This window comes from Lissotriton vulgaris, chromosome 9, assembly GCF_964263255.1.
Source record: "Lissotriton vulgaris chromosome 9, aLisVul1.2, whole genome shotgun sequence".
Lineage (NCBI taxonomy): Eukaryota > Metazoa > Chordata > Amphibia > Caudata > Salamandridae > Lissotriton > Lissotriton vulgaris.
In genome coordinates, this window is record NC_141697.1 from 152,573,928 (window position 1) to 152,828,177 (window position 254,250).

At 50.5% G+C, this 254,250-nt stretch overlaps 1 protein-coding gene across 1 annotated transcript; it reads left to right on the top strand.

Moving 5' to 3' along the window:
- Nucleotides 1–44,785: 44,785 nt before the first annotated feature.
- On the top strand, nt 44,786–157,898 carry LOC147689768 (acyl-coenzyme A thioesterase 1-like). The gene is made up of 3 exons (XM_086937246.1): nt 44,786–45,400; nt 45,518–45,720; nt 154,721–157,898. The coding sequence occupies exons 1-3, from the start codon at nt 44,863–44,865 to the stop codon at nt 155,318–155,320; spliced, it is 1,341 nt and encodes a 446-aa protein (XP_086793372.1). The 5' UTR covers nt 44,786–44,862; the 3' UTR covers nt 155,321–157,898.
- The last annotated feature ends 96,352 nt before the right edge of the window (nt 157,899–254,250 follow it).

A 254,250-nucleotide genomic window follows, 5' to 3' on the forward strand; every position in this document is an offset into this window, starting at 1 on the left:
CGCGGACACAGACGTACGAGCTAACATCACGCCACACCGGTTTCTACCGTTCTTCACTACCCCCGACTGGCTTATTTGAATTATGTAACCGCATTCACACGAGGAGGCTTTGCCGTGTTTATACCACTTTATCAGAATTGATTATTGCAGGCGCCTGTTTTAGCCAAGCAAACACATTTTGATTTAAATGGTTATGTTTAACGCACATACAGTTTGAGATTTTACTGTCTAACTTGTGATGATGGTGCATTAGAATAGGTTTCAAAATGACTGTGTTGCTGGCTTTAGTGCGCTGTGTACTGCCCGGTGGGAGGCCCTCGTTACAATAGCGAAATAACTTGGGCCCCTCCCGTGTTCGGATGGATGATTGTGTAGAGTGGGTTAGGAATCGGTAGCGAGTGTGATATAGATGGGTGAGAACATGGAATGGGTGAGGTGTCTTTTATAAAGTGTTGATGTGATAAAACAATTTATGTTTTTTCTTACGGTTTTGTGTCTACTGGCAAGTTATTTGTACAGAATTGCATTGTTTACAATCAAAAATAAGGTTTAAAATTAAAATAATTTTGAGAAATTCACTTTTGTGGAGACCATTGATATATATTTACTGTGGCCACAAGTGTAAAACGAGGTGCTCAATTGAACTCAGTACTGGCATTTGTTTTGATCTTTGTATTACTCTTGGCTCAGCCTTTCTGAGTGGAGTCGAGGCCCCTGGTCGTTTCTTGGATCATTTTACATGAGGCAGCCTGTCTCGTCCACTGCACATCGATGGGGCCCGGCTTTGGTGACTCGCACGGCTGCTGTTTGTCTGACCTCAGACTTGCATAAAGAAGCATTATGTCACTTATTTAAAGACGATGAAAACAGGACAAAAATGTCTCCTGCAGCATCTTGTGAACAGGAACAACGTATTAATATACATGTATGGCGCAGCGCACGTGCAATGTGCACACACATTGGTAGGTGCGCAATGGGCTATGAGCAGATAAAGCGCGAGCCCCGAGCTCTTGATGGCTCTGCAGAGAGAGGCTGAATGGGTTTTTAAAGCATAGAGATAGAAAGAATACAAGTAGCACCCGGGAGAATAATCTTTTATATTGCAATCAGCGCAGCTTATACGCAGCTGCTTTAACCCCTCCACTGCTGGTAACGGCACCACTCCGTCATCAGCCGCGGTTGCGCTGTGCTGATGACGGAGCGGTTCCGTCACGGCCCGTTCGGAACGCCTGCACAGCGCGGATTCCGCGCCTGTGCTGAACGTTCTATTGAGCGGGCGGGGCCGTGACGGAACCGCTCCGTCATGAGCACAGCGCAACCGCGGCTGGTGACGGAGCGGTTCCGTCACCAGCATGCGCCTGCCGCTCTTCCGCCCCGCCCCCTTAGCACTGCGGCAGAATAGCCGCCGCTGTGAAGGGGTTAATCATGGAAATCAGCAAAAAATAAAGCGCAGCGTGCCAGGCTGCTTTCCCAAAAATATATTACAGCCTGAGCAGCGGTAATGGCGTAGCCACCATTCAAAAAGCAAAAAAGTTACAGACAAAAAAAATACAAACCTTGTAGAGGTCAAAGAAAGAGAAAGAAAAAAAGGCAAAAGTCGTACTGTAGTTGTGATCGGTATTATTGTTACCAGCTGCGCGTCCCTGTCAAAAAGTTCCCAAAAAAATATAATCCCTGTAAAGGGAAGAGGAAGGAGGAGCCATCACACACTGTAAAGTGTGATGGCCAAAGAAAATGTTCACTAAGTGAAATCGCCAGACACCCAGCTAAGCACACAAAGGAGGGACAGTTACAGAAATACACCAATAAGAGGCCTGCATTTCTGAATGTCACAAACAACAACCAATATCAATTATTTAAAGTTCCAAAGCCCATAGAAGAGGATAGAACAGGTCTTGATGACAGCATATGCGCGGTCAAAGGCTCGACCTAAAAAGAAGAACCAGACAACTGCACAACAGTGCATATCATTTGCTGCCAAACAGTGGCTCAAAATGGAGTCATCCACTGTATGAAAAGCAGCAAAGAAGTAGAGCAAGATAATGCCTGCAATGCAAAGTGGACAGTGTGTAATGATGAGAAGTCCACAAGTGAAGTAGTATTTAAGTGATGCTTTAATCCAAGATGTACAGAGAGACCCCACCAGGAGCATCCCGTTGGGGTAGCTTTTCTTGTTGCAGGAGGTCCTTTCTTAATTTGTAGTTTTATTTCTTAGTTTCTTCTAGTTTGAAGTACTTCTTGACTTGACAAACGTAGGTTCTTTGTTAAGATCGTCGCCAATATGTAATGATGAGAAGTCCACAAGTGAAGTAGTATTTACGTGATGCTTTAATCCAAGATGTACAGAGAGACCCCACCAGGAGCATCCAACATGGTGCTCAGCCCAGCCAACTGTAATCTGTCAGGCAGATCAGCAACATTCTGATAGATGCATCACATGAACATTCCAATAGAGGTAGAAAGGGATAGCATAGAGAATACCAAGATACTACACAGTGTCCAGACTCAGTTTGTCAACGACTGCCACCAGAGTTGTTCTAATTCTCTTCCCAGGGCAAAATCCCATGTGTGTGAAATGTAAGACTTCAGGTTGCTAGAAAGCTAGTGAGCGGCAAATTTATTTCGGTGTGATTGTTGTTTTACTTGGTGTTTACTTGATGCTCTGTTCATGTAGAATTAATTTGCTTGAGGGTATATTTCGGCAATGTCCTGGTTAGTGCCTCCGCTTATGTTCTTTTGATAGACTGTGCAGGTTGGTTTTTTGCCCTCGGGAGGTGAATACTTATTTACACAAATGTTCACATTGCAGGATCTTACTCTCCGTGAACTTTGGCATAGCTCTACGGTGCAACACACAATGACATTTTTCAGATATGAACATAATACACTAATCGTGTGATTCGCCTTTAATCTTCCACCTCCCTAACTAGACCACATTTAGCTCTCGGATTAACACCACTGCAGTTACACTATACTGGTTTACCGTGTTGGCACATGAGTGATATCATAATGTGGTACAGCACCTAGAGGTGATTTCCACTCACATTTGTTTATTAAGACCATAGTGGATTCCACGTTTTCTTTTTCTTTTTTTCTGCTGGACATGGGACTCTCCTCATACTTCAACCTTTTGAAATATATTGTACTATATGTAATACATACGTTGAAAATGTCTTTGTTTACGGAACACCTCCTCTGAGGACCTGTGAGCCCCGAAATGCATTGGGCTTCATGACAGCTATGCACCGAGTAATATGGGAATTGTAACGCAAGGATACATTGTATAGAAAAACTTGCATTGTACAAAACAAAGCTTTTTCTGATTTTGATTTAAGAATTTTATTTTGTTAAGGCAACTTTTGTTGTTACATGGTTGCATAATAATACGCTGATTAACACAAGAATTGTATTATGAGTCATGATTTATTGTTCAATAATAATCTCTTGGAAAAAGAAAACGTTGATTCAGTATGTCTTTGTACTAACTGGTAAAAAGCTAGTTTATTATTACAGAACAATTTGTTCAGCGGTAACAGTGCACACTACAATCAGGGTCTCATCCTTTAAGTCCTTTAGAAGATAAATAGGACATTAGATTATTAATCTACTAACTCAAGATAAGGCTTTTTCAAAGGAGGCCTAATAATGCGTTCTTTCGATTGAGAGGCAACAAGACCATTTAAAAAAACAGACCATAAATCCTAGCAAAGACCGCGTATTGCATACACACATGACTGTGGTAAAAAATAGAACACATTCTGCCCATTGTACACCCTTGCTTCTCATTGGCCTCTCCGCACTCCACTTCATGACTGGATCTTAAATGCCTCCCACATTTGACATAAATGGAGATTTTCAATTATGGGCTCCATTGGTTAGTTTAAAAAAATGAGCTTTAGAACACAATATTTCTGCCCATGATACTTTAGTTACAATATTCTGGTCCCATACCATCTGAAAGAGTATTTGGAGTTGGAAGATAAGATGTGCCAGGAAGCTATCCATGGGCCACATCAGTGGAGTCTGGACGGGAAACGTGTAAGCTTTTTGCCAATTAGGAACATTTGCTTGGGATAATGCTTAGCAATTTTATATTCTGGATACATGTTAATTCCTAAAAGTCAGTACCAGAAAATTTGAGCACAGGGCCAAGCTGAATGAAAGGTGCACCTCTGTCTTCCAAGGCAAACATAACTGTTTCCATCATTTTGAGCTTCCACAAAACTTGTGAACCAATTAAAAGTGTCAGGCACAACCTCTGTGACCTTGAGGAGCAATGTATTGCTTGGTCACTGAGAGGACTAGCACCATCTGCTACCTCTTCTCCATCTCAGAGGGACCACTTCTGGGAAGCACTACGTTGTACATTCCACCAGGACTAGTAAGTAGCATCTCCCAAACACGTTTCAGTTGTTGATGAGTGGCAGAACAGGTGTAACAGACACCACAACATGATTCTATATGTTTCTTCTGACAAGGTACCTGCATAACTTGAACCTCGGAACTTAAAGAGCTGGGGTAAAATAATGTTTACCCTATTGGGGTAAGAGAGGAGGGAAAGACTAGGAGTCTGTTTGAGGATCCCCCCTTTAATTCCAATTTCCAAAGTTCTCTTAATGGGGGAGACATATAGATTCTCTGTTCTTAGCTGTTTTTCTAGCCGCTACAGTGTGGTCTACGAAGCGTCATTGTTTATCATATTCACAGTAGTATCACTTTGCCAGGGAAGGGAGCTGTGTTGATTTAATAATGTCAGAATATGTGGCAAGGATAAAGGTTCCCTGAAACGCAGATCCTTGCTCTAAATTTTGGAGTGAAACCATACACAGAAGATGCAAGCTGTATGGAATTGTTTTACTTATGCTACATTTCCGAAGATTTGTTGTACTGTTTGCAAGTTACTCATTCATGCTGAAAATGTACTATTTTGCAAAAACGGGCATTATTTACACCAGAGCATACTTGAGTAATGTGCAGCTTATTATATTTCCATTGTCTTCTGTACCAGGATTTATTGCTTTAGCAGTCTCTGCGTCCCAATCCTAAATATTATTCCACTGTATTCTATCATTTATATAGTGTTTCATATCCCAGGCGAGGCCATGAAGCACTCTGGGTTGCTCAAGTTCCTGGTGCCCTTTCACTATGCATTGTAGATAGGGTGTTCGATGGACTTTGGTCTATAATCAAGGTGTTTGGTGAGGTTCACAGGCATGCTTCAAACATGGTGCAAAAGCTGTTGTGACGGGAGCATATACTGTGCAGTGTCTACCAGATGTGAGAAAGGCGCACCTCTAGCAGGCACTTCCAAGCAACCAGGATATGAAAGTTTACAGTAAAATGCACCTACATGTACATCCTGAAGCACTGTTCATCTAGGTTTTTCTGGCTTGTGGCTCTCTCTGGAGCTTTCACGTCAAGGTTCATTGAGTTTTCTGCAGTACAAAGGAAATGCCTGTTAGAATGATTGCTACAGTAGGGTCAACAGCAGCATTGCAGAGAAACAATCATCTTATGCATTTCTAGTTAGGCGCATAGAAAAGTCTATGACAAATAAATTCTTACACCAGGTCACAAGTCGGAGTGACCACAGTGATCTAGGACAATCATAGACCGAGCCCTTGCCCAAAAAGTAATCTACAAGGAGATACCATTGTTCATCAAATTTATGGTCCATATATCGGCAACACTTCTAGTTAGTTTCTTAATAACGATCAATGTCCAGAGCTTGTCTGCCAATTCCTGCATAGATGGGACAATCGAGGTCAGTCTTCCACCACAGTGCCACATGTTCTTTCATAGCCAGCTACAGATTGATTATCATTCGTCAATCCTCCTTTCCACAGATTTGAGACCGAGGATTATGGCAGCAAGGTTGGGCTTCCGTCGATATCCTAACACCCCCTAATGTGACTGAGAATCTTTTTTAAGAACATTGCTAGCTTTGGGTCTAACCACCACATATGTATATAGTCACCCTCTTGCCCGCACCCACTCCAAGACACTCCTTCAATGGATCCATACATCCTTTTCAGTTTAGAAGATGTGACATGCCACAGGGTCATTAGTTTGTACATTCTTTCTCTGTTCTGCAATCTTTCACAAAGCGAAGGGATGTCGGTTTAGAGTCTCTCTCAAGATACCCTGGGGATGGCGTGACAGAGAATCCAGGGGCAGAGTCAGCACTAGGAGCGAATGCTCTTCTACACGTGGCAAGGACCACTTTAAATGCGACTCTCTTACAAACTGATGTGGAGAGATTGACCGATAATGAAGGAATCTCAGCATGAGTCTCATACAATTATTGAACACTACACAAGTTGTGTGAGTATTCAACCTCCCCCATTTTTTGTATTGTCCTGACGAAAGCTCCACAGACCCTTTTTGGGCCCAGGAGAGCTGAAACATGTCGACCTATCTATAGAGACATATGGTAATCCAGTAACTCGATTACCTAATATACCACAATTCCAGTTTTAACTTACAGTGGCCACCACTTTATAATAAATTTTGTGTTTGGTGCGACACTGCCTTTTAATAATTCTTTTGACTGCTCTACACACCTTCCCTCTGTAGCTGTCCCTATAATTTCTGGACACTTCTACACTTACCAGAGGTTGCCTCGGGTGAGGCAGGCATATAGCACGTCATTTGATAACCCGATGACTATGCCATGACGCTAGACGAGGGGCGGATAAAAAGATACACCGCAACATCAAAATCAAAGCGTCTATGAGGGTTCTCAAACATAACCAATGGTTATTGTAGATACCAGTGTCCATTCCCACTTTTGATTATCATAGAGAATCCTGGACCACTGGTTTGAGTGTCGAGTCGTCCTAATTAAAATAGCGTAAATGTTAGAAATCAGACCTTTGGGACCAGTGTAGGTGGTGTGTAACTTATCCCCATTTGCTAACAGATGGGTGGCCGCTATGTTATTGTCTGGGTGGAGAACATAGTGGATTAGTTGGAGATATTGCAAGCTCTCTGTTTCTTGTAGATGAAAGTCCTATTTGCACCATTCAAAATCTTTAATACTCCTGACCCAAAAGAGATAATAAATAATTCTGCACCGCCCTTTCCCAATGCATGACAAAGAATATCTCCAATATACATTAGCCTCAGGTTGGCCCCATTATTTTGTGTCACACCAGTGATGCTGGGTAGGCTGTGTTTAGGCTGTGCCTAAACTAAATAAATAAATAAAACCTTACCTTGTGTAGTGTAATCTGGTGCTCATGAAGAGCGCTCTGATGCGTTTGGACAACGTTTGTGCTATATAAAACTGCAAGAAAATTACCTCCTCACCCTAGCTAAATTTTGTTCATCTTCACTTGTACCAATAGGATCATCCTGCTAAAAAAAGAACCTCTGAGTCACATTCCTTGATGGCCCAGAAATTCCCTTTCTAACAGGGGGTCTTTAAACTCGCAGCAGGAAGATGTCTCCAGAGATATTGGTGGCTAATTAATTTCACAGCATGCAGGCTTCCACAGGTTGCAGGGGTGGGAGGAAAAGAATGGTGCTGAAATGCACGCATTTGTGGACAGTGAAGCACCACATGTATTCTTCTCCGGCAATTGACTAGGGCTGTGTGTAACATGAGACGTTTCCCAACTCATTCCGAAATATTATTATATAGCACACATCATCACCTAAACTGAGTCAAGGTACTTAATTAAAAGGGAGGTACTACAGCACACCTTAATAGTGGTTCTTTATCTATCACATGCCGTCCATCAAAGGATACTTACCTATGTTTTGCCAGTTACTTTGTTTCTGTGTCCCAGGCCCACACTGGAATAGTTGGCAGGGCACCTTAAAGGCCAAATTAACACGCCTGCATCCTAGATTTTGTCTGACTGGCCATTGGGCGAAGGAAAGAAGCTGGAAAGAGGTTGGAGAGGCGATAAGTACGTGTGAATCACAGCCTGTTAACCCCTCGCATGCGGGGCTAACCCCCTCCCCGCTGTGCTGGAGGGCGCTGACAGCGCCCCCATGCTCATGACGAGCTCAGCTCGTCATGAGGCACAGTGCTCAGGTGCTCATGACGGGCAGAGCGCGTCACGGCCACACCCGTTCCCATGGAACGTTCAGCACAGCAGGGGAATTATCCCCACGTGTGAGCGTTCCACAGGCCATGACGAGCTCAGCTCCTCATGAGCATCTGAGCACTGTGCCTCATGACGAGCTGAGCTCGTGATGAACACAGAACAGGTTAAACAACATCACTACAATGGAGAACGGGTAGAGTCATTCACTCCTCCTTAACGAGATTGTCAATAGAGAGAGCAGAAGGAAATAAGGCAAGACTGAAGCAGTGAATGGCATCCGATGGCCTACCACTTTAGTCAGGGCAAGGGAGTTACACACTGATGATAACCTCTGCTCACCCCCTGGGTAGCTTGGCACGAGCAGTCAAACTTATCCCAGAAGCAATGTGTAAAGCATGTGTGCAACACACACACACAGCAGCAACACACTAGGCGCACCACAAAAGGAACTCCACACAAGGTTATATAAAAAATAGCCTTTGTATTATCATAAACACATTAGCATCATAATCACACATATACACTGTGCCAACTGGCACTAGGCAATATTCACAGGGGATTATTTACAGGGCCATGCAAGTCAGGCCATGGTCAGAACCATCAGAATGCAGGTAGTAAACATAAAACACAACCAGTAACTACTGTTACAATAGTGACCTCAGCATTATTATGTTAGGCATAAAACACATTAGGCCCAAACCTCCTAAGTATAAACACATTACACAATAGGCCTCACCAGCATACACACATTATGCAATAATCACGGTGCATAAATCACATTTGGCATCATCCTAAAACATTATAGTTTCACACTAGGCATCAAGCACCGTATGCATCTTATCAGGCATGACATTACGCATACATCACATTATGCGTAAAATATTAGTCAGGAACTCAGTAGAGCACCACAGTAACACCACTACAAGGTGCATACATCACCTTAGGGCCTTGCGCCCTTTCACCATCCTACCTATGACCCCCGGTCAACTGGCCTTTCACTGGGGCTCAAATGCCCTATGTCCAGACATGTCAGGGCTCCTTCAGGACCGTCCACTGGTCCTCTGGCTACCAATGCAGCGAAAAACGATGTGCCTCAAAGCCCTGGGTGCGCAAATGCGCTGGGGGGCATAGGGTGCCACTCACCCCTTTCTGGCAACAGTATTGGCCCCCAATCGTTGCAGCTGCCCTTTACGGCGGCGCAGCTGATGAAGAAAACAAGCACTGGCACTCACTGTGCTTCAGGAGACCCACTCTGGGACTCTAACAAATAAAACCTGCCCCAACATTGCAGCTGCCCACTGTCCAGCAGGGCAGCTGTGAAAATGAGCCCTGGCACCACTGTGTGCCTCTTGCGTCCCCTCCACTGGGACTTCTACCAACAATTGGGCCCCTCAGTGCAGTTGACTGCAATGGCGGCTCAGCTGTGTGGCAAGTAAAGGAGGCTCTTCTAAATCAACGTTTCCCCCATTTGTGCAGCTGCCCTCTAGCGGGGCAGCTGTAAGAAGTATCCAAGCTGAAGAGGCACGGGCACTGTGCCTCGATCCTGCCCCCCCCCCCCCCAGCCATCTCCACTCACCGGGGTCTCTGCTGGGGACTCTGTCTCCTCTCTTTGCTCCTCCGGTCTCCTTCACATGCGAAGGAAAAGCTGCATTGGGACCTTTTATTTATTTATTTAATGCATTTTTATATAGCACAGACTTTACTAGAAGGTGTCAGAACGCTGTACAATAGAACCAGTCACGTTACATGAGAGAAATGTTACAAAAAAGAACATTACAAAAATAAACAGGAGACTAGAAGAGGTAGGATAAAACCATAGATGGCAAGAACATAATATCAAACACATCAAGCAAGGATGGGGAATGTACAAGAAAATATTACAAATTTACAATGATGAACGAACTTCCTAGAGGGGTCTGAGAATTAAGGTATTAGTTCTAAAAGTATCTTTGGAAGAGAAGAGATTTGAGGTCAGCTTGAAAGATCCCGATAGAGGTGGTGTCACGGAGCAATGGAGGAAGCGAGTTCCAAATTCTCACCGCATTACCTGAGAATGATTGAGCCATCGATCTTTCCCTTTTGAAGGAGTGGGGCTTAAGCAGAAACTTTTACGCATTCCGAGAAGGTCTCGAGCCTCCAGATATTTTCAGATTATTCACCAGGTAACGAGGGGAGGAAGTATGCAAGGCTTTGTGGGTGATGCAAGAAGTTTTGTAATTAGAACTTGCCTCAATGGGAAGCCATAGAAGAGAAGACAGGATAGGAGTGATGTGGTCACTTCGTTTGGACCCTGAAATAAAGCGAGCTGATGAATGGAGGACGGATTTGAGCGGGAAGAGGTGAGATTTGGGTAGGTCAGTCAGAAAAGAATTGCAGTAATCTAGTCTAAATAGAACTAGCGATTGGACCAAGGTTTTTAGGTCTTTCTCCGGGAAGAACCGACAAATCCCCCACTGAAGGCGCAGCTGGTAACATGTGTTCTTAGCAATGTATTTGATGTGGGAGAATAGGTTGAGTCTTTTGTCAAGAATGACACACGGGGATTTAGCGCTGTCAACAATGATGGGTTTATTGTTGAACAAATTCAGCTGATCCATCCAGGATTGAACAGGAGGAGGGGAGATAGAGGTAGATAGGAGGAGGAATTCCGTTTTGGAGGGATTGAGAATGAGTTTGTGAGCTAACATCCAGTTGTGAATAGAGTTGAGAGTAGAGTTGAGTAGTGAGAGATCGTGTGAGGAAGACACCTTGAGGTAGATTTGAGTATCATCCGCATAGAGATGGTAGTGGATCCCAGCTTTACTTAGGAGGTTCCCCAATGGTTCCAGATAGATAGTAAACAAAGTGGGTGCAAGGATAGAACGTTGGGGCACACCTTGGCCTACCGCCAATGGAAACAAAAGACTGTTTGCTATCTTGATTATTTGGGATCTGTTCGAGAAAAATGAGGCAAACCATTCAAGCACTGTGCCTTCCACGAAACTATTCTCAGTTTAAGAGTGTTAAGGAGGGTGTTGTGGTTAACAGTGTCAAAAGCTGCAGAGGTCAAGAAGAATCAGATGGCACGATTCCCCAGAATCGAGTATGTGCAGCACATCATCAATCACTTGCAGAAGGGCTGTTTCAGTGCTGCAATTTTGAATGAAGCTAGACTGGAACACGTCAAGGAGATTATTGTCCATAATATGTAGGGAAAGTTGTTTCGCCACACATTTTTCTGTGATTTTTGAAAGAAACGTGAGTTTGGTGATGGGGCGGAAGTTGTTGAGATTGTTCGCATCTGCTGTGGTTTTTTTTAGAAGAGGAGTAACCTGTCCTGTTTTGAGGGCAGCAGGGAGGGAGCCTTGGTTGAGGAAGAGATTGGCTAGCCTGGTCCAGTAAGAGAGAGTATTGGTGTAGAAATCAATGGTGATGACACTGGGGAAGTGGTCAGAAGAATGGTTGGGGGTTTGGTTTCGAGGATGCATTTGAGGAGGTCATCTTCCAAGATGGCGCCAAAGTTTTGCCAAGTGATTAAGGATATTTGCACCTCAATGGGGGTGGGGTGGGAGACCTGATCCACCAGTGATTTGACCTTTTCATCAAAGAATATATCGAATTCTGCTGCTTTCTTTGAAGAATACTCAGGCTTGATGGTTTGGGGAGAGCAATTTGGGTTTTTGATGAGGTCAAAAAGATTTTTGGTTCTGTTTTTGGCAGAGTCGAAGAGGGATCTTGTTAGAAGGGGCAATCCCAGGGGGGACAGAGGTCGTTCTCCTGACCCCCCCGTGACCCGCCTCTCCCAGGAACGCTGCCGAGCACAGGCATGAGGCCCTACAGGAGAGGGCTTAGTATTTAGGATCGTACACGCTGAGCTTCCACCACTCTATAAATGGACACCACACAGAGATTACTGAATAAAAGGTTCTTTATCAAGCAGCAGTTATGAGGTACTTTCAGGTCAAATAGTCAAGTATTTACATTTAGGTCGAGGGTTCGTAAGTTCTTGGTTGCAGGGGTGTGGAAAGCGGGACAGTCACAGTACTGGGGCCAGTACGACGCGCATCAGGCACACAGCTCTCAATCCTCGAGCCGGGGGATACGGGCTGTTGTAGGCGTCGGTCGCACTGGTTGCTCCACTCACCCTCCTCGAGTTACGTTGTTTCAGTAGCGTCGTAGGTCCAGCCGGACCAGAGTACTCTTCGAGCCGAGACCAGGTCAGCAGGGCTCGGGCCCGAGTGACTGGAGTGTCCTTCAGTTCTTGGGGAGCCGCGACCACGTCAGCAGGGCTCAAGCAGAGGTCGGGAGATTTCAAGGGAGCCGCGACCAAGTCAGCAGGGCTCACACCGAGGTTGTTAAAGTTCGAGGGAGCCACGACCAAGTCAGCAGGGCTCACAAAGGTTCAAAAGTTCGGGTAGCGATCTTTTCGTGAGATGGTTGAGCCGCGACCAGGTCAGCAGGGCTCTCTTCTTCCAGGATTCATCTGCCTGCTAGTTCCAGAGCGGCCCTGGTTATAGTCCTGTTTCCCTTTGAAGTCCAAGCCCTCGCAGGCGGGTATCTAGTGCCCAGGGGCTGATTGTCGGGGTTTCCGGCTATCTGGCCCTTTGGTCTTTTGAAGATGGGTCCAGGGGTTTCCAGACACCCAGCAGGGAGTGGGGCCAGCTCTCTGGGAGGCCGGAGGGGTGCTTGAAACCAGTCTTCAGGGGGATGCCAGAGGTGTGATCGAAACTACTCCACCCTATCTCACTCAGAGGAAGCCCTTTGCCCCCCAGCCGGGCATGGCGCGTCTGGTGCCTGTGTTTCGCTGGGGCCGGGGTCATGCAGGGAACTATGGAGTCAGGGATCTTAGGGAAGGGTGATGGCTACCAGAGGCCTTCGGGGTTGATGCAGGTTGGGGGCGTCGGGTACCGGGAAGATAGATGGCGGGATACGGGGATGGTCGTCTTATCGGTAGGGTCATGGAGGGAGCGGGCGGACAGAAGATGGGACGACCGGGGTTTCTGCTGTACAGGGGCAACTGTCGGGACGCTGAGGGTTGGGGGGTACCCCGCCACGAGGCCAGGTCTAACAGATCTGAAATGTGATGCTTTTTCATGGAAGATGTGCTTGTTGTATTTGGATCTTGCTGAGTGTAAATGAACGAGATTGGAGGTGGATGGAGATTGTCTCCAGTGTTTCTCGAAAATTCCAAAGTTCTACCTGTCATCATAGAGAACTTTATTGAAGCAAGGTGCTGAGGGTTTGGGTCTTTTCCTTTTGCTTTGGAGTGGAGCAACATTATCGATTTTGATTGCTAGGACTGAAAGGCAATGGGAGGTGAGATCGTTGACATCCAAGTTAGGGACTAGTTTAGGAAGTGAACGCATAGCAGAATCACATAGAGTGTCAAGATCAATTTGTTAGTGTTGTGGAACCAGGTAGTAGCCCTTTTAGGTTGGCCGAGAGTTATAAAGTGCGATAGGTGAAAACTGAAGGGAATGAGGAGTGGTCTGACCAGTCTAAATGGATAAGGGCGGGGCTCCGGTGGCTTCTCCTCTCTGGCTCCTCTGAGGCTGTTTGGTCACCAAGCAGCACGCCGGATTTCCTCGTGGAGGTCACTGCGCCTCCTCTCAATGACCCGGGGGCACCCACTAGCACACAGGGGCCCACTCTCCAGGACTCTGCTGACTTTAGGTCATAGAGGCAGAGTGGGCTCCCATCTTCCTGTATGAGGATTGACTGCCCCCTTTCTTCAGCTACGGGGGAAGGCGGAAATGGACCCCGCGAGGCTACGGTACACGTCGCCGGACCCGCCCACAGTCAGGCAAGACCACCTGGCTTCCTGGCCAGACGTGTTTCTTGGAGCAAAGTCTCCGCTGCTCCTGCAGCCCCTTCTCTCCTGCCATGAACAGGTAATTCACGAGCGCTGGAAGGCAGAAGCCGCTGCCTAGGGCTCCCAGGAAAATAGACAAAAAAGAGGCCCACTACGCACCCCTGGTACACAAGCACAGCGCTAGGGGCACAGTGGGGGCAAGGAGCAAAAGCGCTCAGCCCGCGCCCTCAGCAGAGCACTTTCCTCACTCCTGGCTGTGTTCTCCTTGCGCCGAGTGCGCTTCTTTTGGTGTAATGGCAGGCAGCTCCCCAGCAAACCAGGGGGAAAGTCCAATGCCACCCAGGCAAGAGCTGGGCACAGGCAGGCCAGCATGTAGGGACCCTCTCAGGTAGCAACAGCTGGGTCCCACCGCAGTTCCTCCTTGCCCAACAGTCCTTCAGCCTCACCGCTCCCAGTAAGCACCCAAGCACAACCTCTCTCATGGGGTCATAGCCCCTACTTTTATAGTACTTTTCCCCTTTGTCTGCAAAGCACAGGGCTTGGGGAAACCAGTTCTAACGGGTTCTGGAGCATTCTGTTTACCAGGCTCCTCTTCCCTATTGTTAGGTGGGGGCTCGTCATCAGACACACCACAGGAGGGTGGAGCCACCATTTACTAGGGCAGGCACCATCCAAGTCAGGGACCAGAGACTTCTCCTCCTAGCACGGATTCACCCTGCCCCTCCTGGAGCCACACACACCTCATAGCCCCTGTCACTCAGAAGCCAGACATGAAATTGACATCAGGCAGGCAAACACATAGCACACAGAAATGCCAACTTCTAAAAGTGGCATTTCTAAAATAATTATAATAAATCTGCGTATCATTTATTATCACTATTCCAAACATCCCAAACTTGACCACTCTGCGCTTCTCATATCAGGAATTACCACTGAAACACTTATCAGGGAATCCCAATGCATTCCTATGGAAGGGCAGCCCCACAGAGTGAGAAACTAAAATGGCTGTATGTCACTACCAGGACATGTCACACACTTAAGGTACATGTCCTATCTTTTACCTGCAATGCACCCTGCCCATAGGGTTAGGTAGAGCCTACCTTAGGGGTGACTGACATGTAGTAAAAGGGGAGTCACGGACATGGCACACACTTTAGGTGGCACGTCACAGCGGCAGTAGCACTGCGTGCACAGGCCCTGCAATGGCAGAGGCCTGGGATAGGTTTGAAAGGCTACTTTGGTGGGTGGCGCAATCAGCGCTGCAAGCCCACCAGTAGCATTTAATTTACCGGCCCTAGGTATCTGAGATACCACTTTACAAGGGACTGACAGGTAAATTAAATAGGCCAAACAGGTGTAGACCAATCTGACCATATTTAACACAGAGAGCACACACACTTTACACTGGACAGCATTGCTAAAGTGCCCAGAGTCCTAGACCCACCAACACCACGTCAGAAAAAAGGCTAGGAGAAAGGCAAAAAGTTTAGGGATGACCCAGTAAAAAGGGCCTAGTCCAACACCCCCTTGTATCCAGTTACATTCCATCCTGTCCGTCTAGATTCACTTAGTGGATGCAGGAGTAACTTCTGTTTATTGTCACTTTCCTATACTAGTCCCATGCATTGATTGCTCCCTGAAACCGTTATTGTTGTGTTGTGGCCTGCTCAAACAGGTAAATGAATAGGGTTCCTAATAAAATAAGTGCAGTTCCCTATTTTAAAGGGAACACATTGTGCTATTGTTTAGGTTAATCAAAAAGGTTGAAACTGATTGGCTTGTGCGAAATATTTGACTTTACAAGGAGTACTCGTGCAAATCACCGGCTATCAGATAAAATACTTGAATATCTTACAAAATGGGCTCCCAACCTACATACAGAAGATGTTGCAGCATTGAGTCCCCACCGCATAACATACATTGTGGCAGGATCATCGCCAACCAAAAGCGCTACCTGGACAGCTTGTGGGGACCACATGAAAACTGAGTACATAAAATAGGATCTGATGAGAAGTGGGGACGGAAACATGTAATTGGGACAGTGCAAGTTGCATTGGGATGAGGTAGTTCGCTTCATAGAAATATATATAACAGCATTAAATTGTTATGAGAGACAGGGAGGGTAAGTGAATTTCCCATAAACTCAAGTGCTTGAGTTACTATTGGCACACAAGTCTTGTTTTTTAAAGTCTGAGCCTTTGCCACTGAACAACATCAAGGTCAGGATATGGGATTGGCCATTTCAAACATAGCACTCATGGGAAGTGCATACGTTTTGCCCATGGGCAGCAAGATTGGCCAACATTTTATCAATGGGAAATGGTGCTTTGGTTCTGCCATATTTTGTGGGAATCAGCGTGTGATAAATTAACAAGCAATGCATCGCATTCTGAACTATTTATGTACTGGTTATCTTAAAAATCTGGCATAGAGGGGCGTGGCTATCGGCTGAGGAAAATGGCCGCTTAGTCCCGGAGCTCCGGGGTCGTTTCAGCCCTGAATTTAAAATCCCCACACTTAAATGCATTACCGGAGTCCACTGAGGGGCTCCCCTGGCATCGGAGCACGAGAGGCGCCCACCAGAGCAGTTACGGTTAACATTGGCTGCCTACTTCCATTGATACTGCCGTCTGGCCAACTGCGGCCTTCTGAGGCCTACAAGACCGGGGACTCTATTATTTCCTGCGGCCGGAGGTGGGTGCACGGGAGCTCGCAGGTCAGCAGCGCCGAGCCCTGGGCTGCACTGACGCCGGCTCCGGCCCCCGCGCCTTCTGCTGTGCCATTTAGGATCCTGTGAGCGGGGGTCTTGTGGCTGCTCTGACCCCCGGGCGGCACTCCTGCCTTGGCTGATCGAACTACCTGGCTCTGAGACGGCCTGGATGGCTCTGCGGAGGACGGGACCGGGTGAGTGACGGAGGCACCCTTGACTGGCCGCGTCCTCTCGGTTCCCCCCCCTTGATTGATGACATTACCGGTCCGGCCCGCAGGGGTCACAATCCTGCTACAGGGTGTTGAGCTGTCACTCTACCCCTGAACTGCTGGCGGCCTCACGTGTGGGACACACAGCGTCTCCTGAACAACTGTGCTACAGGCCTTGCGATCCTGACCTTGCGCTGTGGTGGGCCCCAGACTGAACAGTTGCTACTGCTGGAACTGGCTGATATATCGGACTTGAGTGGCTGCCCTTGCCGGGTGTGCTCTACCGCCTGGGGGTGCGCAGTTGCAAGCTGGTCTGGACTGGGAAGGTCTCCTGTTGGTCAAGGACTGCTTCCACTGTGACTGCGGGGTGCTGACCTTGGCGTTGAACTTACCTCTCTCCCTCCGCTCTCTCCAACTCGCAGAAGCGGTCCCCTCCCTGGTATTCACCTTTGAAACCTAAGGGTCAGGTAACGGAATAGCATGGACGCAGGCTTGATCGTCCCCCAGGTGGATACACCCTGTTTGTTTCTGTGATATACCCTACGACTCGTATCGACATGGCGGGCAGGGGGCCCAGGAATCAAACCGTCCCGAGTAAGCTAGACAAGTATGCTTACGACAGAGCACCTAACGCTACGCCACCGCAGGGTAAGCCACAGGAGGGCGATGGAGGGAAGAAAATCACGCTGGAAGACGTCATGAAGGCACTGGCGAACGTCCAGGCGACGGTCGGCACGATTTCCAAGGACGTTTCTCTGCTACGGGCGGACCTCCACAAAATGGTGGATAGGGTGAAGGAGGTGTGAGAAGTTGGCCCGATATGCAGTGTTCACTATTCTAGCGACCACTATGCATCGGTCCAAACGACCCTTATGGTGATTGGTTGTAAGTCAACCTTAGACCAGCTATCCTAGTAGCGTGGATACGAGCAGTCTTCGGGCTAAACTCTAGAGGGCGTGTTAAGCCAGCTGTTATACCATCACATACCCCTTGAACACCAAGTGAAAGGACACCACACAAGTGTTATGAAAATAAACAGTATATTTATTAGAATCACAACAGCCCTGGACTCTTTATGAGGACAGGGTACTAAGCACAGAACAAAACTCTTAGGAAAATACTTCAAGTGCACAATCAATACAAGTGCCCAAAGGGGACGGAAAGTTTAGTGGTCTCGGGCGGACCCGATAAGACAAGTCGGAAGCGAGGGACTCGGGACCCTTAAGTAAGGAGGCTATGCGGGCACCGAGGGCTGCGAGTTACCTAGCCCCAAGGGCTGCGGCTGCACAAGTCTTACAGGCGTCGGGGGTCTTCGCTGATGAGTAGGAGCCGGGAGGAAGGAGTTGCTGGCCGGCGACCAGTGGAGAATAGTTCGTAGAGATCCAAGCCTGGATCAGAGATAGATGACACCTGAAAGCAGAGGGGACCAAGTTTGTACTACTAGCCAGTAGTCAGAGGGTACCGGGAGGGCACCGGATGATCGTCACCTCGACTAGGTGAGTGGGCGACGCTAGGCTCTGCAGTCTCACGGACCAGGAGGCGTTGTCGGCGACCAGGATGGAGGTGCGAGCTGTCCCACGAAGGTTGATGCTGTCAGCGTCGCTGGGCCCAGGTTTGGGGAAACAGGCCTTGGCAGATTTCAGGGCCTCGTGGTGGGCCTAAAATGGCGTCTTGAGTGGACCAGGAGGGTCCGGGGTGCTCTTCTCGCAGAAGGGAGCAAAGGCTAGTCTGGAGCAACCAGACCAGCAACGTTGGTTGTCGTTCGTTGTCAAAGGGTCACAAGCCAGCGGCTAGTGATCGGACAACGTGCTGAACAGCGAAGCAGAAGGGCCCCACGCAGATCGTGGAGATGCTGGGAGACTGCACTTCGGTGCTGGAGCTGCTCAGGGTCGGGGCTTCTCGGACCCCAGAGCACTCACCAGAGGATTCCTTCGGTGGTCGTGCTGGTTAAGAAAGCGTGCAGGTTTTGATGATGGCCGGTCCCTCGAGGTCTCGTCGCACCCACAGATCTCAGCTGAGCTGACGATGTGGGTAGAGGTCAGAGGTGCCAGGGAAGCCGGTTCTCGTCGAGCTGGGCAGTCGGATTCCTGAGGAAGGACTTGCAGCAAACCGCAGAGTTCTTAGATGGTGCCTGCGGATGCAGGGTGACTACTCCTTAGCCACAAGGGAGAAATCTTAAGAAGAGTCTCGAAGTCCTTTTGTAGAAAGTATTCTTGATTTAAAGATGATCTAATTTGGAAGGGTCGCCGTTCCGGCCTTTATCCTAAAGAAGGGGGTGGGTACATGACTAGGTCCTGCCCTAGGGGTGGGACCAGGAAGGGGGTTAGTTACACCCCTCTCCCCTGCCGGACTTTCCCCAGGTCAGGGGCTGCGCGCCCCTGGAACTAGTTCTAACCGGCAGATGCATAGTGAGCACCGGGGTGCCACTCCGCAGTCACCTTCGTGTAAAGCCCTGCCTACCCAGGATACACAAAACCCTGTTTTGGATGGTGCGAACACCGCCCCGGACAGGAAACCCTTTGTCCGAGCTCTCCTCGCTGGAAGGACTCCCAGCAGCAGGAGGTCAGACTCGTGTCTGTGGTGGCAGCGTCCATTTTGTGGAGCTGAGGCTTCAGTTAACTTTAACCGGGGTTCACGGTTACGTACATGTCGTGTCCCTCTAGAAAGGCGGAATGCTAACCTTGTCGCCAGCATTGGTGAGGGGGCAGCATCCCGATTCGTATGACACCTTACTCGACATGTCTTGATAACGCGATACCGAAGTTACCGATATGGTACGCGTTATCATGGAACAGCCATTGGGTCTTGGTTCCGCAAGCTGCAACCGGGCTCGGCTCGCGCCAGAGCCCAGTTCACACGATTCCACGCACTCTGCCTTCAGGATTGTCAAGGCCTGCCATAGGAGTGACTGATAGGAACTCGGGTGTCCATTTTAGGTTTAGATATAGGGATACTATACCTATAGCAACGGGCGAATACGCCACGTTGCCCCAGCTGTCGTGCAGCCAGTTGTGTCAGATTTAGACGGCCATCCAGGGGTGGCATAATACATGCTTCAGCCCCTGGTAGGCCCTGGGTACACCGATGCCCTGAGTTACAGGGTCTGATAAGGTGGCCCAGTTCCAATTGGGTAATGCACCTAAGGTACACATCAATTTAGTGAGAGAACAGCTAGGCTGTGGGTCTGATTAGCAGGCCCACAGCCCGAGAAAGTCGTAAACCAGTGAAACAAAAGCAAAAAGTCTGGGTGATCATAGGATTGCAGACCCTACTCTCCTACATGACCCCCCCCCCCCCCCATACGTTGGGACAATAAACTAACCTTGACCAGGTGAGTCTTCTTGTTCTAAGTGGAAATACCTGGAGAGCCCATCTGCATTGCCATGATCAGTGCCAGGTCTATGCTCCACTGTGAAGTCCATCCCCTGTAGGGAAATGGACCACCTAAGCAGTTTGGGGTTTTCACCCTTCATCTGATTTAGCCATAGGAGGGGCTTATGGTCGGTCTGAATCTTGAAATGAGTGCCAAACAAGTATGGCCTCAGTTTCTTCAGAGCCCACACCACAGCGAAGGCCTCCCTCTCTATAGCTGACCAATTTTTCTCTCTGGGGGTCAGCCGTCTGCTTATAAAAGCAATGGGCTGGTCATTACCATCAAAATTCAGTTGAGATAGAACAGCTCCCACACCCAACTCAGAAGCATCTGTTTGGACAATGAATGGTTTGGAGTAGTCTGGACTCTTGAGGATAGGTGTCGTGCACATGGCCTGTTTTAGGTCATCGAATGCTTTTTGACAGCTCGCTGTCCACTGAACCTTTTTTGGCATTTTCTTACTTGTCAGTTCATTAAGCGGAGTCACAATCGACCCGTAATTTCTGACGAACTTTCGGTAGTAACCAGTCAGGCCCAAGAAAGCTCGAACCTGAGTCTGAGTGGTTGGAGGAGCCCAGTCCCTGATTGACTGTATCTTGCTCTCCAGTGGTTGAACTTGGCCTCCACCGACAAGGAGGCCCAAGTATACAACCTGTGTCTGCCCTATCTGGCACTTGGTAGCCTTGATAGTGAGACCTGCTGCTTGCAGAGCCTCTAACACTTTCCGCAGGTGGACCAGGTGATCCTCCCAGGTGGAGCTAAAGACAGCAATATCGTCAAGATACGCCGCACAGAAGTCATCCAGCCCAGTGAGAACGTGATTCACCAACCGTTGGAAGGTGGCAGGTGCATTTTTCAAACCAAAGGGCATTACCACAAATTGATAATGCCCACCAGGGGTAGAAAATGCTGTCTTAGGCTTGGCGTCCTCAGCTAACCTGATTTGCCAATACCCAGCTGTCAGGTCAAACGTACTCAAGTAGTTGGCTGGCGCCAATCTATCTAGAAGCTCGTCTGCCCTTGGTATTGGGTGGGCATCAGTCTTAGTGACTGCATTGAGACCCCTGTAGTCTACGCAGAACCTCATCTCTTTCTTACCACCCGGGGTGTGAGGCTTCGGCACTAGAACTACGGGACTAGCCCCAGGGCTATCCGAGGGTTCAATGACTCCCAACTCCAACATTTTCTGCACTTCAGTCTTGATGCAGTCTCTAACGTGATCGGGCTGCCTGTAGATTTTACTCTTGACGGGCAAGCTGTCACCAGTGTCAACCTCATGGGTACACCAATTGGTCTGACTGGGTGTTAGAGAGAACATATGCCGGAAGGATTGAAGAACCTGTTTACAATCCTCCTGTTGACGTTCGGAGAGGCTGCCACAAAAGACAACACCGTCTACCGATCCATCGTCAGAATTCTGAGTGAGCAGGTCTGGGAGAGGGTCACTCTCTTCCTCCTGTCCCTCATCTATGGCCATGAGCAAGCTCATGTCCTTCCTGTCGACATATGCCTTGAGCCTGTTGACATGGAGCACCCGATGGGGGCTCCTGGGAGTTCCAAGGTCCACCAGGTAGGTGACCTCTCCCTTTTTCTCCAGGATGGTGTAGGGCCCGGACCATTTGTCCTTGAGTGCTGCTGGGGCCACTGGCTCCAACACCCACACCTTCTGTCCGGGCTGATAAACAGTCAAGACAGCCTTTTGGTCATGCCAAGCTTTTTGGAGTTCTTGGCTGGCCTTAAGGTTTTCGGATGCCTTCTCCATGTACTCAGCCATCCGGGAGCGGAGGCCAAGCACATAGTCCACTATGCTGGTTGCAGGCTTTTTGAGAGGTCTCTCCCATCCTTCCTTCAACCAAACACAGGGGTCCTCTTACAGGATGTCCGTACAAAAGTTCAAAAGGGCTATAGCCAACCCCCTTCTGTGGGACTTCTCTATAAGCGAACAAAAGGCAGGGAATCAGGACGTCCCATCTACGCCGGAGCTTTTCAGGTAGTCCATGAATCATCCCTTTCAGGGTCCTGTTGAACCGCTCAACAAGCCCATTGCATTGTGGATGATAGGGTGTAGTGAACTTGTAGTTGACACCACATTCCTTCCACATAGCAGTCAAGTAGCTCGACATGAAGTTTGCACCTCTGTCAGAGACGACCTCCTTAGGGAAGCCCACTCTGGAGAATACTCCAACTAGGGCTCTTGCCACCACAGGGGCTGCAGTGGTCCTAAGGGTAATAGCTTCAGGATACCTGGTGGCATGATCCACTACCACCAGTATAAACTTGTGCCCTGAGGCTGTTGGGGGTTCCATTGGACCGACAATGTCAATCCCCACACGTTCAAAGGGCACCCCCACCACAGGCATTGGTATAAGGGGGGCCTTTGTCGTGCCACCTGACTTACCACTGGCTTGGCAAGTGACACAGGAGCGACAAAACTCCTTGGTATCTTCGTTCATGTGAGGCCAGTGAAAGTGCGAGACAAGCCTGTCCCACGTCTTCGTCTGGCCTAAGTGTCCTGCTAAGGGAATCTCGTGGGCCAAGGTAAGAAGGAAACCACGCTGAGACAAGGGGATAACCAGCCTCCTGGTCATGCCAGGCTTGGGGCCTCTTGCCTCAGTGTACAGGAGTCCATCCTCCCAGTATACCTTGTGGGTACCTGTGGCGTTCCCAGCAGCCTCAGCAGCAGCCTGCTGTCTGAGGGGTTCAAGGGAAGGGCAGTCTAACTGATCCTTCCCCAGGTCTTCTCGTGTGGGTCCCCCTGAGCCCAGAAACTCAACTTGATTAAGTTCGAGTTCTTTAGGTTCAGTTTCCCGCAATTCCTGGAGGTCAGCCTCCTCTGAGACCTGATCCTCGACCTGGGGCAAGGGGGAAGTAAGTATGGGCGGAAAATCCGTTTCGCTCGCGGATTTTGCGGATTTTCGGTAAATTCGCAATCCGCGAGATTCGCGAATCTCCCGCAAAATCCGCAAATCCGCGAGCAGCGGATTTTATGGCTTGCTCGCACTGTTCGCGTGAGTTCGCGGCTTCCCAGTACAACTTCGCGCCCCGCGAATAAGCGCTAAATTGCAGAAATACGATCTTAGCAAAACTGAAACTACTTACCAAGTTCAAAAGTTCAGGCTCATCATTAGTAGCCATTTCCTGTAGTGCTTCCTGAGGGGCCCCTCCAGAGTTCAGTTGCCTACTTGCAACTATTATGTGACCCTGCTCTGAACCTCAGAATAGTTACACATATGCCACAAAGGTCCTGAATTACAGCTAAGGGAGACAAGCAGGAGCCAGGCTGGAAGTTCAAATCCATTAATCAGCCCCTAATTCATTATTGTCAGTTGGGGCAGGGCAGGTGTTGTAACTAATTTTGCGCAATGAAAGCACTTAGCAAGTGCAAAAGATCACTAATCAGGAAGCACTAAGGAAGCAGGTGCCAGCTAAAAAAATATTCTGTGACACATTAATCAGCCCCAAATTAATTCAGGTCACTTGAGGCAGGGAAGGTGTGCTTTGCTTTGCCACAATAATGTACACTGACTGGACAACCAGAGGGTGCTGTGATGAAACAGAGGGTGGCATGGGTGGGCCAGAGGGTGGCATGAGTAGTCAGAGAGTGGCAGTGGTGACAGAGAGTGGCAGTGATGAAGAAGAGTGTCCCAAACAGGCTGGACACGTAGAAACAACAAGTTCGCAAAACTTGCGACCCGACAGGTAAGTTCGCGTTTGCGAAATTGTACAAAACCCTCGCGAACTGGCAGAAACCTGCGCGAACACAAAAAAAATCCGCAAATTCGCGAGAATTCGCGGATTTTGCGGATTGTGAGTTCGCAAATCCGCAAAATTCGCGAACGCGAGATTCGCAAAATTCGCCCATGCTTAGGGGGAAGGCGCTGCCTTAACCCGACTGCTCTTCTTCTTGGGAGGTGTCTGGTCCGTTGTTCCAGGATCCAGCACCTGTTCAGTGGGGCATCGTCTGACCTGTGACCTAGTCACAGCAAGCACATGCGCTGGCAAGCCTAACATCTCCATGTGAGTCCGGTGCTCCACTTCTGACCATTGCGATGACTCCAAATCATTGCCCAACAAACAATCCACTGGGAGGTCTGAACTAACAACAACCTTTTTCTGGCCATTTACCCCTCCCCAGGAGAAAGCAACAATCGCCATACTATGACTGGTAGTGACGTTGCTGGCATTGGTCACCAGGAAATCTGTACCTGGCATGATCTGTCCAGGGTCCACAAAGTTAGGCGTCACCATGGTGACGCTGGCACAAGTTTCCCTATAGGCCTGAGCCATTCTTCCATTAATTAAAGGCGTCTGTCGGTATTTGCCCAAAGTATTGGGACTGACGTCAGGGGATATATCCACATCCCCTGTACAGACAAGGACAGCCTGAGTGAGTGTACCAACTAGGTTGTCACACCCCTCAGAACCCAAGGTTAACCCAACTAGTCCCTTGGGAGGCGCACTACTACTGCTGGCTGTACTAGGGGGCACAGGTGCCTTAGGGGCTGCAGTAGCAGGAGTCTGCCCTCCTTTCTTGGTGCACTCACTAAACCAGTGAGTTTTACTTTTGCGGTATTGGCACCACCTTTTCGATTGGCCTTCTTGATTCTTCTTTTTCTGGGAAGCCTGACCCCCCCCCCCCCCCCCCCCCCCTCTTTGGGTTGTTGGGGACCTGTCGAAGACTTCTGGTCATTTTGTTCCCCTTTCGAATCTTTACCCTTCTGGTCTGCTTTCTTCTGACCACCCTGGTTCTGGCCCTGGTTTTGCTTAACCCTTGTTCTGACCCATCTGTCTGCCTTCTTTCCCAATTCTTGGGGAGAGGTCAGATTCGAGTCGACAAGGTGCTGATGCAACAACTGGTTCTGACAATTGTTTAAAATCTGTTCTCGCATGATCAAATTATACAATCCTGCGTAATCAGTAACCTTACTGCCCAGCAACCAGCCCTCCAAAGCCTTAGTGGCACAATCAACGAAATCAGACCAGTCCTGAGACTGAGTTTTCTGGGTATCCCTGAACAGCAACCTGTACTGCTCAGTGGTTAGGCCGAACCCATCAATCAGTGTGTTCTTCAGGACCTGGTAATTGTTAGCATCCTCAACTCTAGTAGTGAGGAGCTTGTCTCTACCTTTACCCTCAAAGGAGAGCCACAAGATAGCTGCCCACTGACTCTGGGGGACGCACTGGACAGTGCAGGCCCGCTCCATAGAAGTAATCCATTTGTGGATGTCGTCCCCTTGCTTAAAGGGGGGCACTATCTTACTCAGGTGCCTAGTGTCTAAACTCTTGTTTTCCCGTGGGGGAATGCTGCCACCAGTGGGAAGGGTCCCACTCAATTCTTGCTCTCTAGCGAAGGCAAGTCTTTCTTTGGCTAGGGCAAGTTCTTCCCTTTCGATCCGCAGATTGACTTCCCGCTCCTTAGCTTCGTACACTCTCCTCTGAGGTGATGTCATCCCTCTTCGAGCAGAGCCTCGAGAGCCATTGGTTCGAGCGGATCTGTTAGAGCCTCTCGACAGAGACCTAACTTGTCCACTCCCAATTTTAAGCTGGCCTGAGAGTGGCCCCAGGGGTCTCCTAGTACCATTCTTGTGCCGGCTTAAGTTGTCCCTAGTTAGCTGGCTAACCACTACTGGACCTTTGTCTGCCTCGTCCCCAGATGTCTCTAGATCCTCATCCTCCTCTTCACCGTCTGCGGAGAGATGGATAAGGTCAGGGTCACCTGCGGTTCCCTCGAGGGATGGCATACTCTCTTCTGGATGAGAAGGGTCGGTGTTACCCGCCCTCCTAGCATCATAAGTCTCTAAGAGACCAATCAGAAATGGAGTTGTAGGGTTTGAACCCTGTTTTAACTTCCGAGATGTACAGAGCTGTCGCATCTCTTGGAAGCTAAGTGCAGCATATCTGGACGTGACCTGTGGAGGGTCGACTGACACAAGGGGAGACTCAGAGTTTCCTCCTTTGTCGGACATGCTACTTCTAGTGTGGTGTAAGTGATGCACCTACCTACACTATATGTTTACCTACTGATCCCTGGCTAAGAGTTGTAGCCAAGGTGTGCTAAGCCTTGAGGAGCTACAATAGCTGGTTCAGTAGAACTCAGAGTATTCTAAGCTAAGTTATATGTACCTGAAGTACTTATGCGATCTTTCACAAGATATTCTTAGGATACGCGTGGTAAAACAACAGCAAGCTCAAATCCCACCGCTGCCACCAATTTGAGAAGTTGGCCCGATATGCAGTGTTCACTATTCTAGCGACCACTATGCATCGGTCCAAACGACCCTTATGGTGATTGGTTGTAAGTCAACCTTAGACCAGCTATCCTAGTAGCGTGGATACGAGCAGTCTTCGGGCTAAACTCTAGAGGGCGTGTTAAACCAGCTGTTATACCATCACATACCCCTTGAACACCAAGTGAAAGGACACCACACAAGTGTTATGAAAATAAACAGTATATTTATTAGAATCACAACAGCCCTGGACTCTTTATGAGGACAGGGTACTAAGCACAGAACAAAACTCTTAGGAAAATACTTCAAGTGCACAATCAATTCAAGTGCCCGAGGGCACGGTAAGTTTAGTGGTCTCGGGCGGACCCAATAAGGCAAGTCGGAAGCGAGGGACTCGGGACCCTTAAGTAAGGAGGCTATGCGGGCACCGAAATGCCGAAGTTACCTAGCCCCAAGGGCTGCGGCTGCACAAGTCTTACAGGCGTCGGGGGTCTTCGCTGACGAGTAGGAGCCGGGAGGAAGGAGTTGCTGGCCGGCGACCAGTGGAGAATAGTTCGTAGAGATCCAAGCCTGGATCAGAGATAGATGACACCTGAAAGCAGAGGGGACCAAGTTCGTACTACTAGCCAGTAGTCAGAGGGTACCGGGAGGGCACCGGATGATCGTCACCTCGACTAGGTGAGTGGGCGACGCTAGGCTCTGCAGTCTCACGGACCAGGAGGCGTTGTCGGCGACCAGGATGGAGGTGCGAGCTGTCCCACGAAGGTTGATGCTGTCGGCGTCGCTGGGCCCAGGATTGGGGCAACAAGCCTTGGCAGATTTCAGGGCCACGTGGTGGGCCTAAAATGGCGTCTTGAGTGGACCACGAGGGTCCGGGGTGCTCCTCTCGCAGAAGGGAGCAATGGCTAGTCTGGAACAACCAGACCAGCAACGCTGGTTGTCGTTCGTTGTCAAAGGGTCACATGCCAGCGGCTAGTGATCGGACAGCGTGCTGAACAGCGAAGCAGAAGGGCCCCACGCAGATCGTGGAGATGCTGGGAGACTGCACTTCGGTGCTGGAGCTGCTCAGGGTCGGGGCTTCTCGGACCCCAGAGCACTCAGCAGAGGATTCCTTCGGTGGTCGTGCTGGTTAAGAAAGCGTGCAGGTTTTGATGATGGCCGGTCCCTCGAGGTCTCGTCGCACCCACAGATCTCAGCTGAGCTGACGAAGTGGGTAGAGGTCAGAGGTGCCAGGGAAGCCGGTTCTCGTCGAGCTGGGCAGTCGGATTCCTGAGGAAGGACTTGCAGCAAACCGCAGAGTTCTTAGATGGTGCCTGCGGACGCAGGGTGACTACTCCTTAGCCACAAGGGAGAAATCTTAAGAAGAGTCTCGAAGTCCTTTCGTAGAAAGTATTCTTGATTCAAAGATGATCTAATTTGGAAGGGTCCCCGCTCCGGCCTTTATCCTAAAGAAAGGGGTGGGTACATGACTAGGTCCTGCCCTAGGGGTGGGACCAGGAAGGGGGGTAGTTACACCCCTCTCCCCTGCCGGACTTTCCCCAGGTCAGGGGCTGCTCGCCCCTGGAACTGGTTCTAACCGGCAGATGCGTAGTGAGCACCGGGGTGCCACTCCGCAGTCACCTTCGTGTAAAGCCCTGCCTACCCAGGATACACAAAACCCTGTCTGGGATGGTGCGAACACCGCCCCGGACAGGAAACACTTTGACCGAGCTCTCCTCGCTGGAAGACTCGTGTCTGTGGTGGCAGCGTCCATTTTGTGGAGCTGAGGCTTCAGTTAACTTTAACCGGGGTTCACGGTTACGTACATGTCGTGTCCCTCTAGAAGGGCGGAATGCTAACCTCGTCGCCAGCATTGGTGAGGGGGCAGCATCCCGATTCGTATGCCACCTTACTCGACATGTCTTGATAACGCGATACCGAAGTTACCGATATGGTACGCGTTATCATGGAACAGCCATTGGGTCTTGGTTCCGCAAGCTGCAACTGGGCTCGGCTCGCGCCAGAGCCCGGTTCACACGATTCCACGCACTCTGCCTTCAGGATTGTCAAGGCCTGCCATAGGAGTGACTGATAGGAACTCGTGTGTCCATTTTAGGTTTAGATATAGGGATACTATACCTATAGCAACGGGCGAATACGCCACGTTGCCCCAGCTGTCGTGCAGCCAGTTGTGTCAGATTTAGACGGCCATCCAGGGGTGGCATAATACATGCTTCAGCCCCTGGTAGGCCCTGGGTACACCGATGCCCTGAGTTACAGGGTCTGATAAGGTGGCCCAGTTCCAATTGGGTAATGCACCTAAGGTACACATCAATTTAGTGAGAGAACAGCTAGGCTGTGGGTCTGATTAGCAGGCCCACAGCCCGAGAAAGTCGTAAACCAGTGAAACAAAAGCAAAAAGTCTGGGTGATCATAGGATTGCAGACCCTACTCTCCTACAGGAGGTGTAGATAGTGTCGAAATCTCTGGTACAGGACACTTCAGACTTGCAAATGTCGGTGGCCCGTCTTGAAAAGGACAATAAGATGCTGGTGGAGAAGCTGGACGACCAAGAAGGGCGCGCGAGGCGGAACAACGTGCAGATTTTAGGTATTCCGGAGACGAAGGGGACTCAGGCTATGGATCTCTATGTTGAAGAGCTGATCAAAACCAGGCTGCAGCCGAAGGGCCTTTCCCATTTCTTCTCTGTTGAGTGTGCCCATCAAGTCCCTGGGGGAAGACCGAAGCCGGGGGCCCCCCCAAGACCTGTCCTGGCCCGTCTTTTTAATTTTAGGGACCGAGATGCCATTCTCGAGACAGCCAGAATCTCTCCCCCTATCTGGATTCAGAACTCGGCCATCTCCTTCTTCCCGGATTACAGAGCGGCCATCTCGAGGAAGCGTTGTAACTTCTTCGAAGTTAAGAAACTGCTCCGGGCGCAGGAGGTGCCTTATTCCATGCTTTCCCCCGCCAAGCTGAGGGTGGTGGATGGTGGACAGACCTGGTTTTTCTATACGCCGGAGGCAGCGCAGGAGTGGCTGGAAGGATGGCGCCCGGCGAATAGAAAGGATCGAAGGCCTAGATCACATCGCCGTCGAGAGGGAGAAGACACGCCAGTTAATGGGAGGGTCGGATGTTCAATCTTGTCTCTGTGTATATACCCCCGGCACTCCACGCACAAGCTCACTCAGCTCTCACAGAATTTCTACTTGTGCTACCGGTTGCAACGCTTCTAGTGGGGGGGCGACTTTAATGACATCATTGACGGAACCCTGGACAGATTCCCTATTAGGGCGGAGCAGCAGGGTGGGCGACGTCTTCTTGGTCTGGTGGATACCCTTGGTCTTACAGATAGTTGGAGGTATAAACACCCGGTTGAGACGCGCTTCACTTTCTACTCACCAGTGCACACCTTTCTCACACGCATTGACTATTTTGTAGTGTCCGCAGACGCCCTGAGAGGTGTGCAGGAGGTCACTATACGTCCGAGAGGTATCTCAGACCACTCCCCAATTCTTCTAAAATATACCCATCACCAAACTGGTAGAAGGCGAATGTTTCCGATACACGCCTGATTCCTACAGGTAGTCCCTATTATGACAGCACTCACACGCACTACTAAGCAGTACTTCCAAGAAAATCAAGGCTCGTTGACTCCCCTAGTACGCTCTGGGAGGCGTATAAGACGGTCCTACGGGGACAAGTGATGGCCTCAATCACGGGGCATAAGAAGGAGCAGCAGGCGACGTTAGTCGGCCTTGAGGCAGAATTGTCTATGGCTGTTGCAGACCAGGAGGCCCACCCGTCTCCGGGAGCTTCCCGCGCGGTTCAGCTCAAACAGGCCGAGGTCCTGTCCCTACAGAGGGAAATGGTTCACGCTCGGATACAAGCCACTCGACATAGGATATACAAGCTGGGAGATAAGGCAGGGAAGATGCTAGCCTGGCTAGACAAGAAGGAAAAGGCAATCAAAGCCATTGCTCAATTGATGTCCCCGCTGGCTTCATGGTATCTGATCCTGATGGTATAGTCAACATACTGGCTGACCATTGTGAGCGAATCTATGTTCCCCAGGCATCCTATACGGTCGCGGAGGCATACGACTACATTAAAGATCTCACGATATCGAAGCTCTCCTTGGAGGCAGCGCTTCTGTTGGAGGCGGATATTACGACTGAAGAGGTGCAGGCCGCTACCTATGCATTGGCGTCCGGAAAGGCGCTGGGTCCGAACGGGCTTCCAGTTGAACTTCATAAGAGAACGGTACAAACGACGGCCCCCTTTTTCCTGCGTATGTTATCTGATAGCCTTGAGCGCGGGAAGCTGCAGAGAGATCAGTGGCTAGCAACGATTGTCGCAATTCACAAGCCGGGTAGGCCGGCGACGGACTGCGCCTCCTACCGTCCGAAATCTCTCATCAACGCTGAGCCCAAAATACTAACCAAATTACTGGCGTTAAGGTTGACTCCACATCTAGCGTCCTTGATCAGTCCGGTCCTATCTGGTTTCATGCCGCATCAGAGCACGGCCCTTAACCTCCGTCGACTCCATGTGGTCATGGCTCATTCGACACTTATAGGGGAGCATGCAGTTATCCTCTCGCTGGACGCGACTATGGCGTTCAATACAGTCGAATGGCCTTACTTATTTGCAGTGGTCCAACATATGGGGTTCGGCCCCAAGTTCTGCGCCTGGGTTTGTTTATTGTATACTAAGCCACTGGCGCATGTTGCTGCCAATGGACACATTTCACGAGACTTCCCATTGGGCCGTGGCACAAGGCAGGGGTGCCCGCTGTCCCCGTTGCTTTTCGCGCTGCTTTTGGAGCCTCTTGCGATTTGGGTCAGGTGGGAGCCCTCTATCAGAGGGCTCAGATGGTCCGAATATCCCTATACGCGGATGATATACTTTTATATCTCACCTCCCCCAAAAAATCTATTCTTGAATTATTAAATGTCTGTGAGAAGTTCGGTAGGGTGTCCGGTTACAAGATCAACTGGACCAAATCCGTCCTTCATGTTCTGGCTGACCCACCTCCCGTACTGCCCCTTAGCTGCCCCCTGCGGACCGCGACGGCAGCATTCAAATATCTAGGTATTCTCATTACGTCAGACCCCGACGAATTTTATGATCTGAACCTCTGACCACTGCTCGAAAGGTTTAAATGCGACGTCAGAGTGTGGCAGGCTCTTCCCCTCACGCTCTTAGGCACAAGGCCAATAGACGTCTTAAATGCAGTGACACTCTCACCCAAATGACACCACTGTGGGACTCCTGGCAACTGGGCTTCCTTCGCAACAGCAAGGGGTTTCAAGCTTGGGACTCCATTGGCATATCAGTGGTGGGTGACCTATGGAAGAAAGGTGACGTGGTCGACTTTGGCCACTTGCAGACGCAGTATGAGATGTCACTGACGGAGAAGTTCAAGTACTTGCAAATTGCGCACGCGTTACACTCGGTTGTACCACTGGGCACAGTCTTGCAGGAGTCGTCCCCGCTTGAAGATAGGCTTCTCACAGACCACATGACAGATAAAACCACTTCCTTTACTTATAGGAAACTCATTAATAACCTTCCGGATGTGATGTCCACGTTGAAACAGAACTGGGCTGGGGAGATGGGCTCCTTTGACGATTCCGAATGGCAGGAGGCCCTCGCCTCACCATGCGAAACTGCTATCCCCTCCAGGTTAAAGCTGATCCAGCTAAAGGTACTGCACCGCACGTATTACACTAGAACGACCCTACACAAAATAGGTAAAGCCACACATAAGTTCTGTCTCCGTAACTGTGGGGAGGAGGGAATGTTCTTCTACACCATTTGGGACTGCAGATACATGACAATGTACTGGACAGCAAAAATGCGCACTATTTCCCAAATGATAGATATCTCCTTGTTGCCGGAGCCTCGCCGCTGTTTGTTGAACATGTGGGAGCCTAACGACCTGAACCATCACCAGCAGGACTAGGTGATGTTAGGCATGATGATGGCGAAGCACAACATTGCTGTGCTGTGGGGATCGGCGGTTTCCCCGACGCTCAATAAATGGTATAGAGATATGGATGAGGCGATGGTAGCAGAGAAGGCTGTCTTTATCCATCGTGGTTGCCCGGGAAAATGGGAAGGAATCTGGGGGGCCTGGAACAAATTCAGAGGTTATATTTGTGAGCCACCGCGTACCACTGGGGACGATGAGGACCTAGACTGATTCTTTGCAGGAGCCACGCTGAGATGGGAGTTATGATGTGCTCTAATATGTTGCTGATTATGTTTCTCCCACAAAGCTCCGGACTGAATGTAACTGTTCTGTGCCTGCTGACTGGCATATATGTGATGTAACACAATTTTGAGAAGCTGTCCCAATTGCTGTGTTGATATGAAAATAAAAATATTCACCCAAAAAAAATCTGGCATGGATCAGCCTTGGGGGACTCACTAGTGGATAGCCCCAACCCAAACTCTCACTCTTGCAGGTTTGTTTATGTCTGAGACTTAACACAATCCCTTTTCCAGTGCTGAAGGTTATAAAGACATGGCATTACTCATGTGGCTGTAAGGACTCAATGGTAAATCCACTCTTTCCTACTTAAACAGTGAGATTCATCAGGACGTCACTGAATGTATTATTTATTTATTTATTTGCGAGCGTTATATACCACTGGCAAGACCCGAGGGTATCAGAGCTCTTTACATCAGTGTATACTCCTGTGTCTGACATGCTGCTGTTCCCAGGTGTCTCCTTTCCTGGGCCAATGCACATACCTACAGTCCTTTATTTTGAAATGTCTCTTATTTTTTTGTTTGAATATGTTTATTGCATTTTTTTCATTTTAAAACATTACACATATGCAAAAGAAAATGATTAGCCATGCCGTAATGTAGAATATTTGTCACAGATCACTTCAGTTGTTCATACACATGAAGGAGCTCGGTCGCAAGGATCGAAATAAAAGTAACATAATTAAAACAGCATGGCAGTTTCATTAGTTACAGACGTATCAAAAAGAGAATATTGATCAAAAGTGTCAGTGCACAATTTTAAAGGAAAAAAAGGGGAAGGATAAAGCAAGAGCTGTTTCCTGATATCACATCAGAGATTTGTTCAGTTCGGAGCACAGGTTATGCTACGGCAGCAGATCAAGGGAAATTGGACTCATCAGCAATGCAACACATATCCAAAGCTTCATTTCAAACTAATCAAACGTAAAGAACAATCTGAAGATTACAAAAACGAGAGACTGGGCGGTGGCTAACAACGAATGTGTGTGGACGTGTGATGCTCTTGAGGCAGGCGGGGAGCAGGTATGCACTGTGCTATGTCAGTAGTGAGGTTCAAACTACAAGACCTGCCGTGCGTGCGTCAAGAGGGGGAGGGGGGGGGCACTGGGAAGGGGGAGGGGGGGAAACTTCTCTGGGAGTGTGTAAAGAGAGGCACAAGTGTTTAAACAATGCCACTCTGCAGGCATACCTGGTGGTAAGTCATCAAGGTGCTATCCCAGTCCAGTGCTATGGGGTACATGCGGAGCCCCGCCGTCTCCTCTCTATGCAGCGCCACACTTTCCGCCCTTGCCCAGTTGTCCAATGAATTACGCCATTGTATCGCCTGGGGGGGTGCACTATTGAAATGTCTCTTATTATGCAAGTTTTGTTTACTCTCTGTTGTGGCTATGACTCAACCGGAAAACGAGGAAGAAAAGATTAAAGAAAATCAAAACATCAAATAGGGACCTGTAGAGCTGATCAGAGCTGCTAGCATTGTGCATGATGCAGGCCATGAAGGTGCGCCTCTCTCTCTCTCTCACACTTCTTCATCCATCACACAGCTATGGGCTGCCACCTTGGTGGTCATCACATACGACATAGAAACACTTCTCACATAGGAGCAAAACAAGGACAAAACCAGTACTTTAAATGGAAATATAGAAGTGCTGCTTCTCACAAATTTAGAGCACCTGTTTGCTCCAGACAAGCGCCAGTACTTTTCCATTAAATGTACTACAACAGTGCTGAGAAGTGCAGGTACTCTCCCTTTCAAATTAAAGAAGTGCAGGTACTCAGTACCTGCCCATTTAAGGCACTGGACAAAATCCCACTAACCAATCACTCTACTCGATACAGAGTGCTGGCAAGTGCTTCAATGCAACACTTAGTGGTATAATAAGCTAAGTAACTGCTATAATAAAATACAATATTGAACTCACACACATTTCACACCCTGACATCAACAAACAGCTGAATAATACTACAGAGAATATCAGCCTTCATTAGAGGTTTGACGATACATCTATTCAAGGAAACTTTGGAAACTTAACATGCCATCTGCCTAGGTGTGAGAGACCCCCATAATCTGGTAGCGCAAAGTGACATGCAATTCTATTCAGGTAACTTTGTCTCTCTATATTCTCCACCCAGTAAACACCTTGTAAATACAAATGGCCATATTTAGCCGATAGTGGTCAGAGTACCACCCCATAGGATGGTTAGGGCCTAAAGTCTGCCATACTGACGGACGATAGTCCGTCCTATCTAGAGATGACCAGTGGTCATCTCTGTACGTTGAAGAGAAATTCAGTCACTGCGGTTCCCTTCAAGGTGTAAAAATGTTGGTGGACAGAACCCATTGGTTTTCAATTCTAAACTTTTTTAATTTTTGCTTTTTTTTAAACACAGTTATTTAAAAACAAAAAAAACTATAGACGCTTACACTCTGGGAGTTTATTTATGGGGTGTGAGGTGATTGTTTTTTTTTCTTTCCATCACTGCCAGCTTTTCCTTGGTGGTGAGAGAGGGAGAATTACCATCAGAAGGTCCACTCTAAGTAGATCTTAATCAATATAATTGTTTAGTTTTTAATGCCTAAGGGGTTTGAGCAGTGGCGGTTTTTGCATTAGGGCGGTGGGGGCGTTGCCCCACTTATAATTATCGTAGCATTTTCAACTTTCTAACTTTTAAAAAAGTACATATTTAAACGTTTGAAAGTTGAAATTCTTCTAAATTAATCAATAATTTAAAATGGCCCTCTCGCGCGGCGACGTCACGTGACACTGAAGAGCAGCTCTCACTGGCAGGAAATATGATTGCAAACTCACTGTGCGGCTCAGCAGGTGTCTGTGGCACGACGGCATTGAGCATGTTAGGTTTGGCCGGCTGCCTTAACCCGGACAGGAACCCAGCATGCGCACAGTGGCTTTTCAGCAGAAACTGCATCTGTGAGTGGGGGCTGGCCTTAATAGCTGTCACAAGTAGACAAAAAATGAGCGGCGACTTTGCCTGCTCACCCCAATCCTGGTGCTGCTCTCTACTCTCAGAGTAGAGAGCAGCGCCAGGATTGAGAGCAGTGTCTGCATATGCTGCTGCTGCGGCTCATGTAGAGCGCAGTTGATTTGGCAGGCAGCCAGGAAGAGGCAAGACAGGAAACAGGAACAGGAACTGGCTTTTAGTCTGTAAGCCAGTAAGGTGCTGGCAGGGAATAAAGAAAGACGTAAACCAGCACAGCTCCGACTCCTGAGTTTATTTATGTGGGCAAACGTGACATTGGCGACGAGGGTGGGATCGCTGTATCCCCACAAACACAGTAACGCAGCCCAGCCGTATGTATCCGGCCTGACCAGCGAGTCCGCAGTCGTCGTCCCCAGAAGCGCGAAAGAAGCGCGAAACAGACACCGGCGCCGGGACTGCTGGAGCAAGCCTGCAAGCCCGTCAGGGCATCCTGTGCCACCGAAGCAAGTACCGGAGCGCAAGCAAGAAGCGCATGACTCGCGTGCATACGCAGCGAGGGACCCAGACAAGCGGCAGCGCCACTGTGAGCGCGGAAGACCCGCTCATCAAGGAGAAACAAAAGGAAAGCAGCAGAGAAGCTGGGGTGAGTCCTGCTGAGGCCGCGCGAAGGAAGAAAGAGCAAATAAATGAAATGCGAAGCAGCCAAGGCCCCACGATGCAGCGTCCCACACGGCAGCCATTTTAAGGTCAGGCGCTGGCCATTGGTTAACCCACGAAGCAAAGACGGCGGCCATCTTAAGACCAGGCAACCCCAAAATACATCGAGATTTACAGTAAGAAGAGCAGGAGAGCTCATTTCAGCAAAGATCACATTGCCTGTAGCAAGAAAAGCGCAAAGTACATCAAGAATTGCAACAAAAGGGCAGGAAATCCTAGTCAGCAAAGACTGCACTGCCTACAACAAGGACACCTGCAATAAAAAAGGGCGGGAAAGCCCAATTCAACAAAAGACCACACCACCTGCAACGAAGGAAGTGCAGAGGACCCGCCACGACTCAAGATGTCTGTCACCGCTCCCAGCAGCACGTCTGATGGAAACGCCACAGCAGGTCCAGCGCCCCAAGTCAGTGCAGCCGTAGTGCCCCACGGGCCCATGGGGGCGCCCTTCATGCGACAACCACAACCACTGGCACTGACGCCAGGCAACAGCATGGGGCCTGCCTGGAAGAACTGGAGCGAGGACTTTGAAGACTACATGATTGGGTTGCTCGTACAAAAATTGGTGGCCTTAAGAAACCTAATAGGCCAAGAAATAGCGCAATTCATTAAAGAACTACCAAATGCAGCGACTGCAACCTATGACGAGGTTAAAGGAGCTCTTGACAGACGATTCCTCCACAAACGCAACGTGGATTACGAACGATACACATTCAATCTGGCCATTCAAGAGAAGGACGAGTGCATGAGCGATTTCATCGTGCGCATCAAAAGAATGGCACGTCATTGCGAATTCGACAACTTCAGGACGGAGGATGCCCTACGCCTCCGCATCATTGATGGCTGCATATCCGAATCTCTACGCCGAAGACTCTTAAAGAAACCCTACACCCTGGAGGAGATTGAGGAACTGACAAGAATCAATGACCAGGCTGAAAACTACGCCAAACGAATGGAAACTCACAAGCCTGACCGGAAGGAACACGCCCTTCGGGTACAAGCACACAAGACAACAAGATCTACAACCAGCTCACACAGATCTAACAAATCAAAATACTCCTCTCGCAAATCCTCTTCCCGACGGGACTCGCGACAGGACAAGTCGGCGAAATCATCACCCGCATGCTACAGGTGTGGACAAGATTACCCACACTCAGGACAATGCCCGGCTATCGGTCAGCGGTGCCACCGCTGTGGGAGAGATAATCACTTTGAGGTGGCGTGTCAAGCCAGACAATCCACACGCAGGCCATCGCCCCCACGACGCGGCACCCGACACCATGCTCGTGCCGTAAGAGGGAGAGAAGACCACTCATCCAGCTCATCGAGATCCAGTCGTCGAACAGCAAGTCCATACCACTCCCGAGGCCGGTCCGTGAGCTCTCACCGCTCCCGACGCCAAACTGTGGATTCCTACAGGTCACAAAGACCCACGTCCAGTGACTCCTCGTCTCACACACCTGTGTCACAAGACAGTGACGAATTAATCTGCATGGTTTCAGACCCAGACCGCCTGAAACGATATCCCAAACTGGACATCATGATAGGAGAACACCCGGCAAAATCCGTATTAGATTCAGGGGCATCGCTAAACTACATATGTGTGTTAGAATACCACAGCATGAAGCAGCGGCCTAAATTGGAGCCAGCTGCAGTTCGTATTTTCACATGGATGGCGCGGAAACCCCTTACGTGCCTGGGTCATTTCCACACAACTCTGACATTCAAAGACAGAAAAATTCAAGCCTACATTCATGTTGTAGAAGGACATGACATAGCTGACTGCTTACTCAGCTCACCAACGGCAGAAAGGCTGAAACTAGTGGAACTTCTCTATATGACTGAAGACGTCCCCGACATCGTGGCGAAATTCCCGAAACTCTTCAAGGGCCTTGAGAAGCTGAATCACTTCAAAGTGAAACTACACATAGACGAACGTGTGACGCCCATTGCTCAACATCATCAGAAGGTGCCCTTCCACCTGCAGCAAGCCGTCGATGATGAGCTACAAGATCTCTTACAGACTGACATCATCGAACGCACATCGGGACCCACTCCATGGGTGTCCCCGGTTGTAGTGGTCCCCAAAAAGGGACAGGACAATAAAGTCAGATTGTGTGTCGACATGCGTGCTCCCAACACCGCCATCGAGCGGGAGCGCCATCCTGGGCCACACATAAGCGACATGATCACAAGACTCAACGGCGCCACTGTATTTTCCAAACTCGACCTCAATAAAGGTTATCATCAGTTGGAGCTTCATGACCAATCGAGATATATCACGATGTTTACTACACATCAGGGCCTCTTCCGTTACAAGCGTCTGAACTTTGGCATCTCGTCGGCCGCCGAGATCTTTCAGGAGTCCATCCGGCGAGTCATACAAGGCATTCCAAACGCCTTCAATTATAGTGACGATTTGCTAGTCTTCGGGAAATATCAAACTGAACACGACACGGCCCTAGACAGAGTATGTCATGCCTTGTTGAACGCCAACCTGACGCTCAATGCCGCCAAGTGCGAATTCCACAAAGACACCCTGAAGTTCTATGGACACATATTCTCCAGAGAAGGGATGAAGCCCGACCCGGAAAAAGTAGTCGCACTTTTTGACACACCAACTCCCCGAGATGTCAGCGACCTTCGCTCATTCCTCGGCATGGCGAGCTACTGCGCGCGCTACATCCGCGATTATGCCACAATCAGCTATCCCCTACGGGAACTCACGCGCCAGGGTCAGCCCTTCGACTGGACAGATGCATACGAACAGGCATTCACCATCATCAAACAAGCTGTCAGCTCAGCCATAAATCTTGCCTACTTCGACACAAACAAGAAGACCGAGATCACAGTCGACGCCAGCCCAGTGGGCCTGGGTGCCATCCTAGCGCAATACCGTGAAAATTCAGACCAGTGCCACATCATTGCTTATGCGAGTCGCAGCCTCACAGAAACTGAAAAGGCGTACTCCCAGCCGGAGAAAGAAAGCTTGGCTGTGGTGTGGGCATGCGAACACTTCCATCTGTTTGTATATGGCAAACATTTCACGATCGTCACGGACCACCAGGCACTCATTACGATCTTCGGCAATCCCAACGCCAAGATGCCACCACGCATCGAACGATGGGGACTGCGTCTCCAAGACTACATATACACTATCGTTCACAAGTCTGGGAAAGCCGAAAATCCAGCCGACTATATGTCTCGCCACCCCTTGGACACTACGAAACCTGCTCACTCTCTGGCCGTGATTACATTCATTTTGTCGTCGACGCCGCATGCCCTCCCACAGTTCCTCTGGAGGCCATACAAGAAGCATCTGCCAGTGACCCGCTGATGCAAGCCGTCATGACCCGTGCCCGCACGAACTCCTGGCGCCACATGAAAAGCACGCCTCAAGAGTCGGACCAACTCCTTCGCGACCTGACTGCCTTCCAACGCGTTCACGACGAACTCTCCATCAGTGATACTGGACTTCTTCTGAGAGGGGGGAGGATTGTCATTCCACACAAACTACGTCAAGGAGTCATTAACTTGGCCCATGAAGGCCACAGAGGCATAAACGCCACTAAGAAGGCCCTGAGAGAACGTGTCTGGTTCCCACACTGGACCAAATGGTAGAGACAACCCTAAGAGACTGCATGACATGTCAACTTGTCGGTCAAGAAGAGCCACCGGCCCCGCTCCAAATGTCTGAGCTGCCAGACGGGGTATGGCAACAAGTCGCAGTCGACTTCTTCGGACCATTACAGTCGGGACAATACATCATAGTTGTCATGGATGAATACTCGCGATTCCCGTTTACACACCTGATAGCATCGACCAGAGCCACGGCAGTCATCCCAATCTTGGACGAGATCTTCGCAGCATGGGGCATCCCCCTTCGAGTCAAATCTGATAACGGACCCCCATTCAATAGTCATGATTTCACAGGATACGCGACACACCTCAACTTCAAACACCAAAAGATCACCCCCCTGTGGCCCCAGGCCAACGGCATGGTGGAGCGATTTATGGGAACTCTCAAAAAGGCAATTCAACAAGCTGAGCTAATGCACCGAGACATCCAGCAGACCCTGAATGAAGTACTAAGGGCATACCGGACCACGCCGCACAACACTACAAACCAGTGCCCAGCCACCCTAATGCTAGGGAGGGCGCCCCGTACTCGTCTACCCATGACAAACACTGCTCCACAACCTCGGACCGCCACGGTTGACCACAACACACTGGTTGAAATAGACCACGAGAAGAAACTCAAAATGAAGACATACGCCGATCGGCGAAGACACGCCAAGGACACCAATATACAGGAAGGAGACTGGGTGATAGTCCGGAATGACCGACGAGCAAAGGCAGACAGCCGATACCTTGACACTCCCCTACAAGTCAGTAGGAGGAAAGGAACAATGATCACAGTGAAAGCTGACAACAAGCAAATAACAAGAAATGTGTCATACTTCAAAAAGTATAATTCGCGCAGCCATCAGAGGGCTTCCTCGAGTCAAACCTCAAGTGACTCAGTGAGCCATAGTGACAATACTGACCGGAACAGTAACAGCCCCCCGCGAATCATCAATGACGCAGATCATCATCACGTACGAGCACCAGAACGAGAGAGTCGTCCCAAGCGTCAGATAAGAAGACCCAGACGTTTGGTTGAAGAAATATGAGGTACGGAGAGACTTTGTACAAAAGGGGGAGATGTCATGTAGTAGCGCCTGACCCTGTATCTAGACAGGACAGGCAGCCAGGAAGAGGCAAGACAGGAAACAGGAACAGGAACTTGCTTTTAGTCTGTAAGCCAGTAAGGTGCTGGCAGGGAATAAAGAAAGACGTAAACCAGCACAGCTCCGACTCCTGAGTTTATTTATGTGGGCAAACGTGACACCAGGCACTGTAGTTTCTGGGCTCTTTCGCGCCAGTACGTTTCCAGGGTGGCTTGTAGGGTTTTAGTACTGGCATGCAAGCAGGGGCCATGGGATCCGCTGCCATTGAATAAAGCGCCACAGATGCCATGGCACTACCATCAAAGCACGGACCCCATATGCAGAAGAGTGCAACCAGTACCACGGGCCACAGGAATCAAAACTCTGCCATCAAAGCAGGGGCGAAAGGCTCAGCACAGCTACCGGAGCACATCACCACGAAGAATAGAATGGCCCATCCAGGTAAACCCCACAAAGCTACAAAGTCATCTTGTTGAAATGAACTGATTATATTTTGTTTACATAAAATATCTCGGCCACTGTTTTCATGCTTGCTCTATCTCATATTTGTACTAAACAGGCATGTCCATTTTAAAATCAGAGACTCTCTTAAGAGGCCGCTTAGCTGTGCAGCGTGATATTTAATAGAAATATGACTGCCATATATATTTATTGAGAGGCAAAGCCTAGATCAGAGAAAATTCCTGAGCACAGTAAACAAGGTTTCAAAATGAAATTTCTTTTTTACTGGTTGCAATTGCTAATTGCTAGCTTCTCAAGGGGATATAACTAATCACCTGCTAGATTTACAGTCTCGAGGCTGAGACCTAAGGATGCAGGCAAGAAGAAAAGCTCAAGAGCGGTCTGTGTTGTGCGCCACACAATGTATTTTTGCCGGCGCGACGCTCATTGGTTTTTTATGTGGAATGCACTATGTTGTCTCTTGCTATGAGCGATGTTGTTTATGGTCTGTGCTGTGTGCGAATGTGCTGCACAGTGCTATGATTCTGAATGCTGTTTGTAAATGTAATGGACTGCACTGCCAGTACTTTGTGATGATCACTGATTTTTGTGGACTGTGACGCACATTGGTATGTCTGCTGTTTTATATATAGGCCTGCCTATGATGTGTGTTCCACAGTGTCTTTTCTCCTTTGCGATACACAGGTGTATGTGGTGCACACTGATCTTTGTGTGTTGATCCACACAATGTGGTCTTTATTGCTTTGAGCAAAGTTTTAATTTTCTATGCCATATGTGCTGTGTGTCGCACAGTGCTGGTTGTGCTGTGAGTCCAAATGTTGTTAGTAATTGTGATGGATGACACCGTCAGTGCTTTGTGATGCGCGCTGATGTTTGTGCGTTGTGATGCACTGTGGTATTGGTGTTGTTTTAGATACAGGGATGACTCTGTAGTGTAATGCAGTTTGCTTTTATTGTGTGATGCTCGGTGTGATGTGTAGTCTATAGTGAACAGTGTTTTTTTTTATTATATGATACAAAGTACAATAAAATGTCTACTGTTTGTGTTGAGACGTTCATTGGTAGCTGTGGTATCTGCTGAATAGTGCTGTTAGTGATGGACTGTGTTGTGTGTGCTCTTTGATACACAACGTTAGTAATGAACGTGATACACAGTGCAGTTTGTTGTTAGGGTGCTCAGAGTCGGTTGTACTCTGTAATTGGCAACGTTATAGGATTGGCTGTGCTATTTGTACCGCAGGATGCACAGTGCTGTTCACGCTGTGAGATGAAAAGTGTTGCTTGTTCTGTCCGATGCCATCGCAGCAAAGTTGCATACAAGAGCCATTCTGCCAAAATGTTCACTTCTCCTTCAGACTAGCACGTTATGCAGATGTCCATAAGCCAAAGTTTAACATTTACAATACTGCGCACATTTGAGGAAATGTGACCAGCACCACCACCTAAAAGCCAATTCAATTGGTTGATCACGAGGCCGGAGCAATGTATACTCAGCAAAAGAGGTAAACCTGAATTGTAGATCACAACTTCAGGGTCACCTTTTAGCCCTGTCTACCAATGACCTCTCTAGTTTTACAACCTTTACGTGCCTAGACTCAGCTGCTCGGCAGACATTAAAGGTTAGCGTACCTAAATTCTTCTGCTATGAAGCAAAACACATTGACTGAATGTGTGCAGCAGATATTCAAAGAGACAGACACCAAACCTTCTACCCAACAAAGAGACCATGGTAAAGAAAAAAGGTTTCATATAAAATGTACTTACCTAAAAATGATTCAAGCATTCTGATATGTTAAGGATTTTTTTATTAATTCAGGTGATACAAATTTTCAACTGGAGTCCATAATACCGATCATTTATTTTTATCTTTCAAAGTTGTGGATTATTGCAGGAAAACCAATCAGTGGAACATTTAGCATCTTCTTTTCTAAGGTCTTACTCCCAATAACAGTTTGCTCTCGCAAGAAAGCATTTGCCAAACAAATCAGTGAAAAGTCCAAAAGACTAGCAAATCCTGCCCACCTCAAACCATGCGCGGCCTTTCGTTTCGTTTTTACCATGCCTCCCTCCATATACAAAAGAAACGCACACTCACTTCTGTGTGTGCATGGCTTTAAGTGGGACGAAAAAACTGGGGGGGGGGGGGGTGTCTCTCATAGGGGCAGCCAATGTAATTATGAGAGTGGCTTAAAACTGTTAAGCTAAAAATCTGTTCTTAGCATAGTGTTCTGCCCCACTGGTACTGTGCTTCTTCTGTCATTGCCTCTAGATATATAATACGAGTGACATTAAACCTACAACCAGCTAGGACTATAGGCTTTGTCAATGGCTGTAAGTTGCATAAGATAAATAAGAACAAACTACAGCAAGTTCATTATTATATACAATAAAAACATAGGTGGTTCAAAGATGTGTTACAGGTGGGAAACAGAGGGCCTGTTTCCTGTGGTTGTATGTGCTTGGCTTGGGGGTCATTTTGCAAGCAAACCAGTTTGAGGATTGGGCAAATTTTTTAATTGATTCTAATGTTTTCTTCACACTTGTGCTTTAAAATGCTATATTTGGATCCCCCTTTTTTCAACAATTTGCAGTAAATATGTGGTGTAAAACTCACCATTTAAATTCATTTTTTTCAAAATGTTCTCCCCCTGCACCCTCCTTTTGCAGTTCGGGCTTAATACATTGCTGTACAACATTTTTCGCCCACCACTTTTCAAAATCCACCAGCCACCACTGGTTTTGAGTATTTAATATGTAATGATTTAACATGCCTCTGTTATATCTTATTTCACTAAAACTCTTTTTTCTTCATTAGAGCGCATAAAAGCACTTCCAGATATATAAGTTCAGACTACCAGTTGTAGACAAAGAACACTTTAATAAGTACTTCTCAATACAATGATATAATGTGCATATTAGTGTCAAAGCTTCTTTGTTAAAGAAATACCATTTTTTTAACTTTGAAGAGACTTTATCATATGTTCATTAAATAGCACGGGCGCCCATCCTAGGCTGTGTGTGGCAGTCCATCAGTGGCACGTGAAGTAACAGTAGATGTAGCACACAGAGTAATGTGTTGCATGGATAAATACGCATAAGATCCCAAAGTGCCTTGCTAAACTAATGCTTGTTGTTCTATAACCTACAACTTGACGTTCGAAGCAGGCGCGCTCGACAGTTCCAGATGGACGGAGCTCGGTGTAGTCTCTCTTTTATGTTTGCTACCTTGAGGTTGTGATTAGCGTCTGCGCAGAGAGGCGACACATTCCCCTCCATCGCTCGTGCTTAGAGCTATGACCCCGCATGCCACAGCAGACGCTACTCGCGGAGCTATCACATCTACATCTCACAACATTCAGAAACGCCGCTCCTCCCTGAAAGGGACAATATGCTGTGTGTCTTCCGGCGAGCCTCTCCGCTCTTGTTAAGCAGGGTGGTGGGGGTTCGTGCCGCCCTCAGCAGAGGTACCATGTCCACAGTGAGCGTGCGGATCGCCCCCTCCGCCAAGTGCCTGTTTGATGACCCTGTGCAGATCTCAGTGAGTGGCCTCTCGCCGCTGCAGGAGGTCACGCTCAGGGCTTCTCTCACTGATGAGACAGGGGTGCCTTTCCGATCCTCCGCCCAGTATAGGGCGGACAGCAGCGGGGAGCTAGATCTGACTAGCTCCCCAGCCCTGGGGGGCAGTTACACGGGGGTGGAGCCCATGGGGCTGGTGTGGTCGCTGCTTCCAGAAACCCCACACCGGCGCCTGGTGAAGAGAGACGTCCTGACCCCCTTCTTTGTGGACTTTGAAGTGTACGAGGGTCACGACCTCCAGGGTCAGCTCCTTGCTCAGATCACCAACGAGCGAGGCTTCCTGCGAGAGGGGGTGCAGAGGGTCCCCGTGCGTGAGGGCAAGGTCAGAGCAACCCTTTTCCAGCCTCCAGGTGGGTGACGGGTAATGCTTATGGCTGAAAAACGTTATAAAACAAATTCGTGTGACTAACTGCAAATATGGAGTTTCTAAATCTCAGACTTTCTCAAATCTTTCTTTGTTCTTACAGGGCCCGGTCCCTTCCCTGGTATTATTGACATTTATGGCGCTGGTGGGGGCCTTCCTGAGTACAGAGCGAGTCTTCTAGCCAGTCGTGGCTTTGCCACATTGGCCTTAGCGTACTACGGCTATGAGGACCTCCCAAAGCAAATGAAAGAATTCCATTTGGAATATTTTGAGGATGCTGTAAACTACATGCTGCGACACCCTCAGGTAGACTACACTTCTAAATGTACAGACACCTACACCCAGTGCTTTAAATGGAAAAAAATAAGTGCAGGTACTCACCAAATTGAGATGTGGACTAGTGGCCGGGGTTTGGGGCGGGGCTATGAGGGCTGGGCTACTGGCAATGCTAAGGGACCCGGCCAGAGGCACACATTTAATTTGACTGAGATTCAATTGATGTATAGATGTGCAGAATGATACTGAGATGAAAAACATACATTCACCTGAGCCACTCATTGCAAATTTGCTTCTCATCCAGCCTGAGAACCATTTGATTACGCTTCACAAAATAGGTCAACAATCGTCAAAGCCGCTAAGTCTACTCACAAAACCCAGCAAAAAGGGAGGAGAGCAGATTACATCAGAGTAATTGTCCTATAACAGGGACGCCCGTAAGCTGCAGTGTCTCTGCCTTCTCAGAAGAGTGGGTGCCAAAAATAATACTGTTGGACTACATCACTGAGTTTTCACCATCTCCGTGCAAGTCATAGGGGAATTTTGGGGACAAAAGAGAAGCACCAGCTTGGTTAAAATATCAAGGAAGCTTCTTGTACTGAAAAAGTTCACAAAAACTAAGTAAATAATTTAGGCCAATAAAATACTAGTTCAGAAAATCCAATGGACTTTGGTTTAAAATTCTAGGTTCTTTCCTAGATCAGGTAGCCTTGTGAGTTCAAGAGCTTTAATTTACAGACTGCCAACTCATGGTCTTAGAGAACTTAGGATATTCTGTGGTCAGAGAAAAACAATTCACAAAGTGCTCTGTAGTATGGTTCTATCATTATTGAGGTAAATTGGTTAGTTTCTCTTTAACTAGAGCATTAGTCCTTACGATCAATTACCCAACAAATAACTAAACATTTGCCTTAGGCAACACATTTGATACACAAATGAAGCAAACCTATTTGCTGGTTCACTCACAGAGAATTATTGCTGTACTTCTGAACACAACCTATTTTTCCACAAAGCAAACTTCACTCTCTATGAGAAAGTTTTCATTTCTGCTCGGAGTATTTATTACTGAAAATAAAAATGTTGCTTCTGGTTGTAATGCCCCCTGCACCCTTCACATCCAAGGGGCATGACAAAGGACACTGTTTCAAATGTGCCACAACTCTCCGGGGGCTTGCATTTTGGAAATTTCTCATCATAAGCTCTTTGTGGTTGATTCGATCCCGACGTGCTAGGTGAGCAGGAAATTCTGTTCAGAGTCACAGTGTAGCTAGCAGAAGGGGTGACAGAAATCTGCATTCTAGACTGGGGGCCGCTCGCACATCAGTGCTGTCGATGACGTGTCTCCATCAGAGTTTAAGAACTATGCAATAGATATTCAGCTGAACTATGTGCCTACCAAAGGTTTTGCTTTTTCAAATTGAGTGAAATTTATCATATACAAACAAAAAAGAAGCGCAACATAGCTGACGAGTTGGTCGTTTTCCTGAAGCACTCTGATCGAGTGCTAATCTCCCCTCCTGCTGGCATAGCAGAATAGCAGCATTTGTTTGGAAAACGACCAACTCGTCAGCTGTGTCGCGCTTCTTTTTCGTATATGCTGAATTTCACTGAGCTTGGCTTGATGCTCCATGAGTACCGGTACTCTCTTTTTACAAGGAAAAGTTCCGGTACTCAAGGGCCGAAAATCTAGAAGTGCCGGTACTCAGTACCGGTGAGTACCGGCCCATTTAAAGCACTTCCTACACCGCTCTTCATTTCCGAAAGCATGCCCGCGAGATTGAAGCATGGGTTTTCATGGGGGAATCCCTCATTGTAAACAGGCTTTTGGTCTTTCATTGTGTACATTTTTTCGTGTTATTTCTTTAGAGTTAGAGACCGCCCTGTTAAGAATACACCTGTAGTCGTGCTTAGTAGAAGTGAAGTTTATTCTACAATTGTGCACCAACACAGGCTCCGTAAACCACGGAGCGCTACAGACTCCTCCGCTCAGCAGGTCACCAGCTGTCAACTGACAGCTGGTCAGCAGGTCACCAGCTGTCAACTGACAGCTGGTGACGGAAGGAGCAGCGGTACGGTGTCCGAGAACAGACACTAGACAATCATAACACATCTTCCCCCTGTAGAAAGAGAGAGAGAGAAAAAGAAAGAAGAATGTAGGTGAAGGGGAAGAGGCAACAAATTAAGCAATTCAGCATTAACAAAAGTGAACTAGGCATAAAATGTTTTAAAATGAGCTACTCACAAACAATCGGAAAGTTTCACGGGTGGTAGTAACCTTCTACCTGCTCTATTGTTGCCATGGATAGGGGCAGTGTCAAGTGTGGTAGTGGGAGGTAATATTCTGCCAGCTCTACCAGTACTTGTGGGATAAGGTACTTTGTGAATGGGAGTGGCATTGGTTTGCAATGGTGTGGTGTGCCCAGCCGTGTTATCGAGGTGAGGTTCGCAGTCCGTTTCCTTGTCCGAAAACCCAGTGAATGTACTGCCAAAGACAGGGGTGTTGCGTTGGGCATCGGTGTCAAAGTCAACAGGGGTGTCTTTGCACAGTCAAAGGGCAGAGAAATGCCACACCTTGCCATCACTGAGCAGGGCTGAATTGCAGTACGCCTTGTACAGATAGGGGCTGTGAGAATCTGTCCTTGCCCTTGCTAAAGTGACCGCTTCTCTTAATCTTGACGGTGTCCCCGATTTCAAGCTTGACTGGTTTGCACCCATGTTTCTGATCAAACTTTTTCTTGCAATTGGCTTGTGCTACCTTCAACTGCCCCTTAACTTGCTCTGATGACCAATTGACTCTTTTGGCTGCTTTGACCCAACCCACATTGTCCTTGGACAAGGGAGTTCTTCCTCGCATCAGTTCAAAGGGGCTGTGGCCAGTTGTGACATATAGTGCGATGCGGTACGCCCGCATGGATTTAAGTATTTCCTGTTTTCATTCCCGATTGCTACTGTTGGTTAGTTGGAGGATGTCCTTGATGACTCTGTTGAACCGTTCTATGGCACCATTTCCTGTGGGATGGTAGACTGAGGTGGTGATGTGACTGATTTGGTTTCTATGGGTGTAGCCCTTGAAAGTGTCATACGTAAATTGAGGCCCATTATCACTGATTATGTGTTTGGGCAGTCCCTCACGTGTAAAGATCTCATCAAGAAACCTAACAACACTCAATAGACCTGGTTGAGTGACAAACTTAATCTTGGGCCATTTGGAGAAATGGTTGATCATGACACTTATATACACTTGTTCCCCTTTTTCCATTACGGGCCCCATAATGGCCACCCCAACTCTCTCCCATTGCATGGACGGGTAGGGAACAGGTTGCAATGGTGGTCTAAATGTCACTTGGGATTTGTCGGAATTAAGACATAAGGTGCAGTCCCTGAATACTCTCTCAACTGTTAGGCTGACTCCGGGCCACCAGTAACTGTTTTTGACTCTATTCTTAGTCTTTGCAATGCCAGATGCCCTTCGTGGCAAATCTCGAGTATTTTCCTTCTTAACGTATTTGGTGGGACAACTTTCCCCCCCCTTTCTTAGCAATCTGTTTTCATAGGAGAGCTCATGTTTTACTTCCCAAAAGTGTCTTAAACTTTCAGGCAATGTTTTCTTACATTTGTTACCATATCAATTACTTCACATAATGTTGAATCATTGTCTTGCTCTGAGATCCATTCATCTAAAGAGATGCCCTGTAGTTCCTCGTGTACACTTGCAATACACAGTTCATCTTCCTCGTCATGTTTCTCAAGTTCAGGTACGTTAGTGGGCATGCGGCTTAAGAAGTCCGCGACTACATTCTTTACCCCTGGGACATACTCTACAACATAATTGTAATCAAACAATCGCACAGATAGCCGTGCAAGCCTAGGCGATGTTGCGTACAATCTCTTGGTGGTAAAGACTTTTGTAAGTGGCTTATGGTCGCTGCGTAGAGAAACCTTGTTACCCCAGACAAACTGTCTGAAGTGTTCAAGGCCCCAGATGCACCCCAGTCCTTTACACTCAATGACTGAGAATCTTTTTTCACTCGGAGTCAAGGAGCGTGATACAAAGGCTATAGTACACTCATCACCTCTGGCGACTCTGAGTGGAGGGGCAATTGGTTGTTGAAGAGTCTCTTTGGGTAAGGACAGCCCCCAGTCCCTTGCAACTTGCAACAGTTGTAATGATGTTTTCAAGTAGGGGGTCAAAGCCTTGCAATGGTACTCTGGAACACATTTCACTTTTTAAGGAATTGAAAGCGTCCTGACAATCATCATCCCATACAAACTTGTTTTTCAACTTTAGCAATTGTCTTAGGGAATAAGTTTTGTGAGCAGTTTTTTATGAATTTTGCATAAAATTCTACCAATCCTAGGAAGGATCGTAGTTTATCTTTGTTCTTTGGCACTGGGGCTTCATTGATGGCCTCCAATAGTTCTTTCTTCCGACAGATCCCTTCACCTGTAATTTCATGCCGCAGGTAGTCAACTTTACTGCAAGCAAACTTACATTTCTTATGTTCTGCTGTCAAACACTTGGCTTCAAGAATGCCTAGTACTTGGTTTACTTTCATGTTGTGCTCCTGCCTCGTCCTTCCCATGACAAGGATGTCGTCCTGGAACATCAATAAATCAGAGATGCCCGCAAAAATGTTTTGCATTAACCTCTGAAACATCACGGCAGCGGAGGCCAAGCCAAACGGCACTCTATTAAACTGGTAACACCCGAATGGGGTTACGAATTTTGTAAGTCTCTTGCTCTCAAGATGGAGAGGGACCTGGTGATATGCAGATTTCAAGTCTATAGGTGAAAACCATTTCACGCCCTTGGTTTTAGCTAACATTTAGTTGAATTTGGTAGTGGAAATTGCTCAACCACGATGTTTCGATTAAGATCGCGTAGGTCGATGCACAGTCTCAAGCTTCCCTTAGGCCGTTTAGCCACGACCAATGGTGCAACCCACTCAGATGCTTCAACGTGTTCTACAATGCTGTCCTGGAGAAGCTTGTCAAGTTGGGCTTTCCCTTCCTCTTTCACTGAAAATGGTAAGTTACGTACTTTATGCACCGTTGGAATGGCATTGATCTTGACCCGAATTTTGTGCTTGTACCCCTTTAGGGCGCCAATTTCACCACTGAAGACACTTGGAAATCTATTTAACAGGCTCTTGCTGTAATCATCGTCGTCATGCACAACCAAGACAGGATCAGACTTACTGGGGTCAAGTATGATTCCCAGATTCCCTTGATCCATCCATCCTAACACTGATGGGCCCACAGCAGATACGTATAGTTGGCAAACCGACTCTCTTCCCTTGAGCGTAACATTTAGTTTCCTAAATCCACATGCATCAATGGGATCCCCCGTAAATGTTTTTATTGAGATGTCTGCTTTATCTAGCTGTTTTCCTAGATGAGGAACACATTTCTCCTTCCAGACATCATTGTTCACAATTGTGTATGCAGAACCAGAGTCCGCTACAATACTAACCTCAACTCCCCCAATTGTCATTTCACAAACTGGCTTCTTGGTCCTCTTAGTGCTCGTCTCATTGACTCTCGTGACACAGTCGTCATCTACGTTTAAAACAAACATGTTTACGTCATCCTCGTCGGATGTGTCAGGATTAGAAGCATGCTCACCTTCAACTTTTTTGACTGAACCTGCCTTTTTTCTATGACACACTTTTTGGGTGTGTCCAATTACGCTACAAAATGAGCATTTCACACTTCATGCTGGGCACTTTGTATCATCAGCCATGTGAGTTGTGCTTCCGCATCTGTATCAACGCCACTTGTTGCTGTACTGAGTTTTACCGGATACTGGTTTGTAGTTCCTGTGGTTCCTATTTTGTTTCACTGAATTTCTAGAATCAGTCACCTTGTTTACAGTACTTTCGTCTTTTTTCTCTTTACTTTCAGATAATACTGCTTTAGCACAGCGACCAGTTAGTTCTGCCTTCCTTGCGATGTCTATTATGTTTTGTAGTGGGTAGTCACCTTTAGCCCATAAATTGTCCTGAATATTGGTGTTGGACCCTGCATCACAATCTGGTCCCTATAAATTCATCATGTAAATCCCCAAATCGACTGTTCAGGGCTAAATCTTTCAACGCTGACACGTAGTCATCTATGTATTCCTCTTTGCCCTGTTTTCTGTGGAAGAACTTGTATCTATCCACTCCCACACAGACAGTGGGCTTGTAGTAGTTATTAAGGTCATCTATTGCGTTAACAAATACATCTCCATCTCCATCTCCTTCCCCCCTTGACTTTTTATTTATACTATTGTATACCTTTATACCTCCAGCACTTAAACAATGTAGCAACATTGTGTGCTTCTTGTCTGCTTTAAAGTCCTCATCATGGTCAAACGTGGATATATAGTTCATGAAATATTCTCTTCATTCCTCCACTTGATAACGGCTCACCCTTCCCTGGTAGGAATGCTTGTGATGGGGACAGGTTCAACAGGTATCCAGAAGCCATTTTAGATTTATGTCAGCACACTTTTTATTTGTAGAAATATAGTGCTAGTGGCTGCTGTTCTTAGTATTTTCTGTTACTTCAATTTCTTTAAATTTTTACTTCTTTTTTTTTTCACTTACACGTGTTACTCTTAAAGGTTCAAGCATTTGCTTATCTTTCAATACACTGTATATGTAAGAATCTGTATGCAGGCAACCTTTTAACAGTATTTGTCAAGATGAGCTTAGCAGCGTTTAAAAGCACTTCAACAAATCACTGCAGAAGTGTTTTAACTTTCCTCTTAATGCTCAAGTTCAGCTACGTTAACACTTCCCTACAGGATTTAGTGCTAGTAACAGTACCTGTTTTATTTCTTTCTTACTCGTGTTTCATTACATCCATGCCTTTCCTTCATTCCGATTCCCATCTCCGTGATTTTTTTAGGTTTCGCCTGGCCTAAGGCTGCGCACTTGTGCGCAGCTTTTCGGCGCAGGTGAAATCTATTGTTTACTATATGTGCTTCAGGAACGTCCCCTGGCTCCCATTGGCTAGCTCCATAAATGGAGGCTAGCCATTGGGAGCCAGATCTGTCCGTCAAGGCCGGACCAGATTCGGGGGCGTTCCCGCGATTTTTTCCCTCTCCACCCACTTCTGATCGTCATCGCGGCGGTGGGTGTGTGTTATTTTTTTTTTTTTTTGAGTCGGCCTGTTTTCGTCTTTGTACAAGTGTTTGTTGTTGGAGTTGGCTGCAAGATTGGAGTTCCCACGAGGCGATCAGGTAAGGAGCATTTTGTTTATAAATGTGTTTTCACTTTGTAAGTTTACGTATTTTGACGTTTTCGCTCTTAATGTATTTTTTCTGTTTGCTTTTGTTTTCATCCCGTTCCCGCCCCCCCGACCGCCAACGGAGGAAGCCTTCCCGACCCCCCTCCCGCTGTCTGTTCCCGCCCCCACCGCCAACGGAGGAAGCCTTCCCGACCCCCCCCTCCCGCTGTCCGTTCCCGCCCCCCGACCGCCAACGGAGGAAGCCTTCCCGACCCCCCTCCCGCCGTCCGTTACTGCCACCCCCCCCTCCCTACCGCCAGCGGAGGAGACACAGCCTCAGGTATGAATAAAAGGATGTGCTGCCACTTGGGCCGGAGACCCAGCAGTCCACCAGTGTTAGACGGAGACCTGGAGGGTCGGCCGAGCACAGGGGGGAGAGGCCTCCGGTGAGGACCGTCTCCAGCGATCGTACAGACAAGTAACTTCCCCCCCACAAATGGACACCACACAAGGATACGATCTGCACACTTTATATAGGATTCTTGAGGCAAGGTTATCAACGATACAGTGGGGGCAGGACACGAGGATCCTCCCAATTCTAGTCTCTGTAGGGTAAGGGGTAGCGGGACAGTCTTGGGTACCGGTCCGGTACAAGGGCGGCCAGAAGGAGCTCACAATCCTCGAGCTCGGAGGTCTGAAAGGTCGGGCCGCGGCAGCGCCAGCAGGCTACGATGATGACTTCTTTGCAGAGGGGCCGCGGCAGCGCCAGCAGGCAAGAGCGATGGTTCACGAGGATGGGCCGCGGCAGCGCCAGCAGGTCCAGACGAAGATGCACGTTGCAGTGGGCCGCGGCAGCGCCAGCGCCAGCAGGCTTCGGAGATAGTTCACAAGGCAAGGCTGCGGCAGCGCCAGCAGTCCGTCAGGGATGAGTTCTTCAAGGTGTCTCTCGACTCCAGGATACAACTGCCTTCCTGCTCTGGAGCTGCCCCAGTTATAGGTCTGGTCTCCTTTGATGTCCGGACCCTCGCGCTTGGAGGTCGGGAGGTCCGGGATGAGGGAGTCCAGACACCCAGCAGGGGGGTGGAGCCAGCGCCCGGGGAGACCGGGGGCGATCAGCACCTGGCTGGGGAGAGCCATCGACACTACTCTCTCCTATTGACCTGCCAAGTGGTCTCTTCACCTCCTGGGTGGATGGTGGTGCCTCGATGTCGGGGCCTGGCCAGGCCCAGGGTTGGGGTCGAGCTGAGGCCACGCGGCCTCGTGGTGCAGTGTCCAAGATGGCGGCTGAGCCGGGGCAATGGTGCTGACGGGGGCCCGGGACAGCCGATGCTGGGATGTTCGGGAGCAGGCGTCCCGTTGGGGACGGTTTGCGGGTTGCTTCAGTGGGTTGCCGGGGTGGTTCCTCTGGGGACACCAGGAGAGCCGGTGTTCGGGCCTTATCATGCGGGGAGGGAGCGGCCCTTTCACGAGGCCTGTCTAACATGCGTCCCCCCCCAGCTGAAGGCAGGGAGAGTCACCCATCCTCTTGGGTACTCTCCTCGCAGAGGCGGAAAAAGCGTGACAGGCCGTCCGCGTTGGCGTGATCCTGGCCAGGACGATGCTCCACAGTGAAGTCCATCCCCTGCAAGGAGATGGACCATCGCAACAGTTTCGGGTTCTCCCCCCGCATCTGCATCAGCCATTGCAGGGGTCGGTGGTCTGTCTGTACCCTGAAATGGGTACCGAAGAGGTAGGGCCGGAGTTTCTTGAGGGCCCATACCACTGCGAAGGCCTCTCGCTTGATGGCGCTCCAGCGCTGTTCTCGGGCCAGTAGGCGTCGGCTGATGAAGGCCACTGGCTGATCGACTCCCTCGACGTTGAGTTGAGAGAGGACTGCCCCAACGCCATGATCTGAGGCGTCCGTCTGGACTATGAATTCCCGCTGTAGTCGGGGGCCTGGAGCACGGGGGCGGTGCACATGGCGGCCTTCAGCTTCTCGAAGGCCGCTTGACAGTCCGGAGTCCAGTTGACAGTTTTGGGGTTTTTCTTGGATGTGAGTTCTGTGAGGGTCCCCACAATGCTGCCATAGTCCTTTACAAACCGCCGGTAGTATCCGGTGAGCCCTAGGAAGGCCCGGACCTCGGTTTGGGTGACAGGTGGTTGCCAGGACTGGATGGCAGCGATCTTGAGCTGAAGGGGGGCCACCAGACCGCTCCCCACTTGGTGTCCGAGGTAGGTCACGGACCCCTGGCCAATCTGACATTTGCTGGCTTTGATGGTGAGGCCGGCCTGCTGGAGGGCGTGTAGGACTTCTCGGAGGGGGTGAAGGTGGTCTGCCCAGTGGCGACTGTACACAGCGATATCGTCCAGGTAGGCGGCGCTGAATTCTTTGAGGCCCGCCAGTACCTGGTTCACGAGCCGTTGGAAGGTAGCTGGAGCGTTTTTCATGCCGAATGGCATCACTTTGAAGTGGTAGTGGCCATCCGGGGTAGAGAAGGCGGATCGTTCTTGGGCCGTGGGGGTGAGGCCGATTTGCCAGTAGCCCGCTGTTAGATCGAAGATGCTCAGGTAGCGGGCGGCCCCCATGCGGTCAACCAGCTCATCCGCCCGGGGGATGGGGTGAGCGTCAGTTCTGGTAACAGCGTGCAGACCCCGATAGTCTACACAGAACCGGAGCTCGGGGGCAATAGCCCGGGGCGGTAGCCTTGGGGACCAGTACGACTGAGCTGGCCCAGGGGCTGTCGGATGGCTCGATCACTCCTAGGGCCAGCATCTTGGTGACCTCGTTCTGGAGGCAGGTGCGCACCCGATCTGGCACTCGGTACGCCCTGTGTCGAATAGGTGGACTATCCCCAGTGTCCACGTCGTGAAGGCACCAGGGAGTGACCCCGGGGGTGAGGGAGAACAGGTTCGCAAATTGTAGCAGGAGAGCCCGACAGTCTTGGCGTTGTTCCGGGGACAAGGCCTCGGAGAGTCTGACCCCTTCCACTGACCCATCTTTTTCACGGGTCCTCAGTAGGTCAGGGAGGGGCTCGGAGTCTTCTTCCACCCCACTATCTGTTGCCATCAGCAGGCTGAGCTCTGAACGTACAAAGTGGGGTTTGAGTCTGTTGGCGTGGAGGACTCGCAGGGGGTTCTGGGGGGACTCCATGTCTATTAGGTAGGTGACAGGGCCCTTGCGCTCTATTACTTTGAAGGGTCCTGTCCATTTGTCCTGCAGGGCACAGGGTTCGACTGGAGACATCACCCAGACTTGCTGGCCTGGTTCGAACTCGATGGAGGAGGCATGCTGATCGTACCATTTCTTCATGTCATCCTGACTGGCCTCAAGGTTGGCTTTGGCGAGTTCCCTGAATCGCCGGGTCTGGTTGCGGAGGGTCAGGAGATACTTATATACGTCGGGAGGTGTCTTCTGGGGGGCCATCTCCCATCCTTCTTTGACCAGGCTGAGGGGGCCCCGGACGGGGTGTCCGTACAGGAGCTCAAAGGGACTGAAGCCGAGGGATTTCTGGGGAACTTCTCGATAGGCGAAGAGGAGGCACGGGAGCAGCACGTCCCATTGGCGACGTAGGGGTTCTTCCAGGCCCATGATCATTCCCTTGAGAGTGCGGTTAAACCGCTCGACCAGTCCATTTCCTTGCGGGTGATAAGGGGTCGCGAACCGGTAGGTGACCCCGCACTGTTGCCAGAGAGACCTCATATACTTTGAGATAAAGTTTGTGCCCCTGTCGCTGACGACTTCCCGGGGAAAGCCCACTCGAGAGAAGATCCCCATCAGGGCTCGGCCTACCACGGGTGCTGTCACTGTCCGAAGAGGTATGGCCTCAGGATAGCGGGTGGCGTGGTCCACCAGGACTAGGATGAACCGGTGCCCCTGGGCCGTTCGGGGGTCTAGGGGCCCCACAATGTCTATTCCCACCCGCTCGAACGGGGTGGTGACGACGGGAAAGGGTTGCAAGGGTGCTTTGAGCTTTCGGCCGCTCTTCCCGCTGGCCTGGCAGGTGGGGCGCGCCCGGCAGTGGTTGGAGACATCATCTCGCATTTTGGGCCAGTAGAAGTGAGTTACCAGGCGGTTGTAGGTTTTGTCTTGCCCTAGGTGCCCAGCAAGGGGGACATCGTGTGCCAAGTTCAAAAGGAAGTCTCTGAAGCGGAGGGGCACCACCAGCACCCGACTGGCCCCCAGCTCAGCAATTCTTTGCTCGCTGTAGAGCAGGTCATTGTCCCAATAAATCCAGTGGGCCCCTGCGGTGTCTCCTGCGCTCTGGGCGAGGGCTTGCTGCCGGAGTCTCTCGAGGGAGGGACAGGTCCTCTGCTCTTGTCGGAATTGTTCCTGGGTGGGACCACCCTCTTGACGCCACTGGGCCAGTTCGGGAAGGTCCTGGAGTTGAACGGGCCCTTCTTCGTTTGGCTCTGGGGGGTTGGCGCTCAGGGCGGCTCCCTCCGGGACGATCGGGGGAGGAGGTTCTGGCCATTCGGGTTCTTCGGGACTGGAGATGGCGCGGGCGGCCATGGACCGGGTCGTTATGCAGGCCCATTCAGGGAGGCCCAACATCCCCAGGTGCTCTCTTCTTTCGACGGCTGCCCAGGGGGAACTTTCGAGGTCGTTCCCCAGGAGGCAGTCTACTGGGGCATCATCGCGGACAGTCACCTTCAGCATTCCGGACACTCCTCCCCACTCGAAGGGGACGCAGGGCATCCGACACAGGCTTTCTGAGTTGACGGCTGACCGGACGGGGCAAAGGACGTTCGACAAGATCTGCTCCGGGGTCACCAGATGACAGCGGACTGCCGTCACACTGGCCCCGGTGTCGCGTAGGGCTTCAGCCTGGCGCCCATTAATGTTGACCCACTGGCTGTATTTCCGTGTATTGGCGGGTAGGGAAGCCCGCGGAATCATGTCTCTTTCCCCTAGGCAGACCAGGGACATGGCGGCTGGTTCCCACTCAGGCTGGTCGGCCTCGTACTCTTCAGAATCTTCTGGGTTTTGCTCTTCTCCCAGGGCGGCGGCAGCGACCTGGCGGGGCATAGGGTTCTGGTTCTTCGGGCAATTAGGGTCGTTGGCGTAGTGGCCGGGTCGCTGGCATCGGTGGTAGGTAACGTTGGCTCGGAATCCTGGGCGCATCGGGGGGTTTCCCCTGCCGGCCGAGGGCGGGGCGTTGCTGGTGGGAGCAACCGGGACGGCGTCTCTGGCCTCCTCCTCCCCCTCGGGGGCCATGGGGTCCTTGGTTGGTTCTGTTTGGTTCGCTGGGCCCGTTCCGGGCAACTCGGGTGCTTTCCCATCGGTCAGCTTCGGCGGCGAGCTGCCGAGGTTCAGTCAGTTTACTGTCGAGGAGGTGCTGCCTGAGCTCGACAAAGCAATTGTTAGAGAGGTGCTCCCACACAATAAGGTCAAAGAGTTGTTCGTAAGTGGTCACCTTGCTGCCCTTGATCCACCCCTCGAATGCTCTGCTGAAAAAGTTCACGTACTCCACCCAAGTTGTACCCGGGATCCGTTTGCAGTCACGGAACCGCTGGCGGTACATCTCGGGCGTGAGTCCGTATCGAGTGAGGAGGGCGGCTTTCATGTGGTCGTAGGAGGTCATCTGATGGTCCGGGAGTTGCAGCAGGGCGTCTCGCCCTTCGTTGACGAACCTCCCCCATAACCCGGCTCCCCAGTTGCTTCGGGGAATCCGGTGGGAGGTCATGGCTACCTCGTAGGCTTTGAACCATTGCTGGATATCGTCGTTTCGATAATATTCTCTGACGACATCCTTGGGGATGTGGACTTTAGAGTCTGTAGTGGCAGGAGTGTTCGGGCGCTCGGGCACCCCGAGATCTTTATTCTGTTTCCGAATCTCTATTTCTTTTAGGTTGCGCTCATGTTCGTAGGCTAGCTTTTTCTCTTCTAACTCTCTCTGTCTTTGTTTCTCTTCCCGCTCCTCTCGGAGCCGCAAGTGTTCCAATGTTATTTTTTGTTCCGCCAATTTCAGTTCTCCATCCAAACGAAGTCGAGCCAGCTCCAATTCATGGAGCCTGCTTTTTTCCCGTTCTCGGATCTCCTCTGGGGAGAGACCCGATCTTCTTTCTTCCTTCGGAGTGGTGTTCGTTTCTGGTGCCTCGAGGCTTTGGTTTTGGGGTACGGCCGTACCCGTCTCTGCCCAAGATTCCAGGGCCTTTTTGAAGTCTTCTTTCGTGCTTAGTCCTGTGGTAGCAATGCCTAGTTCTATGCAGAACTGCTTTAGTTCTCTGTGGTTATAATCTTCTAGTTTCTCCATCTGGAATTTTTCTGTGGTTCCGCTCTCTTTTGTTGTCATTGTGGTTGTGTCGTAGGGTGAGTTACTCTCTGTACGATTACGCGTTGGTTCGGATCGCGCCGCTGGCCACCAATGTTAGACGGAGACCTGGAGGGTCGGCCGAGCACAGGGGGAGAGGCCTCTGGTGAGGACCGTCTCCAGCGATCGTACAGACAAGTAACTTCCCCCCCACAAATGGACACCACACAAGGATACGATCTGCACACTTTATATAGGATTCTTGAGGCAAGGTTATCAACGATACAGTGGGGGCAGGACACGAGGATCCTCCCAATTCTAGTCTCTGTAGGGTAAGGGGTAGCGGGACAGTCTTGGGTACCGGTCCGGTACAAGGGTGGCCAGAAGGAGCTCACAATCCTCGAGCTCGGAGGTCTGAAAGGTCGGGCCGCGGCAGCGCCAGCAGGCTAGGATGATGTTCTCGGCAAGGAGGGCCGCGGCAGCGCCAGCAGGCTGGGATGATGGTTCTCGGTACGGAGGGCCGCGGCAGCGCCAGCAGGCTACGATGATGACTTCTTTGCAGAGGGGCCGCGGCAGCGCCAGCAGGCTACGATGATGACTTCTTTACAGAGGAACCGCGGCAGCGCCAGCAGGCAAGAGCGATGGTTCACGAGGATGGGCCGCGGCAGCGCCAGCAGGTCCAGACGAAGATGCACGTTGCAGAGGGCCGCGGCAGCGCCAGCAGGCTTCGGAGATAGTTCACAAGGCAAGGCTGCGGCAGCGCCAGCAGTCCGTCAGGGATGAGTTCTTCAAGGTGTCTCTCGACTCCAGGATACAACTGCCTTCCTGCTCTGGAGCTGCCCCAGTTATAGGTCTGGTCTCCTTTGATGTCCGGACCCTCGCGCTTGGAGGTCGGGAGGTCCGGGATGAGGGAGTCCAGACACCCAGCAGGGGAGTGGAGCCAGCGCCCGGGGAGACCGGAGGCGATCAGCATCTGGCTGGGGAGAGCCATCGACACTCCTCTCTCCTATTGACCTGCCAAGTGGTCTCTTCACCTCCTGGGTGGATGGTGGTGCCTCGATGTCGGGGCCTGGCCAGGCCCAGGGTTGGGGTCGAGCTGAGGCCACGCGGCCTCGTGGTGCAGTGTCCAAGATGGCGGCTGAGCCGGGGCAATGGTGCTGACGGGGGCCCGGGACAGCCGATGCTGGGATGTTCGGGAGCAGGCGTCCCGTTGGGGACGGTTTGCGGGTTGCTTCAGTGGGTTGACGGGGTGGTTCCTCTGGGGACACCGGGAGAGCCGGCGTTCGGGCCTTATCATGCGGGGAGGGAGCGGCCCTTTCACGAGGCCTGTCCAACAACCAGTGTACATACGCCGTTATTTTTTGCTGTTCCTGGCTCCAACCACTCCCTGCATCTGAGGGCCGTGCATACTACATTGGCGAACAGGATAAAAGTTCCTCAGTACGTGCCATCAATGCACTGCCATCCTCACTGTATGGGCACGTACCCTGACAACCACACCACAGCATTTCGTCAACTACGTGTAGGTTGAGACAGCTGGGCTGAGCTGCCCACGGGGAACACTGAAGCGGGCCAGACTGCTCTCAACTTTGAGCCAGTGCAGTGCCCTGTGTCTGAGCCGTTTCCGCCACTGTTTGATGAGCCAAAGAAATCGCCGGACACTGGAGTACAGGTATCACGAGGCCTGGTGTACGGTACTTTTGCTGAGGCCATGCAACACCATCTCCAGCGCATATCAGAGCCATACAGACATACTCATAATTTGTGTCTCAAATGATGTGGCTGCCCCCTCACCCCCTCCCCCCGCAGCACTCATTTCAGACCCCCCTCCACACTTAGCTCCCCATGAGTGGCTTGGTGTTTGGGCAGATATTTTTCGGGCCTGATAAAAGTCTTCCCGCCTGGGTCAGACCTGACCATTACCACCCGGCATTAGGGAAAACCTGTACTGCCCTTCCTCAAGCTTGAGAGACACGCATGGGTTCCCCCCGTCACCCAGGTTCTTGGTGTTTCTGCCTTTGACTGAGTTTAGTCGCCCCACTTGTAGAAGTACTTGAACTATCCATCTACAAAACAGATCCCCCTCATCTTGCGCCAGCGTTAACTTTTATTAATTGTGGTGACCGTTGTTAGGTTGTGCTTAGGGCAAACCTTCAGACCACCACCGTTGAGTAAAGCCTCAGGTCATGGGAAAGGCATGGAACACAAGACATCTGGACCGCCCACTGCGGTCAGAGCTTCCAGACTCCTGGGCCATAAAGGAGAGCAGGCACTTTCATACCCAACACAGCTGGGAGCAGTGTGTGTGTGTGTGTGGGTGTGTGGTGTCTGTGTCAGCATGTATGTGTGGACGAATGGCTGTGTATGTGTATGGGAAGTTTTTTATGACAAGTGGATTTGTGGTTGCTTCTATGTGTGATTGTGTGCGTTTGTGTTTCTAACAGTATGTCTGAGAGTGAATATGTGACTGTGTGTGAGGGACAGGTGTCTAATGAATGGACGTGTGACCATGTGTGTGTGATTGATAGTTTAATGACAGGTGGGCATGAGACTGCTGGTGTTTGCTGTATGTGTATGTGTGAGAGTTAACATGCAGCAATGTGTGTGTATGGTTGCATGTGCGACGAATGGGTGTGTAGCTTCATGTGTGTGTTTGACAGTGTTGCCACGAGTCAACGTGATGTTAATTGTGTGACATTTGCAGTTTCTGTTGCCTGCTGTTGGTGGACCTGAGTAGCGCTTGGAGATTAGAACTTGCCCTTGATCTATGTCTTTTATACCATCTACTTGCAGAATAATAGATCCACTTCCTTGTCTCCGTCAGGAGAATTTATTCAAAATCAATAAGAGAAAATAAATGTATATTTTAAATGTAAAACTCAAGTAAGTAAGCTTCATTCATCAAGGGCAAAGGCGTACCGCAGTCCTCCTGACATCCCACTCCGACTATCAGCCTCTTCACAAATCCTCTTCCTGTCTTTCTTGTTAGATCCCTCTTTCTGCGACTCACTCCATTGCACTTTTCCCTGCACCCTCTCGTCTGTTTATCTTCCATCACTTTTCCTATTAATCCTTTGCGACACTCCCTCTGTTCTTTATATCACTATTACATCTATTTCTTGTCTCTAATTTCCTCAAATTCATTATCTTTTGCTACTCCTAAATGTATGCTCCCCAGCACACTACCCCTTTCTTTCGCCCTCTCTCTCTTTCATCTATTTCTAAAGTCACATTTATATCACTTTGTCCTATTTACTGTTTTTCATATCCCCATATCCCTTTTTTCTATATTAACCTTTCCACAAGCTTTCTATTTCTACTGCTCACTTTTACTTGCAATAGAGAAATATTACTGAACTAAATGTGTATATTCTGTTAATATCTCATATCAGCATGAAGGAGGGGTTAGAGAGCCTGACAGCATTTTCATTTAATGGTTTAAGAGTTTACATCATCGTCTACGTAGCCTTTCAGGAGCGAATATTCACATCTATAACAATCATCTGAGAGCCTACATAATGCATGGAACTGGCAATAATAGAAGCCATCCTTGCTGACAATTAGTGTTCAGACAAAATAACTCAGTAGGGATTTTGCTGGCTGACATCATGATTTTTGCAACATTTCAGGAGCTTACATTCGCATAGATTTGGACTTACGTTATTAATTATTCAGCATTTCCGGAGCTTAGATTGTCATGGATCAAAGAATTTTAAAGCATCATTTGGGATCAGTAATCAAATTACCTATTTCAGTTTCAAGTCCTGTTAGTGTCACATGAGACTAGAGGAGAGAAGCAAAGGCATTTCTGTAGAAGGTGATTCTTCAGGCACCTTATGGTGGTTGAACGAATGGTCTAGTCTTAAAGCGAAGGTTAGGGATATTCATAATTCTGGAGCCTAAGCCGAGAATCTGAATTTATAGGTAATAATTACGTATGCTTCTTCTCAACCTTATATGGCCATGTTTTGGGATTTTATGCTATGGTTAAATATTTTTGTGCTTAAATATGTGGTAAAAGTACACCATGAGCATGCATGATTTGCCTTTTCAGAAGTCCATGCTACACATTTAAACAGAAAAAAGGAAAACATTTACTAGTGTCTTCCATTCACTATGGGCCAGCTGTACATATACATTTACTGGTCACAAACCTCGGCGATTTGGTAAATTCAGTGGGCGTTTACTTTTTTTTTTGCAGCCGCATATTTTACTCCCGTTCCCGCCCCCCCTCCCGCTGTCCGTGAGCCCGTCCACCCTCCCGCTGTCCGTGAGCCCGTCCCCCCTCCCGCTGTCCGTGTGCCCGTCCCCCCTCCCGCTGTTCGTGAGCCCGTGTGTAAATGCATTGTAAATGCTTGTTTATGTGTGCGTTTGTGTTTACATGCGCTTCCGTCTTTGTGCGTGTATGTGTATTTCTAAGCACACAAGATGAGAGGTACGGTAAGGGTCTATTTTAATGTCTGTGCACCTTCCATCAAAACACCGGACCAGTTTGGTGCTTAATCGAGGGATTTTCAGTGACTGCCCAACTCTAAATCAGGTTGAGTTTCTTTTGCTGGCACCAGCAAGGAGCAAAATAACATGAAAACATGCCATGATAAGTGACTTCAACTCAAAATGTTGCGGAATTCCCCAGTGCTCCTCAAATTTATCAAAACAGTCTGGCTCTATGTGTGTGTGCGGCTGGCTCTGTGTGTGTGTGTGCGGCTGGCTCTGTGTGTGTGTGTGTGCGGCTGGCTCTGTGTGTGTGTGGCTGGCTCTGTGTGTGTGGGGCTGGCTCTGTGTGGGTGTGCGGCTGGCTCTGTGTGTGCGGCTGGCTCTGCGTGTGTGCCTTTGTGTGTGTGTGTGTGTGTGTGTGTGGCTGGCTCTGTGTGTATGTGTGGGTGCAAATGCAATAGGTCTCACATTTGCGAGAGATTTAGCTAATGACAATGTAAATGACAATGCCATTTATTTATCTGTTTTCAAAACCAACACATAAATACAAATTTTGTCATTTACAATGCCAATAGCTCTAACTTTTCCAAAGGCGAAACCATTGCATTGTAAATGCTTGTTTCTATGTGAATCTTCAGTTTCACTGAAGGCTTCTCATCAACAGCGTAACGCGTCAATGTAATGATGAACACTGCAGCGCTGACTCAATTCAAGCTCCAAATGGCCGCCCTGACGTTAAAGTCACGTTTTCACTCTGTGCGTGCCTTGAAAACAGCTGATAGGAATCTCAGCTGTTGGGCGTCTATGTCATCACCTCCGTACTTTGACGGTTGGGCTGAGGCGTTAGAAGTTTGTTTAACCGTCACAACGATTGTTGCTGAAGTGGTCCGTTAATTACTTTTCCCTTTCTGGATTTACTTTGCGTTCCTTGTTACTTTCTGCTTTCATTCTCCTTCATGCGGCAAAACATATATTTACTTTGTTTGTGCAGTACGCTCTCGTCACCCACATTGTCAGCCTTTCTGTTCCATGCGTGAGCTTGTTTTTCTTTCAAAATTTGTCACTCAATGTTTTTCTTTTATACGCAGTCTGCTCTTATTCAGGCTGACTTCTAGATTTCAAACAAACGCGCAATGACTGACATTTTAGCTCACCATTAATCCTGTTTTTTCTTTTGATCCTTTTTCCTTCTTAGTGATGTTCAATTTTCTTTTTTTGTACATTAATTGCACACATACACCAGTATTTCGTCTTATGTTGTTTTCTCAAGTCCTTCCTTTTGTTTTCCGCATATATTAATTTCTCAAATTTTCCTCATGCGTGGATTCTCGTGTTGGTGCTCGTCGCCATAATTTGTTAAGAATACATCTGTAGTCGTACTTAGTAGAAGTGAAGTTTATTCTACAGTTGTGCACCAACATAGGCTCCGTAAACCACGGAGCGCAACAGACGCCTCCGCTCAGCAGGTCACCAGCTGGCAACTGTCAACATTCCAGTGATGACAGCTGGTGACCGAAGGAGCAGCGGTACGGTGTCCGAGAACGGACACTAGACAACCATAACACCCCCTTATACCTCTTTCCCTGCTGTTGCCGCCCGTGGAGAGTGTGGGGGGGGTGGCAAGGGGGCTTGTTGCCGCCCCGAGACAGCATGTAACAGCTGGAGGAGGCCGCCGCCCCCAAACCTCGTGCTGCGCGGGGCGCCCCATCCCTAGCTACGCCACTGACGGGGAAGCCCTGGGGCCAAGGAACTCATGTTGGGGTTGGAGTTTAAAGCAGGGGAAGGGTATTTTATTTTTAGAAGGGTTGGGGCGCGCCAGGGACCGGGATTAGAGTTTAAGGTCAGGGTCCGGGAAACCTCAGCACGCATATGCTTTTATCAAACATGCTTTTAAACAAATTTCATTGTAAAGGCATGCGCGGTAAATGCATATTCTTTGAAAAAATATGCATGGTAAAGGTATGCATTGTAATGGCATTTGCGTTGAAAGCATGCTTGGTAAAGGCATGCGTTGCAACAGGCGCGCAATGTCCATTGGGCTCAAAGGGCTTCAGCCCCCCCCCTCCCCGTTGTGCATGTCAGCCCGTGCTGACAGCTTCCCGGTTATGCACACAGCCGCACTGAGTACTTCACAGGTCTTTAAAAGACCATTTACTTGTTAACGAGGCGTTGTTTTTCTTTCATTCCTTTTTAGAGCCCTTGCATCTTCGCTCTGCCAATTGTTGGAAGAATCAGCCCACCCCGAAATTTTTATGAGGCACCCCCTCGAAATTTCACTCTAATTGCGCCTCTGCATTACCACGGAATTTATTTATTTTATTTATTTATAAAGTTTTTGCGATGTAACGTCATAAAACCTGTGTGGTGTGCTGACTACCAGCCTTCATGTAAGCCACAAGCTCCAGGCCCTGCTCCTCCGTGAAGACGTTTGAGTTGTAAAGTGTGCTGAGACTGGACATTATTGCCACTGCCCAGCCAAGAGCAGGATGCTGGTCAGAGAGTAGAGCTCAACACTACATTCCTCCATATGTCGCATATGAGGGAGAAAAGGCCCAGTGACTTTATCCAGTTGGTGAGAGGAGAAAAATGTCATGGAAGGATCCGTGTGGCTGCTGCAGAGGATGCGGATCGCCCATGTCTGCTTTCCCGCTTCTTGGCCAAGAGTGTGTCCCATCCTGGTTGTTCCCTCGTTCCTTCAATTGCATTGGGCAGTAGCTGGCAATACCGCACTCGTGGACTGTGACTGCGCGCCCAAGGACTCTGCATATGTTGGTTCTGACATCTCAGTGGACTGCAGCAACCGTTAATCTACTGATTCCTACTCTACGCCTAGTTCCTTGAATTCAAATTGCCAATAGTCCTTTAAAAGCGGTCTTTTTTATCAAGAAGTTTACTTTAAGTGTGGTTATGATTGTATTTATAGTTCCCGAAGAAGGCATTGGCTCTTTTCACCATTTTATTTATTTATTTATCAGTACTCTATATGATCCGCTTTGACTTCCTTCTATTAAGGTATCTTAATCTCATAACATTTAGTGCGTTCGTCTGTCTCCTTCTCTCGAGATGCAATCTTTGCAGTCCATTTTTCAGTACCAATAAAACAACAAGCATTGGCAAAGCCAATAGGTCTCGCTTTTGGGCCCTTCTAAGTATTTAGTTATGCAGCACAATATCCTTGGTGCAACAACATTAACTGTTGCGTGGCTAAACCCTTATAAGGTCCCAAAGGCGAGACCTATTGGCTATGCCAATGCTTGTTATTTTTTGTTCTTGGGGGGAAACCAGGCTAGTGCCAGGAGGGTCAAGGGTGAGTGGCAGGGAGATGAGGAGTGAATGACAGGAGGGACAAAGGTGACTGTCGGGCCATGGGGGTGAAGGGTGAGTGCCAGAGAGGTGAGGAGTGAGTGCCAGGGAGATGAGACATAAGAGTCAGGAGGGTCAAGGGGGAGTGCCAGGGAGGGGAAGGGTGAGTGCCGAGAAGTGGAAGTATGAGTGCCAGGGGTGAGGGGTAGCTGCCAGGCCAGGGGGGTGAAGAGCTGGTGCCACTGAGGTGAAGGTTGAGTGCCAGGTCAGGGGGATGAAGGGTGAGTAGCTGGGAGATGAAGGTTGAGCGCCAAGGAGGTGAGACGTAAGAGTCAGGAGGGTCAAGGGTGAGTGCCAGGGAGGGGTAGGGGGAGTGCAAGGGGTGAAGAGTAGCTATCAGGCCAGGGGGATGAAGGGCTAGTGCCATGGAGGTGAAGGGTGAGTGCCAAGGGGGTGAGTAGTGAATGCCAGGAGGGACATGGGTGAGTGTTAGGGATGTGAAAGATATGTGCAAGAGAGGGGAAGTACCAGGAGGGTTGAGGGTGAGTGTCACGGAGGTGACAGTTGAGTGTCACAGAGAGACAATGCTGAGTGCCAGGGAGAGAGAAGGGTGAGTGCCAGGTGTGAGGAGTGACTGCCAGGCCTGAGCGGTGGTGGATGAGTGCCAGGGAGGTGAGGGGTGAGTGACAGACTCAGACAGTAGTGAGCTGGGGTCTAGAAGGAGGTGCGGAGATCATCACCCGGTGTGTGCCAGGCTGGGACGCACCAGTACCATGTCAGACTTTTTTTTTCCTTTTTTTTTTTTGATCTGGAAAGATCATGATACGTGAATTGTCAATTTTGATGTCCCCCAGTTTTCTGGCTTCTTGAAGGATCATGTCTCTATCGAGGAAGTTCAGGAAGCGGGCTATGATCGTGCGTGGCGCGGCGCCCAGAGGGGGTCTTATTTGCAGTGCCCTGTGCGCCCGTTCTATCACGAAACAGGCGGAAAACTTTTCCCCAGGGAAGGTGGTCCGGAGCCACTTGTACAGGAAGGTCGCCATGTACGACCCCTCAATTCCCTCTCTAAATCCCACAAAGCGGAGGTTGTTCCGTCGTGTCCTGTTTTCGGCATCGTCCAACCTCCATTGCAGGTCTTTAGTGGTGGTCTGGAGCGTCGTGAGGTTTCCCCTGAGGTCTCGCATTCCTTCTTCCGCCTCGCTAATTCTTGTCTCAGTTTCGGTCACCCTAGCCGCCATATTTCTCATGTCCTGGCGCAGGAGCGACACCTCCGTGCTGACCTCCCCTATTTTCCCCTCCAGGGCCTGTCGTGAATCCCTAATAGCGTGCAGGAGGGTCTCCATGTCCCCGCTACGCAGCTGGGTGACCGGGGCAGGTGGGTGGTGCTGCGTGGTAAATTTGTCCATTTTGGCCTGCCTAGGCGGTTTAGGTGATTTGTCTCTGGTCATTGTCAAATAGGTTAGGCACTGGAGGCAGACCCGGGCACTTCCAAGGGGTCAGGCCACGGGTGTCCTGTGTGCTCCACCTCTACTCGGTCCGTCTCCCAAGGTGAACTGGAGGGGATGATGGAGGGGAGCCTCCAAAGCAGTGATTAGGCCACTAGCGCCACAGGGCCCCACGTCCAGGTCGCAGCCTCGCGATCTCCGGCCCCGGAGGGGGGGCCTCGGGCCCCGCAGCTCAGCCCCGTCTCAGGCCTCCCACTCTGCCCACCGGCGGGGGAACCAGGTGCCCCGGTCTAAAGCGGTGGATCCCGGCAGCTGCTGCGTGTGTCTTCTTGTTCCCCCCGCATCGCGGACCTTCCCGGGTGCGCCATCCAGTTCAGGGTATCGCCGCCTCGCAGTGCCTCCAGCCGCTCCCCCAGTCGCTCTCGCCTGCCGCCCATACTCGAGCCTTCCAGGAACGCCACACAACCACTGGCTAATGCCCTCCTCGGATCGCCAGAGTGGTGGACCCCCGCTGGTCCCAGGTCTCTCTGCTCGGCCTCAAGCTGCTGCTGCTCCGGAACCCACCGGGCCGCGATCGGGTCGGCTCACCTGGACGCTCGGGGGGGGGGGGTCGTCGGTCTCTCCTGCTGGTGTAGCTCCACACCGCCGTCCGGCAGCCCAAGCGGCGGTTCAGGCCCGTCTCCTCTTCTCTTCCGTGGTTTTCTAACTCGGACCGTTTTAGCCCGAAAAGACGGATCTTGGCGGTTTCTTCGCAGACCGTGCTCTGCCAGAGGGGTTCTGGACCTCAGGAGCGACGAAAGGTGATTAGAGCAAGCCCTTATGGCCCAGGATTACAGCAGGATCACTGGCGCTCGCCGGAGCCAATCTCTGGCACGTGTTACCCGGTCATGCTCTTGGCCACGCCCCCCAGTACCAGGTCAGACTTGAATGGATGCAATAGCCTCTGAAAGGCGGGTGCCAGGTTACTCGTAACCTTAGTACAGGAGTGGGGTGCGCAGGAGAGAGTAACATCTTCAAACAAGAAACTATTTAAAATCCTGAAAACTCCCCTGTATGGTCTTGCAACCTTATGTGGAAAATTATTAGCAAATGAATGGGCTTCCGTAGCGGACTTGCAGCTTGTTACAGCAACTTATTGAGATAAAGTTTGCATTGCAAATAAGCCAAAGCTAACACAATTTGAATTAGTAAGGGTAAGATTCGCAATGAAGTAGAGAGAAGTTAAAAAAGCACCCCAGAATAGAACCTAGGATAAAGAATAATAAAAATGGGGGCAATATTGGTCTCCTTTTCACAGCTGACAGCCAAAGGAACAGGGTGTTGTGGTGGACTCGGATTCTGGTGGAATCTGAATTTTTAAAAGAGTCAATTTTTCATAAAACGTTTTTTTAAACAACCCTTTTGGACACACTAGCGTATAGTGCCATGCAAGTGTCACTGCCCTTCTCCTAAGACACAACCTCTGGTTGTGTGTGTGTGGTGTGTGTGTGGCTGTGTGTGTGTGTGGGGGGGGGGTTGTGTATGTGTTTGTGGTTGTGTGTGTGTGGTTGTGTGCGTGTGGTTGTGTGTGTGTGGTTGTGTTTGTGGTTGTGTGTGTGTGTGGTTGTGTGTGTGGTTGTGTTTGTGGTTGTGTGTGTGTGTGGTTGTGTGTGTGGTTGTGTTTGTGTGGTTTTGTGTGTGTGTGGGGTTTGTGTGTGGTTGGTTGTGTGTGTGTGGTTGTGTGTGGGTGGTTGTGTGTGTGGGTGTGGTTGTGTGTGTGTATGTGTATGTGTGTGGTTGTGTGTGTGTGCTGTGTGTTTGTGTGTGTGGTTGTGTGTGTGTGTGGTTGGTTGTGTGTGTGGTTGGTTTTGTGTGTGTGGTTATGTGTATGTGTGGTTGGTTGTGTGTGATGTTGGTTGAGTGTGTGGTTGTGTGTGTGCATGTGTGTGTTTATGTGTGTGTGGTTGTGTTTTTGGTTGTGTGTGGTTGGTTGTGTGTGTGTGGTTGTGTATTTGGGGGAGTTGTGTGTGTGTGGTTGGTTGTGTGTGTGTGTGTGTATGTTTGTGTGTGTGTTTGTGCATGTGTGGTTGTGTGTGTGTGGTATTGTGTGTGGTTGGTTGTGTGTGGTTGTGTGTATTTGTGTGTGGTTGGTTGTGTCTGAGTGGTTGGTTGTGTGTGTGGTTAGGTGTATGTGTGGTTAGGTGTATGTGTGGTTAGGTGTGTGTGGATATGTGTGTGTGTGTGGTTATGTGTGTGTGTGGTTATGTGTGTGTGGTTAGGTGTGTGTGGTGGTGTGTGTGGTTGTGTGTGTGTGAATGAGTGTGTGTGTGATTGTGTGTGTGCGGTTATGTGTGTGTGGTTGGTTGTGTGTGGTTGGTTGTGTGTGGTTGGTTGTGTGTGGTTGGTTTTGTGTGGTTGGTTGTGTGTGTGTGGGGGGTGTTGTGTGGTTGGTTTTGTGTGTGGGGTTGTGTGTGTGTGTGTGGTTGTGTGTGTGGGGGGTTGTGTGTGAGTGTGTGTGTGTGTGTGGTTGGTTGTGTGTGGTTGGTTGTGTGTGTGGTTGTGTGTGTGGTTGGTTGTGGTTGTGTGTGCGTGTGGGGGTTTGTGTGTGATTATGTGTGTGTGTGTGGTTATGTGTGTGTGGTTGGTTGTGTGTGTGTGTGTGTTGTGTGTGTGTGTGTGGTTGTGTGTGGGTGGTTGTGTGTGTGTGTGTGTGTTGGACTTGGCCCTTCTGGCAGGTTCACCCTTGCATTATGCCGGGTTTTTAAATTTTAAATAGCAGGAGCCCACCCTGCTTTATTTTCCAAATCGGAGGGAGCCTACCCCTCATTTGCACTTGTTGAACTTATTTATTTGTTTTGCGGGTGCCACGCCTTTTTAAATGCGCCTTAACGGGTGCCCACCCCGTTTCTACTATTATTTTGTACTTCAAGGGTGCCCAACCCTCGTTATTGCCCCCATGAAATCACCGCTGCAGCCGCGGGTGAAAAGGAAGTCAGTCAGCCCATGCCTGGAGTGGGGCGGGACTTCCGCTGGAGATCAGGAAGTCCTGCGCGCCACCCGAGAGCTGGCGAGAAGCCTCGGGGTAGTGAAGAGGGGGCCGAGAAAAATGGCTGAATGCTGCCCGGGACTCCCGTGAACTGTTGGGAGCCCCGGTGGTCCAGCGGAGAGCAGGAGTCCCCGAGAGGAGGAAAGGACTCCCCCCCCGCTGACCCCCGCTGGAACCGCCGCACGGAGAGGAGGCAGCGGGATGCTGCTGCTCCGCCGCAGGCAGCACAGGCCAAGAGAAGCCCGGCCACCGCCAGGTGAAGGAGCTCCCCCCGCAAGAAGCCCAGTGAGTGAGAACGGGCTGGGGGGGAGTCCGGGCAGCTAAGTAGTGGTGCCGGTTTTAGGGCCCAATAGGTAGGCGGCATTCCGAGCAGCCCCGGATGGCAGCGGGCCGCTCCAACAGTTTGCACCATGGCAGGGGTCATGTTGGGCGGCCCCAGATGGCAGTGGGCCGCCCCCACGTTGTACTGGTCACTTCCCGACACCTAGGGCCCCAACGAGGCCACAGTTGTTTCCGGAGCCAGATGGCTCCCAGAGGCAGTTTATTTAGTCACTGAGCCCCGTGTGGCTCCACCGTTTGGCGCATTATTCCCTCCAGAGCCTAAAAGGGCTCCCGAGATGCACACTATTTGTTTAGAGCCTAGAGGGCTCCCACCTTTTGGGGGCACAGCTGTTTGAAGAGCCTGGAGGGCTCCCATGTGCGCAATATGTATTCCTAGAGCCTAGAGGGCTCCCACGGTTTGGCGCATTGTTGTTCTAAAGGGCCAGTGAGAGCCCCTGCCGCAGTTTTGTCCCCAGCCGCCCAGCAAATAGTGGGCAGCTGCTACGTTTAGGTTCTGTCCTTTCTAGGGACATGTACTTTGCATCTAGGAGTGAGACACACTCCTTCATCCCTACCTTGACCTTCCACAGCTGCGCAACACTTAGTGCCAGCTGCAGCGTTTAGGCCCTGTTCTCGCGCTCAGCTGCCCAGCAAGTAGTGGGCAGCTGCTACGTTTAGGTTCTGGCGCAGACCCTAATGTGATTTTTGTGCCTAATGTGATTTATGGACCCTAATGTGATTTATGGACCCTAATGTGATTTATGGACCCTAATGTGATTTATGTGCCTAATGTGATTTATGTGCCTAATGTGATTTATGGACCCTAATGTGATTTATGTGCCTAATGGGATTTATGGACCCTAATGTGATTTATGTGCCTAATGTGATTTATGTGCTAAATGTGATTTATGTGCTTATGCTTTGGGGGTGTTAGGAAATGTACTGTGTGTCGTATGTTTTGCGCACCCTGTTCTGATACCTCTAGATATGGTTTATGCATAGGAGGTTGTTTTACCTGTTTAGGTTTGGGCTAGGAAGATTATACTTCCCTGTGTGATGTACGCCCCTAGTGTAAGGTTTTACTTAGGTGGTAAGGGTCTAATGTAGTTAGACTGATGTGATACAACGTATGACGGATTTCATGGCGTAGGCTATTGCAAAGTACCGTGATTTACTAGCGTTTACTGGTTGTACGTTTTATGGCCTATCTTACTTTTACAAATTTACCTAATGTACAATTTCTTTACCAAGTGCTTATTCCTGACAGTGGTCCATGTGGCCCTGTCCTGTGTACATATCCCTTGTAAATATTGCCCTTTGCCCGTTGGCACAGTGTACATAATGTGCTTACTATTCTAAGGTGGTTTGAGAATATAAAGGCTAGTTTAGATATAACCTTGTGTGGAGTTCCTTTTGTGGGGGGCCTGGGATGTTGTTGCTGGGGGGTGCGTGCGCAAATGCTTAACTTACAACGCCTCCGGGATCAGCCTTACTGCTCGTGTCACGTTCCCGAAGGGGGTGAGCAGGGGTTATCTTTGGAGTGTAACTCCCTTGCCCTAACTAGAGTGGTGGTCTCTGCCTGGCTTTGGCACCAGCCTTAGCCAACCAGCGATCCCATTTCTAACAGTGTGTGTGTGGTTGTGTGTGGTTGTGCTTGTGGTTGTGCGTGTGGTTGTGTGTGTGTGGTTGCGTGTGTGTGGTTGTGTGTGTGGTTGTGTGCGTGCGTGTGTGTGGTTGTGTGCGTGTTTGTGTGTGTGGTTGTGTGCGTGTTTGTGTGTGTGTGGTTGTGTGCGTGTGTGGTTGTGTATGTGGGTGTGTATGTGGGTGTGTATGTGGTTGTGTGTGTGGTTGTGTGCGTGTGTGGTTGTGTGTGCGGTTGTGTGTGTGGTTGTGCGTGGTTGTGTGTGTGGTTGTTTGTGTGTGTGTGGTTGTTTGGGTGGGGGTGTGTGTGGGTGTTTGTGTGTGTGGTTGTGTGTGTGTGGTTGTTTGTGTGTGAGTGGTTGTTTGTGTGTGTGTGTTGTGTGTGAGTGGTTGTTTGTGTGTGTGTGTGGTGTGTGTGTGGCTGGTTGTGGGTGGGTGTGTGTGTGTGGTTGAGTATGTGGCTGTGTGTGTGTGTATGTGGTTGCATGTGTGGTTGTGTGGCTGGGCGTGGTTGTGTGTGGGTGGTTCTGTGGTTGTTTGTGTGTGTGGTTGTGTGCATGTGTGTGTGGTTATGTGTGTGTGGTTGTGTATGTGGTTGCTTGTGTGTGTGGGGGTGTGTGTGTGTGGTTGTGTGTGTGTGGTTGTTTGTGTGTGTGTGGTTGGTTGTGTGTGTGTGTGTGGTTGGTTGTTGTTGGACTTGGCCCTTCTGGCAGGTTCACCCCTAGACTTTTTGCTTTTAATGGTGACCTGGTGATGGTGATTTTTGGGTTCTGCGCACTTTCACTGTGTCCCAGTGGAAAGTGCGTGCGCACTCTGAGTGCGTGGAGTAAGGTTGGCCTGCCCTCCCATAGGAATGCATGGGGAATGTCTGTGTCCCTGGTAGTTCCTGATGTGTGAGGTGTGCATGCTCGAATTTGGTATGTGCGAACTCGTGAGAGTGAATGCTTCGCAATGACGTATGTGGCATGATTGTGTCTTGTGTACAAATACCACTTCTAGACATGGCTGTGTCTGTGCTGTGACCGTGCAGGCGTATGATTGGTTGGAGCTGGCTGGGATGCCAGGCTCCATGAGTCATGATGGGTCTGCCCGGTGGTGAGTGTGGAGATTAGCATGCTGATGGCTGGGGAGGAGTGTACCTGTGTCCTGAATGAGGCTGGGTTTTCCCCAGACAATGCTGGCTCCGCCCCCTGTGGTGCGACTGATGACCCTAGCCCTGCCAGGGAATAGAGTGAGGTGATGAGCACATCAAGGGTGCTCCAAAACCAGCTGCGACTGGTTTCTCCCCCACCCTGCACCTACAGACGAAGGAATGTGGTGTATAAAAATGGGGCTGTGTCCCCACAGAAATTGTTCTCTTCCAGGATCCTGCCTGAGGGGGCTGCTGCTGTTGCTGGGCCAGAGGACCGCCACTTGGATTGTCTCCCTGCCTGGAGACCCAGTGAGCTGGCTCTGGGCCCAGCTTTGCCCCCCTGCCTTGCTGAAGGACTTTGCCTGGACTTTGCTGGCTTCCAGCGCCTGGAAGCGCTGCATCTTGACCTCTAGCGCTTGAGAGCCCTCTATTCTGCCCCTAAGCGCTTGGGAGCGCTGTATCTCTCTGCCGGTGCCCACCCGGCATTTGGCCACTTAATTGCTGCCCTCGAGGGATTCCCCGGCGTGGGGATCCCCCTTTTCTGCACATTTGCGGCGCGGGAGCCCACCCCGCTTATTTGCCGCTTGTTGCCGATTTTGGAAGTCCCCTGACAGGTGCCCACCCTGCCAGGGACGTTGCCGCCCTAAGGTCGAGTGCCCACCTCGATTTATTGTCCATTTGCAAGAGCCGGTGCCCACCCGGCATTTGCTGCTTATCCCCCGTCTACGAGTGCCTGGAACTGACCGCCGCGCTGCCCGCGATGACCCGGAAGTGGTTGGCCGGCCGGCCAATCTGAGCGCTGCCCGACGGAAGTCCCGCCCCCGCAGCCGCGACCAGGAAGTCAGGCAGGCCGGGGGCAGGACATAGAGGCAACCGGAAGCGGACGGGAGGCCACCCCGTGCTCCGATGAGGGAAGAAGCCCGCAACCGGCACCTTCCACGGGGCTCCCAGGAGTGAGGGAGAGCCCCGTGGTGACCGGCCTGAAGAAGAGGGAGCCCCCGAGGAGCGGGAGCTCCCGTGCAGAGCCGCACGCTGCACCAAGCCGAGGAGCAGCCTCAGAGAGAAGAGCTGCAGCCTCCAGAGACCGGTGAGTGCCCGGGAAGAGAGGGGGGCGTCGGGGCACATTGCCGGTGCCCGCTCCTCCCCCCCTAGTGAAAGACTCGTGGGGGCCTTACCTGTTGTTGAGCCTGCTGAGGCTCCAGTATCCCGGGGCATCAACGACGGGCTATTGTTCTCGAGTCCCCCAGAGGGGGGAACTCCCACAGAAAGGCGCCACCGTTGTTTTAGAGCCCTGAGAAGGCTCCAGGGGCATTTTTGGTGATCTCGAGCCCCAGAGGGGGGCTGCAGCGACCCCACATTCTTGCAGAGAGTCCCGAGAGGCTCTAGGGGGCATTTCGTAGTTTTAGAGCCCAAGGAGGCTCCAGGGCACAGTTTGTTTTGTTCAGAGCCTGGAAGGCTCCAACGTTGACCCCACCATTGTTTGCACCAGTTGCCCAGCACTTTGTGGGCAACTGCCACGTTTAGGCCCTGACTCTGGGACACAGGGCGTCCTAGCCCCAACAAGACCAGAGGGCCTAGGGACTGCCCCAGGTTGTGGCTCATGTGAGTTTTGCGCAATTGCTTGTTCTACACCGCTGAATGTTTTTGTACATCGTGTTTTCCTCTCTTGCACCTCTGAATGTGTTTTTATGCGTCATGTGCCTTATCCTTACACCTCTGAATGTATGTTATGCATCATGTGTTATATGTTTACACCCCTACAGGTATTGTGATACTTAGGTGGTTGTTCTCCTAGTACAGGTGGTGCTAGTGAGGTCCTGGTTACCAGTAGTTACTGGTTGTGTACTTTATGTTCTACTTTTGTGCTACAGTGATTTGTATTCTAAGTTCTAAAAGTGCTAAGTACTAAAAGTGCTGATTCCTGACAGTGGCCCATGTGGCCCTCTCTTGTACATATCCCCTGTAAATTCTGCCCGTGCCTGATGGCACATTGTAAGTGTGTGTTTTATCTAATGTGTTTTGGTGTAATACAAAGGCTATTTTTATATATAACCTTGTGTGGAGTTTCCTTTGTGGTGGGCCTTGGGTGTTGTTGCTGGGGTGCGTGCGCAAATACTTAACTCATATCGCCTCCAAGTTTAGCCTTGCTGCTCGCGCCACGTTACCTAGAGGGTGAGATGGGGTTATCTTGGCATGTAACTCCCTTGCCCTGACTTGGGAGTGGTGGTCTCTGACTGACTTTGGCGCAAGCCCTGGCCAGCCAGGGATCCCATTTCTAACAGTTGTATGTGTGTGGTTGTGTATGTGTGTGGTTGTGTGTGTGTGGGTGGTTGTGTGATTGTGTGTGGGTGGTTGTGTGGTTGAGTATGTGGCTGTGTGTATGTGGTTTCATGTGTGGTTGTGTGGCTGGGTGTGTGGGTGTGGTTGTGTGTGTGGGTGTAGTGGATGTGGTTGTGGGTGTGTAGTTGTGGGTATGTGGGTGTGGTTGTGTGTGTGGGTGGTTGTGTATGTGGCTGTGTGTGTGGTTGTGTGTGTATGTGGTTGCATGTGTGGTTGTGCGGCTGGGTGTGGTTGTGGGTGTGGTTGTGTGTGTGTGGGTGTAGTGGATGTTGTGTGTGTGTGGTTGAGGGCGTGTAGTTGTGGTTGTGTGTGTTTGGTTGTGTGTGTGTGGTTGTGTGTGTAGTTGTGTGTGTGTGGTTGTGTGTGTGGTTGTTTGTGTGTGTGTGTGGTTGTGTGCACGTGTGTGTGTGGTTGTGTGTGTGTGTGTGGTTGTCGTGTTTGGTTGTGGTTGTGTGTGTAGTTGTGTGTGTGTGTGGTTGTGTGTGGGGTTGTTTGTGTGGTTGTGTGTGTGTGGTTGTGTGTGTGTTTGTGGTTGTTTGTGTGTGTGGCTGTGTGTGTGTGTGTGTGGTTGTGTATGTGGCTGTGTGTGTGGTTGTGTGTGTATGTGGTTGCATGTGTGGTTGGGTGTGGTATTGGGTGTGGTTGTGTGGGTGTAGTGGATGTGGTTGTGTGTGTGTGGTTGTGGGCGTGTAGTTGTGGGTGTGGGTGAGTGATTGTGGGTGTGGTTGTGTGTGGGTGTGGTTGTGTGTGTGTGTGGTTGGTTGTGTGTGTGTGGTTGTGGGCATGTAGTTGTGGGTGTGGTTTTGTGTGTGGTTGTGTGTGTATGTGGTTGCATGTGTGGCTGGGTGTGGTTGTGGGTGTGTGTGTGTGTGTGTGTGGGTGTAGTAGATGTGGTTGTGTGCTTGTGTGTGTGGTTGTGTGTGTGTGGTTGTGTGTGTGTGTGGGGTTGTGTATGATTATGTGTGTGTGTGGTTGGTTGTGCGTGTGGTTGTGTGTGTGTGTGTAGTGGTGTGTGTGTGGTTGTGTGTGGTTGTGGTTGAGTGGCTGTGTGTGTGTGTGTGTGTGGTTTGTAGTGTGTGGTTTGTTGTGTGGTGTGTGGTTGTGTGTGTGTGGTTGTGGGTGGGTGTGCTTGTGTGGGTGTGGTTGTGTTGAGGTACTGGGTTTTTCAGAACCGGTACTAATCCGGTAACCCAGCGGTGTCAGGGCAACACCCAAAGACCCCGGATTCCCCTGTCTTGGCAAACAGAGACACGGGATACTTCTTGATGACGTCAAAAACCAAAGTTTATTGGTTGCAACCAGGGACAGAGATCTACGAAGTACACACGGGTAGTTCGTCAGAAACTGCACACTTAGATAAACGGAGCTCGGTCTTTTATGCCGAAAATCATGCCTCAGGCATGCATCACAATTTACATTTGGTGCATACAAACTGACCAATAGCAACGTAACATTTCAAAAGTAGCAAATGACGACAGTCAAAGACAATCCCATTTTCCGTTGTCCAGCCCACCAAAAACAATCGCACACATGCTTGGTTTCCTGTTCGATCAGGCCGGACAAACCCATCATAAACCCTTCAACCCAGATCGATGATCAAGTCGTAAAGGAAAGGCAGAAACAGATGGAAAGGAGATAGAGGAGTGGGAACGGTGTACCATAAACTCGACACGTCCTGCCCTTTGATCCTTTATCAGGCCAGCTGCTGAACAAGGAACTGGCTCTGCGGGATTCGCCCCAGGCGAGGAGTCAGTTCGGCCAGGTCAACCAGAAGTCAGCTAAGGCGTACGTGTCTCAAGAACTTTCTCGGCTGCAGTTATCGGGCCTATGTTAGAGCAACCACACAAAATGGCTGCCACATACAAAATGGAACCTGGAGGTTCAGACTAAATCCTCGAATACAGAGTGTTCTCCTATATCGGTTCATACGAAAACACTCAGACACGTTACACTCGCCATTTGTGGTCTGTTGAGACCAAGATTGTCCATTTCCGACGATCTTTATAAATCGGGTTCGGGACTATCGAACCCAATTCGGGACCACGGAACCACAGACCCTCCTTTTGCCCTATCATAGGCAATAAACCCAGACCCATTTGAATCTGAATCCGGATCTATATTCACCAAGTCATCGATATGCTGCTGTAGCATCATCCTATTACTATGCATCTCTCTCCGGACAGGTTTCCGTACACACAAAGTAGCACAAAGGCCACAAATAGCCAGAGCACACTGTACACACAGACAGAACATGAACAGGATTACTAAGACCATCCCAATGACCATCATAATCTTCCAACCCCAAGTGGATATCAATCCCCATAACCATCCCATCAAAGACCAATCTCCTTTGTCCAGATGGACAGAATCGGAGATTTTGTGCAATTTGGAAATGGCCTGGAAGACCGATGGAGCGTTATCTGGAATAAAAACACAGCAGCTTGATTGAATCAATCTACATACTCCACTTCGATCTGCTAGAATAACGTCTAGGGCAACTCTATTCTGAAGTGTCATAAGTCTATCCGACTGGAGCTCAGCAGTCAAGTTACCAAGGGCACCGGCAGTCTCAACTATGGTGGACTCAACCACTCTCGTAAGCTGACGAATATTCCTACTGTTAGCCATAGGTCCCCAAAACGCCAGAAAACCCTTAACGAAATCTCCCAATTCTTGTCCTGCAGTGTCTTCTTGGCTAAAGACACCTCTAGCAACTCTCGTCTTGTGATAATCTGCCGCAGCTGTAAAAGTGGGGGGTAACAGAAAGGAAACAAAACATGTGCCCGAGAAGTCGGGGGGCAACCATGTATACGCTTTGTCATAGCAAACAAAGTAGGTACCCCTAGCAGCTAAGAACGCTGGGGAAGACTGAGACGGAAACAGAGGACTTTTCGCTCGCTGGTTAATACTCAGTCTAACTCCATATCCAGTGACGTTCCAACCACTATATGGTTGTCTCTCATCCTTCGGAATAGTCTCGACTGCATTAGTCCCTTTAATCATGTCGACTATGCCTCAAGCTAGAGGACTATTCTTTGGATTGTCTTTCAGTGAACGTAGGGGATGGACACTGTGGGCATAGATGAACATGGTTCTGTAAGCTCGAATCGAACCATTTAGACTGAAGGGCAAAACTAAATAAGGAATACCTTTATCGGTTGTATGAGGCATCAAACCACAAATCCAGCAGTTCGTTGTATTAATCACTAACTGATGCTGGTGCAAAAGCTGTATGAAAGAATTATTAGAAAATTACAAATGTCTGACTACCTCATATTCGGGCAAAGGATGAAAAGAATGAGAAGAAATAGTAGGTGAAGGTGTAGGTTGCATAGTGGAATTAGACGTCATTTTAAAAACAAATGCTACATAACCAGCTATGAATATTACGAAACTCAATAGCAAAAACAAACATGGTATCAAAAAGCATTTCTTCGACATTATCTTGCATATACGTTTTCTAAAAATCAGTGTCTGTACAGGTCTCTCCAACTCAAAGAAATCCATCCTAAACTAAATGTGCTGCCCGCGGTGGTTGGTTGATTCTGCTTGAAAGTGCCTCTGCTGCACCCAGGAAGGCTGCCTCGGGCCAACAGAACCCTCGACCTAGTGTCTCTGGCTTACACTCCCAAGACTAGTAGCAACCGCGACCCTAGCAGCAAGAACCGGATGGCAGTTCAAGAAAAACAAAAACGAGTAGTTCCTTGGTGGAGAGTTAACCTGCAAACAGTAAAAAAAAAAATCTACTTTATTAATATTTTATTTGTCCATAATTCTCGATCTCAGATTATATCGATCTCTTCAGGATTGTTCTTGATCAGTAAACAAAAGGTGAGGCTCTGTAGTGTCCAATCGCTCTGCAGGAGGTATTGATGCTTGTAAAATTTGATCGCTCTCCTTTTCTGAACTAGTTCCAATCAAACGGGCATCGCTGAACGGCAAGAATCGCTGCACTGCTTCTGTCTCAGAGTCCGCAAGACCTTCCTGGACCCACTTGTCATAGGGCAAAGGCAAAGGTGCCTTTTTGGTATGCGAGCCATGGATCCAGTTGCGTTTCCCACGCACTCGCACCGCAGAACTTGTAGACAAAAGGACCTGATAGGGCCCAGTCCAGCGGGGTTGCTTGTTCTTCGTACTCTGGAAGTTCCGGACAAAAACCCATGCACCGGGCTCAATAGAGTGCCCTGGATCCTCTGTCGCTTGAGGAAGACTATTGTGTACCTGTTGGCGTAAAACACTAATTTTAGTTGTCAATTCACACAGATAGTCAAGCAAAACAGGGTATTCGAGGTCACTAAACCTCGTCGGCCTTGGTACGCCCCAAATATTCGCTGGGCGACCAAACACAACCTCGTATGGACTCAAACCCATTCTTGAATGTACAGTCATTCGGGTGGACAAAAGTGCTAATGGCAAGGCATCTGGCCATTGCAAACCAGTGCTTTCTTGAATTTTGGCCAACTTCAACTTAAGGGTGCCATTATAGCACTCGACTAAACCAGCTGATTGGGGTTGATTTGCAGCGTGGAATTTCTGCCTAATCCCAAGACTCTCACACACTCTCTTCATAACTTGTCCCACAAATTCACTTCCGTTATCACTCCAGATGATTCTCGGCATTCCAAATCTCGGAAAAAACTCTTTTATCAAAACCTTCGCTGTGGACAAAGCAGTATTGTCCTTAAGAGGGTAAGCTCCTACCCATCTAGAAAAAGAGCAAACAACCACTAACACATACTTCAAGTTGTTGCATCTTTCCATATGGATAAAATCTAGCTGCAAAGCCTCGAACGGATAAGTAGGAGGAGCAAAATGACCAGCTGGTGTTGGAGTTCCCTTACCAGGATTATGCATCAAACACACCATACAGTTCTTGACTAAATTCTCTGCACATCTGGGGATCCCTACATTCTTCCAAACCGGAGCCAACAAATTGCAAATCCCTTTCACACTAATGTGCGCTATTCCATATGCCATTGTAACAACTGGAAGCACATACGCGTTAGGCAACAACCATCTCTGATGTTCGGACAAATCAGTCCAACAACCATTCGAGTCCAATCTACCCTTACTCTCTCTCCATTCATCCAACTCTCTCTCTGTACCCTCACTCTGAATAACTTTCATTCTCTCAATGGTGTCTTCGCACATACTCTTCTCTGGAACCCATCTCGCCGGACCCACAACATACATTCGACTCATCACGTTCCTAGCAGTTTCTTTCGCTACTTCATCCGCAAACGCATTACCACGACCAACGTCATACGTAACCTTTTTATGGGCACTGCATTTCAGGATCGCTATTTGCAAAGGTAACGTAAGAGATTCAAGGAGTTCATTCACCAGTTGCCCATGCTGGATCTTCGTCCCATGCGATGTCAAAAACCCATGTTCACGCCACAAACGTCCAAAGCTATGAGCCACACCAAACGCATACTGACTATCCGTGTACACATTCACTCGTTTCCCTTTCGCCAACACACATGCTCTCGTAAGTGCAATCAATTCAGCCGCTTATGCGGAATTATGTGGGATATGTGCAGCTTCAACGACCGTATGCAAAGTCGTCACAGCATATGCTGCAGTTGTATCGCTATTCGGTAATTTAAAACACGAACCATCAACGCACAAAGCATCATCACAGTCAGGAAGAGGAGTATCCCTCAAGTCTATTCTCCCTTTCGTCTCTTCTTCGGTTCTTAGAAAACAATCGTGTTGCTTTTCACTATCATCATCTGTCTCAAGCGAAATAGTCAATAATGTAGCCGGATTCAAAGTATTGCACTTCTTGATGTGCACATGGCTCGCTAACAACGTAAGTTCATACCCTGACAACCGAGCACTAGTTAAGTGCTGTGTCTTCGTACGATTCAACAAGGGATCCACTGCATGTGGAACCATGACCACTAACGTATTGTCCATAACCAAACCCGCAGATTGTCGAATCGAAACAGCCACTGCCGCTGTAGCTCTCAAGCAACTCGGCAACGCTCTAGCTACAGGATCTAAAGTCGACGAAAAGTACGCACATGGGCGTTGCTTCCTGCCAAACTGCTGAGTCAAAACCGATAATGCACATCCCTCTCTCTCGTGGACATACAATGTGAAAGGCTTACTGTAGTCGGGAGTACCCAACACAGGAGCCGAACACAACGCATTGCGTAACTCAGAGAAACTCTTTTGACATTCATCAGTCCAAGGAATCGGATTTGGAGTATCCTTAACCGTAAGAGCTAGCAAAGGCTTCGCTAGAAGAGAAAAATTTGGGATCCACTGTCTACAGTACGACGTAATGCCCAAAAACGCACGTACTTCTCTCTGTGTCGTAGGGACACTCATTCTCGCGATAGTCTGAATTCTTTCTGGGGTCAGTTTTCTTCCCTCCTTCGATAAGAGGTGACCTAGGTAGGTAACTTCTTGGCGACAGAATTGTAATTTCGAGAGAGAAACTTTATGATGGCAATCAGATAAATGAGACAACAAGGACACAGTGGCATCCTTACATATGTCTTCGGTATCAGCAGCGATCAACAAACCGGCAACATACTGAATAAGGGCTGCACCTTCAGGAAAAGCTAACAAGTCAAGTTGCGTCTTCAAAGCTTGACTGTAAATCGATGGACTCTCGCAATAGCCTTGAGGAGCACATTTAAAGCGGAAGCTTCGTCCTCCTAAAGAGAATCCGAAGATATCTCTACTCTCTATGGCAATCGGAATGCTGAAGAAAGCATTCTTCAAGTCGATCACCGAAAACCAAGTGGCAGAAGCTGGAATCAATGTCAATAATGCAGTAATGTCGGGTACAACAGGGAATTGCGGAACAACAATTTTGTTCACTTCACGAAGGTCGATAACGAACCTATATACAGGAGGCTGTGAAGAATCAGTTCTCTTCAGGACAGGCAAAACAGGACTATTACACACATTACCTCGTGTCTCTTCAATAACGCCCTTGTCAATCAGATCATAAATGATCGCCAAAAGCGCTCGTTCACCATCACTTGAAATACGATATTGTGGAATGCGCGGTAACTGAGCATTCGCCTTCAATGTCACAACATATGGGGGAATGTCTAACAGGCCAACATCATTTGGACCCGTAGCCCACAATGAATCTGGTAGCGAAGACAATTCAGGTGGGAGACAATCTTTCGAGATATATATTGGAGAGATCACATTCTCACCCAAGGTAAGATGTACTCCTGACGGAGAATAGTACAAAGTCGCATACAATCTCTTCAACAAGTCCAAACCTAGCAAGTTCTCATTACAACCTGTAGTCAAAAGAAGGGGTGCTTCAAACCTACGAGGACCAACAGAAAGAGGCAATGGAACGGAAATCGGATTCATAACGGGGGCGCCAGAAAAACCTATAGAAACATTATTAAAGCCAGACAAAGGTGCGCCAGGGAGTTTAGAATGCATAATAGAACTCTTCGTAGCACCAGTGTCTAGCAGAAAAGGCTCTGACACACCTGATGCAATCACTTCCACGTAGGGTCCACTCTGATCTACCGGAACTGAAACAACTCCCTCTCTTTGTCTATGGCTGTCCTAACAATCATTATCTTGCTCTTCATCGCCTTCAACATAGTAATCATCCACGTAGTACTGTGTAGACCTACCAGACGAATTCTACTGTTGGTCAAAACTGTTCATTGAATTCTGCGGAGGCAAAGTGCGCGCGTTCTGTCCGCGACCTCTACCTCTAGGCACTTGTTGAGCACCTCTACCCCTAACACCAGGAGCACTATTTGCACGTTTGTTGGACAGGCCACGTGAAGGGCTTGCTCCCTCCCCGCACGACCGGGCCCGAGCCCGGCTCCTCAGGTGTGACACGCCACAACCACCCGTTTCCCGTCTCCTATGGGACCCCTGCCCCTGGACATCTCCACATCATGGACCCGAATCGCTACCGGCCCCCTCGCCCGGCTTGGGTGCCATCTTGGACACAGCACCACGAGGCCGCGTGGCCTCCGATCGACCCTAACCCTGGGCCTGGCCAGGCCCGACATCCCGGCACCACCATCCACCCAGGAGGTGAGCGGCCCACTTGGCAGGTCAATGGGAGAAAGAAGTGTCGATGGCTCTCCCCCGCCAGGTGCCGATCGCCCCCGGCTCCCCCGGGCACTGGCTCCACCCCCCTGCTGGGTGTCTGGACTCCCTCATCCCGGACCTCCCGACCTCCAAGTGCGAGGGTCCGGACATCAAAGGGGACCAGACCTATAACTGGGGCAGCTCCAGAGCAGGAAGGCAGTTGTATCCTGGAGTCGAGAGACGCAGTGAAGAACTCATCCTTGACGGACTACTGGCGCTGCCGTAGTCCTGCCTTGTGAACTATCGTCCTGCCTGCTGGCGCTGCCGCAACCTTCTGAAACCTTCATCGTCATCGGGACCTGCTGGCTCCGCCGCGGACCGTCGCTACCTTCAACCATCCCGGGACCTGCTGGCTCCGCCGCGGCCCGATCATCTAGAACGCCGAGCTCGAGGATTGTGAGCTATTTCATCTACCAGATTGGTAACAAGACTGTCCCGCTACCCTTTTCCCAATCAAGAGACTAGAACCGAGGGGACCCCTGAGTCCAGACCTCCTTTTACCATTTCACCGTACTTAAAGAATTGCTTATAAAGAACGTTAAACCTTATCCTTGTGTGGTGTACATCTGTGGGGGGGAAGTTACTCGTCTGTACGATCGCTGGAGACGGCTCTCCCCGGAGACCTCTCCCCTTATTCTCGGCCGACCCTCCCGGTCCGTCTAACATTGGTGGCCAGCGACGCGATCCGAATCAACGCGTAATCGTACAGAGAGTAGCTCACCCCACGACGAAACCACAATGACAACCAAAGAGAGCGGATCCACCGAGAAATTCCAGATGGAGAAATTGGAAGAGTACAGCCATCGTGAGTTGAAACAATTCTGCATTGAACTAGGTATCGCTACCACCGGTCTGAGTACTAAGGACGATTTCAAGCACGCCATTGAGTCATGGGCGGAAACCGGGGCCGTCAGACCCCCGGACCAAAATGTCGCAGCAGCAGAGAAAAACACCACGGCTCCCGAGGAGCGAAGAACGGGTCTTTCGCAAAACGAAATCCAAGAACGAGAGAGAAACAGACTACATGAACTAGAAATGGCCCGGCTCAAAATGGATGGCGAACTCAAATTAGCCGAACAAAAACTGAACCTAGAACATCTACGGCTCCGAGAAGAAAGGGAAGAAAAACAGAGACAAAGAGAGCTCGAAGAGAAGAGACTGGCGTATGAACACGAGCGCAAACTAGCAGAGATAGAATTACGTAAGCAGAACAAAGAATTAGGGGTGCCCGAGCAACCGAGCAACAGCGCACCCCGGGAGCAACAGAAAAGAAAGTACACATCCCCAAGGATGTCGTTCGAGAATATTTCCGAGATGACGACATACAGCAGTGGTTCAAGGCCTACGAGATCGCTATGACCTCCCACCGGATCGATCGAAGCGACTGGGGAGCCGGTCTATGGGGGAGGTTCGTCAATGAGGGCCGCGATGCCCTGTTACAGCTCCCAGACCATCTGATGACCTCCTATGACCACATGAAAGCTACCCTCCTCACCCGCTATGGGCTCACACCCGAAATGTACCGCCAGAGGTTCCGAGACTGCACCCGGATCCCGGGTACAGCTTGGGTGGAGTACGTGAACTATTTCAGCCGAGCCTTCGAGGGTTGGATCAAGGGGAGCAATGTAACGACCTACGAGCAACTCTTCAATCTCATGGTATGGGAGCATCTATCTAACAACTGCTTCGTCGAGCTCAGGCAGCACCTCCTCGACAGTAAATTGACTGATCCACGACAGCTCGCCGCCGAGGCTGACCGGTGGGAAATCACCCGAGTGGGCCGAAATGGGTCGCAGGAACAGAACCGGAACCACCCAGGTCAGCACCGTCCCCGAGGAGGAGGAGGGGGCCAGGGACGAGGAAGAGACAACGCCCCGGCCGCTTCCGCGGCCAACACGCCACCCCCGGCCAACCGGGGCAACACCCCGGCGCGCCCGGGGTACAGAGCCAATGTCACGTGTCACCGATGCCAGCGAGTCGGCCACTACGCAAATGACCCGAATTGTCCACAGAGCCAGACTCCGAGACCCCACCAGATGGCTGCCGCCGCCCTGGGGGAAGAACAAATCTCCAAAGTACACGAGGAACGTGAGCAAGAACACCAAGAATGGGAACCAGCCGCCATGGTTCTAGCGTGCCTAGGGGGAAAAGACATGGTCCCGCGGGCCCCCCTACCCGCCAACACCCGGAAGTACAGTCAGTGGGTGAACATTAATGGACGCAGGTCCGAAGCCCTACGTGACACCGGGGCCAGTGTGACAGTCGTCCGCTGTCACCTGGTGACCCCAGAACAGATCCTGCCGAACGTCCTCTGCCCTGTCCGTTCAGCCGACAATTCAGAGAGTCTATGTCGGATGGCCTGCGTCCCCTTCGAGTGGGGAGGAGTCTCCGGCATGTTGAAGGTGACGGTCCGAGATGATGCCCCCGTAGACTGTCTCCTGGGAAATGATCTGGAGAGTTCCCCGTGGGCCGCCGTAGAGAGAAGACAGCACCTGGGGATGTTGGGCCTCCCGGACTGGGCGTGCGTAACCACCCGGTCCATGGCCGCCCGTGCCATCCCCCGACCAGAAGAACCGGAATGGCCGGCACCTCCTCCCCCGGTCGCTCCAGTAGAAGACACCGACCATGCCGACCCCCCAGAGCAAACCCCCGAAGGGCTCGCCCAGCTCCAGGACCTTCCCGACCTGGCTCAGTGGCGTCAGGAAGGGGGGCCCACCCAAGCACAGTTTCGTCAAGAGCAGAAGACCTGTCCCTCCCTCGAGGGACTCCGCCAACAAGCCCTCGCCCAGAGCGCAGGGGATACCTCCGGAACCCATTGGGTCTATTGGGACAATGACCTGTTGTACAGCGAACAGAGAATCGCGGAGTTAGGGGCCAGTCGAGTGCTAGTGGTGCCCCTCCGCTTTAGAGACTTTTTGCTAAACCTGGCCCACGATGTCCCCCTGGCTGGTCACCTGGGTCAGGACAAAACCTACAGTCGCCTGGTGACCCACTTTTTCTGGCCCAAGATGAGGAACGACGTACTCCAGCACTGCCGGTCTTGCCCCACAGGCCAGCGGGAAGAGCGGCCGCAAGCTTAAAGCACCTCTGCAACCTTTCCCAGTGGTCACCACCCCGTTCGAGAGGGTGGGAATAGACATTGTGGGGCCCCTGGACCCCCGTACAGCACAAGGACATCGGTTCATCCTGGTACTGGTGGACCACGCCACCCGCTACCCCGAGGCTGTTCCCCTGCGAACTGTGACAGCCCCGGTGGTTGGCCGGGCCTTGATGGGGATCTTCTCCCGGGTGGGCTTCCCCCGAGAAGTCGTCAGCGACAGAGGCACAAACTTTATTTCAAAATACATGAAATCCCTCTGGCAACAGTGTGGGGTCACCTACCGATTCACGACCCCCTATCACCCTCAAGGAAATGGACTAGTTGAGCGGTTCAACCGCACGCTCAAAGGGATGATTGGGGGGTTGGAAGAGCCCCTCCGTCGCCAGTGGGATGTGCTACTGCCGTGCCTCCTCTTTGCCTATCGAGAAGTCCCCCAGAAGTCCCTCGGCTTCAGCCCGTTCGAACTCTTATATGGACACCCGGTGCGAGGGCCGCTCAGCCTAGTCAAAGAAGGTTGGGAAATGCCCCCTCTGAAGAACCCTCCAGATGTCTTCAAGTACCTCCTGGCCCTACGCAACCAGACCAGACGGTTCAGAGAAATGGCTAAAGCAAACTTGGAGGCCAGTTAGGAAGACATGAAAAGGTGGTACGATCAAAATGCCTCCTCCATCGAATTTGAACCTGGCCAACAGGTATGGGTGATGTCTCCCACCGAACCATGCGCCCTGCAAGACAAATGGACAGGGCCCTTCCAAGTGGTCGAGCGCAAGAGCCCTGTCACCTATCTCATCGATATGGAATCTTCACGGAACCCCCTCCGGGTCCTCCACGCCAATAGACTAAAGCCCCACTTTGTGCGCTCGGAGCTCAGCCTCCTGATGGCAACAGACAGCGGAGCCGAGGAGGATTCCGAGCCACTCCCTGATCTCCTACGGGCTCGAGAGAAGGACGGCTCCGTGGACGGGGTCCGACTCTCGGAGGCCCTCACCCTGGAACAGCGTCAAGGCTGCCGAGACCTCCTACTGCAGTTCGCCGCTCTGTTCTCCCTCACCCCAGGGGTCACCCCCTGTTGCTCACACGATGTAGACACTGGAGACAGTCCCCTTATCCGACATCGGGCCTACCGCGTACCAGATCGGGTACGGGCCTGCATCCAAGAGGAGGTGTCCAAGATGCTCACGCTCGGGGTCATCGAGCCCTCAGACAGCCCCTGGGCCAGCCCAGTGGTATTGGTCCCCAAAGCGGCCGCCCCCGGCACCACTCCTGAGCTCCGGTTCTGCGTCGACTACCGGGGCCTGAATGCGGTCACCAGAACCAACGCACATCCCATTCCCCGAGCAGATGAACTAATCGACCGCATGGGAGCTGCCCGCTACCTCAGCATCTTCGACCTGACAGGGGGCTACTGGCAGATCGGTCTCACACCCCGGGCCCAAGAACGATCTGCCTTCTCCACCCCTGATGGCCACTACCACTTCAAGGTCATGCCATTCGGCATGAAGAATGCTCCAGCAACATTCCAGCGGCTAGTAAATCAGGTCCTGGCGGGACTCGAAGAATTCAGCGCCGCCTATCTGGACGATATCGCTGTGTACAGCTGCCACTGGTCCGACCACCTCAACCACCTCCGAGAGGTTCTGCAGGCCCTCCAACGAGCCGGCCTCACGATCAAGGCCAGCAAATGTCAGATTGGCCAGGGGTCCGTGACCTACCTCGGCCATCAGGTGGGAAGCGGTCTGGTGGCCCCGCTGCAACTCAAAATCGCTGCCATCCAGTCGTGGCAGCCCCCCATCACCCAGACCGAGGTCCGCGCCTTCTTGGGACTCACAGGCTACTACCGGCGGTTCGTGAGGGACTATGGCAGCATTGTGGGGCCCCTCACGGAACTCACCTCCAAAAACCAACCAAAGAAGGTCATATGGACCCTACACTGTCAAGCGGCCTTCGAGAAGCTGAAGGCCGCCATGTGCTCCGACCCTGTGCTCCAGGCCCCCGACTACAGTCGGGAATTTATCGTCCAAACGGACGCCTCCGACCATGGCATTGGGGCAGTCCTGTCCCAGCTGAACCCCGAAGGACTTGACCAACCAGTGGCCTTCATCAGCAGACGTCTCCTGGCCCGGGAGCAACGCTGGAGCACCATCGAGAGGGAGGCCTTCGCAGTGGTGTGGGCCCTCAAAAAGCTCCGGCCTTATCTCTTCGGTACCCACTTCCGGGTACAGACCGATCATCGGCCCCTGCAATGGCTAATGCAGATGCGGGGGGAAAACCCAAAACTATTGCGTTGGTCCATCTCCCTGCAGGGGATGGACTTCACCGTGGAACATCGGCCCGGACAGGATCACGCCAACGCAGATGGAGGAGAGTCCCCAAGAGGATGGGTGACTCTCCCCGCCTTCAGCTGGGGGGGACGCATGTTGGACAGGCCACGTGAAGGGCTTGCTCCCTCCCCGCACGACCGGGCCCGAGCCCGGCTCCTCAGGTGTGACACGCCACAACCACCCGTTTCCCGTCTCCTATGGGACCCCTGCCCCTGGACATCTCCACATCATGGACCCGAATCGCTACCGGCCCCCTCGCCCGGCTTGGGTGCCATCTTGGACACAGCACCACGAGGCCGCGTGGCCTCCGATCGACCCTAACCCTGGGCCTGGCCAGGCCCCGACATCCCTGCACCACCATCCACCCAGGAGGTGAGCGGCCCACTTGGCAGGTCAATGGGAGAAAGAGGTGTCGATGGCTCTCCCCCGCCAGGTGCCGATCGCCCCCGGCTCCCCCGGGCACTGGCTCCACCCCCCTGCTGGGTGTCTGGACTCCCTCATCCCGGACCTCCCGACCTCCAAGTGCGAGGGTCCGGACATCAAAGGGGACCAGACCTATAACTGGGGCAGCTCCAGAGCAGAAAGGCAGTTGTATCCTGGAGTCGAGAGACGCAGTGAAGAACTCATCCTTGACGGACTACTGGCGCTGCCGTAGTCCTGCCTTGCGAACTATCGTCCTGCCTGCTGGCGCTGCCGCAACCTTCTGAAACCTTCATCGTCATCGGGACCTGCTGGCTCCGCCGCGGACCGTCGCTACCTTCAACCATCCCGGGACCTGCTGGCTCCGCCGCGGCCCGATCATCTAGAACGCCGAGCTCGAGGATTGTGAGCTATTTCATCTACCAGATTGGTAACAAGACTGTCCCGCTACCCTTTTCCCAATCAAGAGACTAGAACCGAGGGGACCCCTGAGTCCAGACCTCCTTGTACCATTTCACCGTACTTAAAGAATTGCTTATAAAGAACGTTAAACCTTATCCTTGTGTGGTGTACATCTGTGGGGGGGAAGTTACTCGTCTGTACGATCGCTGGAGACGGCTCTCCTCGGAGAACTCTCCCCTTATTCTCGGCCGACCCTCCCGGTCCGTCTAACAACGTTGCAACAGAACCGGACAACTGTTCTTGTAATGACCCTCTTCTCTACAATACGCACACTGATTAGGCCCATACTGAATACGCTGTTGAGGAGTCTCGTCTCTTTGCGAGTTCCTCGAATATTGTGGTGATTGTTGATAATCACGCTGATTATTAACACAGGGTGGATAAGCTTGTTGTAGAAGAACTTTAGTCTTCAGTTCCTTAGTCTTCCTATCCGCTTTCTCTAACTCATCCTTACGCCTATTCTCGTAGTACTGAGCCGTAGCAAGAATCTGCGCCGAAGTAGAAACGGGCCAAGCACTCTCGGAATCCTTCAACTTGGTACACAACTCAGGAAGGAGATTGTGCACAAATTTATCAACGAATAATCTTTGGCCACCCTCGGTAGCCATATCCTGACCACTATGATCAACAAATGTTTCTTTAATACGCGGGAAAAAGTCCGAAACAGACTCATCTTTCTTCTGCTTACACGCAGACAATTTGTCCCAATTAACACGGACTTAAGGCATCAAAGTCTTCATGAAAGTAATAATTCTACCAGGAAGTTCAGTAATAAAATTTTCAGGCTTAGCACCTCCAACTTGTCTATCATTTGCCGCAACAAGATTCACCCACGAATCCCCCAATTCATTATCATGATCTGTATGTCGAATGACATTCCAGATGGACTGTGGAACAACGTTCCCAAACAGCATGTCTATATCCGCCAAATTCATAACACACGAACTCACAGTTTGCGTAAGTTCCTTATAATATCCCGCCGGATTCTTCCGAGGATCTGGTAAAGTCTGCTTAAGCGCTAGAACTTCTGCACGCTTCCATGGAACATGAACCCACACTCGCTGAAAGTGCGCTAAAACAGGTGGTTGAGCAGCAGCATCAGCAGGTCTCCATACTGGAGGAACCTCTGGCATTGGATATTGACGCGCATGTCTCCTAACTGACGAATCTGGCTCAAACAGCCGTTCAGTAGGGACATTGCTTCGAAGCAACAGTAATGTCGACACCGCTTTCTCGAAGTCATGTAGACTCACAATCGTTCCTTTAGCAAACTCGGAACGCAATCGGAACAATTCTTCAGGAGCTTTACCAACTTTGTCCGTCCACTGTTCATGGAGGAACGCACACATAAGTTCAAAAACATAACGCTGCTTTGGTGCTTCCCATTGCCGGAAAACATCCATAATACCCTCTAGATCGTACTGGGACTTATACATCACCCATCTACGTGCCATATGATCCAAAACCACTCGCTCATCTGTATCGCTCAATTGGCTACGCAACTGTCTACGCTCGCTCACAGGAGACATACCCAATTGTCCCAACCAAGGAGTCAAGAAACAAGAAAAAGCAGCGGTCATCCGCTGTCTAGGAGAAGGAGTAGTCGGAAAGACAAGAGGAGACGAAACAGTAATAGAAGAATCCATAGTCGCAACAGGCATAGAGGCAGTAGTAGCAGGAAGGGACAAAGTTGGCGGCCCTTGAGAAGGCTGCGCCAAAGGGACAGTAGCCAACGAAGGAGCTGGCTGTGGAGGAATTACAGGAGGCAAAGCAATCGGCACTTGCACGGCCACGACCGGTGGCGGTGGTGCCGTAGCATTCTGCACATAAGGTGGCGGTGAATTTAACAAATGCAACATTAAAGGGTCTTTCACAAGATCCTTCTCGTCTTTCTGCTCTTTAGACGGCAAGACTGGGTGGCATCTGTCTACCGCTAACTTCCTCACTCTAAGCATCTGCTCACTTTCCTGCTCTTCTTCATTATCTCTGTATGCAATGGCAGATTGCACCATAGACATACCCTTCTTATTTTTCTTCGCTAACTTTATTTCTTTCTGTTTGGCTTCTTTGCGACATATGCGGAAAGAGTCAAACATCGCCGGCCGGTCTTTCTTCTTGAACAACTTCACTTCAAGGTTATCCAAGACTTCTGTCTCAAAACTACCATAACGGGGCCACTGTAGGACACCGTCATTCTTCGTGTATTTAACCCAAATCTCATTATAGCTAATAGGACCCACGCCATGCTTCACATATAGGTCGTAGGTAGGAGTTCCAATCGGAGGAACCGGACACGAATCCTCTAACCGGGAATCCCTCAAAGTACCACAACTAAACAAATTCCTAAGACTGATAAAACCAGGCATCTTGCTCACTAGTCTAGCTTCAAATAACAAGGGGAATCTAAATCGATAATCTCGTGAATACACGAATCCCTTGGCTTTGGGGCCTGCAGGTACCAAATCAAAGCTATCCACTAAAAGATACAAAACAAACTAAAGACTAGGAGACGCTCCGTTTATACTTAACTGAGTTGTCGATGGCGTCACCAGAAGACCCGTCAATCGTCTCGCTCTACAAACGTCTAAGGCTCCAAAACAGGGCGACAGTCAGGGCAGCAGTCCTTCGTAGCCGTCGGAAAGCGGGAAACCTCGCAGCAAAGACTTTCGGACCATGACGACATACAGGGGTCGATGAAGTGGCTGGCCTTCCTCCAGAATTTTCTCACGAACCTCTGGCTTGGACCGGTACCGCTGAAGTCGCCCCACGTTGGGCGCCAATTGAGGTACTGGGTTTTTCAGAACCGGTACTAATCCGGTAACCCAGCGGTGTCAGGGCAACACCCAAAGACCCCGGATTCCCCAGTCTTGGCAAACAGAGACACGGGATACTTCTTGATGACGTCAAAGACCAAAGTTTATTGGTTGCAACCAGGGACAGAGATCTACGAAGTACAGACGGGTAGTTCGTCAGAGACTGCACACTTAGATAAACGGAGCTCGGTCTTTTATGCCGAAAATCATGCCTCCGGCAGCATCCCAATTTACATTTGGTGCATACAAACTGACCAATAGCAACGTAACATTTCAAAAGTAGCAAATGACGACAGTCAAAGAAAATCCCATTTTCCGTTGTCCAGCCCACCAAAAACAATCGCACACATGCTTGGTTTCCTGTTCGATCAGGCCAGACAAACCCATCATAAACCCTTCAACCCAGATCGATGATCAAGTCGTAAAGGAAAGGCAGAAACAGATGGAAAGGAGATAGAGGAGTGGGAACGGTGTACCATAAACTCGGACACGTCCTGCCCTTTGATCCTTTATCAGGCCAGCTGCTGAACAAGGAACTGGCTCAGCGGGATTCGCCCCAGGCGAGGAGTCAGTTCGGCCAGGTCAACCAGAAGTCAGCTAAGGCGTACGTGTCTCAAGAACTTTCTCGGCTGCAGTCATCGGGCCTATGTTAGGGCAACCACACAAAATGGCTGCCACATACAAAATGGAACCCGGAGGTTCAGACTAAATCCTCGAATACAGAGTGTTCTCCTATATCGGTTCATACGAAAACACTCAGACACGTTACACTCGCCATTTGCGGTCTGTTGAGACCAAGATCGTCCATTTCCGACGATCTTTATAAATCGGGTTCGGGACTATCGAACCCAATTCGGGACCACGGAACCACAGAGTGTGGGTGTGGTTGTGTGTGTGGTTGTTTGTGTGTGTGGTTGTGGGTGGGTGTGGTCGTGTGTGGTTGTGTGTGGTTTTGTGGTTGTGTGTGTGTGGTTGTGTGTGTGGTTGTGTGTGTGGTGTGTGGTTGTGGGTGTGTGTGCTTGTGTGGGTGTGGTTGTGTGTGTGGTTGTTTGTGTGTGTGGTTGTGGGTGGGTGTGGTCGTGTGTGGTTGTGTGTGGTTTTGTGGTTGTGTGTGTGTGGTTGTGTGTGTGGTGTGTGGTTGGTTGTGTGGGTGGGTGTGGTCGTGTGGGTGTGGTGTGTGGGTGTGGTTGTGTGTGTTTGTGTGGTTGTGTGTGTGTGGTTTTTTTGTGTGGGGTGGGTGTGGTTGTGTGGGTGTGGCTGTGGTTGTGTATGTGTGTGTGGTTGTATGTGTGGTTTGTGTGTGTGTGGTTGTGTGTGTGTGGTTGTCTTTGGGTGTGTGGTATGTGTGTGTGTGGTATGTGTGTGTGTGGTTTGTAGTGTGTGTGGTTTGTAGTGTGTGTGGTTGTGTGTGTGGGTGGTTGTGTGTGTGGGTGTGTGGTTTTGTGTGTGTGGTTGTGTGTGTGTGGTTTTGTGTGTGTGGTTGTGGTTGTGTGGTTGTGTGGGTGTGGTTGTGTGTGTGTGTGGTTGTGGTTGTGTGTGTGGTTGTGTGTGTGTGCTTGTGTGTGTGTGGTTGTTTGTGTGTCTGGTTGTGTGTGTGGTTGTGGATGGGTGTGGTTGTGTGGGTGTGGCTGTGTGTGTGGTTGTGTGTGTGTGTGGTTGTGTGTGTGTGCTTGTGGGTGGGTGTGGTTGTGTGTGTGAGTGTGGTTGTGTGTGTGTTTGTGCGTGGTTGTGTGTGTGGTTGTGTGTGTGTGGTTGTTTGTGTGGGGGTGGGGGTGTGTGTGGGTGTTTGTGTGTGTGTGGTTGTGTGTGAGTGGTTGTTTGTGTGTGTGTGGTTGTGTGTGTGGTTGGTTGTGGGTGTGTGTGGTTGTGTGTGGTTGAGTATGTGGCTGTGTGTGTGTATGTGGTTGCATGTGTGGTTGTGTGGCTGGGCGTGGTTGTGTGTGGGTGGTTGTTTGTGTGGTGTGTGTGTGTGCTGTTGTTTGTGTGTGGTGTTGTGTGTTTGGTTGTGTGGTGTGTATGTGGTGTTGTGTGTGTGCTTGTGTGTGTGTGTGCTTGTGTGTGTGTGGTTGTGTTGGACCAGTCCTCGTGGCGTGGTTTCCCCCTGTTCCTCAGTGTCCCGCTAGCCCCGCTCTGCACCCTGAAACCCCTGGTCATCCCGTTCCCTGTCCGCCCTGCTCCCTACACGACCCTACCAACAGACGACCATCCCTGCATGCTTCTCCCGGTACCGGGCACCCTGAACCTGCATCACCCCACAGAGCCATCGGCCTCCATTACCCTTCCCAAGGTCCCTGACCCCATAGCCTTGCCCGACCCCGGTCCCAGCGAAACTTAGGCTGCAGACGCGCCATGCCCGGCTGGGGTGTAGAGGACTGCCTGAGTGAGATAAGACCAAAGAGTTTCGATTGCACCTCGGGCCTCCCTGGGGGACTGGTTTCGCTCACACCTCTGGCCTTCCCCCGTGGGCTGGTTTCGATCGCACCTCTGGCCTCCCCGAGAGCTGGCTCCAGACCCTGCTGGGCATCTGGGAATCCCCGGACACATGTTCAAGGGGATCAAAGGGCCAGCCGACGGAAATCCCCGACGGCCAGCCCCGGGGCATGAGATCTCCGCCTGCGAGGGTCCGGACATCAAAGGGCCACTGCGCTATATCAAGGGTCGCCCAAGAACTAGCGGGCAGTTGTATCCTGGACAAGAGAGCCCTGCTGATCTGATCGCGGCTCAACCCCCTGAGGAGAAAACGGAACTTTAGAACTCATTGAGCCCTGCTGACGCTGTCGTGGCTCATTCTCGTGAAGACAGAACTGGAACCTCGGAGCCCTGCTGACCTCGTCGCGGCTCATCCTTGAAACTCGAAGGACATTCATTGAACACCCGGAGCCCCGCTGACGTGGTCGTGGCTCCTCAAGAACTGACAGACACTCTGTTCACTCCGGATCGAGCCCTGCTGACCTCGTCGCGGCTCGAGGAGGCCTGGTCCGGCTGGACCTTAGACGCTACCAAACTCGACCTGAAGCGAGAGGAGTGAGTACAGCAGCTGGTACGACCACTATCGCCCGTATCCCCCGGCTCGAGGATTGAGAGCTGTGCGCAGGGTACGCTTCGTACTGGCCTGATACTGAGACTGTCCCGCTTCCTTGCTCCCCATATCTGAGACTTTACGATCCTTCGATCGCTTGTAAATACGTATTCATTTCGCCTAAAATTCTATTGTTGTTAAAGAACCTGTTACTGAAATCCACGGGGTGGTGTCCGTTCATAAGTGTGGTGTGAGCTCAGTGTGTACAATCTTAGACCCTGCGTCCTCCCCGGCGAGGACCCCACGTTAAGAATTCAGCAGTATTCCTGGGAGAGGTGGATCACGGGAAGGTTGGGAGAATACATTCTGACCCCCTGTGATCGCCCCTTCTAACAGGTTGTGTGTGTGCTTGTGTGGTTATGTGGTTGGTTGTGTGTGGTTGTGTGGGTGTGTTTGTGGTCAGGCGCGCAACACCCATTGAACTCACCGGGCTTCAGCCTCCCCGTCGTGTGTGGCAGCCCGGGATGAGACAGATCCCGGGCACACACAGAGCCGCACCCGAACGTTTCACAGATCTTTAAAAGACCATTTGAATGTTAATTAGGCCTTGCAGTTGTTTCACCCCTTCTAAGAGCCCCTGCAGCTCCACTCTGCCCACTGATTAAAGGTTCAGCCCCCCCGAAATGTTTTCTTAGCCCCCCCCTGAAATTTGGCTCTAGTTGCACCTCTGTGTGTGGTTGTGTAGGTGTATGGTTGTGTGTGGGTGGTTGTGGTCGTGTGGGTGGTTGTGGTTGTGTGTGGTGGTTAGGTGGTTATGTGTGTGGTTGTGGTTTTGTGTGTGTGTGGTTGTGGGCGTGTAGTTGTGGGTGAGTGGTTGTGGGTGTGGTTGTGTGTTATGTTTGTGCGTAGTTGTGGTTGTGGATCTGAGTGTTTGGTTGTGTGTGTGATTGTGGGTGTGTGGGTGTGGTTTTGTGTGGGTGTGTGTGTGTGTGTGTGTCTGGTTGTGTGTTTGTGGTTTTGTGGTTGTGTGTGTGGTTGTGTGTGTGGTTTTGTGTGTGTGGCTGTGTGTGTGTGGTTGTGTGTGTGGTTGTGTGTGTGCTTTTGTGTGTGGTTGTGGGTGGGTGTGGTCATGTGGGTGTGGTTGTGTGTGTGTGTGGTGGTGGGTGTGGTTGTGTGTGTGTGTGGGTGTGGTTGTGGTTGTGTGTGGTGTGTGTGGTCGTGTGTGTGTGGTTATATGGTTGGTTGTGTGTGGGTGTGTGTGGTTGTGTAGGTGTGTGGTTGTGTGTGGTCGTGTGTGGGTGTGTGGTTGTGTTTGTGTGGGTTGTTGTGTGTGGATGGTTGTGTGTGTGTGGTTTTGTGTGTGTGGTTGTGTGGGTGGTTGTGTGCCGTGGTTATGTGTGTGGTTGTGGTTGTGTGTGTCGGTGGTTGTGGGTGTGGGTGTGGTGGGTGTGGTTGTGGGTGTGTGTGGTGGTATGTGTGTGGTTATGTGTGTGGTTGTGGTTGTGTCTGTGGTTTTGTGGGTGGGTGGGTGTGGATGTGGTTGTGGGTGGTTTTGTGGTTGTGTGGTTGGTTGTGTGTGGTTGTGGTTGTCTGGGTGTGTGTGTGTGTGTGGTTGTGGTTCTGTGTGGTGTGTGTTGTGGTTTTGTGTGTGTGGTTGTCGGTGGTTGTGTGTGTGGTTGTGTTTGTGGGTATGGTTGTGGGTGATTGTGTGGTTGTGGTGTGTGTGTGGTTGTGGTTGTGTGTGTTGTGGTTGTGTGGTTATATGGTTTTGTGTCTGTGTGGGTAGGTCTGTGTGGTTGTGTGGGTGTGGTTGTGTGTGTGTGTGGTTGTGTGGGTGTGGTTGTATGTGTGGTTATGGTTTGTGTGTGGTTGTCGGTGGTTGTGTGTGTGTGGTTGTGGGTGTGTGTGTGATTTTGTGTGGTTCTGGTTTTGTGTAATGTGTGGGTGTGTGGTTGTGTGTGGGTGTGTGGTTGTATGTGTGTGGGTGGTTGTGTGTGGTGTGTGGGTGGTTTTGTGTGGTTGTGTGGGTGGTTATGTGTGTGGTTGTGTGTGTGTGGTTGTGTGTGGTTGTGTGTGTGTGGTTGTGTGTGTGGTTTGTATGTGTGTGGTTTGTAGTGTGTGGTTTGTAGTGTGTGTGGTTGTTGGACTTGGCCCTTCTGGCAGGTTCACCCCTGAACTTTTTGCCTGGTATTATTAAATAATTATAGTGATTTCTGGTCTTTGCTCACTTTGACACTGTGGCGCAGTGTAAAGTGCGTGCGCTCCCTGAGTGCGTGTGTGACATTGGCCTGCCCTCCCATAGGAATGCATGGGGAATGTATGTGTCCCGGGTAGTTCCTAATGCGTGGGGAGTGCAAGCTCGAGTTTGGTATGTGCGGACTCGTGTGATTAAATGCTGCGCAATGATGTATGCGGCATGATTGTGTCTAGTGTGGAAGTGCCACTTCTAGAAGTTGGCATGTTTGTGTCATTTGTGTTTGGCGTGTGATTGGCTGAAACTGGCTGGTGAGCCTGGCTCCATGAGTCATGATGGGTCTGCCCCGGTGGTGAGTGTTGAGATTAGCATGAGTGATGTGAGGGAGGAGTGCACCTGGGACCTGAATAGGGCTGGGCTTTCCCCTCACAATGCTGGCTCCACCCCCTGTGGTGTGTCTGATGTCCCTGACCCATCCTGTGAATAGAGAGAGGGGCTGAGCAAAAACAAAGTGCTCAGGAACCAGTTGTATCTGGTTCGCCCCTTGCCTGCACCTTTAGACAAAGGAATTGTGTGTATAAAAAGATGCTGTGACCTCTTGTAAAATGTTCTTGTTTGCCAACTTGAAACAACCAGGGGCGTGCTGCTGCTGGGGCCCAGGGGAAGGCTGCCTCCCTGTGCCCTGCCTAGCCCCTGGATGCTGGAGGAATTGCCTTGCTAGGAGCTGCTATGCTCAATGTCTTATTCCCAGGACCTCTGGGACCCCTTTTCTCCTTTGAGGATTTTTCCCCAGGCTAGAGACAGCCTCCCTGCGCCTATTCTTGGACTGGGCGCTTTTATTTGACTTTCCTCCTTGTTGTACCTCGCAGGTGCCTGTTAGAATTGGGGGTCTCTGGTTGGCGCACGTTTTCACTTGTGACAAGCAGGGACCCTCTCCTCTAAGTCAGGGCGAAGGATGACCCCTTAGAATTACCCTTGCTCACCCTCTAGGTGCGTGGCATGAGCAGCCAAGGGTATTCTTCAGGCGTTATTAGTTAAGCATTTGTAGCAGCACACACAGTAAAATGTACCAATCCCCCCACAAATGGACACCAGGCAGGTATTATATCAAAATACGTTCCTTTATGTAAAAATATATATATGAGCAGTTCAGACTTATTACAAGACCAATAACGTTTTTATAGGTTGGGCCACAGGTTGTAAATTGGCAAATGTTCTTCTTACTTATGGTTCAACAAGAATGTTCTAGTTCTCTTCAAAATGCCACAGTTCTTTAGCTGCGTCTTCTAGCGCCCCTTCACGCAGTCCCCCTCGGTCTAGTGACTTCCCAGCGCTCCTGAACGCTTCCGGCTCGAGTTACGGGCTCGACCTGCCAAAGCTCACGCATCCCGTGTGGGGCGTGTACGGCACGGTCGGGTCGGGTCGGGAAAGGAGGTACGAGTCGTACCGGAGGGAGCGCAGATGACATCGCTTGCCAGGGGCCCTGAGGACACGGAGCGGTGCGAGCCTCGCTGGAGGGGTGGCTCCTGCCACGGCTCGAGGTACAAGCTGCGGGACTCACAGGGGTGTGGCCTCGGGACACAGAGCGGTGCGAGCCTTGCTGGAAGGGCGGCTCGTACCGCGGTGGGGCTATAATACCTCAGGAAGTCTGTATGAAGGCAGATGCGGGGAAATAAGAACGTAGCGGGCCCCAAGCCCGGTGAAGAGATTACGGCGTTGCATCGCCGCGAAGGCAGACGCGAGGCGCCCAGCGGCTCTCAGTTAGAGCAAGACTGGCGCCCCAGGCGTCCGAACTTCAGCGGTTCTGTCCGCTGGGTCTGTTGGGGGTCCGGCGGAGATTCCAGGCCGAAGTGTGCACAAAAGGGGGGGCACACCAGCGGGGGCTCCAATGGCGAGGTGATGCAGTGATTTCCCTAGCGGGGGAAGAGCGGCTCGGCGGAGCGGGGCTCTCCCTCGGGGGGCATAGGGAAACGCAGTCGATCACGGCCTCAAGGAGGGGCTGGGGGGCACCAAGATTACTGCAGCGAGTCTCCAGACAGGGGGCGTGATGACCCGGCAATCTGCCACAGCGGGGGGAGAGCGGCTCGGCGGAGCGGGGCTCTCCCTCGGCAGGGACGGGGAGACACAGTTGGATCACGGCCTCGAGGAGGGCTGGGGCACCCAGGTCACAGCTCCGGCGGGGCAGGAAGCTTCACAATTTACCGGCAGACGAGCAGAGAGCAGGTTGAGCCAGATGGTCCTGTGGCGCAGGTCAGGGGGCAAGCTCAGTCAAGCCCCTGGAAAAAGTTTCAAGCACAAATCAGCAAAGTCTTTTCATCAAGTCTTTTCCTCTCCTTCCTCAGCAAGGCAAGCAGCAGGCCAGTCATTCCAGCATCTTCTTCTCCTTCTAGTCGGGCAGAGGTTCTTTGTGGGAAACAGGATTCTGATTTACAAGGAGCAGGGCTCCTACTTTTATACAGCATTTCTTTTGTCTTCTCAGGCCAGGGGGCCTTTGCATAACTTCATTCAGTCTCTGAGAACTTGTTGGGTGTACTTCTGGCTTCTGCTTTCAGTGTGAGGGGCAGGCACATCAGACGCTCCACAGGAGGTGGAGCCAGCATTGTGTGGACAGGGGAAGCCAGGAGTACCCTGTTGACCCTGCTTTGCCCTTCCTGGGCCAGGTGCAGGCTGAGTCATCAGTCGCTCCCCAGGGGGCGGAGCCAGCATTGTGGTGGCAGAGCACAGCCCTATTAAGAGTCCAGGGGCACGCCTACCTCCCACTAAGGTGTAATCCTTGCATTCACCACCTGTCATCCCCCAGCCCTGTCACTCACACATCCCAGACAGTCAGATACACATACTAGCAGAGGCGGGCTGAAATGGTTAGGCAAGCAAATGCTAGCTTTCTAAAAGTAGCATTTGCAAACACAGGATATTAAAATAAACTTTACTAAAAGATGAATTTTGTTATTCTGAGTTCAGGCATACTAAACTTGACTTTCTACCATGTTCCCTGAGCCTGCTGGGATTATAGGGTGTAATAATTCCAGCAGCCCATCTTGGCCTAAGAGAACAGGTAGCCTTACAATAGTGAAAAACGAATTCGGCTGTAATTCACTATTAGGACATGCCACACACATCAGATCTTGTCCTACCTTACACTTACAATGCACCCTGCCCTAGGGCCTACCATAGGGGTGACTAATATGAAGTTAAGGGAAGGTTTAGAGGCTGGCAAGTGTGTGCACTTGCCCAGCCAGCATGACAGTACCAGACTACACGCAGGTTCTGCAATGGCAGACCCTAGACACATTTTAAAAGGCTGCTTCTGTGGGTGGCGCAACCAGCGCTGCAGGCCCACTAGCAGTATTGGTATTTACAAGCCCTGTCACTCCTGGTGCACTTTACTGGGGACTGATAGTAAATCAAATGAACCAATCATGGAAATCAATCACATATACATTTTGCACAGGGAGAGCATATGCACTTTAGCACTGGTCAGCAGTGGTAAAGTGCCCAGAGTCATTAAACCAACAAAAACAGGTCAGAGAGAGTACTGGAGGAAGGCAAAACGTTCAGGGATGACCCTGCCAAGAGGGCCAAGTCCAACACAACCCCCTTCCAGCCAAAACGCAGGGTAGACCAATCACCACTGTGATGGGCTTCAATGCTTTGGGCGATAGAACATGGACCTGGCCCGCAACAGCAGGGGCACATTCCAGTTCTACGCCAATCTGAACTTATTTCAAATCCTCTGTCCATACTCTCAGGGTCCACTCAGCTACTCCATGGGGCACCCTTCTCTTCCTCTGTGGACACCACCTGTGCAGCATCTAACCTTAACTTGCTCACAGGTGTGTCCCAACAGACAGTCATCAAATCACAGTGGCCACTGACAGTAGTCAGGGCTGAGACCCAGGCCTCATGCCTCTCAGGACTCTCAAACCTCTGTGGCGTTAAGGAGCAGGGGGCAGTAGCCCCAGGTGCTTGGCACCTTTTGTCCACTCTCCCTCCTGTCAGGACAGGTATGTCATCCTGGCACTGACCCACCAGCCCCAGGCCTGAACCTGGCGGCTGGAGCAAAGACTGGGGTGTGGCAGTGGGGTGGGAAGTGGGGGACGGGGTGATCATCTGAGGAGGTGGAAGTATGTGGTGGATACAGGAGTGGGCCCTCCCACACCCGGTCCTCCTCCTTGAGGCTCTGTACCCTCCCACCTGGAGTGGTACCCCCTTCCAGAATTGTCAGGGCACCTGTGGCAGGTGACCTGCTCAATTCACCCACCAGTTCAGGGGTGCTATCCTGCAACTGGGGCACCAGGTCAGGGGGGACACCCTGCACCTGCCCCTCTATCCTAGGGTCTAAACCCTCAAACTGCACCAGGGTCAGAGGCAAGGACTCCCTCCCTCTGCCCCCCTTTCTGAGTACTGCCCACTCCCCAATGGAGTGGTACCCCCAGAAGTCACATGGGTCAGGACACTGATTACAGTGGTCCCCCCCTCCAGGTCAGACAACACCTGAACCTGGCTCTCCAACTCAGGGACGCAACCCTGCAGTTGAACACTTGCCTGGCACACCAGGACTTCCCAGGGAGCACGCATGCCCCCCTGAGGGTGGCACATAGCTCATGTGCCGTGCGACAGTCTGCTTGGCGCAGATCTCTCAACACCTGTCCCTCTGACAATGTGGGATGATCCCACAGGACAGAAGTGGTGTCCCCCTGGTCATTCACTGGGGAAGCAGCCCTGCTGGCTGGCCCCTAACCCACTAGTTCTTCCCCTGGGGACTCTTTCCCCCTCTCGCCTCTCCTTCTGGACTTCTGCACCCTCCCAACTGGAGGTGTACTGCCAGGCACCAGAACTACTGGAGCTCTGGTTTCAGAGCCTCCATGTCCTCTAGCCACTAGGGGATCTCCCTCAGAGGGTGACTCATCCGGACAGCCTAGGCTCCCCACCTGGTGTTCCCTTAAAGTACCATCCAGGCTCTGAGACTGAGGTTGGGCACTGCCGGGACAAAACCCATTCTCACTCCTTCCCCTTAAGGACAGGACGTGAGGCCCTACACCCCTCTCACTACTACAGGACCTAGCTGGGCTACTCTGCGCCACTTCCACCACTCTGGGCTGGAAGATACCTGAGCCACTCCCCACAGGATCACACCCCAATGCCTCTCCAGACCCTCTGGAATCCACCACAAGGTCTGCCTCCAACGTGAGCTCCCTGGGGTCAGAGAACTCACTCTTAAACAGGTGTTGGCATAGCTCTGGAAAACTGGGACTTAAAGTATGCTCTCCCATATTTGGATCACACAGCCCCCTAGCAGGGTTAACCAAACTATCCTTCACCTCTCCATCCAGTGCCTCACACACATTCTCCACACCATTCTTCTGAGACTGCCCAGACAGTAGCGGACTGTCTCTGTCACACAACCCACACTCTTCTGGGTGGTCTTTACACTCACCCACCAGGACCTCAACCATGGGGGAACCCCTCCCACCACTAGGACCATGAACTCCTACGCCAGCCACCCTATTCCCTTCAGGGACGCTGCCCACTACTGGAGCTACCTCGTGCCCTTGAACCTCCTGGTGTAAGTTAACCCCCTCCAAGTCAGGTGCCATATCTCTAGGTGCGCGCACTATGCTGTCAGCACTAGATACCTGAATGTTGCTGCCACCAGCTGAGCTGGACTCCACCTCCAACTCAGCAAAGCTCAATCTGCGAGCTACACAAATCTCTGGATGTTGGGCTGAAGCCCTCCTGGCTTCAAGCTCCAAATCAAGTTCTTTCATTCTCAAGTAGTGATCTCTTTGGCGTTTTAGCGCCTCCATGGCTAATTTTTGGCTTTCCATTGCCAATGTTTGCTTGTCCATTTCCATTTGTCCTTTTAATTTCGCCATGTCCATTTCATGTGCCCTGGTTGCTGCCCTGTCTGCCAACTCCTCTGGCGACAGGCATCTGGTTGCTGCCTTTTCCATCCTCACTGAACCAGGCATGACGTTTCACAAGCACATGGAGATCTCCCAGCAAAATTATAAAAATGGAAATCTGTGGCTGCGTTATAGATCTGCTCTCACTATGTGGTGATCAGCAATTCACTGTATGTAAACTACTAATGCAAATTCGTAAAAATCCTCACTGCTGCGTCCAATGTTAGAATTGGGGGTCTCTGGTTGGCGCAAGTTTTCACTTGTGACAAGCAGGGACCCTCTCCTCTAAGTCAGGGCGAAGGATGACCCCTTAGAATTACCCTTGCTCACCCTCTAGGTGCGTGGCGTGAGCAGCCAAGGCTATTCTTCAGGCGTTATTAGTTAAGCATTTGTAGCAGCACACACAGTAAAATGTACCAATCCCCCCACAAATGGACACCAGGCAGGTATTATATCAAAATACGTTCCTTTATGTAAAAATATATATATGAGCAGTTCAGACTTATTACAAGACCAATAACGTTTTTATAGGTTGGGCCACAGGTTGTAAATTGGCAAATGTTCTTCTTACTTATGGTTCAACAAGAATGTTCTAGTTCTCTTCAAAATGCCACAGTTATTTAGCTGCACCTTTTAGCGCCCCTTCACGCAGTCCCCTTGGTCTAGTGACTTCCCAGCGCTCCTGAAAGCTTCCGGCTCGAGTTACGGGCCCGACCTGCCAAAGCTCACGCTTCCCGCGTGGGGCGTGTATGGCACGGTCGGGTCGGGAAAGGAGGTACGAGTCGTACCAGAGGGAGCGCAGATGACAGCGCTTGCCAGGGGCCCTGAGGACACGGAGCGGTGCGAGCCTCGCTGGAGGGGTGGCTCGTGCCGCGGCTCGAGATACAAGCTGCGGGACTCACAGGGGGTGTGGCCTCGGGACACAGAGCGGTGCGAGCCTTGCTGGAAGGGCGGCTCGTAGCGCGGTGGGGCTACAATACCTCAGGAAGTCTGTATGAAGGCAGATGCAGGGAAATAAGAACGTAGCGGGCCCCGAGCCCGATGAAGAGATTACAGCGTTGCTTCGCTGCGAAGGCAGACGCGAGGCGCCCAGCGGCTCTCAGTTAGAGCGAGGCTGGCGCCCCAGGTGTTCGAACTTCGGCGGTTCTGTCCTCTGGGTCTGTTGAGGGTCCTGTGGAGATTGCAGGCGGGAGTGTGCACAAAAGGGGGGGCACACCAGTGGAGGCTCCAACGGCGAGGTGATGCAGTGATTTCCCTAGCGGGGGTAGAGCGGCTCGGCGGAGCGCGGCTCTCCCTCGGCGGGGACAGCGAAACGCAGTCGATCACGGCCTCAAGGAGGGGCTGGGGGGCACCAAGGATACTGCAGCGAGTCTCCAGACAGGGGGCGAGGTGACCCGGCGATCTTCCACAGCGAGTGGAGAGCGGCTCGGCGGAGCGGGGCTCTCCCTCTGCGGGGACGGGGAAACACAGTTGGGTCACGGCATCAAGGAGGGCTGGGGCACCCAGGTCACAGCTCCGGCGGGGGCAGGAAGCTTCACAATTTACCGGCAGACGAGCAGAGAGCAGGTTGAGCCAGATGGTCCTGTGGCTCAGGTCAGGGGGCAAGCTCAGTCAAGCCCTTGGAGAAAGTTTCAAGCACAAATCAGCAAAGTCTTTTCATCAAGTCTTTTCCTCTCCTTCCTCAGCAAGACAAGCAGCAGGCCCGTCCTGATGTCGCCGCCTGACGGTGGGCAGGGCCGCAGGATGGAAGTGACGCCGCAACCCGGAAGTGGTAGTAGAGAGAGGAGGTCGGGAGCCCACCCGCCTTCTCGAGCTCCCGGGAAGAAGAAATCAATCAATCAATCAATCAATCATAGTCATTTATAGAGCGCTCTACTTACCCGGAGGGTCTCAAGGCGCTAGGGGGGGGAGGGGGGGTGCTGCTACTGCCCGAACAGCCAGGTCTTGAGCTTCTTCCTGAAGGCGAGGTGGTCTTGGGTCAGGCGCAGGTCGGTCAGGAGGGAGTTCCAGGTCTTGGCGGCCAGGTAGGAGAAGGACCTTCCTCCTGTTGTCGTTCTTCGGATGCGGGGGACGGCGGCGAGGGCGTGACTGGCTGATCGGAGGTGTCGTTTGGGAGCGTAGAAGTTGATGCGGTTGTTGAGGTAGCTCGGGCCTTGATCGTGTAGGGCTTTGTGTGCGTGGGTGAGGAGACGGAAGGTGATTCTCTTGTTGACCGGGAGCCAGTGCAGATCTCTTAGGTGTCCGGAGATGTGGCTGTGTCGTGGGATGTCGAGGATGAGTCTGGCTGAGGCGTTCTGGATCCGTTGGAGTCTCTTCTGGAGCTTGGTGGTGGTTCCGGCGTAGAGGGCGTTGCCGTAGTCCAGTCGGCTGGTGACGAGGGCCTGGGTGACAGTCTTCCTGGTCTCGGTGGGGATCCACCGGAAGATCTTCCGTAGCATGCGCAGGATGTTGAAGCACGACGAGGAGACTGCGTTGACTTGCTTGGTCATGGAGAGGGAGGAGTCCAGGATGAAGCCCAGGTTGCGTGCGTGGTCTGTCGGTTTGGGTGCAGTTCCCAGGGCGGGGGGCCACCAGGAGTCGTCCCAGGCGGAGGGCGAGGATCCCAGGATGAGGACTTCCGTCTTGTCCGAGTTCAGCTTCAGGCGGCTGGTCGACATCCACTCGGCTACTTCTTTCATCCCTTCTTGAAGGTTGGCTCTGGCGGTGGCGGGGTCGTTGGTAAGGGAGAGGATCAGCTGGGTATCGTCGGCGTAGGAGATGATGTTCAGGTTGTGTTGGCGTGCGATGGCCGCGAGGGGGCTCATGTAGACGTTGAAGAGGGTTGGGCTCAGCGAGGATCCTTGGGGTACGCCGCAGATGACTTCGGTGGCCTTTGATTTGTACGGTCGTAGTCGGACTCTCTGGGTTCTTCCGTCGAGGAAGGAGATGATCCATTCCAGAGCCTTCTCCTGGATTCCGACGTTGTAGAGGCGCTGCACTAGGGTGCGGTGGCAGACGGTGTCGAAGGCCGCGGAGAGGTCTAGGAGGATGAGGGCCGCTGTTTCTCCGTTATCCATCAGGGTTCGGATGTCATCGGTGGCAGCGATGAGGGCGGTCTCGGTGCTGTGGTTGGCTCGGAAGCCAGACTGTGAGGGGTCGAGGGATCCGTTCGTCTCGAGGAAGGCGGCCAGTTGCTTGTTGACGGTCTTCTCGATGACTTTGGCTGGGAACGGGAGGAGCGAGATGGGGCGGTAATTCTTGAGTTCGGTGGGGTCCGCTGTTGGTTTCTTGAGTAGAGCGCTGAGTTCGGCGTTCTTCCAGCTCTCAGGGAAGGTGGCGGTGTCGAATGAGGTGTTGATGATGTCCCGCAGGTGGGGTGCGATGACAGCGTCGGCCTTGTTGAAGACGTGGTGAGGGCAGGGGTCGGTCGGAGATCCGGAGTGGATGGAGTTCATCATGCGGACGGTGTCTTCGGTGCTGATAGGAGTCCAGGCGCGGAGGGTGGTGGTGGGGGGCGGTGGTTCGGTTGAGTCGGACGTGGCGTTCGTCGGTTGGGTGTTGAAGCTGTTGTGTATGTCCGCGATCTTGTTGTGGAAGTAGGAGGCGAGGGAGTTGCAGAGTTCTTGCGATGGGGTGATGTCGTTGTTTCCGGCGTTGGGGTTGGAGAGCTCTTTCACGATGTTGAAGAGTTCCTTGCAGTTGTGTGCGTTGTTGTCCAGTCGGTCCTTGAATGCAGTTTTCTTGGTGTCGCGGATCAGCTGGTGGTGCTTCCGGGTGGCAAGCTTGAGGGTGGTCATGTTGTCCGGTGTTGGCTCCCTTCTCCAGGCTTTCTCGAGGGCTCAGCAGTTCTTCTTGGAGCTCTTGAGTTCGTCGGTGAACCATGGGGCCTTCTTGCTGCCGGGTCTGCTGGGCGGGGTCTTCAGTGGGGCAAGTTCGTCTGCGCAGTTGCTGATCCACTTCGTGAGGTTGTCGGCGGCCTGGCTGGGGTTCGCTGAGCTGGCGGGAGGGTGCTGGCTCAGGGAAGCGGCGAGCTGGTCGACTGTGATCTTGCTCCAGTTTCTGCGGGCGACCTGTTGCTGGTGGTGGTGGATCGTCGTTCTTCTGAAGGTGAAGTGGACGCAGCTGTGGTCCGTCCAGTGGAGTCCTGTGGCGTGGCTGAAGGCGATGTCTTTGCTGGATGAGAAGACAGCGTCAAGTGTGTGTCCGGCGAGGTGGGTGGGGGTGGTCACCAGCTGCTTGAGTCCGAGGTTGGCGAGGTTGTCGAGCAGGGTGGTGGTGTTGCGGTCGAGGAGGATGTAGTCAGCGGAGGGGAGGGCATGCGGGCTGACGAAGTCGGCGATGTCCTCGCTGAATTGTGTGCGTGGTCCCGGGGGTCGGTAGATCAGGGTGCCTCTGAGGGTGGTCTTCGGGTCGGTGTGGATCTGGAATTGTAGGTGTTCGGCAGTCGTCAGGATGTCGTCGGTGTAGGTCGTGATGCGGATGGTGTCCCTGTGGATGATGGCGATGCCTCCTCCCATCTGGTTGGCGGTGCGGTCCCTCCGGGTGATCTTGTAGCCCTCTGGGATGGCGATGGCAATGTCGGGCGCTGAAGAGGCGTTCATCCAGGTCTCCGTGAGGAATGCAACGTCAGGAGCTGTGGTGTCGATGAGGTTCCAGAGTTCGATGGCGTGTCTGTGGACTGAGCGGGTGTTGAGCAGGATGCACTTGAGGTGGTTGCTGCTGGTGTTCGTCTTGGCGGGTGCTGGTGCGAGGCAGGTCCGGATGCAGGTGAACTTGCAGGCGGTGCAGCAGAAGGGTCCGTGGGAGCGACTCGGGGTGGCACGGTAGCATCCCGGGACTCGTCCGTCGTTGAGTGCGATGAGGGTGGCGGCATCGTACGTCCGGCGGGTGGGCTGGGATCTGCGGGGGCCAGGGGTCCTGGCACTGGGCGCGGTCCAGGCACGGACGGGCGCAGACGGGCTTACCTTTGGCGCACCTTCGGCGCTCCCGCTGCGCGGTCGCTGAGGGGGCGTCATAAGAAGGGATCCGGGAGGGCGGGTCAGGCGGAAGGCGGGGAGCGCGTGGGCCTATCGGCAGGCGGGGGGCGGGGTCGCGTCAAAAACTGGCGCGAGAATCCAGGCGGCCGGCCCTGCGGCGGCTGGGGCGCCGGGCTGGATCGGCGATCGAGGCGGGCGGCCCTGCGGCGGCTGGGGCGCCGGGATGGAACGGCAGGCAGGCAGCAGGTAAGGCAGGCAGCAGGCGGGGAGCGAGGGGGCAACCAGGCCGAGGGCACAGTGGTCGCTGCAAGTCTGGGGTCGGGGTCCCCTTAAGAAGGGATCCGGGAGGGCGGGTCAGGCGGGAGGAGGGGAGCGCGTGGGCCTATCGGCAGGCGGGGGGCGGGGTCGCGTCAAAAACCGGCGCGAGAATCCAGGCGGCCGGCCCTGCGGCGGCTGGGGCGCCGGGCTGGATCGGCGATCGAGGCGGGCGGCCCTGCGGCGGCTGGGGCGCCGGGATGGAACGGCAGGCAGGCAGCAGGTAAGGCAGGCAGCAGGCGGGGAGCGAGGGGGCAACCAGGCCGAGGGCACAGTGGTCGCAAAGAACGTCCTCCCGCGGCCCGGGGCTCCCGTGAAGTGAAGAGAGCCCCGGGCCGCCAGCAGAGAGGAGTCGAGGTGTTGCGGGGCTCCCGTGTCCTGGAGGGAGCCCTGGCAGAGGAGTCCAGCGGCAGCCGGTAGAGGAGTCCTCCGTCACCCCCGTTGAGTGAGGGCTGGGCGGGAGGCATAGCCAGTGCTGCTCTTCAGGGCAGCTGCGCTAGTCAGAGGGCTGCCCCAACAGTTGTCCTGTAGCGGAGACCAGGAGAAAGCAATGCGTCAACCCACGAGAGCCGGTGAGTTCAGACGGTCTGAGGGGAGGGGGAGAGCGCCCGAGTGAGGCACCGCGCTAGGTTCCTTCATTCCCCGAGCAGCCCCCGCTTGACAGTGGGGCTGCTCCAGCGATGGGGAGAAGTTCTTGTTCTATTTTTAGTAATACTGAATAGATTCCGGAGCCAGTGTGTTCCAAGGGGTTGGTCTGATCATTTTAGAGCCTAGATGGCTCCCACGCATTGCCCCTTCTTTTAAGGCCCCTGAGTGGCCCAGCCATGTGATTATTTAAGGGAGTGAGTGCGGTCCACAGCGCTTGGGGGCACGTTCTTTTTCCACGAGTGGCGCAATATTTGTATTTCGAGCCTGAGAGGCTCCACCAGTGCGAGAGGCATTTTTTACTTCAGATCCCACGAGGCTCCCGGGGGCATTATTGTATTGTAGGAGCCAGAGTGCTCCAATGGGCCCAGTTGTTTAAGAGCCTAGAGGGCTCCCATGTACGCAATATCGATTTCTAGAGACTGGAGGGCTCCCCATGTTTTGCACAGTGTTTGTTCCTAAGGGCCAGTAAGGGCCCATGTCGCAGTTTTATCCCAGCTGCCCAGCGCTTAGTGGGCAGCTGAGCAGTTTAGGACCTTTTCTTTTCTATGGACATGTGCTCTCTGGACTCAGGAGTGAGGTGCACTCCTTCGCCCCTACTTGGCATTCCCCAGCTGCGCAGCACTTAGTGCCAGTTGCAGCGTTTAGGCCCTGTTCTGTCCCTGTCCCCAGCTGACCATCAAGTAGTGGGCAGCTGCTATGTTTAGGTTTTGGGCGCAGTGGCCCAACCTGGACTTTGTTGTGAGTTATGTGCTTCTTAGGGGGCTAGGAAATGTACTGTGTGTTGTATGTTTTGCGCACCCTGTGTTCTGGTACCTCTGAATGTGTTTTTATGCATCATGTACGAAGTCGCTTTCCTTACACCGCTGAATGTATGTTTATGCATAATGTGTTTTCTTCCCCTACACCTCTGAATGTTGTGATGCATCATGCGTAATGTTCTCATGCTTATACCCCTAAATGTATAGTGATACTTTGGTGGATGTTCTTCCTAGTACAGGTGTTGCTAGTGAGGTCCTGGTTCCCTGCGTAATATTCTCCTAAGGTGGTTAGGGTTGCGTAGGTGGTATTTACCTGTTACCAGTAGTTACTGGTTGTGTGCTCTATTTTCTATTTTGTGCTAAAGTGATTATTATTCTATATTCAAACAAGTATTCTAAATCTACAAGTGCATATTCCTGACAGTGGTCCATGTGGCCCTGTCCTGTACATATAATCCCTTTAAATTCTGCCCGTGCCTGTTGGCACATTGTAAAGTGTGTGTTTTTATCTAATGTGTTTGGTGTAATACAAAGGCTATTTTTATACATAACCTTGTGTGGAGTTTCCTTTGTGGTGAGCCTTGGGTGTTGTTGCTGGGGGTGCGTGCGCAAACACTTGACTTACATAGCCTCCGAGTTTAGCCTTACTGCTTGTGTCACGTTACCAAGGTGGTGAGCAGGGGTTATCTTGGCGTGTAACTCCCTTGCCCTAACTTACAGTGGTCGTCTCTGACTGACTTTGGTGCAAGCCTTGGCCAGCCAGAGATCCCATTTCTAACAGTGGTTGTGTGTGTGGTTGTGTGTGTGTGTGTGGTTGTGTGTGTGTGTGGTTGTGGTTGTGTGTGTGGTTATGTGTGTGATTGTGTGTGTGTGGTAATGTGTGTGTGGTTGTGTGGTTCTCGTTGGGTGTGTGTGGTTGTGGGTGTGTGTGTGTGTGGTTGTGTGTGTGTGCTTGTGTGTGTGGTTGTTTGAGTGGGTGGTGTTGTGTGTGGGCTGTTGTATGTGGGCTCTTGTGTGGTTGTGTGTGTGGTTGTGTGTGTGGTTGTGTGGTTATGTGGTTGGCTGTGTGTGGTTGTGTGGGTGTGTTGGTGTGTGGGTTGTGGTTGTGTGCGGTGGTTGTGTGTGGTTGTGTGTGTGTGTGTGGTTTGTCTGTGTGTGTGGTTGTGTGTGTGTGGTTGTGTGTGTGGTGTGTGTGCTGTTGTGTGTGTGTGGTTGTGTGGTTGGTTGTGTGTGGTTGTGTGGGTGTTTGGTTTGTGTGTGTGTGTGGTTGTGTGTGTTTGTGGTTGTGTGTGCTGTTGTGTGTGTGGTTTTGTGGTTATGTGGTTGGTTGTGTGTGGTTGTGTGGGTGTGTGTAGTTGTGTAGGTGTGTGGGTGTGTGGTGTGGGTGTGGGTGGTTGTGTGTGTGTGGTTTTGTGTGGGTGGTTGTGGTTGTGTGCGGTGGTTATTTGTGTGGTTGTGTGTGTGTGGGTGGTTGTGGGTGGTTGTGTGTGGGTGTGTTTGTGTGGGTGTGGTCGGTGTGGTTGTGGGTGTGTGTTAGACGGGACCTGGAGGGTCGGCCGAGGACAGGGGGAGAGGTCTCCGGGGAGAGCCGTCTCCAGCGATCGTACAGACAAGTAACTTCCCCCCCACAGATGGACACCACACAATGATAAGGTTTAACGTTCTTTATAAGCAATCTTGAAGTACGGTAGAATGGTACAAGGAGGTCAGGACTCAGGGGTCCCCTAGATTCTAGTCTCTTGGAAGGGAAAAAGGGGGTAGCGGGACAGTCTTGTTACCAATCTGGCAGTTGCGATGAGATGATGGGTAGCTCACAATCCTCGAGCTCGGTGTTCTAGGAGGACGGGCCGCGGCAGCGCCAGCAGGTCCCGAGGAGATCGAAGGTGACAACGGTCCGCGGCAGCGCCAGCAGGTCCCGACGAAGATGGTAGTTACAACGGGCCGCGGCAGCGCCAGCAGGTCCCGACGAGGATGAAGGTTGCAGAAGGCTGCGGCAGCGCCAGCAGGCAGGCAGACAGTTCACAAGGCAGGGCTGCGGCAGCGCCAGCAGTCCGTCAAGGATGAGTTCTTCACGGTGTCTCTCGACTCCAGGATACAACTGCCTTCCTGCTCTGGAGCTGCCCTAGTTATAGGTCTGGCGCCCTTTGATGTCCGGACCCTCGCACTTGGAAGTCGGGAGGTCCGGGATGAGGGAGTCCAGACACCCAGCAGGGGGGTGGAGCCAGCGCCCGGGGAGGCTGGGGGCGAGCGGCACCTGGCGGGGGAGAGCCATCGACACTCCTTTCTCCCATTGACCTGCCAAGTGGTCCGTTCACCTCCTGGGTGGATGGTGGTGCCGGGATGTCGGGGCCTGGCCAGGCCCAGGGTTAGGGTCGAGCTGAGGCCACGCGGCCTCGTGGTGCAGTGTCCAAGATGGCGGCCGGGCCGGGCAAGGGAGCTGACAGTGGCCCAGGCCAGTGATACAGAGATGTCCGGGAGCAGGAGTCCCGTAGGGGACGGTTTGCGGGTTGCTTCTGTGGGTAGAACCTGGAGAGCCGGTGTCCGGGCCCTGTCATGCGGGGAGGGAGCGAGCCCTTCATGTGGCCTGTCCAACATGCGTCCCCCCCAGCTGAAGGCGGGGAGAGTCACCCATCCTCTTGGGGACTTTCCTCGTTGAGGCGGAAAAAGCGTGACAGGCCATCCGCGTTGGCGTGATCCTGGCCAGGCCGGTGCTCCACAGTGAAGTCCATCCCCTGCAGGGAGATGGACCATCGCAATAGTTTGGGATTTTCCCCCCGCATCTGCATTAGCCATTGCAGGGGGCGATGATCTGTTTGCACCCGAAAGTGGGTACCGAAGAGGTAGGGCCGGAGCTTCTTGAGTGCCCACACTACTGCGAAGGCCTCCCTCTCGATGGTGCTCCAGCGCTGTTCTCGGGCCAGTAGGCGTCTGCTGATGAAGGCCACTGGTTGGTCAAGTCCATCGGGGTTCAGCTGGGAGAGGACGGCCCCGATGCCATGGTCGGAGGCATCAGTCTGGACGATGAACTCCCGGCTGTAGTCGGGAGCCTGGAGCACAGGGGCGGTGCACATGGCGGCCTTCAGCTTCTCGAAGGCCGCTTGACAGTCTGGAGTCCAGTTGACCATTTTTGGGTGTTTCTTTGATGTGAGCTCTGTGAGGGGCCCCACAATGCTGCCATAGTCCTTCACAAACCGCCGGTAGTATCCGGTGAGCCCCAAGAAGGCTCGGACCTCGGTTTGCGTTACGGGGGGCTGCCAGGACTGGATGGCAGCGATCTTGAGCTGAAGGGGGGCCACCAGACCGCTTCCCACTTGGTGTCCGAGGTAGGTCACGGACCCTTGGCCAATTTGGCACTTGCTGGCCTTGATTGTGAGGCCGGCCTGTTGGAGGGCCTGCAGGACCTCTCGGAGGTGGCGGAGGTGGTCTGACCAGTGGCGGCTGTACACAGCAATATCGTCCAGGTAGGCGGCGCTGAACTCTTCGAGGCCCGCCAATTCCTGGTTCACAAGTCGTTGAAAAGTGGCTGGAGCGTTTTTCATGCCGAATGGCATCACTTTGAAATGGTAGTGGCCATCCGGGGTGGAGAAAGCGGATCGTTCTTGGGCCCTGGGGGTGAGGCCGATCTGCCAGTAGCCCGCTGTCAGGTCGAAGATGCTGAGGTAGCGGGCAGCCCCCATGCGGTCGATCAGTTCATCTGCTCGGAGGATGGGGTGAGTGTCAGTTCGGGTGACAGCGTTCAGACCCCGATAGTCGACGCAGAATCGGAGCTCAGGGGTGGTGCCTGGGGCAGCAGCTTTGGGGACCAGCACGACTGGGCTGGCCCAGGGGCTGTCCGAGGGCTCGATGACTCCGAGTGTGAGCATTTTTGACACTTCTTCTTGGATGCAGGCACGTACCCGATCTGGTACGCGGTACGCCCGATGTCTGATAGGGGGACTGTCCCCAGTGTCCACGTCGTGCAAGCACCAGGGGGTGACCCCTGGGGTGAGGGAAAATAGGGTCGCAAATTGCAGCAGGAGGGTCCTACAGTCTTGGCGCTGCTCCGGGGTTAGGGCATCTGAGAGCCGGACCCCGTCCACTGAACCATCTTTCTCACGAGTCCTCAGTAGGTCAGGGATGGGCTCGGAGTCTTCTTCCGCTCCACTGTCTGTAGCCATCAGTAGGCTGAGCTCCGAGCGCACAAAGTGGGGTTTGAGTCTGTTGGCGTGGAGGACCCGGAGGGGGTTCCGGGGAGATTCCATGTCGATGAGATAGGTGACGGGGCTCTTGCGCTCGACCACCTTGAAGGGCCCTGTCCACTTGTCCTGCAAGGCACAAGGTTCGGTGGGGGACATCACCCATACATGCTGTCCAGGTTCGAACTCTATGGAGGAGGCATTCTGATCGTACCATTTCTTCATGTCCACCTGACTGGCCTCAAGATTGGCTTTGGCGATCTCTCTGAATCGTCTGGTCTGATTGCGTAGGGTCAGGAGGTACTTGTAGACGTCTGGAGGGGTTTTCAGGGGGGCCATCTCCCAACCTTCTTTGACTAGGCTGAGGGGCCCTGTTAGACGGACCTGGAGGGTCGGCCGAGGACAAGGGGAGAGGTCTCCGGGGAGAGCCGTCTCCAGCGATCGTACAGACGAGTAACTTCCCCCCCACAGATGTACACCACACAAAGATAAGGTTTAACGTTCTTTATAAGCAATCTTGAAGTACGATAGAATGGTACAAGGAGGTCAGGACTCAGGGGTCCCCTCGATTCTAGTCTCTTGGATGGGAAAGGGGGTAGCGGGACAGTCTTGTTACCAATCTGGTAGAGGCGATGATATGATGGATAGCTCACAATCCTCGAGCTCGGCGTTCTAGGTGGACGGGCCGCGGCTGCGCCGGCAGGTCCCGAGATGATCGTAGGTAGCGACGGTCCGCGGCAGCGCCAGCAGGTCCCGGTGAAGGTGGTAGTTACAACGGTCCGCGGCAGCACCAGCAGGTCCCGACGAGGATGAAGGATGCAGAAGGTTGCGGCAGCGCCAGCAGGCAGGACGATAGTTCACAAGGCAGGGCTACGGCAGCGCCAGTAGTCCGTCAAGGACGAGTTCTTCACGGGGTCTCTCGACTCCAGGATACAACTGCCTTCCTACTCTGGAGCCGCCCCAGTTATAGGTCTGGCGCCCTTTGATGTCCGGACCCTCGCACTTGGAGGTCGGGAGGTCCGGGATGAGGGAGTCCAGACACCCAGCAGGGGGGTGGAGCCAGTGCCCGGGGGAGCTGGGGGCGATCGGCACCTGGCGGGGGAGAGCCATCGACACTTCGTTCTCCCATTGACCTGCCAAGTGGTCCGTTCACCTCCTGGGAGGATGGTGGTGCCGGGATGTCGGGGCCTGGCCAGGCCCTGGGTTAGGGTCGAATCGAGGCCACGCAGCCTCGTGGTGCAGGGTCCAAGATGGCGGCCGGGCCGGGCGATGGAGCTGGTAGTGGCTCGGTTCCATGATACAGAGATGTCCGGGGGCAGGAGTCCCGTAGGGGACGGGGTGCGGGTTGCTTCTGTGGGTAACACCTGGAGGGCCGGGGCTCGGGCCCTGTCATGCGGGGAGGGAGCGAGCCCTCCATGTGGCCTGTCCAACATGCGTCCCCCCCAGCTGAAGGCGGGGAGAGTCACCCATCCTCTTGGGGACTCTCCTCGTCGAGGCGGAAAAAGCGTGACAGGCCATCCGCGTTGGCGTGGTCTTGGCCAGGTCGGTGTTCCACAGTGAAGTCCATCCCCTGCAGGGAGATGGATCAACGCAATAGTTTGGGATTTTCCCCCCGCATCTGCATTAGCCACTGCAGGGGCCGATGATCTGTTTGCACCCGGGAGATTAAAAAGTTGCTCGTAGGTCGTTACGTGGCTCTCCTTGATCCAACCCTCGAAGGCTCGGCTGAAATAGTTTACATATTCCACCCAAGTTGTACCCGGGATCCGGGTGCAGTCTCGGAACCTCTGGCGGTACATTTCGGGTGTGAGCCCATATCGAGTGAGGAGGGCAGCCTTCATGTGGTCATAGGATGTCATCAGATGGTCGGGGAGCTGTAACAGGGCATCGCGGCCTTCATTGACGAACCTCCCCCATAGACCGGCTCCCCAGTCACTTTGGTCGATCCGGTGGGAGGTCATGGCGATCTCGTAGGCCTTGAACCACTGTTGGATGTCGTCGTCTCGGAAATATTCTCGTACGACATCCTTGGGGATGTGGACCTTTTTTTCTGTCGCTCCTGGGGTGCGCGGTTGCTCGGGCACCCCCAGATCTTTGTTTTGCTTCCGTAGGTCTAAGTCTGCCAGTTTGCGCTCGTGTTCGTACGCTAGTCTCTTTTCTTCGAGTTCTCTTTGCCTCTGTTTTTCTTCCCGTTCTTCTCGGAGCCGCAGATGTTCCAAGTTCAGTTTTTGTTCGGCTAATTTTAGTTCACCGTCCATTTTGAGCCGTGCCATTTCTAACTCATGTAGTCTGCTTCTTTCTCTCTCCTGGATCTCTTCCTGCGAGAGACCCGTGCTTCGCTCCTCGGGAGCCGTGGTGTTCCTTTCTGATGCTGCAATGTTTTGGTCCGGGGGTCTGACGGCCCCGGTTTCTGTCCAAGACTCAATGGCATGCTTGAACTCGTCTTTAGTGCTCAGACCGGTGGTAGCAATGCCTAGTTCAATGCAAAATTGTTTCAACTCACGATGGCTGTACTCTTCCAATTTCTCTATCTGGAATTTCTCGGTGGATCCGCTCTCTTTGGTTGTCATTGTGGTTTAGTCGTGGGGTGAGCTACTCTCTGTACGATTACGCGTTGATTCGGATCGCGCCGCTGGCCACCAATGTTAGACGGACCTGGAGGGTCGGCCGAGGACAAGGGGAGAGGTCTCCGGGGAGAGCCGTCTCCAGCGATCGTACAGACGAGTAACTTCCCCCCCACAGATGTACACCACACAAAGATAAGGTTTAACGTTCTTTATAAGCAATCTTGAAGTACGATAGAATGGTACAACGAGGTCAGGACTCAGGGGTCCCCTCGATTCTAGTCTCTTGGATGGGAAAGGGGGTAGCGGGACAGTCTTTTACCAATCTGGTAGAGGCGATGATATGATGGATAGCTCACAATCCTCGAGCTCGGCGTTCTAGGTGGACGGGCCGCGGCAGCGCCGGCAGGTCCCGAGATGATCGTAGGTAGCGACGGTCCGCGCCAGCAGGTCCCGGTGAAGGTGGTAGTTACAACGGTCCGCGGCAGCGCCAGCAGGTCCCGACGAGGATGAAGGATGCAGAAGGTTGCGGCAGCGCCAGCAGGCAGGACGATAGTTCACAAGGCAGGGCTACGGTAGCGCCAGTAGTCCGTCAAGGACGAGTTCTTCACGGGGTCTCTCGACTCCAGGATACAACTGCCTTCCTACTCTGGAGCTGCCCCAGTTATAGGTCTGGCGCCCTTTGATGTCCGGACCCTCGCACTTAGAGGTCGGGAGGTCCGGGATGAGGGAGTCCAGACACCCAGCAGGGGGGTGGAGCCAGTGCCCGGGGGAGCTGGGGGCGATCGGCACCTGGCGGGGGAGAGCCATCGACACTTCTTTCTCCCATTGACCTGCCAAGTGGTCCGTTCACCTCCTGGGAGGATGGTGGTGCCGGGATGTCGGGGCCTGGCCAGGCCCAGGGTTAGGGTCGAGTCGAGGCCACGCAGCCTCGTGGTGCAGGGTCCAAGATGGCGGCCGGGCCGGGCGATGGAGCTGGTAGTGGCTCGGCCCCATGATACAGAGATGTCCGGGGGCAGGAGTCCCGTAGGGGACGGGGTGCGGGTTGCTTCTGTGGGTAACACCTGGAGGGCCGGGGCTCGGGCCCTGTCATGCGGGGAGGGAGCGAGCCCTCCATGTGGCCTGTCCAACAGGCCCTCAAACAGGGTGTCCGTACAAGAGTTCGAAGGGGCTGAAGCCGAGGGACTTCTGGGGAACTTCTCGGTAGGCGAAGAGGAGGCACGGGAGTAGCACGTCCCACTGGCGGCTGAGGGGCTCTTCCAACCCCATAATCATTCCCTTGAGTGTACGGTTGAACCGCTCAACCAGTCCGTTTCCTTGAGGGTGATAGGGGGTTGTGAATCGGTAGGTGACCCCGCACTGCTGCCAGAGGGATTTCATATATTTTGAAATAAAGTTTGTGCCCCTGTCGCTGACGACTTCCCGGGGGAAGCCCACCCGGGAGAAGATCCCCATTAAGGCTCGGCCGACCACCGGGGCTGTTACCGTTCGCAGGGGAACAGCCTCGGGATAGCGGGTGGCGTGGTCTACCAGTACCAGGATGAATCGATGCCCTTGTGCTGTTCGGGGGTCCAGGGGCCCCACAATGTCTATTCCCACCTTTTCGACCGAGGTGGTAACAACCGGGAATGGTTGCAGGGGTGCCTTGAATTTGCAGCCGCTCTTCCCGCTGGCCTGGCAGGTGGGGCAGGACCGGCAGTGGTTGAGGACGTCATTTCTCATTTTTGGCCAGTAAAAGTGGGTCACCAGGCGGCTGTAGGTTTTGTCCTGTCCCAAGTGTCCAGCCAGGGGGACATCGTGGGCCAAATTCAACAGGAAGTCTCTAAAGCGGAGGGGCACCACCAACACTCGACTGGCCCCCAACTCCGCGATTCTTTGTTCGCTGTACAATAGGTCATTGTCCCAATAGATCCAGTGGGCCCCGGCGGTATCTCCAGCGCTCTGGGCGAGGGCTTGCTGTCGTAGTCCCTCGAGGGAGGGACAGGTCTTTTGCTCTTGACGGAATTGTTCCTGGGTGGGTCCCCCTTCTTGACGCCACTGAGCCAGGTCTGGGAGGTCCTGGGGCTGAGCGAGCCCTTCTTGGGTTTGTTCCGGGGGGTCGGTATGGTCGGCTTCCTCCACTGGAGCGATCGGGGGAGGAGGTGCTGGCCATTCGGGTTCTTCAGGTCGGGGAATGGCGTGGGCGGCCATGGACCGGGTGGTTACGCACGCCCAGTCCGGGAGGCCCAACATCCCCAGGTGCTCTCTTCTTTCCACGGCGGCCCACGGGGAACTCTCGAGATCGTTCCCCAGGAGACAGTCCACGGGGGCATCATCGCGGACCGTTACCTTCAGCATGCCGGATACTCCTCCCCATTCGAATGAGACGCAGGCCATCCGACACAGGGTCTCAGAATTGTCGGCTGAACGGACGGGGCAGAGAACGTTCGGCAGAATTTGTTCCGGGGTCACCAGGTGACAGCGGACGGCCGTCACACTGGCCCCCGTGTCACGTAGGGCTTCAGCCTTGCGCCCATTTATGTTCACCCACTGACTGTATTTTCTGGTGTTGGCGGGTAGGGGAGCCCGCGGGATCATGTCTCTTCCCCCTAGGCACGCCAGGACCATGGCGGCCGGTTCCCACTCTGGTTGCTCCTGTTCGTATTCTTCATGCTCTTCGGAGACTTGCTCTTCTCCCAGGGCGGCGGCAGCTACCTGGCGGGGCCCCGGAGTCTGGTTCTTTGGGCAGTTCGGGTCATTGGCGTAGTGGCCGACTCGCTGGCATCGGTGACAAGTGACATTGGCTCGGAACCCCGGGCGCATCGGGGGGTTGCCCCGGCCGGCCGGGGGCGGGGTGCTGGTAGCGGGAGCGGCCGGGACGGCGTCTTTCCCCCGGCCCTGGCCTCCTCCTCCTCCTCGGGGACGGTGATGACCTTGGTTGTTCCTGTTCTGATCGTTCGGCCCACCCCGGCCCACTCGGGTGCTCTCCCATCGGTCAGCCTCAGCGGCGAGCTGCCGTGGATCAGTCATTTTACTGTCGAGGAGGTGCTGCCTGAGCTCGACGAAGCAGTTGTTGGAGAGGTGCTCCCACACAATGAGGTTAAAAAGTTGCTCGTAGGTCGTTACGCGGCTCCCCTTGATCCATCCCTCGAAGGCTCGGCTGAAATAGTTCACATATTCCACCCAAGTTGTACCCGGGATTCGGGTGCAGTTGCGGAACCTCTGGCGGTACATTTCGGGTGTAAGCCCATATCGAGTGAGGAGGGCGGCCTTCATGTGGTCATAGGACGTCATTTGATGGTCCGGGAGCTGTAGCAGGGCATCGCGGCCTTCATTGACGAACCTCCCCCATAGACCGGCTCCCCAGTCACTTCGATCGATCCGGTGGGAGGTCATGGCGATCTCGTAGGCCTTGATCCACTGTTGTATGTCGTCGTTTCGGAAATACTATCGGACGACATCTTTGGGGATGTGGACCTTTGGTTCTGTAGCTCCTGGGGTGCGCGGTTGCTCGGGCACCCTCAGGTCTTTGTTTTGCTTCCGTAGTTCTATCTCTGCCAGTTTGCGCTCGTGTTCGTATGCCAGTCTTTTTTCTTCGAGCTCTCTTTGTCTTTGCTTTTCTTCCCGCTCTTCTCAGAGCCGTAAGTGTTCTAGGTTCATTTTTTGTTCCGCTAGTTTTAGTTCTCCGTCCAACTTGAGCCGTGCCAACTCTAGTTCGTGCAGTCTGCTTTTTTCTCGCTCTTGGATCTCTTCCCGGGAGAGACCCGCTCTCCTTTCTTCGGACGGAGCGGTGCTCGTCTCCGGTGCTTCGATGTTGTGGTCCCGGGGACCGGCGGCATTTGCTTCTGCCCACGCTTCTAGGGCGTGTTTAAAGTCATCTTTTGTGCTCAGACCGGTGGTAGCAATGCCCAGTTCCATACAAAATTGTTTTAATTCTCGATGGCTGTACTCCTCCAGTTTTTCCATTTGGAATTTCTCTGTAGATCCGCTCTCTTTGGTCGACATTGTGGTTTAGTCGTGGGGTGAGTTGCTTTCTGTACGATTATGCGTTGGTTCGGATCGCGCCGCTGGCCACCAATGTTAGACGGGACCTGGAGGGTCGTCCGAGGACAGGGGGAGAGGTCTCCGGGGAGAGCCGTCTCCAGCGATCGTACAGATAAGTAACTTCCCCCCACAGATGGACACCACACAATGATAAGGTTTAATGTTCTTTATAAGCAATCTTGAAGTACGGTAGAATGGTACAAGGAGGTCAGGACTCAGGGGTCCCCTCGATTCTAGTCTCTTGGAAGGGAAAAAGGGGGTAGCGGGACAGTCTTGTTACCAATCTGGCAGTTGCGATGAGATGATGGGTAGCTCGGTGTTCTAGGAGGACGGGCCGCGGCAGCGCCAGCAGGTCCCGAGGAGATCGAAAGTGACAACGGTCCGCGGCAGCGCCAGCAGGTCCCGACGAAGATGGTAGTTACAACGGGCCGCGGCAGCGCCAGCAGGTCCTGACGAGGATGAAGGTTGCAGAAGGCTGCGGCAGCACCAGCAGGCAGGCAGACAGTTCACAAGGCAGGGCTGCGGCAGCGCCAGCAGTCCGTCAAGGATGAGTTCTTCACGGTGTCTCTCGACTCCAGGATACAACTGCCTTCCTGCTCTGGAGCTGCCCTAGTTATAGGTCTATATTTACAACAAGGGGTGGTGAGGGACAGAGTCTCTGAATTAAGCAGAAAGCTCTCACCCAGTCAAGAGATCAGGGCTAGATCCAACACCGTTTTTTAGCTCACTGCACCATCCCAGTTTCAGAACCTGGCTGTATGCAAATTAGTCTGTTCCTGTCCCAGTGCATGATGGGAACAGGGCAAACCAAACTACAAAAGCCAATTCATACACTGGGAAGGAAACACGCTCCCGGGGACCGGTTTCTGGCATTACAGCCGTCTTCGGCCCGGTTTGCTTGAATCCTGATGGTGCAATGAGCAAGGGTCTCACATCTGAGAATACCCTTCCACGCTTAGGGTGGACAAAAATATTTACAACAAGGGGTGGTGAGGGACAGAGTCTCTGAATTAAGCAGAAAGCTCTCACCCAGTCAAGAGATCAGGGCTAGATCCAACACCGTTTTTTAGCTCACTGCACCATCCCAGTTTCAGAACCTGGCTGTATGCAAATTAGTCTGTTCCTGTCCCAGTGCATGATGGGAACAGGGCAAACCAAACTACAAAAGCCAATTCTTACACTGGGAAGGAAACAAGCTCCCGGTTATAGGTCTGGCGCCCTTTGATGTCCGGACCCTCGCACTTGGAGGTCGGGAGGTCCGGGATGAGGGAGTCCAGACACCCAGCAGGGGGGTGGAGCCAGCGCCCGGGGAGGCTGGGGGCGATCGGCACCTGGCGGGGGAGAGCCATCGACACTCCTTTCTCCCATTGACCTGCCAAGTGGTCCGTTCACCTCCTGGGTGGATGGTGGTGCCGGGATGTCGGGGCCTGGCCAGGCCCAGGGTTAGGGTCGAGCTGAGGCCACGCGGCCTCGTGGTGCAGTGTCCAAGATGGCGGCCGGGCCGGGCAATGGAGCTGACAGTGGCCCAGGCCAGTGATACAGAGATGTCCGGGAGCAGGAGTCCCGTAGGGGACGGTTTGCGGGTTGCTTCTGTGGGTAGCACCTGGAGAGCCGGTGTCCGGGCCCTGTCATGCGGGGAGGGAGCGAGCCCTTCATGTGGCCTGTCCAACAGTGTGTGTGTGGTTGTGTGTGGTTATGTGTGTGGTTGTGGTTGTGGGTGTGTGGGTGTGTGTGATTTTGTGGTTGTGTGGTTGGTTGTGTGTGGTTGTGGTTGTCTGGATGTGTGTGTGTGTGGTTGTGGTTCTGTGTGGTGTGTGTTGTGGTTTTGTGTGTGTGGTTGTCGGTGGTTGTGTGTGTGTGGTTGTGTTTGTGGGTATGGTTGTGGGTGATTGTGTGGTTGTGGTGTGTGTGTGGTTGTGGTTGTGTGTGTTGTGGTTGTGTGGTTTTGTGTGGTTGTATGGTTTTGTGTCTGTGTGGGTAGGTCTGTGTGGTTGTGTGGTTGTGGGTGTGGTTGTGTGGGTGTGCTTGTTTGTGTGTGTGGTTGTGTGTGTGGCTGTGTGTGTGGTTGTGTGGGTGTGGTTGTATGTGTTGTTATGGTTTGTGTGTGGTTGTCGGTGGTTGTGTGTGTGTGGTTGTGGGTGTGTGTGTGATTTTGTGTGGTTCTGGTTGTGTGTAATGTGTGGGTGTGTGGTTGTGTGTGGGTATGTGGTTGTATGTGTGTGGGTGGTTGTGTGTGGTGTGTGGGTGGTTTTGTGTGGTTGTGTGGGTGGTTATGTGTGTGGTTGTGTGTGGGTGGTTATGTGTGTGGTTGTGTGTGTGTAGTTGTGTTTGGTTGTGTGTGTGGTTGTATGTGTGTGGTTTGTATGTGTGTGGTTTGTAGTGTGTGGTTTGTAGTGTGTGTGGTTGTTGGACTTGGCCCTTCTGGCAGGTTCACCCCTGAACTTTTTGCCTGGTATTATTAAATAATTATAGTGATTTCTGGTCTTTGCTCACTTTGACACTGTGGCGCAGTGTAAAGTGCGTGCGCTCCCTGAGTGCGTGTGTGACATTGGCCTGCCCTCCCATAGGAATGCATGGGGAATGTATGTGTCCCGGGTAGTTCCTAATGTGTGGGGAGTGCAAGCTCGAGTTTGGTATGTGCGGACTCGTGTGATTAAATGCTGTGCAATGATGTATGCGGCATGATTGTGTCTAGTGTGGAAGTGCCACTTCTAGAAGTTGGCATGTTTGTGTCATTTGTGTCTGGCGTGTGATTGGCTGGAGCTGGCTGGTGAGCCTGGCTCCATGAGTCATGATGGGTCTGCCCCGGTGGTGAGTGTTGAGATTAGCATGAGTGATGTGAGGGAGGAGTGCACCTGGGACCTGAATAGGGCTGGGCTTTCCCCTCACAATGCTGGCTCCACCCCCCGTAGTGTGTCTGATGTCCCTGACCCATCCTGTGAATAGAGAGAAGGGCTGAGCAAAAACAAAGTGCTCAGGAACCAGTTGTATCTGGTTCGCCCCTTGCCTGCACCTTTAGACAAAGGAATTGTGTGTATAAAAAGATGCTGTGACCTCTTGTAAAATGTTCTTGTTTGCCAACTTGAAACAACCAGGGGCGTGCTGCTGCTGGGGCCCAGGGGAAGGCTTGCCTCCCTGTGCCCTGCCCAGCCCCTGGATGCAGGAGGAATTGCCTTGCTAGGAGCTGCTATGCTCCATGTCTTATGCCCAGGACCTCTGGGACCCCTTTTCTCCTTTGAGGATTTTTCCCCAGGCTAGAGACAGCCTCCCTGCGCCTATTCTTGGACTGGGCGCTTTTATTTGACTTTCCTCCTTGTTGTACCTCGCAGGTGCCTGTTAGAATTGGGGGTCTCTGGTTGGCGCACGTTTTCACTTGTGACAAGCAGGGACCCTCTCCTCTAAGTCAGGGCGAAGGATGACCCCTTAGAATTACCCTTGCTCACCCTCTAGGTGCGTGGCATGAGCAGCCAAGGGTATTCTTCAGGCGTTATTAGTTAAGCATTTGTAGTAGCACACACAGTAAAATGTACCAATCCCCCCACAAATGGACACCAGGCAGGTATTATATCAAAATACGTTCCTTTATGTAAAAATATATATATGAGCAGTTCAGACTTATTACAAGACCAATAACGTTTTTATAGGTTGGGTCACAGGTTGTAAATTGGCAAATGTTCTTCTTACTTATGGTTCAACAAGAATGTTCTAGTTCTCTTCAAAATGCCACAGTTCTTTAGCTGCGTCTTCTAGCGCCCCTTCACGCAGTCCCCCTCGGTCTAGTGACTTCCCAGCGCTCCTGAACGCTTCCGGCTCGAGTTACGGGCCCGACCTGCCAAAGCTCATGCATCCCGTGTGGGGCGTGTACGGCACGGTCGGGTCGGGAAAGGAGGTACGAGTCGTACCGGAGGGAGCGCAGATGACAGCGCTTGCCAGGGGCCCTGAGGACACGGAGCGGTGCGAGCCTCGCTGGAGGGGCGGCTCGTGCCGCGGCTCGAGGTACAAGCTGCGGGACTCACAGGGGTGTGGCCTCAGGATACAGAGCGGTGCGAGCCTTGCTGGAAGGGCGGCTCGTACCGCGGTGGGGCTATAATACCTCAGGAAGTCTGTATGAAGGCAGATGCGGGGAAATAAGAACGTAGTGGGCCCCAAGCCTGATGAAGAGATTACGGCGTTGCATCGCCGCGAAGGCAGACGCGAGGCGCCCAGCGGCTCTCAGTTAGAGCGAGGCTGGCGCCCCAGGCGTCCGAACTTCAGCGGTTCTGTCCTCTGGGTCTGTTGGGGGTCCGGCGGAGATTCCAGGCGGAAGTGTGCACAAAAGGGGGGGCACACCAGCGGGGGCTCCAATGGTGAGGTGATGCAGTGATTTCCCTAGCGGGAGGAGAGCGGCTCGGCGGAGCGGGGCTTTCCCTCGGGGGGCACAGGGAAACGCAGTCGATCACGGCCTCAAGGAGGGGCTGGGGTGCACCAAGATTACTGCAGCCAGTCTCCAGACAGGGGGCGTGGTGACCCGGCGATCTGCCACAGCGGGGGGAGAGCGGCTCGGCGGAGCGGGGCTCTCCCTCGGCAGGGACGGGGAGACACAGTTGGATCACGGCCTCGAGGAGGGCTGGGGCACCCAGGTCACAGCTCCGGCGGGGCAGGAAGCTTCACAATTTACCGGCAGACGAGCAGAGAGCAGGTTGAGCCAGATGGTCCTGTGGCGCAGGTCAGGGGGCAAGCTCAGTCAAGCCCCTGGAGAAAGTTTCAAGCACAAATCAGCAAAGTCTTTTCCTCAAGTCTTTTCCTCTCCTTCCTCAGCAAGGCAAGCAGCAGGCCAGTCATTCCAGCATCTTCTTCTCCTTCTAGTCGGGCAGAGGTTCTTTGTGGGAAACAGGATTCTGATTTACAAGGAGCAGGGCTCCTACTTTTATACAGCATTTCTTTTGTCTTCTCAGGCCAGGGGGCCTTTGCATAACTTCATTCAGTCTCTGAGCACTTGTTGGGTGTACTTCTGGTTTCTGCTTTCAGTGTGAGGGGCAGGGGCAGGCACATCAGACGCTCCACAGGAGGTGGAGCCAGCATTGTGTGGACAGGGGCAGCCAGGAGTACCTTGTTGACCCTGCTTTGCCCTTCCTGGGCCAGGTGCAGGCTGAGTCATCAGTCGCTCCCCAGGGGGCGGAACCAGCATTGTGGTGGCAGAGCACAGCCCTATTAAGAGTCCAGGGGCACGCCTACCTCCCACTAAGGTGTAATCCTTGCATTCACCACCTGTCATCCACCAGCCCTGTCACTCACACATCCCAGACAGTCAGATACACATACTAGCAGAGGCGGGCTGAAATGGTTAGGCAAGCAAATGCTAGCTTTCTAAAAGTAGCATTTGCAAACACAGGATATTAAAATAAACTTTACTAAAAGATGAATTTTGTTATTCTGAGTTCAGGCATACTAAACTTGACTTTCTACCATGTTCCCTGAGCCTGCTGGGATTATAGGGTGTAATAATTCCAGCAGCCCATCTTGGCCTAAGAGAACAGGTAGCCTTACAATAGTGAAAAACGAATTTGGCTGTAATTCACTATTAGGACATGCCACACACATCAGGGCTTGTCCTACCTTACACTTACAATGCACCCTGCCCTAGGACCTACCATTGGGGTGACTAATATGAAGTTAAGGGAAGGTTTAGAGGCTGGCAAGTGTGTGCACTTGCTCAGCCAGCATGACAGTACCAGACTACACGCAGGTTCCGCAATGGCAGACCCTAGACACATTTTAAAAGGCTGCTTCTGTGGGTGGCGCAACCAGCGCTGCAGGCCCACTAGCAGTATTGGCATTTACAAGCCCTGTCACTCCTGGTGCACTTTACTGGGGACTGATAGTAAATCAAATGAACCAATCATGGAAATCAATCACATATACATTTTGCACAGGGAGAGCATATGTACTTTAGCACTGGTCAGCAGTGGTAAAGTGCCCAGAGTCATTAAACCAACAAAAACAGGTCAGAGAGAGTACTGGAGGAAGGCAAAAAGTTCAGGGATGACCCTGCCAAGAGGGCCAAGTCCAACACAACCCCCTTCCAGCCAAAACGCAGGATAGACCAATCACCACTGTGATGGGCTTCCCTGCTTTGGGCGATAGAACATGGACCTGGCCCGCAACAGCAGGGGCACATTCCAGTTCTACGCCAATCTGAACCTATTTCAAATCCTCTGTCCATACTCTCAGGGTCCACCCAGCTACTCCATGGGGCACCCTTCTCTTCCTCTGTGGACACCACCTGTGCAGCATCTAACCTTAACTTGCTCACAGGTGTGTCCCAACAGACAGTCATCAAATCACAGTGGCCACTGACAGTAGTCAGGGCTGAGACCCAGGCCTCATGCCTCTCAGGACTCTCAAACCTCTGTGGCGTTAAGGAGCAGGGGGCAGTAGCCCTAGGTGCTTGGCACCTTTTGTCCACTCTCCCTCCTGTCAGGACAGGTATGTCATCCTGGCACTGACCCACCAGCCCCAGGCCTGTACCTGGCGGCTGGAGCAAAGACTGGGGTGTGGCAGTGGGGTGGGAAGTGGGGGACGGGGGTGATCATCTGAGGAGGTGGAAGTATGTGGTGGATACAGGAGTGGGCCCTCCCACACCCGGTCCTCCTCCTTGGGGCTCTGTACCCTCCCACCTGGAGTGGTACCCCCTTCCAGAATTGTCAGGGCACCTGTGGCAGGTGACCTGCACAATTCACCCACCAGTTCAGGGGTGCTATCCTGCAACTGGGGCACCAGGTCAGGGGGGACACCCTGCACCTGCCCCTCTATCCTAGGGTCTAAACCCTCAAACTGCACCAGGGTCAGAGGCAAGGACTCCCTCCCTCTGCCCCCCTTTCTGAGTACTGCCCACTCCCCAATGGAGTGGTACCCCCAGAAGTGACATGGGTCAGGACACTGATTACAGTGGTCCCCCCCTCCAGGTCAGACAACACCTGAACCTGGCTCTCCAACTCAGGGACGCAACCCTGCAGTTGAACACTTGCCTGGCACACCAGGACTTCCCAGGGAGCACGCATGCCCCCCCTGAGGGTGGCACATAGTTCATGCGCCGGGCGACAGTCTGCTTGGCGCAGATCTCCCAACACCTGTCCCTCTGACAGTGTGGGAAGATCCCACAGGACAGAAGTGGTGTCCCCCTGGTCATTCACTGGGGAAGCAGCCCTGCTGGCTGGCCCCTAACCCACTAGTTCTTCCACTGGGGACTCTTTCCCCCTCTCGCCTCTCCTTCTGGACTTCTGCACCCTCCCAACTGGAGGTGTACTGCCAGGCACCAGAACTACTGGCGCTCTGGTTTCAGAGCCTCCATGTCCTCTAGCCACTAGGGGATCTCCCTCAGAGGGTGACTCATCCGGACAGCCTAGGCTCCCCACCTGGTGTTCCCTTAAAGTACCATCCAGGCTCTGAGACTGAGGTTGGGCACTGCCGGGACAAAACCCATTCTCACTCCTTCCCCTTAAGGACAGGACGTGAGGCCCTACACCCCTCTCACTACTACAGGACCTAGCTGGGCTACTCTGCGCCACTTCCACCACTCTGGGCTGGAAGATACCTGAGCCACTCCCCACAGGATCACACCCCAATGCCTCTCCAGACCCTCTGGAATCCACCACAAGGTCTGCCTCCAACGTGAGCTCCCTGGGGTCAGAGAACTCACTCTTAAACAGGTGTTGGCATAGCTCTGGAAAACTGGGACTTAAAGTATGCTCTCCCATATTTGGATCACACAGCCCCCTAGCAGGGTTAACCAAACTATCCTTCACCTCTCCATTCAGTGCCTCACACACATTCTCCACACCATTCTTCTGAGACTGCCCAGACAGTAACGGACTGTCTCTGTCACACAACCCACACTCTTCTGGGTGGTCTTTACACTCACCCACCAGGACCTCAACCATGGGGGAACCCCTCCCACCACTAGGACCATGAACTCCTACGCCAGCCACCCTATTCCCTTCAGGGACGCTGCCCACTACTGGAGCTACCTCATGCCCTTGAACCTCCTGGTGTAAGTTAACCCCCTCCAAGTCAGGTGCCATATCTCTAGGTGCGCGCACTATGCTGTCAGCACTAGATACCTGAATGTTGCTGCCACCAGCTGAGCTGGACTCCACCTCCAACTCAGCAAAGCTCAATCTGCGAGCTACACAAATCTCTGGATGTTGGGCTGAAGCCCTCCTGGCTTCAAGCTCCAAATCAAGTTCTTTCATTCTCAAGTAGTGATCTCTTTGGCGTTTTAGCGCCTCCATGGCAAATTTTTGGCTTTCCATTGCCAATTTTTGCTTGTCCATTTCCATTTGTCCTTTTAATTTCGCCATGTCCATTTCATGTGCCCTGGTTGCTGCCCTGTCTGCCAACTCCTCTGGCGACAGGCATCTGGTTGCTGCCTTTTCCATCCTCACTGAACCAGGCATGACGTTTCACAAGCACATGGAGATCTCCCAGCAAAATTATAAAAATGGAAATCTGTGGCTGCGTTATAGATCTGCTCTCACTATGTGGTGATCAGCAATTCACTGTATGTAAACTACTAATGCAAATTCGTAAATCCTCACTGCTGCGTCCAATGTTAGAATTGGGGGTCTCTGGTTGGCGCAAGTTTTCACTTGTGACAAGCAGGGACCCTCTCCTCTAAGTCAGGGCGAAGGATGACCCCTTAGAATTACCCTTGCTCACCCTCTAGGTGCGTGGCGTGAGCAGCCAAGGCTATTCTTCAGGCGTTATTAGTTAAGCATTTGTAGCAGCACACACAGTAAAATGTACCAATCCCCCCACAAATGGACACCAGGCAGGTATTATATCAAAATACGTTCCTTTATGTAAAAATATATATATGAGCAGTTCAGACTTATTACAAGACCAATAACGTATAGGTTGGGCCACAGGTTGTAAATTGGCAAATGTTCTTCTTACTTATGGTTCAACAAGAATGTTCTAGTTCTCTTCAAAATGCCACAGTTATTTAGCTGCGCCTTCTAGCGCCCCTTCATGCAGTCCCCTCGGTCTAGTGACTTCCCAGCGCTCCTGAAAGCTTCCGGCTCGAGTTACGGGCCCGACCTGCCAAAGCTCACGCTTCCCGCGTGGGGCGTGTATGGCACGGTCGGGTCGGGAAAGGAGGTATGAGTCGTACCGGAGGGAGTGCAGATGACAGCGCTTGCCAGGGGCCCTGAGGACACGGAGCGGTGCGAGCCTCGCTGGAGGGGTGGCTCGTGCCGCGGCTCGAGGTACAAGCTGCGGGACTCACAGGGGCGTGGCCTCGGGACACAGAGCGGTGCGAGCCTTGCTGGAAGGGCGGCTCGTAGCGCGGTGGGGCTACAATACCTCAGGAAGTCTGTATGAAGGCAGATGCAGGGAAATAAGAACGTAGCGGGCCCCGAGCCCTATGAAGAGATTACAGCGTTGCTTCGCTGTGAAGGCAGACGCGAGGTGCCCAGCGGCTCTCAGTTAGAGCGAGGCTGGCGCCCCAGGTGTTCGAACTTCGGCGGTTCTGTCCTCTGGGTCTGTTGAGGGTCCTGCGGAGATTGCAGGCGGGAGTGTGCACAAAAGGGGGGGGCACACCAGCGGGGGCTCCAACGGCGAGGTGATGCAGTGATTTCCCTAGCGGGGGGGAGAGCGGCTCGGCGGAGCGCGGCTCTCCCTCGGCGGGGCAGGGAAATGCAGTCGATCACGGCCTCAAGGAGGGGCTGGGGGGCACCAAGGATACTGCAGCAAGTCTCCAGACAGGGGGCGAGGTGACCCGGCGATCTCCCACAGCGAGGGGAGAGCGGCTCGGCTGAGCAGGGCTCTCCCTCGATGGGGAGACACAGTTGGGTCACGGCCTCAAGATGGGCTGGGGCACCCAGGTCACAGCTCCGGCGGGGGCAGGAAGCTTCACAATTTACCGGCAGACGAGCAGAGAGCAGGTTTAGCCAGATGGTCCTGTGGCTCAGGTCAGGGGGCAAGCTGAGTCAAGCCCTTGGAGAAAGTTTCAAGCACAAATCAGCAAAGTCTTTTCATCAAGTCTTTTCCTCTCCTTCCTCAGCAAGGCAAGCAGCAGGCCAGTCCTTCCAGCGTCTTCTTCTCCTTCTAGTCGGGCAGAGGTTCTTTGTGGGAAACAGGATTCTGATTTACAAGGAGCAGGGCTCCTACTTTTATACAGCATTTCTTTTATCTTCTCAGGCCAGGGGGCCTTTGCATAACTTCATTCAGTCTCTGAGCACTTGTTGGGTGTACTTCTGGCTTCTGCTTTCAGTGTGAGGGGCAGGCACATCAGACGCTCCACAGGAGGTGGAGCCAGCATTGTGTGGACAGGGGCAGCCAGGAGTAAAATGGTGACAGTGCTTTGCCCTTCCTGGGCCAGGTGCAGGCTGAGTCATCAGTCGCTCCCCAGGGGGCGAAGCCAGCATTGTGGTGGCAGAGCACAGCCCTATTAAGAGTCCAGGGGCACTCCTACCTCCCACTAAGGTGTAATCCTTGCATTCACCACCTGTCATCCCCCAGCCCTGTCACTCACACATCCTAAGACAGTCAGATACACATACTAGCAGAGGCCGGCTGAAATGGTTAGGCAAGCAAATGCTAGCTTTCTAAAAGTAGCATTTGCAAACACAGGATATTAAAATAAACTTTACTAAAAGATGTATTTTGTTATTCTGAGTTCGGGCATACTAAACTTGACTTTCTACCATGTTCCCTGAGCCTGCTGGGATTATAGGGTGTAATAATTCCAGCAGCCCATCTTGGCCTAAGATAACAGGTAGCCTTACAATAGTGAAAAACGAATTTGGCTGTAATTCACTATTAGGACATGCCACACACATCAGGGCTTGTCCTACCTTACACTTACAATGCACCCTGCCCTAGGGCCTACCATAGGGGTGACTAATATGAAGTTAAGGGAAGGTTTAGAGGCTGGCAAGTGTGTGCACTTGCCCAGCCAGCATGACAGTACCAGACTACACGCAGGTTCTGCAATGGCAGACCCTAGACACATTTTAAAAGGCTGCTTCTGTGGGTGGCGCAACCAGCGCTGCAGGCCCACTAGCAGTATTGGCATTTACAAGCCCTGTCACTCCTGGTGCACTTTACTGGGGACTGATAGTAAATCCAATAAACCAATCATGGAAATCAATCACATATACATTTTGCACAGGGAGAGCATATGCACTTTAGCACTGGTCAGCAGTGGTAAAGTGCCCAGAGTCATTAAACCAACAAAAACAGGTCAGAGAGAGTACTGGAGGAAGGCAAAAAGTTCAGGGATGACCCTGCCAAGAGGGCCAAGTCCAACAGTGCCCACCCTACATGGAGACCGACTGCCCGTCTTGCAGATATTTTAATTACGTCGGGTGCTCACCCCGACGTTTACTTATCTCCCGGCAGGAGCCCACCCTGCCTTATGCCCGCATTTAATTATTTTTATATTACAGGTGCCATCCCGTTTATGGCGTCCTTAGCAGGTGCCCACTGTTAGACCTGGCCTCGTGGCGTGGCCCTCCCTGACCTATAGCGCCCGACAATCCCCTGTACTGCCATCTATCCTCCCGGTGCCGGACGCCCCTACACCCCAATTCACCCAAAGGCCTCCGGTAACCATTCCCCCGTCCCTAAAATGGCCGACCCCGGCCCCAGCGAAACCTAGGCCTTAGACACGCCATGCCCGGCTGGGGGGTAGAGGACTTCCCTTGAGCGAGATAGGGAGGAGCAGTTTCGTTCCACCTCTGGCCTCCCCTCGGAAGACTGGTTTTGATCGCCCCTCCGGCCTCCCTGAGGGCTGGCCCCACGCCCTGCTGAGTGTCTGGAATCCCCCGTACCCAACTTAAAAGGATCAACGGGCCGGGTGACAGGAAACCCCGACAAGCAGCCCCCAGGCTCCAGACCCCGTCCTGCAAAGGCCCCGGACTTCAAAGGAAAACAGGACTATAACAAGGGGTTCTCTGGAACTCTCCGGCAGTTGAATCCTGGACAAAGAGAGCCCTGCTGACCTGGTCGCGGCTCGACGATCATTGAAGAAGAACGCTACCTGACTTTGGAATCTTGGTGAGCCCTGCTGACATCGTTGCGGCTCAAGCTTGACCAAGACGAACATCTGCCTGTAACCATCTTAGCCCTGCTGACGTGGTCGCAGCTCCCTTGAACCCTGAGATCACCTGAACAACTTGGCTGGAGTCCTGCTATTGGATTGCGGCTCCCCAAAGACCGCAGGACCCTCCGTTCATTCCTGCTCGAGCCCTGCTGACTTGGTCGCAGCTCGGAGAGTATTCTGGTCCGGCTGGACCCTTGACCTTACCGTATCTCCCGGCTCGAGGATTGGGAGCCGTGCGTCGGATACGCTTTGCACTGACCTTGAGTACTAAGACTGTCCCGCTACCCACACCCTTGTAACCAAAACGTTATAACCCTTTCGAGCTGAATGTAAATATTTGACCACGTGTAGATCATGAAGATCCTAATACTTCTGTTGGATAAAGAACCTGTTCTTCAATAAGCTACTGTGGGGTGTCCCTTTGTCGAGTGGTGAGAGCTCAGCGCGTGCGATCCTAGATACTAGACTCTTCCCCTGAAGGGCCTCCCGCCAGTGCTCGGCAGCGTTCCTAGGAGAGGTGGGTCACGGGGTGGTCGAAAGACATCTTCTGGGCCCCCCTGACATTGCCCCTTCTAACACCCACCCCGCTTCTATGGTTGCTTTCCGCAGCGAGGGTGCCCACCCCTCGGTGTTGCCCCCGAGATGTCGCCGCCGCGGCCCGCCTGACTGTGGGCAGGGCCGCAGGATGGAAGTGACGCCGCAACCCGGAAGTGGTAGTAGAGAGAGGAGGTCGGGAGCCCACCCGCCTTCTCGATCTCCCGGGAAGAAGAAAGAACGTCCTCCCGCGGCCCGGGGCTCCCGTGAAGTGGAGAGAGCCCCGGGCCGCCAGCAGAGAGGAGTCGAGGTGTTGCGGGGCTCCCGTGTCCTGGAGGGAGCCCTGGCAGAGGAGTCCAGCGGCAGCTGGTAGAGGAGTCCTCCGTCACCCCCGTTGAGTGAGGGCTGGGCGGGAGGCGTAGCCAGTGCTGCTCTTCAGGGCAGCCCCGCTAGTCAGAGGGCTGCCCCAACAGTTGTCCTGTAGCGGAGACCAGGAGAAAGCAATGCGTCAACCCACGAGAGCCGGTGAGTTCAGACGGTCCGAGGGGAGGGGGAGAGCGCCCGAGTGAGGCACCGCGCTAGGTTCCTTCATTCCCCGAGCAGCCCCCGCTTGACAGTGGGGCTGCTCCAGCGATGGGGAGAAGTTCTTGTTCTATTTTTAGTAATACTGAATAGATTCCGGAGCCAGTGTGTTCCAAGGGGTTGGTCTGATCATTTTAGAGCCTAGATGCCTCCCACGCATTGCCCCTTCTTTTAAGGCCCCTGAGTGGCCCAGCCATGTGATTATTTAAGGGAGTGAGTGCGGTCCACAGCGCTTGGGGGCAAGTTCTTTTTCCACGAGTGGCGCAATATTTGTATTTCGAGCCTGAGAGGCTCCACCAGTGCGAGAGGCATTTTTTACTTCAGATCCCACGAGGCTCCCGGGGGCATTATTGTATTGTAGGAGCCAGAGTGCTCCAATGGGCCCAGTTGTTTAAGAGCCTAGAGGGCTCCCATGTACGCAATATCGATTTCTAGAGACTGGAGGGCTCCCCATGTTTTGCACAGTGTTTGTTCCTAAGGGCCAGTGAGGGCCCATGTCGCAGTTTTATCCCAGCTGCCCAGTACTTAGTGGGCAGCTGCGCAGTTTAGGACCTTTTCTTTTCTATGGACATGTGTTCTCTGGACTCAGGAGTGAGGTGCACTCCTTCGCCCCTACTTGGCATTCCCCAGCTGCGCAGCACTTAGTGCCAGTTGCAGCGTTTAGGCCCCGTTCTGTCCCTGTCCCCAGCTGACCATCAAGTAGTGGGCAGCTGCTATGTTTAGGTTTTGGGCGCAGTGGCCCAACCTGGACTTTGTTGTGAGTTATGTGCTTCTTAGGGGGCTAGGAAATGTACTGTGTGTTGTATGTTTTGCGCACTCTGTGTTCTGGTACCTCTGAATGTGTTTTTATGCATCATGTACGAAGTCGCTTTCCTTACACCGCTGAATGTATGTTTATGCATAATGTGTTTTCTTCCCCTACACCTCTGAATGTTGTGATGCATCATGCGTAATGTTCTCATGCTTATACCCCTAAATGTATAGTGATACTTTGGTGGATGTTCTCCCTAGTACAGGTGTTGCTAGTGAGGTCCTGGTTCCCTGCGTAATATTCTCCTAAGGTGGTTAGGGTTGCGTAGGTGGTATTTACCTGTTACCAGTAGTTACTGGTTGTGTGCTCTATTTTCTATTTTGTGCTAAAGTGATTATTATTCTATATTCAAACAAGTATTCTAAATCTACAAGTGCATATTCCTGACAGTGGTCCATGTGGCCCTGTCCTGTACATATAATCCCTTTAAATTCTGCCCGTGCCTGTTGGCACATTGTAAAGTGTGTGTTTTTATCTAATGTGTTTGGTGTAATACAAAGGCTATTTTTATACATAACCTTGTGTGGAGTTTCCTTTGTGGTGAGCCTTGGGTGTTGTTGCTGGGGGTGCATGCGCAAACACTTGACTTACATAGCCTCCGAGTTTAGCCTTACTGCTTGTGTCACGTTACCAAGGTGGTGAGCAGGGGTTATCTTGGCGTGTAACTCCCTTGCCCTAACTTACAGTGGTCGTCTCTGACTGACTTTGGTGCAAGCCTTGGCCAGCCAGAGATCCCATTTCTAACAGTGGTTGTGTGTGTTTGTGTGGTTGTGTGTGGTTGTGTGTGTGTGTGTGTGAGTGTGTGTGGTTTTGTGTGTGTGTGTGTGTGGTTGTGTGTGTGTGTGGTTGTGGTTGTGTGTGTGGTTATGTGTGTGATTGTGTGTGTGTGTGGTAATGTGTGTGGTTGTGTGGTTCTGGTTGGGTGTGTGTGGTTGTGTGTGTGTGTGTGTGTGTGGTTGTGTGTGTGTGCTTGTGTGTGTGGTTGTTTGAGTGTGTGGTGTTGTGTGTGGGCTGTTGTATGTGGGCTCTTGTGTGGTTGTGTGTGTGGTTGTGTGTGTGTGGTTGTGTGGTTATGTGGTTGGCTGTGTGTGGTTGTGTGGGTGTGTTGGTGTGTGGGTTGTGGTTGTGTGCGGTGGTTGTGTGTGTGTGTGGTTGTGTCTGTGTGTGTGGTTGTGTGTGTTTGTGTGGCTGTGTGTGTGGTTGTGTGTGGTGTTGTGTGTGTGTGGTTGTGTGTGTGGTGTGTGTGTGTGGTGTGTGTGCTGTTGTGTGTGTGTGGTTGTGTGGTTATGTGGTTGGTTGTGTGTGGTTGTGTGGGTGTGTGTGTGTGGTTGTGTAGGTGTGTGGTGGTGTGTGGTTGTGTGTGGTTGTGTATGGGTGTGTGGTGTGTGTGTGGGTGGTTGTGTGTGTGTGTGTGGTTGTGTGTGTGTGGTTGTGTGTGTGTGTGGTTGTGTGTGCTGTTGTGTGTTTGGTTGTGTGGTTATGTGGTTGGTTGTGTGTGGTTGTGTGGGTGTGTGTGTAGTTGTGTAGGTATGTGGTGGTGTGTGGTTGTGTGTGGGTGTGTGGTGTGGGTGTGGGTGGTTGTGTGTGGGTGGTTTTGTGTGGGTGGTTGTGGTTGTGTGCGGTGGTTATTTGTGTGGTTGTGTGTGTGTGGGTGGTTGTGGGTAGTTGTGTGTGGGTGTGTTTGTGTGGGTGTGGTCGGTGTGGTTGTGGGTGTGTGTGTGGTTGTGTGTGGTTATGTGTGTGGTTGTGGTTGTGGGTGTGTGGGTGTGTGTGATTTTGTGGTTGTGTGGTTGGTTGTGTGTGGTTGTGGTTGTCTGGATGTGTGTGTGTGTGTGGTTGTGGTTCTGTGTGGTGTGTGTTGTGGTTTTGTGTGTGTGGTTGTCGGTGGCTGTGTGTGTGGTTGTGTGTGTGATTGTGTGGTTTTGTGTGCGTGTGTGGTTTTGTTTGCGTGTGTGGTATTGTGTCTGTGTGTGGATTTGTGTGGTTGTGTGGTTTTGTGTCTGTGTGGGTAGGTGTGTGGTGTGTGTGTGGGTGTGGTTGTGGGTGTAGATGTCGGTGTGGTTGTGTGTGTGGTTGCGTGGGTGTGTGGTTGTGTGTATGGCTGTGTGTGTGGTTGTGTGGGCGTGGTTGTGTTTGTGTGGTTGTGTGTGTGTGGTTGTCGGTGGTTGTGTGTGTGTGTGTGATTTTGTGTGGTTCTGGTTTTGTGTAGTTGTGTGTGTGTGTTAGAAATGGGATCCCTGGCTGGCCAGGGCTTGCGCCATAGTCAGTCAGAGACCACCATTCCCAAGTCAGGGCAAGGGAGTTACACACCAAGATAACCCCTGCTCACCCTCTAGGTAACGTGACGCGAGCAGCAAGGCTAAACTTGGAGGCTATGTAGGTTAAGTATTTGCGCGCGCACCCAGCAACAACACCCAAGGCCCACCACAAAGGAAACTCCACACAAGTTTATATATAAAAATAGCCTTTGTATTATACCAAAACACATTAGATAAAAACACACACTTTACAATGTGCCAACAGGCACGGGCAGAATTTACAGGGGATATGTACAAGACAGGGCCACATGGACCACTGTCAGGAATATGCACTTTTAGAACTACCACTTAGAATATAGAACATAGAATGTAAAATCACCGCAGCACACATTAGCACACAACCAGTAACTACTGGTAACAGGTAAGTACCACCTACGCAACCCTAACCACCTTAGGAAAAGGTCACGCAGGGAACCAGGACCTCACTAGCAACACCTGTACTAGGAGAAAAACAACCACCTAAGTATCACAATACCTGTAGGGGTATAAGCACATTACACATGATGCATCACAACACATTCAGAGGTGTAGGGAAGGAACACAATTGTGCAAAACTCACATGAGCCACCACCTGTGGCAGTCCCTAGGCCAACTGACCTCTCTAGGGCTAGGGCGCCCTGTGTCCCAAAGTCAGGGGCCTAAAAATAGCAGCTGCCCACTGTTGGACAGGCCACAGGAAGGGCTTGCTCCCTCCCCGCATGACAGGGCTTGAGCCCCGGCCCTCCAGGTGTTACCCACAGAAGTACCCCGCACCCCGTCTCATACGGGACTCCTGCCCCCGGACATCTCTGTATCATGGGGCCGAACCACTACCGGCCCTCGCCCGGCCCGGCCGCCATCTTGGACACTGCACCACGAGGCCGCGTGGCCTCAGATCGACCCTAACCCTGGGCCTGGCCAGGCCCCGACATCCCGGCACCACCATCCACCCAGGAGGTGAACGGACCACTTGGCAGGTCAATGGGAGAAAGAAGTGTCGATGGCTCTCCCCCGCCAGGTGCCGATCGCCCCCCAGCTCCCCCGGGCGCTGGCTCCACCCCCCTGCTGGGTGTCTGGACTCCCTCATCCCGGACCTCCCGACCTCCAAGTGCGAGGGTCCGGACATCAAAGGGCGCCAGACCTATAACTGGGGCAGCCCCAGAGCAGGAAGGCAGTTGTATCCTGGAGTCAAGAGACACCGTGAAGAACTCATCCTTGACGGACTACTGGCGCTGCCGTAGTCCTGCCTTGCGAACTATCGTCCTGCCTGCTGGCGCTGCCGCAACTCTCTGCATCCTTCATCTTCGTCGGGACCTGCTGGCACGGCCGCGGACCGTTGTAACTACCACCTTCATCGGGACCTGCTGGCGCCGCCGCGGACCGTCGCTACCTACGATCATCTCGGGACCTACCGGCGCTGCCGCGGCCCGTCCATCTAGAACGCCGAGCTCGAGGATTGTGAGCTATTCATCATATCATCGCATCTACCAGATTGGTAATAAGACTGTCCCGCTACCCCCTTCCCATCCAAGAGACTAGAATCGAGGGGACCCCTGAGTCCAGACCTCCTTGTACCATTCTACCATACTTAAAGATCACTTATAAAGAACGTTAAACCTTATCTCTGTGTGGTGTACGTCTGTGGGGGGAAGTTACTTGTCTGTACGATCGCTGGAGGGGTTCTCCCTGGAGACCTCTCCCATTGTCCTCGGCCGACCCTCCCGGTCCGTCTAACATTGGTGGCCAGCGGCGCGATCCGAATCAACGCGTAATCGTACAGAGAGTAGCTCACCCCACGACGAAAACACAATGACAACCAAAGAGAGCGGATCCACCGAGAAAGTCCAGATGGAGAAATTGGAAGAATACAGCCATCGTGAATTGAAACAATTCTGCATTGAACTAGGCATTGCTACCACCGGTCTGAGTACTAAAGACGATTTCAAGCACGCCATTGAGTCATGGGCAGACACCTGGGCCGTCAGACCCCCGGACCAAAACGTTGCAGCATCAGAGAGGAACACCACGGCTCCCGAGGAGCGAAGAACGGGTCTCTCGCAGGAAGAGATCCAAGAGAGAGAAAAAAGCAGACTGCATGAGTTAGAAATGGCCCGACTCAAAATGGACAGTGAGCTCAAATTAGCCGAACAGAAACTGAACCTAGAACATTTGCGGCTCCGAGAAGAACGGGAAGAAAAACAGAGGCAGAGAGAGCTTGAAGAAAAAAGATTAGCGTACGAACACGAGCGCAATCTAGCAGAAATAAACCTACGGAAACAGAACAAAGAACTGGGGGTGCCCGAGCAACCGCGCACCCCAGGAACGACAGAAAAGAAAGTACACATCCCCAAGGATGTCGTTCGAGAATATTTCCGAGATGACGACATACAACAGTGGTTCAAGGCCTACGAGATCGCCATGACCTCCCACCGGATTGATCGAAGTGACTGGGGAGCCGGTCTATGGGGGAGGTTCGTCAATGAAGGCCGCGATGCCCTGTTACAGCTCCCAGACCATCTGATGACCTCCTATGACCACATGAAGGCGGCCCTCCTCACCCGATATGGGCTCACACCCGAAATGTACCGCCAGAGGTTCCGAGACTGCACCCGGATCCCGGGTACAACTTGGGTGGAATATGTAAACTATTTCAGCCGAGCCTTCGAGGGTTGGATCAAGGGAAGCCATGTAACAACCTACGAGCAACTTTTTAATCTCATGGTGTGGGAGCACCTCTCTAACAACTGCTTCGTCGAGCTCAGGCAGCACCTCCTCGACAGTAAATTGACTGACCCACGGCAGCTCGCCGCCGAGGCTGACCGGTGGGAGAGCACTCGAGTAGGCCGGAGTGGGCCACACGAACAGAACCGGAACAACCAAGGTCAGCACCGTCCCCGAGGAGGAGGAGGAGGCCAGGGACGAGAAAGAGACACCGTCCCGGCCGCTCCCGCTGCAAGCACCCCGCCCCCGGCCAACCGGGGCAACCCCCCGGTGCGCCCGGGGTTCCGAGCCAATGTCACATGTCACCGATGCCAGCGAGTCGGCCACTACGCCAATGACCCGAACTGTCCACAGAACCAGACTCCGAGACCCCGCCAGGTAGCTGCCGCCGCCCTGGGGGGAGAACAAATCTCCGAAGAACAGGAGGAGTGCGAACAAGAACAACAAGAGTGGGAACCGGCCGCCATGGTTCTAGCGTGCCTAGGGGGAAGAGACATGGTCCCGCGGGCTCCCCTACCCGCCAACAACAGAAAATATAGTCAGTGGGTGAACATTAATGGGCGCAGGGCCGAAGCCCTATGTAACACAGGGGCCAGTGTGACGGCCGTCCGCTGTCACCTGGTGACCCCAGAGCAGATCCTGCCGAACATTCTCTGCCCCGTCCGTTCAGCCGACAATTCGGAGAGTCTATGTCGGATGGCCTGCGTCCCCTTCGAATGGGGAGGAGTATCCGGCATGTTGAAGGTGACGGTCCGAGATGACGCCCCCATGGACTGTCTCCTGGGAAATGATCTTGAGAGTTCCCCGTGGGCCGCCGTAGAAAGAAGAGAACACCTGGGGATGTTGGGCCTCCCGGACTGGGCGTGTGTAACCACCCGGTCCATGGCCGCCCGTACCATCCCCCGACCAGAAGAACCCGAATGGCCAGCACCCCCTCCCCCGATCGCTCCAGTAGAGGACACCGACCCCCCGGAACAAACTCCCGAAGGGCTCGCTCAGCCCCAGGACCTTCCCAGCCTGGCTCAGTGGTGTCAAGAGGGGGGGCCCACCCAAGAACAGTTCCGTCAAGAACAGCAGACCTGTCCCTCCCTAGAGGGACTCCGCCAGCAAGCCCTCGCCCAGAGCGCAGGGGACACCACCGGAGCCCATTGGATCTATTGGGACAACGACTTGTTGTACAGTGAACAGAGAATCGCGGAGTTAGGGGCCAGTCGAGTGCTGGTGGTGCCCCTCCGTTTTAGAGACTTCTTGTTAAATTTGGCCCACGACGTCCCCCTGGATGGACACCTGGGTCAAGACAAAACCTACAGTCGCCTGGTGACCCACTTTTTCTGGCCCAAGATGAGAAACGACGTCCTCAACCACTGCCGGTCCTGCCCCACGTGCCAGGCCAGCGGGAAAAGCGGCCGCAAACTTAAAGCACCTCTGCAACCCTTCCCAGTTGTCACCACCCCGTTCGAGAGGGTGGGCATAGACATTGTGGGGCCCCTGGACCCCCGTACAGCACAAGGACATCGGTTCATCCTGGTACTGGTGGACCACGCCACCCGCTACCCCGAGGCTGTTCCCCTGCGAACTGTAACAGCCCCGGTGGTCGGCCGGGCCTTAATGGGGATCTTCTCCCGGGTGGGCTTTCCCCGAGAAGTCGTCAGCGACAGAGGCACAAACTTTATTTCAAAATATATGAAGTCCCTCTGGCAACAGTGCGAGGTCACCTACCGATTCACGACCCCCTATCACCCTCAAGGAAACGGACTCGTCGAGCGGTTCAACCGCACGCTCAAAGGGATGATTGGGGGGTTGGAAGAGCCCCTCAGTCGCCAGTGGGATGTGCTACTGCCGTGCCTCCTCTTCGCATATCGAGAAGTCCCCCAGAAGTCCCTCTGCTTCAGCCCGTTCGAACTCTTGTATGGACACCCGGTGCCAGGGCCCCTCAGCCTAGTCAAAGAAGGTTGGGAGATGGCCCCCCCTAAAGACCCCCCCAGATGTCTTCAAGTACCTCCTGACCCTACGCAATCAAACCAGGCGATTCAGAGAAATGGCGAAAGCGAACCTGGAGGCCAGTCAGGAGGACATGAAAAAATGGTACGATCAAAATGCCTCCTCCATCGAATTCGAACCTGGCCAACAAGTGTGGGTGATGTCCCCCACCGAACCATGTGCCTTGCAGGACAAGTGGACGGGGCCCTTCAAAGTGGTCGAGCGCAAGAGCCCCGTCACCTATCTCATCGATATGGAATCTCCACGGAACCCCCTCCGGGTCCTCCACGCCAATAGACTCAAACCCCACTTTGTGCGCTCGGAGCTCAGTCTCCTGATGGCTACAGACAGCGGAGCGGAAGAAGACTCCGAGCCTCTCCCTGATCTCCTAAGGACCGGGGAAAAAGATGGTTCCATGGACGGGGTCCGACTCTCAGATGCCCTCACCCCGGAACAGTGCCAAGGCTGCCGGGACCTCCTGCTGCAATTCGCGACCCTGTTTTCCCTCACCCCAGGGGTCACCCCCTGGTGCTTGCATGACGTGGACACTGGGGACAGTCCCCCTATCAGACATCGGGCGTACCGCGTACCAGATCGGGTACGTGCCTGCATCCAAGAGGAGGTGTCAAAGATGCTCACGATCGGGGTCATCGAGCCTTCGGACAGCCCCTGGGCCAGCCCGGTCGTGCTGGTCCCCAAAGCTGCTGCCACCGGCACCACCCCTGAGCTCCGATTCTGCGTCGACTACCGGGGCTTGAACGCTGTCACCAGAACCGACGCTCATCCCATCCCCCGAGCAGATGAACTGATCGACCGCATGGGGGCTGCCCGCTACCTCAGCATCTTCGACCTGACGGCGGGCTACTGGCAGATCGGTCTCACACCCCGGGCTCAAGAACGCTCCGCCTTTTCCACTCCCGATGGCCACTACCACTTCAAGGTCATGCCGTTCGGCATGAAGAATGCTCCAGCTACTTTTCAGCGACTGGTGAACCAGGTCTTGGCGGGGCTCGAGGAGTTCAGCGCCGCCTACCTGGACGATATTGCTGTGTACAGCCGCCACTGGTCCGACCACCTCCACCACCTCCGAGAGGTCCTGCAGGCCCTCCAACGGGCCGGCCTCACAATCAAGGCCAGCAAGTGCCAAATTGGTCAGGGGTCCGTGACCTATCTCGGACACCAGGTGGGAAGCGGTCTGGTGGCCCCTCTTCAACTCAAGATCGCTGCCATCCAGTCCTGGCAGCCTCCCGTCACACAGACCGAGGTCCGAGCCTTCTTGGGGCTCATCGGCTACTACCGGCGGTTCGTGAAGGATTATGGCAGCATTGTGGGGCCCCTCACGGAACTCACACCCAAGAACCACCCGAAGGAGGTCAACTGGACCCCAGACTGTCAAGCGGCCTTCGAGAAACTGAAGGCCGCCATGTGCACTGCCCCTGTGCTCCAGGCCCCCGACTACAGTCGGGAATTCATCGTACAAACGGATGGCTCCGACCATGGCATTGGGGCGGTCCTCTCCCAGTTGAACCCCGAAGGACTTGACCAACCAGTGGCCTTCATCAGCAGACGTCTCCTGGCCCGAGAACAGCGCTGGAGCACCATCGAGAGGGAGGCCTTCGCAGTGGTGTGGGCCCTCAAAAAGCTCCAGCCCTATCTCTTCGGTACCCACTTCCGGGTGCAGACAGATCATCGGCCCCTGCAGTGGCTAATGCAGATGCGGGGGGAAAACCCCAAACTATTGCGTTGGTCCATCTCCCTGTAGGGGATGGACTTCACTGTGGAACATCGACCTGGCCAAGACCACGCCAACGCAGATGGCCTGTCACGCTTTTTCCGCCTCGTCGAGGAGAGTCCCCAAGAGGATGGGTGACTCTCCCCGCCTTCAGCTGGGGGGGACGCATGTTGGACAGGCCACAGGAAGGGCTTGCTCCCTCCCCGCATGACAGGGCCCGAGCCCCGGCCCTCCAGGTGTTACCCACAGAAGTACCCCGCATCTCGTCTCATACGGGACTCCTGCCCCCGGACATCTCTGTATCATGGGGCCGAACCACTACCGGCCCTCGCCCGGCCCGGCCGCCATCTTGGACACTGCACCACGAGGCCGCGTGGCCTCAGATCGACCCTAACCCTGGGCCTGGCCAGGCCCCGACATCCCGGCACCACCATCCACCCAGGAGGTGAACGGACCACTTGGCAGGTCAATGGGAGAAAGAAGTGTCGATGGCTCTCCCCCGCCAGGTGCCGATCGCCCCCCAGCTCCCCCGGGCACTGGCTCCACCCCCCTGCTGGGTGTCTGGACTCCCTCATCCCGTACCTCCCGACCTCCAAGTGCGAGGGTCGGACATCAAAGGGCGCCAGACCTATAACTGGGGCAGCCCCAGAGCAGGAAGGCAGTTGTATCCTGGAGTCGAGAGACACCGTGAAGAACTCATCCTTGACGGACTACTGGCGCTGCCGTAGTCCTGCCTTGCGAACTATCGTCCTGCCTGCTGGCGCTGCCGCAACCCTCTGCATCCTTCATCTTCGTCGGGACCTGCTGGCACGGCCGCGGACCGTTGTAACTACCACCTTCATCGGGACCTGCTGGCGCCGCCGCGGACCGTCGCTACCTACGATCATCTCGGGACCTAGCGGCGCTGCCGCGGCGCGTCCATCTAGAACGCCGAGCTCGAGGATTGTGAGCTATTCATCATATCATCGCACCTACCAGATTGGTAATAAGACTGTCCCGCTACCCCCTTCCCATCCAAGAGACTAGAATCGAGGGGACCCCTGAGTCCAGACCTCCTTGTACCATTCTACCATACTTAAAGATCACTTATAAAGAACGTTAAACCTTATCTCTGTGTGGTGTACGTCTGTGGGGGGGGGGAGTTACTTGTCTGTACGATCGCTGGAGGGGTTCTCCCTGGAGACCTCTCCCATTGTCCTCGGCCGACCCTCCCGGTCCGTCTAACACCCACTAAGTGCTGGGCAGCTGGTGCAACAATGAGGGGGCCAACGTGGGAGCCCCTTCCCAGGGGACTCAAAATCAAAAAAAATTCCCCAAGAGCCTCTTGGGCTCTATCCAAACAAACTGTGCCTGGGAGCCTCTCTGGGCTGGCAAACATATATGCCCGGTCTGAGCCTCGCAGGCTCTGAAGAACAAATTCCCCCTGAGCTTCTTTGGAGTCCCTCGTGGACTCGAGACAAAATGCAGAATTCTAGAGCCTCCGGGTGCGGGGGGGGAGCGGCCCGCTGCCAGCTGGGGCTGCTCGACCCACCCCTGTGCCTGCAGATCGTTGGGGTCCCTCGTGGGGGACCCGGAAGACAGAGGAGAACCTAGAGCCCTCGTGGCTCTAAAAAAAATATGGCCCATCGTTGAAGTCCTTCTTGCACTCGAGAACAAGTAATGCCCCCAGAGCCTCTCTTTAGGCTCGAAAACGAAGGAATGCCTGGAGCCTCTCTGGCTCTGTAACTTTGGAGTCCCCCGCCTGGGGACTCGAAGAAACAACTGCGCCCGAGCCTCACAGGCTCTTAAGAACAATGCGGCCTCGCGGGTTGGAGCGGCAGGCAATGGCGGGCCCGCTTGGAACTGAAGCTGAGTTGGGACCGGCTCCCGCCTGGCACTCGCGGAGCCCCCACCAGCCCTCCTTCACTTACCGGGCGGTTCTTGGGGGACTCCGGTCCTTTCTTTTGGGCGGCGGGGCTCTCCTGCAACACCGGAGCCCCGCCTGCGCCGCTAGCCGACCTGCTCTTCTCCTTGGGCTGCGGGGCTGTCCCTCCGTCTCTGGAGCCCCGCTGGGAGATGCCGACTTCGGCGTGGAGCCTCAGAAGCTCCGGACCTCTCCTGCAGCACGTCCCAGTGAGGGGTAGGCTCCCGCCTGAACTTCCTGTTGTCTGCTCATCCCGCCCCCGGCCTGCCTGACTTCCGGTTCGGCCGGGCGGCGACGGGGACAATTTCGCGGGGCAATGCCGGGTGGGCACCGGCTTGGACGATTAAAGCGCTCCCAAGAGCTATAGGCAAATAAAGCGCTCTTAAGCGCTAGAGGCAAAGCGCTCCCAGGCACTAGGGGCAAGGTAAAGCGCTCCCAAGTGCTAGGGGCAAGAATAAAGCTCCAGCAAAGTTCTGGAGGCAGGCAGGGGGCAAGGCTGGGCCCAGGGCCAGCTCACTGGGCCTCCAGGCAGGGAGGCAGTCCAAGTGGCGGTCCTCCTGGCGCCCAACAGACACAGCCCCCCTCTCCAAAAGGGATCCTGGAAGAGCACAGTTTGTAAGAGAACATCACCCCTTTTTATCCACCATATTCCTTTGTTTTAGTTCAGGGTGAGGGGAAAAACCAGTCGCAGCAGGTTGGTGAGCACTCTTGATGTGCTCAGCCCCTCACTCTATTCACTGGCAGGGCTAGGGTCGTTAGACGCACCACAGGGGGCGGAGCCAGCGTTGTGTGGGGAAAACCCAGCCCCATTCAAGACCCAGGTGCACTCCTCCCCTCACATCAGCATGCTAATCTCAACACTCACCACCGGGCAGACCCATCATGACTCATGGAGCCTGGCAGACCAGCCAGCCCCAGCCAATCACACACCAGCACCTTTACAGCACCTTTACAGCCATGTCTAGAAGTGGCACTTCCACACTAAACACATACATGCTGCATACATCATTTCGCAGCATTCAAACACTCGAGTCCGCACATACCAGACTCGAGCCTGTAAACCCCACGCATCAGAAACTACCAGGGACACATACATTCCCCATGCATTCCTATGGGAGGGCAGGCCAACCTTACTCCACGCACTCAAAGTGCGCACGCACTTTCCACTGGGACACAGTGAAAGTAGGCAGAACCCAAAAATCACTACCTCCAATTCATATTCACAAAGCAAAAAGTTTAGGGGTGAACCTGCCAGAAGTCCAACAGGTTGTGTGTGTGATTGGGTGTGTGTGGTTTTGTTGTTGTGTGGTTGGTTGTAAGTGTGGTTGTGTGGTTGTGTTTGGTTGTGTGGTTGTGTGAGGTTTTGTGGTTGTGTGTGGTTTTGTGGTTGTGTGTGCTTGTGTGTGTGTGGTTGTGTGTGTGTGGTTGTGTAGTTGTGTGTGGTTGGGTGTGTGTGGTTGTGTGGTTGGTTGTGTGTGGTTGTGTGTGGTTTGGTGGGTGTGTGTGAGGTATGTGTGTGGTTATGTGTGTAGTTGTGGTTGTGTGTGTGGGTGGTGTGTGGGTGTGTGTTGTGGTTGTGTGTGTGGTTGTCGGTGGGTTTGTGTGTGGTTGTGTGTGTGTAGTTGTGTGTTGTTGTGGGTGTGTGGGTGTGGTTTTGTGTGGTTGTGGTTGGGTGTGGGAGTGGGTGTTGTGTGTGTGTGGTTGTGTTGTTGTGTGGGTTATGTTGGTTGTGTGGTTGTGTGTGTGGTTGTGTTTGTGTGGTTGTGGTTGTGTGTGTGTGTGTGGTTGTCTGTGTGTGGTTGTGTGTGTGTGTGGTTGCGTGTGTGGCTGTGTGTGTGATTAACTGTGTGGTTGGGTGTGTGGTTGTGTGTGGTTGTGGTTGTGTGTGGTTGTCGGTTGTGTTTGTGGGTGTGAATGTGGTGGTTTTTGTGGGTGTGGATGTGGTTGTGTGTGTGTGGTTGTGTGTGTATGGTTTTGTGGTTGTATGTGGTTGGTTGTGTGTGTGTGGTTGTGTCTGTCGTTTTGTGGTTGGTTGTTTGTGGTTGTGTGTGTGTAGTTGTGTGGGTGTGTGGTTTTGTGGATATGTGGTTGGTTGTGTGTGATTGTGTGTGTGGTTTTGTGGTTCTGTGTGCAGCTATTTGAGTGGTTGTGGCTGTGGTTGTGTGTTTGGCTGTGATGGTGTGGTTGTGTGTGTAGTTGTGTGTGGCTATGGTTGTGGGTGTGTGTGTGTGGTTGTGTGTGATTTTGGGTGTGGGTGTGGTTGTGCGTGTGATTGGTTTTGTGTGGTGTGTGGTTGTGGCTATGGTTGTCTGTAGTGTGTGTAGGTGTGGTTCTGTGGGTGTGGTTGTGTGTGATTTTGTGTGGTTGTGTGATGTGTTTTTGTGGCTGTTGTGGTTGTGTGTGTGGGTAAGTGTGCGTGGTTGTGTGTGTGTTTGTGTGTGTGGTTGTGTGTGTGGGTGTGGTTGTGTGTGTGTGGTTGTTGTGGCTGTTGTGGTTGTGTGTGTGTGTGGTTGTGGGTGTGGTTGTGTGTGTGTGTGTGGTTGTGTGTGTGATTGACTGTGTGTGGTTGGGTGTGTGGTTGTGGTTGTGTGTGTGGTTGTGTGTGGTTGTCGGTTGTGTTTGTGGGTGTGAATGTGGTTGTGTGTGTGGTTGTTTTTGTGGGTGTGCATGTGGTTGTGTGTGTCGTTGTGTTTGGGTGGTTTTGTTGTTGTATGTGGTTGGTTGTGTGTGTGTGGTTTTGTCTGTGTGGTTTTTTGGTTGTGTGTGGGTGGTTGTGTGGATGTGTGGTTATGCGGTTGGTTGTGTGTGGTTGTATGTGTGGTTTTGTGGTTGTGTGTGTATGGTTGTGTGTGTGGTTATGTGTGTGTGGTTGTATGTGCGGTTGTTAGAGTGGTTGTGGCTGTGGTTGTGTGTTTGGCATTGGTGGTGTGGTTGTGTGTGTGGCTGTGGTTGTGGGTGTGTGTGTGTGGTTGTGTGTGATTTTGGGTGTGGGTGTGGTTGTGGTTGTGTGTGTGTGGTTTTGTGTGGTTGTGGCTATGCTTTTGTGTGTGGTTGTCTGTAGTGTGTGTTGGTATGGTTGTGTGGGTATGGTTGTGTGTGATTTTGTGTGGTTGTGTGATGTGTGATTGTGGCTGTTGTGGTTGTATGTGTGGGTGTGTGTGCGGGTGTGGCTGTGTGTGTGTGGTTGTGGGTGTGGTTGTGTGGATGTGGTTGTTGTGGCTGTTGTGGTTGTGTGTGTGGGTGTGTGTGTGGTGTGTGGTTGTGTGTGTATGTTGTTGTTTGTGTGGGTGGTTGTGTGTGTTATGTGTGTGGTTGTGTTTGTGGGTATGGTGTGTGGTTGTGTTTGTGGGTATGGTGTGTGTCGTTGTGTTTGTGGGTATTTCGTTGTGTGGTTGTGTGTGGGTGTGGTTGTGTGTGCATGGTTGAGTGTTTGTGTGTGTGGTTGTGTGTATGATTGTGTGTGTGGTTGTGTGTGGCTGTGTGTGATTTTGGGTGTGGGTGTGGTTGTGTGTGGGTGTGGTTATGTGTGTGTTGTGGTGTGTGTGTTGTGTTGTCTGTGTTGTGTTATGTGTGTTGTTTGTGTGTGTTGTTGTGTGTGGTTGTGTGTGTATGTGTGGTTGTGTGTGTGTTGTGGGTGTTTCTCTCTACCTTGGCAATCATCGAAAGTATTAGCGAGGTTGCTGTTGTGAGCTCTGCGCTGCTAGCGTGGATCGTCGGAGGAGGCATGGAAGCGAGAGAAAAGTGAGACAGATGGGCGGGGCAGGGAGCAAGTGAGAGGAAAGACAGTTGGCGCTGAAGGCTGGCGGTCCGCACGTGAACGCAAGCACTAGGCCAGCCAGCAGCACTTTCAAAACACCCCTACTAAATGTCTCTCTGAGCAGCGCATGCACGCTGACTCAGCGGGACCTAAAAACAGAATGGTGTACATAAATATAAAGTCTTGTATATATCTCTTCATCAAGCTTGAGAGACTGCTTGTGTCTTGTCAGCCTCACATAATCAGTAATTCGTAATTTACATATTTTGTGCTCAGTTTATCAAACGTAAATTCTTGATTTATTGTTTGGTGGAAGAGGACTCCGTCACATATGTGGCAGATATTCCATCGCCAGTTGCAAGTCCCAAGTATCCTAATGCACTTGAAATAAGGAGGATGTGAAAACCAACAAACTCTAAATCAGGCCCTATGTGTTGTCCATCGGTCAAGTTGTGTATTTAATGTATCTCTTTCCCAACTGCAGTTTTTTGTTTTAGTGCCCTACATATGTATATCCTCTGTCTCATTGAAATATAATTTGGTGGTTTGGTTCCTCGATTGTACCTGCACTAACCTAATGTCCAGTATCAATAGTTAACCTCTGTGTTTACCTATTTTTGCCTGTCGTCTCAGATCCCTCATTTTCTAAGCAGTGTTATTCAATTATGAGTTTAACTGACTGGGAGGGCCTTCTTATTTTGGTGTCCCTTGTAGTAGCCCAAACAATTTCCTTAATTGTCCATATTGTCTTGCTGCACTCCTTTCCCCAGACATAATTACTTGGTAAATGTGTTATTATATCAAATAAGTGTCAATATGATAATTAAATTTGAGTGCAAAAATGGGAACCCAGTGGGAAACATCTCATAACTCTCCAAAAAGGAAGAAAAACATTGTTTTTCCTACAAAACCCTCACCCACCAAGGTTGACCCTTTTTTGCATGTTTCATCATCGGGTCCATCCCGATCTGCTACGGTTCGAGCGAGCTGCGACCCACGTCTACGTGGGAGCACTTTTTTGGTGTAATATACAATGATAAAGAAGATCTTACAAGGAGGGAAGTGGAGGGTAAAGCTAAACTAAGTTGAAAATACCTGACTAGTAGGTCTACCTACTTCATTCCTGCCTCAAGTCGGTATGATTAAAAATTAGGGGTTGGTTTTGAAAAAAGCGAGGTTATGATGAGCCTGCGTTTTTCAAGGTCAACATGTTTTGAGCCATGCCCCTATTGGCTCTTCGTCAGGACCATGGGAACCTAGTTCCTTTGGTACCACTCCTATAGGTTCCTTATTAGAAACACGTTATTTGCATGCCATGCAATGTGCAGAACATTAATACATACTATATTACCAACTATTTGGTGTCCTTCTACTGCTTCTATCTATGATGTTATAATGTTTCGTCATGGTTCCTCCGGGTCTAGAGTGGCCATTTATCACACTTTCGTCAGGGCGGACCCTTTTCCAATATACCTACTCTTCTTCTCCCGGGGACATTTCTCCCCGGGAATAGCCGAGTAGATATACTGGAAGAGGGTCTGCCTTGACGAAAGTGTGACAACAAATAACTATAACATAACTATAGGCATTTGTCCAGGGTCACCTATTTTGTTGTGTAGTTCATATAGTACCCTTGCAGGACCTGAGCTTTTGGACAACATACACTGTGGGTTGAGTGGTAGTCTCACTCTGTGCACCCCCACCGCGTATGTTGGCCTTGTTTGCATTAGCCAGCTCACAGTGTCACTAGAATCTCCTTTTATCAGAGAGATTAGTTTGTGGCAACCTCAGAACAGAACAACCCTGATTCCTCAGACTCAGGGAAACAATATATCACTTTTCACACAGTCACTCGTGCTTGCTCATTTTGTCTCAGAGAGATCCACAGAAGAAACAGTTGAGCGTGTTTACAATAAGAATTTATTGCATTGTTGTTCTTCTAGTGTAAAATATATGCGCTGCTACAACTGTTACACTGTAGCAGTGATATAGGATCAGCAGTACAGTGAATAAAAAGGAATAGTACAGTTCTACCACTTTGCAATAATCATGAACATATACATGAATATAAAATGCATTAATAAAATAAAGCACACACTCCTAAGATGCCTATCTAGCTGTACCTAAGTGTAACTAGCATGTGAGTAGGTGCGAAAGAGCTAATAAGCCTAGTAGCCAAGAATCCCACTAGGATTTAGTCGAACCCCATTACCTGAATAATGAGAGTGTGGGACCTCGTCCTGGTCTCGAGTAGGACACCCCACAAGGGATGTTCTGGCCACTGTCAGCTGGGGCAACTGCATGCAGAAGTCTCAGCGACTCTTGTCAGTGTGTCAGCCTTGAAGTCTTGGTTCCTTCCCCAGTACTGATAGCAAGAGGTGCTGTATTTAAACAGTCTTTTTGCGTGTGTTAGCCATTGTTTAGTATGAAGATGACGTATGGGATTAAACCTTGTGCGTAGATAGTAGAAGTGAAGTATCCCCCCTAGGTAGTGTTCTCATAAATTATTAATATGTGCTAAGGATGACGTCTTAGCAATATCGATTGGGAAAAACCCTCTCTCTGCATGGAACTAGGTAAAAGGTTTAGTCCAAAAAGGGGTTCTGTCCTTATAAGGCGTTCTGTCCTTATTAGGAGTTCTGTCCTTATAAGGCTCGTTCATATGGGAGATGATGTAGGGAAAGAGTACTATGTTCCCTGGACCTATATTAGGGTACCAATATGAAATATAACAATTTCCCTCCTCCCCACCATACCTGTGTTGGTGCTCATTCGTGTGGCACATGGGGGCTGGGCAACAGTGCTCCTTCAACCTCCTCCCTGCCAGGTCTGGCTTAGCCCTGGTCTGTGAGCAGGGGGAGCTACAGTTCTTCTTCCTCCACCCTCACAAAAGATACCATAATGGCCCAGTTCTCCTCGATCAGACGGTTTAGCAGACCTCTTCTTTCCTCCTCCCTTTGAGTAAGTTTCTCCACTAGTGCCCAGTGGACGAACTCTCTGTTACTCCTACAGTGAGGATGTCTTCTAGTGCATGGTAAGGTCCCGTCTGGCCAAAACCAGAGCCAAGCTCAAGAATCTAGCACCCATGCCTATTTTTTTTGCAGCTGGATATAAATACATTGTTCCATCTGCCCAGTCTAGTGTGCGCTCTAAGTCTGCTGTCCCCACCCCCCAGTAATGTGTGATCCCCATGCAAAAGCAGGTCATGTGAATATCTAGTTTTTCATCTGCGGCACTCTTTGTCAGCAGTGCTGTGTATCATGTTGAGCTGGTGTGGGGTGAGATATGACATATGGAGAAAGTTGAGCTGGGTGTAACAGAATCTGGTATTGCGTGATGAAGTATGGACACGCTTGAGCATTCTGGTTCATTCCTTATTGTGTAAGTCACAGATTATTGCAGTTTCCCATCCCCGTTGAAGTTGTGTTTAGTCTGTCTGGGGCTGAGGTAAAGCCGCTTTATGGGGCCAGGAAACTAACCGACAGCTGTTCCCAAAGGTGAGAAAAAGATGTAATACTTAATGCTTCAGCGGCACAGCCTGTCCCGTCTGCCACAACACATTAATTGCCCTGTTAACTGCTGCAGGTTAGAAATTGTGAGGAGGGCAGACCGGTAGTGCCTAGTATGTATAAATGATATGGCCCCTTTTTCCTACAAGATACTTCTGGCACCAGTAGTGTCTTTAAACCCCTGCTCACCCAACCTTTGTTTTTGCTCCAAAAACATTTCTTGTTCCAAATGTTGTATAATCTTTTTGTCTTCCTTCCAGGTCAAGGGTCCAGGAATCGGGCTTCTCGGACACTCCAAAGGAGGTGACCTTGTCCTCACCATGGCATCTCTCCTAGAAGGAATAACTGCGACTGCCACCATTAATGGTGCTATCACCACTGTCAGCGCTGCGCTACATTACAAAGATCTAGTTCTAGCCCCAATCGGCATAGAGAGAAAGCGCATCACTTTACCACAGCCTGGTGTTGCAAACATCGTAAATTGCTTGGACGACCCTTTGGCACCAGAGAACAGCAAAAGTTTGATTCCAGTCGAGAAGGCTGAAGGGAAATTCCTTTTCATTGTCGGAGAGGATGACCAGAATTGGAAGAGTGAGTTCATGGCTAATGCAGCTGCCAACATTGTACAGGCACATGGAAAGGAAAGGCCAGAGGTTGTTGTCTACCCCGGGGCGGGGCATTACATTGAACCTCCATATTTACCAATGTGTGCTGCCTCAATGCATTTTCTCGTGGGCATGCCAGTCGTGTGGGGAGGAGAACCTGGAGCCCATTCTCGCGCACAGGAGGGAGCTTGGAAGAAAATACAAGCCTTTTTCCGAAAATATTTGGATAAGGAACCTTTACCCAGTAAACTATAATTGGGCTGATAGTAATACACGTTTCTTTCCTCCCAAATGCTAAACACCACTATTGACTGCAATGAAATGACCGATGTGCCTTATTTACTTTCCAAGCAAACTATTAGAGTTCGGAGAACTTGGGTACTATTGTAATACAATGGAGACCGTCAACAATTTTTTCTTTCTAACATATATTGTTTTTGTACGACATGCAGCATGTCGAATCTGATTCTTTCATTACATTGATTTAAGTTAACTTTTTGTTGCATAGTTTCACTGCCTAACTCATTAAAATATTTTTTTTACTCAATACCATAGAGACAAAGCTTAGTCATACACTGACTATTCCAGTAGTTGCCCATTTACTGTTATTCCGTCACTGATGTTATCTCCTTGTTTCTCCTCCTGGGAAGCAGTTTAGACAGCCTTAAAATAATTTTCCTCTTCTCAACTCTGTACTATTGGATTAGTTGTCATCAGTGCTTAATTTGGGCCAGTTTTCTGTGATGTCAATTTTCTGATTTATATTCATGTTTTACTAAGACATCGCCTTATTTTGTCACTGCCTTACAGTATCAGTTATACTGCAGACCTCTGTTTAATCCCTGCTCTTATGTAATGTCACCTAGAATGACAATGACAATGAAAATGAAGAGGCCTTGTTCTTGTAATACTCTACTAGGATCCATTGCCATCCATCGTTCAACCCTCATCTCCTGTCACACTCCTAATTTGCAGTCTTGTTCACCTACCAGGAACTCAAATCAAGGTTAATTAGTGTAGACAACATAATTCTGTGTTATGATGTCCACAATCTTGCTAACATCTAAGTAGCCCGTATCTGATCATTTTCTTTGAGCTAAGTCCCAGTTCATGTAGTCAAAAAAGTGGAATGGCCTCCCATGCTTTCCTCCCGGTTTTATCACCACGACTCCACGAATCCTTTATTCCTGAGGCCTTTTCACCAATAATTCATTAAATTTGATTTATTTTCCTTTAAATACTGTTATAAGAAATTCTGAACCAATATTTCCCACCTACAATTTGCATAATTGCGCATGGATTCTTATGGCGGAAATAGGTAAATTAAAATAGTTACATTTTTTTTCACTTTTGATTATTTTGAGTAAAATCCTAGAATTCCTTCCCTTGTTTATAGAAACGTAACCAACAACAGAAATTCATGTATTCTAATCCAGTAGTAGTGTTCTGTGGGGAAACAAAGGCCATATGTTGGTAAATTCAATGTAGCGAGTCCTTAATAGCGATTTTTACCAAATCGCTATTAAGTAAATGTAGGTAGGAATCGCTAAAATATTAGCTATTCCTTAATATTCCTTCATAACGAATCGGTAATTGAGATTAGTTATTAAGGAATACCTAGCCATTCATTCCTATGGGCTAGGAGGCCCATAGGAATGAATGGGAAGATATTCACTATTTGCGATTCGGTATTACATTATCGCAAATAGCGGGAGCTATTTCAAGGGTGCCAGGGTGTCCAAAGGACACCCTGTTGCACCTCTGAAATGTGCATGTGTGCACATGTGGCGCACATCCATGCCATGCCCTAAGAGCATGGATGTGTGCCACATGGCACTTTAAAAAAAAGCAAAAAAAGTGCTTTTTTAAAGGAAATCGCTACTTACCACCAACTTGAAGTTGGTGGAAATTAGCGATTCCTTAAGGCTGAAGTGCACTTTTGTTAGTGCAACTTACATTGCATTTAAGGAATAGCTATTTCCGATTCCTTAAATGCAAGAGCAAAATAAGGAATCGCAGTTATGCGATTCCTTATTTTGCAAGCAGGTTGAAACTCACCTACATTGCTCTCAGCCAAATACCGGTCGGCGAATTTCTGCGTTACTGCTCGGTATTTGTCCACCTACATCTGGCCCTTAATTGTTTAATGCTTTGATCCTCTATTCGTAGTTCAACAATGCTAAAGATAGATTCTAGGACATTGTGTCAGCCAAAAGGTGGAGGAGAAAGGTAATAGTTTGTACAGTCCAGTACAAGGGTTCATGGATGTATGTACATATGGATACATTTATATTTTTCGTATATTCATTTGCTTTTATGTACATTAACAACAACTACACGGGCTTGTAAACATGTGATTTTTGTCGTGCCTTTTTAGCTTGTTGTGTAGGCTTCCACTGAAGCAGTGAGCTCAAAAGCCACTGGCACTATGTTTTCTAGCTGCCAATGCCAAATTGTGCCTACACTGTGCCATTAACACTAGCCATAAAATGAGTTTAGTTACTTATGTCCTTTTGTTTGCAGCCTGCCTGCTAGTGGAGTATGAAGAGCAGTATTGCAAAAGTAGGTTTGCTGCACTACCTCGTTGGGAGAACAACAGATAATTTTAGTAAACCCATTAAAGAGAAATAGTCAGAGCTGAATCCTTAGTTAATTAAAAAAAAACAGTATTGAGTATCTTGAGGAGAAGCAACATTGGCTGTTTCCTTTCACAGTTCTGAATGTTCTATGATGAGAAAACGAGAATGTTTAAGCATGTTAATGTTTAATTTAAGAAGAATATTGTATCATGCAATCTGTATATTATTTTGAAATAAAATTTTCTAAGTTTGTAGCTGGTTTCATTAGCCTCCGAATTTAGTTGTAAGTATTTTTACCCCCTATGTGTTTTTCAAGGAAAGACAAAAGATAATTTATTTCGGACTCACAAGACCTTAAAAGCACAGATAAAACATTTAGAAGTTCGATACAGTTGATCTATAAAAAAAGCTTATCTACACATAAAAATGGAAGAACATTAATGTTAAAAAAGTATTAAATATACTGATAGGCACTAGGTATCTCAGGCATAAAGTACAAAATTCATGTATATTAAGACCTATTAAAAATAGAGAACCCCAGAAAGTAACGGATGCCTAGAGTGGGTGATTTAGGCTTGGGATTTCTTTAGAAGCGCACAGCGAGCACACCACATAGAAATCAGGAATCGGGAGACTGAATACACAATTGGCATAGCAGTGTCATATTTAAGGATCCTGTAAGCCTGTAGGCAGTGAGGGGTTCCGAGATTCCTATAGAGCTGTCGTAGCCAACAAGCTCTATTTGCATTGAAGTTAGGGCAAAAAAACAGCACATGCAGGTCAGTCTCCGTACAGTTTCTGCAAAACGGACAGTCCTTCATGGAGCTTCCCCCCATTTATATGTAACAGCGCTTAGAGGGAGTTCACCATGCCTAAACTGCATATAGAGTTTTCTAGCAAGGGCGGGGCTGTATGTCATCTATGCTAGATTATAAGATATATTGCTGTTTGACTTCTAGAAAGGATGATGTAAATATGCCTGTCCTATGGTCCCTCAGCAATAGATTGAAGTGGTAGTCTTTAAGGGTTTTGATCAAGACTTTTTTTTAGGTGTTACCAAAGAGCTCTCTTCCGGATTAGCCCATAGATCTCCCATTCCGATGGACAGGAAGGATTTCTTAATAAAGGTGAGCCAAGGTATTTTTGCTAACTCCCCTGTGTTTTTTAAATAGCCCCATCTAGTCTTTTCACATTAACCGCATGCGCGCTAGCGCAATTCCGCTCCTGTGCTGAGTTTTTTAAAACCGCACTTTACGTGACGAGCTGGGCTCGTCATCAGCGTGCGAGGAGGCTACGCCATGACAAGCCCAGCTCGTCATGAGCTTGGAAGGGGTTAAATAAGTGGAGGATCGGAATCAGCTGGTTGTTCATGCATTAAAGATTTAGGGCCAGATGTAGGTAATTTAGATTTACCGACTCTTAAATACCGAATCATACCGATTCGGTATTTAGGAGTCGGTAAATCGGAAGGGGGCAGATGTAGGTAATTCTAATTTGAGAATTACTGAATCTGTATGATTCGGTATTTACTGATTCGGTAAATACCGAATCGGTATTGCCCATTGATTCCTATGGGCCTTGAAGCCCATAGGAATCAACGGGAAATACCGATTCAGTATTTACCGAATCGGTAAATACCGAATCCTGCAAGGGTGCAGGGGGTGTCACTTTGACACCCTCTAGCACCCCAAGTACAGGCTTGTGTGCCATGTGGCACACATACATGCCCTAAGGGCATGTCTGTGTGTCACATGGCACAGGGGTACATGCACAGATGTGCATGTATACCTGAATTCGGTATTTTACCACCCAATTGAATTGGGTGGTAAAATACCGAATTCTGAAGGCCTATAGCACTGTAAACAGTGCTACCTACATCTGGAATTTACCGAATCGGTCAAATTACCGATTCGGTATTTTACAGAATCGGTAAATTTACTGATTCGGTAAATTTACTGAATCTGTGAAATGAAGGGCCCTACATCTCAAAATCCAATTACCGGTCAGTAACGGCCGAATTCGCCGTTACCGACCGGTAATTGGCGACCTACATCTGGCCCTAAGTATTGTTTGCTTTAATTAAATTACTTAACAATCGTTTGTGATGTTAATAAAATGGAATCTTGGGAAAGCCATAAATAAAAACGTGTTTTGCACAGTAAATTCCTAGAGAGTTCAGTAATGGGTGCTACTACTACCTATCTTAATGGTAGTAAAGTGCATCGACTTTAAAAGTACGGTGAGGAAGAACCATAGACCCTAGATAGCTATCAACAGGCCTGATGGGGAACGAATAAATATGAAAGACATACAGATATCCCTCTCCCTTTAGGTTGATGTTTGGGAGCACCCGTGGTCCAATGTGCTGAGGTATCTCTAACTGTACCAAGGGATAACTGCATTCTACCTGATGTATGAGACAGTGAGGTACCCTGCGAAGAATATATGGCATGTGCTCGGTATTTAAACCGAAATGTCAAGTGTTGTATGTAACATGTAAAAGCCAATAGAATATGTTTATGGAAAAAAAAAAAAGTTAAGGATGTTAATACATAGAAAATCTACAAAATGTTCTACTGTGACGCCATATTAGAAAAATATTTGCCGATTATGCAGTACAAGTAATTACTGTTAACACAAAAACGCCACCGGGCCTCCGGGATGCCGGTAAGAAAGCTGTGTCACACCAGTTGCTATCTTTATATTGCTTTGAATATCAGGCTGCCAGCCTCCGGGTTGTAGGCCAAAAAAGCGGTGTACTGTATGAACAATGCAATAAAACAGTTTGAACTAAAAAAAAAAAAAAAAGTACGGTGAAGCTAAGAAGTTGCCCTGTCTGGATTGAGTTAACTAGCCAAATGTACCATTAAAAATTAACACATTGAGCTGCCTTCCATGTGTATCGTTGCAGTCAAACAATAAAACGATTAGAGAGTCTAAATCAAAGGTCAAGGAAGATATAAAATATTGCATCTTTCAAGTTATTGTTTTAGCTTTACAAATCTAAGGCATCAATCCTAAGATATGAATTACCATAACATTTAAAATTACAATGAACCCTATCCATATTAATAAAAAAATATCATCCATACTAAATCATTCAATTCAATTTCAAAATGCTTTATTCGGTATGTATGAATACAACCATATAGCAACAACATAAAATAAAATAAAATAAAAACAGCATATATTTATATCAATTTTGGTTTGCCAAATGCCATGATTACTTCAATACGGTATACATTTAACACCTCATATCCGACAGTCTTTAAAGTGCTTTTTAGTGCATTTGTATACTGATGTATGTGCAATTTTAGCAAATTTTAAATTGCTAAATTAATTGAATCATCCTTACATATGTACAACTTACATTGGAGCATACTTCTACTCGTACATGTGCAAAGTGGCAAGATAAAGTGCAAAGTGGCAATATCGTTCTTTCTGAACACAGTATACAATAGCAGCGTATGTTTGGCATTTACGGTGCCTATGTAGTGCATAACTCTGGAAGTAGATGTGCAAACTAGCATAATAAAGTGCAAAGTGACTGTACCATCCTTCCTAAAGTGCAGTATACATTTAGCAGCACAAAACCGGATGCTCTAGAAATGTTTCTCACTACATTCCAGTAACAAGGCATGTGCGAAATCGCAGTATAAAGTACTATAAGTGATATAAGTATTGGAGATATACAATTTCTACATATAAAAATGGGGTTGCTAAGCTGTCATAAAAATACATCATTGGTTGAGTTCATACAATAATTGATTTCCGTGCAAAAATACATTTTAAAATATAAGTGGCCACATAGAAACATACATCTGGGGTCTCTAAATTAAACATCAATTGCATCGCTGTTTTTGTACTACGCATGTTGTATTTTAAAAAAATGGGTTTTAGGTAAAATTTTCTAAGAGGGGTATAAAAGTTACAAAATAGCAAAAAGTGACAAATACTCTGTTTGGATTTGCCATCACAGGGACATAAACATGTACCAGGTTTCTTAATTGTAGGAAATGCCACAAGATGGTGCACAATTCCCAACCGCAAACGTGTTAATACAAAACGGTGGGAACTGGTACTAACAATAGTTAGGCACGTTTGGAATCCTTCATTATTGTTATATTCCAGATATAGATTAAACGTACTTTGTTTTACATATCTTTCCGTTCTAATCCTATCTGTATGTTTAAGGAATGAAACTTTAAGCTCACGCTTCGACAACACGGACCCCGTTGTTAAGTCTTCAAAGATGTTGTAGCCGTACAGTGTCTTATACCAGTGTTGTATGTGGCATAACCAGGGGATATTTTTTTTTATTTTTTTTTATAAAACCTTTATTTATGAATGCACAATACACAGCGTCTGCCTACAACCCCGCAGGGCCGGCCGCTATGACATATACGGATGGTTAAAAGGTAAGTTTGAAGACAGTACGTTGTTAAAGCAATCTCTCGAGGCTACATTGTCGGACGGAACATAGCACCGTATCAAATAGGATAAGAAAGGTTTAATTTTATGATTTTGTCGAAAAGAACAACAACACACAAACACATGGTAACATAATGGCAAGGGTCGCTAGAGGGGAGGAAGGGGGGGGAAGAGCGCTAATAAATAAGGGAACCTATATGGCGAGGGGGGGGCGAGCACGGGGGAGAAAGCAAAGGCTATATTGGGAATTGGGAACGGAACGTCAATCATGGAGAGGAGGGGAGAGGAACCTCATAGTCAAGTGGAGGGGAGCAAATGTCTCCTCGGTACGAATTCCACTGCGCCCAAACCCTGGACCATTTCTTGGGACGCCCCCGCGCCTCATAAACAGTTTTCTCTCGGAACATGCACCAGTCCATGTTCTCTTTCCAGGCACTGAGCAATGGTAGTCTAGGAGAGCCCCAGAGCTGCACTATATCTCTTTTTGCAACCATGTTGCCCAGAGTGACCCATAGTGTCTGGGCAGCATTACAATCTGACGGTTCCCACACATTCAGCAAGCAACGTCGTGCTTCGGGAAGGAGTGGGATCCTGGTGACACGACCCATAACATCATGCACTCTAGACCAAAAGGCTGCAATCATCGGGCATTCTCACAGAACATGAAGGAAAGTACCATCCATACCACACCCACGCCTGCACCGTCCATCCGAAACCAAACCCATCCGCACCAGACGCATACCAGTCAGATATACTCGGTGGAGGATCTTCAACTGGACAAAGCGAAGCCGAGCCGGGATAGCCACCTCCTTAGGGGAGGATACAGCTGACTGCCAGTCCTCGTCGTCGAGCTCGAGCCCGTCAGCCGTCCAGGTAGCACGAAGTTTCTCAAGTTGGTCAGCCCTGTTGTTGACAAGCTTCTTATATATTAAGGAAATCGTGCTATCGGGGACATGGCCGTCTAAAACACGATCCTCCAAGGGGGAGGACTGCGGGATATCGGTACCCGATGGAAAGACGGAGGACAAGGCATGTCGAACCTGCATATACCGGAAGTGCTCCCTATCGTCGAGCCGATATTCCAATTTCAATACCTAGAAGGATTTAACAGCGCCTCGAGCCCATAGATCCTCCACCTTACTGATCCCAATCATGTCCCACTTCTCGAATCCCTTCGTCTTCCACAGATTACCCAACCGATCCGAGTCGTACAAAGGCGTCATATGTGTCAGCCTACCACCCCAGCCCGTGGCCACAGTAGCATCTCTCCATGCCCGCACAGCACATTTAGTCGGGCCTGTAAGGAGCCGAAAGGGTGCCTTTGAGTACAGAGCCCTATTGAAGTTGCCACCGGGCAATAATAGTTTATCCAAAGCAAAGGCGGGAGCGGGTTCTGAAGCGTACGTCGCATGGTTGATAGCGCTCAGGTGTGAGGCCCAGTAATAGCGTCTAATGTCCGGCAACGCAATACCACCATCATACCATGAGAGGGTGAGCTTGGACAAGGCGCTACGGGCACGACCATCCCAAATCAGTTGTCGCTGTAAACTCTGAACCTCTCGGAAGTAGCGAGCAGGGACAGGATCGAAAAAATTCTGCAGGGCGTAAAGAAACCGGGGGAGCGACATCATTTTAAAGAGTGCCGCTCGGCCCAATGGGGATAGAGGTAATTCACGCCACCGTTGCACGTCCTGCTTGAGTCTGCGGAGCGGAGCATACAAGTTCCGCTCATAGCGGACCGAAGAGACCATAGAGACATAGATCCCCAGATTCTTGAAGCCATCAGTCGCTACCAATATGGGAAACCTGCGAGGCAGAGGCGGGAGCGCCCCGGCTATGACGTAAACACAGGACTTGGTCCAGTTAATGACTAATCCCGAGTTCTTACCAAAGGATGTGAGAACGTCGAAGAGGACGTTAAGCGACTTTTGAGGGGAAGTAAGATAAAGAAGGATATCATCCGCGTACAAGGAGACACGATCCTCGAGATCCGGGGACCATCTGATCCCCTTAATGGAGGGCTCCCACCGTAGCCACGCAGCAAGGGGCTCAAGCGCCAACGCGAATAGAAGCGGGGAGAGCGGACAGCCCTGACGGGTACCGCGACCTAAGGGGAAAGGGTCAGAGCATCTACCATTTACCACGACCTGAGCCAATGGTCGTTCATAAAGGAGCCTGACCCATGCGATGAAGTTAGGACCAAAGCCAAACTTAGCGAGAGCCGCCCAGAGATAGGGCCATTCGATAGTGTCGAAAGCCATAGTGGCGTCTAAGGAGGCAACCACTGCCGGCTCGGCGAGAATTGGAGCCCTCGCGAGAACACTGTGAAGCCTACGCAGGTTAAGGGCCGTGTTCCTATGCGGGATGAAACCGGATTGATCCGGATGGATCAAGTCGCAAATCACCTTAAGCAACCGATTGGCCAGAATCTTGGCCAGGATTTTGGGTTCCGCGTTCAGGAGAGAGATGGGGCGGTAGGAAGTGCAGCGGTCACGAGGCTTGCCGTCTTTATGAATGACCACTATGGTAGCAAGGCGCTGCTCGAGGGGGAGGCTTCCAGCCTCAACCGCCTCGAGAAACATGTTGCGCAGGTGGGCGGCCATCTTGTCCGGACAAAGTTTGTAAAGTTCAATGGGCAACCCATTCGGGCCCATCGCCTTCCCCGAGCGCAAAGATCGGATAGCAAGGGCAATCTCATCAACGGTGAAAGGGGCTTCCAAGGCAAGACCATCTTCATCCGAAACGGTAGGCAGGGCAATATCTTGCAATAGCAGCCTGGAATCAGCCTCATCCCGATCACTAACAGGCGTATAAACCTTCCGGAAGTGGTCCACAAAGCAATCAACAATTTCACCAGGATCGGAGACATTCTCACCGGATTCACGAACAATGACAGGCACGACACGACTCGCTCGTTCAGCCTTATCCAGCCATGCCAAGAGCTTGCTAGCTTTGTCACCCACATCATACAGTCGGCCTAGTTGATTCGCTCGCATCAATTTAGCAGCATCAGTGACACAAGCTCTATAGTCAGCTTGTTTTAGTTCCAAAGTGTGCAACAATGCAGGCGTGTCATCTCCACCCAACTCACTTTCAAGCGCAGTGATCTCAGTTTCAAGAGCAAGAACAGCCTCCCTCTTTACCCTACGCTCAGCAGCAATGAGTGATAGAGCAGAACCCCTGATAACCGTCTTGAAGGCTTCCCAAAGAACAGTAGGGGAGGTGACTGAGCCCACATTCTCGTCAAAATAACAATCAATTGCCTTCACCAAATCTGAGCGGAGCCGGGGGCTACGAAAATGCCAGGGAGGGACAGGGGGGATTCTGTTGCCCAGTAGACCACTCACAGAAATCTTAATCATCAAGGGGGAATGGTCCGAGATACCCCGGGGAAGATGTTGTACCTCCCGGACAGTGGACAGAGTGGTAGCTAACATAAAAAAATAATCGATACGAGAGAGGCTGCCATGCGCACCCGAGTGGAAAGTATATTGCTGGAGTGTGGGGTGCAGTGAGCGCCAAACATCGACCAGGCCAAAAGTATCAGCCATCTCATTGAGCCACATTTGGGACGGCAGCAGGACTCTAGGGGGAAGTCGATCACATTCACCAGACATAACAGAATTAAAGTCCCCGCCCACAATTAACAATCCATCAGGAAGGCCAAGAAGAGTCCTGCCGAGATCAGCGTAGGTGGTAGCCTGCAGCCCCGGGGGAATATAGACAACAACCAGCACAATCTGTTTACCCTCCCACCTCCCGGAGACAGCAGCATACCGCCCACGGTCGTCAAGGATAACCTCGTCAATAGCAAAAGCTAGGGAGGACTTCACCATGATACCCACTCCCCGGGACCCAGAAGTGAAACCAGCATGTGCGATCAGGCGATAACCCCGGCGGTCGAGGGCCTTGCAAGCATTTCCAATTAAGTGGGTCTCCTGAAGGAACACAACATCTGGGGCATGCCGTCTCAAAAATTGCAACACAATACCCCGCTTGATCCTGTCGCCCAACCCGTTGACGTTCCAAGAAAGAACCCGCATTTCACTCCCCCCCCCCCCCCATTGCGGCATAGGCAATCCACCCCAACCCCCCTCCACAACCCCAAGTTCGGAATATTTGCAATCACTAAAATACCATGAAAAAAGAGACATAACAAACGAAACGAAACACCACCAAGGCCCCAGAAACCAACCCCCCAACAGAAACCCGGTACAACACCCCCCTCCCTGCACCCCTGCTGACTAAAAAGCCACCCCCAACTGCAGTGTGCCTGTCGCCCCATCTTATCTACACAAAGAACCCCCCGAGGAGGAAGAGAGAAATCACCCGTTCCCGCACCGCCACGGGCATAACCATAGGGCACACAGTTAATTTACTCTGTACAGTACGTAGTCTCAATCTGGACCCCCGGGGCCCATGTCACTCCTGGGCCGTTGCACCACCTTCCGCACCACCAGGGCCTCCGCTCTCAGAGTCTTCCGTCAGCAACGAGTCCAACCAGTAGGCAGCACGCTCCGGCTGATCAAAAAAGTAGGCACGTTCTCTAAACTCTATCCGCAGTCGGGCTGGAAACAACATGGCGTACTTCAGTCCCCGGTCTCTCAGGCGACGCTTCACTCCGAGGAACCCAGATCGTTGTTGCTGCACTTGGGGAGTGAAATTGGGATAGATGGAGATAGAGTGATTGTCATATTTCAACGGGCCGTGTTTACGGGCGGCCTGGAGGATAGCGTCTCTATCTCGATAGTGAAATAGCCTTGCAATGATAGGCCTCGGCGGGCCTCCTGGTTTCACCCGTCCTCCTGGAAAACGATAGGCGCGCTCTACGGCAAAGAACTTACTGAGTCCAACCGGAGCGAGTTTAGCAACGATAAGTTCCTCGACCAATAAATCGATCGAGGCAGCACCATCACTTTCCGGCACTCCAACCAGGCGTATGTTGTTCCGCCTGGCCCTGTTGTCGTAGTCCTCCATACGTTTAAGCAGCAGATCTTGCGAGGCACGCAGATTCCCAATCTCAGACTGCGCCTCCGCCATGTCCGTTACCAGGCTCGACGCCTTCAGGTCCAGTGCCTTCACCCTCTCGTTAGTTTTGGCAAGATCGGCCCGAATAAGAGTAACATCCACAGCCACCGTGTCTATCTTGGACACGATGGCTTCATACTGCTGACTCATATCGGCCTTAAGTCCAGAGATGGCCGCCAACAGGTCTTGGAGCGATACTTCAGAAGAAGACGACATGTCTGTCTGAGGTCCTTCAGCGCCCACGCTTGTGACACCGGGGGAGCCTCTCGGCTGGGTGTAGCGTTCGATCATATTAGACTGGATCGACCCCCCCGTGTTACAGTGTTCCTGCGTTTTCCGGTCTCAGGTTTTGTCGCCATGTTGCAGTCGATGGCGGTCAAGAACCCAAGAGTGGCAGTGGGACGGAAAAAAGTCCAGAAACTCCGAAGCGCAGGTCGAGGAGGGAATACGGCAGGCCCCCTTGCAAGCCCAATGGTGGAAAGTGTGCACTGTGAGGGCAGCAGGCAAAGACAAAGTAGGAGGAGACAGGGACGATGAGGCCGGAAACCGAAAGTGAAAGTGGTACACCACCGGTGGGCCAGATGTCAGGCAGCCGTTGTTGTTGCGTTACAGCTCGGCCATAGTAGGCAGCCGAGTCCCCGGTCACGTCCGTGGGCAGGCCAAAAAGTTGGAGACGACAGAAAAATGGTCCCCGAGGTCCGATTTCGACCTAAAAAGGATCGTCAGCATCAGTGAGAGTAGCACTTCAAAAGCCCGTCGAATTGATCAGGATAGGTGCAGGATAGATAAAGAAGGGCGGCGCGGGTCTCGGGAGCTCTCTGCTCACGCGACCATCTTGGATGCCCGCGTAGCTCCTCCTCGAACCAGGGGATATTTGAGCGGTGATCGAGCTTTAAACAATCAGAAATTACATCCTGAGTAAATTTTGTCTCTTCCTTTGCCCAGATTGAGCGCCATAGGGACAGGGGACGTAAAGCAATTAGATCATTAACATAGTTCATGCCAAGTTCCCTATGTACTATCTCAGTTGAGGCCGTAGCCGGTGCACAAATTAATCGTTTTAAAAACACGTTTTCCTCACGTTGAATCAAGTTAGCACTCTGGGCACTACAGCCCCATATCCCGGCCCCGTAAAGGCTGATGTTATACATCTTGAGTTATATATTGACAACATTTCATGTATTCTACGACCCCCTAATTTGGCAGCAAATCTAAAAACGCAGCTTGTGTTCCTAGCCATTTTAAAAAGGACACTTTCTTGTTCGCTAGTCCATTTCCCATCTCCTGAAAAAGTGATGCCTAAGTAACAGAAACTCCTAAAGGATTCCAGTCTCTCCCCATCTAAAAAAAAAAGGACCTACATTTTCTTGGTTTCTTCCCACATGTCACTGTGACAGTCTTTCCTTTATTTATTTTCAGCTGGTCTCTCAGCCACAATCCCTTGGGCACTAAATCATTCAACAAAGTAACTTTCCAAGCAGCAGAGATGTATGAAACCAACGGAATTAAAAAAATGCATTGGCATCTGCTCCGAGGTATAGGGGCAGTGTATCCTTTGGTGTCTTATATCCATACTAATATAATAAAGAGAGAGCCCTAACCTTTGAGGCGGGTAATCTAAGGAACTACAGCACCAATCGCAACACCCAATACAGTGTTGGAAAGGGCAGTTGCAGCAGAAGGACATCGGCTATGCAGACGCCCACCATATACATTTAAAAGGTAAAAGAACCGTGCCAGCAAAGTAGTCCCTTGTGGGCGTGTTCTGGGGCGTGACAAATGCTGGAGGTGTGTGGTACGTTCCGCCCTTCATGCCATGTCTCATATTGTGTGCTGTGGGCGTGTGCTGTGGGCGTGTGTGGGCGCAGGATTACGGAAAAAAAGCGAGAGTTGTGCCCAATATTTCATTGGTTTTTTTCTTCCCAGGTTCTGTACATTCAAGCTCCGGGTGTCCACCCTGATCCCTTTAAATACCCCTGCACCCCATAATCATAACCCACCCCTACTCCTTAAAATACCCCAACACCCTTAAACACTAACCCATCTTAACCCTATAAATATACCCTGTACCCCAAAAACCCAAACCTACCCCTAAACCCTAAAAATACCCCTGTACCCCAAAACCCAAACCTAGCCCTGAACCCTATTAAAACCCCTGTACCTCAAAACCCAAACCTACCTCTGAACCCTAAAAATAACCCTGTACCCCAAAACCCAAACCTAGTCCTGAACCCTAAAAATACCCATGTACCCCAACACCCAAACCTAACCCTTGAACCCTAAAATACCCCTGTACCCCAAAACCCAAACCTAACCCTGAACCTTAAAAATACCCCTGTACCCCAAAACCCAAACCTAGCCCTGAACCCAAAAAATACCCATGTACCCCTAAACCCAAACCTAGCTCTGAATCATAAAAAATACCCCTGTACCCCAAAACCCAAACCTAGCCCTGAACCCTAAAAATACCCCTGTACCCCAAAACACAAACATACCCCTGAACCCTAAAATACCCCTGTACTCCCAAACCCAGCCCTGCACCATAACAAATACCCCTGTACCCCCAAACCTAACACTGAACCCTTTAAATACCCCTCTACCCCAAAACCCAAACCTACCCCTGAACCCTAAAAATACTCCTATACCCCAAAACCCAAACCTAGCCCTGAACCCTAAAAATACCCCTATACCCCAAAACCCATACCTATCCCTAAACCCTAAAACTATCCCTGTACCCCATAACCCAAAACTATATCTGAACCCTTAAAATGCCCAAACACCCCAATACATATACCTCAGTACCCCAAAACATATACCCCTATACCCATACTTACCTTATCCAAACATTTTAAAAAACCATGCGTTTACCATTCATGCATTTACAACGAATTTAGTTGTAAATGTATGCTTGGTAAAAGCATATAAAATGTAATGCCATGCGTTATAATGGCGTTGCGGAGTCATGGTACTTTCGTAATGAAAATATGCGGAGTGATGGTATGCGGAGAGAAAGTTGCGGAATAATGGGAGTTTACCTTCCCTCGGTAAGTACAATGGTGGCACGGCGTCCCACATCTCCAGCAACATACTCATATTTTTTCACCACCGATTTGAAAAATGCGCAGGTCTCATTGATGGCCAGCGCCGACATACACTTTTAGACACACCTCCTGCCACAAGTTCTAGAATTGCGAACTTTAGAGCTCGGGAGCTACTTTCGAATCTCTGCATCAGCTCAACATCCTGTGATTCCAGGCAAATTGCTTTGTCTCCCCGTGCCCACCACAAATTGCAAGGAAAAATAAAGTAGGGAAACTCGAGTTCACACACTACTGAACGCACACTCTTAAGTGCATCAGCAGTGCACTGTGAATCAGAGCGTTTCACAGGCCTGTCACAGATAAGAAATGCTATCAAAACGAAATCCTACAGAACAATATACTACTGGCCGGCCGCAATTCATACCCGGACAACGTCGGGATCGGGCTGCTAGTTGTATTTAATAAAGAAGGGCTGTAGATAAAGCTTCTTTGTGTGCACGGAATTGGTGCAAAGTAGCATGCAGTGCAAAATAGTTGGTCACCTCCTTGTTTAGAATTGCAATGTGCAGGTTCCAACACTTTATTAGACCAGTTATTAATATAGGTATTTACTCATAGAGAACCTAACGTAAACCTTATGAACAAAACCTTTTAATTTCTGGAAATAACTAGTCTATATACTGTTCAAACTGGGAGGAGGGTTTAAAATAAAATAAAAAGTGACATTAGTTTGCCCACCCTGCTTCGCTTTTATGCAAGTCCGGTATTTGCCCTTGATTATATCCATACTTAGCGGGTCCTTATTTCATGCTTGGCACACAGTTAAGTACAACCCACAGCCACTAGAGCAATCGCAGTGTGGCTGAACCAAGGCAGTTTACTAGAGCTCTTGCTTAGCCAGATTTCAGACAGGGCTTTCAAATAAAAAGACTGCTCTGGATGTGTCCAAATTTGCAACCAACACAGGATTGGTTTAAGAGCTAAAGTCAACAATCTTCATGCCCAGTTCCATGTCCCTGGTCCTAAGTGTAATAAACTATATAAAAACCTGTTTACAACCTACCCATTCTGGCCAGAGTTCTGCTGTATACGAGCTTTCAACCACTGGTTTCAGTTGAGTACTGGGATCAATTAATATGCAGCCGCATTTGTAGGAGAACCAAAAAAACTGAATTCGCGTGTTGGCTCGATATGGCTTCTGAACCCTTAAAATGCCCAAACACCCCAAAACATATACCTCAGTAACCCAAAACATATACCCCTATACCCATACTTACCTTATCCAAACATTTAAAAAAAACATGCGTTTACCATTCATGCATTTATAACGAATTTAGTTGTAAATGTATGCGTGGTAAAAGCATATCAAATGTAATGCCATGCGTTATAACGGCGTTGCGGAGTCATGGTACTTTCGTAATGAAAATATGCGGAGTGATGGTATGCGGAGAGAAAGTTGCGGAATAATGGGAGTTTACCTTCCCCCGGTAAGTACAATGGTGGCACGGCGTCCCACATCTCAAGCAACATACTCATATTTTTTCACCACCGATTTGAAAAATGCACAGGTCTCTCTCATTGATGGCCAGCACCGACATACACTGGGAGGAGGGTTTAAAATAAAATAAAAAGTGACATTAGTTCGCCCACCCTGCTTCGCTTTTATGCAAGTCCGGTATTTGCCCTTGATTATATCCATACTTAGCGGGTCCTTATTTCATGCTTGGCACACAGTTAAGTACAACCCACAGCCACTAGAGCAATCGCAGTGTGGCTGAACCAAGGCAGTTTACTAGAGCTCTTGCTTAGCCAGATTTCAGACAGGGCTTTCAAATAAAAAGACTGCTCTGGATGTGTCCAAATTTGCAACCAACACAGGATTGGTTTAAGAGCTAAAGTCAACAATCTTCATGCCCAGTTCCATGTCCCTGGTCCTAAGTGTAATAAACTATATAAAAACCTGTTTACAACCTACCCATTCTGGCCAGAGTTCTACTGTATACGAGCTTTCAGCCACTGGTTTCAGTTGAGTACTGGGATCAATTAATATGCAGCCGCATTTGTAGGAGAACCAAAAAAACTGAATTAGCGTGTTGGCTCGATATGGCTTCACTTTTTACTAGCTCCTTGCATAAGACAACTTCTCGTCGAATCTAATCCCTGATAGCCAGAATATTCAGCACTACACAAGGCCATAAGGAGTTTGAACGCATTCTTCAAATTTCAACATGCATTTCCAATCCTAAATTAGTTTTTTTACTTGTTCATCATAAAGTTCTTCTTTAAGCATTATTCCTCAACTCCTCGGAGTAGCTTGTGCATCACCAATGTACTGCAGGACAAGAGAACAGCATCATAGGCCAACAGAATCGGTATTCTATCTCCCCCAGTTGTTAGGACATCTAGGTTCAAAACTTTTAAAAAAAATTGAATAAGAGAAGTGCAAGGACACAATCTTGCCATACATCGGGATTTATTTAAAAACTGGGAGTGATTTCCCCTTTGACTGGAGCTGGTTTCTAAGATGAAGTTGCTTAAGGGCAGGTACAAGCTTATCTGAGGCCTAGATTGAGCAAACTCTGCCACAAAATAGATCTATCGACACAGCAAAAGGCTCTTTTTAGGTCGATAAAAGTCCTAAACGGGGTCACATATATTTATACGTACATAATTCATGCTTGTATTCTACAGCCTCAAGGCATGCTTGATTGTGCCTTGAGATTTTCTAACACTGGCTTGTAGAAGTGACAGGATCTTATTCTCTCTGGCCATGCTTCCAAACTTGTGAGTACTACTTTACCATGAGTGTTTCCCACACCATCAAGTTAGGAGATTGGAGGATAGTTTGCCGGGTCATTTTGGGGACCTTTTTTTTAAGGGGAGCAATAATTGTGGGGTCCAGAATGCAGGTACCACTTCTTGTATTAAACACCGTTGTTAGGACAGGTGCCCAAGAAGACAAGTCATCTCGCTAAACATCATTTGGTACTCTGTCGGAGCCAGGAGCTTTTGTCTGCTTTTGACTGAGGGGCCGCTTGCAGCCGTTTCTTGGAGCCTATCATTGCCCTGTCGTTTTCAGGAAATCTGAGGTCCTGACCTGCCTGGTCCTGCTGAGCACTTGCCGGGGAAGATACGTGGCTGAGAGGGTGCGGGACTGCGAGTCCCAGAGGTACGTGCGCTGAGTCCACCAGGTGCACCTGTGACTCTTCCCGCCCCCCGCCCGCCCTGTGCTTAACTACGGCTCGCGGCCCCCGCTCCGCGGGAGCAGCTCGCAGCCGTTTCTTGGAGCCTATCATTGCCCTGTCGTTTGGAGGAAATCTGAGGTCCTGACTTGCCTGGTCCTGCTGAGCACTTGCCGGGGAAGAGACGTGGCTGAGAGGGCGCGGGACTGCGAGTCCCAGAGGTCCGTGCGCGGAGTCCAACAGGCGCATCTGTGACTCTTCCCGCCCCCCCGCCCGCCCTGTGCTTAACTACGGCTCGGGGCTCGCGGCCCCCGCTCCGCGGGTGCCGCTTGCAGCCGTTTCTTGGAGCCTATCATTGCCCTGACGTTTGGAGGAAATCTCAGGTCCTGACCTGCCTGGTCCTGCTGAGCACTTGCCGGGGAAGAGACGTGGCTGAAAGGGTGCGGGACTGCGAGTCCCAGAGGTCCATGCGCGGAGTCCACCAGGCGCACCTGTGACTCTTCCCGCCCCCCGCCCGCCCTGTGCTTATAGACACGCCCTTCACCGCGTACGTGGGACGCGCGCGGGACGGCGCCTGGCGAAGCCCGGGCCAAGGGCGGGCCCGTTTGTGCCCGTTCGTGACCGGGCTTGACCGGACCGGGCCCCCCCTCTTGCATCTGTCAGGGACATGTCCAGTCGCGAAACAAGGAGCAAGTCCTCCCTAGCTGGAGGGACCATAGCTGGAGGTATGGACATTTTTTTGATCAGAGCAAATACTATAATTGACACTGAAATAAATGTCCTTGAAAAACGCTTATCTAAGGAACTATCGGCTATAAAGAGATCTTCTCTTGGAACATTAGCTAACGCCAAAACTCCCGAGCGGCCCACCGAGTCTATCAATAATGATGCGGTTGGCCAAACTTCAACACTCAAGGAGGCTAACCCGGGGGCTCTTGACTTGGACATTCTGGTCAATGAAATTCTCCCTGAAATTGATATAGTTCTTGACAATTATGTGTCCATTTCTTCTGAGCCCGAAGTCATCTGTAATAATATGTTAAATGGGGTCAAAGAAGGGGCCGCAACCAAACGCAAGAGGTCCTATAACACGAAATCGGGTGGAAAGTCTAAGTCAGCCAAGCATAAACACGATATCCCCAACCTCACATTAGGTCTAACCCAACCCCTCCCTAGTATGGAGTTAACATTAGAAAACCTGGGAGCCCTTTTTAAATCATTTCTGTTCCCTCTAGAGTCCAAAATGGAATGGATAGAACTCCGACTTACTAACATCGAGAAAACCACAGCTGCCATCCTGGCTAAATCCACCAAGTCCAACACTCTGTGTAACCCTCAAATTACTCCTACTATCCCCGGTCCCCCTTTAGTGAAAGACGTCACCAACCCGCCCTGTCCCCCAATAGGCCCTTCAGCCCCCATCCATCATATCAATAACAAAATTCCCCCCCTGCTACCTTTAGGGCCCGTCCAATCCATGGCTAATACTAACGGGGTTACGGCAGACGGCCAAATAGTTTCCTCAGCACCTGAACAGATAGCCCCCAGACCGCACCGGCCAGACCTGCCACCTGAAGCTAATCGCTTCATGGTAGTTCTGGCTGGAGCCCCACCACTGGAAGCCTGGGAAGCTGAGAACTTTAAACCCCTCAAAAGTAAAGTTGTTAGATGGCTGAACTGGAACAGACCCCTCCCGGCCCACCTTCATAACGAAATCATCATGGTTAGAAGGGTGCCCTGGTTGGGTAAAACTAGGAAGTCTATAAATGGGGACTGTATAACGGTCAGTTTTAGAGACCCTAGAACGGTCTCACATATTTGTGCAGGTTTTAATAGATCTTTCGACTCCACCATTCAGACGCTACCAGTGTCTTTTCTTTCCTCCTAACCACCTGTACCATGACCGAGGTAGCGACGACTGGACCAGGGTTGAGCAAAGGGGCAGATTCAGAAGATTTGATGCAAGACCGGATTATGATGCCCCCGGACACCCCCTTCTGTGATTTTAACCGGTTCAGCTGTCCATATGGTTTAGATGGAGTCGACTGACTATCTATGACTCGTGTTTCAAGCCCCCCCTTCCTGTTACTAGTAATAGTTCACGAGAGACTAAGGGTAATGGTATACCAATGGACTTAGCCCCTATATTGCCCTCTACCCCTACCCATTTTGTACCCCGGGATATAGACTCCTATGCCACTTACCACCCACCAGCACCTATGGTTACCCCTGATGAAATTACACCGTCCACAGGGCCCATTAGTGTTCCTGAGTCTATTGATACTACTATGTGTACCCCTGGCTTCAAACTTGCTAGCTGGCAGATTGCTGGTTGGAGTCGGCAAACGTTGTCGCTGGGTTGGAGTGAATCCCTTTCCCAGTTTGACGTCTTATGCTTATTATGCTTACAGGAGACTTGGGTAGCGGCTGATAACTTTCACGATGATTTTGTGCCCTATAATAACCCTGCACAAAGGTCTAACATGGGCAGGGCTAAAGGTGGACTTGTAATTTTACTCTCTGTGAATTTCCCTGTACGTGTGAAATCGCATTTGACCGTGGGCTTCCATTCACAAATTCTAAGACTGGAATACAAAAGGGGTCATGAAACTCTGTTGATCAACGATTATAATAACATGTTTGATGTCACAAATACTTCTATTGTGGATGAGCTCGATTTAGCAGTGAGGAAAATTTGTAAAGATACCCATAAGAACTATGATATCATTTGGGGTGGGGATTTCAACATCCGTACTTGTCCCCACTCCTTTACTAATGTATGTGGGTTTGACGGGGATAACGGGGAAAATCTGGCACATTTTACCCATACACCCTACGGCGACTCTCTTAACTCCCTTATGTTAAACCTTGATTTATTGATCCAATACCCGGCTACAGATAATGAGGGTAACATTATACCAACCTTTGTAGGAAGGAATACGGCATCCGTTATTGACCACTTACTGGTATCAGCACATATTGCCCCATTGTGTTTAGTCCCGATTGTCGTAGACTTTGGTAACAGCGACCATAATGCCATCACTATGCAGACCTCTATTTGGGGGTCTCTGCCAAGCGATCAGCGCATGATAGTAGTAGATATAATCCCTTGCAGGCAAAATGGCATCCATATCAAATGGTGTGGAGATAATTCGGAGAAGCTATTGCGTAAAATTGTGGGAGCCGGGTCGGAAGTGATATTTAAATGTCTGGACTATGATGCTACTGCCCGGTGCATTATTGCTGATTTTGAGGAACTTGGCACTATAATAAAAAGGTCCCTTACCATCACCAAGGGCATATCTAAGAGGGCTGCGGTGGGCTGGTTTGACAGTGCATGCACTAAATCTCTTCAAGAACTTAAGCGGGTTCTGTCAAAACAACCCAGAGACAGGGAGGTTATCACACACCTCAGGTCGACCTATAAAAAGCAACGTATCTGTAGAAAACAAGAGTTAAGGGAGCAAGCCTGGGATAACTGACAAAAGCAGCAGTGCTGCGTGACAGTAAGCTTTTTTGGAGCACGGTCAATAGTCCCTTCATTCAAAAGGAAGATTTCCCTATACTAACAGCCCAAGTTAGCGAGGAAAACTGGGTACAATATTTCACAGGAATCTTTGATCCGAATAGGGAGGTTCATGATAGCTTTTCTGCCACCCCTATTAAACCTAAGCTACTCCTGGGGATTACCCTCCAAGAAGTAGAAATTGCCATCAGTAAGAGCAAAGGGGGGAAGGCACCGGGACCGGATGGGGTCCCGGGTGATCTGTATAAAACCAACCAGGCACTTTGGAGTCCACTCCTGACCCAGGTGTTCACTGCATCTGTTAGTGATAGTACACCATCTACCTGGAGTGAATACATAATCCTGCCGATCTACAAGAAGGGAGATAGAGGAGAGGCTAAGAACTATCGCCCTATCTCCCTCCTGGATTCCTCACTTAAAATCATGAGCAGGGTCCTACTAGCGCGATTGGAGGAATGGGCTGAGGACAATAAAATTCTTGCGGATTCTCAATTTGGCTTCCGTAAGAGCGTTGGGACAATCGAGCAATGCATTAAACTTGATCTCATTATAGGGAAATATACCAAAGCGAAACAGGGCTCATTATTCCTCTGTTTTGCTGACCTCTCAAGTGCCTTTGATCTGGTGGACCATACTTTGTTATGGTCCACCCTACTTGAAATGGGAGCCCCGACAGCAATAATATACTTCCTGGCCAGACTATATAACAAGCTTTCAGCCCAGATTCGTTTTGGCCAGGCAAGGGAATGCACAAAGAAGATTAGGGTCAAATCTGGTATAAGGCAAGGCTGTGTGCTGGCCCCGTTACTTTTCTCCCTTTTTATAAATTCTATGGAGTCCGAACTAAAGAGGGTTCAAGCTGATTCCCCGCAGATTGACGGCCACCCAGTCCCGGTACTGCTATATGCAGATGATACGGTCCTTCTCTCGAGAACCCCTAATGGTCTCCAAAATCTTATGAACTACTTTTATGATTTTATCCAGGGGAGAAAACTTAAAATTAATAATTCTAAGACCTTCATTATGGCCTGTGGGAAAAAGATGAAACAACTTAAACCATTCCAATTTAAGGAACACAGAATAGAGGTTGTGGACAAATTGTGTTATCTTGGCATAACTTTTAATAGTAGTGGGTCATGGGCATCCGAGATTTTAAACGTGAAGGCCAAGATGGGTAAAAGCTCCTCGGGAGTATTTCGTTTCGCTTCAAAACTGGGCAGTCGCCGCATCCCAGATATGTTAAACATCTACAGGCATAGATGCGCATCCATTGCCCTATACGGCTCAGGTGTATGGCGATACTGTAACCATGGGGATCTGCAAGTAACAGAGAATCAGTTCCTTAAAAGACTCCTGTGCCTCCCCTCCTCGGCATCCTCCCAATTGACTCATAAAGAGGCTGGGCTAGACTATCTGACAGATTTAATGGGCATGAGACCCCTTATGGTTTGGAGGTCAATCTGGGCAAAGGACGAAACAGGATTCACCAGGCGAATTATCTTAGTCTGCCTTCGGCTGGACAATGTTCGCAAGATCCCCTGGTTAAAATACGTTTTTACGTCCTATAAAGAAATCTTCAACCGGGACATTTTTGATGACCCTTTAAGCGCCGTTAATTTACCCAAACAGGAGGTTAAAAATGCTTACTTGGGGTTCAAATCCAATATGCGTAGAGTCCAATGTAGCCACTTCACAACCCATGTTTTTTACCATTCTAACAAGGAGGTTGGTCAGGGCATGCCTATGTATTTAAAATAAATTACCAAACAATCCCATCAGTTTGTTCTCACTAGGCTGAGACTAGGTATTGTCCATAACTTGGTGGCATTCCCACGGATGAAAATATATAGTTCAAGTCCCTGTCCGTGTGTTGGTACCACCAAGCAAAGCACACTGCACTTTATGCTAATCTGCCCATTATACTTGCATATTCGTCTGTTATCTCAAACCTGTTTTTAAAAAAATACTCAGTGTCCTGCCCAAGCCATGAATTTACTATTTGCACTTGACACTTTGGATATCTGTTTTTTTACCGCTACTTGTATTCTAAAAGCTGTGTCCCACACGAAAATTCTGTTTTTTTAAGTCTGACCTATTTGCAAAAATGTAACTGTGTGATCGAATACTGGTCCACAATTGAGCTGCTCCATTTATTGTGACCTGTTTTTTTTGCTGTGTATTTTATCCTGTATTTTTTTTTTAACATTGTATGCTTTTTTGATTGTTTATAAATAATCGAACAAAAGCTTTGAAACTGAACTGAACTGACTGAGGGGCCCTCGAGTTTCCACTTCAATGAACTCCAGGTAAGGTTCTCTGGCTTTTTCAATGGAAGCAGTCATGGCTACTGAACCTAAAAACTGGACTTCTCCGTCACTTACCGGAATCGTACGTTTACAGTGAACCCAACTGCTTAGGGATTTGTAATCATTTACCCTGGGTAAAATGGCACCTGTCCAGCTTCCTTCCAAAGACATGGAGACCAGAGTTTCAAAGTATGTATTGCTGAAGCCTGCTTTCTTGGAAGTTAAGTTTCGCCTCTAAAAAGAACTAATTTCAAAACGACTTTGCCAATTGGCTGGCGGGGGCAAAAGACTCCTTTAGTCAGAAAAGCAAATTGGCTATGTCAACGATTTTCGGTGTACTTTACCCCTGATAGTCCCAGAGGCGCAGCATTGCCACATATTTATGTAATATGTACTTGGTTATGTATTGAAAGAGTGGCATGATGTTTTCTGAGCAAGGTATTCTGGAGTAAAGCTTGTGAGGAAGGGACTATCTAGTAGAAAGCAGTTATGAGTGTCTAAGATACTTCAGGTCACAAAGATCTATTAGGAAAGGAAACAGGCATTGGCATAGCCAATAGGTCTCGCCTTTGGGACCGTATAAGTAGTTAGCTATGCAGCACAGAAGCTGTGTGTTTATAAATATTAGAAAGTAGACAGAGCAACTAGTTATTTAGTTTGTGAGAGTGAGAAAGGTATTTAGTTAGTTATATTGAGAGTTAGTTAGTGAGAGTGAGAGAGTTAGTGAAAGTGAGAGTTAGTTTGTTATTTAGTTTTTAAGAGTGAGAGAGTTAGTGATTGTGTGAGAGAGTTGGTTACTTCGTTTATGAGAAAGTGAGTGAGTTAGCCATTTAGTTTGTGAGTGTGCTTGAGTGAGATAGTTAGTTAGTGAGAGTGAGAGAGTCAGCAGTGAGGTAGTGAGAGAGAGTTTGTTTGTGTTTGAGAGTGATTTAGTTAGTGAGAGTGAGAGTTGGTTAGTTAAAGAGAGTTATAAAGTTAGTTATTTATTGAGAGTGAGAGCGTTAGTGAGTTTGAATGAAATACTTAGTGAGAGGGAGAGAGTAAGTTAATTAGTGATAGTGAATATGTTCTTTTATATGGGGTGGGCTTAAATAATAGGAGGATGAAGTTTAGTTTGTTAGCTGGTGTGAGTGTGAGAGTTTTTTTGTTATTGAGAGAGAGAGTAAGTTAGTTATTGAGAGATTTAGTTAGTGAGTGATAGTGTGAGAAAGTGAGAGTTATTTAGTTTCTTAGTTCGTGAGAGAGTTAGTGGGAGAGTTAGTTAGCGAGAGTGAGTTAGTTAGTGAGAGAGGATGCTAGTTTTTCTGAGTGAGAGTTTGTTAGTTCTTTAGTTTGTGAGACTGAGATAGTTAAATATTTAGTTCGAGTGAGAGTTAGTTAGTTAATGAGTGTGAGAGACTTTGTTAGTTACTGAAAGTGACCGAGTCAGTTAGTTGTTTACTTTGAGAGTGTGAGAGTTAGTGATTTTGTGAGAGACTTAGTTATTTAGGTAGTGAGAAAGTGAGTGAGTTTGCCTGGTATTTAGTGAGTGAGATTGAGTGAGAGAGAGAGGTAGTTATTGAGAATGATAAAGTGAGTGAGGTAGTGAGAGAGAGTCTGTTAGTGTAACAGAGAGAGTCAGTTAGTTAGTGAGACAGTTAGTTAGTGAAAGAGAGTAAGAAAGTTAGTTATATATTGAGAGTGAGAGAGCCAGTGAGTTAGAATGAGAGAGTTAGTTAGTAAGTGAGAGTGAGCGACTTATAGAATTAGTTTGTGATCGAGTCAGTGACTGTGTTATTGAGATCGTGTGAGTTAGTTAAGTTAATGAGAGTGATATAGTTATTTATTTAGAGAGAATGAGAGAGGTAATCAGTTAGTTAGTTATTGAGAGAGTTAGTGATGTATTGAGTGACAGTGGCAGAGTTAGCTATGCAGTTATTTTGTAAGATAGGAATGAAAACGTGTTTTTGTGAGATGTTTTAAGCCAAGACTGGAGGAAGTGCAGAGAGAGTGGGTGTATTTATGAATGCTTGGAGTGGCCACTTTGGAGAGAGTTGGAAGTTTGTGATGGTCAGTTTGACCTGCAGTTATTGATTTACGTGAAATAGCACTAATAGTAATGAGTGACACAGAAGCATTGTGTCATTTCTCAGTAGGGCCCTTATTTTGAAAAAACGTTATTGACAATGTAATTGTTTATCCTTATAACTCAGCACTGTAATAATTGCGGAGTTTCGCAAGATCACACCTACCAATTCTTCTGGCCACAACTCCATAAAGAAATGGAAATTCTACATATTAGTAACTCGTAAACCAATTTTCAACAGCGTACAAGGTCTAAGCAATCATTTTGGGTTCTGGGTAGGGTAGTGGTTTGAAGGACAACAATGCGCTTGATGTATAATCCTTCACTATTGTCAGTGATGTAGAAATAGCAACAAAAGACATCCGTAAAAGGAGAGAAAGATTTCTATCTACTATTAGTTTTACAAGGTGGAGCTTCCCGCCCAATTCTAACAGTTACTTTTCCTCTAGATTCAGTATAACTGTTAAAGGAAAAGGGCGCCCACCGGGAAGTCCCATAAAAAAGCAAGAAACTCGGCTCAACTTGCATCCAAAAGACTACTAAGTGTAGCCGACATCAAGTCTGTAGTGGTGTGAAACGTTCCAATAGTTGCAGAATGTGGTTGAATGGGACTCTGCCTGGCACAATAAAGAGAAACTTTTTGCACCTTGTAAAGATCGTTATGAGCGGTAGGAGATGCAAATGTGGCTTTGATGCAGTTTCACTTAGCGGTGATATTTTAAAAAAAATTCTGTATCTGCGTAAAAACAGAGTCCAAGATATTTTATTGTTTTTACGCTGTAATAGTTTGTTTTCTAAAAAGTTTACCAAAATAATCTTCCTCACACTGCTTTCTTTTTAAACCCACGGTTTAAACCTCGATGCTAACATTAAAACAGAGTCCGCTAAACAAGTTACAGTGAAATAGCTTTAGCTTTTATGCGCGCTTTGCAATCCTTAGCAAACAGTCCCCCATAAAAATATACACACATACAGACGGTGATGAGGGACATAACTAGATAGGGCATAAACGTTTTGGAAATATAAATAAGGTTGTGCGGAAACGCTCATTCGAATGAGTGCCTCAGGTGTTGGTGTGGAAGGAGGGAGTCTGGGGACACATCGAGGAGCAGCAGGTTATACAGTTTACAAAAGTGTGATTGACATGGTACTGTCCCTCACTTTCCTTTGTATTCGTCACGCTAAACACTCCCACAGGGTATCGCCTATAAATAATAACATACACCCCATAGATTGGCAGAACTGTTACAATCGCAAACTCTAAAAATAAAGTCAGAAAAAGTACAGTTTCACTGTGAGAAAGTAAGATTCAGTGGCTCGTTGTTTTGCCAATCCAAAAAACTGAGGCACAGCAATAAATAGAATTTGCGCAAGATCACAGTTTTGTAAAAACGATAACTCGCACCTACCACATCTTTAGGCCACAATCCCCTAAACAAATGGGATTCCGACATATTTGTAACTCGTAACCCCCTATTCACCATCGTAGAAGTTGAAGCAATAATTTAGGGTTTAGAGTAAGGTAGTATTTTGCAGGACGTCAATGCTTTTCATATATAACCCTTCACCATTGTCTGTGATGTAAAAATAACAACAACAAAACACAGGCTAAGAGTACGAAACACAACTCAAATAGCGGGTATTATTTTATTGCGTGCTAACAAGGTATCAGCAATAATGCTGCACTTCTGAAGTTCTTCGAAAGGCAACCAGGCACGCCTGCCCCATGAGCTGCCGTTTCCTGAAGCAGACTTCGACTCAGTACCCACAGATTGAGCATCGCTGAAAGATGCATTTCTAAAATAGTCCTTCTTGGCAAAGGAGGTCTCGCATTCTTTAGAGCACTCTGGACCGGGCTATATATTTTTAGGTCGAGCCTAGCTATTGCGTAAGCAATCGCTATGCGAAAGATATAAAGGTGCTCCAGGAAAGCCTAACAAGAGGGTTTTGGAATGCAGATTATGGCCAGTGCATGTGAGGCATTCAAGCGCGAAGCTGGCATCTGGACTGCTTTCGCCAGCGCTCGCTCGGCCTCACTTCCTGCTCCCCCTCTTACTTTCGTTATCGCTCACACCCCTTATGCTCGTTCCCTCCCACCCTTCCTTTGAGGCCAGAGGGCTTTGGAATGCGGATTATCACCAGTGCATGTGCCGCACCATTTGCTCCCCTGCTCCCCCGCCCCACCATCAGACTTCAAAGGCTGCCGCTCCCCCGCCCGCCGCATCACACTTCATAGGAATGCGTTATGTTCTCACCCTTCTACGAACGGTACAACACACAGCATTTCTAGTACACTCGTTGTTAGGTATATAAAGTTTACTGGTTTGCGTCTCCATTATTCTTTAAAATAAAAACACAAAGAATACGGCAGAAGTCGTTTTGTTAGAAGACCGCAATCAACTAATACCAGTGTAATCTAAAAACAGCACAATGAAGGTTTTAGACAGCCCCTGCTGTGCACAGTTGACCCCGTTTGCAGCTGTTGCTCATTCCAATGCCTGCATCTTCAAACACAGACCCTGGTGGAGCTTTCAATTCTATAGTTGGTGCAGGTGCTCCATGCCACACACTGCTGCACGCCACATACTGCTGCACGCCACACACTGCTGCACGCCTCACACTGCTGCCTGCCTCACACTGCTGCCTGCCTCACACTGCTGCACGCCTCACACTGCTGCACGCTTCTGCATTACTCACACTGCTGCATGCTGCACACTGCTGCATGCTGCACACTGCTGCACGCCACACACTGCTGCACGCCACACACTGCTGCACTCCTCACACTGCTGCCCTCCTCACACTGCTGCCCTCCTCACACTGCTGCACGCTGCTGCATTACTCACACTGCTGCATGCTGCACACTGCTGCATGCTGCACACTGCACACTGCTGCACGCCACACGCTGCTGTACGCCACACACTGCTGCATGCTGCACACTGCATGGAGGAGAAGTGTGGCTCAATGGTTAGAGCGGCAGACCCTGATGCAGAGGTCTAGCCCGGGACCAGGGTTCAATTCCCCGCCTCGGCGGGTCTTGGGCTCAAAATTCCACGGACCTGATAATTCTCGCCTCTGTGCCTATTCTAATCATGGAGTCCCACTCTGCAACTCTGGGCAATAGCTTTCTTAATCTCCACAATGGCTCCCACAACGCTAAGGATGCCTGGCCTTCACCCTGGGGGTGCTCAGGAGTGGACGCCTCACAGGGAAAGCCAGGACGGGTTCCACAGCGGTATTCGTACAAGCGCCTTGAGTCCCTTGCGGGTGAGTAGTGCGCTATACAAGTATCAATTTACATTTTTACATTTACTGCTGCCTGCTGCACACTGCTGCACGCCACACACTGCTGCACGCCCCACACTGCTGCCGGCCACACACTGCTGCCCGCCACACACTGCTGCATGCCTCACACAGCTGCATGCCTCACACTGCTGCACGCCTCACACTGCTGCACACTGCTGCATGCTGCACACTGCTGCATTACTCACTGCTGCATGCTGCACACTACCGCACTACTCACACTGCTGCACGCCTCACACTGCTGCATTACTCACACTGCAGCATGCTGCACACTACCGCATGACTCACACTGCTGCATGCCTCACACTGCTGCACACTACTGCATTACTCACTCTGCTGCATGCCACACACTGCTGCATGCCACACACTGCTGCACGTCTCACACTGCTGCACGCCTCACACTGCTGCACACCTCACACTGCTGCACACCTCACACTGCTGCACGCCTCACACTGCTGCACGCCGCACACTCCTGCACAACACCCACTGCTGCACGACTCCCACTGCTGCACGACTCACTGCTGCATGCTGCACCCTGCTGCACAACACACTGCTGCATGCCTCACACTGCTGCACGCCTCACACTGCTGCACGCCTCACACTGCTGCACGCCTCACACTGCTGCCCGCCACACACTGCTGCATGCCTCACACTGCTGCTCGCGCCTCGCACTGCTGCATGCCTCACACTGCTGCATGCTGCACACTGCTGCATTAATCACTCTGCCGCATGCTGAACACTACCGCACGCTGCACACTGCTGCACGCCTCACACTGCTTCACGCCACACACTGCTGCACGCCACACACTGCTGCACGCCTCACACTGCTGCACGCCTCACACTTCTGCACGCCTCACACTGCTGCATGCCTCACACTGCTGAACGCCACACAACACCACCACATCACTCAGGGACACCACCATATCACTCTAGGACACCACCACATCACTCTAGGACACCACCACATCACTCTGGGACACCACCACATCACTCTGGGACACCACCACATCACTCTGGGACACCAGCACATCACTCTGGGACTCCAGCACATCACGATGGGACACCAGCACATCACTCTGGGACATCACCACATCACTCTGGGACACCACCACATCACTCTGGGACACCACCACAACCCTCTGGGGCACCACCACATCACTCAGGGACACCTCCACATCACTCAGGGACACCACCACATCACTCAGGGGCACCACCACATCACTCAGGGGCACCACCACATCACTCAGGGGCACCACCACATCACTCACTCTGGGACACCACCACATCACTCAGCCCAACCACATCATCAATCAGCACCACAACAGCATCACTCAGCACCACAACATCACTGTCCTTGCTTGCTAACAACAAGCATTGCCATAGCCAATAGGACTCGCATTAGGAAAGTGTAAGCTGTTGGCTTTGTGAATAACAATGCTATTCATTTATATATTTTTAAAGCCAACACATATTTAAAAAAATTATCATTTACAATACCAATAGCTCATACTTTCCTAATACGAGACATATTGCAATGCTCCACCCTCCAACTCCACCCTCTAACTTTCACCCTCCAAATCCACCCTCCAACTCCAACTCCACCCTCCAACTCCACCCTCCATCACTCAGGGACACCACCACATCACTCAGGGACACCAGCACATCACTCGGAGACACCACCACATTACTCAGGGACACCACCACATCACTCGGAGACACCACCACATTACTCAGGGACACTACCACATCACGCGGGGACACCACCACATCACTCGGGGACACCACCACATCACTCAGGGGCACCACCACATCACTCGGGGACACCACCACTTCACTCGGGGACACCACCACATCAGTCTAATACACCACCACATCACTCAGCCCAACCACATCATCACTCAACACCACAACAGCACTGTCCTTGCTTGCTACCAACAAGCACACTGCTGCACGCCACACACTGCTGCACGCCATACACTGCTGCACGCCTCACACTGCTGCCCGCCTCACACTGCTGCACGCCACACACTGCTGCATGCTGCTGCATGCTGCACACTGCTGCACGTCACACACTGCTGCATGCTGCACACTGCTGCATGCTGCACACTGTAGCACGCCACACACTGCTGCACGCCACACACTGCTGCCCGCCACACACTGCTGCCCTCCACACACTGCGGCCCGCCACACACTGCTGCACGCCACACACTGCTGCACGCCACACACTGCTGCACGCCTCACACTGCTGCACGCCTCACACTGCTGCACGCCTCACACTGCTGCACGCCTCACACTGCTGCACGCCTCACACTGCTGCACACTGCTGCATTACTCACGGCTGCATGCTGCACACTACCGCACTACTCACACTGCTGCACGCCTCACACTGCTGCATTACTCCCACTGCTGCATGCTGCACACTGCTGCATGCTGTATACTGCTGCACACAGCACACTGCTGCACACTGCACACTGCTGCATTACTCACACTGCTGCATTACATTACTCACACTGCTGCATGATGCACACTGCTGCATTACTCAAACTGCTGCATGCTGCACACTACCGCACGACTCACACTGCTGCACGCCTCACACTGCTGCACACTGCTGCATTACTCACACTGCTGCACGCCACACACTGCTGCACGCCTCACACTGCTGCACGCCACACACTGCTGCACGCCACACACTGCTGCACGCCACACACTGCTGCACGCCACACACTGCTGCACACCTCACACTTCTGCACACCTCACACTGCTGCACGCCTCCCACTGCTGCACGACTCCCACTGCTGCACGACTCCCACTGCTGCACGACTCACTGCTGCACCCTGCACCCTGCTGCACGACACACTGCTGCATGCCTCACACTGCTGCACGCCTCACACTGCTGCACGCAGCACCACCACATCACTCAGGAACACCACCACATCACTCTGGCTCATCACCACATCACTTTGGGACACCACCACATCACTCAGGAACACCACCACATCACTCTGGGACATCATCACATCACTCTGGGACACCACCACATCACTCTGGGACACCACCACATCACTCTGGGACATCACCACATCACTCATCCCAACCACATCCTCACTCAGCACCACAACGGCATCACTCAGCACCACAGCATCACTGTCCTTGCTTGCTAACAACAAGCATTGCCATAGCCAATAGGACTCGCAATAGGAGAGTGTAAGCTGTTGGCTTTGTAAATAACAATGCTATTCATTTATATATTTTCAAAGCCAACACATATTTTAAATTTTTTTTATTTACAATACCAATAGCTCACACTTTCCTAATACGAGACCTATTGCAATGCTCCACCCTCCAACTCCACCCTCTAACTCCACCCTCTAACTCCACCCTCTAACTCCACCCTCTAACTCCACCCTCCAAATCCACCCTCCAACTCCACCCTCCAACTCCACCCTCCATCACTCAGGAACACCACCACATCACTCGGGGACACCACCACATCACTCGGGGGCACCACCACATCACTCGGGGGAACCACCACATCACTCGGGGACACCACCACATCACTCAGGGGCACCACCACATCACTCAGGGACACCACCACTTCACTCGGGGACACCACCACATCCTCGGGGACACCACCACATCACTCGGGGACACCACCACATCAGTCTAATACACCACCACATCACTCAGCCCAACCACATCATCACTCAACACCACAACAGCACTGTCCTTGCTTGCTACCAACAAGCATTGCCATAGCCAATAGGACTCGCATTAGGAAAGTGTAAGCTATTGGCTTTGTGAATAACAATGCTATTAATTTATATATTTTCAAAGCCAACACATTAAAAAAATGTTTTTAGTTAATGTTTGCCCTTGCAAGCCACAACAAGAAAAACAGCAAGTTGCAATTCATGAAACTACCGCCGGAGGGCAGCAGGGGGCAACAAACATCTCAATGAATGTCTAAAACCTTCCCGGGAGTGGTGCATGCATGCGTGCGCACACGCGCAGTCTGCTCTTTTTGGAAGCACATACTCGTGCTTTTGGCGCGCCCCTGCTTGCTCCTGCAAAGTGGATGCCGCCACAAGCACGAGTATGTGCTTCCAGAAAGAGCAGGATAGTTGAGACCTAAAAAAGGAGGGTACGGACATCAAAGCAACAAAATGAAAAAAAATACAATCTTCTGAAGTGTAATTCAGTTAGTGGCAGTATATGTCCAACAACTGTTTATTTTGTGTCCTTGTTTCAGAAGAATAACCCTTCAATTTACCAGTAACATTTAGTTCCTAACAGAAAGCTAACTGGACATTGAAAGAAACATTAATTAACAAATATAACCAACCGTCTCAGAAATGCTGATGCCAAAATAATCTCACAAAGCAACCACCTAGGGTTTCCAGTATTAGTCCTCAACAGCTCTGCTTTACAAGAATGACTGTTCATTACAATCATCCACTCTCTGTAGAGACTTCTCTTGCTGTTTCTAAAAAATAAAAGTTAAACATTTTGAGAAAGTAGGGGTAATTTGAATCACTTTAAGAAGAAATAAGTTCTATTTGGGTAATACAAATAAAGTCTAGTTGAGTGAATTCCTGTTCGAAGTGCCTTTTCATTTTACTGTCACTCTGGGGTTCCTTTTCATATAAATTGAATGGCTACAAACCTTGAGTATGAGAGGAGATGTCCAGTACGTTACTATTAAATATGACTGAGTGTGATTAACCATGAATGTTTAATGTATTTTTAGTTTTCCATTATAGCTTCAAGCTGTCTCTTTGTGAAGTTGACTGCTGCATTGTTTCAACAACTGTAACACTGAATCAGTGTAAACTGCACTTCCAGCCTGCTGGCACAAGCACTGGGCAGGGTTGAAAAAGGATCACAGAAGTGTGGTCACACAGATGATGGAAAATTTAACAAGCAGTCCTGACTACAAAATGTATGAGCTTGTAGTGAGGTATCTCTTTATGTCACATATCACAAATGTGACATACCATGTAAACAGTCCAGGGGTTTCCTTATGAGTGGACAGGGGCTTACTATGCAGTCCCAAAGTGCTGTATTAGGGGGGTAGTGTGCTCAAGCAGCCTTAGGATTAACGCAGAGGCGTGCAAGACATACGCAAATACACACAATGATAAACAAATGACAACAAGAATCAAGAAGGAGATCAACACCAATTATAGAAATAGCAAGTATCTTTTATATATGTCTATGTATCAGAAAAATTGTTCAGGTAAGTACGTTTTAAAATAGAATTTCTTTTTACTTTAAAAAGTGGATACTGCAATTTAGAGTTCTGCAATGTTATCCTATGGAAGGAAGAACAAGTTCTGCAAACACGTATAGTACAGCAAGTTACAAGACCAATCTCCAGGAGTTAAGGTGAGTGGTGGGCAAGGTCCAAGGCAGCACCAACTGTATGCCACCAGCGACACGAGGGCGGACGTGTATAGGGTACAAATCCGCTTTGGGACCCTAATGCTTTTCAATGGCGACCGGTCACTTTAAAAAGAGGCTGCAGGCTCTGGCTAGGAAGCCAGTTGGGCTGAATCAACAAGTGGGCTCATACCTTGTGATGCTCATGGAGGGGGCACACCATTTGTCCTCTCCTGCAAGGCCCAGGGGAGAAGGGTGCAGGGGTGTTGTTCGGCATAGGGGTTTACTTTACTGGAGCTGTCTCGGTCAGTCAGCCTACGTGCAGAGGCTGCAGACAAGGTCAGGGAGTCCAGGAGGGGTGAAACCACAATTGTCTCAAGCTCTGGAGCGCTGGGGAACCTTGTTGGCATTGTTCGCCCACTTTAACTCGGGTCGCAGGCGACTGGTGCAGTGGTGGCTTCTGGTGTCTGGTTTTGGCAGTTCCGGAGGCCTCAGAGTCTTCTCTTCTAGTTTCTTCAGAACAGGTATGCTGTTCACGGGAGGTCTTGAGTATTTTTTGAAGGCAGGCAGTCCTCTGGGTTTTCTGGAGTCAACATTTGCAAGATGAGTTTACTTTAGCGCATTGTTCGAGGAAGAATGCTGACAAGCCAGCAGGGTTGGTTACAGGTCAGTTGCTTCTTCTCTACTCTCTATTTTTGCGACTGTTCTGTGTCCTCTCTCTTTTTAGGTCATCCGGATCTGCTTCTCTAGTGCCAGGGACTTCCCTGAATACTGAGTTTAGGGGTGTTGGGGGAGTGTATGTTAATAGCCAATGAGCTACTGACCCTTGGGGTCACTACGCCCCTATATGACCACTTTCCTGTGGGAAGTAGTCATAATCCTGTCCTAGAATACCTAAGTGTGTCATAACCAAGATGGCTAGGTCTGAAAAATGGTGTCCACCTCACAGTAGCCCACCTTTGGGGTGGTACTAGCCTGGAGGAGCTTCGCCTACCTCATTAGCAAATTTTCACACCTATCCAGGTACTAAGGGGACTCTGAATGGCAGCTGTCTTCCTCTCCTTTGAGGGGAACCAGATTTGCATTTCAAAGGCGGCTGCTTCTTTGAAGCTCGCCGGCCCAAGGAGGCTAATCAGCTTGTCTTCCTGTGGGATGGGGTGTTACACCTCTTCCCAGACAAGCTTTTGTTCAAGGCCTCCTGAGAGCAAAGATTCTCACCCTAGGAGGTCAAAACCGCACCTCCTGTGCAAGCTGGCAGACACCAGTCAGCAAGAACACCAAAGGCTGGTAGGTTTTCAGGGGATGCCTTTAGGCTGTCCCCTGGGTGCATATATTGGTAAATCCTACACTGGCATCCGTGTGGGTTTACCAATATGAGATGTTTGATACCCAACATCCCTATTTTCAATGAAGCCATCATGTAGCTTGAAAACTCGTTTTCACCAATGTCAAGCACATGTTTTAAAAAAAGGCTTCCCTTGTCACTTGTACTGACAGTAACCGGGCTGACCAGCACAGGGGCATATCTGCTCATGCATGTATGCCCTAAAACATGGGTACTCACAAACTTTCTCCCGGGGGCCAAATTTACAGTGTGGTTTGTGGCCGAGGACCGCACTGGTGGGGGTGGGGTCAGTGGGGGAGGGTGCGGGCTAGAGCAAAAACGAAACTGTGACCATGAGGTTGAACATAGGCCCCTGCAGCGGACGCCTTTGTCCACCGAGCCACCAGACTCGGCATACACACATCTTTCTCTCTCTCTCTGTCTCCCTCCCTCCCTCCCTCCCTCTCTCTCTCTGTCTCCCTCCCTCTCTCCCTCCCTCTCTCCCTTCCTCTCTCTCTGTCCCACTCACTCTTTCTGTCTCCCTCTGTCTGTCTCCTTCTCTCTCCGTCTCCCTCCGTCTGTCTCCCTCCATCTGTCTCCTTCCCGCCGTCGGTCTCCCTCCGTCTGACCCCCTCTGTCTGTCTCCCTCCCTCTGTCTCTCTCCCTCCCTCTGTCTGTCTCCATCCCTCCATCTCCCTCCCTCCGTCTCCCTCCGTCTGTCTCCCTCTGTCTGTCTTCCTCTCCCTCCCTCTGTCTCCCACTGACTCCCTCCCTCTGTCTCTCTCTGTCTCCCTCTCTCTGTCTACCTGTACTGTCTCCCTCTGTCTGTCCCCCTCCCTCACCCACCCTCTGTCTCCCTCCTTCTCCCTCTGTCTACCTCTCTCTCTGTCTATGTCTGTCTCAGTCTCTGCCTCTATCTGTCTGTCTCGGTCTCTGCCTGTCCCTGTCTCTGCCTCTATCTGCCTGTCTGTTTCTGTCTGTTCCTGTCTCCATCCCTCCCTCTCCGTCTCTCTGTCTCTGCCTGTCTGTCCCTGTCTCTGCCTCTATCTGTCTCTGTCTGTCCCTGTCTCTCGCTGTCTGTCTCCCTCCCTCTTGCTATCTCTCTCTTCCCCTCTCTGCCTCCCTCTGTCTGTCTCCTTCTGTCTCACTCACTCTGTCTGTCTCACTCACTCTGTCTCCCTCCCTTTGTCTCCCTCTCTCTGTCCCCCTCCCTTTGTCTCCCTCCTCCCTCTGTATTTTTCCCTCTGCCTGTCTCCTCCTTCTGTCTGTCTCCCTCTGTCTCTGTCCCTCTGTATCCCTCCCTCTGTATCCCTCCCTCTGTCTCCCTCCCTCTCTCTCTCTCCCTCTCTCTCTCTCTCTCTGTCTCCCCCTCTCTCAGTCTCCCTCTCTGTCTCTCTGTCTCCCTCTCTCTGTCTCCCTCTCTCTCTTTCTCCCTCTCTCTCTGTCTCCCTCTCTCTGTCTTCCTCTCTCTCCCTTTGTCACTGTCTCCCTCCCTTTGTCTCCCTCCCTTTGTCTCCCTCCCTTTGTCTGCCTCCCTCTGTCTGCCTCCCTCTGTCTGCCTCCCTCTGTCTGCCTCTCTCTGTCTGCCTCCCGGTGTCTCCCTTTGTTTGTCTGCCTCCCTCCCTCTGTCTCCCTCCCCCTCCTTCTGTCTCCCTCTCTGTCTGCCTCCCTCTGTCTGCTTCCCTCCATCTTCCTCCCACCATCTCCCTCTGTCTGTTACCCTCTGTCACTTCACCCCAGCTTCCAGGGCACACACCCACAGCTGCAACCAAGTACTTCACAGGTCTTTAAAATACCCTTTACTGGTTAATGAGGCTTTGTTGTGAATTGCCTGGCCCCCATAGAGCAGAGTGCTCCGGAGTCGGCGCTGCTACGGCGGTGTTTGCTGACACTCATTATTTAAAAAAAAAACACAGGTACAATGTCTGCAAGGTCCGCGGGCCGCTAAGGAAGGCTTGTCGAGCCGCTTAACATGTCATTTTCAGCACTCTGCCCTAGGGCTGTCATGCCTGCTGTTAGGAGTGACTTACAATGCACTGGGAGGGAACATGGTACACTAGGATATGTGGCACGTTGTGTTTTCACTTTTGCTACACCAAGACACACAGCCTGCAAAGGCACTCTTGCATGTGCTTGGTGAGGAGTTCCTTTGTGTGGCACAATTCATGCTGCAGCCCTTTGGGGCCCTCTATTTCCACAGGCCCTATGAACCAGGGGTACCATTCACTAGGGGCTTACAGAGGATGCTAAAGGGTTTGCCAATTGGAGAAACAATTGTACAGTTTTAAGGGAAAGAACACCGGTAGCGGGGACCTGGTTAGCAGGAACCCAGTACCCTTCAGTCAAAGTTGAGGGGGTGTTACTGCAATAAATTCCTAGTTTCCTACAGGAATGCAGGGGAGTAAAAGGCTACTACCCTGCCTAGCAGGACTCCTGTTGATTGTTATGTTATGGAGTTTTTTTAAGCACGCAAATACACGAGGGTGTATTGGGGCTATCTGAGTAAGGCATGCTAGACGAGAACATTTTAGTTATTGAACAGCCAGGTCTTAATCTCCTTCCTGAATGCCAATAAGGAAGGATTAGCTCTAATGTGTGGTAGATGGCTGTTCCATTGCTTAGCTGTGCCACAGATGATGCTCCCATTTCTCCAATTAACTTTTTTGAATTTAGGAACAGTTAGGGTATTAGAATTTGCGCAGAGGAGATCTCTACTGGGGATATACCATTTAAAAACCTTACTGAGATACTCTGGGCCTGTGTTATAATGGGGCATATTATCAAGAACAGGCGATAAAATAATCGCCACTTTATAAGCAGAAAACTGCCCCTAAAGCGATGATAATGGGCTTGATAATACGCCCTTGTGAATTCCCATAGCAGCCCAGGTTAACACCAGAACCTGGGCTGCTATGGGAATTCACAAGGACATATTATCAAGCCCATTATTGCTGCTTAAGCGGCAGTTTCCTGCCGATAAAGCGGCGATAATTTTATCTCCTGTTCTTGATAATATGGCCCATAATCCTTTATGAGCAAGGCATGAGGCTTTAAATTTAGCCCAGCTGCAAATTGGGACACAGTGTAGTTTTCGAAGTCCATGTGAAAGGGAATGATATTTAGGTCGCTTAAGAATCATTCTGGCAGCAGCATTTTGCACCAGTTTCAACCGATTTAAGTGCTTTTGTTGCACGTTAAAGTAAGACTATTGCAATAGTCCAGTTTTGAAAGGACTAGTGAAGTGATCACATTTTCCACATAATTGTTGGGAATATAGGGCAGTATTTCCTAATAATTTTTAGAATATAGTAGGCTGAGGTGGTTACAGCAGATACTTGAGCTCCCATGTTGAGATTGTCATCAATGATGACTCCCAAGTGTTGGGAACGGGAAGTGGGGGTTGAGAAAGGTGCTCAGGCCACCAACTAGGGGACCATGATGGAGAAGGCTTCCCGAATGTAATAATCTCTGTTTTACCTGAGTTAAGTTTCAGGCAGTGTCTGCTCATCCAACAGCTGACAGCCTCCATACAGTCTTGACATCTTAACGGACCTGACAAGTCATTATTGGCCGCTGAGATTATCAATTGTGTATCGTCTGAGGTTACATCCATCCTAAAACTTTTAATAAGTGGGGACAACTTAGCAACATACACATTAAATAGCGTGGGGCTCAATGATGATCCCGGAGGGAGTCCACAAGACAATGAATAAGGAGTAGATTTGTATTTACCCAATGCTACCACTTGTTTGCTGTCATTGAGAAAGGAGGTAAGCAGATCCAGTGCCTGCCCCAAAATTCCTATCTCCGTTAAACAGTGAATAAGGGGTTTGTGATCAACTGTATCGAACACAGCCGATAAATCCAATATGATTATGACTGCGGAACCCCCATTATCCACTGTCATCCTCACTTTTTCCGTTGTTTTAACCGGGGCATGTAAATGTAATGTAAATGTGTAAATGTAAATGTAAATGTAAATGTAAATGTAAATGTATAGGCATTTATATAGCGCACTACTTACCCGGAGGGTCCCAAGACGCTTCGACCGCTGTGAAACCCTTCCAGGCTTCCCTGAGAGATGGTCCCTTAATGGGTATCTCCAGGGTGAGACCAGGCATCCCCGGCGGTCTGGTGGGGCCGTTAGTGAAGATGAGGCAAGCTAATGCCCAGAGTTGCCGAGTGTGATCGCTGATCAGAGTGGGCACCGAGGCGAGAGAATTATCGAGTCCGCTGACCCTGGTCCAGAAACCTGCCGCGCCGGGAATCGAACCCTGGTCCCGGGCCGTCCTCTGCTCTCGGGTCTGCCGCCTCTAACCAGTGAGCCACACTACTTCACCAGTTTTGGTGCTGTGTCTTGGTCTAAGGCCAAACTGAGTTGAATCTAACAGATGATTGTCCTGAATATATTTAGATAGTTCTATAGCGGGGACCTGGTTAGCAGGAACCCAGTACCCTTCAGTCAAAGTTGAGGGGGTGTTACTGCAATAAATTCCTAGTTTCCTACAGGAATGCAGGGGAGTAAAAGGCTACTACCCTGCCTAGCAGGACTCCTGTTGATTGTTATGTTATGGAGTTTTTTTAAGCACGCAAATACACGAGGGTGTATTGGGGCTATCTGAGTAAGAGGAATGCTAGACGAGAACATTTTAGTTATTGAACAGCCAGGTCTTAATCTCCTTCCTGAATGCCAATAAGGAAGGATTAGCTCTAATGTGTGGTAGATGCCTGTTCCATAGCTTAGCTGTGCCACAGATGATGCTCCCATTTCTCCAATTAACTTTTTTGAATTTAGGAACAGTTAGGGTATTAGAATTTGCGCAGAGGATATCTCTACTGGGGATATACCATTTAAAAACCTTACTGAGATACTCTGGGCCTGTGTTATAATGGGGCATATTATCAAGAACAGGCGATAAAATAATCGCCACTTTATAAGCAGAAAACTGCCCCTAAAGCGATGATAATGGGCTTGATAATACGCCCTTGTGAATTCCCATAGCAGCCCAGGTTAACACCAGAACCTGGGCTGCTATGGGAATTCACAAGGACATATTATCAAGCCCATTATTGCTGCTTAAGCGGCAGTTTCCTGCCGATAAAGCGGCGATAATTTTATCTCCTGTTCTTGATAATATGGCCCATAATCCTTTATGAGCAAGGCATGAGGCTTTAAATTTAGCCCAGCTGCAAATTGGGACACAGTGTAGTTTTCGAAGTCCATGTGAAAGGGAATGATATTTAGGTCGCTTAAGAATCATTCTGGCAGCAGCATTTTGCACCAGTTTCAACCGATTTAAGTGCTTTTGTTGCACGTTAAAGTAAGACTATTGCAATAGTCCAGTTTTGAAAGGACTAGTGAAGTGATCACATTTTCCACATAATTGTTGGGAATATAGGGCAGTATTTCCTAATAATTTTTAGAATATAGTAGGCTGAGGTGGTTACAGCAGATACTTGAGCTCCCATGTTGAGATTGTCATCAATGATGACTCCCAAGTGTTGGGAACGGGAAGTGGGGGTTGAGGAAGGTGCTCAGGCCACCAACTAGGGGACCATGATGGAGAAGGCTTCCCGAATGTAATAATCTCTGTTTTACCTGAGTTAAGTTTCAGGCAGTGTCTGCTCATCCAACAGCTGACAGCCTCCATACAGTCTTGACATCTTAACGGACCTGACAAGTCATTATTGGCCAATGAGATTATCAATTGTGTATCGTCTGAGGTTACATCCATCCTAAAACTTTTAATAAGTGGGGACAACTTAGCAACATACACATTAAATAGCGTGGGGCTCAATGATGATCCCGGAGGGAGTCCACAAGACAATGAATAAGGAGTAGATTTGTATTTACCCAATGCTACCACTTGTTTGCTGTCATTGAGAAAGGAGGTAAGCAGATCCAGTGCCTGCCCCAAAATTCCTATCTCCGTTAAACAGTGAATAAGGGGTTTGTGATCAACTGTATCGAACACAGCCGATAAATCCAATATGATTATGACTGCGGAACCCCCATTATCCACTGTCATCCTCACTTTTTCCGTTGTTTTAACCGGGGCAGTTTTGGTGCTGTGTCTTGGTCTAAGGCCAAACTGAGTTGAATCTAACAGATGATTGTCCTGAATATATTTAGATAGTTCTATATTCACAATTTTTTTCGATGATTTTTTAGGGCAGAGGCAAGCTTGATATTGGGCGATAGTTATTGGTGTCCGTACAACTCCGATTATATTTTTTTTAAAGGGAAAGAATAGGTACCTGTTTCCAAATTTGTGGAAATACGCCAGTAGAAAACATGATGTTAAAAATATTTGACAGCTTCCTAGCGATTATTTCAGGAGTTTGTTTCAGTATCTTTGCTGGACAAGGGTCATAGGGAGCCAGATTTGCTTTGCGAGAGAAAAGTTGTCACTTCTTCTGGCGTGGTAGAGGTAAATTTGTGAGAGGAGGAATAAACCTGCCCTGACTGTATGAATTGCTTGGGTGGAGGCCTGTTGTTATTATTGAAAATATTAAACATTCCATTAACCTTTTCTTTAAAGGTGGCGTGGCTTACCGGGCCAGCATGTCGGACATGTGCTAAATAGCTCCGTCCAGCGCTACAGTGATCCTCCTGATATCCTGGCTCCCTCGGATGAGATTTTTGTCCTGGAGGGAGTCAGTGTCGTAACGAAACTTGAGGGGGCCCCCTGCAAAGTACAATAAGGGGGCCCCCCCAGTGGCCTGGCTCACCACCTACCACTTTGCCACACCGACAAAAATATGCAGCCACTTCAAGCAGTATTTTCAGCACTTATATGTGTATACTTCGAAAAGAAAATATAAATAGAATGCATGCTCTCTTTATCCCTCTCCTCTCTATCCTTTCATCCCCCTACTATCCTTTTAACCCTCTTCTCTTTCTCACGCGCTCGCTCTCTATCCCTCTCCTCTGTCATTATCCCTCCCCCCTCTCACACGCTCTCTCTCTATCCCTCTCCTCTCTATCCTTTCTATCCCTCTCCCCTCTCTCGCACTCATTCTCTATCCCTCTCCTCTGTCATTATCCCTTCCCCCTCTCACATGCTCTCTCTATCCCTCTCCTCTCTATCCTTTTATCCCTCTCCCCTCTCTCTATCCCTCTCACGCACTCATTCTCTATCCCTCTCCTCTGTCATTATCCCTTCCCCCTCTCACATGCTCTCTCTATCCCTCTCCTCTCTATCCTTTTATCCCTCTCCCCTCTCTCTATCCCTCTCCTCTGTCATTATCCCTTCCCCCTCTCACATGCTCTCTCTATCCCTCTCCTCTCTATCCTTTTATCCCTCTCCCCTCTCTCTATCCCTCTCACGCACTCATTCTCTATCCCTCTCCTCTGTCATTATCCCTTCCCCCTCTCACATGCTCTCTCTATCCCTCTCCTCTCTATCCTTTTATCCCTCTCCCCTCTCTCTATCCCTCTCACGCACTCATTCTCTATCCCTCTCCCCTCTTTCTATCCCTCTCCTCTGTCTCACTCACTCGCTCTCTATCCCTCTCCTCTGTCATTATCCCTTCCCCCTCTCACATGCTCTTTCTATCCCTCTCCTCTCTATCATTTTATCCCTCTCCCCTCTCTCTATCCCTCTCACGCACTCATTCTCTATCCCTCTCCTCTGTCATTATCCCTTCCCCCTCTCACATGCTCTCTCTATCCCTCTCCTCTCTATACTTTTATCCCTCTCCGCTCTCTCTATCCCTCTCACGCACTCATTCTCTATCCCTCTCCTCTGTCATTATCCCTTCCCCCTCTCACATGCTCTCTCTTTCCCTCTCCTCTCTATCCTTTTATCCCTCTCCCCTCTTTCTATCCCTCTCCTCTGTCTCACTCACTCATTCTCTATCCCTCTCCTCTGTCATTATCCCTTCCCCTCTCACATGCTCTCTCTATCCCTCTCCTCTCTATCCTTTTATCCCTCTCCCCTCTCTCTATCCCTCTCACGCACTCATTCTCTATCCCTCTCCTCTGTCATTATCCCTTCCCCCTCTCACATGCTCTCTCTATCCCTCTCCTCTCTATCCTTTTATCCCTCTCCCCTCTCTCTATCCCTCTCCTCTGTCATTATCCCTTCCCCCTCTCACATGCTCTCTCTATCCCTCTCCTCTCTATCCTTTTATCCCTCTCCCCTCTCTCTATCCCTCTCACGCACTCATTCTCTATCCCTCTCCTCTGTCATTATCCCTTCCCCCTCTCACATGCTCTCTCTATCCCTCTCCTCTCTATCCTTTTATCCCTCTCCCCTCTCTCTATCCCTCTCACGCACTCATTCTCTATCCCTCTCCCCTCTTTCTATCCCTCTCCTCTGTCTCACTCACTCGCTCTCTATCCCTCTCCTCTGTCATTATCCCTTCCCCCTCTCACATGCTCTCTCTATCCCTCTCCTCTCTATCATTTTATCCCTCTCCCCTCTCTCTATCCCTCTCACGCACTCATTCTCTATCCCTCTCCTCTGTCATTATCCCTTCCCCCTCTCACATGCTCTCTCTATCCCTCTCCTCTCTATACTTTTATCCCTCTCCGCTCTCTCTATCCCTCTCACGCACTCATTCTCTATCCCTCTCCTCTGTCATTATCCCTTCCCCCTCTCACATGCTCTCTCTTTCCCTCTCCTCTCTATCCTTTTATCCCTCTCCCCTCTTTCTATCCCTCTCCTCTGTCTCACTCACTCATTCTCTATCCCTCTCCTCTGTCATTATCCCTTCCCCTCTCACATGCTCTCTCTATCCCTCTCCTCTCTATCCTTTTATCCCTCTCCCCTCTCTCTATCCCTCTCACGCACTCATTCTCTATCCCTCTCCTCTGTCATTATCCCTTCCCCCTCTCACATGCTCTCTCTATCCCTCTCCTCTCTATCCTTTTATCCCTCTCCCCTCTCTCTATCCCTCTCCTCTGTCATTATCCCTTCCCCCTCTCACATGCTCTCTCTATCCCTCTCCTCTCTATCCTTTTATCCCTCTCCCCTCTCTCTATCCCTCTCACGCACTCATTCTCTATCCCTCTCCTCTGTCATTATCCCTTCCCCCTCTCACATGCTCTCTCTATCCCTCTCCTCTCTATCCTTTTATCCCTCTCCCCTCTCTCTATCCCTCTCACGCACTCATTCTCTATCCCTCTCCCCTCTTTCTATCCCTCTCCTCTGTCTCACTCACTCGCTCTCTATCCCTCTCCTCTGTCATTATCCCTTCCCCCTCTCACATGCTCTCTCTATCCCTCTCCTCTCTATCATTTTATCCCTCTCCCCTCTCTCTATCCCTCTCACGCACTCATTCTCTATCCCTCTCCTCTGTCATTATCCCTTCCCCCTCTCACATGCTCTCTCTTTCCCTCTCCTCTCTATCCTTTTATCCCTCTCCCCTCTCTCTATCCCTCTCCTCTGTCTCACTCACTCATTCTCTATCCCTCTCCTCTGTCATTATCCCTTCCCCCTCTCACATGCTCTCTCTTTCCCTCTCCTCTGTATCCTTTTATCCCTTCATAATTATGTGGAAAGTGCTCTGGTTGCACAACTGCATATTGCCAGCGGCCCAGACTAGGTCACCCACAGGGCTGATTCTGCATTTCATCTGTTCAGGGTAGATCAGTGACGATCTTTATGGAACTCATAAGTATGCACTACAAAGCCAAAGGCTGTGTTGCATTCAAAAAAGTACTTATGTAGGTAAGTAGATCCTGTAGACGTTGGTATTCTTAAGTAGGTATTTATTGGTTAAAATGGGTGAAAGGAAGGTAAGAAGGAGTAAGGGAGAAGGCCCCACCGGGAGCAGCATCCAGCTGCTCAGCCCACTCAATCAAACTGACCACACATTCAAACCATGCACACAGGAACATTCCAATGACATCACACACACACAGGCTGAGCAGCAGGGAAAGAGATGAACAGGATATAACACATCTCCCTCTTTTAAAACAATGAAAACAAAAGAGAGAGGATGAAACTAAATACAGTAAGTCCTGATGATGACAAAATCAGGATTACAAATAAACAGTCAACATAGGAAATGAATAACTGTAAATAATATCATGAAATGAACAGTCAACATAGAAAATGAATAACTGTAAATAATATCATGAAATAGCAATATATCATCATGAAAGATACATAGAGAGGAAAAATATCTTTTCGCACAAAACCAGGAATAATATCTTCTCGCACCAAACGGAGGGAGAAATCACATACAACCATCCCCCATCTCAAAGAACAACCCAAAATATTATCAATCATGCCAGTTGGCCAGACTGTCACGAAAAGAAATACTAGGGAATCAAACTAAACAAAATAGCGTCCCAATAGAATAACAAATTTAGGACGTAGGAGTTACCACGCTGTCCAAAACCACTTAAATAAAGTATAAAGAACCGAACGCATAACACCTAGTGCAAGGGTACATGGCTACCTAACGACTCTCAATAACTGAACACCTCTAGTAGAATAGAGCACTTGCGTGGTTCAGGTAAATAAACACATGAATAAACAGAACTGAGGACTTTGCAACCTCATATAATTTGATAAACAAATGGAGCACCTCAAACCATGAGCACTAATGTGGCTCCGCAACAAATACACAATACACACTGGCATTGAACTCCTCAAAGTTCATCAAAATACACATTACCATTGAACTCCTCAAAGTTCATCAAAATTCACACTAGCATTGAACTCCTCAAAGTTTAAGAAAATACACAAATTGAACTCCTCAAAGTTCAAGAAAATACACACCAACATTGAACTCCTCAAAGTTCAGCAATAAATATCGCAATAAAGTGTGAACTCCTCTATATAAAATAGAGCACTACTAAAGTGGTTCATCAAAAATCAGCATAAATAAATATCAACACGTAATGAACACCTCAAATTAATTGGGCACAATGTGGTTCATTTCCATAAATAAATTCTAACATTGCCACAACTCAGCATAGCAAACTTAACAATTAAAATCGACCTTTAAAGCAAACAGTATAAATAAATTAATTCATCAATTTCAGCAAACAATAGTTCCATAAATAACACAGAACACAACATGTACATCAATATATATGTAAGTAGTGACTGATGGAAAATAAGAAACTAAAATAATAAAAGTAGTCACCGTTGTCATATCAGATGTTGTGAATTGCGAGACCTGAATAGAAAAACAGTACCTTGTCTCTTGAAATATAAATGAAAACATCTCAGGGACTTGCAGGGTTTAAAATAACTTAGCGTGCCAATCGCTGTGACACGATGATGAAAACGAAGGCAGACACCCAGAAAGGAAGAGCTTCATGTCAGAAACGCTGTTGGAAATGAAAGGCTCGATCCAGGACTACATTAGCGCATTAAATGTCTTTTACATCGGAAAACTCTTGGAAAATAATGATGGCACGCAGCAACCTTCACACTGTCATGTCTTCGCCCCGATGGCTCACAGTGAAAATGCACTTGATGAAAGGCAATGACTCATAGGCTGAGAAGATGTGCTGAAACAAAGGCGGTGAGTCATAGGCTGACATCACGGAAATAGAACACGAGGAGAGCTCCCCTTCGCCAACTCCTCGGGACACTCTGAAGACGTCATCACACAGCGTGAAGCAGGGGAAAGGCAAGGATCTCTGGAAACCAACTGACAGCTCAACCGCCATCCCCAAACAGGACGGTGAGTGTCAGAGTTTTACTTCAAGGGATCGGAGTTTTACATGACATGCTCCGTTAAATTGAGCGCGCTGGCACAAAATTATCTCTGCACACTGCTGCAATTAACTTCTTAAATTTAATGAAAACGGAAGACTTAGAGTGGAAAAATGTCACAGCCTATACACATGCTTGCAGACAGCTTAAACAAACACAGCACATTTGTTTCACAGTAACAATCCACTTGGAAATAGCGCAGTAATTGGTCTCTATTAACTTCAAAGTTTATGAACAGAACAGCCGCCTCAGATGAATTACTGACAAGTTCACATCTTTGCCCTTGAAATGTAAATAGTCATTTAAATTGCTGAGAGGTTCACATCTTTGCCCTTGAAAAATAAACAGTCATTTTAAGTTGGGCTCTGAACATCTTGACGAAATATATTTAGGTTTTCCTCCGTTTTTCTCTGACAACAGTCATAACTCGAAATTTTGACACTCTTGCCAATAAATCTCCCAGTTTAAAATTCAATAATCTGCACAAAGACCAACGCTTGAAACATACCTTTATTGATGTTTCCTGTAGGCTGTCAGATGTGACATGACACCGGTGGGGCATCAAAAGCGTTGTTTGTCTTCTTTTAAAATTTTCATTTTCCATCTCTTCAATTCCATGTTTCAAAAGTAATTTCTGCACACGTAGTTCTTTCTCGCTCGTCGCCATTGTTGCATTCAAAAAAGTACTTATGTAGGTAAGTAGATCCTGTAGACGTTGGTATTCTTAAGTAGGTATTTATTGGTTAAAATGGGTGAAAGGAAGGTAAGAAGGAGTAAGGGAGAAGGCCCCACCGGGAGCAGCATCCAGCTGCTCAGCCCACTCAATCAAACTGACCACACATTCAAACCATGCACACAGGAACATTCCAATGACATCACACACACACAGGCTGAGCAGCAGGGAAAGAGATGAACAGGATATAACAGGCTGCAACAGGAAATGCAACATACGAACATGAGTTATATTGAATATTAGCAATGTTGATATTTTTCAGCACTCTTTGTGAAATTAATTCGAAAGGGCAACGCATGAATGATGTCACAGTACGTCTCATAACCCCCGGTGACATGATCAAACAAAGGAACATTCTGGAATGCCTATTGCAGGACTGGGTAAACAGAACTTGTATCTTTCTCTACACTGGATTATCCCTTTAAAGTGTCAGCCTGGCAGGTGTTACTTTGCACTAACTACCACCAACATGGCAATCAGCAGGACCTTCACTGGCAGTCTCAGCAGAGAAGACAAAGCTTGAATAAGCATGGAGTGTGCGCACCCCTTCACTTGCAAGAGGGGGTTGGATGCACACTGACAAGCTGCAGTGCTGGGCTGTGGGTGACGTCACTCTCCAGTGACACAATCTGGTACTTTCAGAAGAATGAAACTCGTGCCCTATATTCACACAGGGCTCTACAGGAGTGAAACCCTGTTGCCCACACACACACACCCCGCCACACCTATCTTTATGAAGCACAACCATTGGCTACCTGAGCATGTGTATTCACCGACACCATCCAGGCTTCCGAGCCCACTTGGATAGTGTTCAAAGTCACAGAACGGAAGTTACACGTACAAATCTCTTGCTGTTCTTCTGGTTGATTGATTTGAAAATTACAATACTCATTATTTAACCACCTAGAAACAATTCAATTTGCGATATACACTTCATCAACGAGCAGTGTTATCCGTTCACCTAATCTAAATAAATCACTGTACCCATACACGTGATGTGGAAGATTCACAAGTAATGTCATTTCGTCTGATACCTCGGTGGGCGAGTCAAGTTTTAGCTGAGAGCATGCACAATCAAATTATTCCTGGGTTCAATGCCATTATGACTGACGCAGACCCTTAAAATTCTGAAGTCGATTCAACTATTGCCACTGGTGCGTGCAATAGCATGCCTACTGTTTAAAGTGCTAAGAAGCCACAAATCTGTAGCACGTTTTATAGAAAAACATTGATGGCTGGTCAGTGCGAAGCACTTATCAAACTATGAATTCTTGAAAAAGAATGTGGGCTGACTTCCATAATTAATGAAACACACAAACACCAAAGTAAACACAATTCGATTGGAGTAAATGTTTTTCAAATAATATGCCAATAAGCTCTATTTAAAAAGTATGAAACAACTGTATCATAACGCCCGGTCATAGCGAGGCTTCTGAACTACTTGGACCGGGACACAATCCTGAAGCAGGCTCGTGCCAAAGAACCCCTGCTCTATGAAAACCATCGCATCATGGTATTCCCAGATTATACGCGCCAGTCCTTCCTAGCAGCCAAGGCCCGGCTGCGGGACCTCAAACTGCCATATGCCCTGCTTTTCCCGGCGCACCTCCGCGTGGTATTTCAGTCCTGCACCTTGTTCTTCGACTCCCTGTAGGAAGTGTTCAAGTGGACGGATGAAGCTGTGCAAGTGAGGGCCCACAGTCCACCCGCCGCCTGGCCTGCACTCTGATTCTTCGTTGAGCGAGGGGCTGCGGAAAGGTTCCCAGAGACCTCGCAGGCGCGGCAACAGACACTCTCGTTCCCAGAGGCGGTCGCTGTCCTGTAGTCCGGTGTTGTCAATGTCAATGTCATAAGTTTTTATAGAGCGCCAATTGTCACCGCAAGGTCTTAAGGCGCTTGCAGCATAAGCACCGGCAAGAAGAAGAACAAAAACAGAGCGAGCAACACATCGAAGAACAAGGGTCCCCTGCTAAGGAAAAAGCCATGTTTTCAAGGCTTTACGAAATTGCTGATGCTCATTAATAGAGAGAAGGTGAGGAGGTAGCTTATTCCAGAGAGCAGGTGCGAAGAATGAAAAGGAGCGCTGCCCATGCCTAGAGGTGTTGGTGTTGGCGTTGGTGGGAGACGCAGAGTCACAGTTACAAGACACTGGTGCATCTGCCCCGGCAGGCGGTCAACGTGCGGAGGAGTCCTTATGATTGGACCTATCTATTGAGTGAGCTACAATGTGGGCTCGTACCCTACTGGCTCAACACCTGTAGGCAGCAGGTTGGACTGTCATGGGTGGTAAGTTAGGGATCCATTTGTGGGATGGGCCCGGGTCCCCCCGTTGGGGGCTTGGTCCCAGTCTCACCGCGACAGGTACTTCAGAGTTTCTTGAGGTATGGGGTGGGGGGGTTGTTGGGGGTTGGGACGATTTGGTTGTGGGGTTAAAATGCGCTTCCGTACTGGGTTTCATTTGGAGGGTCCACTCTTCATCTAGTCTGCAGGATAGGGCCGAAGGATTGCATGTTCTTAGATGGCTAGTGAGTTGCTGACTGTCCTGGGATCCATGGGTACACTCCGCATTGTCAGTTGGAATGTCCGAGGGCTTCTCGATAAAATTAAACAGGGAGCAGTGTTGCGCCAGGCCAATAGGGTTGGAGCTGACGTTCTCCTCTTGCAAGAGACTCACCTGATGGGCTCTAAGGTTTTATGTCTGCAGCGCTATGGCTACCAACGGATCTTTCATGCAGGCTTTACGCAAGGTTCCAGAGGGGTTGCAATTCTTTTACACCGTAGGGTCCCTTATGTGCTTGTACAACAGTGGGTGGATGGGCAGGGGCGGTATGTTTTTATCCGGGGAATCATTGGGGAAGTGCCGATAGTGCTGGGTTGTGTTTACGCCCCACCTCCTCTGCAGTGGCATCTGGTAGAGCGGTTGTTGACACTATGGTCCGACTTGCCTGAGGGGATTTCAGCCATAGGGTGGGACTGGAATGATGTCATGGACCTCTCTCGAGATAGACGTAGGACAGGTGAGGGTCGGGTGGGCACTCAACCCACGAAGCTACACGCACTGGCCTCCAGCCTTTATTGGGTGGACACGTGACGGCTTCATCATGGTAATGAGAGAGGATTCACTTACCTTTCGTCGGTGCATGCATCCTTTTCCAGGTTGGACTACCTCTTTGTCCCTAGAGAGGTGGCCTCGAGGGTGGTATCCGCTGGTATTCACCCGCGGGGTTGTCCGACCACTCCTCCATCTATGTGGTGCTGCAAATGGACGGGCGGCGGTCGCGTTCCTGCTGGAGCCTCTCGGTGTGGCATCTGCTGAATGATGGATATGACAATCACATGAGTGAGGCGATCGCGGACTTCCTGGCCACAAACATGGGCTCAGTGTCTGGGGCGGCAACGATCTGGGAAACAATGAAGCCCACCCTCCGGGGTGTGGATACAACCTGGTGTGCAGCGGCTCGCCGGCAGCACCGGGAAAAACTGGTCTGTGCAGAAGCAGAGATTGAACAGCTGGAACGTCAGAGTGGGGAGGGGGAAGGAGGTAGAGGGGTGTGATGCCTGCTTCAGGCACAACAGTCCCACGCCGCCCACCTCCTGGAGGAAGCGAGGCAAGTATGGCTGGCGACGCGTAGCAGAATTTGCCATTGGGGAGACAAATCCGTCAAAATGTTGCATAGGCTTTGTCAGGGCACCTTTAATCCCCAGGCCCTCCCGGGAGTACTTGATGACAGCGAAGCGCCATTAGTGGGCCCACAGGCCATAGCAGACAGTTTTGCCGATTATTATGCTGCCCTATATGCCCCCCAGGAGTGCATAGCAGAGGAATGGGTAGATAGGTTTATCACAGACCTTCCGCCCAAGGCGGTTTCTGACGAGACCAGACAGCAATTGGACCTTCCCCTGTCGGATGAGGAGCTTGGCGGGGCTCTGGGGGAGCTTAATGCGGGGAAAGCGCCTGGTCCTAACGGGTTCCCCAGCGAATTCTTTAGGAGGTACTTCCTCTAGCTAGCTCCACACTATCGAGCTGTGGTGGAGGAGTCCAGGGAGGTGGGCAGGCTTCCCCCAGACTGGCGGCATGCGGAGGTAGTGGTGTTTTAAAAGCCGGGCAGGCCACCCGAGCAACACGCCTCGTATCACCCTATTTCCCTATTAAATGTGGAGGCCAAAGTGCTGGCCAAGGCCATGGCAAATCGCCTCTTGACGCATATATCAGCCTTAGTGCACCCGGACCAGGCAGGCTTCATGCCCCACGGGCGACACAGCATAATATTCGGAGGGCGCATGTGGCACTGGCGGCGGTCAGGAGCTTTGGAGTCCCTGCAGTCTTCCTACTAGCGGACATGGACCGGGCGTTCGACTCTCTCAGCTGGGTCTACCTGTTCGCCCTACTGCACAGACTCTATTTCGGCCCCTGGTTCCTGTCGTATATCCTTCTTTTATATACCGATCTGACGGCATCGGTAAGAGTGGCCGGAGCTACATCATCCAGTTGCTCGGTGAGGCGCGGAAGCAGACTGGGCTGCCCTCTGTCGCCCTACTTATTTGCTTTAGCGATGGAGCCACTGGCGGCCTGGGTGCGTATGGATGCACAACTGAAGGGGCTGGATTGGGCACCTGGTATTTCCAACAGGATCGTGCTATACGCCGATGATGTCCTCTTCTTTTTAACTGAGCTGGACAAGTCGAGTCCGAGGATCCTGGAGATTATGCACATCTACGGGGAATCCTCCGGGCTGTTCGTGAACGCCCGGAAGTCCACTTTGTGGATACTGGGAGACCCCGGGATGGTGGGCTCCTGGGCCTCTGCGCTGCAGCTAGCCGATGGAGGTCTTAAGTATCTGAGGGGTGTTCCTCTCAGACAAGCCGGAGGTGGCATGGGAGAGGAATCTGGCACCGGTGTGGGAACGAGCTCGGGCTGATATGAAGCTCTGGTCGCGCATGCCCCTCACCATCTATGGCCGATCGGCAATCTTTAAAATGGTCACACTTTCCTGGATGCTGTACCAGCTACAGAACCACCCATATCCGATTGCGCCTAAATGGTTCCAGCAGGTGAATTCTGCGCTGGGGCAGTTCCTTTGGGGGAGTGGAGTGGTATGTGTGGCAATACGCAAATGCTTTCTCTCCACTTACTGCGGAGGGCTGGCGACTTCCGATATCATGTCCTACTACCATGCGTCCCACCTCCTGGTGCTGAATGACTGGTGGTATGGGGACAGAGGGGACCCGGCATACGCGTTGGAGCACCACCTGATGGGCCCGCATACCCTGCATACCACGCTCTACTCGGCGTCTCTGCTAAAAGAGTTACCGCCGGCTACACGGCTGATCTTCCGCATTTGGAAACAACTGTTGAAGCTTATAAGATGGTGGAATACCCTCACGAGAGAGACCCCGCTGTGGCACAATGTGCGCCTACCAGGGCTGGCGGCCCTGCAGGGCTTTAAGGGATGGGATGCCATAGTGGTCTCGACCCTGGGTGATGTGGTTAGTCATGGGACCCTTAAGTCCTTCATGGAGCTCCAGAGGGAGTTTGGCATGCCTAGGACTCAGTTCTTCCGCTACCTACAGCTCCGTCATGCGTTGTCCCCCTGTCTGGAGGGTATTGCCACACTTCCAGAGTTTAGCCCCCTGGATGCTAAGGTCTTCATGGGGGATCTGGAGACCAAGAAAATCTCAATGATCTATCAATCACTAGTCACTCACAGTGCGCCGACCTTGGATGGGTTGAGGAAGACGTGGGAGGAGGATGTGGGCACTTTGGAAGAGGAAGACTTGAGAGAGGCCCTGGCTGTTCCGCGGGGGGCTGCAATAGCCATGCGTCTCCAGCTTATTCAGTTTAAATACTTACATTGGGTCTATTTTACAAGGGTCCGGCTGTGGCGGGCAGGTATGGTGGCCTCCCCGGAATGCCTTCGGTGTGGTCGGGAGGAAGGCACATTCTTACATACGGTGTGGTCCTGCTCTGTGTTAGACCGATTCTGGCGGGGGTGTTCTCTTGCCCGGCAGAGGCCCTGAGGTGGGCGCTCCTGCGTGGGCCACAGCTTGCTTTCCTACATGTAATGGAGGGGGTCGGGGCAATGCCTACAAGCGCCATTGGTTGCTTCTAGGCAGGGCCGTTTCTATCATTAGGCAAGACTAGGCGGCTGCCTAGGGCGGCAAAAGGAGGAGGGCGGCAAAATAATGAGTCCGAAAATTGTAAAAGTTGAGCATAAAGTTAATCTTGAATGCGTTGAATTGAATGCTTAAAATAATTCTGTTGCTTTTAAGTTTCGGGAAATACAGCCGAACTACACAATAAAAGTAGATTGAAATAACCAATTACGATGCAGCATAGTTTAGGCTAATCCCGACCCTCCGAGCAATGAAAAACAGGCAGCTGGAACATCAGTCAATAGTAAAGTACAGTGCGCCATCAAGTGCACTTTTGTCTTCCTGACAGGCCTCTGCTCAACACATTGCTGTATTAGAAACAATGAGATCGCAGTATGGCGCAGCAAAATTAACTGCTTGGTGCCTTTATAAAACAGCGTTTTCCTTTCAAGTTTGCTATAGTTTCCTTATAGCAGTGGTTATCAGATTTAACATCTTTACATTGGATCCTACCTCATGGCACCTAGGGCCCGATGTAGGTAAATTCATTTTACCACTTCATAAATACCGAATCATACCGATTCGGTATTTAAGAAGTGGTAAAATGGAGGGGGGGGGGGGTGATGTAGGTATTTCAGATTAGCTAAATACCGAATCGTTCTGATTTGGTATTTACCGATTCTGTAAATACCGAATCGGTAATGCCCATTGATTCTTATGGGCATTGAAGCCCATAGGAATAAATAGGCATTACCAAATCGGTATTTACCGATTCGGTAAATACCGAATGTTGCAAGGGTGCAGGGTGTGTCACTTTGACACCCTCTAGCACCCCGAATTCAGGCATGTGTGACATGTGGCACACAGACATGCCCTAAGGGCACACATGTGCATGCACACCTGGATTCGGTATTTTACCACCCAATTGGATTGGGTGGTAAAATACCGATTCTGTAAGGCCTGTGGGACTCAGAAGAGTCATGTTCATGTTTTGAATGGTGCATCAGGTGGAGTAGCACCAGGCCCAAAAGTTGTCAGAACTCCTCTAAACACATATTATTGTTATATTTCACTACTAAACAGGCTATCACAAATGCAGTTACCTTGCAGCTAAAAGGGAAGTGATTTGAATGGTACAGCAGGTGAAGTGGTACTAGGGCCAAAAGCTCTAGGATCCCACTAAACCCAGATTATTGCTAAAATGTAAAACTAAACAGGCAGTCAAAAGTAGAATTACCTTGCAGACAACACTGTCATGATTTCAATGGTGCAGCAGATGCAGTGACACCAGGACCCACAGCTCTAGGCACTCTACTGAACACCTAAAATTTCTATATGTTAATACTAAACAGGGTGTCACAAGTGCAGTTACCTTGCAGACAACAAGGTCATGATTTGAATGGTGCAGCAGGTGCAGTGCCACTGGGCCCAAAAGTTGTCAGAACTCCTCTAAGCCCCCAGTATTGCTTTATTTTACAACTATTGCAGTAGCCATGTAGTTAAAAGGAGCTTCATTTAAATGGTGCAGCAGGTGCAATGGCACCTGGGCCAAAAGTTGTCATAACTCCACTAACCACCAGATAGTGCTATATTTTACTACAAAACAGTCAGTCACACGTGCAGTTATCTTGCAGGCAACATGGTCATTATTTGAGTGGTGCTGCAGGTGCAGTGGCACCGGGCACAAAAGATGTCAGAACTCCTTTAAACACATAATATTGCTATATTTTACAACTGAACAGACTGTCACAAGTGCAGTTATCTAGCAAGCGCTAGGGTCATGATTTCAATAGTGCAGCAGGTGTAGTGGCATCGGGACAAAAAGCTAACGCCACCCCACTAAACACAGATTATTGCTATATTTTACAACTAAACAGGCAGTCACAAGTGCAGTTATCTTTCAGATACTAGGGTCATGATTTGAATGGAACAGCAGGTGCAGTGGTACCAGGCAGAAAAGATGTCAGAACTCCTCTAAACACCTAATATTAAAATATTTTACTACTAAACAGGCAGTCAAAATTGCAGTTATCTTTCAGTTGAAATGGGCTTGATTTAAATGTTGCAGCAGGTTCAATGACACTGGGCTCAAAAGTTGTCAGAACACCTAATATTACTATATTTTACTACTAAAGAGGCAGACGCAATTGCAGTTATCTTGCAGTTAAAAGGGGATTGATCTGTATGGTGCAGCAGGTGCAGTGGCACAGGGGCAAAAGGCTCTAGGGACCCCACTGAACGCAGAATATTGCTAATTGTTACTCTTAAACAAGCAGTGACAAGTACAGTTATCAAGGAGGTCATGATTTCAATGGTGCTGCAGGTTCAGTGGAGCCGGGTCCAAACATCAGAACTCCTCTAAACACCAAATATTGCTATATTCAACTACTAAATAAGCAGTTGCAAGTGCAGTTTACCTTGCAGGCACTAGGGTTGTGATTTTAAAAGTGCAGCAGGTGCAGTGACACCGGTGTCCAAAGCTCTAGGAACCCCTTTAAATAGCAAATATTGCAATATTTTACTACTAAACAGGCAGTCACAAGTGCAGGGTCTTGATTTGAATGGTCCAGAAGGTGCAGTGGCAACGGGCCAAAAGTTGTCATAACTCCTCTAAACACCAAATATGGCTATATTTTACTATTAAACAGGCAGTCACAAATGCAATTATTTTGCAGGCACTAGGGGCATTAGTTGAATGGTGCAGCAGATTTAGTAGCACCGGGCCCAAATGTTGTCAGAACTCCTCTAAACACATAATATTGCTATTATATCACTTAATTCTAATATTTCCCTCTTTCATTCCATTTTAAAAATGTTGCAATTACTTTCCTGCATTATAAAACTAGTAACAGTACATTATTGTGCCTTTTTGTACAGAAACAAGCCATAACACTTTAACAGACTTTCTGTAACTTATACTGTACAACTACTCAGCAAGCTACAACTTACAACCAAAAACAGCTTATTTTCAAACACATAGGTGAAACCTAATGCATTTACCAGTGCTTGTTTATGTTGTTCTTGACTGCTGCTATCAAGAAATGCAAGATAAGAGAAGGCATAATAGGAGCCTCCGATGGGGCGTGGCTTGAACGCCGAGGGTAATGGCGGCGTGAGCCCGGAGCTCCGCGCCCATTCCCCACAATAATCCTGCCTAAAGCTGCAAAGAGCCCAGCTCACCCCCGGAGACGAAGCGGTCTGAACGCGGGAGCATGAGGGGCGTGAGCGGAGCGTGTGAGGTGCCGCCGGCGGGGCTGATCTCCCGAGTGCAGCCGCCGCGACCCGAGATCGCCAGAGCAGAGGAGGTGGAGCGCCCAAAATGGCGACCACGAGAGCAGGATGATTGCGCCCCGGCTGATCCGACCGACCATCGGAGTCCGGCGCTGCGGCTGGGAATTGCCGGAGGACTGACAAGCGGTGCCTCCCGGGGGCTCAGCGGACCTGCGAGAGCCCCACCTGCGGCTTCACGGAGCGGCCGGTCTGCTACGAGCGGAAAGACCCGGGCGGCTGGGCAGACTGGAGGAAGCTGCTCGTGGGTGCCAGTGATTGCCACAGGGACGAAGATCAGACCGGAGCATCGGGTGCCCGGAGGGAAGTGTCTGCCCTGAACCCTCCCCCCCCCAGAGACAAACAGTGAGCGGGAACGCCAGGCCCTACATAGAGGCAGCGGGGGGATGGGCGAGGACGGCAGATAACCCGGTGAGACCTGGGCAACTCCCAGCGCCTAGTAAACCCTGGAGGAGAGACGATCAGGCACGTCGGCTGGGGCTCCTGCCGGTATACGCCACATGGAGCGGCATTAGCTAACCTCGGGACAGCGGGGGGGCCCGACATTCATGCAGAGCCAGCTGGCTGAAGCCGATCAGATTGAGCCGGGGGGCCTGTGAAGAGCGGAAAACAGGGCCTAACCGCTGCCAGCCGAGGGAGAAGAGAAGCAAGCGCGGAACCCCTGATCACCCAGACCCTTGGCAGCGGAGATCACAACTGTGACTGCAAAGAACAAGCAGCGAAGCTTGACCGTCTGCTGGGGGTGCCTGTGAAACGGCAGGAAGCCTGCGGAGTGACCGGACTCTGGGCAGAGACTCGTGGTGAAACGCTGTATAACTTGGGGAAACCGAGAGGCAAGCAGGAAGGTACGGCGACCTCGGAGACAGGGGAGGGTGACACGGGAGAGCCCACTGACCTGCAGCGGCTGCAGGATCGCATCCTGGAGGCCATAACGGCCACGCGGGAAATGCTGCACAATGATATTGCGCAAGTGGCGTCGGGGCTTGGCCTACTCCGAGCAGACCACGACAAGCTGAAAGACAGGGTGAAGGAGGCCGAGATCACCCTGAAGGACCTGGCTCCCGCTCAAAAAACCCTGGAGAGCAAACTCACGGATGCCCTAGACCGAATCCAGATCTTGGAAATACGCGCCGAGGATGCGGAAAATAGGAGTCGACGCAGCAACGTGCGAATAGTAGGTGTTCCGGAAAAAGAAGAAGGGACTGACATGGTAGCCTTTCTCGATAATTGGCTTAAGACTGAAGTAGCACCAGAGGGCCTGTCGCCCTTCTTCACCTTGGAGAGAGCACACCGTGTTCCATCCGGACCGCCTAAACCTGGCCTACCACCGAGACCGATTGTAGCCAAGCTGCTGCATTATAAGGACAGAGATCTGCTGCTGCAAAGAGCCCGGGACGCTGGCCCATTTCAAATTGCGAATAATAAAGTCACGCTGTTTCCTGATTTCACATTTGAAATGCAAAGACTGCTTTGACCTAACGATTAAAAAGGAGCTGCGGACTGAGGGGATTTCATACTCCTTGCTATTCCCGGCCAGACTCCGGATAGTGGTGGACGACAAAACGCTGTTCTTCAGCTCGGCAGCGGACGCTTGGGACTGGTGGGAAACATACAAGGTGGGAAAGGACGGGGCCAAGGTCCGGGAGGAACAGGAAAAAGAGCGGGAGCGAGCACCGGCGGGCCTGCGGAAGCCGCAAAGACAGCGCAAACGGAGATATGGCGCAAGAAAACCGACCGCCTTGCAAACCGAGGCTGAGCGCAAGGCGGCGCTGCAAGCGGTGGAAACGATGGCACGAGGGGAAGACTCCCAGTCTAAACGGGATACGGACACAGAGACGCATGCTTCGGCCTCGGGTTCGGAGTCGGACCTGTCAGGGATCCATGATGCCAAAGGCCCATCGGTGACGCCGCAGACATCGGAAGAGATCCTGAACATTTGACTTCTCTCTGATGGGTAAAGGGAAGGACACCGGAGGGGACTCCCCCGACTAGCGGGTATGCTGAACCGGGGCTGAGCGCTGGGCAAACAGCTAGGCACTGTTATTGGGGACAGGGGGAGGGGTGCGGGGTTGGGCCATGTGGCTCCCTTCTAGGCGAAGCCTCGCTCCATTAGCCCGTGCCGTGTAATGGTAACCTGGGTTGGTCAGGTGAGGGAGTTTGGATGGGGTCTGGTATCTCGATATTGGGGCCTGTTCTGGGGGGGGGGAGGGGGCTGCACAGTTGGGGACTGTTGGGTTTCTTTGAAGACGCCGACCCCGAGATGTTTAGGGGCTGGACAGTTGGGAGTTCAAGTTTGGGTTGGGGGGGGAGACCGTCATCAACAGGGGAATGAAACTGGAGGGGAGGCAATACCTTGATCTACGGGACAATGGCTAATGCGAACATATTGAAATGCACAACCTGGAACGTGCGGGGCCTACACACGATGCAGCGCAGACATAAAGTGCACGCTTATCTATTGAGAAGAGGGATACACATCGCGCTTCTTCAGGAAACACACATTACAAAGCAGGAAGGGGTGGCACTGCAGAGGAGATGGAGGGGGCAGGTCTTTCACACTTCTTACTCGGCTTACGCCAGGGGAGCCCTGATATGGATCAGAGCGGGAACACCTTTCCAACTGACACGGCAGCTGATAGATCCAGATGGGAGGTATGTAGTGGTGGAGGGCAAGCTGAGAGGCAAAGACATTGTCGTTTGTAGTGTGTATGCCCCGAATATAGAACAATTGGCCTTTTATGCAGGGCTGTCGGGGACACTGGCGCGTTTCCTAGTGGGCCCGATACTTATAGGTGGGGACTTTAACTCCATAGCGGACGTGAACTTGGATAGATCGCACCCACCCCTGAGGGACTCTCCGGTGCATCGAATCACCAAGGGTAGACGGGAATGGCAGGAGAGCTGGGGGCTGACTGATGCATGGCGAGCACAACATCCAACCGATCGGGATTATTCGTTCTTTTCCGGGGTACACGATCTCCACGTCAGGCTAGATGCGATTTTATGCTCGCAGGAAGTGCTGCCGTCCGTTACCTGGTCTGAGTACTTAACAAGGACAATCTCGGATCATAATCCGCTCCTGATTCATTTAGCCTGGGTAATTGAAAAGCCCAGGGTACCGACCTGGAAACTCCGGCCGGAAACTCTGGAGGATCCGCTTTTTGGGGCGGCCCTGGAGGAGGGCTTGATCCAGTATTTCACCGACAATGAGGGGTCCGCAACCTCTAGGGCAACAGAATGGGATGCCTTTAAGGTGGTGGTGAGGGGACAGTGTATAACTAAGTACGTGGGCGTGAGAAGGGTGTTGCTAGCGGACCTGGATAGAGCAGACACAAAATTGCGAGAGGCAGAGAAGGGACGACCTGGCCGTCCGGAGCTCCAGGAGACAGTTAGCTTGGCTAGAGAAGCGGTGGCGGTCGAGGTAGAGCGGCTTCGAGCTTTCGACCATCGGGCATATACACTGCGCTCTCATGTGGAGGGGGATAAGTCAGGCACCCTGCTGGCGTGGCTTGCAAACCCTACGAAACGTTGCTCCCCCATTTTGTACATCGCAGATGAGGAGGGCCGTATATCCTACACCCAGTCGGCCATAGTGGAAGGCTTCCAAAAATATTACGAGGGCCTATATAGAAGTGTCCAGGGCGACCGGGGGGAAGAGGCAGCAACTTTCCTCGCTGGCCTTACCCTGCCGCGGTTAGATGAGGAGCAAGCGAAGGACTTGGGGAGAGACATTGATTTGGGGGAGATTAGAGGAGCTATTAAGAAAATGGCCCGTAATAAGACGCCGGGAATAGATGGGTTGCCCATTGAATTTTTTAGCAAGTATGTGGACATCTTAGCGCCGCGGCTTCAATCCGTTTACAAGGAGGCCGGTGCTGCAGGTCGGCTCCCCCAGTCACTGCGAGAAGCGATAGTAATACCGATTCTGAAACCCGGCAGAGAGAGCAGCAGCCCCGCGTCTTATAGACCGCTTTCCATGCTAACTGCTGACTATAAAATCTTGAGCTCTATACTGGCGGCGAGGCTCTTACAGCACATGCCCACCCTGATCCATGAGGATCAGAACGGCTTTATCCCTGCCCGGAACACGACGCTCAATATTAGACGGCTCATCCACCTCATGGAAGACTCGCAGGAGGAAGGCAGAACCCCATTAGTTCTTTCGGTTGACATTGAAAAAGCGTTCGATAGTCTAGAGTGGGACTATCTATACACGGTCATGGAACGCTTCGGGTTAGGAGCGGGTTATATCCGATGGACGAGGGTGCTTTATGCAGCGGCAGTAGCGAGAGTGAGGGTTGGGACCATGGTTTCCCACCAGTACCCGGTGGAGAGTGGTACCCAGCAGGGTTGCTCCCTGCCCCTCCTATTGTTTGCGCTAGCGATTGAACCGCTGGCGGCTGAGGCCCGAACGGGGCGGTATTTTGCAGGTGTGCAAGCCAGAGGTGAGCAGCAGTTTATCTCGCTGTACGCCGATGACCTCCTGTTGTTTCTTGAAAATGACGCGACAGAGCTAGACGGCGCGGAAGAGCTGCTAGGACGATTTGGTAGGCTCTCGGGGCTGAAGGTCAATTGGGCCAAGACGAGCCTTTTTGCGATGCGGGAGGACACCGCCCGGCCTGACCACCGGCCATTGCTTGCTTGGGAACCGACTTGTCTCCATTACCTTGGCGTTCATATTTATCACTCAGCTGCGGCCTTGTTCGAGGGCAATGTAGAGAGATGTGTGCGAGGGCTGAAGGGCAGCATGGCCTTCTGGGCCACGCTTCCACTCTCTATTGCTGGTAGGATAGCCCTCTTGAAGATGGTGGCGTTGCCGCGGTTGTTATATTACTTCCGAACGCTCCCGATCTGGATTCCCAGCTCCTTTTTCCGACAACTCAGAACACAGTTAACCACATTCCTGTGGGGAGCGGGCAGATGTAGGGTGGCATTGGCAACACTCACCCGCCCGAAAGAGGAGGGGGGTCTGGCAGTCCCGGACTACGAGCTCTACTATCTCGCTGCCCAACTGCAGGTATTCACGCAGGAAGTGGCACGAGTATATCGGGGTCCGGAGGACGGAAGACTGCGAGGCACGCCACGGCATGTACTGGCCTATATTGCTTTGAGACAGAAAATTGCTGTTCGGGACTTGACCCTTGAGCAGAACACATTTCGGCAGTGCTGGAACCGGGCGCAGAGGCGAGCGGGGATACGACACCCATATGCCCCGGAAATACCGTTGGGCATGCTGACAGCGCTGCCGCACGGGGGCGACTGGTCCCGATTGCAGCAATGGGAGGAGGCGGGGGTACAGGTAATAGGGGACCTTTTTGAAAACGGGGAGCTCCTCCCGTTTCCGGCCCTTCAGGAACGTTTCGACCTCTCACGGGGAGGTTACCTCCTTCACGCAGCGATAATAAGAGTGATACAGAAGCACTGGGGAATGGGATTGGCGGAGCCTGAAACGTCTATGGCTTGCCAATACACCATGATGACAGCGGGAACGTTAAAGGCGGTGACTTGTTTATATAACAGGATGCTTCGTGAACATTTGCCACCCCTTGAGACGCTAAAAACCAAGTGGGAAACTGACTTGGGCAAGGGCATACCTGACACGACCTGGGCACAGCTTGTACGTCGGGCGCGTAACAGCACAAGGAACGCGAGATTTCAAATTATCCATTATTATATATTGCACAGGGCGTACATGACCCCCTGGAGGATTAAGAGAAATTTTGGCACGACTGACGCGATGTGCCCCCGCTGTACTGCAGAGGGTGCTGAGCTGGTACATATGTTATGGTCTTGCCCGGCCCTCCGGGACTACTGGCAGGACGTGGGAGAGACCCTGAATGAGGTGACAGAACGGACCGTCGAATTTGACCCAGCGGCGTGTCTCCTGCATTGGTTCCCACATACCCCCAAAAACAAGCTCTCAAGCAAATTTATTGATATGGGTTTGATGGTAGCCAAGCGGGAGATAACCAGAAACTGGAAGGCAAGGTCGGGCCCAACTCATAGGCGGTGGTACAACGAATTCCTGAAATGGGCGGCCTGTGATAGTACATATAGGTATCAGATGGCGCGCAGAACCACTAATACGAGGGCATTGGAACTAGCGACGGCCTGGGAGATGCTGGTGCAGGCCCTCAGGGATAGCGGGGTGGTAGACGAGATGGAGGTCCTTAGTGCGGACAGGGGCAGCAACTTAAATTGATCAAGAGGGGGCAGAGCCAGTAGACGTAGGAGAATTGCGATCAAGCCTAGAAGTACACATCAAGCGACCCTTGAGCGGATGATGGGGGGGGGGGGGACAGAGGGGGGAGTTTTCTGTGAGTAAGTAGGGAGGGTTTGGAGGGGAGTTTTGTAGATTACTTAGAAGAGGGGCTAAAAGTAGACACACACACACTACTGCGGAACGCTACTTCTGCAGCACTGACACCAGGCATGAGGGAGCTGAGAACTTATCGCCGCCCGGCCTCCGGGATGTGGGCCTGTAGGCTGTGTAAAATGGGAAGTGTAATAACGTGACACAGCACCCTGAACGATACTGTATATATATGAGTATTGGCCTGAGCAATGTGTGTCTACAATAAAAATTACTTTAAAAAAAAAAAATAATAGGAGCCTCCGATCTTACAATAAAATTAAACAATCCTTTAGTGGCTGTTTGTGCAAGTTGAAAGCATGCTGATTAATCTAAGCCACATACTTACAAGTATATGACAACTGACTTGCCTCTTAATTCCCTGATGGCATGGTCGCTAGGGCGGGGCAGGAACAGTTCTCAGTTTATGATTAAAAAATATCACTTTTAATATGTACGTCTCAGTCAGGGGCGCAACTAGACCCGAACTTCGGCGGGGGCTAAAACTCCCAGTCAGGGCTGGCCATTGCATTGGTTGCACATAGTGCAACATTCTTTTTTAGCGCCCCATCCCCCATTTCTTCCTTCTCCATGAATTCAGCACTTTTCTGATAAACATTTTGTTGGACCTGGCACCACTGGCGTAGATCTCCCTTCTATTTTTTGCTTTTGTCTCCTCTGTGTTTGCTGGTGTTAGATGCTCTGGGAACTGTGCCACTGCCATTCAGTGCCACAGCGCGAATGCTCCCAATTGTAAATTAACTGTATGAATTGGTATAATCCTATTTCACCCAAGGAACATGATAGGAAAGTCGAATTTAGTATGCCTGAGCTCCAAATATGAAAGTGCCTCTTTTAGTGACGATTATTTTTATATTCTGTGATTGAAAATACCACTTTTAGGGAATAGGTATTTTCTTGCCTAAACCTTCCAGTGTGCTCTGCTGTTATGTGTATTGGCTGTCTGGTTATGGAGGGTCAGGGCAGGCTGAGCCCGACCTGGATTGAATAATCTGCAGTGGAGTATGGGTAGGGGTGACCCTTTGAACTGAGCAGGGCTGTGCCAGGCAAGGTGAATGATGGCTCTACCACCCACTGTGTGTCTGATGGCAGACCCCCTCTTCCTGAAAGGCAGGATGCAGCCTTGTAAACAAAGTGCTCCAGGATGAGACCCAACTGATTCTGGCTGGGTTCAGTGATTTGTGACTTTTTGAGAACAAAGACTTTTGGGGTATAAAGATCTATGCAAAAACCCCTGTACGGGGTGTTACTTCTGGATGTCAAAGACAAACCTCTGTCCGTGTAACTAGAGGGAAAGAACTTTGAAACTTTCATCCATCTTGCTGCAGCAACTACCCAAGGGCCGATTTGAGCTTGCCTCCTGCTGAAGTCTCAGGGACATTAGCCTTCACCCATCAGCCATCTGGATTCCTATTTGAGGGGGATTCTACTTGCAGGTGAGGCCTCTATTGGGAATTCCAGAGCCTCTGGTTCTACTGCGGGGAACGCGGGCTGAAAGACATCGTTATCGCTATTGTGGCCCACCGTAGCTGAGGAGCTGTGCCGCTGAGTGCCCGCATTTGCCTGTGTCAACAAAGTCATCGTTATCGCTATTGCGGGCCGCTGCAGCTGAGGAGCTGTGCCGCTGAGTGCCCGTATTTGCATGTGTAGGCAAAGTCATCGTTATCGCTATTGTGGGCCGATGCAGCTGTGAAGCTGTGCCGCTGAGTGCCCGCATTTGCCTGTGTTACCAAAGTCATTGTTATCGTCATTGTGGGCCGCCGTTGCTGAGAAGCTGTTGCTGCTGAGCCCGAATGTGCCTGTGTTACCAAAGTCGTTATCGCGGGCCACTGCAACTGAGGAGATGTGCCGCTGAGTGCCCGCATTTGCCGTCCTACGAGAATCATTGATATCGCTATTGTGGGCCGCTGCAGCTGAGGAGCTGTGCCGCTGAGTGCCTGCACTAAGTCACCACTTCGAGGATCTTGTTATCACCAGCGTGGGCTGCTGGGTGCCCGCCTTTAAGCCCCGTCCCAGGATTATCGTGAGTGCATGTCGCAGACCGCTACAGCTGGGAGCTGTGGCCGCTGCGAGTCCGCCTGTCATCACTGTGGCTTCCTTGTGAGGCTGCGATCCGTGCCCCTTTAAATCTCCGGTACATTGTGCATCACCGGGTCGCGTTGACCCGGCCTCAAACACATCCCTTTTGAGTGCCTTTATTGCTTTTGAAGTGAATCTGTAACTATGTGCATTGTGGCTCCATGAGCGCTTTTAGCCTCGTGTTCAGTCTATATAAAGATAACTATTTTTCAATAACTGCTTGTGGTGTCCATTCGTAGAGTCTCTTTTGCGTTATTGTGTATGGTCATAAATGCTTCACACACTGCCTCCGAGATAGGCCTGTCTGCTCGTGCTACGTTACCACAGGGTTGAGCAGGGGTTTTCGAAGGGTGTAGCCCCCTTACTCTGACTCAGGAAGAAGGATCCCTATTTGGACCTCGGCGCCAGCTGCTGCCAACTTGAGATCCCCATTTCTAACACATTTCATTTTTAATAGCGCTACTCATAGTTTCCTCGCACTCAGTTCTGTGATCTGCATGGTACACGCTCTTTGTAGCAGGCACATTAACCCTCTGCACTGTGTGGGTGGCAGGAGTGCCGATGTGAGTGCACCTTAAGCAATGCAACAGTGTGAGATTAGAGTAAGAGGAGTGACTGCAGGGCGAGTTAGGTAACCATATGAATTTGGGTGCAGATGTAAGTGCAGAGTGGGACTAATTAATGCATGGTTGGTGATGGGCTTGTTTGAGTGAGATTGCAGATTGAGCAGTGAGGGGGACAGGTCAGTGAAGTGTCATCAGTGCAGGTGAGTAGTGAGCTTGTGTGACTGCAAGGTGAGGTACAAGCTGAACAGCGCAAGTGCTTTGGGAGTGCAGAGTGATCACTGTGAGTGCGGGGTGAGCAGTGAATGGTGTGAGTGCATGGTTATAAGTGTGAGTGAATTGTGATTGCAGTGAGTGTGGAAGTGAAGGGCGAGAATAAGGAGTGATTGTCTGAATGCAAGGGGCATTCTCAGACACTTGAAGTAACTCAGCTTGTTATTGATGGCAGCGTAGGGTTTCAGATATAAGTTAAATCATTGCTATTATGGCATTAATAAGGGATCAACGATAAACGAAATAAATAATGTGCTGATCCTGCAACAAACTTTCAGTCTTATAATTAGGGTTGCCAGCTCATTATTTTGAGATCCCAGACGATACAAAAATAAGCTGTCACCTAAAGCTGTATTTTGAGCACTTATTATCTGTGCATACTCCGAACAGCAAATATAAATAAAAAGCACTGTTAATTGTGTTGTAGGGCTGCCTGAATGATCCATGACTGATAAATAAAGGTAACATAGACAGAAAAGTCACATTACGAAGGAATACATACTTTTTTATTTATAACCCTATTTAGTGTCAAGAAGTGGCCCGATTCCGATGTCATTCGGATGGGCCCCGAATCGGATTAGTGTTTGCCGAATCCGATTTGGAACCCTTGCTTCCGACCGAATCAGACACACTTCCCAACGACCTATTCTGATGCCTGGAAACTGTTAGGGCTGACTGAATCGGTCCAGAAAGGCATTCGGGCAAGTCTCGTCTTTCGGAGCTGAATCGTACAGCTCTATCGAGCGAGTACGATGACTATTTCGGACAGCTGTTCCGAATCGGTTTCTCCTGAACTAATTGGCTGCTGGAATCGGTCTTTGTGGGCCCATAGGAGGCCCCTCTTCACCCGGGGTCCTTCGAATGGGGCCCTTGGGGGTACCCAATGGCCCCCCTTTCCAACCATGCACAGTGTGGCAGGCACCATGGGGTGTCCACCACAAGGTGCAAGGTTTTTCCCCAGCCAACCCTTTCTTCAAAGGGAGCATGTGTTCTCGTTCGGAACACAGGCTCCCGTAGGGGTCAATTGGAGTCCCACCGACTCGTATCGTGAAGCATCCGGATGCATCCCACTCCCCCAAGCCGAGTCGTTCGGAAAGCATTCTGGAACTGATTCGGTCGGAATGCTTTCCAAACGACATCGGAATATGCTCTAGGTCTTTGCAGGCTCTTTAAACAACACATGGTTGGCATTTTTCTTTTGGCAACCCTACTTTATATTCCTTTGTTGAACTGTATTTTAAAATGACCTATATGACGCCATTTTGTGTTGCCATGCTCTCGACAACCTGGTGAAGAATTGCTTTCCACGTCCTTGTTGAAACTTGCACAACCCTCCCCGCTCCTTGTGGTCGAGCCGATTCCAAGAAGCAGCTGTGTGCCTCACCCCCCCAGTTGTGCCATAGACTCAGCCACATCCTGTCCATTGTTGGCAACTCAGCCTGTCACAACCAACTGCCCTGTGACCACACCAACTGATAGAGGAAGCACGAGGCTGTGCCCCATGACCACACCAGTTGGGCAAGGAATAACGGGCTGCGTACATTGTGCAATCAGAGACAGATGTCCCCTGGTCACGATTGCACAACACAAGACTGACGAAGAACTTGTCAGATGAGGAACTTATCTGAATACGGAACGTGTACTGTGCAAATGGGCGTGGCTAGCGCTATGAATATGTGTAGGCTGCAGAGTAAAGCAGCAGTCTCCGTAGAATTGTCTTTGTACCATTCTGGGACCCTGTCCTTATCTCGAGCTAATAAATAACTTGCTTCCCTCCACGCTGGTTGTCCTGGTCTCTTTAGTAATGTATTTATGCAAGAAGAACCTCTAGATTCTAAGGTATCCCCTGCTCCGCTGGCTTTGACTCTCCTAGTGGGGAGGGGTCTCCAAAAGCCGGTTCTACAATTTGGCGCCCAACATGGGGCGTCTTCGGTGGTCGTCATCGAGCCTGGTGGTCGTGAGGAGTCCGTGATCGAATTCTAAGGGAGGCGCGCCACTACATTGGCTGAAAATTGTCTTTGTGGGCCCGAGGACTCCCATTGCGTGATTCCTCCCTCCAGTGGGCTACTCAACTGTGGACCCGACTGACGCCCCAGTTCTGGTTCCTAGTTTTGGAAGACCGGGACCTTTGTGACACTTGCCGACTGATGGAAGATTAATGGTCAGGTAAGAGTGGGAGTGGCCCACTTCTTTGGAGAATTGTATTTTTGTTTTGGGTATTGTTCGACTTTTGCAAAAGCCAAAAACCAAAGGGTAAATACAGTTATATGCTGTAAACATTAGATTTCACCCTTTGATGTTTGGAACCAGGATAAACGTCTAGAGATGCCTGGATTTAGTAAGTTCCGGAAATGGTGTTGTTGTTATTGTACACAGGACTCCGCATTGGAGGAATCTTGTCCGATTCCTCCTTTGGAGACCCCTAATCATGAAGTTTATGCTAAACATGGTGTTGGCCCGATTATGTTTTGCTCACTTTGGCATAAGTATACAAAGGGTAATGCTGAGTTACAATGGCCAATATATGGTAGTTTTGAACCTCCTGTATTAGATAATTTAGAGGCGAAGTTGTTTCAAAGAAAAGCTAGACCTGCGATGTTTGATTCCTTCCGGGTCTGGCGCAAGAAGTCCAAACAGAAAGAAATCAAACTCAAAAGAGTGAAGCTAAAGTAATGCGCATGAGTGTGATTCAGAAGGCCCAGAATCATGATAATCAGAGAATAGAAGAAGGTATAATAATACATGATAGATTACATCGAATGCAGGCAGATGGATGTTACATTACAAAGAAGGTTCCCGAAAAGGCCCGGGACAAAGAGGATGACCCTCTCATGTCCTCCAAGTTAAACACCCCTCCAACCTATACCCCCGCCATGTATCCGTCCCTTGATCCCGCACAATTGACTTTTAATTTTAGACAGTCAAAATTAAGGTGGCTTAACATGCTTACATGTTTTAGTCATTGCAAAGTCGACAAGATGGTTACAGTTAAGTATATATATTTACTATTTTGTGTTTTGTTATTGTGTATTATGTTTTGTCTCCTGATTAAAAGTTACAGTTGATATTTTTATGTGTTATGTGAAGTGTCTCTCTTTTGTGTGTTGTGTATTTTTGCTTCTGCCCACAGATCATTCATGGATTTTTACGTGTCAGCAGCGACACAGTAAGTTGTATTAACAGCCGATCACCACTAAGGTGACCTGCTGTCAAAAAGGGGGGTGAGGAAGGTGAGGAAATTGAATATTGATTTCAAACCTGACAAATGAAGCAGGCCAGAACATTGGGTTTTGGGCTGCAGGTTCACTGAGCATTAAGTGCATGACATAGTATTGTGTGTCACCGCTCATTTGCATGTGCTACTGTAATTTGTTTATGCTTTCTGTGCTTGGTATACAGCAAGTATACCTGATGGTTTGGAATGTGTGTTGTTATCTTATTTGTGTTTTTGTTTTTGCATTGTTTTGACAATTCTACTTTTGATACTATTACAAGCTCCCCTGTGTTGTGAGTTGATGGTCATGACGATGCCCATCGCTGCGCAACAGTTGGTTGGACTTGTTCTGGTTACTATATTCCACAGATATGATATTTCATGCTGTGAACATGAGAGACAACACTTCACCAGTGCATGTCGATTTGGCTATAATGGCATTGAAGAAAAATAAAAGAGTTATACAGGATTAAATGTGTGTCACCTGCTGTTAGTCACATTACTGCCCCTTCCTTTAAGGAATAAGCAGCCTAGATTGATTTTCCTTGATTGGACGTTAAGGATGAATCATAAATCTGTGGCTCTTGCTAAAGGTGACCTAATTTTTCTCATGATATTACACTAGTTAATCCTGTTCTGCTTCCTGGGCAGTGTATGGCTTTGTTCCTTAAAGGGAACTAAGTTTCATTTTCCCAGGGGAAGGAACTGGAACATTAGCTGAGATTACAATATATGGTTTAGCAGCCGGTGGTAAAGTTAAAATCTGTGTACTACTTTGGCTTTTGTGTATTGCTCGTACTCCTGGTGTTGTGTCCCATGCCTGAGTATCACCTAAGTAATTTCTTGTTCTTCCTATAGATTTTTCTTTTGCCGCCCTCCCCCCTGATCGATGTCGCATTTTGCCTAGTTATTGGGGATTTTAGCTGTGTCCTAGTTCCATTTCCTTTTCCTGTATTCCTTTCACATGTCAGCCCTTTTATTATTGTTTGGTGTATTGTTCAAGGTCACACTCCCAGACTGCAGTGATGTACTAGGGACCCCCATATTATGTATAATTTCCTTTTTGTATGACCAGGTTGGTTTTCGAGAATTTTCTCCATGCCCACTTGGTTGTTTTCCAGTCTGACTATCAGGGTAGTGATGGACTGGTTAACTGACTCAATAAGATATTTTACAATAGTAGACAAGTTTTCCACCTCAATAGGGGATACCTTACATTTGTTTTTTTAAACATGACCTATTTTAATGCCTATTTTAGTTTGTTTTACCCTTCTGTCCCTGCTGTTTCAAGTTTCAGTGGGATCAGATGTGTTCTAATAATGGAAATACCAGGACTCTCTAGTCCTTGTCTTTTGTTTCCATAGTTTGATCTTTAGCCTGTGTATTGCATAGTGCACCTGATGCACAATTATTAAATGGAGTTATCTACATGTCCCTGATAATCTGTATCATGCGTTTTTCCTTTTGAGATGTTCTAGACGAGGAATGTAGGAACACACAGATGTAGTAATTCAAAAGATGTTGACCCCATTAGACAATGCCACTATGTGTGAGGACCTACATTCAGATAGAATTCCCATGTAGCTATCTACCCTTAGATGGCAGAGGATATGCTCTCACATTGAAGTTAGTGAAGATAATGAAGAGTACCCAATTGAAGAGACTAGAAGTACTGCCTTTACCTTTGTATGCTTTGAGAGTGACAGTGCATTCTAGACCAGAGTAGTCCCATGGCGTCTGGCCACTCCCATGAAGATTGCAGGCCACCTGCTTGCAGTCCCATTGTTAAATACAATAAATTGTTTTGCGCTAATTTGAAGGAAACTAACAACTGTGTCACATTTCCTACATCACTAGGTTCTGCTGGATCTTCCAGAGTAAAAGGTAGAGTCATAATAACCTGCAGAATGGTGATAAAGATGAGTCCTAATTCCCATCAGTGACAACTACAGATGAGGGGCGGATGTCTTGGACCTACAGTCCCAGCACCCAGAAAATAGCAAACTTGGACAGCGATCGCCAGCATGTCATCAATGGCATTTCCAAAGCATTGTGTTTGCTTCATCAGGTGGCGTTGGACATCAGAGAAGAAGGAGGAGCTGGTTCCCTGTTTGCCACAGAACAAGAATTTTAGTGCAAAGGAGCGAAAAAGAAGGATCCCTGTTGTTGACGGCAGGGCTGGTTTGAGGCTTCAGTTTTCTACCTGTCATGTGCTGGTAACCTCCGACAGCGCGCAGTTCTTTGAGCCCCTTGGCCTAAGTTTTGGCCACACCCCCTCCTTTCCTTTGCTCCAACAGAAGGGCAATGCACCGGAGGATCCAAGATTGGCAAAAGGCACTACATTCGTGTGTGAGAGAGGACCCCTCGAGAGACACCTTATCCCCGAACTACATCGCCCAGAATGCCCCACAGGTACAGGACGAAGGCAAGACCAACTACAGCTGGGATAACGAAAAAAGACACCCACCTCTCCTGTTTCTACGCAGCGGAGTCCGGAGACGGAGGGAGGAGCTGAACCCGGAAGAAGACGCGAGACACCAGTAAAAACAGGCGCGACCCAGGAAGAACCGTCTTGGAGCAGCGGGAAGGCGGAGCTGAGGACGGAAGAGGATCATCGCGTGGAGAAGGACGTCGAGTTTTGGAGCCGGGAGTCAGAGCAGAACGCCGGGAGCAAGGACAGAGTTCCGAGCAGCGAGGAAGCAGGGGACACCGAAGAGCTCTGGACAGAGGAGTGGTGGTATCCCCCCGAGGAGGCTGGAGAGCGAGCCACGACTCCGGAGAGTTGCGGCGGGGCCGGTGAGTGACACCGCACCTGGGGTACTGTTGAGGCAGGTGGAAGGAATAGAACTTTTGAGAGTAGAGGGAGGGGGGAGAGGAGTGTATTTGGGAGAATCCAATAGAAGTGTATTGAAGCCCGCAATTGAACGCCCGCTACTAGACACCATGTAGAATTCACTTTGCTATTCCACTCTGTGATTAGCCGCACCCAATCTCCTTTAAGACTCACACAGTTTCCAGGAATTCTTTCTTTCTTGTGGTTTTATGCCTTTGTGCTGCCCCCTTATCTTTATACCTTGCCACCATTCCGCCTTATCTTTATACCCCGTCACCATCCCGCCTTATCTTTTACCCCGTCACCATCCTTTCATTACCTTATGAGCACTACCGGGTGTAGGTGTCGGTTATAGATTATTGGCCCAGAAAACTGACAGGTTCCATTTTTCTCTCCTCTTGGTGAGCCTCCTGGTGAAACCTACGCCACGGACGCATCAACTCCCCAACAATCTCGTCTCCCAACTGAAGAGGGAAGACCAACGCTGGCATCTCAACCCAACCCCTCGGGAAGCGCAAAGGCCCCAGTAGAGGAAGAGACTTCTGATCCTGTAGTGAAACCTAAATCTGTGTCAACTGACAATATAGAAACCCCTGTTCGCCAATATATTCAGCCTCCGCGTCTGTATATCCGCCCTGCCCTCCCACAAGTGGTGTCAGATGTGGGATCCAGCGGAGACATGGAGGCTGCCCTTACTAAGATGGCCGAACACCAGGAACACCTGGGCAAGGTGATGGAAAGATTTTTGTTCGTGGTAGAGGAAGACTGTGAAAAGATGCAGAAGGCCATAACCGGACAAAGCCAAACGCATGGAGCAGCTATGGATAAATTGGCTGAAGTCTTGGGAAACCAGAGAGGACCCACTTCCCTTCCCTCTATGGAGTTACAGAAATATGTCAGCGGGGAAGATCCGGACTTCTTCTTCAATAACTTTGAACGTATAGCCACGGCAGTGGCTTGTCCTGCAGATATGTGGGGGCAATATTTGGGCCCTCTCCTGTCAGGTGATCTGCAAGCGGCCTACCAGGCAGCCACGGTGCAAGGGACAGTGCCGTATGCAGACATCAAACAATGTATCATGGAGAGGCTGGGAGTGGATGACGAATCCTATAGGATAAAGCTGCGTCAAATTAAGGAAGGACCTCAGGAAACACCACGTGCCCTGTATTTTAGGGTGAAGGACATGACTGACCGTTAAAACCAGCCACCACCGACAAAGATGGTATCATGTCCAAAATCTATTTGGAACAGTATCTGGCCTCCCTTCACCCCCCTATACAGAAATGGGTCCGACAACAGGCCCACCTTACCCTGGAAACCGCTGTGGAAATAGCTAGCATACAACCGCGCCCAGGAAATCCAAAAAGGACAAGACGACCCCCCATGGAAGGCTGGGGGACCAGGAACTCATAGGCCACCCGACCCCCACCCCCAAAAAAAACAGAACCCGTGACCATCATTCCGGGAGTTGTCACCCCAACCCCAGTTTTCCGACCACCAAATCCATGACCCCAGTGTTTTCACTGCGGTGGATTGGGACATATTGCCAGGTTCTGACCCCAAAAAGAGGAACCAATGGAAATAGGTATAGCCAGGAATAACTACTGTTCCTCATCCAGTAAGCCTCTTCCTCCTTATCATTGCACAGTAAAAGTCAACGGACAACAAACCCTGGCATTAGCTGACATTGGATGCCGTCAAAGTGTTATTCGTCCTCAAGACTTGGAACCCTGGATTGGACCTAGCGACAGAACTGTTGCCATACACTGTGTACACGGAGACACCAAAGAATATTCAACCACTCGAGTTCAAATCCAACATGACAACGATCCGGGTACTTTCCTAAAGGTGGGTCTCATTCCTAACCTCCCTGAACAAGTCATCTTAGGAAGTGACTATCCACATCTTCCACAAACGATCCAGCATAGCCCGAACAAAGGAAAAGAATGGGGGGCTGAAGCTCCATTTTCTGGATAAGAAAAACCAGACTGGAGGGGGTGGAGCTAGCCAGCTACGGAGATGGCCGCCTAAGACGTCAGCTCCTCCGCTTTGAATACCATCCTTCAACTAATCCTGAGGGTAGCAGTGCCCTTAATACCCCGCGTCGATAAAGAATCGGATCGGAACAGTGGGGGCACATACTGGCGGATCCTCGACTGCGAAGGATGTGGGAAAGTGCTGATATTCCACCTTCCAAGCGGCTGGCGGCACTACGAGGTGACGCGGCTACCAACTACTGCGGAGCTAGAGTTGACGGTGCTGGGGGGGCCTTCCGCTGGCGTTCACTCGGATCGACCTTGGAGGCAGGACGGCAGAGCGGAGCAGTGTGGAGCATCGCGGGGCCTGGCCTTGTTGAGGAAAGGGGGGCTGCGGTGCCGCGACACACGGGCGGCACCTACTGAGACGCCCGGGACGGCTGCGGCTCGGCACCTGAGGCCCCGGCTTCGATCGGGCCTCTGGGCATCATGCCCGCAGAGTGAAATATCCGGGACCTCGCTGTCTGTTTCCCTCTCCCCCAGCTTGTGGGGCCCTGCCTCCTGTCACGCCCGAGCATTGGAGGGGGCACGGAGAGAAAAGCGGCCTGCTTCTGACCGACGCGGGAGGAGGCGAAGATGAGCCGGATCTTGTTGTGGAGCGGCGGGCGGTGGAGTCACTCATTGGGAGAGGAGACATCCGATTGAGCTGCAGCTACTGGGACGCCCCGCGGGAGTACCTTGCAAAGCGCTGCTCCTGGGACTGACTCCTGCCCCCGCAGTCATTAAATAAATATACCGGGCTTGGGCTGTTTTGCCGCTTTACACTCTTTACAACGTCCTGTGGCAGAGAGTATTGGGGTATGCCCCACCGGTGAGGCACTGCGGATCTAGCACCACTGCGGGGGGCCCTAAATCGCCGTGCTCTGCAACTGTTGGAAGATAGTGGCCTGAACAACACTGAGGTCCGAGGAGTGCTGAACGTTTGGGCTCTCTTCCTCCCCTCCGCCCTGCCGTCTCGTCCGGACTGCTGCCTGTTGCTTGAGGTCGTTGGGAATCAAGGTACTTTGCCATAGAGAGGAGCCTTGCTCTTTGAGATGTACACCAGACCGACCGCAGAGAGAGTGTTGGCGTCAAGGGAGAAGTGGCTCATCCTTACAGCCCTCTGATAACTCCTGCGCGGGGATATACTGAAGGTGGAATCTGCTGCAGGGGTGGAGACGGCCGAGTGACTCCTGGGTCTTCCTCCTCTCTGTGGACGCTAATTGGCCGGCATTCCTCATCTTTGGTTTGACTTGTGGGACAGAGTGGCAGCGCTGTGCTAAGCGTGCACCCTCCCGTGGGTCGACATTTCCCGCCTAGTGGAGGAACCTGTGCCGGCCGCACACATACTGCTTGCCACGAGGTTGGAAGGCTGGTAATATACGAGATTTTTGTGTTCTGACTAAAACGGAGCTGGACTGCGGAGCCATGGGTCGACCAGATCGTACGCAACCAAAACTGACCTTTGACACCAGCAGGAAATCCAAAGCCTCGGACCCTCCACCAGACGAGGCGGAAAATGGATCGGAGCGCTCAGGAGAGGGAGTAGCGACGGAGCCTGACATACGTGGCATGTTACTGGCTATGGAAAAAAACCTGCAGGGCGGCATTACATCCCTAGGTACCAAAATGGACGCGCTCACGTACCGGATGGACCGAATAGCGGAGAGACTTGACAAACACGCCGAACGTCTGGATATGTCGGAACGCAGAATCGGTGAGGTGGAAGAGGCGCAGACAACTCTCGACTCGGAACATAAACAACTGGGCAAGGTGATCCAGATCCTACAAGACAAGGCTGAGGACTTGGAGGCGCGTTCACGAAGATGCAACATACGCATTACGGGCCTACCAGAAAACACCCAAACGGGAAATATGGAAATGTTTGTGGAATCTCTTCTGAAAAAGCTACTAGGGGACACCGTCTTTTCAGAAATGTTCGTCATAGGGAGAGCCCATCGCACCCTTGGCCAGAGACCAAAGCCGGGAGCCCCACCGCGTCCTATTATGGCCAAGCTCCTTAATTACAGAGACCGTGATACTGCTTTTAGATTAGACCGTGAGAAACAACCACTAACCTACGAGGGTAGCACACTTTCCTTGTTTCCTGATTTCAGTGCAAGGGTTCAAGAAGCGAGACGTCAATTTGTTCCCATGAAGCACCAACTTTGTGACCTTGGAATTGTCTATGCAATGTTGTATCCCGCAAACGGTAAAATGTGTGAAGGTTGTAGATGTATTAAAGAGCATGGCGGATATGACAGTACAACATAGTGCGCGTTGCTCAATTACGGAAAGGGATACAATTGCTCACACACATGTACAATGCCATTTTGATGGCACAAAGTTCCCTAGACGGTGACGTCGCCCAGCTCCACATCCCTTCGGCGGACGCAACATTTGCAGGACAATGACACTATCACCCTGCTGACCTGGAACGTCAGGGGGTTAAATGTTCACAGGAAGGTCAGAAAGGTGCTCCTGTACATCTCGCGTCACGCAATTGACATTGCATTATTGCAGGAGACTCATCTTAGACCGGACAGCCCAACGCTGCGCTATAGGGGTCTTCATGGCCGAGTGCATGCAGCCGGTTTTACCTCGAGTGCTAGGGAAGTACTTACTTGGGTAAACCCGAGGACCCATTTGACACTCATGCCGATTGAGACTGATGTTGAGGGACGCTATGTCATTACTAAGTGCGAAGGGAAAGGCATGACTTTTCACGTGATCAACGCATATGGCCCTAATTTTGACTGCCCTTCATTTTATGTGATCCTTGCAAGCAAGATCAGGGATCTCGGGGAGGGACATGTCCTGTGGGGAGGTGATTTTAACCTAACACTGCAGCCAGCTATAGATAGATCGGACGAGCCTAGCAGGCGGCCTTCTGCCTCATCTCGAGTCCTTACCGCGGAGATGGCCAGATTGGGGGTGCAGGACGTCTGGAGGACTAAGTACCGAACACGAGGGGGATACACACACTACTCCTCACAATATTATATACACACTTGCATTGATTATTGGCTCCTTTCTTCGCATCTCCTCTCCAGTGTGCAAGCATGCATAACACTCCTGCGCACCTATTCTGAACAGTGCTGCTTTCCCTGCGCGCCCTGTCAAGTCGTCCCCCCCCTTTCTCTTGGCGCCTGCCACCATACGCTTTGCTTGATGACGCCCTTCGCGAGGAACTTGCGACTGACATTGAAGACTTTTTCAATAGAAATGAGGGAACAGTGGAGTCCTACCTCACTGTGTGGGAATCCTTTAATGCGTATATTCGTGGAGTTAATCATTTCTAAACACGCTGGTGTCCTTAAATCCATTCGGGACCGCCTGACGCTCTTAGAGAATCGGCTTAAGGAGATAGAGGCGCGCATTGTACTGGACTCGAGCGTGGATCAGACACAAGAATGAATGAATGAATGAATTACACACTTGGTATAGCGCATGGCTACCCTAAGGCATCCCAGCGCTTTTGACCCAGGGCAAATCACCACCACTCATCGGAAAAGGAAGGTCTTAAGTTGTTTCCGAAACAGGAGGTGGTTTGGTTGAAGTCGGATGTTCTCTGGAAGATTGTTCCAGAATTTGGCCGCTTGAAGGGAGAACAACCGTCCCCCCATTCGGGATCTTTTGATCCTTGGAACTGTCAGGAGATTGAGTTCACTCGACCTCAGGGCTCTAGAGGGCCGATAGGGGCAAAAGAGTGGGCACAAGATGGCAGGGCCGTTATTTGTGATGGACTTGTGGGCCATGCACATAGCCTTGAATCTTATCCTCTCCTGCATCGGGAGCCAGTGTAGGGTACGCAGGACAGGCTTCACTGAGCTGTGTCTAGGTAATTTGACTAAAAGTCAGGCAGCGCAGTTCTGGACTGACTGCAGAGTCTTGATCGTGCCCATCGGTGCTCTAAGATAAAGTGAATTAGAGTAGTCCAGTCGAGAAAGGATCAAGGACTGGACCAGGAGACATCTGGCATCCGGTGGGAGGAGGTTCAAAACCTTCCTTAGTACCTTAACCAGGCCAAAACATGTTGCGGCAACCTTCCTTGCCTGCACCTGAAATCCGAGAGAGGGATCAAGCCAGACTCCCAAACTCTTGATTTGTTTTTTGGGGACAGGGGGGAGACCCAGACAGCTCGGCCACCATGGATCGAGGTTCAAGGGGGCCTTGTACCCCATAATCATGATCTCAGTTTTTGTTCCATTCAATTTTAGAAATGAGGCTTCCATCCAATCACAAACCCTTGTGAGACAGAGGGACAGATTGTTTATTGCAGAGGTCCCAGCCTCAGTTCTAGTTAACAAGACCACTAACTGAGTGTCATCAGCGTAGGTGACCAGTTTAATTCCCCAGGGAAGCACCACCTCAGCCAAAGGCCTCATGTAGATATTAAATAAGGTGGGACTTAGTGATGATCCCTGGGGAACGCCGTAATGTAGGGGGAGCTGTCTCGATGTAACATCCCCTTCGAAAACAGAAAATGTTCTTTCTGCTAGGAAGGATTGTAGCCATTTGAGGGCCACCCCGGAAATACCGGCCTCCCATAGACGGCCGATCAACAAAGAGTGATTTACCGTATCGAAGGCTGCGCTGAGGTCTAAAAGAACCACCGCGGCGCAGCCTTCTGCATCTACGATCTTCCTAGCTTCCTCCACTACAGCAACCAGAGCAGTCTCAGTGCTCTGTTTGATTCTAAAGCCTGTTTGAGTAGGGTGAAGTACTGCCTCCTTTTCAATGAAGGCCGATACGGCTCGATTTACATACTTCTCCGTAATTTTACTCAACCCTGGCAACAGGGAGATAGGGCGGTAGTTTGACCAATCCTCAGGATCTAGATGAGCTTTTTTTAAAAGAGCCTCAACTTTGACCTGTTTTCACAGTGGGGGGACCACTCCGGTGGAAAGGGAGGAGCAGATCACATCCCTCATGACTGGGACCACCACCTCTGAAACTTGTTTCAGGACGGAGGGCGGAGCCATGTCCGATGGAGAGCCTGACTTGAGATTGTCCAGGAGTTTTTCTACTGTGGGGAGATCCATCAGGGGCAGAGCATCCGAAGTTGGTGAGGGAACCAATTCTAGGAATGAACACGGTGGGGTGCATGGAATCATTATCATCGTCCTTCACACAGAAGGAGGAGTAGATAGTGGCAACCTTTAAGCTAAAGAAGTTGGCTAGCTCTTCACACCATTTTAAGGGATCGACCACTTCATTCGGGGGACTAGATGGGGTAACCAATGACTTAAAGATCTTCACGAGCTGGCGCAGACGCTCCGGGAGTATCATGAAGAGGCGGACGCTGAGGTTAAATATCTCGGGAAGTATGCCATTGCCCGCTCCTATGGGGAAGGTGAGCGGCCCGGTGCAGTGTTAGCCAAAATGGCTACACAACGCAAACAAAATATGCCCACACCCGATATGCGGTCTCCCCTAGATGGAGAAGGGTTGACCGACGCTCAGGTCACATCCTGCTTTCGCGACTATTATGCCACTCTATATTCCTCCAGGGGACCAGTTTCGGAGGACAGTATCATGGATTATCTCACGTATATCCAATTGCCCTGGCTCACTAACACACATCGAGAGTTTCTTATTCGACCGTTTGAACTGGAGGAGATCGTCTGTGCCCTGTCCTCTATGAGGGCTGGCAGTGCTCCGGGCAGTGACGGGTTCCCGGCCTCTTTTTATAAAACATTATCCGACTTGCTTATTCCTAAGTTATTAATGCTAGTTGAACAGATTGCGGAGTGCGGCGAGATGCCCCCAACGATGCGTGAAGCTATTATAATAACTGTTGAAGCCGGGTAAACCTCCGGGGGACTGTGCCTCCTACCGTCCGTTGTCTCTTATTAATGTTGATGTGAAGATGTTCGCGAAAATTATTGCTAACCGTCTCAGCCCCTTGATTCCGACTCTGGTTGCACCCGAGCAGGCAGGCTTTATCCCCTGTCGCACCCATACTTATAACTTGCGCACAGTCTTTGCGGCATTCCAGCACACGCGTCAAGAAGTGCCGGCTGTAGCTGTCTTCCTTGATATGGGAAAGGCATTTGATTCCGTCGAGTGGCCCTTCCTCCGCACGGTGTTGAAGCGCATGGGTGTGGGGGATCTTTTAATCCGGCTGCTCAACATGCTATATACATCCCCAGCAGCGAGAGTCCGTATAGGGGCGGTTACGACTGAACCCTTTCCTATAGGTCGGGGCACCAGACAGGGCTGCCCCCTCTCCCCCCTCCTTTACGCCCTTGTCACGGAGCCTCTTGCCTGTGCACTAAGAGAATATCATGGTCATCGCGGTATTCGTTTCCCCAGGTACAATTTAATTGTATCCACATATGCGGATAATACTCTGCTTTATGTGAGAGACCCGGAGGTCAATCTTCAGTGAGTGTTGCGGGAGGTGGTTTTGTTCAGCTCGCTCTCTGGTATCAAAGTGAACTGGGGCAAAACTGTAATGTTTCCACTTTCCCCGGCCACAGAAAGGGTCGACTCGGAGTACTCTATTCAATGGACCACTGATGCGGTCAGATACCTGGGCATACAGCTTCACACGAATGCGGAGGTGGTACTTAGAGAAAACTATGGGGTGGCGGTTTCCAAACTGGAGGATAATGTGGAGAAGTGGATTGGCCTTCCCCTCTCCCTCATGGGCCGAATATCGTTGTTAAAAATGACGGTGCTTCCTCGTTTTTTGTTTTTATTTCGAAATATTCCGATGGTATTGTCTAGTGTTTTTTTTAAACAACTGCATTCCCTGGTGTTGCGACTTGTTTGGGCGGGTAAACAGCCGAGAGTGGTGTGGAATATCCTTATACGTCCTTATGAGGATGGGGGACTGCAAGCTCCCGATCTAGAATTATATTATCGAGCTGCCCAGGGCGCTCATGCTTATGGTTGGATGCATGCCCCTGACACCGCCCCTCACATACGCATAGAAAAGATAGTGGCGGACCCGACGACGTTGCCGGCTCTACTAGCCCACCCCCGTAATCGGAGAACGGGCCTCTTAGATTCACTTAATGTTGTTACACATGCTTGGCACCATCTCATGGACGCGCAGGCCTGTTCGCTATTGTATGCCCCGGAGGCACGACTGGAGTGGTGTTCGTGGCTAGGACCATGCAGGGACCGGGGAGTTCTGTCAGCACTTGCGAAGTTAGGTATACATACAATGGGAGACCTGTTCCTCGATGGCCCGACTGTGGGATGATGTGGACAGGGGAGATGAGCCGGGCGCTCCTCCCCTCACCCGCTTCCAATTTCACAGGGTGAGACTCGCTCTCAAGGATTTACTGGGTGAAGACATGGTGGAGCCCCCTACAGTAACGGTATACGTCTATGTAGTCACAGCTAAATCACCGACTCGGTTTATCTCGCGACTTTACCGCGACACGCTGGCAGAAAAAACTAACCAATATGCCAAGCCCAGATTTGGATGGCAGACTGATTTAGAGCAGGATCTTCCGGAGGACAAATGGAGGTATTGTTGTGCAAATATTAAGAGGGTGTCCCTTAACGGCCGGCATCGATTATTACATTTTAAATTTCTCAATCAGGTGTATTATTCCCCTGAGCGTTTGTGTAGATATGGTCTGCGAGAGTCGCCTAATTGTGATAGATGTTCGGCTCCAACCACAGATTTTTCACATCTCGCCTGGCTCTGCCCTAGGGTGGCAGATTTCTGGAGAGAGGTGTTCGACAAGGTGAATGAGGTCTGCGGCTTGTCACTATCCCCTTCCCCACTGCTTGAGCTGCTGGGATACTCTAAAGATATAGCCATGGAGCATCGCAGGCTGGTGGATATGGCTTTCCTTGTGGCTAAGCGATGTGTCGCGCTTGCCTGGATGAGAAGGCCGACCCCGACACTCTCCAGATGGTCCCGTGATATGCTATATTGCTGCACACAGACGGGATTATACAGTGAACTTCTGCCCCCGTAATCTCCCAAAGAACTATTGGTCACTGTACATGGAGAGGAGGTCTGTGGAGGGAGATGGGGATACTGGGGACGCTGGGTCTGACTTGGAGACGACGCATACACCAGAATGTACCGTGGTAGGAGCATAATATGTGCATGACTTGGACTGTCTCTCTTGAGGGATATGAATACTCACGTTGCTGATGTTATTGCTGAAGAGGAGAGCTAAGTGGGGAATTGCAGCAGCTGCTGGACGGCTGATGTGGATGTTGAAGAGAGCAATGCGCACATATTGAAATGTTTTATTGCTATTATACTGATATTGCTGTCAGCGGGTCTCTTGTCATTTACCTGTAATTCTTTTGAAATGCCAATAAACAAAATCATTTTTATTTTTTATTTTTTTTAAACCGGACTGGCCGGTCCCCAAACCAAGGAAAAGTCGTAAACAGAAAAGAGCCGAGAAAGGAAAAGCTCCCACTGTATTGCCTACTATACCAGAAGAGAATCCTTGGGAAACAGACAGAAGTTTTCGCGCCACCTAAAGAGAAGATCCTGTATTACAAGAAGCTTGGAAAAACGCTTTAGATCGTGAAGATCCCCTTCATGTAGGCCCTTATTTCTTTATTAAGAATGGGTTGCTATATAGGAAAAGAGGTCCTAACCAAACACCCCAGCTTCTGATTCCCATGCCCTTTAGAGAAAAGGTTTTATTTCTGGCCCACAGCCATTTATAAGGGGGACACTTTGGGGCCGATAAAACAGAAAAGCAGATCACTGAGCGTTTCTATTGGCCCGGCATCTTTCAACAAGTAAAGAAATATTGCAGAGAATGCCCCATATGCCAGCGACACAGTCAGTACAAGGCTCCCCGTGCTCACTTTCATCCCCTTACTGTTATAGAAGAACCTTTTAGCAGAGTAGGCATGGACATAATAGGCCCTTTATTACCATCAAGAAGTGGGTGTAGATATGTGTTGGTCCTTGTTAATTATGCCACCAGATTCCCAGAGGCAATAGCCTTACGCCGGCCAGATGCCATCAATATTGCTAAGGCTATGGTAACCGTATTCTCCAGAGTGGGGTTCCCAAAGGAAATTTTAACCGATCAAGGGACTCCTTTCATCTTGAAGGTCATGAAACAAGTGTGTAACTAATTAGGAATACATCATATTAGAACCGCCACCTACCACCCCCAGACAGACGGCTTGGTAGAAAGATATAACACTACCCTTAAGACCACGTTAAAAAAACTCTTAGATCTAGAGACCAGAAAATGGGAGGATATGTTACCCCTGGCCCTGTTTGCTATACGATGCAAGACCCAGAAAAGTACAGGGTATTCGCCTTTTGAATTGTTGTATGTCTAGCAGCCCAGAACATAGCTGGAAATGGCCCAGGAGAAATGGGAAAGCGAATCAGACAACACCAAGCCCTTAGTTGATTACGTCACTAGCTTAAAGCCCCATCTAGGACAGATCAGGACTATTGTCCGCATTAATCTGGAGCAGGCTCAATTAGCTCAAAAAGCTCAGTATGATAAAAAAGCAAAGGAAAGGAAGCTTGATGTGGAGGATCCAGTTTTGCTGATGATGGCATCATCGGATCACAAATTGCTGGGTCAGTGGCAGGGTCCCTACATAGTCACAGAACAGGTAACTCCGGTTACGTATCGTATTGAACTAGATCCAGCTCGGGGCACCTCGCAAATCTATCACATCAACCTATTAAAAAAATGGGAAGGTCCTATACCGGCTCTGACCGCAAATACAGAGGCACCCTTATTTGAGCAATGTATAGACTCCACTCTTCCACTCCATCTTAAATACAAGCTAACCAATGGTCTTATGCAGTGCTTAATTTGTAAAATATGAAGTGCAGGTGCTCAAATCTTTGTCGGAGGCCACACCTACTTTTCTATGGCTCCACCCATTTCCTCCACTGGCTCCACCCACTTATTCTATTAGCTCCACCCACATCCTCAACTGGCACCGTGAAAAGTCCGATGAATTTCAGCAAGGGAGCCTTCCTCATAGTAAGGTTTTGATAGGAGGTTCCCCTGCCCTGTGAAAATGTTGAAAAAGAGTCAATCAAAAGTGCATTTAAAGCACAATTTGGGAATAAATTAGCTAAAATCACTAATGCATTGAAAAGGGACAATTCCAGTGCTCTATGTGCTGATTTGGGGAAAGGACATTATGGGGTAGGGTATACCCTTTTTAATAGAGTCTATGAGATAAAAGAGACACATTTTACATAGCTTATGCGACAAAATAAACCAAAATGTTGTGAAAACATTAGCCAAAACAGATAAGCTGAATAAAATCATGAAATACACTTGAGTCACTTTGTCACTTCCAGGGGCTGAAGGGGTTTGGGATTCATAAATAGCAGAGTTAGTATTTCGTTAAAGCGATTACTTTTAGAGAAACAATTAAAAAAGATTATTAACAATTGGGCTTGTTACTATAACTTACTCCCTGGCATGGAGCTAAATGTGCATTTATTAGACATTCAGAATAGTAAAAAACATGGAACTTAACTGGCGTATCGAAATGTAGTTCAGTATCACACAGACAAGACCGAGATTAGAAAATAGGCATATATTCAAAAAATTACTTTTTAATTAAAGATTAGTATCTTAACATAAAGCACACAAAAATGTAATCTCCCCCAAAAAGTCCTATAGGTACCTAAGCCAAAAGAATAGGTAGTGGCTGGCTGGGCAGTTTGAATTTCCGCATCTCAAGTCATACCTATTAGTGCCATACAACGTGGAAATATCACACATAGGCATCCATGCCAGAAAGCATGGAAATCTGACACATAAGTACTCAGACCAGGAGCATGGAAATGTCCCACAAAGGCACCCAGGCCAGAAAGCATGAAAATGGCAAATAAAGGCACCAAAACCAGTAGCGCTGGAACAATTTTCAGAGTGTTGGTGCTGCCCTCAATGTTACATCACTGAAGTCATAAGATTGTGGAAAATCCAATCATCACAGTAAAGTAAAGGACAAAGTGATGTGGTCACTGACTAGACTACAACGCAAGAGTCATCTTTCGTATGCACACACCCACACTGCAAGAATGGATGTCCCTAGTGTCTGATGTTCTAGTCACACATACAGCTGCGTAGTTTATGTTAAATGGGATTTATAAAGCGCACAGCTACTCAAGAGTGTGTCCCGGTACTAACGAAAGAGTAAGGGCAAGGAAACACATGCATGAGTCAACCATTTACAGCACCAGAGTTCCTCAATGTAGACATCCTGGCAAGCAGAGTCTTTGAAGATGGACGTACTTTTAGAAAACATGTGTTGAGAATTATTAGTTTCACCCTAATAGAAGCTACAAAATGAGGCAGGAATAATTAAATGAATTCTAAAGTATGTTAAAGGACAAATAGTATTGAGCTATCATCCAAATTAATTAACACAGTGCAAAGGTCATTTTAGCATATGAGTATAGAATGAAGTATATGAACACTGGTTGTTTCTTTAGCTGTAGTTTTGTCTAGCGTGAACTAGGTCCATAAAGGTGTCAGTGCTTTACGGAGGTCGGACTATACAGATTGGTGCTTATTTACATGCCCCTTGCGCCGAGGTGCGTCACTTTTTCCCATATTAAAAGTAACGCACCAGCGAAGCAAGGGGCTTGTAAATAAACCCCATATTTGTTATGGATTATATAGTCCAAGCGGTCAGATAGAGAGAGAGAATTACACAGACTGAAATGGTTGTAGAAAACTGTAACCGTGACTTGTTTTCCAACTTGGGCTATTTTTCATGTTAGGGTTTAAGCATCTGAACTTTTGGACTGCCAGAACAACAGGACGTCAAACTTCAATCCACTGATCTTTTCAAATTTTTTCATAATTTCGATTACAACTCCAGACAACAAGGGTCTGGGTTCGTCTTCACCACACCATAAAGTCCGGCAGCGCCACCGGCTGAGCCATGGCCCGCGGCGCAACATTACCATCTACTGGGTTGTTGTTGTTTCATTCACATTTTCTTTCCGCCCAATGCAGCATGGGGAAATGGGCCCCCCCACTTCAGTCATTGGCTAACTTCACTGTGAGTAATGCCATTCTGTCCTATAACGAAGTCACCACAAACACAATGTATTTCCCCTCAGTGCCAGTTGCTACTATGACAATGTGTGCTTTCTTAAACCAAAAAATATATATTTTTGCTTTTAGACAACTTTTTGTCATTGTAGAAGGCTCAGGAGCTCCCTCAACATCCAATTTTACCCCCAAAAAAACACAAAAACTAAAAACAAGCGTTGAACAATTATAAAGACTGCCAGTCAACACCAAACAAGTTGCTTTCACCAGTGCTTGCTTCAAATCGTTTTGTGGCTGTCCATAACATTGAAATAATTTGGTGGACATTACTCCCCTGACCATCCTGATTTCTCAAAGCACATTAACTCTATCACCCCGATGGCACAAACAAGACAAACACAATCTATCTGTCTGAGCATCTCTGAGGGAGGCCCTACCTTTGCCAATAGGCAGAGCTCAAAACTGGGATGTTTCAGGATTATTACACTGTTGTGGGCTTCTTATGGGAGCTATTGATGCAAAAAAGTAATTTGCGCCTAGAAGCCATCATCAGATGACAATGTAGCGCTTTATAACACATCACTACAAAAGCTGATGCCACACAGAAGTGTTTGCATCACAACACTGTGCTCACGCCTGGTCCATGGGTGGAAAGCCCTTACAAAATTCTCCTTCCAGTCGGGAACTATTGGGCTTGAAGGCCTTCAGGGAGCAGTTTTTTCCTGTTCCTGTCTCTGAACTTGAAGAGTGACCTGCTGAAGTTTGGAAAGTCTCCTCACTGTCTGATGGACCCGGCACTAGAGGTCAGGCAGGGTGAGTGCTTTCCATACTCTCTGTACTTTAAGGATAACCCGTAAGGCCTCTCCCTCTGCAGCAGTTTCACAGGAGGAGACTGCGCTGAGCAGAGCGCGGTAGCAGCGCCTTTCTTATCTCTGCGGGGAGGCCAGGGGCACTTAAGTGTGAGCCAGGAGAAGGGTCGCGCGCGCCCCTACAATTAAGGCATATTTACGGAAGAATGAGAGCAGGGTTCTGAGCCCAGGCATTCGATTACCAGGAAAAATGTGACAAAAAATGTCTATAATACTTTAAGGCATTTCTCTTGCTGGTGGGTGAATTTCATATTTATCGATTCTTTGATGTGGTGTATTTAACAGCGCAATGAAACCAAAGTTACTTAAAAATAGCAAATTAAAAATGACAGGGAGCATTTCTGGTTTTTAATGTTATAAATCACATGGATTTTTTTCCACATATCACTGTGCATGAATTTCAACTTCTAGTATGTAAGTTAAATGCGCTGCATGTATATTTTTTACACTAAACGTCCTGTTAGTGCACGCTTTCTTACCCGATGGTGTTTATTTATCCAGAATAAAAACACAAAGCAAAGGAAGGATTAATAGTACCTGCTCCTCAGATAGGAGATTAAAACATAAACCCTTCTCGTGCAGTTGTCACAAATTAAGAAGCTGCTGCCAGAGGCATGGAGGACTGCAAATGCAAGCAGCAGGAGTGCAGGGGCAGGCCTCCAGCTAAGAGGAATGGAGCGCCCTTTGGCAATTGGAAAAAAATCTCAGCGCGCTGCTTGCCACACACGCACAGCCCCTACAACATCCGGCGGGCATACTCACTGGCATTTTTTAACTTAACCCAGGCGGAAGGCAGGCCTCAACCGAAGCACTCGGGACGGAGACCAAGGCCAGAATAACACTATGCTCCGGGTCAGTCCGACCCAGATAGCCACTAAGGCTAAGCCACCACTGTTAAGCAATAGTAAACTGTTTAAGAGGGGACTTGGGGGATAACAATAAATTGCTACTAAATTGAAAGGCTTTAACTTTTAACACCGGCCGCCCGTCCCGGCCCTGCTCTTGGCCCTATTATCGTGATAACGTGTCCGGCGTGGGCGGTTGCTACTAGGCCAAGCCGGCCAGTCCAGGCAGGGTGTAGTGTGGATACTTTAAGGGACAGGGCCGGGCCTTCTTTAACAACATAACCCCCAGCGGTGGCCTGCTGAGCCCAGGCAGGAGCTCAGCATGCATTGCCATGATGTCTGACTGCCAGTTACTTAGTACTTACGCACTCCTCGTCGTGGTCGGACTCGGAAGGGGCTGCGAGGCACTGTCTTTATTAACTGATAGGCGGGCCTCCTGGTGGTGCTGCCTGCCCCTCAAAGTGGTCGGACTGGCTGAGGCTTTGACTCGAGGATGCGGGTGTGCCGGGGGCGGGCGTAGCATTGGCAAGCAAGCGGAAGCAATCTGCGCGCAGATTCCCAAGCAACGTCTTCACTCCCGCCCAGACAGTACTGCTCCCGAGTCCCGCCTACCACCGGCAACAGACGCAGTTCACTGGTTGTGCCCTCGCGACGCCGCGGCCGCCATGATGACGCCATGTCACTGAAAGTATCATTATGATTAATGAATGCTGAGCTGCCTGCAATTGCTTTGCTCCGGAGTCCGGACCGGCTCACATTCACTACAATGACTCACTGGCAAGTCAACCGAAGCACACTGGCACTCTGTGCGCGCGCATTCCGAGTCACGTAATTATAAATAACTTATCATCACATCATCTTTCATTTGTGACGATGTGCAGACTGTAGACCCGGCCCTGAAAATTAAGTGCCGGTGCTAAGCACCGGCACAAATTAAGCACTGGTCTTATGCCTCTCAGAGAGGTATTTTCCTTAACCCCAGAAAGAACTACCTTGGTGGAGCACACCATCAAGACCCCTGTAGGAAAAAGGGTATGTCTTCGACCCTATCGTATACCAGAGGCACGTCGCCTAACTATACGAGAGGAGATACAGAAGATAATTCAAATGGATATAATAGAGCCATCCATTAGTGAGTGGAACTCGCCAATAGTCCTAGTACCGAAGCCGGACGGCTCGGTTCGATTTTGCATCGACTTTAGAGAAGTCAACAAAATCTCAGAATTTGACACCTATCCATTACCAAGGGTAGACGAGATGGTAGAGAAAATAGGGAGAGCCATCCCTTTACGGCCCCAAGATAAAGAAAAAACTGCGTTTTCCACACCCGAAGGGTTATACAATTCAAAGCATTACCTTTTGGATTGCATGGGGCCCCAGCTACTTTCCAAAGAGCCATGAACTGCAACCTACGGCCCCATGAGGAATACGCTGATGCATATATAGACGACATAGTCATCTATAGTGAAGATTTGGACCAGCATATGGCCCATTTGTCGCGAGTAATCAGAACGTTAGGACACCATGGTCTCAAAATTAATCCAGCCAAAAGTCACTTAGCAGACCAGACTGTTAAATACCTGGGGTATTTGTTGGGAGAAGGAATGATACGGCCTCACGATTCCATTTTGGCAGCCATTTCCCAAATCCCATTACCAAAAACTAAAAAAGATCTCAGAGCCTTCCTAGGGCTGCTCGGTTATTACCGTAGATTTATTCCCAACTTTTCTCAGATAGCAGCACCCCTCACGAATCTCTTACAGAAAACGACTAATGCCGAGACCCAATTAAAACATCCCACCCCAGAAATCCTAAGAGCCTTCGAGGCCCTAAAAGGGTCTCTCACGTCTGAGACAGTGTTGGCCAGTCCTGATTATACCCTTCCCTTTGTCTTACAGACAGACGGGTCTGATCAAGGAATAGGTGCTGTATTATCTCAAGTGACACGACAAGGACAGGAGCAACCAATCTTGTACATTGGCCGTAAGCTGTTTCCGAGGGAACAGAATTACGCAGTTATAGAAAAAGAAGCCCTGGCCATTAGATGGGCAATCAAAACTCTGAGATACTACCTGGAAGGAAGGGAATTCACCCTATTCACTGACCATGCGCCCTGAGAATGGTTGGCCCGTGACAAGGGAAATAATGACAGAGTATTGAGGTGTTTTTTAGCATTACAGCCATATAGGTTCTATACTCAACATCGGAAAGGAGTCGAGCAAGGGAATGTGGACTTCCTGTCAAGGTATCCCCAGGGGAGAAACCCTAGTAACAAGACAGCAAGGGAAAGGGGATGTGAGAAAGGACCCCTCGAGAGACACCTTATCCCTGAACTACACCACCCAGAATGCCCCACAGGTACAGGACTAAGGCAAACCCAACCACAGCTGGGAGAAGTAAACAAGCACTGGCGTTGCCAATAGGTTTCGCATTTGGAAAGTTGGAGCTATTGGTTTTGTAAATGACATTTTATATTTATATATTGTTATTGACAATGCCAATAACGATATATAAATATAAAATGTCATTTACAAAACCAATAGCTCCAACTTTCCAAATGCGAAACCTATTGGCAACGCCAGTGCTTGTTTAAAACGAGTCACGCGCCATTGAGTCACAGTTTGTATTCATGAGGTAACATCAAATATTGCATTTATGCGGTTACATCAAACATTGTATTTATGCAGTGACATCAAACAGCTCCCCTCGCACAGGGGCGGTCACTGCCTTCGTGGCTGGGGACAAGCAGATGGTCTGCCTGTTACCTGAATGCCTGTCTTTGACGCCTCGTGTTTAGCCTGTATCTGATACACATTGCTGGCGATTACAGCTATATTCCTTTAATTGCGTCTACACCTCCCTTTTACCCTAATGATTCTCCATATCGACCAGTGCCGCTCTGGCTGGTCAGTCAATATCTCTTTGCAACAAATATCTGCGCATGCTTTTTCTCGCAAGAAGACTGGTGCACGCATGCAAAAAACGCGTTTGTAATAAGACATCGGTCAGCTCTGTTAGTCCCGTCATGTGTGTTTTGGACAGAGGGACATAACTTGACTTCGCGCTGTCTTCCAGCCTGGACATTACAATACATGGGAAGGCAGGGATGGACTTTCCCTAGAAGTGGGTGCCTCCCCCGGAGTCACGTGCTCCCGTTTTGTTTTGAAAGGCTCCCTGACTCAGTACTTCTACCCAGATGTCAAGCAAATGTTTTGTTTTGTGCGCGTTCGCTTTTTTTGTGATTGGTGATGGGGATGGTGGGCGGGGGGAGGAGTTGTTGAAGGGATCTAGGAGAAAGGGAGAGACAATTGCGGTGCTGTGCACGGATGAAACATCTTTTGTGAATAACACCACCGCCAAAATCCGTTCCTAATTCTCCGTGTTCACTGCTAAGCCCTTGCTTTTTTTTCTCTCCCTGTCTAGAGGTCTAGAATCCTAGCATGCCGTGTTTATGAAAAAGTGCAGCGTAGGTTAAAACAGTGCCATTAAGATTTAATGGTGGAGCAGAGGAAGCGTGCTACTTAAATTAGTGCATCAGTGGGACGTTTCTTAGTGAATGTAATTTAATGATTTTTACACACTGACTCAGATTTTATAAACAGAGGTTTCTTTTTTCCCAAGTGATACATGTGAATCGTATGCTGGAGGATTTTCACATTCACAAATCTAACTTAATTAGGATCGTTTTCGCTAATTCCTTTAATGCTTCAGGGTGACTGCCCAATGACGTCAGCGTCAGTCATGCATGTGACAATAGGGTGATGTAAAATAAGCGTTCCACATGGGACACAGTCCCAGAAATATGTGAAATACGATGACATGGGGGTTCCCCGTACTGAAGCACCAGAGCTGTTTTAATTCAGACATGCATCTTCTCGCCCGCCCTGCATAACGATAAAAAAAATTCCAAGAATACAAACCTGTCACGTCCACTAACGAATGACAATCAGGCTCCAAGCAAGTAATCTGCATAAACCTCTATTAAAATGAATTGCAATCAATGCGAGTTTGGGTGTGTAATACCTCTCAAAGCTCTTGAACAATGGCATTTAGATGCCAGGTTTACGTTGGTGGCGACCTCGACTGCAGAAGCTGTACGTTCGAGAAGTGTGAAGACGGCAGCGAGCAATGGCGCTATCTTTATTAGCGTCGGTTTGGGGGTCTCACCGTAGCGTGCTAGTAACCAGGGTTGTGTGAGTTGTTACGCCGCGCTACTGCCCTTAGAGGGAGGCCAGTGGTGGTGTTGGGGGAGTCGGGCTGAGAGTAGAGAGAGAAAGAAAGAGTGAAAAAAAGCTGGAGAGCAAATGGAAGAGACACAGGACAATAAAAGCGAGGCATAGAGAGAAAGAGACGACGAGGGAGGGAGAAGCGGAGTGCGAGCGAGGGGAGGAGAAGTGTGGCAGGCAGATGCGCGGAGGGAAGCCGGATGGGGGCGGGAGAGCCTGGTGGGGGGGCGGGAATGCGAGCGAGGGGAGGAGAAGTGTGGCAGGCGGATTAGGGAGATGCGCGTGCTTGTGTGGTCAAGTGACCCGCTTTTGTGGTCACGTGACTCAAACGCACTGTGGAAAAACCGCAGTGGTTTGACCAGTCGAATCGAGCACTTGAATTTTAGCCTATTACATTCGCAAGCAAATGATACTAGACGAAACCTAAAAAGACACCCACCTCTCCTATTTCTCCGCAGCGGAGCCAGGAGACAGAGGGAGGAGCTGAACCCGGAAGAAGACGCGAGGCACAAGTACAAACAGGCTTGACCCAGGAAGAAGCGTCTTGGATCAGTGGGAAGGCGGAGCTGAGGACAGAAGAGGATCATCGCATGGAGAAGGACGCCGAGTTTTGGAGCCGGGAGTCGGAGCAGAGCGCCGGGAGCAAGGACAGCGTTCCGAGCAGAGAGGAAGCGGGGAAGACCGAAGAGCCCTGGACAGAGGAGTGGTGGTATCCCCTGGAGGAGGCTGGAGAGCGAGCCGCGACTCCGGAGAGTTGCGGCGGGGCGGTGAGTGACACCGCACCTGGGGTACTGTTGAGGGAGGTGGGAGGAATAGACCTTTTGAGGGTAGAGGGAGGGGGGAGAGGAGTGTAATTAGGGGAATCCAATAGAAGTGTTTTGAAGCCCTCAATTGAACGCCGTGCTACTAGACACCTTGTAGAATGAGAATTTGCCTAGCCTTGGTGCTGGTAAGTTCCAATTCTATTAAGGACTCGGAGGCGAGGATTATGCCATTCTTTCATCGCTTTATTCTCTACAGCAGCAAGAAAAAATATATCACAAACTACTTTTCCCATGAACATTCGGGAAAAAACAACGTCAAACATGAGTCCTATCACAGTGTCCATGCACCGGTAGCTCCCATCATGCTACGCTGTTCTTGCCTCCTCCTCTTTCTTCGCGCGAAGCCTCAGCCCTAGTCCAATCACGCATCTTGTTTTGAATTATCCGTACCTGCAAGAGAACACACCATCAGATCTATCCCGTTCCAACAGAACGTCAGCAGTAAAAAGGAAGAGCATTACATCGCAGAGCAATAGCCGTACATCCATCAGAGGAACATAAAAGCTTTACTTACTATGCATACGGGGAGGGTCCACTTCAAGGAAGTCACTGGGGGGATAATCCTCGCCACTGAGTCCTTAATAGAATTGGAACTTACCAGCACCAAGGCTAGGCAAATTCTCATTCTATGGCAGGACCGGAGGCTTCGGATTATGCCAGTTCAAAGCTTATCGACCACCAGCCGAGCCACTTCGATAACCAATCAGCCGCTCTCATCAAATCCTCCAGTCGAGCCCCAAGGGCAAAAGCTTTAGAGGCCATAGCTCCTCTCGCCGAGTGAGCCCCAAATTGCTTGGTATCAATCCCCGCCTCCTGCATCACCCAACGCACCCAACGGGCGATCGTTGGCAAAGTAACTGCCTTATACGGTTTTCGTAGGGCAATAAGTAGTTGCCACTCACCCGGAGGGCGAGTATCTTCAGTCATATCTTCATAAGCACGGAGGCACTGCACCACACACAGTTTGGGGGAGTCTTGGAAGGCCGGGTAGGAAATAACCCTAGTAAGGGTCTTGGTCCGCCTGCTGACAGTAAAAGAAACTCCCTCCGGAGAAAAAACCCTGGCCGTGATATCCAGCGCTCGCACGTCCGAGACTCGCCTGCAAGACACCAGGCACAACAACATGGCCAACTTAGCCGTCAACTCTTTACGAGATAAGAACCTGTTCGGCTGCCAAGAAAGGAACAAATTCAACACCCTGTTCACGTCCCACAGGACGGAATACAGAGGCTCTGGCGGCAACGAAAGCCGTATACCTCTCAAAAGCCTGCAAACAAAAGGGTGCTCACCAACCAGGGAACCCTGCACCAGGTCGTGTCCCGCTGAGATCGCAGACCGGAAAGTATTGATCGATCGATAAGCCAGTCCTTGGTGAGCCAGGTCGGCCAAAAAATTCAGGACATGGACTACAGCTGCCCCCACAGGATCAAAACCCTGTCACACACACCAACGGCTCCACCTATGCCATGCTGATCGGTAGCGTTTGGTCGTGCTGTCAGCCCAAGCCTTGGAAAGCAAGTCCTCTGCTTTTCCCGAAAGGCCAGGCAGCGTCCAGCGACGCCTGAGAGCCTCCACACCATCAGGCGCAGAGAGCCCTCCTGGACTAACCTGTGGGGAGCTCCTTCTGGATTCAGCAGAATGTGAGGAGACTGGGGGAGTAGGATTGGAGAATCCCAGGAAAGTTCCAGTAGAACCGGAAACCAAACTTGTGACCTCCACCACGGAGTGATCATCACCACCTGCGCTAACTGACGGCGCAGCAACGCCGACACGCGCGTTATCATCGAGAGCGGTGGAAAAGCATACCCCTGCACGCCCGACCAGTCCTGGAGGAACGCATCGGTCGCCTCTGCTAGAGGGTCGGGCCACCAGCTGAAATATCTCGGGAGTTGATGATCCAGGCGGGATGCAAAAAGGTCCACGGAGAACGGACCCCACCGGTCCGAGAGCCTGGAGAACAGAAGAGGATCCAGCTTCCAAACGCTGGCGTCCATGATATTCCTCGAGTGCCAATCGGCCACCTCGTTCTGGCGTCCCGGCAAGTATTCTGCCGTGACCGACACCTGATGGTCCAGGCAAAAGTGCCAAAAATCCCTGGCTAGGTCTGCCAGCATTTTGGACCTGGTGCCGCCCAGATGGTTGATATAACGGACCGCCGACACGTTGTCCATCCTGAGAAGGACGCAAGATTGCACTCTGTCCTTGGTCCAACATTGCACTGCGAAGGAGCCCGCTAGCAACTCCAAGCAGTTGATATGTAAGGATTGCTCGAAAGCGGACCAGGCGCCGCCCGTGGAGAAATCTCCGCATCTGGCACCCCAGCCTGAACGACTGGCGTCCGACTCTATTACAATGTCGGGAGCCGAGCCGAAAATCGCACGGCCATTCCAGGCCTCCATGTGCGTGAGCCATCACCTTATCTCGTCCCTCACATAGTCCGATAAAGGAATCAATTGAGAGTACGTTAGCCCCCTCCGGAGATGGTATGCCTTCAAGCGTTGCATGGCGCGATAATGGAGGGGGCCTGGGAAGATAGCCTGAATCGAAGACGACAACAGGCCCACTAGCCGCGCCAGGTGACGCAAGGATATCAACTGTTTTGCCAGGGTTTGGCGCAATTCGTGTCTGATCCTCGACATCTTCCTGGCCGGCAGACTCAAGGTGGAAGATACCGAGTCTATGTTGAAGCCGAGAAAGGTCGCGCACTGCGCGGGAACCAGAAGAGACTTTTTCTCGTTGATCACGAACCCTAAGCCTTGCAGAAGGTTGACTGCTGACTGCAACTGAGACCGCAGCCGTCTGGGACATTGGTCCATGAGCAGCATGTCGTCTAGATATACGATCATTCTGACACCTTGGGCCCTCAAGGCCTCCACCGCTGGACGCAACACTTTTGTGAAGCACCATGGCGCTGAGGATAGCCCGAAAGGTAGAGTGGTGAACTCGTAGACTCGATCGTCCCACTTGAACTGGAGGAAACGCCGGTGTGGAGGGAAGATCGGGACTGCCAAGTAGGCGTCTTTTAAGTCGAGCCTGACCATCCAATCGGACGGACGTAAAACATCCCGCAAGAGATGAATCCCCTCCATTTTGAAATGGCGATAAACCAGCCATTCGTTGAACTCCTTTAAATTGATCACCGGGCGCCTGCCCCCATCGACCTTGTCGACCAAGAAGAGATTGCTGACGAAACCTGAGGGGTGTTCGCAAGCGCAACAAATCGCCCGTTTTTGGAGGAGGGCCGCGACCTCTTCGCTTACCAAAGCCGCATCGCGCTGGGAAAAGGTAATGGGGCGAGGACGTTGAAGCTGACACGGACAGCCATGGAACTCCAATTGGAAGCCCTGCACCGTCTGCAGCACCCAGGCATCGCTGGTAAGGGAGGCCCACGCTGGAAAGAACTGCGCCAGCCGCCCCCCCACTCGCAAGCTCGTGGAAGGTAGCACACTCACCTCGACCACCGCCCTGATGTTGGCCTCTTTGACCACCACGTCCTCCAAACTTCTGCCCTCTGGTGGGGTAGAAATTGTTGAATCGGGCCTTGTCTTGAAACTGCCCGCGTCCGGAGCCTTGTCCTCTGTCTGAGCTGGTGCCCCGACCGAACGAGCAGCCCCTGCCTCGTCCGGTCTTGTCAAAAACATGAGGGGCGAGAACCTTCTTGATGTTTGACTGAGCACGGTCTAGGGAAGTAAAGGTAGCTACGAATTTCCCGAGCTCCTTAATAAACGGGTCACCGAACAAGCCCCTTTGGGCCACAGCGCCCGCCTCTGACGAGGCGAGGTCAACCAGCTTGGGATCCACCTTGATCAGGAGAGAGCGCCTCCTCTCCAGAGAGAGGGCGCAGTTGGCATTGCCCAAAAAAATGATGGCCCTCTGGGCCCAGTTGGACAGCACTTCCGGGGAGATCACATCGCCCGACACCTTGGCCTCCTCCGCCATATCCAAAATTTTTGTCATGGGGCCAATGGCCTCCAAAAGCTTGTCCTGGCAGGTACGCCAGGACCTGTCGATCCCTTTTCGGGGATCCATGACGAACTTCTGGAGGAAGGTCGCCATCTTCGGGTCGATATCAGGGGTCATGGCCACTTTACCTTCCAACGAGGGCCGGGGACACTCCGCTCGCAGGCGGCTTCGGGCATCTTTATCCACCGGCTTCCTCAGGCGATTGGCGCCATATTGGGCCACCTTGTCGCATGGGACCCACTCGGAGGATCTGGGGTGGACGATGTCGTCCGGGTCCAGCATGTCGGACGGACCTACGGAGGAGGGTTGTGACGGCAGCCACGACCGGGAAGAACACGCTTCCTCCTTCGAGTCCTGAGAGTCGTCGTCCTGCTGCGGATCTGGGGACATAGTACGGGGTGAAGGAGGAGGAACCTCCGAAGGAAGGGTTTGAGGAGGCTGCGCGTCCTCTAAGGCCTTGAAGGCGCTCTTCACCCATGCGAAAGCCGCCGAGTTAACCCCCTCAGTGCAAGGCTTCTTCGGAGGAGGGGGGGGAGGGGTTGTGTCCGGGCCGGAGCAGGTGCAGGAATAAGGGCGGCGAGCTTAGCGTAAACCTCATCCAGGCACGCCGAGAGTCGCTGCTCGAGGGGGACCATAGCCTGGTCCACCGCACGGTATATCGAGTCGTCGACTACCTGGTAAAAATCATCGTCCAAGGGGATGTAATTCAGAGGGTCCTCCTCCGGATACTGGTCCGAATCCTTCTGCATGGTGAGGTCAATTAGGCTCAGAGCAGAGAGGACGTAAGGAAACCCAAATGACCCTCCACAGGGCACTCTATGGTCGTGGGGAGTCCCAGCGATATGGGTGGCCAAAGGCACACAATTAACGGGCCGAGCCCTGGAAACGCTACAGCCCTCAGAGTTCTGGGGCGCCCCCCTGCAAAGCGTTCCCACGCCGAAACACGGCACAATTACGACCCCGAAGGGTGTTCACGAGTACAATACAACCCAGAGGGCGTCAAGAAAACAAGGGAAGACCTAATTGCGACCCCGAAGGGTGTCAGAGCTGGGAGGCTGGGCACGAGCTACCAGCTGGTGACAGAACCGCGCCAGAACACTCTGGAAAGCACCTGACAACGGCCCTTCAGCAGACGAGACACCGGCCCCTAGCG

What these genes read in the sequence shown, in the direction of transcription:
- LOC147689768 (XM_086937246.1), top strand. Translation starts at nt 44,863, where the DNA reads ATGCTGTGTGTCTTCCGGCGAGCCTCTCCGCTCTTGTTAAGCAGGGTG. An exon ending in AACCCTTTTCCAGCCTCCAG is followed by an intron (nt 45,401 to 45,517) that starts GTGGGTGACGGG and finishes TTGTTCTTACAG; the next exon opens with GGCCCGGTCCCTTCCCTGGT. An exon ending in ACATGCTGCGACACCCTCAG is followed by an intron (nt 45,721 to 154,720) that starts GTAGACTACACT and finishes TCTTCCTTCCAG; the next exon opens with GTCAAGGGTCCAGGAATCGG.